At 37.4% G+C, this 288358-nt stretch overlaps 12 protein-coding genes and 1 long non-coding RNA gene across 18 annotated transcripts in view; 6 read left to right on the top strand and 7 right to left on the bottom strand.

Annotated features, from left to right (window-relative positions):
- Nucleotides 1-224: 224 nt before the first annotated feature.
- On the bottom strand, nt 225-3001 carry LOC140755335 (juvenile hormone esterase). Its single transcript, XM_073090530.1, has 3 exons — nt 2834-3001; nt 1048-2327; nt 225-396 (listed from the first exon to the last, which is right to left on the bottom strand). Exons 1-3 carry the CDS (start codon nt 2999-3001, stop codon nt 225-227), a joined length of 1620 nt encoding a protein of 539 aa, XP_072946631.1.
- Nucleotides 3002-5893: 2892 nt separating this feature from the next.
- LOC140755525 (uncharacterized) lies at nt 5894-7218 on the top strand. Its single transcript, XM_073090811.1, has one exon. The coding sequence runs from the start codon at nt 6166-6168 to the stop codon at nt 6700-6702; it is 537 nt and encodes a 178-aa protein (XP_072946912.1). The 5' UTR covers nt 5894-6165; the 3' UTR covers nt 6703-7218.
- Nucleotides 7219-31374: 24156 nt separating this feature from the next.
- On the bottom strand, nt 31375-105265 carry orb2 (cytoplasmic polyadenylation element-binding protein orb2). Of its 4 annotated transcripts, none has more exons than XM_073090981.1 (10): nt 105036-105265; nt 75024-75108; nt 43610-43732; nt 41982-42128; nt 39582-39694; nt 38486-38696; nt 37364-37449; nt 36671-36772; nt 35170-35274; nt 31375-31640 (listed from the first exon to the last, which is right to left on the bottom strand). In XM_073090981.1, the coding sequence occupies exons 1-10, from the start codon at nt 105246-105248 to the stop codon at nt 31524-31526; spliced, it is 1302 nt and encodes a 433-aa protein (XP_072947082.1). In that variant the 5' UTR covers nt 105249-105265; the 3' UTR covers nt 31375-31523. The 4 variants fall into 4 exon arrangements, with proteins under 4 accessions (XP_072947082.1, XP_072947083.1, XP_072947084.1 ...); XM_073090982.1 differs by having other exon boundaries at nt 41982-42110; XM_073090983.1 differs by lacking the exons at nt 75024-75108; nt 105036-105265 and adding an exon at nt 48489-48625.
- Nucleotides 105266-112655: 7390 nt separating this feature from the next.
- On the top strand, nt 112656-114792 carry LOC140755446 (uncharacterized). Its single transcript, XR_012103776.1, has 3 exons — nt 112656-112902; nt 113882-114183; nt 114622-114792. It is a non-coding gene; the product is annotated as an uncharacterized LOC140755446 (long non-coding RNA).
- A 3015-nt stretch (nt 114793-117807) lies between these two features.
- On the top strand, nt 117808-123099 carry LOC140755518 (probable galactose-1-phosphate uridylyltransferase). The gene is made up of 6 exons (XM_073090805.1): nt 117808-117932; nt 118727-118804; nt 119482-119634; nt 120879-120954; nt 122062-122281; nt 122747-123099. The coding sequence occupies exons 2-6, from the start codon at nt 118731-118733 to the stop codon at nt 122953-122955; spliced, it is 732 nt and encodes a 243-aa protein (XP_072946906.1). The 5' UTR covers nt 117808-117932; nt 118727-118730; the 3' UTR covers nt 122956-123099.
- A 534-nt stretch (nt 123100-123633) lies between these two features.
- On the top strand, nt 123634-127793 carry LOC140755369 (probable galactose-1-phosphate uridylyltransferase). The gene is made up of 4 exons (XM_073090564.1): nt 123634-123696; nt 125375-125491; nt 126599-126818; nt 127441-127793. The coding sequence occupies exons 1-4, from the start codon at nt 123634-123636 to the stop codon at nt 127647-127649; spliced, it is 609 nt and encodes a 202-aa protein (XP_072946665.1). The 3' UTR covers nt 127650-127793.
- An 821-nt stretch (nt 127794-128614) lies between these two features.
- Nucleotides 128615-143867, top strand: LOC140755469 (uncharacterized). The gene is made up of 14 exons (XM_073090740.1): nt 128615-128840; nt 129870-129989; nt 131244-131412; nt 131852-132099; nt 132939-133163; nt 134909-135006; nt 135337-135450; nt 136771-136881; nt 137508-137609; nt 139178-139390; nt 140648-140759; nt 141760-141873; nt 142908-143060; nt 143621-143867. The coding sequence occupies exons 1-14, from the start codon at nt 128709-128711 to the stop codon at nt 143765-143767; spliced, it is 2058 nt and encodes a 685-aa protein (XP_072946841.1). The 5' UTR covers nt 128615-128708; the 3' UTR covers nt 143768-143867.
- A 2753-nt stretch (nt 143868-146620) lies between these two features.
- LOC140755536 (EEF1A lysine methyltransferase 2) lies at nt 146621-150532 on the bottom strand. The gene is made up of 5 exons (XM_073090820.1): nt 150444-150532; nt 149662-149860; nt 149040-149176; nt 147517-147673; nt 146621-146822 (listed from the first exon to the last, which is right to left on the bottom strand). The coding sequence occupies exons 2-5, from the start codon at nt 149855-149857 to the stop codon at nt 146665-146667; spliced, it is 648 nt and encodes a 215-aa protein (XP_072946921.1). The 5' UTR covers nt 149858-149860; nt 150444-150532; the 3' UTR covers nt 146621-146664.
- Nucleotides 150533-151406: 874 nt separating this feature from the next.
- Mgat2 (alpha-1,6-mannosyl-glycoprotein 2-beta-N-acetylglucosaminyltransferase) lies at nt 151407-227899 on the top strand. Of its 3 annotated transcripts, none has more exons than XM_073090511.1 (12): nt 151407-151863; nt 179407-179694; nt 193517-193612; nt 194243-194382; nt 209343-209486; nt 210300-210397; nt 211243-211388; nt 212203-212363; nt 214432-214563; nt 223936-224153; nt 224820-224999; nt 226712-227899. In XM_073090511.1, the coding sequence occupies exons 2-12, from the start codon at nt 179580-179582 to the stop codon at nt 226779-226781; spliced, it is 1500 nt and encodes a 499-aa protein (XP_072946612.1). In that variant the 5' UTR covers nt 151407-151863; nt 179407-179579; the 3' UTR covers nt 226782-227899. The 3 variants fall into 3 exon arrangements, with proteins under 3 accessions (XP_072946612.1, XP_072946614.1, XP_072946611.1); XM_073090510.1 differs by having other exon boundaries at nt 151409-151863; nt 193514-193612; XM_073090513.1 differs by lacking the exon at nt 214432-214563 and having other exon boundaries at nt 193514-193612.
- LOC140755589 (uncharacterized) lies at nt 195362-206925 on the bottom strand. Its single transcript, XM_073090871.1, has 8 exons — nt 206845-206925; nt 205821-205996; nt 201818-201968; nt 201243-201344; nt 197444-197595; nt 197014-197085; nt 196378-196486; nt 195362-195972 (listed from the first exon to the last, which is right to left on the bottom strand). The coding sequence occupies exons 1-8, from the start codon at nt 206872-206874 to the stop codon at nt 195733-195735; spliced, it is 1032 nt and encodes a 343-aa protein (XP_072946972.1). The 5' UTR covers nt 206875-206925; the 3' UTR covers nt 195362-195732.
- Nucleotides 227900-237879: 9980 nt separating the features above from the next.
- LOC140755368 (uncharacterized) lies at nt 237880-245381 on the bottom strand (the record flags this gene model as incomplete). Its single annotated transcript, XM_073090563.1, has 6 exons — nt 237880-238287; nt 238623-238853; nt 238890-239031; nt 239086-239219; nt 239292-244742; nt 245330-245381. Coding segments are annotated over 6 exons (6168 nt in total), but the record flags the coding sequence as incomplete, so codon positions are not given.
- A 38-nt stretch (nt 245382-245419) lies between these two features.
- On the bottom strand, nt 245420-264838 carry LOC140755467 (uncharacterized). Its single transcript, XM_073090738.1, has 22 exons — nt 264758-264838; nt 263732-263762; nt 262663-262860; nt 257324-257374; nt 256978-257025; nt 255796-255843; nt 255611-255703; nt 255425-255472; nt 254392-254487; nt 254157-254204; nt 253386-253481; nt 252691-252738; nt 252172-252267; nt 252038-252085; nt 251385-251477; nt 250580-250723; nt 250058-250153; nt 249576-249623; nt 246980-247120; nt 246113-246157; nt 245959-246006; nt 245420-245529 (listed from the first exon to the last, which is right to left on the bottom strand). The coding sequence occupies exons 1-22, from the start codon at nt 264797-264799 to the stop codon at nt 245435-245437; spliced, it is 1701 nt and encodes a 566-aa protein (XP_072946839.1). The 5' UTR covers nt 264800-264838; the 3' UTR covers nt 245420-245434.
- Nucleotides 264839-283259: 18421 nt separating this feature from the next.
- Nucleotides 283260-288358, bottom strand: part of RSG7 (regulator of G-protein signaling 7) — a 22958-nt gene continuing 17859 nt past the window's right edge. Inside the window, exons 12-16 of the mRNA XM_073090870.1 lie at nt 287720-287848; nt 286678-286806; nt 286259-286322; nt 284146-284238; nt 283260-283517 (exon numbers count right to left, since the gene is read on the bottom strand). Of these exons, the coding sequence (XP_072946971.1) occupies nt 283452-283517; nt 284146-284238; nt 286259-286322; nt 286678-286806; nt 287720-287848 (481 nt within the window). The 3' untranslated portion in view covers nt 283260-283451. The remainder of the gene's footprint in view (nt 283518-284145; nt 284239-286258; nt 286323-286677; nt 286807-287719; nt 287849-288358) is intronic.

Below are 288358 nucleotides of genomic sequence, written 5' to 3'. Positions count from 1 at the left end.
TTATTACGATGATAAATTTGTAATATTTTAATAAATTGTAGTAGATTTTTAATAAACATTATTGAAACAAGTCTCGTTTTATTTCCTCAGTCAAATATCTAATAATAATCAGATATTACTTACAATTTAAAAAAACACACGAAATCGGAACGATATAAATATATTTAGTATTAAATAACAATAAATTACTAACACAATAATATTGGCTAAGTTTAAGTTTTTCGTTAATCATCTATTTTTGTTCTTGATATTTCAGCGCCATATTTGTAATAAAGTGCGCGCCAAAAGTATGCTCGGTCGAGTGTTAGAGGCGCGACGTACTGCGGTTCCATGCTCACTGCTAAGTGGTGTGGGTGTGGCAGCCACTCGCCGTTGCTAGGATCAGGTGTAGGGGAGCTGGGGGTGAAATAAATATATATTTTTTTCGCTAATGGGCATGTTTTTTCAATCAGTTAATAATAATTTCTTCTGTAATGTACAATGGATGTAGGTATAGTCCGTGCCAAACTGCTAGTCCGCTTTGAAGTTGTTGCGCGCAGGTTTAGTTAGCATATACTCCGTAACGTGCGGGCAAACTAACAGCGCTATGTACCCGCGGCGAGAACGGGCAGCGGACGGGTGCCGGGAGTGGTCCCGCGCTGTCTGCCTCTCGCCAATATTTATAATATGCTATTCGACGCGACTCGGTTCTATATTCAGAGCGGACTAGCGGGTTTGGCGCGGACTATACAAGTTTACTAATGGTGACGATACGCCTCGGCATTATATAGTTTCGTTTAGTATCGAAGTTTCAGTGATGCGAATGAGGCATGACGTCATTCGAACCTTAGTATTTCAGACTACTGCGTTTGAGTTTTAAGAGAGCCACCTACACGAGGCCCTCCATATTTCTAGGATTAAAGCTTTTTCTGATTGTGCTTGGTTTGGATTTTATTCCTTGCTTTATAGGGAGTTGATTACAGATGTCCACGAAAAGAAGCGACTACATACCATCATCTCACAAGTTTATTTTCTATTTCTATTTAATGTACTAAAAATGATACCCACCCGAAAGCAGCAAAGTTAGTCCACATCATCGTCATGAACGTCACAATTCTTGCATCGTCTTCATCCATTGGCAGCGGGAGTCTTTCCAGCTCAAATATATAAAACAGCTCGTCTCTATTAGCTGTCGCACCTAAAGTACTATTAGTTAACAGCCTACCCAAATTCCTATTACCTATATACGTGAAAATGTATTGATGCACTGCTTTTCCTGAATTATTCGCGTACAGTTCTGAGAAAAGTGACATTGGCCCTACGAAAGAAAAATCTGTGTTTAAATTTATGATCCCACCGACTAGAATTTCGTCTGATGTTGTATTTGTGAAGTAAGTGTCTTTTAGAAGCTGTCTGAATTCCTCTTTTTCCTCTGAAGGCACGATTAGACTCTTTTGATCCAAAACAGAATAGTCTTCGTTCTTTATTCTATCCATTTGACTACTTATCGTGTTATAGTCCAATGTACTTGTCAGACCTTCAACGGTATTCAGACCGAAGATAGCGGGAACAGGGTTAGGAATCTTCGAGCTTAATATCTCATATGGAGTTGCGGTGAGAAAAGGTTCTTCATCATCGAAAATCGTTTCGACTGTTGGCAGGAAAACTGATTTAGGATTCATTTGCTTCCCGATCGCCTCTTCCAAAACCGTTATCGGTGTTTCGGAGTAGACTTTCAGTAGCTTCTCAGGGTCTGTTGTCTTTACACCCAAAGACTTTGCTAACTGACTCGCAGTTTTCAATGGTTTCACATCAAATGACTGAGGCGTAAAGGGGCAACCACTCTCTGATATAATTCTGTGGAATAATCCCCGTGTAGAGTCTGATAAAGTGAGATATATAGCGGCTACACCACCACTGCCTTGTCCAAAAACAGTAATATTATCCGGATCTCCATTAAAACCAGCTATATTCTCCTGAATCCACCTCAAAGCCGCTCGGACATCCTTCAACCCAGCATTACCTGGTGCTTCAGGGATGTCCAGATTGAGAAACCCGTACACATTTAGTCTATGATTCAAGGTTATGAGTATGACTCCGTGACTAACAAGGTACTGGGGTCCGTAAAAGCTTGGAGATCCAGAGCCTACGCCAAAGTCGCCGCCGTGGAGGAAGACCATGACTGGGTAGGTGGTATTGGTGGCTGCTGGTGTAAAGATGTTTAAGACCAAACAATCCTCATTATCACTTGGGGCTGCCAAAGGGTCGTATGTGGGGAACTGAGGACAGAGCACAGCTCTGTTGTCAGCTATGTATACCCCTGCGAAAGAAGGTGGTGGTGCTGGTGCCTGTAATACGTGAAAAATTAGTTTTTGTGGGAACGAAGTTAAACAAACTATGATATTTTGATTTGTTTTAAATATGCTGGATTTATATTTGATGTAAAGTGGTTACTGTTGCCTATGGATATACCGATCTTAAACCTTTACTTAACTTAAGTTGAACTTAAACCGGTAAGTCTTATTCCTAATATTTTACAATGTTATTTCTTGTGAATTTAGAATGCCTAAAATTATTTTCTGTGCCTTACTACATTTTTAAAATTAAAAGTAGAATCTGTTGGTTGTTATCCGTCCATTTTTTTTATTTTATTTAGACCGGAAGTCAACAAGTCAAAAAGCATTTTATACTTACTTATTGTCTGTTTAATGCAAGCACATCTCAACAAAATGCATGAGAAGGAAAGATAGAAGCACTGTTTACTATTTAGGTCGGAAAAGTATCACTAATATAATATATGTAATATACAATTATAAAATAATATCATGCAGTCTTATAAAATAAAAGTACTCACCCGAAATTTAATTGGAACTCCATATCGAATACCAAGAAACTCATAATACAAATCATTAGACGCCAAACTCCCTTCAACTAACCCCTGTTTCGTTTTAACAATTAACGTTTTTTCCAAACTTAGCACCGTCGAGAAAAGCGCGGCAAAAATGACAGCTAGCATCGCCATCTTGTAAACTTAAAACTATACAGTCACTTTTTTACTCCTCTTTTTATAGCAAAGATTATTTCGTAAACATTGTGTAAGGAAAATAATACGTAATTTGATTTTAAACCTTATTTTTATCGGTTATAACGAAAACTGAGTGCATTGAAGTCAAAACGTCGTTTTTACACGTTTCAGTACGTGGTGTTTTGAATAAAAAGATGCGGACGTGATTTTATGAAAGATAAAAAAATAAACCGATTGTAAGGGAACGATTATGTCATCGATAAAGAGGATTATGTAACTGCTGACTTATGATATGTTCATTCACATTCAAGTTCTTTCTATGCAGGTTTTTATCGTGCTGACCATGCGCATTGGTAGACTTCCTACGAACATAATGTTGAAGGTGGTAAAACTCTTCGTAGTTAGACTACACCGCCACACATGAAGCTCTGCTGTGTTCTGGTTTGAAAGGTGTGGTAAAGGAGATAAAATTATAGATGAGTTATTCCAGAATAGGGCTACGGTATCCCCTGTCTGTCGTAAGAGGCGACTGAAAGGGGGCTTCCGGGGTTGCGGGCGGCAAGAGTGGGAGCTCGAACCGTCCAGTAAGCGACCCCGGGAAGGACGGCGGTATGTGTGGTCTCATGCCGTCGTGAACACCAGATGGTTTGGGAGGAGCGAAAACTGCTCTCCCAGGGCAGAGCCCGATCGGGGCATCGCGCTTGGAGGACTCCGGTTGTGTCGGAGATCCCGGAGTTCTCCAAGCGCTGAGGACGGCAACCGGGGGTTAGTGCGGTATAAATCCCACATAACTCGACGTCGCTCCCACGTCGTCGGGTACCTTTTGAAGGTCCCCCTCGTTAAAAAAAAGAAAGGAAAGATGAGTTATTCCAACTAGTCCTCAAGGGTGATACATTTGTGGCCGACCTAAGGTAGAACGATATATCCTATTTGGAGTTGGTTACAGATGTACATAGGCGGTAGTTATGCGTGTCAACTTCTGATCCTGAAAAGTAAAATAGTTGTTTCATATGTAAGTCAGCCCGCATATACACCTCTCCACCAAAACGCAGGATTGTGCATATTAAAGTCATAGATTAGATTAAAGTAGATATGGCAATGACGCCTCCTTGATTGGAATATTCTATGATTTATTAAGTACCCTTCCATGGATATTCAGGAGAGGATAGTAAATGCATTTCGCGTTACTTCTAATTTATATAAATGTCTTGTTCATAATAAAAGTCATAGGAATGCAGTTTGAAAAGATGTTGATCTGTTAAAACTACGAATCTACATCTACAATCTACAACTACATCTTCATTAAAGATGAATAATTCTCAGGTTAATCTAATAAATGCTTAAATAATTATGGTTTAATTATCTAAGAATAAATGCATGATATTGATAAGTTTTTATAATAGATATGATTTTCCGTTATAATTATTTTCAAATAGCGTAACGCTATTACTTTGCTATAACGTAAAGTGATTAATAAATTCATAGATTAGTAAAGATAACTCACTCCATACAAGTAAATGAAGCCAGTTTTGACAGTTGGAATTGTGTGCGTAATAATAAAGTGTTGCCACATCTCCGTTCTAGTCTCCCTAAAATGTTTAAAATACGTATTTATTTATTATGTAAATTACGTAGTATTCGTTATTTATACGTAAACTTTCTCTAAAAAGGTTCTATTTGTCAAGAATTCAAACAATAAAATGATCAATCCCGTCGTCTGTATCTACACCACATTACGAATTGTTTTCTTAGTAGTATAATTTAATAGGCGCTTAGAGTAGCAAGGGAAAAGGGATTAAATTAAATGTGTATTACGATAGTAATGTTTATTTATGAAATATACTCAACGCACACCATAACTAATAAGCAATAAAAAGTAAAATATATTAAAAATTAAAAAATATATACAGAAGAAAATATATGACAGTGCAACAACAAACATAAAATATACAATTGCTATAACAACGATTAACTAAATCCGTAAATGTACAAATTAAACAAAAAAAATAAAAAATAAACAAGCTTCATGGAATCACAAATCACAAGTAAATGAGGAGATATTACTGTTTCATTATTTTTCGTGTTTAGTCCGCCATGATTAAGTTACTGACAAGAAAGAGACAATGTATTCCTTCCAAAAGTAAAGTGACGCAAAAGTTACGTCGATATTTACGTATGAATATTTTGAAGGTGGTTATTATTATTATTTACCCCTTATGATTCGACTGAAAAAAATATTTCAAAAATTTAATTATAATTTAATAATATTATAATATTTCAATTTAATGTTACTCGTACGTAGCTATTATTTCTGTTAAATTTAAATAAAACATAATCAATATCTAATTTTACTTGCAAGTTATTTCCCACATGTAAAGTAATTCACAATGAGGTACTGGCAACACTTAGTACTGTCAATGTTATATATTTTCGTATTTTTGAAATATTAAAAATATGTAGTTTTTAGACCACTTACGAATGAAATGATACTTCTCCGCGCTTTTTCTTAGATTCCGTGCTGTGTTTGCACCATTTTACTGCACATGTCAGCATTTTTCCGCGTTAATTACACCACGACGGTAGGAAACGTTATGGGAAAAACCGTAAACTGTTTTACGTGAGTGTGTGCGTAATTTCGTGTACATGCATGAAACCCGTAAGCTGTTTGATTTTTTTTTGACTTCGTCAATTAGTAGGCGGTGAGATATCTTTACTTATCTATGAATAAATTTATAAAAAGTTAAATAATATAATTCAATATTAATCATAATTTTAAATTAATCACCTAAATTATATGAGGAACGTTACAAAAAATGCATATTTTGTAAGATTAAAGAACGGTTTATCTAATTTAAGTGAAAGTGCATTTCACGTTTTCGAACGCACGCTGCGAAAGCCAACTACAAAAACTTTTTGACGTTTACGACTTTGCTTTGGACTATCATTCGTCAATTTATTGAAGAAAGTGCATAAATCGTTAAATATACCAAAACCTAGAACTTACTACAGGTATTTAAAACATACTTCTAACTATCTTCATTAAGAAACAGAAGCAGTGAAAAAGTTATCCACAAAAGTGTCGACCAGTTGCTTACGTGTGTATTCCTGTGTTTAAATGATGCTGACTGAGTTCTAAATTCAAATTGGTAAAACCTAGCGCCATGAACAAGAAACCAGTTCGATCCGGTCCCAGGATAAGGGTCCGACCGATGCGTAGAAAAGACGAAACCGTAGAACTCGACGATCGAAAATACATCTACACCTGTCAGTATTGTAGAGTTAAATTTACTCAGAATAGCCATTTTTTCCGGCATATGTCCTCGAATCATCAGACACAACAGTTAGAAGCGACCTTCGAGTGTAATGAATGCCAACTAGTGTTTACTAAAAAGAGTAATTTGGATATACATTGTCAAACCCAGCACCAAGTGAAAAGTAAATCGAAATGCGATACTTGTTCCATTACTTTCAAGTCTCGTTATTGTTTACGGCGGCATTTGAAACTGAAGCAGTTATTAGCAGAGAATTCCTGTTTAAAATGCCAGAAGAAGTTTACAAGTAAAGATGGTTTGGTGAAGCATGTCAATAACAAACATACGTTTAAAAACATTACCTTCCAATGTGAGCATTGTTCGCTGAAGTTTAAGGCTAAACAATCCCTCCAGACTCATTTAAATCGGATCCATAAGAGATTATGATGCTTATGTTAAGAATATTTATGTAATATGTAATGTCGGCTTTAGGTTTACTTAAATTGTATTTATGTTCCGTTTGTTGCTATAATTATACTGTTATAGGTACCAAAAACGCTTTAATGTTAGAACCCATACTAGTTTCACTCTGAAGGTACCACCGTCATACCTATTTCTGTTATAACAGTAGTGTAGCGTTGCTGTGTTCTGGTTTGAAGTGGTTAGGGAGTCTTATACAAGGCGATCTAACTTGGTCCTTAGGTGAATGCTGTGGCCAACCTCAGGTAAGACTCCAATATTAGGGAACGTACCCATACTACGTGACTCATTTAGGGGGGAGGGAGGTTTTTAAAATATGACGCTAAATCACAGGAGCGGGGGGGGGCTTAGATTTTTGTCACATAGTCGAATTCATTGAGAGAAATCATGTTTATCATCAATCAAATATACAATAATGTTGTTGCATGATCGACTATAAAGCTTCACAAAAAATTCACATTTGCAATGCAAATAACAATTTGAGGAGGGGGGAGGGGTCTTAGCATATACTACGGGTGGTCACCGGAGGGGGGTAGGGGTCGAAAAATATTAAAAAATTGGTCACCTAGTATGGGTACGTTCCCTTATCTGGGGTTTAAAGATGTCTATATGGCAGTGACTTCTTACTGAAGTAGATTGCATTATTGTGTGTTAGTTGTTTTATAATTCTGCAGTAGTAAATGAGTATGCAACCTGATGCCAATGGGCTACGGACGTCCATGGACATCTGTCATCAACCCCAGATAAGATAAATGTTATCTGAAATCGGCCACAGATGCGCCACTAGCGCTGAGGCCAAATTGGATAGCCTCATAGTATATGTCCCTTACCACACTCTTCAAACCAGAACACAGCAGCGCTTAACACTGCTGTTATTAGGCAGAAAACTGCAGAACTTTCATGAGAAATAAGAAACATGTAAAGTAGCCACCACCTGGTATTATGGTCATTACCAATTCAAGTTATAATGTCTAAAGATGGGTTTTATACTTTTTTCTAAAGCCGACAATAAAAATGTAGTTGGTAAATTGTGTATAATTTGAAGGTTGTGTAAGAATAAGGTTACAGTTTGTATTATTGTATTACCACCATAATCAGGGTCGGATTTAGAGGTATAGAGGCCTTGGGGCAACAAAGGTGTGGTGTCGCCCCCTGGCCCCAATTTATTTTCTGAATAAAATGAACAATTTTTTTCATTTGATTTTTTCGATAAACATTTTATTGTGAAACGCAGGTAGATTCTTCTAGTATTCATGTAAAACAGCAAAAAAAAATATCAAACGAAAAGATTTTTTTTTACTAGTGTTTACTAGTCTGAATTAAAAAAAATATCCGACGTCTCTATTGTTGGGGCCCCTTTTTTGTGGAGGCCCCAGGGCTGCCGCCCCGGTTGCCCTCCCTTAAATCCGGCCCTGACATAAATCCCATAATCCATAATCTACCCACTGTTCCACTGCTGGGCAAAGGTAGTGGACTATGACCTAATTCCCTCTCAGATTGAGACTTCATAAAAGAAGTTTCAGGTTAGACAATTTTTTCAAATGGTGTCTAGACTGTGGAGTTGTATGAATAAGATCATATGTATATTTTTTATTTATTTATATAAATAACTACAGTAGCATTCTTCAAATTATACTCATTTTATCATATAATAGAATTAGTTTTTAAAAACATATCATATTTGTCTTAATAAGGTTGATTGGGTCACATAAAATAAAATCTAAATATTAGAATTTATAAGTCGTATAGCAGCTTAACAATGTCATACTAATAATGTTAGGAGGTCTATAAATTGTGGCAACGGACCATCATCAACCTATTACTGTCCCACTGCTGGGCACGGGTCTCCTCTCAGAGTGAGAAGGATTAGGCCATAGTCCACCGCGCTGGCCAAGTGCGTATTGGTAGACTTCACATACGTTTGAAAACATTTTTAAGGTTTCTCAGGTATGCAGGATTCATCACGATGTTTTCCTTTACCATTTAAGCAACTCTTAATTAATCTGTATTTATATAACTTTGAAAATCAAATGTGCGTGCCTGGGATTTGAACCTCGGACCTTTCGATCGAGGGGTCAGTGGGACAGTAATGGGTTGATGATGATGATGAATCTCTAATCAATTCAGTATTGATTGTCATCACTTACATATCCACTGTCACAAGATATCACATTTTGTGACCCATTTAAAAGTGTAACAATTTGTGAATGTAAAAATACCAGGAGTATTTTATAAGAATTCATTTAGTTTGTAAGAAATATTACCAATTAGTATAATGTCCACTTGAAGAATTTAATACTCAGTAATCCTCAGTGTAATAAAATTAGCATAGAGTGCATCTATATTGTAAATACCATCTTCAAAACCTACTTCTATATTATGAAACATTTATAGTCATATTGATGATATTTTCAATAATGCCTTTGTACAAATATTGTACTTCTTTGAAGGTGGTAGAACCCTTGGTGGTTCCACTCCGGCGGCACCACCGCCACTCTTATTTCTGCCTCATAACAGAGCAGTTAAGCGCTGCTGTGTTCTGGTTTGAAGGGTGTGGTAAGGGAGACATAGTTTTCCGAGGCGTTCCAGCTTAGTCCTCAGGGGTGGCGGCGCATCTGTGGCCGATCTCAGGCAGGAATATCTAATCCTATCTGGGGTTGATTACAGATGTCCATGGGCGGCAGTAACCACTTACCATCAGGTGGACTGCATGCTCGTCTGCTACTCCTGTATTATAAAAAAAGCATACCAGAATAAGCTCGCTCTATAATTTATAACTACCCTGAGGGATTATTTCATATAATCTTCATCATAGCAGTATTTTTGTAACATATTTAATTTTTTTTTCTTAATATAGTTATAAGGAGTTATGATTTAATTTATGCTTTAAAATATCTAATAATTAACTCGAATATAGTAGAAATGTTAGTAAGTATAACATTGTATACATAGATTAGTAAAGATACTTCGCCGCCTTGAAATTGAATGAAGCCACAAACGGCTTATTTTAGTAAGTTCTTTTTTTGAATCCTTGACAAATAAAAACATTTTTAGAGAAAATTTACGAATAGATAACTAATTTACGTAATTTACGTAATAAATAAATAATTATTTCAAATATTTTAGGGACATTTTAGCACGGAGACGTGGCAAAACTTTTTTACGCAACTATTTCAATTCTCAAAACTGGGTACATTTTCTTGTTAGGAGTGAGTAATCTTTACTTATCTATGATTGTATAGCTAATATAGTGAAAATAAATTAACAATTGCCTTATACTTATAACATAATGGATCAACAGTAGTAATAAACTTTATTTATTAAATATCTATATGCTTAGCTAGTTTTTTTCCATGAGGAGTGAGAAAATGTTTAAAATGCATGAAGTATATGTACTTAAATTAGCTATAGTCCTCGCCAAACTGCTAGTCCGCTCTGAAGTTGTTGCGAGCAAGTGTAGTCATACAATTTACTATGGCGACGCGATTCATTTCTATATTCAGAGCGGACTAGCAGTTTGACGCGGACTATAATACTACTAGCAATATTATTTGTGACTTAGACAGTTAAAAAAGAACTAACTAATATTTACGTATTTGTAAAAATATATTTCATTTTCAAGAAAATATAATATAATAGTCTTGGTAATATTTTTTTCTCAAGAGGATATTTTCTCTTCGATGTTGTACATTTGTGTAGAGGCAAATGTGACGTCACAATTTCAACATTTTTTATCGCGTATCTGAATAGATGTTTAAAAAGTTAATACAGATCATCGCAGACAAAATAATGTGTTTCTATAAGTAATTTTTTTGCAAGTAGATACACAACGTGTTAAATTCAAAATCATTTTCGTTTGCTTTCTATTTTCAAAATGATGTGCGAGAAATAACACGTTCTTTAATCGACATATTTTTAAGTGACGTCATTTATAGACTCCCCTTATTTCTTCTTAATTCTTATTAAAGCTGCATGTATTTATGTATTAGTATTAGTAATTTATTGATCTGTTCAATCAGTAAATTTTTGGAAATAGATAACTGTGTATTTTTCATAATGACCCATTTTTAAAATACATTCGATCTAACGTTTGACTACCAAAGGTAGATTGAAAATTTCTAGTCGGCAGGTATTGTCAATCTTTTGTAGGCAAAAAACATTGAATAGGAACAACATTATGTTTAGGAGTGGAGTGGAATGTTTAGGATTATGTTTATGGATGAGTAGATAAAACGATCAACTTTGCCTTCCAATACGATCCGACTCGAATCGTGTCAGGCACACGGCGCTGCCACAGGGCTCAAAGTAGGCACGGCCTGGTCTTCCAATAGTCTATGCACTTCATGAGGAACACGCGGTAGCACGGTTAGTCTACGTGGACAGAGCGTGAGGACATACATAACGTCTGTATTCGCCGAGCGCAAGACTACGATTGATCGCGCAGACTACGAAGTGACGTTAAAAACAACTTTGTTGGAACTTTTACATCTACCCACCTTTTTTAATATAGGAGTAGCAGACGAGGGCATCTCTATGGACATCTGTAATCAACCCCATATAGGATTAGATATTCGTCATTTTCTATTTCGATTAGATAGTGCCACCGGAGTCGAACCACATAAGATTCAACCACCTTCTTCATTACAAGTTCCGAGGGTTGAGCAGTGGTAAAAATAAAAAAAAATATGACAGTGTGCTAATAATATTTATTTCTTAACATATATTTTTACAGAGATCTTTACAAGTATAGTAATTACTTAAGTATAGTAATTTAAACAAATTTTAATAATATCAAAAGTGTATAATAAAATGACTAGTAATTTCAATAAATAATCGTATAAATTACCTATGAACGTAATAACCTGTCTATATAAAAAGTTTTATATAAAAAGGTAAAAAAAATCAAGTACTGTAGGCATATCAAGATACTTAAAGGATTTGGTTTTAAATCCCAAAATATTGGTGCCATAATTATAATTGATCTATTTAGAAAAACTCGTGCTTTGTGTATAGGAAATTGACATAATATTGTCATTTACTGACATTTACTGACTTTCCAACTTTGTCCAGATTATTATTTTAGAAAGCTAAAATAACAATCTTAGGAACATAGATTAGTAAAGATACTTCGCCGCCTTGAAATTGAATGAAGCCACAAACGGCTTATTGGTAAGTTCTTTTTTTGAATTCTTGACAAACAAAACCCCTTTTAGAGAAAATTTACGAATAAATAACATAATACTGCGTAATTTACACAACAAACAAATAATTCTTTCAAATATTTTAGGGACATCCTAGCACGGAGACGTGGCAAAACTCTTTTACGCAACTATTTCAATTCTCAAAACTGGGTACACTTTCTTGTTAGGAGTGAGTAATCTTTACTAATCCATGCTTAGGAATGGCACATAAAAAAATGCACTTTTTGCAATATGTATGAAAAGAAGTGATACTTCTATGACGTAAGAAATAATTTCTTATGAGTATATATATTTTTTTAATGAGCAAACAACATCATTAGATCAAAATGAATAGACCAAAAATTATGTGTCAAATGCGTCAAAAGAAGTCTAACTCCAATACCATATAGATGAGATCAAGTTTTATTTCCTATAAGTTACTTAGCCTATAATAAGTTATTAAATGAACTATTTTCTAAAAATCTTTGGCAAATCATTGTTTTTGTGTGACCTCTGACACTATTTTAAATGTACAAATATCTATTTTCAAACTAGAAAAATGCTGAGTTGGAACCAACCCATTTCAGGGAACTATTAAATATTTACAAGAACATTAATGAATCATTTAAAAACCTCCTACTTTATAAGTCAAAAGGGCTGATTAATCTTAAAAACGTTGAATAGGTTAGAAGGACAGTCGATTTAGTTACTTTTTTTGCAATATGGGAGTAGTAAATGACCATGCAGTGAGCTAAGTGGCTACTGCTGCCCATGGACATCTGTAATCAACCCCAGATAAGATTAGATTCCTATCTGAGGTTGGCCACAGATGCGCTGCTACCTCTGAGGACTCAGCTGGAAAGCCTCAGAAGTATGTCTCCCTTACCACACCCTTCAAACCAGAACACAGCAGCGCTTAACACTGCTGTTATTAGGCAGAAAGATGTGGTGGTGGTGCCACTGGAATCAATCCAGATGGTTCTATGCTATAACAGAAATAGATGTGGCAGTGTTGTTTTCATATTTGAACAACAATGGGTCCTACCTACAACTACAGACTAAAATTATGAATAAGTACTATCTGCCTTCATTGAACTATTTTTTGGCTTTCGCGAAGATTGCTGATTGCAGAATAAAGTTAATTAATTTCTTATTGATTACTATGACATGTGACTATTGTAAGTTTTTGAGAATAAGTTTTATTTATTTTAGATAATTGTATAGTCAGCGCCAAACTGCTTGTCTGAATCTAGATATGAGTGGCGTCGCAATAGCAAATTGTAGATATTAGCGGGACGAAGACAGCGTAGGACCCTCTGGCATGCGTCCACTGTACACTCTTGCCCCCTGGTACGTAGCTGTGTTAGTGTGTCCTTTTGTTCTATGTTTACGGAGTCTATCTTTGTAGTTTTGCGCGACAACTTCAGAGAGGACTAGCAGTTTGGCACGTACTCTATCAGGTGTTACTTTGCAGAAATCTATGCTATTAAGTTAGGATTAAAACTAAGTCACTTAATGACTTAACAATCAACCGTCGTAGAGTCATTTTACCCTGATGATGCTCACTTTTGGAGCGAAACACGTGTTGATGGTATGTATGGTGGTGTATATTTTTATTTCATGCATCTGCACGCATCTTTTGTAAGAGGGTGGTACATACTGCATGCTTTAATACATACCATTGTACATATTGGTAGCGAATTGTGAAGTAGTTTTAATTAACTAACTTAATTTTCTTTTTAAAATACAACTAATATCTCGGTTTGGGTCGCCGGCCATTTTTTTTATACTCAACCAGATTGCCGTCCTTATAAATCATGTTGTGTTTCTCCCGTATATGCCGTAGCATGTGATCTCGTCGCTTGAAGCTCTGTTTACACAACTCACAGTTAACTACCTCCATTAGGTGCCTAGACTTCACGTGCCGGACGAGATGGTCTCGACGTTTGAAGGTAGCGCTGCACTCCTCACACTCATGCTGCTTAGGAGACAAAACGTGGCATGACTCGTGTGTTTGTAGCAATTGTAGTGAGTCTGCGACATACTCACATTTCCTACAGTAATAGTTATCTGTATCTGTTGTTCGGCACTGAGCCATGTGTTTGTTCAACATATCCTTGTCTTTGCAGTCCTCCTGGCAGATCGGGCAAACGGACTCATCCGCGTGCACTGTGCGGACATGTCGACGCATATGATCCTGTCGTTGAAACGTCGTCTTGCAAATCGGACAAGGTATCTTATTCCGAGCGTGTAGCCGCACGTTGTGGTCGTCAAACTCGTCGGAGCTCGCGAAAGACAAGCCACACACACGGCAGTGTATTGTAGGCTCTTCTTGAACGTATGTTATCTCTATTTCAGGTTCGGTGGTGATCGGATTGACCGTTATACCGTCCGCTTCTTCGATTATAATGCTCACTGTCTCGACTTCGTTTGCCTCCATTTTGAGGTGTAATAGTCTAGTTTTAACACAGAACCATGACTGTGCGGTTCGTTATTCTAATTTCAGTCAGTAATCTAGTAAATAAATATAATTTTGGAATGAGAAATGACATTATTTTAATTCAACTTGATTCGGTATTCTAAGTTCTGACATTTGTTTGACAGTGTAAAAAGTTGGCAATACTAGGGTCTAGTTTTGTTGTTTTCTTTTAGCACAAACTTTTAGCTGTCAAACAAACTATAAAGCTTTATTGTTTGAAATATTTGTATTAGTTATGTAATTTATAGGTGTAGTAAATCATTTCATGAGGGAAAAGTTATATTTGATTAACATTATATCAAACTATATAATGCTGATCAAATATTATGTAACTATAACGCAGATAGAAAAAATATTTTTAGGTCTGCTTTGACTTTTGAAAATTGGTGCGAAGTTTTTCGAAATTAATAGTGTGGAAGGCACTAATACTGGTTATGGTTTATAGTCCATTGAAATGTTACATTTTTTAGGCCTTAGTGTGCATTTGTCAGAGGACGCAATTTTATTTTTTTAATGTGTAGGGGGGGTCAGTAGAAGCTTAAGTTCAAGTTTGTGGGGTCGGCACCCTTGTCCCCCGGCCGCCATCTTGGAAAAGGGGGTGCAAAGGGTTTTCGCGCTGTATCTCGTAAACTAGTTACCCTACAGAAAATTTAATCAAACATAAAATGTAGCAAATTAAATTTCCTACAATTTTATTTCTATTACTTTTTATCGTCAAGTGACCAACAAAAAAGTTATAAACAAAAATAAATGAAAATTTTGTAACAAATTTCCTTTTGGAGGTTATAACTTTTTTTCAGTTCATTTTACAATAAAATGACATCACAGCAATTTTGTAGAGGGTTTTTCAACGAACAATTTCCTCTATATAATTGTTTCATTTTATTTATTTATCTAGGTTTTACAGTGCTCCAAACTTGAACGGATTCTCGAATGCTCATAGGGATGCAATAAAAACTAAAACTTAGGCTTACTTTTCTATCTATATTTTTTTTATTCATACAATTTATTATGATCTTAACATTCCTATGCTATTATTAAACTATGTAAGAATAAATAGAGGGGAACCGACAGCTGTGCCACCTAGGATAAATTATAATAATAACAGTAATAGAAGGTAGAGGTTCATTTGTTCTCAAACAACTACTAAGGCCTTTTCTACCTGCTTAGGGTTCTAAGTTTTGTAGTGGGTAAAAGGGTCAAACATAGTTTAATAATAGCATAGGAATGTTAAGATCATAATAAATTGTATGAATAAAAATAATAATAATAATAATAATAATAATAAATTTTTATTCACGGAATACATAGCAGAACACACATGACTAAAAAAAAACAAGAATCAAAACAAAACATAAACATAAATAAAAACGAGAACTTACAATATTAAAAAATAAGGAGGGTACCGCGCTGCGACATAATAAACCGTAAAACGGACTACCCTCAGCCTATGCCATGGCAGTGTAACCAAGGCGCTGATTTTCAGGGTACACCGAAATAAAGGGACAAACATGGACGGCTGTCTTTGTAGCACAAAATAATTATTGTTAATATTTTTAATAACATTGATTAATGAAAAAATAGCAGAGAGATAATAATTATAATAAAAGGTAAGCATCGACTATAATAATATTTATAAAAAGTTTATAGTTTAATTGCACTAATTATTTATTAAATTAAGCTAAGCGAATTATTATTTTTCTTTAAAGGTACCGACATTTTAAGGAAGGAACTAATTCATAAGGAATATAAGTGAAAAAAATTCACAGCACAGGTCTGCACAGTGCAAAATAAGTACGTAACGAAGAGAAGGAAAGGCAGAGAGAAAACTTAACAATACATGAATAAAATTTTTGGAACAAATATACGTATAGTGTGGATAAAGCAGGTTACGCGTTTCCAAATACCGCAGGAAGTTTCCAAATACCGTAAGTACCATAAGTTTATATTTGACTGATGATCATAATTATATTTGGAAATTTAAATACATTGCAAGAGATAATAATAACATATAACGATTTCATATTGTAATTTGTACCTAATTATTGTTATTTATTTGTTCACTTATCAGTTGTAACTTATACTTAATTTTAAATAAACTTATTGTTTTTAGGGTACGCAGTGGAGGCGGGAGGTTGTTCCAGCACCTCGTGGCGCTGTACTTAAAACTTCCCCTAAAAGCAGCCGAGCAGTAAGAAGGAAATTCCAGCTTATATGACAACGACCTTGTGCGGTGCTTCTTATTGTCCTTAGCCCAAATCAGTTTATCGTACAGGTATATAGGTTCCTTATTTTTAATGATGCCAAATAAAAGTGTAGCAAAATGCAAACGCCTGCGCGCGTCCATCTTAAGTAATTTAGCATTGTTAAGGAAAGGTGTAACGTGGGCGCGAGGCGGCACATTAAAGCAAAAGCGCGCACAGGCATTTTGCACTCGTTGAATAAGGTTTTTTGTACGTTTTAAGAGACGGGGACCTATGACAGTATCAGCATAATTAAACTTGGAAAGGATTAAGGAGTCGCACAAGTTAACTCGCAGTGTTTCGGAGAGGCAATCGCGAATGCGGTACAAGACTTTAAGCCTGTAAAAACAATTCCGGGTGGTTTCAATAATATGTTTCTCAAACCGAAGATTTTGGTCCATCTCGACTCCAAGATTTCTTGCAATTGCTACTCTCTCAATCGGCTCGTTATTTACTATAATGGGCGGAATTCTAGCACAAATATTTCGAATCTGAGTAGGAGTTCCCAAGACCATGTACTTAGTTTTTTTCGGATTCAAAATTAACGTATTAAGTCCTGACCAGGATGATATACGATCTAAATCTGAATTTAATTTCGATGCGGCAATATGTACGTCACTTGGTTTACATGAGATGTATAATTGTAAGTCGTCCGCATAAATGTGGTACTTACAGTGTTTTATACTGGTGATGACGTCCGCACTATACAGTATAAAGAGTAAAGGGCCTAAAATAGACCCTTGCGGTACTCCCCGACTTACATTCCGAGCTTTAGAAGAGCTCTCCAATCCAGTTGCACTGTTTTGTATTACTACCTTTTGGGAACGGTACTTAAAGTAACTGTCAAACCACGTCACAGTATCAGCACTCAAACCATAAAATGATAGCTTTGACAACAACAATGATACGTTCAGTGTCTCAAAGGCGCGTGAAAAGTCTAGCAAGGTGAGAATAGTTCCCTCTCCATCAGCCTGAGACGTCAGTATATCATCCATAACTTGCATTAAGGAAGTTGTTGTACTTCGATGTTTCGTGAACCCCGACTTATAGGTAGGAAGTATATTATTTATTTTGAGATACTCGGTAATCTGGTAAATATAGATAGAAAAGTAAGCCTAATTTTTAGTTTTTATTGCATCCCTATGAGCATTCGAGAATCCGTTCAAGTTTGGAGCGCTGTAAAACCTAGATAAATAAATAAAATGAAACAATTATATAGAGGAAATTGTTCGTTGAAAAACCCTCTACAAAATTGCTGTGATGTCATTTTATTGTAAAATGAACTGAAAAAAAGTTATAACCTCCAAAAGGAAATTTGTTACAAAATTTTCATTTATTTTTGTTTATAACTTTTTTGTTGGTCACTTGACGATAAAAAGTAATAGAAATAAAATTGTAGGAAATTTAATTTGCTACATTTTATGTTTGATTAAATTTTCTGTAGGGTAACTAGTTTACGAGATACAGCGCGAAAACCCTTTGCACCCCCTTTTCCAAGATGGCGGCCGGGGGACAAGGGTGCCGACCCCACAAACTTGAACTTAAGCTTCTACTGACCCCCCCTACAGATTAAAAAAATAAAATTGCGTCCTCTGACAAATGCATACCCAAATGTAACTTTTCAATGGACTATTAGGAGTATCGACAATACTTGTAAACAACACCCGTTGTTTTCTTATCTAAATTCAAAATAATAATCTCGTTTGCAGTCCAGTGGTGCCATCTGCTCCAAGTATCCATTTAAATGCTAACAGCGCCATCTATTAGCGGGGCGCTGACATCGTGGAATAACAAGTTTTTGAAATTCATTTATGGTCTTAGCCAGGGTCGGATTTAAGGGAGGGAGGACATCCGGGGCGGCCGCCCCGGGGCCTCCACAAAAGAGGGGCCCCACAATAGAGACGTCGGATTTTTTTTAAATTCCGACTAGTAAACACTAGTAAAAAAATATATATTGCTTTTCCTCTGATTTTTTTTGCGCTGTTTTACCTATATCTACAGTACTTTGTACAAACATGATTACTAGAAGAATCTACCTGCGTTTGACGATAAAATATTTATGCAAAACTCAACTGAAAAAATTGTTCATTTTATTCGGAAAATAATTTGGGGCCAGGGGACCTCCACTCTTTTGTTACCCCAAGGCCTCTAGACCTCTAAATGCGGCCCTGGTCTTAGCACACTAGTATGTTTTTTTATTTTAGAGTAGCTGACGAGCATACAGTTGAACTGGATCAGGTGGACTGATGGTAAGTGGCTACTGCCGCCCATTGACATGTGTAATCAGTGTTTAGAAAAAATATTTAGAATCCTATCCGAGGTCAACCATAGATGCGTCGCTACCCTTGAGGACTAAGCTGAAATGCCTCGAAAAAGTATGTCTACCTCACCCCTTTCAAAGCAGAACACAGCAGTGTTTATACTCCTGTATTAGACAGAAATACCTAATTGTAGCATAGACAATATGCGTTATCAACTGCATTATACTGTACTAGTTAATGCCTGCGGCTTCGCCCGCGTTTAAAATAAGATAATATGACATACTAACATACATAAAACTGAAAAATCATACCTTCATTAGAATGACAGTGTCGCCCTTGGGCGTAAATTGGTCGTACGAACTCTGAAACCGCGGGCTCATGGATAATTACTTTGCTAAAGATCATTACTTGATCAAATGTATAGTTTACGATTAAATCCTTACTAATATCGATTAAAGTAATCGTTGTTTTTTGGTCCAAAAGATCGATTCCCCGATTAATCGATCTTAGATCGCCATCCCTAGTTCCCGTGGAATTTCCGGGATAAAAACTATCCTATGTCCTTTCTCGGGTCTCAGACTATCTTTGTACAAAATTTCATTAAAATTGGTTCAGCGGTTTAGGCGTGAAGAAGAGACAGACAGACAGACAGAGTTACTTTCGGATTTATAATATTAGTAAGGATTGTGATTCGACGCGTTCAGTGTGAGTGTATAAAGCGTTTATTTATTATTTATAATTATAAAAAATAAATAAAATAAACTTCGCTGCCGTAGAAATACTCGGTAGCTCCAACCGTAGTTCAAAGGTGTGTACTACAGCGTGTGATCATTTAGTTTGTATTTTCGTTTGTTTGTAGTTTCCGAAAAATTTGCCCGCGGCTTCGCTCGCTTTACGAAGTAATATTTTCATTCCCTATTTTATCCCCTTGGGGGTAGAATTGATCAAAATCATTTCGTAGCGGATGCCTACGTCATAACTCTACCTGCATGCCAAGTTTCAGTCCGATCCGTCCAGTGGTTTGGCTGTGCGTTGATAGATCACTATGTCAGTCAGTCACCTTTGAGATATATATATTTAGATTTTTAGTCTTTCTTAATAGTCACATAGTTTTTTGCAAATATATAATTATTCCTTATCGGAACTAATTCAAATATATTTCAAATATATAAGCAGAACTATTGATATCTACTATATTTTATATCACTATATTGTATTTTGTATATAATACTTATATAATAAATTATTTTTAAATGTTGATAGGGGTGAAAATAAAACAAACATATAAAGATTTAATATTGGACTAATATTTAGTAAAATACCATATTATAATAATAAAATTCATATAAAAATCCAAGTATTTCAGTTTAAATAATACCTACTACTTTAGAAGGGTAGCGTGGGGTGAAACGGTAGCACAATTTACGATTAATTATTAAATTAGCTTTAAATATTCAATTTTAAATCATCATTCAGGGATAATTAAAAAAAATATATAAAAATCTTAAATTTATTGTACTGCATGCTATTATATTAATTATGTTTGATGCCTTGAACTTTATAATTAATTTTGAATATTCTTTTAAAGTATGAGATAAAAAAGAAAATTTAATATTCCCTTGAATTTTGATCACCAACCCCTTTTTGAAACCACCCCCATAGCCACACCACCCCAATAAAGCATTAACTCTAAGATAATACTATCAAGTAACAAAAAAATAAACTTCACTCTTATAAATTATAATAATAGTAATTATTATTCAAATAAAACGAAAAAAACTCAAATCTACATAGTTTACGTCTACCAATCGTTTAGTTTTCAATAAATATAAATATATAAAATTTTTATCGTATAGAAAACAAACGAAAAACAGAAAATAATATACCAGTAAAGCTCTGATTTGAAATTTGAATCTACAATAATTTTACAACTATAGAAAAACTGTGATTTTTACAATTTCCCATCACTATTTATATTCAAACGTTAAATATTTATACGTACAAAAAAATACAGGCAATTTTTAATTATATTTGTGTATTTTAATTTATTCATTATTCATTTTATTCATTAATTTAAATTATTCAAGTGTAAAAATTGCATGAATTTTGACAAATATTTTAAGAGGAGATAAATAAAATAAAATATTATTAAAATTGCCTGTATTTTTAATTAATTATGTACTGCCAATGAGTGCTATATTTACGGTCGATAAGCTTATTTACTATACGCATGTGAATATCATTACCAAAATCGATAAATACTGAATAACATCTAAAATAACCGTAAAAACGCTAAACTATGGTGATAAATCGTAAACACTAGTTAAATAATCGATAAAATTAAAAAAAATGTTATACAAAAAACGGTAAAAAATAAATAAATAGGAATAACTTCAAAAATACATCAAAACAAGCAGGAATCGTATACTACGTCTAAAATAAAAAGGTTATACAAAAATCAATATACTTGAGATTTTCATTTGACGAACAATATATATTTCAAGATTAAAAAAATATTTTTGTGACAAAAATGAACAGACGAACAAACGAAACGAGAACTTCAAATATGTATTTGAAATTAATTCATTCCAAAAATAAATAATAATGTAGTTATGAATGATAAAAAAATTACACAATATTCGTATTTTTTATCGTTAACATCATGCTCAAATGTAAATAATACGTGGGAATAATACGTGTTCAAATTCTCTATCTCTTTTTCATAGCCAATTATGTTCGTCAAATAAAATCTCGTACGAGCCGTATTTTCTCCAAAAATAAAATAGGAATTACGGTTTCCCGCGCTGTCTTTTTTGGTACCGCCATCTTTGGGACGTTGTCTTTGGTCATCGGTCGACAGAGAAAACACGACTCAAAAAAAACTTACAAAAATAGGTACTGTGACAACACGATTACGAAAAAGTGTAATTATAGTAGCTTACGAAAATGTTTGAATTTAACTATCCAGCCCGAAAATTCGAAAAGTGGAATATAAAAAAAATATACAGTTTAAAAATGTCAGTGGAAAGGACGGCAGTGATAACATAAATGTCAATTTAGCAAACTGGCTGAATAGAAAAAAAAAGAACACGAAATGGCGCCAAATGATTATGACAGATAAAAAAGTTGACGTGATAAAAAAAGTAAATGTAAAAATAAAAAAATCAAACGAGCCCATTGCACTATCCCAGAAAGCCAAAACTACAGACAAAACGCACGAAAGTTTCAAATTCATTTTAATATCTTCACAATAGTCTAAATTAATTCATTGCACTTGAAAAAACAAGAGGGGGGCGTAAGGCTTGAAGACTGTATATACACGTAGACTGCGTATTTTATAAGTCTATACTCTAAACATGATATTAAATCTTGATAACAAGACAGCTTGGCTAAACTTGTATGTTATTATGATTGAGTTAAGTTGGAAAGCCTCATGCACAAAATAGTTAATGACAGAGAGAAGACCTTTTCAAATGCTGTAAGTTTTGAGGCCCGTTTCATTTACGCACTTTCCACGACTAGCCAAGAGATGGCGCTACAATAATTTATAAAGAAAATTTGACTAAAAGTACATAAACTTTATTGTTACGTCGTCTACATGCATATAAACGTCTTCCAGACAAAAGCATAGGTCCAGAAATGGCGATGAATTCGAAAACAGAACATCATTCACAAATCGCACAGGTAATCAAAGGGGGTACAGGTTAGAAACGGGGTGAAACCAACAAAACATTGGCAAAATCTTCGTTTGGCTTGAACAATTCAGAAAACAATTTGAAAATAGAACGTCCAATAAATCAATTGACAATTTCAAACCAAACAACGTTCCCGCCAAAATCGGTAGCAAATTATCAAAATTCAATACAATGTTTAACTTTAGCTACATTCGGGGCGTGACGTCATTGTAGTTTTATCAAATATCTATCAATGCAATTGTATTCGGCTGATTACACTCAATTGTAACTGTTATAATATTCATAAACAACGCGTCGGAAGTATTAATATTGCAAGTGTAAGCCGCCTTATCATCCGTCAAATCAAACCAGTTGCCATGCGAAAGAAAAACCTACCATTATGGTAGATTTCAAGCCGCCTTGATAAAACTACAAACGACATACACGCGCCAAACACGATAAATATAACCAACAAAATCGATTGTAGAACATTTCAACAGGTTACTGAAATAACACTATAAAAATATATAAATCTAATTTCAAATTATAGTCAAGGCCGACTCCTCTTTAAATATAACACTACCGATGTAGAGATTAGACTACGGCTGATCGATAACACAGAACATTTGTTGTACGCTTGTGATTGCTTTTAAATTTGTCTAAAAACGCTAAAATCAATTGGGGGCCAAGTATAAATTACGTCACAGGGATTTAATGATATTTTGTCTCGAAAGCCGTCCTTCACTCATTTGCGATTCTGTCTACTGCGACGTCACAGATTTTGCAAACCTTCGCCTAAAAATGATATTATTAAAACACCAGTATTTTTTTATATTTCCAAGTAAAACATTTATGCCTTTTACTACTGAACTATTTGACATGTGACGTCACAAAGCTCGACTTTCCCTCCCTCAACCAAATGCGACAGTTCACCGACCCCTTCCTCCCTCGTGACGTAATTTATCGACGGCCCCACACACCTATAACACAATCAAGCGAACAAGACGACCTACTAAAATTCCATACAACGTAAACATATTTACAATTATATTTAGCCGCTAAGCCCAAACGAAAGGCAAAATTTCAACTAGTTTATTTTTAAGTAAGTATGAATAATTTTTTTTACAAGAGAAAAATACACGGTGATATACAGTTTATTTTTAGCCAATAATAACAATATATAGAATATAATTTTCGATTAAAAGGAGTCGGTTTCCGTTGAAAAATTCATTAAAAAAATATTTTCTTATGCACCATCCGGTCTGTAAACGCAGTTCAGAGAGACCGCTCGAACAAGGTAACTGATGAATTAGTTTTATTAGATATACGGGGTGTGGATAGATCGCTTAACAAAGAAACCAACGTCAATCTACGGCCGTTATTAATAATCAATCCATCCAAAGATTTACCTAGCAAAGATTGTCATTTGATAATTTCTTCATAACAGACGATCAAGTTATGATCTTTGGTGGGTAATTAATGGATAGATAGGTTATCAAAAACGGGTGCTACACTGTTAGGATTAAAATGACAAATACATTTTAAATAGTTTAAATTCCTTTTTAATGCGCCCAAATTTATTTAAATAAAAACATTTGAATTGGAAATGGCAATTAAAAATATATAATTGTGAAACAGAACAATACTATTATAATAATATTTTTAACATCAAATTAGACGAAATTTTGAATTGGCTGCTAGCCTTCTGATATCCTATTACTATTCGTAAAATACAGCAATTTTGTCATTTTAATCCTCAAGGCATCACTTGATGACAGCAGAAGATGGAAAATAATTGCATTTTTACGACATTACGACTGCAAAAACTGATAAATTTTGCGAAGGTACTCAAGTTAAATTAGAAAGCGATCTATCCCCACCAATGTACACACTCGTATATATAATATAATAATATATATAATTATAGAAGAATACCCGATGCAAACAGTGCAAGAAGTACAAACACAACATATTGTCTAGCAACGTTACAAGGTAATGTAATGGCCCGTTCAATATCCAAAAGTGACGTCATCCAATCACGTGTATTTCAAAACAATTCTCTATCATACTCACTATTAATTCAAGTATTATGAGCCCATGTGAGGTTGCGTACTGTCCCTCTGCTTTAGAAGGTAATAGAAGTTCTTCAAGTCGTTGTTTCGAAGCAAGTGTACGCATCACCTTTGGATATTTCACAGTCCACCAAGTATTTAGGTACTATTCTCATTATATCATACTCAACTAGGTTAGGTATTGACGAATTGCGCTACATTTCGCTATCATTTATTTTATTAATATTAATAATAATGTAATAATTTCACTAAAAGTACCTAGGTACGAAGATTTCGAAGCCTGCCGCTCCAGGCGCGCGCTAAGATAAAAAAATTCACTATATCCGGTCCGCCGCCGACGTATCGATAAAAAACATTTTTTTTTTTTGCGGATTTTTTTTCATCAACTTTTTACTAAGAAACAACATACCGTTTCCACTATGTACATGCAAGTGAATAAAGTGCGAAAAAAACTCACTCAGGACGACACGAGGGGTCAAAACATCGACATTTCAACAACAACAATATATTTTATTATTATTCGTTTACATCATCAAAGTTTTAGCTACGATATTTATCATCAAAAAGTACAAATTTCACTTCAAAAAATGTATATATAAGAAAAGACACCGCGATGCCCCCCGTACTATGTGAATCTCACGTGATATGCCAAACGACAAAATTACTATCTAAAATGAAAATATACAAATCGAGCAGCGTCCAACGGCCACGATCGATATATAAAACAGACAACGTACGAACAACAAGAACAAGGTGCCGACAGCGCGGCCACTAAACAAGTCACCGGGCAAAAAACAACAACTACAAACTAAACTAAACTCAAACAACTTAACACGAAACTGAAACACGACCCGCGCACAACTAAAAGGCAATTCGAAAGAACTAAAAAAACGAAACCGTACCTACAAATCGAAAGGTCTAGTAGAAATTAAATGGTAATCGAAAATGGCGCGAGACAAAAACTGATACCATGGAAAGCATCCTCTAAAACTACCACGACACCTTACACTTCGCCTAAACAATTCGCGATAAAAACGCACTACGCCGTGCACCGTTCACCCGAACGTCCCGCAGAGCTAAAGTATCGCGGCAAAAGTCGCAAAAAATAAAGGAGAAATCGAAACAACCTCCCCACATACACACTCTCGTATCAGCATGAAATCGTCCAAACATTGTAACAACGCCGCACGATGATGCGTTTGCGCTGCACCATCCCTTCCAAACATTCAGCTTCAAGGTATAGTGCAAAAACTAACCACACGCAACAGACCACATATCCCAAACACCTCGGCATTTAATAATAAAATCTAACACCAATTTGTCAATTTTTAAAAAACGCTACGCGACGCGCAGTCTCCCGTCGGCGCGATGACCGCACCCACACGACGACGCTCAAAGCATCATCATCATCGATACAAATACTGCGCGCAAAGTAAAAAATCACTTCCGAATTCCACATTAATTTGATTTTTTATAAAAATACAAAAATACAAAATGGGACAGTGCGACCATACACACTCATATACGCGCAATGCCGTTCCTCTGCAACTAGGAGGGTAGGGGGCACTCACAAACAATTTTTCTCCAAAAACTTTTGAGCAATCTCATTCAAAAGAACCACCAAAAATGGACAATGCACAGAGCAAGTTACAAAACGAAATAAAATCGAGTAAAAACAAAAACAAATATTTTTTCACAAACTGAAGATCACGTCACATCTAAGATAAACGAGGATTTAAAGAGTGTTGCCACAAAACGCCACTAGAACGTATCGTATACGAGTGAAACGATAAAAATGCAGTCAAAATAACGGGAAAATATACGAATTATAACAACGGGAGTAATATAAGAGAATTGAGTGCCGTGAGAGGGTGAAAAATAGTGTTGGGGGCGCGTAATGTGATTGAAAAATATATTCTAACATCTAACTTTAAGAGGAAACCACGATTTCGCATTTTCATTAGCTATACTGAAACTATTTTTATAATTTTACTATCCACTAAGAGTTTTACGCGCACACGTGTGCATAAAACGCAATCGCATCCCCATACCTTCCTTACGACGCTTCAGAAGTAGATAAGTCATCTAAATACTAAGAAAATATATAATATATCATTCGAATAATTGTCTACATCAATCAATTGGTAATCGAAGTTTAAAACAATATGCGTCGAGAGCAAAGTATGAGCACGCGACCGTTATGGCAAATATTTTTTTTTTCACTAAAATGCACTACTAAATACGAATTGAATCTACTTAACGTTTATTTAAAAATCGAATCGATTATTCTCAACCCTACTGCATACTATTTTGACATTTTAATTGTGGTGTTGCCACTCTAATAACGAAATATAGTAGGAATTCGAAGTATTAGTAGGAATGAAAACGATCGTAGGGTGAACCCCTTATAGCAACTTTCCGAATGGAAAAGGTATATAATATAATTTTTTGGTAATCATCAGACCGAAACGCGTGTCAAATGCTAAGTGAAAACGTAATCAAAGATATTTAAACAACAATGTCTATTACAAATCTATTAACGAAATTATTTAACGGCCACATTGCCTACCAAAGATCGCAATTTGACAATCAAATGTCAATCCTTGGTGGGCCATTGCATAGATTGATTAATAGCGGGCATAAATCAGACGAGATATAAGCTGAAAATATTCTCAATTCAAAACCGCTTGCATTTTACAAATTTCGATTCGGAAAACCGATCTGAGAGCCACATAGAGCGCACTGCAAGAACGGTTTCATAACAGTTACGGTAATATTATACCGTACATGATCTAGGGAGTACGGTACGCACACTTCGACACTCAATAACACTCGCGACATTCGGCCGTCTGTCTCGACACTGCTTTACACAGACCTGTTATAACTCGTTTTCATAACCTAATCCACACTGACGGCATTTCTGTTTAGTTCACTCGATAAAAAAGCCGTTATTTTGGATTGTGTCTATTAAAACTAGTTATGAAGTCGATAAGGTAGGTACAGAGTGTATTGGAGACCAATCAGTCGTCGTCGTAGGTGTTAGAACGATGAGGTGATCTCTCCACCACGCTATTAGGTGTTTTTTATGAGCAGTTTATTACCGGTAAGTGGCCACAGCCATGTCCAAACGTAGAGTCTTATTTGATATCGACATCAACCGTTGCTACGTTATAACTGCTCATACAAGCCTCTCTTAATCCACGAACTGTTATCCATATTGAGTGTCAAGTGTACAGCACGGAGTTACATCCCGTCCAATATACAGCAGAGAACCCAAGTCACAGCGTCGTCCAACAAATCACAACGGGAGGGGGTAACACCGACACAGCGCGACTCGCAAACATGCCAAGGCACTACGCCCAACACACCGACAATTTAGTAATACATAATACGAATAAATCACACGACACAGAAAAATACATCGAAACATATCGAGTAAAATAACATCAAAAAATTCCCGCAAGTCTTTTTTACTACAGTCTATATATCCGTGGTCGGTCGGGGATACGACGTCTGTGTGTCCAATATTATCTTAAGTACATACCAACAAGCCAACTCGCCGATTGACGAAACATTCGTTAAATGTATACAACGAGTCAATTGATGAGGAATCGTTGAGCGTTTTACGTCAATCCTGTCTTTGGGGTAAGTTAGATTAGCTGTTCAATCATCCAAGTGAAGTGGGTACCGATATGTAATGCTATTTGAAGCGTAACATTACAACAGTGCGTGTAATATATTCGCACCTCGACCAAATTACACACGTTAATGCGTTATATTCGGTAGATGTTATGTTACAAGCGATGTAAGTTAGCTCACCAAAGCAATCACTGCTGTAACAATCGAGGTTAAAGTGTGCGAATTAAATGGGTCTTCATCAGGTTCAACATTGACTCTGTTACATTACGGGCTGCGCCCGAATGTTCATCAAAAACCTCTGCTGTAACTTCGAGGTAGTTACATTACAAGTTACACACCGATGTAATCTTCAAAGTTGTAATAATACAAGCGTGCGTAATGTAACGCATTATTTAACATCACTCCTTTACGCACTTGTATCCTTAAACGTATATGCTAACCGGTACCCACTTCCACATCAAAACCACCCCATATGATAGCATCAAGACCGGATCGACTCCGCCCAAAACCTCACTCAGCCAGCTCGCCCAAAAAATCCGCGTCCACAACGAAACAGCGTCCAAACGCGACGAAGGCATCGGACCCCTAATACGCTAGCTACAAACCAGTAAATATACTCCTATAGTCACTAAACTACCACTTATTGCACTACCCCGGCGTATCAGAAAAAATACTCTTTTAAAACAGGGTTTTTTAAACACTAAATTATACATACAAGATGTTATTTTTCATCTCAAATGAACTACAGCCCAATGGTAACGCTTCACTAAACCGCTTTGTACTAAACGTTCTCCATACCGCCTCCCGAAGGCGTCGCGGATCCTACGTTTTAGGAACAAACCACGATTGCTTTAGACTTCACATCGACAGATATGTACACTAGATGGCGTTGGTTACAATAAAAGAAAATTATGTGTTACATCTGTGCGCGTAATACCGTCAAAAAGTTTTTTTCCACGCGCAAAATAAATTGAAACAAATTATGTAGGTTAGCAGATAAAAAATTAAAGCCATAGTTATAGTAAAAAGAAATATTCAAAATTTAAAACTAAAATAAAAAACTAATTTATATCTGTCGATGCAAAGTCAATCAAAAACGACGCGAGACTAGTCGCACACGATTGCGATTTTGCGACCGATCGCAATAGAATCAATAATATTAAACGCAAAAAACATAACAAAACGAACCGACGTTAGACAATTCGCAACAATATCCAAATCAGTAGAAAGAGGGGGTTCAAGGGGGGGAAAACACTAGGAAATTCAATCTAGCTACGCAGGTACAATATCTTGAGAAATATTACATTCCACTTATGTCTTACAATAGTGCCGATGGAGAGTGGATTTGAAAATGGCAACCCAAAAAAAAATCAACACCAATATGTACTCACTGTTAAACAATTCAATACTGTATTACCTTCAAATATAATTGAGAGATGAAAATTAAGCTGTATTAAAAACAATATCAATTCCACTCCCCATTGGCGCGGCTTACACATTAATTATCTTACGTTAAACAGAGCGGACGCAATCACGACAAAACGTGTCGTGAAACGGCACGACTTGTCGGCACGCGACCGCCGCTACGTCAAAATAGCTTACTCAGAGAAACTGACAACTAGCTAAGGTATTTATTATTTTTTTTTTTCAATAAATTTATACACTCGGTCTACATACGTTTCGCTTATATAGAAATCAGCACGCCCGTACGCCGCGTCGAAAATCTACCATTTGGTAGAAAACCGCGCGAAGTGGCAACACCGAATGACAGATGTCAACGCGGCGGCCATATTGGACGTCAACGCATCACTCGAGTATAACACTATATACTTCGCTTAACATTAATAACTTTGGATAATGTTGCTGTTTATACGAAACGACAAGTAAAAACGAAAATTACACGCTGGCTATAGATTCGAAAACGACACCGTCATCGCCAAAGTGACGCGATAATGTTCTAGAAGGATTTCAAATTTAGAATTTCGCGTCACGTCGACGTTAAGGGTGTTCCGTGTAACACCCACACCCACACACAGGTACTAAGAAGCCGTGAGTTCACTACAAGTGGAGTTCGTCAAAGAATTGCAGAAGTCTGCCAAAGTGTATGTTACAGCTAAACCGGCCACTCATAGTCAAAAATGTGGTTTAGAATCCAGTAAAAACAATCTATAAACATTATGGTTTTAGAACCACACTAGTATTCTTGGAAACTTGAACTACGCGCGTTTTCTTCCTCCGTTTCCGGTTTCCGGTCGCGGTGTTGCCAGTGTAACGATTTTTATTCCAATGTTGCCATAGTGAAAAATGTTCGTAGTATGGCAAAATTGTAGGTACAATATTCATAGTGTTACTAAGCAATCGACAATCGAAAAATTTAATTAATTCGCTAATACCAATATTGTACCTACGTCAAACATTGTACCATTTAACTTAACTTTGCCATCCTGAAAATGTACCTGTTCTATACCTTACAATATTCGCAAAATGTCCCACATATGAGTAACTAATGTACCATTTCTAGTACAGAGGATGTTGGTACAAAATCATTAAATAATACAAAACATTTCCTATAAACAAAGTTAAATTGAAAACAATGCTATCTTATGTGTACATTACATTTTTACTACAGGATGAAGGTACAAAATCATCCTCAACGTTACTCATGATCTTAAATAAACGAAATCAACGGATTAAATTGTACTATTACTTCAGGATGTTATTGTACCACATAAAAATATATTAGACGCACTATATTTAAGTATAACACACTTAACAGGCAATATATTGTAGTTACTTTATTATTGCGTTTTGATCTATTGTACCGATATTAATCTTATTGTACCCATATTTTTTACTTCCAGGACACATCCCGACACACACAAAGCTGTCACATGTGTTAACAATCTATTGTACCGATATTAATTTTACTGTACCAAGATTAACTTAGGGGACAATACCGTACTAAAGGTACAAGTAATAGTACAAATTAACCCATCAATTGGTCGTCACATACAATGTATTTTACTAACAATTCCGTCCTAACGGTACAGGTTAGTTAACTTAGGGGACAATACCGTACTAAAGGTACAAGTAATAGTACAAATTAACCCATCATCTCGCCATCACGTACTACTTCACGGGGACAATTTTATCCTCTACGGTACACCACAACCTCACAGGTACATTTTCCCAACATTCGCATCGTCACACCGGCGGCCACCGTGGCGCACCGTGGCGCAGCTAGCACCAGCGGAAGGGCACCGCGCGCGGACGGTCTGCCCCCTCCTTCACCAGCGGCTTGTGGAACTCGCGACCCGGCCGCGAGTGGATAGTCGCCCAGCAGTGCTCGCAGTAGTACTGGGGATGGTGGAAACAATATTTTACAACAAATGTAGCAATACAAGTAGTACTGGGGATGGTCAAAACAAATACGTTTTATACAACAAATGTAGCAATACAAGTAGTACTGGGGATTGTCAAAACAGTTTTATACAACAAATGTAGCAATACAAGTAGTACTGGGGATTGTCAAAACAATAATTGTTTTATACAACAAATGTAGCAATACAAGTAGTACTGGGGATTGTCAAAACAGTTTTATACAACAAATGTAGCAATACAAGTAGTACTGGGGATTGTCAAAACAATAATTGTTTTATACAACAAATGTAGCAATACAAGTAGTACTGGGGATTGTCAAAACAGTTTTATACAACAAATGTAGCAATACAGTACCCTTACCAGGAGTTATTACGTTTCGACAAATATGACTGTTTTGGTATTTGTTTACGTATTGGCCCATACGATTTCCTATTTCTGACACAATCCGCTAGGGGCGCTGATTGGAATTTGTATGGGCAAATACGTAAACAAATACCAAAACAGTCATATTTGTCGAAACGTAAAAACTCCTGGTAAGGGTACAGTCTACATTATGGTAGAGTACGCGCCAAATTTCTAGTCCACTCTGAATATATATATTCTTTTCTTTATGCCGCCATCGTTGTCTTTCCTACGCCCGAAGGTTGACTGGCAGAGATTGCTATATAGCATTAAGTCCGTCCTTTGTGCCTTTACATTTTTGTAAGGTTCATAAAGAATAAATAAAATAAATAAATAAATAAATATAGAAGCAAGTCGCGTCGCAACAGCAATTTGTAGATATTAGCGGGACTACGACAGGGCGGCCCCCTGACACCCTCCACTGCCCGCTCTCTCTCACGAGTACATAGCCGTGTTAGTGTACCCTTACTGTTGCTACGGAGTATATGCTTGTAGTTGCGTTAAACAACTTCAGAGTGGACTAGAAGTTTGGCGCGGACTATAAATGACTACCGCATATTTATTTATTTATTTATTCTATCTTAAAAATAATACATAAATCAGTAAATTTCCACCAATCACTAATATATTGGTAAATGGCACAAAACAAGTAGAGAAAAGAAGCAGTATATATCCATGATTAAATATATATATCTGAAATCAACCCCAGATACAAGAATTCTCATTGAGGTGAGTCATAGATGCTACTACCCCTGAGGACTTACTTGGAACGCCCCGGATAAGTATGTCTGAACCACAAAGGATTCTACCACCTCTAATACATACAAAAATCCTCATACAATAAGACAAGTATGTATCTTCATTCACACCTACAGACATAGAGCGTTTCAGACGCGCGTCGTGACAGCAAAAAAAAATTGCATAGAGAAATATTGTATTGTAAACTAGCTAGTTTTATTACGATTTCATACCACTAAACCTTGCAACCAAATGTTAATATGCAAATATACTAAATACATAATGATTGTTGTTACAAAAGTTATTAGTACCTTTGCTAATAGGGTAGGTAACTCGTTAAAAGCCTCAATGAACACGTTATACTTAGACCAAAAAGTAAGACTTCACCTCACGAAATTTTTGCGAATGTGAAATTTTTGTGTATGTCTTATTTATTTTTAAAACAGGAGTAGCAAACGCGGATGCATTGCACCTGATGGTAAGTGGCTGCTGCCACTCATGAGCATCTGTCAACTCCAATCAATCAACCCCAGATAGAAATATAGGATTAGATTCCTACCTGAGGTCGGCCACAGATGCGCCGCTACCTCTGAGGACTAAGCTGAAACTCGGAAAGTAGTCTCCTTTACCACACTGTTCAAATCACAACACAGCATCGCTTAACACTGCTGTTATAACAGAAACAGGTGTGGGTGTGGTGCCGGAGTTGAACCACAGAGGGTTCTAGCACCTTCAATTTCCTTAAAACTTATGTGTATGAGTTTAATTTCAGGATTCTTATTTTTAACCGACTTCAAAAGGTTTCTCAATTCGACCGTATATATGCTTTTTATTTATTTCTTATTATTTAGACGTACATTATAAAACAGGCCCTTAGTCGGCTCAGTCTATCTTTTTTAGTCTGAGGCCATACCCAAATCAACGGATAAACCTACACATAAATTATTCGAGGCATGCAATGTCGCTGAACAATAAGACACGCTCCATTTACTACCAACGAATTTTGTAACCAAGTATTGTATAAAATGCCATTTGTATAACAAATAAACGAATAGCATATACATAATTTAATGAAACTGAGTTGCAAGGGGAAAAAATTATGAGTTACAATAAAATTTTGAAGGTGGTAGAACCCGTTGTGGTTCGACTCCGGCGGCACCACCGCCACAGCTATTTCTTCCTTATAACAGCAGCGTTAAGGGCTGCTGTGTTCTGGTTTGAAGGGTGTGGTAGAGGAGACATACTTTTACGAGGCATTCCAGCTTAGTCCTCAGGGGTAGCGGCGCATCTGTGGCCGACCTCAGGCAGGAATATCTAATCCTATCTGGGGTTGATTACAGATGTCCATGGGCGGCAGTAAACACTAACCATCAGGTGGACTGCATGCTCGTCTGCTACTCCTATATTATAAAAAAAAAGAAAAAAACAGTTTTATCGTGGAACGTTTTGACCCAATTATAATATACTCAGATCGTTCCCTCGGTTTCCCATAGCGCAGCTCTTATCCCCAGTGTCTCCCAGCGCAGCATCTACTCCCAACGTCCCTCAGCGCCCCATTTATCTATCCCAACTGTCCCCGCGGAGCGTCACTTATCCCTAGTATATGTGCCATTTATCCTCAATGTCCCAGTGCGCTACCCATCCCCAGTGCCCTCATAGTACGACGCTTATCCCCCACGTCCCAGTTCGTCACCCACCTATACCAGAGTAACACAGCGCACAACTATCCCCAATACGTCCCAGTCCACCTATCACCAGTGACCCTTAGCACGCAACTCATCCATATCTCCACAGTGCCATCTCAATGCGCCAACCTATACACATTATTGCTCACCGCGGCACCTATCCCCAGATTCCATTGCGCACGATCTATCCCAAGCGTCCATCAGCAATACCCATATCTTAGGGCTCGAACACAAAACTGCGATGCGACGCGATGCGAATTCGCAACGCAGAAAATTGCGATGCGAATTGCTGCGATGCGATATCGTGCGGCGTAGCGTCTCTCAGGGTGACCAACAACAACAACCACTGTGCGATGCGAATCAATTCGCAAGTTCTTGCGATGCGTCGAGGGAGCTCGCAGATTTTTGCGATGCGACGTCGCATCGCAGTTTTGTGTACGAACCCTTACACATCACTTCAGTGTATCATCAGTACCCAACGTCCCCCCCTTCCCGCCGCCTCTCCCCAGATTCCCCCTACAGCGGGCTAACCATCGCCGAAATTTCCCTTACATCCCCCTCTCCACCGCCTCCCCAGCAACCCTATATCCCCCTACACATTCCCAGTCTCCCCCCACTCTCTCCCAGTTCCCCCAGCATCCCCCACTTCCCCCCAGCATCCCCCAGTCCCCCGCACCCACCTGCAGACACGTGACGTTGGCGCAGAAGAAGGGCGCGAACTTGGAGCCGCAGCGCGCGCCGGCGCACTCGTCGCACATCTGGTCGTCCAGCACGTACGGCTTCACCTGCACGCAAACAAACAGACGTACATACATATATACATACATACATAGGTGCAAACATACATACATACATATGTACATACATGCTTACATACATACAAATATTTAAACCCGTATACATTGATATGTGCTAGTCCGCTCTGAAGTTGTTGCGAGCAGGTGTAGTCATACAATTTGCTATGGCGACGCGATTCATTTCTTTATTCAGGGCGGACTAGCAGTTTTACGCGGACTATACCAGGCGTGAATATGAGATCGCTACTAAAAAGACATTTTTTTTTTCAAAATCCGCAGTGAAATATCTTTAGTTGTGAAAAAGAAGCCTGTGAAAACGGAAGTTCTTAATATCAATGTTTAAAGGTCGTCTTAAAAATCAGAAGTGCGTGCCTGGGATTTGAAACTTAGAGCCCTCGATTAACAGGGCCTATTTTCTTGTTACCTTACTTTATTTATTTTATTTACATTTAATTCAGACATAGTCCTATTTTGTTAGTATTTACATTGCACTTAAAAACCTATGTTATTAAAAGGAGAATGCCCATTCTTGGTCCTGATTTTTCTCATGCGTCAAAATGAAAGTACTTAATATTTAAATTATTTTTTGATTTTTTTACATAATTTGTCGATCAGAATAGTTTCTTTGAACAGGGGATTCCATATAAGATAAAATAAGACGAAATGTTGATTGTTGTTCTTAAAAATTAAAATGGCGGAATTTTATACTCGGAATTCAATAAGATCTATTAGTGTTTTGATTAATGATTTTTCTCAGGCATCAAAATGAAAGTAATATTAAAATTATTTTTTGATTTTTTTACATAGTTTGTCGATCAGAATAGTTTCTTTGAACAAGGGGATTCCATTTAAGAAAAAATAAGATGAAATGTTGATTGTTGTTCTTAAAAATTAAAATGGCGGTATTTTATACTCGGAATTCATTATTTTAGGTTTTTAGGATTATTTTAGGTTTTTTTACCTACTACCTTTAAAAGTAAATGGAATATGTTAGTCGAACTACATTATAGATACCTACTATCAGTTAAAACCGACCATCAATCTATCGTCGGATAATTTCGATTTTGAGGTTATGTAACATTTCGGTAAATAACTTCAGAGCCCGGGTGCTGATCTAAAAAATAATTATTGGTGGTAGTATTTGGTTAATTATACATCGTCCACAACAACTTTCAATTTGATGCAACTCTGGACGGCGGTCCATACTTTCATGGGCATTGTCCTTTATCATAATTAAAAAAATAAATACTTAAATAAAAAAAGTGAACAATAAATCTAAAATCATCTTCTACGCGACGTCAAATGCACCATATTTCAGTGGCTCATTATTGGAGCTCAAGTTAAATTATAAACGATACTCGTAATATCAGTGTGAGATGCTCACCTCAACCCGCTTGTCGATGTCGCCGTGCTGCAACTGTACGAAGCGCGCGGATATCGCCGCGATGTACGACTGCTGGTTGGAGAACGCCACGCGACCGGCGCCCTGAAACATTACAACATTGAATTACATCGATTAATTACATAAAAAGTCTTATATATATAATATAGAAGTAGCAGCCGAGCATGCCGTAGGTGTAGCAGATGAGCATGCAGTCCACTTGATGTTATGTGGCTACTGCCTGCCCACAGATATCTGTAATCAACGCCAAATAAGATTAGATTCCCGCCTGAAGTTGGCCACAAATGCGCCGCTACCCCTGAGGACTAAGCTAGAATGCCTCGGATAAGTATGTATATCACAGTTACCAAACACTTGATACCAGAACACAACAGCGCTACACGACTGTCATAACAGAAATAGGTGTGACGGTGGTGCTGCCAGAGTCGAGCCACAGAGGGTTCTACCGACTTTAACATGGCTTTTTGAAATAACGTATATTCAAAGTGTCTACTCGTCCACACAGTAGACGAATAATGCAGTACTAGTTGACCTTTTGTGGTATTTATTTTGTGGCCAATTGAAATTCCCAATTATTTTAAATTATTCTCAGGTTACAATTAAATTTTACATACAACAAGATAAATATTATGTGTATACGTGGTCCAAGTTGTGAATAAACTGGTGAAACTATACCTTAGGGTACTTCAGCTCTGGGTCCGTGTCGATGCCCGCGTAACACACGCCGCCGTACAACCGATCCATAATCATCGCCAGCTCCACTGGAAACAAATTTACACTATCTTTAGTAATATTTAAACCAAAGAAACAAACGTACGAAGATATAATAATGTAAGGAAAATATTTATAATCACGTAAAAGTAATGATGATCTTTATTCGAAGCGTCCATATACCATTTTATACCATCATCCTCAGTTTGGGGCAAATCGAGGATGACGGTACAAATTAATGTCGCCTCATGTTTTACACATCCGCAGCATAGGATAAAGTTTGCAGTAATTAACCATCAGGTCATCGGTGTTTTCCTCCACACATGTACAGCGTAGTATCTTCAAGAAAGTTATGTAATAGTAGAAAGTCCCTTACTACCAGGTAAAATTGGTTGAGGTCAACCAATTTTCATGAAGCATCTTTAAGATTCTATCCCGTATGCGAAGAGACCTATTTTCAGCAATGTGTCAGTTATAGAGCTACAAATGGGTTCTTTCGTACCATACCATACCGTATCGTACCATCAGATGACGTCACGACCAGCTGGTTTATCAGTCGCAATTCAGCCAAAGGCCGCTTTAAACCTAGATTGCCCAAATATTGTTCAAGATATTTTTGTAGCACAAGTCTAAACCTATACTACTTTCTTCCCTATTTTCTTCCACTTTCACATCTCCTTCCACTTCCACTATTTTCTTCCCACCAATCTAGATGGTACACCTTTAAAACCAATACCAAACACAAACCTGTATCCAGCAATGTCCGTACAGCATAAATCATTTACCATCAGCTGGCCCCCAAGAGTTACCTAAAGTTACAAAGAGACTCATCATTGCAGCCAATTACCATCAGGTTATTCCACTGCTTTTCGTCACGGATCTGCAACTAAGCATCTCTAAACTTCGTTCGCCTGACGAAAAATACCTATGTAATAGGACGAAGTCTTGCAACTACGTCATATTTACCATCAGATGCTGAAAATAGGATGGGACAAACTCGGAACCAAAAATGCGAGTAATTGTTTTACCACTCCGTGACGTCACTGCCAGCTAGACAGTTACATTAAATCAACAAAAGACACTCACAGGCCTTCAGCGGACGGGGCACGCCGCCCACGAAGACGGTCTTGCGCGGGTCGAGCGGCATGCTCGCGTCCAGCACGAAGTCCGCGTCGGCGAGCCGCCACGGCCGGATCTGCACTGGCTTGTCGCGGATGGTCGGCGACGATACGCACAGATACAGTTTGTCGTCGTCCGTGATGCAAGCCTCCATCAGAGCGGCCACTGAGCTCTCGTCCTGGAATAGGTGACACTTGGATTGAGACAGTGAGAAAGAAGAGTTTGAACTCTTGGTGTCTATGCATTTTTCATTGCCGCCAACATAATAACCGCGACGAAGAGTGGGAGAAAACGACGCGTGGCCATCTTAGCGCCTAAAGCGGTTACTTTTTTCGAATGAATATCTACATCGTAATTTGTCTTATAAGAAATAAAAACTCATGTTAAATAGTTATAAAGTGTTAGAAAATTATTCAAAATCGGGCGAGAAAGGGTGCTTCGACGAAGTCTTCATAGAAACAAGTAATATCACAAACACTTGGTGTTATAGATTGGGAAGCATTATTTGGGTTGAGTACAAAAAGAAGAGATTAGAATACTTCAGAATGAGAACGAATGGCAGGTTGGAAGTATGGGATAAGATTTGCAAGATGGTAGAGCTGCTATGAATTGACCGGGGAGGTAACAGCGCCACAACTGTTGCTAAGGTGAATAAATCTTGCCTTTATGTGGAAGAATGCGGATAGTCCACTTCACTGACCAAATGTGGTTTGCCAGAGTTAATACATCTTTGAGAATTTTTTTTTACAGAATTCTCAGGCTGGTTTCTTCAAGATTTTTCTTGTTCATATCGTAGAAGTAGCAAGCGAGTATGCAATCCACGTGATGGGTCAATGGCAATTGCTGCACAAATAGGATTAGAATACTAAGTTTGACCACATATGCGTTGCAACTCTTGAGGAAGAAGGTGGAACATATCGTATAAGCGTCTCCACCAGATACTCTACACTTCAAATCAAAACACAGCAGCACTGTACAGCTGTTATAAAAGAAACAAGTGCGTCGATGGTGTTTCCAGAGTGGAAAAATAGGTTCTATCACCTTTAGCTGGATCTAGACTCACCTGAAACAGCAGGAAGGCGTAACCCTTGGGCGGAAAGTAACTCTTGCTCTCAGCCTTGTGCGGCCAGTCGACCACCAGGGGCCCGAACCGTCGAAACGATGATGTGATTTCATCTGAAAACATTTACCAATCACATTACTTTAAGGAATAAGGACAGCGCCATCAACCCGTTACTAAAATACTTGACGCTCGATTGAGATTATGAAGAAAACCCGTCATCAATCCATTACTTTTCTTTTGCTGGGCACGGGTCTCCTCTCACAGTGAGAGGGGTTTCATGTATATAGTCCATTACGCTCATTCAGATTAAGAAATTCGTCGTCAATCCATTAATCTTCAACTACTGAGTAAAGACCTCGTACAAGTTTTAGACCATAGTCCACTGCGCTGGTCGGATGGATTAGCGGACGGATTGGAAGATTTCACACAATTTTCTCATAGAACATTCAGTCGTCTACATTTTCTTCCGTAGTTTTCCCTCTCCGTTAAGGCATGTGGTAATTAATTTGTAATATGACGAAACTACGAAAATCAAAGGCGTCTGGGATTTGAAAATCGGACACACAGATTATGAGGCCGAATCTCAATCCACATCGCTATCCACTGCTTAAGAAGTTTTTCGTATTTGGCTTACTAAGTGCTCGCTTGATGCTTCCATCATTGCATACAAAAATTCAGTTCTCAGAGTGTTTTAATAATGCTTTTTATTCCTAAATTCTCACGGGAACTATTTCTAAGTGGGTATTAAATATAATGTGTTTTTAGGTTATATATTCACTGGAATACTTTTATTTACTTCTCTTATATTCTTTCTTGTCATTGGACGTTTCATTTTATATTTGTCGGATTTTCTCAGCTGTTCTCCTATCCGGTAGTAATATAAGAAAAATAAAGCTATAAGTAGCTAAGTATAGCTTATTTAAAGGGGTTCTAAGGCAGTAGCGCAAGTGTGGATTTATGCCGTCCAGCACAGAACTACAATTAGATTTGCCATTCCATAAACTAAATATTAGGCGAGAAAAAACAAGGTCCTCCAACTATTTGAACATTTTGGCAACCACTTAAAAATGCCTACAAATATTCTCTACGCTTATTCTAAAATGGGGGGAGGTGGGTGCAACACTAACCCTCTTTTTTGCCTTAAAAATAAATTTAATTTCAGTATCAATAAACCTTTTTATTAATTTTAAATATAATTTAAAATTTCTTTCTTACAGGGCTTTTGCGACAAATACTCTAATTTATCTATCTTAAATAATCTCAGCATATCAAGAGGACCAACGACAGTTTGAGGCCACGGATCAGTAGCAGAGATTACAGAGAACAATGACGCGACCTAGATGTCAAACCGACGGACTAATTAAATAGACTCCCAATTCCAACAAGGTTAGATGAGAAAATATTGGAGTTGGGATAAAATAGTATGATCGAACTAGTAAAATAAGTAGTAAAAATAGTATGATTGAAATCGAACGAAGAATTGGCGGTATAAAAAAAATGGCGGTATTACATTTAGGGTGTGGTGTTACGTATGATGTCACGAATGATATTACGTCAACCATTATTAAAATTATTGCCCAATTAGCCTTTAGTTTGTATTCGACTGCGGAGGTATGTATGTATGTATGTATGTATGTATGTATGTATGTATGTTGTATGTATGTATGTATGTATGTGTGTATGTGTGTGTGTATGTGTGTATGTATGTATGTATGTATGTATGTATGTTGTATGTATGTATGTATGTGTGTATGTGTGTATGTATGTATGTATGTATGTATGTATGTTGTATGTATGTATGTATGTATGTATGTATGAATGGATATACTTTGCACCTCAAACGGCTTGAATTTTAACATATGAGGTGTCGTTGAAATTCTGGGAGTGACATATTCTATATTTTAAACCAGTAGATTCTTTTGATATAAATAAAGTGTGTTTTATACTACAGTCAATCCAAAATTTAGAGGAATTGAACGATACCTCATAATATGTCAAAATTCGGCTCATTGCAACACAAGTATGAGACAAAAAACATACTACACGCACACACACATACACACACGCTCAAAAAGCATACCCTCGAAAAAAACATGGACGCTCGTTCAATCCAACGAAGAATGTATCTACACACCAAACATACATCCAAACAGATACAAACAAACAAACACACACACACACACGCACGCACGTACGCACACGCACACACACCAAACACACACGCGTAAAGACACACACACACACGCGCGTAATCACATACACACACACACACACACGCTATAAACCACTACCCTCTACACCCGACCCGACATAGCATGCTTTCAATCCTTCCTCCCAGGTCCCACTCACTTTCATCAATGTCCAGCGGCCCTCCACTCTCCTCTCGCCCCCCTCACTCACCTTCATCAATGTCCGGCGGCAGGCCACCCACAAACACCTTCCTGCTGTACCGCTCGCCGTGCTCCGAGCCCGCGGATATGGGCGACGAGCGCGCCGGCGAGCCCAGCGCGCTCACGCACATCGACAGCCCTGGGAAGTAACCACCCCCTATTTATTGTTAGGATCGAGAAGTGACAACTGGGTGGGTCGGGAAAAACGGGGTAATACAAATACGTAGAATCATCTGTAGTTCGACCAAAGAAGCAACACCGCCACACCTATGTCTGTTATAACAACAGTGTTAAACGCTGCTGTGTTCTTAGCAATGCTACACTGTTGTTATTAAGCAGAAATAGATATGGTGGGGGTGCCTCCGTCGTCGAACCACAGAGGGTTCTACCGCTTTACAAGTATTAGGGCGATCGTTGAAATGTGGTCGGACCGACAGTTTTGCCCTTCGCATACTGTTCGCTGTTTACATTATAATAAAAAATTTATCTATCACTTTGCTAATTGCTCTTGTCGCTTACCGCGAACGGAATGATTCTGTGGCCAATATAATGTGAACGGGCCTTAATATAAAAGGGGAGACAGGCTTTTGCAGAAAGCAAAGCCAGTTTTCTTGACACGCGGGTTTGTGTCTGCATGCGTGTCTTCCCCGCATGCGTGTAACTCGGTGCAATCTCTCCGCGTCCCGCGTCCGTGTGGCTGACACCATCGGAAAAGTGTCTATGAAACGATAGGATCCGAGTAGCACGCATGCGGACGCGGGCACAAACCCGCGTGATAAAAAAAAGACCCATAGTATTTTTTAAAACAAAGTATCTTAATAATAATATGTTTTATGCTATATTCTCAGTACACCAACCACCGGCACCGAGCCGATACCGATAATGAAGACGGCGCCGAAGTAGCGTACATACTCGTACATTTACTATAGCAGCTTGTCCACCGAACGTCCGTCACCCGAGCACCGTCATCCCATAGTAAATGTATGTGTACGCTACTTCGGCGCCGTGATTAATTATTGGTATCGGCTCGGTGACGGTGCAGTGGACAAACAGCGTAAGACTAAAGATTGTCCCGTGTGTAGAAACAAGTGTGGTGGTGGTACCTCCCGGATCGAACCACGTTAGTCCTAACCATCTTGGTAGTAAGTCCATAATTTTGGAGGTCTATCATTTTGAAGTAACCCTTTGCGTTTCAACTTCGGAGGCATCACCGCCACACCTATTTCTTCGAAGGGTAATAAGTATGAGACATTTATCTAAGATATTCTAATAGTCCTCATGGGCAGCAACACATCTGTGTCCGACCTCAGGTAAGAATCCAATCTTACCTGGGATTGCTTACAGATATCCATGGACTAGCATGCAGTCCGCCGTTGCTGTTTCTATATTATAAAACCAGGTATAGTCCGCCCCAAGCTGCTAGTCCGTTCTGAAGTTGTTGCGAGTTGGCATAGTCAAACAATTTGCTATGTCGACGCGATTCATTTCTATATTCAGAGCGGACTAGCAGTTTTACGCGGACTATACTAGATATACCGACCTCAGGTAGGAATCTAATCCTACCTGGGGTTGATTGCAGAAGTTTTTAAATATAAAAATAAGTACAATTATGTAGGTGTTAGATAGGTGGCAACTTACCAGCAGCGCTGAGTCTGGTGACCACATCCTGGGTCTGGTCGGCGGGTCCCGAGGGGGAGCCGGCGCCCGCCGCGCCCCCCGCCACCGCCGCCTCGTCCACGCTTGGGAAGAATGGAGACTTGCCTGTGGACAACATGGGTTCCAATCAAATATGTATAAATTTATGTATTAGAAGGTGGTAGGACCTGTGGCTGGACTCCAGCGGCACCCTCGCATACCTATTTCTGTTATAACAGCAGTTAAAGCGCTGCTGTGTTCTGGTTTGAAGTGTGGTAAGGGAGACATACTTTTCCGAGGCGTTCCAGCTTAGTCTTCAGAGGTAGCGATGGATCTTCGGGTCGAACCAAAGAGGACTTTACCACCTTTTTGCGAACTAAGTGAGTAAGCTTTGATAGTCTTATCTGAGGTCTGCCTCAGATACGAGTATGTTGCTGCCTCAATGTTAGAATGTCTCGGATAAGTATTTTCCTAACCACACCCTTCAAACCTGAATACAGCAGCGCAACACTGTTTTTATAACAGAAATAGTTGTCTGTGGAGCCTTACGCATATTGAGTGTACGTTATCCTAATATTATTAATGTCAATGTTTGTTTGTTTATTTGCTCGTTTGTTTGTTACCCTTTCACGCCTTAACTACATAACCGATTGTCATGAAATTTTGTACACACGTTGTCAGGGGTCCGGAAAAGGACATAGGGTAGCTTTTATCCCAAAAAAAGGTACTATTCGCAAGGGATACATAAAAATAACTAAGATCATCGACCTGTGACGGCGAGCGACGATACGGGTAAGAGCTAATTTTTAGTGTTCCGTATCAAAAGGGTAAAAACGGAACCCTATTACTAATCCTCCGCTGTCTGTCCGTCTGTCACAGGGCTCTATCTCCTGAACCATAAAAGATGGAAACTTGAAATTTTTATGAAATTTTTACAGAGTATGTATGAGGGTGGTCCCTATAACGACAATTACTAAAACTAGAAGTTGAAAATAAATGGAGTGTCGTCATACAAGAAACTGCTATTTTCGATGTTATTCGCTTTATCTATTGAACCGTAATACGTAGACAGTTCAAATGTTCACAATGGATATATTACATGCTAAAAAATAAAGAAAATATTAAAATTTTGGTAGCACGGAACCCTGTGTGCGAGTTCGTCTTGCACTTGACCAATTTATAAAATACTAGCTGACCCGGCATACTTTGTACCGTCTCAAAATCTATTTATCAAATATATTTCATATAAAAATATAGCCTATGTTACTCGTGGATAATGTAGCTTTCGAATGTTGAAAGACTTTTTAAAATCGGTCCATTAGTTTTTGTGCCTATTCATTACAATCAAACAAACAAAGTTTTCCTCTTTATAATATTAGTATAGATTAGTATAGACAAACAGACGCTCAAAATTATTTATTTGTATAGAACAGAGCTAACCTCGAAAACCACTGAACCAATTCAACTAACTTAAGATCAATGTCATATTTTTTCGTATCGAGATCATAATAGCGATTTGATCAACGATTATAAATTATAATCATTGGCGACGCAAATGACGCGGTGATAAGCAAAGGTTCCGGCTTCGATACCGGCCTAGCAAAATGTATAGTCCGCGTAAAACTGCTAGTCCGCTCTGAATATAGAAATGAATTGCGTCGCCATAGCGAATTGTATGGCTACACCTGCTCGCAACAACTTCAGAGCGGACTGGCAGTTTGGCGCGGACTATACTATGGTGATATGCAAAGGGTTCCGAGTTAGATTCCAGTAAAAATCAACAAGTAGTAGACCTAAATGATGTTCTACCACAAAACCTATACATTTCCTTCGGCGTAAAATTATATCAAAATTAATTACAAAAGAGCACGTATCTTCGGATAATCATAATGTAGATGGAACTACCCACCCTGTGTGAAGTTATAAACGCGGTAGAAATTCCTACCCCTAGACAATAAACTATCACTATTATACGTATATAAGTGTGCGTGGGGTTCAAACCCACCAACTCCCATCGAAATATCGAAACCACCAACAACTATCATTGCTATACAGCATACACGCACATGACTCCAACAAAATTACAATATGAACCCCAAGTTTTCACTTAAGTGGTAGACAGACACCACACCGCACACATCCACTTCCCCAAATAAAAAAATCCCCCTGGGATAGAACCTGGGACCCACCCACGCCACTACAAGACAATTTCGTAACGTACAGTCAGCTTGGCAGCGGGCAGTGGCCAGCGCTGGCCACTGCTGGCGTCCAGCCAAGTGTCGTTGACCCCGCGACGCATTGACAGCGTGACCCCTTTCTTATACAAAGTATTTGGGCTTTTTATACAATAATATAGGAGTAGCAGACGAGCATGCAGTCCACCTGATGGTAAGTGGGTACTACCGCCTGTGGATGTGGACATCTGTTTTCAACCAGATAAAATTAGAGTCCTATTTGAGGTGGGCCATAGAGGCGCCGCTACACCTGAGGACTAAGCTGGAATGCCTCGGAAATGTACTCGTGTGTCTACTACTCCTTTTAAGTTAGAACACAGCAACTACTAACACTGCTGTTATAACAGAAATAGGTGTGCCGGTGGTGCCGCCGGAGTCGAACCACAGAGAGTTTTACCACCTTGAAATATTTATATATTTGAATATGCTTGTCTTGTGAAAAAGGCCCACATAGAAAGGTGGTAGAGTACTTCGTGACTCCAGCGGCACCACCGCTACACCTATTTCTGTTATAACAGCAGTGTTAAGCGCTGCTGTGTTCCGGTTTGAAGGGTGTCGAAAGAAAGACATATTAACCCGAGTCGCAGACCTCAGGGGCAGTAACTAACCTGCGGCCAACTTCAGCTAGGATAATAATCTTATCTGGGGTTGATTACAGATGTCCATAGGCAGTAGGCTACTGCTGCTCGATGGTGTGGGGCTACCTTGTATATTGCAAAAAAATAATCATATCTAAACATAATATTTTAAAATGGATGGTTTGAGAGTAGAGTTACCACCGCCACACCTATGTCTATCGTGCAGCAATTCTGTATGTCGATGTGCGAGTGTGGTGACTGACTTACACATGAGGATACCATCTTAGTGCTTACGTGGCAACATGTCATCGGCTTCAGGTAGAACCTGCTCTATGTGGAGTTGTTTTGATGTTCATACGACAGTGATTTACCATCAGATAAGCTTCAAGCTTTTCTACTTTAATCTTTAAATAAACAAATTTTGATCAATCAAAAAAAAATTAATCGTAATTTTTCAAATCGACCACATTTTTACATTTCTACACAAATCACTCCCCTTTTCGAGATACCTTTACGAGGTCGGCGGTGAAATGATTACAACAATGCCTATACCGAGGGGTGGAATGGGCTAGGGGTTGGTTTTACAAAGGTCGAAAACTGGACCAGCGACCTTTGTAATCCCGCCAACGCAACTTTCTGGATTAGAATCTACTAGTCATCCATTATCCGGGTCTACATTGACTAATGTTAGTCTGAAAATAATTTGTAAAACGAAAATAGTTTTCATATATATTATATATAAAATTCTCGTGTCACAATGTTAGTTACCGTACTCCTCTGAAGCCGATTTTCACCAAATTTTATATGCATATTCAGTAGGTCTGTTAAACGGCTACTATGTATTTTTCATACCCCTAAGTGATAAGGGTTGTTCACCCCTAACATTTTTTTGTTTATATGGCAACAACGTTTGCCGGGTCAGCTAGTTTTTTTATACAATTTTGACTTCTCAAACAATACATTGACCCGCGAAGTTCAAAACAGTCAATGACCTACCAAAACGAGGTGGTCACGACGCAAACGCGTTTTAATATTGCGATTAACACGAAATCTATCAAAACAAGTACAAAATAGGGTTGTTATGGAAATCCGTAATCGTAACCGAAACAAAACAAAACGTAAAAAATATTTGTTGTTCACGAGGATACCTTCAAAAGGTACCAGAGGCCGCGGGAGCGACGCCGGGTTATGTGGGATTTTACGACACTTAGTCAGAGAAAAGATGAAAAAAACCCGTGGTGACCGTCCTCAGCGCTTGGTGGAGAACTCCGCGATCTCCGAAGGAACACAACCGCAATCCTCCAAACGCGATGTTTGGAGGACATCCTTATCAGACTCTGTGCTGCAGGAACAAAACAATTTACGCTTCTCCCACATCATCGGGTACTACGATTACAACGGTATGCGACCACACAAACCGCCGTCCTTCCCGGGGCCGCTTGCTGGACATTTTGAACCCACTCTTGCCGCCCGCAACCCCGAAAGCCCCCTTTAAGTCACCTCTTACGACAGGCAGGGGATACCGTAGCCCTATTCTGGTAGAAAATAAGAATAATGAAATAAAAATCTATCCGCAACCATATGGATCCGATAAAAGTCTCGAATAATTTCGGAAAGGAGCGGAGTCTGAGACACATACATACATTAGTCGCAAGCATTCCTTTGTGCTAATTCAAACCATGAATTATTTCTATTTTCTTTTCATTTACAATTCCATGAAACTTTAGGATAATCAGAAACAATTTTAACCGTAACCTTATCAGAAGCTTATATAATATTTTGCACATATTCGTATCCAGATCCGAAATATCGTAACTGTAACATCCCTATTACAAATAATCTATACGTAGTTCCGAACCTGACCCTGTCCGTGGATTAAGCCATAATTTTAACGCTATTTTGACACTGAAATTTTACGCTAAAATAAAGACATACAAAATGATATATTTAGACAATTTTCCATCTTAAAATATATAAGGATTTTGCTTTAAAAATTAAAATATAAATTTACTTAAAGAAAATTGTAAAATTACTGAAAAATATAGAGTACTAAAAAATGTGTTTACTCACTTTTTCTATACGGAAATCTCGGCCCTCGGATGAATGGGGTTATCAAAGGAATAGTATGAACCGACATATTATTGTAAATATCTTGGTAATGTCCACAAAAATTCACTTTATGACAATTTCACACGTGTGTAAACTTCACGGCTGTGTTGGCGAATGAAAATAATGAAAAAAGCTGACGATCGAGTTCGATTTTCAATTTGGGTTTTTGTTTTTTAATTTTTAACGGCCAGAGTACTGATATTAATTTATAAAAAAATACAAAAAATGGTGTGTTCAATTTACACTATTCATGAGTTATTACTATTTTTTTCTTAATTAACTTTTGAGCTTTTGTAAATAAATATGTTTAGTATTTTTGAATTATTATGCACATTGTTTTAATTATTGTTTTAATCTCTAAATATAATTGGAACATTGTATCGCCATTATCATTTTATTACCAATTTAAATTAATATAAATTTAATTCTTTCCTTCAACACTCCTACACTAACGAAATTTTAAATAACACTATATTTTTTAACAAAATGTTATGTTATTTTTTTCTATGGCACCGTGTAATTTGCACATTGATATTTAACAAAAAGTTTTTATGTCCACACAGAAACCTTAAAACACAGCACAGATAAAATATAATTAAATTTAACGTTTACAAATTCGTCACACTTGACACAACGCGTCTAACCAACTGAATGTAGATAGAATATGAATAGATATTTTAAAAATAAACTCTGTTTCGAGTTTTACAATATTTTTTCTTTTATTTGTCACTTCACGAATCTTTTTTCAACTACGCCGGGCTGAGATGTTGATGGATTATGTATTTTTAATCTACTGTTTTGGCGGGAACGCAAAGGAAGTGTCGTTATAGTATTTTGTAGTAATTATGGTAAATATTGTTGGATATCTGATAGATCGCTCATTGTTATGTTGTTCTAACTACCGAATTTTAAAGTTAACTTTAAATATTTTTTAAACATAAGTATAATTTGCTATAAATAAGGATTTAACTTTATACATTAGCTCGGCAGTGTCACCCAAAAATTATTAACAACTAGTGGTGCCCGCGGCTTCGCCCGCATTTTAAAGATATAATATGACATACATAAAACAGAAAATTCGTACCTTCATTGGAATGACAGTGGTGCCATCTGTCGGTCTTACCAACTCCCAAACCTTCGTGTGCTCTTGGACAACAACTTTGCAAAAGATCTTCACTTGATCAAATGCATAGTTTCCGATTTTATAAAATGTATATAGACAAATATTCATTTTTATATAAATAGATAGATGATCGACTAACATGGATAAGTAAAGTAACTGTAGGTAAATTATGAAAAAATCGAATTTTGATCTTCTGGGTTGAAAGATCGACTCACTGAATCGATCCATCACTGGAGATCGATTAAAATAATCGATTTTTTGGTTCAAAAGATCGATTCTCCGATTAATCGATCTCAGATCTGTAGTTCTCGTGGGATTTCTGGGATAAAAACTATCCTATGTCCTTTCTCGGGTCTCAGACTATCTTTGTACAAAATTCCATTCAAATCGGTTCAGTGGTTTAGCCGTGAAGAAGAGACAGACAGACAGAGTTACTTCCACATTTATAATATTAGTAAGGATTAGTAAGGAAGTAAGGATTTGCTGACAGATACATAATTTGTTTGATCCTGATATCCTTTTTTTTTCGCTATCCTCGAAAAAAGATCGAAGATAGAATCGATTCTTAGGGCCTCGATTTTTTTTGTGAATCGATTTATTGCACTTCGATTCGAATCGATTCAAAAAACGATCTTTTTCGGAAAGAATCGCCACCCCTAATATAATCCCAATAAATCTATATAAACAAATAAAGTTGCAACTGTCTCCGATTGCAAGAATTTATATTTTTAAACTCATGGTTATTTAGAGTATGCCAAAAGACCCACAAACGTAGGTAGGATCCATTACTGGAGACCGATTAAAAAAATAGACTTTTTTTCGTCAAAAAGATCGATTCTCTGATTAATAGATCTAAGATCGCTATCTGGGATAAAAACTATCCTATGTCCATTCTAGGGTCTCAGACTATCTTTGTACAGAATTTCATTAAAATCGATTCAGTGGTTTAGGCGTGAAGAAGAGACATACAGACAGACAGAGTTACTTTCGCATTTATAATATTAAGTAAGGATATCGATTAAAATAATCGACTTTTTGGTCCAAAAGATCGATTCTCCGATTAATCGATCTTAGATCGCCATCTCTAGTTCCCGTGGGATTTCCGGGATAAAAACTATCCTATGTCCGTTCTCGGGTCTCAGACTATCTTTGTACAAAATTTCATTAAAATCGGTTCAATGGTTTAGGCGTGAAGAAAAGACAACCAGACAGACAGACAGACAGACAGAGTTACTTTCGGATTTATAATATTAGTAAGGATTAGCATATTAGTAACAAGTTATGAAGTACGTATATGTCAAATGTCAATCAATTTGAGATGGTGTCAGTGTGAAGCGGACTAAAATATCTAAAATTTTAAACGCCTAGGAATAGGTTTTATAATGTTTTTATAACCTAGGAGCAGTGATAGCCTAGTGGTTAAGAAACTCGGCCTCTCGATCGAGGGGTCCGAGGTTCAAATTCCAGGCACACACCTCTGATTTATGTGCGTAGAAATTAATTATCACTTGCTAAACGGTGAAGGAAAACATCGTGAGGAAACTCGCATACCTGAGAAATTTATAAAAAAAAAACTCAAACATATGTGAAGTCTATCAATACGCACTTGTCCAGCGCGGTGGACTATGGCCTAATCCTTCTCATTATGAGAACACCTGTGCCCAGCAGTGGGACAGTAATGGGTTGATGATGATAATGAACCTAGGAGCAGCAGTCGAGCATACAGTCCACCATAGTCAGTGGATTCTGTCCATGGACATCTATAATCAACCCCAGATAAGATTAGAGTGTTAACAGAAGTCAGCAACCCTGACTAAATTGGAGCGCCCCGCATCTCCCTTACCACACTTCAAACCAGAACACAGCAGCGCTACACTGCTGTTATAACAGAAATAGGTGTGGCGGTGGTGCCGGAGTCGAACCACAAAGGGTTTTACTTTAAACCCCTTTCCACTACACAATTGATCGAAAACAATTAATTATTTACTGCAGTAACAATCAATAAGCATTAGTTATTTATCCGTCCTTGCTTTTAAATCGATTTAAATGCAATTATCATTATATATTCTGTTTTACAGCGTTCAAGGATATATGACATACGAGCTTTTGCCCGCGGCTCCCCTCGCGTTACGAAGTAATATTTTCATCCCCTATTTTATCCCCTTGGGGGTAGAATTGATCAAAATCCTTTCTTAGCGGAGGCCTACGTCATAACATGTACCTACATGCCAAATTTCAGCCCGATCCGTCCAGTGGTTCAGGCTATGCGTTGATAGATCACTATGTCAGTCACCTTTGAGTTTTATATATTTAGATTTTTTCTATCTTTTACACTTAAACTTTCTTTCTTTTTTACGATTGTAGCGGACGAGCATGCAGTCCATCTGATGGTAAGTCACTGCCGTATGGACATCTGTAATCAACCCCAGATAAGATTAGATTCCTACCTAAGGTCGGCCACAGATGCGCCGCTACCCCTGAGGACTAAGGAACGCCTCGGAAAAGTATGTCTCTCACCACACTTCAAACCAGAACACAGCAGCGCTACACTGCTGTTATAACAGAAATAGGTGCGGCGGTGACGGAGTCGAACCACAGAGGGTTCTTCAAAACATCTGATGTCTTTATATAGGTATATATGTTGTATGTCTGTTTAGAAAATCCATTTAACGAGAGTCGTATAGACGTCTGGAAGACAAGCTTAAGCAAATACGCAATAAAATGGAAAATGTCTGAAAATATACAGTGGGGTGTGATTTTTCGCGCGCAAAATTCGATGGATATTCTTTCAACCATTAACTAAACGTAAAGGACCTTGGCAGTACCACCGCCACACCTATTTCTGTTATAACAGCAGTGTAGCGCCGCTGTGTTCTGGTTTGAAGTGTGGTATGAGACATACTTATCCGAGGCGTTCCAGCTTAGTCCTCAGGGGTAGCGGCGCATCTGTGGCCGACCTTAGGTAGGAATTCTTATCAGGGGTTGATTACAGATGACCACCAGGTAGACTGCATGCTCGTCTGCTACAATCGTAAAAAAGAAAGAAAGTTTAAGTGTAAAAGATAGAAAAAATATGTCATATTTCCTTGAAAACAACATATAATATGAACAGAATATATAATGATAATAACATTTAAATCGATTTAAAATCAAGGACGGATAAATAATTAATACTTATTGATTGTTACTACAGTAAATAATTAATTGTTTTCGATCAATTGTGTAGTGAAAAGGGTTTTAAAGTAGAACCCTTTGTGGTTCGACGCTGGCACCACCGCCACACCTATTTCTGTTATAACAGCAGTGTAGCGCTGCTGTGTTCTGGTTTGAAGTGTGGTAAGGGAGATACGAGGCGCTCCTATTTAGTCTTTACGGTTGCTGACTTCTGTTAGGACTGTAGTCTAATCTGGGGTTGATTATAGACGCCCATGGACAGAAGCCACTGACTATGAATATTATAAAAACAAAAAGCAGACAGCTTAAACATAATTAATAAGGTAAATTTAAACTATATTGTCACTCCCACATTAGACGAATCCAACGACACCTCATATGTTAATCCGTCAAGCCGTTTGTGCTGCAGCGTGACAAAGAATGACACATACATATATACTTACTTACATACATACATACATACATACATACATACATACAAACGTTCGAAAAACATTCCGGAGGGCAACCGTGTTATAAAAAAATGATTGATAGGTTTATATTACGTGCCCCTGCCGGAAATAGATCCCGGAACCGTGCTATCAATGCCACTACACTTAACTCAATCAGTTACTGAATCTATTGGTAAATATATTTATAGTTATGAAACTAGCTAACATGCAACCTTGAAGGTGATAGAACCCTCTCTGGTTCGACTCCGACGGCACCACCGCCACACCTATTTCTGTTATAACAGCAGTGTAACGCTGCTGTGTTCTGGTTTGAAGTATAACAGCTTAGTACTCAGGGATAGCGGCGCATTTGTGGGCCACCTCAGGTAGGAATCTAATTTTCATCATCAACCCATTATTGTCCCACTGCTGGGCACGGGTTTCCTTTCAGAATGAGAAGGATTAGGCCATAGTCCGCCGTGCTAGCCAAGTGGCATATTGGTAGACTTCGCATACCTTTGAGATTTTTGTTTTATTAATCTCTCAGGTATGCAGGTTTCCTCACGACGTTTTCCTGCACCGTTTAAGCAAGTGATAATTTATTGCTAATACGCACATAATTTTGAAAAATCAGAGGTGCGTGCCTGGCATTTATATCTCGGAACCCTCGATCGAGAGGCCGAGTTTCTTAACCACTAGGCTATCACTGCCTACATGAAGCTAATCTAATCTGGGGTTGATTACAGATGTACATACAGCAGTAGCTTACCATCAGGTGGACTGCATGCTCGTCTGCTACTCTTATATTATAAAAGAAAATAATAAGAATGGTTCTGCTACCAATAACGCTTTATTATTCCATAATGTGATTAATTTCACAGCTATTTGGCTTCAAGATCAGAATAGTTTAGAAATCTAGACCATCCATTCAGATACGCCTCTTTAGGTCCAATTTAATCTAGGTGTTCTAGGTCATACCGATGGAATATAACGTTATATGTCTATCTATTTAGCACTCCCGTTAGATGTAACATAGGTTTTCAGTTTGTCCCTGTAGTTCCGGGACTAAAATAGGACTACGGTTTCCCCTGCCTGTCGTAAGAGGCGACTAAAGGGGGCTTCTGGGGTTGCGAGCAGCAAGAGTAGCTCGAACTGCCCGGCCAGCGACCCAGGGGAGAACGGCGGTATTTGTAGTCGCATGCCGTTGAGCACACCAGAGGGTGTGGCAAGCGGTATGCCTGGGCGGAGCCCGACGGGGCAACGCGCTGAGAGGACTCCGATTGCCTTTGGAGATCCCGGAGTCATCTTCACAGCTTACTGTTTTAGTGCGGTAAAATCCCACATGACCCCGTGTCGCTCCCTACTTTTTCAAAAATTTCGTCATCGTAAACGAAAAATGCTAAAAGGAGTTAGGAGATCGACTTGGATGAAAATTAAAATTGCATCATTAGTATTTGATAGCCGGGAATCGAACGAGTTCATTTTGAAAAAAAATAGACACCTGTTTTATCACAATCGGATAGTGTCAAGTGTAAGGATCAAATGTTAGGAAGTAATGATATATGACAAACTAAAGGAAAAGGCTCATTTTCAATTAAGTATGTCAATTTTTTCTTTTAGAAATGAAAAACCTATAAAATATGTGCCGTATATATATATATATATAGTATATATATATATATATATATATATATATATATATATATATATATATATATATATATATATATATATATATATATTATAATTTAGGAGTAGCAGACGAGCATGCAGTCCAAGTGACGGTAAGGGGCTACTGCCGTACGGATATTTGTAATCAACCTCAGATAGGATTAGATATTCCTACCTAAGGTCGGCCACAGATGCGCCGCTACAACTGAGGACTAAGCTGAAACGCCTCGGAAAAGTCTGTCTCCCTTACCACACCCTTCAAACCGGAACACAGCAGCACTACACTGCTGTTTAGGTAGAAATAGGTGTGGCGGTGGTGCCGCCGGTGAACCACAAAGGGTTCTACCACCTTCAAAACGTTATACGTTACGTACGGACGTACGTATACATTAGATATATATAATTTGGAACTGTATGTCAGTCTGTTGGTGTTACGTACGCCGGACGGCCCTGATTAGATAATTGGCGGGGGAAACGAGTGACGTAGGTACCATAGAGCATCATAGAGCTCAAATGTTTATGGGTTTAATGTTTTAACCAACTTTTTATAATATAGGAGTAGCAGACGAGCATGCAGTCCACCTGATGATAAATAACTGTCGTATGGACATCTATAATCAACCCCAGATAAGATAACATTCTTCATGAGGTCGGTCACAGATGCGTCGCTACCCCCTGAGGACTAAGTTGGAATGCCTCGTAAAAGTATGTCTCTTACCACACTTCAAGCCAGAACACAGCAGCGCTACACTGCTGTTATAACAGAAATAGGTGTGGTAGTGCTGCAGGAGTCGAACCACAAAGAGTTCTACCACCTTCAAACAATAATATTTCTATCTAAAGTGTCTATTTTATAAAATTAAGAGTAAATGTTTGCCCAAAGTTATATAGGTCGCCTTGTTGGCCTATATACCGGTTACCATGGCAACGGCGGCCATTTTGCGGTTGTCATGGCAATGGCGCATGCGTAAAAGCCTACAAATTTAGGTGTGGTTATGTCTTTTACATAAAATTCTCGTGTCACAATGTTAGTTACCGTACGGCTTTACCGATTTTCACCATATTTATATGCATATTCAGTAGGTCTGAGAATCGGCTACTATCTATTTTTCATACCCCTAAGTGATAAGGGTTGTTCACCCTTAACATTTTTTTATTTATATGGCATCACGTTTGCCGGGTCAGCTAGTTATACATAATCAGACATTTATGGGACAAATACGTAATAGTAATTGATTTTATTGAATAACTACCTTTTGAAGGTTATGACAGTAGTTTTTTTATTTATCCCTCGGGATCAGTTTTTGGGATGAAAGCTACCCTATGTCCTTTTCTGGACCCCTGACAACGTGTGTACAAAATTTCATGACAATCGGTTATGTAGTTAAGGCGTGAAGGTGCAATAAACAAAGAAACAAAGTTATTTTAGTATTTATAGCATTAATAAGGATATTTAAATACCATTTAATAAAATAAGTGTTAGATTTTTTATCAAAATCTAACTATAGGGATCCGCTTCCGTCATATATTTAATCTCTACCCCAAGTAAAATAGTAGTCTTACCTCAGGTAGTCCACAGACAGGTAGCAACCTTAAAGACTAACTTGGAACGCCTTGTGTTCCACAAAACTTACAAACTAAACTTACCGTAATAAGGTATACTGGTCACCATATGTTCATTGATCATTTTAACACTAATTTTTAACACAATCACAAAATTAGTTAAACTGACATCTCAAAACAGAATCACTGCAAACAATTTTGATTTTTGTAAGCGAAAATTTGGAAACGGTAATTTATTTTCTAACAATAAAAAACATGATTTTTTCTAGAATATCTACAGTATATAAATCCTAACAGATTTATAAAGTTAAGCATCGTTAGGAGGGAGATGGATGGGTTACCATTAGTGACTTGATTAGACACCCTTGACAGGATTTCTTGCTCCAGGGCCATTTTAGAGAAATCTAGAGCTCCAGGTTGAAATGGCCACCTAAAGTCAGACGGATGACCGTGCATCATTTTTGCCGCGTACTTGTAAAATGTGGAATGAACTTCCTCCTGAGATATTCTTTGAGCGCTATGACATGGGTTTCTTTAAGAGGAGTGCAAAAAGAGCTCTCCTTAAGTCGATGCATTGGCGACTCCTGTGGTGTTGCAAATGTAAATAGGCAAAGGTCCACTAAGGTAAAGGTAAAGCTAGCTTTCCACCAAGTAGCCCGTCTGCCTTATCGTTAGGTATAAATATATAGTCCCTGTAGTCCCGGGACTAGAATAGGGCTACGGTATCCCCTGCCTGTCGTAAGAGGCGACTAAAAGGGAGTTTCCGGGGTTGCGGGCGGCAAAATTGGGAGGTCGAGCCATCCAGCAAGCAACTCCGGCGATACCGTCGTAAACACTAGACGGTGTGGTGAGTCCTGAAGCTCACCTAGGAGGAGCCCGAAGGGACAACGCGTTCAGAGGACTCCGGTTGCGTTCCGTAGGAGATCCCGGAGTCCTCTTGGCAACGCTGAGGACGGCCACCGGGGGGGTTTTAGTGCGGTAAGAATCCCACATAACTCTGTTTTGCTCCCACAGCACCGTGTACCTTTTGAAGGTTTCCCCCTCGTAAACGAAAAAAAGGTATAAATATTTAAAAAAAACATAGAACAAAGAGAATCGTCACACGAAAACGAAAAATTTAAGTTAACCATTAAATGTGGAATTTTAATTTTAATGATTTGCCTACCAAAGATTTAGCAGAAGCTTATTACGAGTACTTCTATATTATAAAGTGTTTTATAATATAGAAGTAATAAACGAGAATACAGTCCACCTGATAGTAAGCGGCTACTGCCGTATGGACATCTGTAGTCAACCCCAGATAAGATTTGTCCTACCTGAGGTCGGCCACAGATGTTTAGACCCCTGAGGACTAAGCTGGAACGCCTCGGATAAGTATGCCTCCCTTACCTCAAAACCAAACAGCAGCGCTTAACACTGCTGTTATAACAGAAATAGGAAATTTGGTAGTAGAACCCTTTGTGGTTCGACTCCGGCGGCACCACCGCAACACCTATTTCTGCCTCATAATATTCTGGTTTGAGTGTGGTAAGGGAGACATACTTTTCCGAGGCGTTCCAGCGTAATCCTCAGGGGTAGCGGCGCATCTGTGACCGACCTCCGGTAGGAATATCTAATCCTATCTGGGGTTGACTACAGATGTGCATACGGCAGTAGCTTACCATCAGGTGGACTGCATGCTCGTCTGCTACTCCTATATTATAAACAAAAGTGTGACGGTGGTGCCGAAGTCGAACCATATCTTCTACCTTCAATCATAACCATTACATAAGTTGATGACATATTCCAATTACACTCACGTACGAGATTGCTAATTAACCTTAACCTAGATCAGTTATTAATCTTTATCTGTCGTGTACGTGGATGATGTAATCCGAAATGAAAACCTGGGTGCAGTGCAGGGTCCCGGGTTCGATCCCCGGTCAGACAAACGGTTAAATAATAAATTTATGAGGTATAACCTTAAAAAACCCGCACGCAGTTGTCTGGGTTTGATCCCCGTTCAGACAAATTTTATAAATAAATAGCTCGCGTCACAATGTTAGTTACCGTACTCCTCCGAAACGGCTTTACCGATTTTCACCAAATTTTATAAGCATATTCAGTAGGTCCGAGAATCGGCTACTATATATTTTTCATACCCCTAAGTGATAAGGCTTGTTCACCCCTAACATTTTTTTATTTATATGGCAACACAAGGTTTGCCGGGTCAGCTAGTATTATTATATATCGACCTGATGGTAATTGGCTACTGCCGCACGGACATCTGTAATCAACCCCAGATAGAATTAGATTCCCACCTGAGTTCGGCCACAGATGCGCCGGTACCCCTGAGGACTAAACTAAAACGCCTCGGATAAGTATGTCTCTTACCACACTGCAAACCAGAACACAGCAGCGCTACACTGCTGTTATAACAGAAATAGGTGTGACGGTGGTGCCAACGTCGAAACACAGAGTTCTATATAACGCTTAGTTTTGAAATTCGGTTACATTAGTTACCAACTTTGTATACTTACAAAATCTTTAATTAATATTCAAACCACGTTTAATCTGATATGCAGGTTGATTGGTTTAACCACAGAGAAAGAAACAAATAGATTGCTAATGTATAATGGGGGATTACACATATATTTCTAGATTTTACGTGCGCACTCATTTTAAGAATGATCATCTCTTAAGATGGTTGAACCCTCTGTGGTTCGACTCCGGCACCACCGCCACACCTATTTCTGTTATAACAGCAGTGTAGCGCTGCTGTGTTCTGGTTTGAAGTGGGGTAAGGGAGACATACTTTTCCGAGGCGTTCCAGCTTAGCCCTCAGGGATAACGGCGCATCTGTGACCGACCTCAGTTAGGAATCTAATTTTAGCTGGGATTGATTAGATGCCCATTTGCGGCAGTAGCCATTTAACTGTAACCGTTATGGACTGCATGCTCGTCTGCTACTCCTATATTATATATAAAACGTCTATTTATTTACATACTCAATGTTATGGCCTATGTAATAGATGTTATCTATACTGTTGATGTATCAGCTTCAAGAATCAGAAGGTTTACTTTCGTCAACGAAGTTTCAAGTCCGAAATTATTACCCAAATATGATGAAACTGTCAAAATAATTTCCCAAAAAAAATTAGATAGTATAGAAATATAAAACATTTTTAATTGAATATATAAATATATATATTCAATTAAAAATGTTTAATTTAAAATGTGGTAGAAAATGTGGTGAGACTTCGGAGGTCCAACTGCCATTATTCCTTGAGTACTTTTTTTACGAGGGGGAACCTTCAAAAGGTACCCGACATGGGAGTGACGCCGGGTAATACTTTTACCGCACTAAAACCCCCCCCCCCCCCCCCGGTGGCCGTCCTCGGCGCTGCGTAGAGGACTCCGGGATCTCCAAAGGAACGCAACCGGAGTCCTCTTAGCGCATTGCCCCGTCGGGCTCCGCCCAGGTGAGATTGTCGCTCGCCACACCGTCTGGTGTGTACAACGGTATGCGACACCACATACCGCCGTCCTTCCCGGGGTCGCTGACAGGCGGTTCGAGCTCCCACTCTTGCCGCCCGCAGCCCCGGAAGCCCCCTTTTAGTTGCCTATTACGACAGGCAGGTGATACCGTAGTCCTATTCTACTCCCGGAGCTACAGGGATTCCTTGAGTACCTACGCATGTATAGCCTCTGGTAATATTCTACTTTTATTTGTGGATGATAAGAAATGACTTTGAATGGCATGCTATAGTCCGCGTTAAACTGCTAGTCCGCTCTGAATATAGAAATAAATCGCGTCGCCATAGCAAATTGTATGACTACACCTGCTCACAACAACTTCAGAGCGGACTAGTAGTTTAACGATAACTATACATCACTATTACCGATAAACGAATCCCCCATCACTACCATTACGTAACACAAGGTCATGTTTTTGCGCGCAATTCTCATTGTTCTCTTATTCCCATTGTGGTACGTTTGCTACTCCGATCCACTATACGCTATTTTAACTATTTTTACACATTTAAACAATTATTTTATATTATAACGAGCTTTTGCCCGCGGCTTCGCTCGCGTTATGAAGTAATAATTTCATCCCCTATTTTATCCCCTTGGGGGTAGAATTGATCAAAATCCTTTCTTAGCGGATGCCTACGTCATAACATCTACCTGCATGCCAAATTTCAGCCCGATCCGTCCAGTGGTTTGGGCTGTGCGTTGATAGATCACTATGTCAGTCAGTCACCTTTGAGTTATATATATTTAGATTGTACGTAAGGGAAAACTTCTAGAACTAGAAATTATTATAAAATAAAAATAAGACTGTTTAATATATAGCCTATGTGACTCTTATAATTTAGACGAATCCAACGACACCTCATATGTTAATCCGTCAAGCCGTTTGTGCTGCAGCGTGACAAACAATGAGACATACATACATACGCTCGAATAACATTACCCTCCGCAATTAGGTAAAACTGCGAAAACTATGCAGTTACCAAATTAGTTATAAAGCATATTATAAAGCGTATTTTTATTTTTTCTATTTTATTTAAGCGTATTTTTAAAAGAGTAAATTTATCACCTAATAATGCGTAATTTCTATTAATATTTTTTTTAGGGTTCCGTATCCAAACATAGATTAGTAAAGATACTTCGCCGCCTTGAAATTGAATGAAGCCTTAAACGGCTTATTAGTAAGTTCTTTTTTTGAATTCTTGACAAATAAAAACATATTTAGGGAAAATTTACTAATAAATAACTAATACTGCGTAATTTACATACTAAATAAATAATTATTTCAAATATTTTAGGGACATTTTAGCACGGAGATTTGGCAAAACTTTTTTACGCAACTATTTCAATTCTCAAAACTGGGTACATTTTCTTGTTAGGAGTGAGTAATCTTTACTAATGTATGTATCCAAAGGATAAAAACGGAACCCTATAACTAAGCCTCCGCTGTCTGTCCGTCTGTCAGTAGGCTCTATCTTTTGAACCGGAGAATGATGATAGTTGAAACTTTCACTATAATTTACGTCTATTGTTACAATATTAATACAAATACAAATAGAAATATTAATACAAATAGCAGAAGTCGCAAATAGGCGTTTGTATTGACGTATATTATGTCTTGTTATTTGTAGCGACCAGCCCAAACGGCTAGACAGAATTTAACATATTTACCATGGCGTGTCGTTGAATTCGTCTAAATTATAGGAGTGATATAGGTTACATTAATTCCCGTTTTACTTAATTATTTGTCGGGTTTTTGTTTTTATATTATATGTTATTATTTTTGTTTTTATATTCTTGTTTTTCATTTTTGTATATATGTAAATTTTGTAAATAAGTTATTTTATATTTATAGTTTAATTTATTATTTTTTAATTTTCTGTAAATTTAATTATAATTGTAAATACTTTCTGTTATTATTAATTAAACCGAAAATGATAAACTTTTCTATGAATTATTTCTCGAACATATTATAATTAATAAAAAAAATTAAGCGGCTTTTTTATTATTTTAGCAAAAATACTTTAATAAGTTTCCTAACACCGTGCTGTCACACACAATCTTTGTTTAACCAATGGCCTTATTAAAGGTTTATTTTTTTGTCAACTATTTCATTCACCTTGCTTGCCGTGTCAAGGTCTGACGGACAATGGGTTGCACAACCAACTCAATTTGGTCGGTCTTTCATATGTATTGTCCGCGCCAAACCGCTAGTCCGCTCTGAAATTGTTGCGAGCAGGTGTAGGCATACAATTTGCTATGGCGACGCGATTCATTACTATATTCAGAGCGGACTAGCAGTTTTTCGCGGACTATATCTTCCCTGTTAAACCATTCTGACTCTGCCACCTTACAAAATATGATTATTATATTACTATTCAAATATAATCCTTACTAATATTATAAATCCGAAAGTAACTCTGTCTGTCTGTCTGGTTGTCTCTTCTTCACGCCTAAACCACTGAACCGATTTTAATGAAATTTTGTACAAAGGTAGTCTGACCCGAGAAAGGACATAGGATAGTTTTTATCCCAGAAATCCCACGGGAACTAGGGATGGCGATCTAAGATCGATTAATCGGAGAATCGATCTTTAAACCCAAAACATCGATTATTTTAATCGATATTAGTAAGGATTGAATCGTAAACTATGCATTTGATCAAGTGATGATCTTTAGCAAAGTTGAAGGTATTATATTCTATACCTATTTACAGTTTTATATATGTTAGTATGTTATATTATTTTCTTTTAAACGCGGGCGAAACCGCGGGCACTACTAGTTGATTATATTTCTTAATGTTGATAGTATACTATAAATAAGCATACCAAATACAAAGATTGTGTAAGCACAATTATTATTTAGGCAATAAAACAGCCATTCAAGAATTCGTAGAATTTCTTCAAAGTATAGAATACAAGTTAAGACTAATTGGACAATTAGCTAGCACTTAATAACTATAATTATTATAAATATAATAATTAATTAACATATTCGCAGTTTTAATTGAATATTTTATCAAATAATGTTCATTTTGTCTGATCAAGGTTATTTTGGTCGTACGACCGAATTATTTATGTTATTTTTTTTTATAATATAGTAGCAGGCGAGTATGAAGTGTACTTAATGGTAAGTGGCTACTGCCGCCCATGGACTGTAATCAACCCCTTAGGATTAGATATTCCTACCTGAGGTCGGCCATAGATGCGCTGCTACCCCTGAGGTCTTAGCTGTAAAGCCTGTTTTATATGCATATTCAGTAGGTCTGAGAATCGCCTACTATCTATTTTTCATACCCCTAAGTGATGAGAGTTGTTCACCCTTAACATTTTATATTTATATGATAAAAATGTTTGCCGGGTCAGCTAGTTATTATATATATATATGAGTCAAAGGACATAATGAAAGTTGTTAAAATTTCCCACTTATTAGGTAATTTTGACAACCTAGCAACATTATTATGGCCAATGGTGCCCCTGACACACACACATCAAAAATTGACGAACACTAACAAACTCATGAAGGTCAGTGAACATGACAGGCGCATCGCATGCATTTGCCCATTCTGCCATATTGCGCTGAAACGTCAATAAATGACGCAACACTTCGCAGTGTGGTGCTGCTCTGACATCTGTCCTAATCTTTATTATAACTAGTGTGGAATTTACAATTGATCACCATTTTAAGGGTCCCATAGGGTCCCAAAGGGTAAAAGCGGAACCCTATTACTAAGACTTCGCTGCCTATCCGTCTGTCACAGGGCTCTATCTCTGGAACCGCAATAGGTAGACACTTAAAATTTTGACAGAGGATGCATAATGGTTGAAAACAAATGGGGTTCGCCATACAAGAAACCGCTATTTCTCGACGTTTTTCGCTTTATCTTTTCGCTATATCTGATGGTAAGTGGTCAATGCCGTACGGACATCTGTGACCAGCTTTATAATTAGGAGTAGCAGACGAGCATGCAGTCCACCGCACACCGACACGCTGAACTGCTACACGATAGACCTAGGTATAGCAGTGGTTCCTCGGTCGATCCGGGGCGGAAAGTTGCATAGAGGCCCTCCGATTAATACACATAACACAGATTGTTTGGTTGTGGCGACATTTTTTTTGCAACTGTGTTTGGGGGCCCTCAGGATTGGGGGCCCGGGGCGCATCGTCCCTACCCAATTAAAGTTCGCTAGAGCTAACCTAATTATAAGTGATTTTATCACTTTATTGATAGTAAATTTAAAAATAAAATGTAAAAGTAAAAATCATTTTAATATGTATTTTTTCTTACTCCTAATACATATTTATAATATCTGCTGTTTCCATTATTGTTTGTCGTTTTTTTCTTTTGTTGCTTTGTGACACCTGCTCCAAATTCTCTACATCTACCCAGGGTTGACTGGTAGAGAATGCCATCAGGCATTATGTTTGCCCTTTTGTACATTTCTTTTTAGAGGTGATGCAATAAATTTTAAATAAATAAATAAATGTGTAATATTCGGTGTTCTTAAAGACTAACTAAGCATTTAAAAATCTGGTTAAATCTCATTACTTACAACTATAACTCTGGTTTTAATAATTACTTCTTCTTTATTTTTTTTATTTTTATTTTTTAATATTATTATTATTATTTTCCTTTGCTATTTTATTTTTCAATCATCTCTCCCATTCTATTTTAGTCTCCTTCTTTTACTGGTGCTAAGTGTATGCTATATTTTATTTATTCCAACATGTTTATGCTATCTTAGTCCTATAATTATATTTATTATTATTATTTGAACCCTACCTATTTTTCTATTCATCCCTACTATAACTCCTCACCTAAAGGTTGTCTGGAAGAGATCGCTGAATAGCGATAAGACCGCCTTTTGTATTGTCTTTTAAATTAGTTGTTTATTTTTATATGTATCTTCTTTTATTGGGTACAATAAGAGTATTGATTTGATTTGATAAGCATTCTAAGGTAGTGGAACCCCCTGTGGTTCGACTTCAGCGGCACCACCACCACACCTATTTCTTTTATAACATGTTTATAACATGTTCTGTGTGTTGTGTGTTCTGGTTTGAAGGATGTGGTGGAGACATACTTTTCCGAGGCATTTCAGCTTAATCCTACGGGTAGCGGCGCAAGTGGCCGACCTCGAGTAGGGAACTTATCTGGAGTTGATTACCGATGTCCATGGACGGTAGTAGCTTACTATCAGGTGGACTGGATGCTCGTTTGCTACTCCTTTATTATAAAAAGCAAATATTCAAATTCATAAATGGAATACTACCGGACCGATTAACATGATTCAGGACTCTGATACTGGACACTAACAAAATTTTAAATCAAATTACAAATTAAAACTTTCCAAATTAAATTAATTACCATTGCGTATTTAACTTTGAAAGACTATTGTTATATTTTATTTATTTTTATTTGCATATAAATTATAATAAAAGTACTTTATGACAATAAACAATAATTGCTGGTCATTAAACTGAATAATACGCAGTGTGTAATTGGTTTTATATTATAATTTAAAATGTATTTAATTGACATTAAAATGCATATTTTCTTGCAAATCATTATGAATTAAATGGAATATTTATTTAAATTTACGTCAATAAATGTAGATATTTAAATTTAAAGATATTCAGCATTTAAATCAGTTTTAAATTTTCAGTCAATTGAAAATTTAATTATATTATTATTGACTTATTTGTGCATGAAATTTGCAGTTATTAAAAATAAAAAACACATAAAAATAACGTTACAGATAAGTACGAGATATTTGTTTTTCATAAACAATCGGTACAGATAAAACAGAGTCTATATACATAGTTACGAAATAAGGATTCCTCACGTCGCCGCTAAAATATTGCACCTTGAGCATCATTTAAAACCCTGACTTTTTATATTATGTAACCAAGGCAAACTACTGCCCGTAATTGGGTCACAACTGAAATAGAATTTCAAACAATTATTTCTACACAGGTATCAACGACATTGAAACTTTGTATTGTCTATGCCTGTGACTTCAACTACATTGCAACATAGGTTATATTTCATGAAAAAAATTAACTTCAAATAAATGATCAACAAATTTCGTAATATCCTAATTAGTTTTTAATTTTACCGTTTCCAAATTTTCCACCGTTTCACAGATAAAAAAATAAACAAACAAGCACACTGAAAAGGTCACTGCACTGGCTGAAGTTTTTTTTATTAATAGAAGGAACGCGGCAGAGTGTTTCGAAAATAGTTGATTTTTAAAAAGATACGCGTGACACATGCGCTCCCTTCGCGCGCGTTTTGCTACTGACGGATACAAGCGTTTATAGCTAGCGTTGATCTAGCGGCTTACAAAATGCATCTAATTTGTTTGAAGGTTACAACCTCCTATTCTTTAGAACAGCGTCATAATCAAATTTATATTTCAATGCGTTTTACAAGTACAGTTCCAATACAGTCACAGTTAAAATTATAAAGAAATTCGTAAAGCTACAACAGAAATATTGGTATCATTGTCATATTCCACCGAAATAAGTACTCAAGAACCGAAATTTTAAATAATTAAGTATTACTGGCCTGAAATAAAAGCTTTTTGATAAAGTATTTAGGTAGGGAGATCACCATTGGTCGCAATTATCCTGAAAAAACTATATTAGAACCTAGTACAATAAATAAAAAAGTACTTTTATCAGAATTGACGCTATAGAAAACGATTAGGCACTACAAAAACTATTTAATGAAAATGACTAATTCCAAAATCTAGCACTTTAATCGCTTGATTATCCACTAACGATGCGCTTCGTGATTATATAGATTAACCGACCAATTTAGATACACATCTCCTCCACCCAAGGCGTTCGTAACTGGTGACCTACTTAAGTTAGCATCCCAACTTGTCTAGGATAACGCTGCCAAATTGAAAAGTAGGTCATTTTACAAGCATTACAAGTGGCTTGGGGTTATTTTAAATTGGTAATGTTGTTCGTAGGTAAGTCACGAGGTATGAAGGTATAGTTCAGTATTAAGTTATTTTTAACATTTTCACGAAGTAAGCCAAATTGAAAATGTCAGATGTGAAGCGTTTGTTTTGTGTTGTTTATAGTTCTTGCGTAATTAGGTACCTTTCGAACGAAGATGGAACGAAACCATGTTTAGATGAAAAAAGATCGAACATAATTATCAACCCATTACTGTCCCACAGTTGGGCACGGGTCTCCTTTCAGACCTAGATTAGTAAAGATTACTCACTCCTAACAAGAAAATGTACCCAGTTTTGAGAATTGAAATAGTTGCGTAAAAAAGTTTTGCCACGTCTCCGTGCTAAAACGTCCCTAAAATATTTGAAATAATTATTTATTTATTAAGTAAATTACGCAGTATTAGTTATTTATTCGTAAATAATCTCTAAAAATGTTTTTATTTGTCAAGAATTAAAAAAAAGAACTTACTAATAAGCCGTTTGTGGCTTCATTCAATTTCAAGGCGGCGAAGTATCTTTACTAATCTATGATTGGTAGAGTCACTATTGAAGGTACTCGTATTTTTTCATAAATAAGTATATAGTACTAATTTATATATTATTTAATAATCTTATGTAAGTAATAGAAGACAAGCAGTCCACCTGATGGTAAGTCACTGTATGTACATCTGTACAACTCCATATAGAGCAGGTTCTACCTGAAGCCGATCACATGTGCCACGTGTGCACTAAGCCGCTCCTCATATGTAAATCAGTCACACACACCGACACGCTGAACTGCTGCACGATAGACATACTTAGGTGTGGTGGTATAGTCAGTTATTTTTATAATACAGGAGTAGCAGACGAGCATGCAGTCCACCTGATGGTAAGTGGCTACTGCCGCCCAAGGACATCTATCATCAACCCCAGATAGGGTTAGATATTCCTACATGAGGTCGGCCACAGATGCGCCGCTACCCCTGAGGACTAAGCTGGAACGCCTCGGAAAAGTATGTGTCCCTTACCACACCCTTCAAACCGGAACACAGCAGCGCTTAACACTGCTGTTATTAGGCAGAAATAAGTGTGGTGGTGCCGCCGGAGTCGAACTACAAAGGGTTCTACCACCTTCAAACTACTAGTCCGCTCTGAATATAGAAATGAATCGCGTCGCCATAGAAAATTGTATGACTACACCTGCTCGCAACTTCAGAGCGGACTAGCAGTTTGGCGCGGACTATACCAAATAGAACCAATAGGTCCCCTCAGCGTTTACAGCGCTTTAAATATTCTAGCATTTATAATTCGTTTTCGAAATCTAACTACAAATGCAGTTGTCTGCACTGCAGGTAATTATAGGTTCTGCAATGCAGTCACTGCAGTTATCGAAAAGCTCACGAATAAGGCATCGTTTAGTGTCTATTACTGTCCCACTGCTGCGCACGGGTCTCCTCTCAGAATGAGAAGGATTAGGCCATAGTCCACCGCGCTGGCCAAGTGCGTATTGGTAGACTTCACATACCTTTGAGATTTTTTTTATTGATCTCTCAGGTATGTAGGTTTCCTCACGATGTTTTCCTCCACCGTTTAAGCATGTGATAATTAATTTCTAATACGCACATAACTTTGAAAAATCAGAGGTGCGTGCTTAGGATTTGAACCACCACCAATGCTTTGAAAAAGTGTAAACCTTAAATATATATAACGTTGCCGAAGATGGTAGAACCCTTTGTGGTTCGACTCCAGCGGCACCACCGTCACACCTATTTCTGTTATAACAGCAGTGTTAAGCGCTGCTGTGTTCTGGTTTGAAGGGTGTGGTAAGGGAGACACTTTTCCGAGGCGTTCCAGCTTAGTCTTCAAGGGTAGCGACGCATCTAAGCCAAACTTAGGTAGGAATCTATTCCTCTTATTGATTACAGATGTCCATACGGCAGTAGCTTACCATCAGGTGGACTGCATGCTCGTCTGCTACTCCTATATTATAAAAATCAAATTCACACTACCTTCAGTACTCTACACTAAGTTAGTCACACTGAACTAAACTAACTAAAACAGTAATATATGACTAATTTAACAATTCAGTTTACAAGGTGACTTTGTTGACTATAGCAAGTAGCTGTGTTGTAGATATACTACAAATACAGTCAATTTAGCATTTACCTAAAAGGTTTAAAAGTAAAACCCTCTGTGGTTCGACGGCACCACCGCCACACCTATTTCTGTTATAACAGCAGTGTAGCGCTGCTGTGTTCTGGTTTGAAGTTTGGTAAAATATACGAGGCGGTTCAAGTTAGTCCTCAGGTATAGCAACGCTGTGGCCGACCTCAGGTAGGAATCTAATCTTATCCAGGGTTGATGCAGATATCCTTGGGCGGCAGAAGCTACTTTGCTTCAGATGGACTGCATGCTCGTCTGCTACTCGTATATTATTAAAAAATGTTTTAAGGTGCTAGAACCTTCTGTGGTTCGACTCCGGGCACCACCGCTACACCTATTTCTGTTATAACAGCAGTGTTAAGCGCTGCTGTGTTTTGTTGCAGGGTATGGAAAGAGAGATTTATACGAAGCGTTTCAACTTAGTCCTCAGGGGTAACAACCTATGGTCAGATAGAGAGCATGAAAAATGGTAGAGCCAGTAGGAATATTTAAATTGAGGTGGTACCATCGCCACACCTATGTCTATCGCAAAGCAGTCCCACGTGTCGGTGTATGATGCGCTGCTACCCCTGAGGACTAAGCTGGAACGCCTCGGACAAGTATGTCTCTTACCACACTTCAAACCAGAACACAGCAGCGCTACACTGCTGTTGTAATAGAAATAGGTGTGGCGGTAGTCTCCGGAATCACAGAGGACTCCTTAAAAATAAGCTAGAGAAATAGTCCTATTTCTTCACAAGGCTACAACCATCATATATATATGTATGTATGTATGTATGTATGTACATGTGTGTAGAAGACACAATGCCATTACATAAGCGTGGTCGATTTATAAAGATACTGGATGTGGCTTGAGCGTAGTCACAAGTATTAAATCGCTAAGAGATTCCAAAAATAAAATATATTCTTCCACAATCCATCTTTAACCAAAAATTTATCACATTTTTTTATATATTTGAGTCTAACGATAAAGCTGAAGTGCTATATGATGGAAAGTAGTCAACGTCTAGGGACATTGCAACACCAGAGGAGTCGCTAATGCATCGCCGGCTTTGGAGAAGAGCTCTTTTTGCACCTTTTTTGAAGAGTCCCATGTTATAGCGCTCTCCCTTACCACACTCACTTCTATTACAAAAGATCACCAAGGGTTGACTGGTAGAGAATGCCATTAGGCATTAAGTCTGCCCTATAGTAATATAACTTTGTGTTACTTTTACAATAAATATATAAATAAATAAAACGATATTGCAAGAGCGGGCGTGCTTCAAAAAAGATGCAAAAGGAGAGCTCTTTTTGCACCTTTTTTTAATAGCCCCATGTCATAGCGCTCTGGGAATACCTCAGGAGGAAGTTTTCCACATTTTACGCGTTCGTGGCAAGAACGTCCGTGAAAACCGAATCGTGGAGGACCGCCACGTCCAGTTGGTGTGGATGAAACATCAATTCTTTGATTAAGATAATAATGATGGTGACTGACTTTGAAAGTACCACCGCCGCACCTAATTCTGTTATAACAGCTTTGATAAGCAGTGGTAATCTGGTTTGAAAGGTGTGGTAAGCGACATACTTACTTTAGGAGTTATAACTTAAATCTTGGGACAGTCATACTGTGGCCGACATGAGGTAGAAAAGAATTCTATCTGGATTAATTATAGATATCCATACGGCAGTAGTCACTTATCATCAGGTGGACTGCATGCTTGACTGCTACATCTATATTATAAAAAGATACGAGTTTCACGCCGTCGTCGTCGTCAACCCATTCTGTCCCACTGCTGGGCACGGGTCTCCTTTCAGAACGAGACAGATTAGGCCATTCACATACCTTTGAGAACTTTTTTTCGAAATACCGAATAAGAGATTTTATAGGTACTGATTTAAGAACTAAGCTATGTGAATCATTAGTACTTTCAAAATTAAACTATGCCGATACCGTGATAGGCCCGCGACTTCTAACGCGCTCTGAGAAGCTGATACAGCGCGTACAAAATGCTTGCATGAGGTATTGTTTTAATATACCACCGCGATCGCACGTCACACCCTATATAAACAATGCTAATATATTAAAAATGAAGAACAGGAGGCAGCTTCATTTTGCTTCCCTACTATTCGGCATAATAAAACATAAGTCGCCGCCATATCTATATAACAAATTACAATGGTCTAAATATATCAACACTACACACCAAACCCGCGCTGTTAGTTTTAGGTTATGCTATCCAACACACTGCACTGCTGCGTTCCGTGGTAGTTTTAATTACTGTGCAACGAAGTGTTGGAACAATCTTCCTCCACCAATTCGTAATACAAAATCGTTAAATAATTTTAAAATTACATACAAACTGCATCTTTTAAAGTTTCAAAAATGTCAGCAATAATGAATCTTTCACGTACACAGACATTCTCTCATACACATGCACTTACGCACTCACACATGAACATACACACGCAAATACACGCAACACACGCGCACACACACTACCCACTCATACTCACCCACGCCAATTTCATGTTTTACACTTATTTCTTGCACTGTTCACTCGCATCAAATATATATATATATACAGATACTACAGATTATTACCAGTATTATTAGTAGCTAAATCACAAATTTTATCTATATTCATATAAATATCTATGTCATTTAATTATTATAACCAGTACGTATAGCACACACCACTTGTCCGAGCTGCGCGAAAAATAATACGGGGTTTCACCGAAAACCAGCAGCCGCGGTTTCCCGCGACACAGGCTGAGTGTAACCCCTTTTCGGTATCCATCCTCATACTTAATGATTTGCTCACTTGTTATGTCATATATATTATGTTATATCTGTCTGTTTCTTTTATGTGTTATGTATTAAGTACTATGTAACCTTAATTGTAACAGGATGTTTACCGAAATAAATGTTTTCTTTCTTTCTTTCTTTCTTTCTAAATATTTCTCATGTATGCTGTTTCCTAACGATATTTTCCTTCACCGTTAAAACAAGTGATACTTGATATCTAATACGCACATAACTTTGATAAATCTGGCAATTCTGGCATTTTAACCTGGAACCCCTCGATCGAGAAGCCGAGTTACAACAAGGCTATCACTCAGTATTAGTCTCTACCTTATTGTAAAGTCATATCTAGTAACTTTAGATCTGTGTAAGTCTTTTGTCAATGCAATATGGTAGCGTCAGCAAGCAAAAGTATGTCACGTTTTACATACGAATCTGAATTTGTAGATAGTATGAACGATGTCCAGGGTTGGAATCCCGTGCTAACTTTTCGGAACTGTACCCTTACCATGAGTTTTTACGTTTTGACAAATATGACTGTTTTGGTATTTGTTTACGTATTTTCCCATACAATTCCAAACAGCTCCTAGCGGATTGTATCAGAACTATAATGTCAGTAACGTAACATTAAATGTCTAAATTGACAAATGGCGCTTTATGTTTTGTTTCTCTTTTTTGCGAACATGTGAGGTAGACAAAAAGACTTGAGCACTTACTTATTGTTACGTTTACTCAGTCTACTGAAGCAAACGGAACGGAATGGATTGAGTAAACGTAACGTAAAATTGTGGGATGTTTTGAAAACTCATGTAAGGGTACTGCATGCGTATTAGAAATTAATTATAACTTGCTTTAAAGGTGAAGTAAAAGTTTGAGGAAAGATACACGTCTGGGAAATTAAAAATGTTCTTAAAAGTGTATGAAGTTTAAAAAATCCACATTTGATCAACATGGTAGTCTCAATGGCCTTTTCTGAGAGGTAACTCATGCCCAGCAGTGGCAGACACTAATGGGTTGGTGATTTTGGAAATTTGGTTAGGAAAACTGAACAGTGTCATTAAACTATACCAGTGTTTTAAACTAACAATTTTTAAAAATATGAAAATGGCAAACGAGCGTGCTTGATGGTAAGTGGCTACTGCCGCCCATGGATAAATTCTTACTAGAAATCGGACACAAATGCGCCGCTACCTCTGAGGACAAAGCTGGACTGCCTCGGAAAAGTATATCTCCCTTACCACACTTCAAACCAGAACACAGCAGCGCCTAACACTGTTATAACAGAAATAAGTGTGGCGGTGGTGCCGGAGTCTGACAGAGGATTCTACCTTCAAAATTTTAAATACATACAAAATTGTTTTTCTGTCTGTACGTACTAATGTTCGGAACACGCCATATTAGCATTATTATCTTTCTGAAGGTTTGTACTCTCTGTGGAATGGATAAAAACAAAATGGTTGACGTAAATGGTTTATAGGTAAACTGTTTCACGTAAACAAGTAGAGACGGATCGGGAGGGTCGGGGTTTGAATCCCAGGCACGCAATCTGACTTTTTAATCACGTGTGTATTAGGTGCACATTTTTGAAATATCGATATGAATGTTGAAGGTTCGAAGATATTGATGATTGATAATATTGAAAATTTCATGGTTATTATAAATATATGGATAATACATAAAATATCCAAATGCGAGGACCTTTTTTCGCTTCAAATTTCAATTTTAATGTCTTTTTTTCATCAACCTAGTCCTGTTACTATATGAAATATGAATCGTAATAGCAAGTCGCTATATCGATTTCGATACTTTAGCATTTATACTATCGACATTTCGATATATAATAGCTACCCCATCAATATTAATTTTTTTCGATATGATAATATCCGCAATCTCTTAATAGGTATAAATATCGATAGTATCGAAATATCGATATCGTAGCTCATTTATGTGTGTCTCTTTTTGTCCATGTAGTCCCGGGACCACGGCTACGGTATCCTCTGCCTGTCGAAGGAGACGACTAAAAGGAGGCTTCCGGGGTTGAAGGTTGCGTTCCTTTGGAGATCACGGTGTTATTTACCAGTAGCGTAACTTTTACCATTTCATTGCATGGGGCCCTAAGTCCCTAATGCCCTAAGGCCGGGTTTCCCAACCTGTGGTCCGCGAACCCCTGGCGGTCCGCGAGTATATGTATGGGGGTCCGCGGTGTCATCTCCGGACCATACATAAATTGCTCATTAAATGCAAAAGGGCCGCAAAACGAAAAATCAGCAAACTAGTTTTATTAGAAAAACGTGATCTAAGCACACGGTATTTTAAAAAAATAAAAAAGATGCATCCAATGATGTTGAACACATTTCAAATTATGTTTTGGCTGGGATTGTTTTTTTTGCTCTTCATTTTATTAAGGGGGTCCGTGAAAAATTTGCTTGATTTTCTAAGGGTCCGTGGACTGAAAAAGATTGGGAAACGTTGCCCAGAGGCCTTATATTTTTATACGTTTCTTTCGTGACTGTTTAGTTCTGTCGACCATTTTTTTTGGCTACTTATACACATTTTTAGTCACTTTTGAGCTCTCTTCCTTTCAGATCGGGGGCCCCGTCAAGCCGGGGGCCCGTGGAATTTTCCCAGTTTTGCCCTACAGTTACGCCATTGTCCTTTACGCAGTGCAGAGGTAGGCCACCGCGGGGGTTTAGTGCGGTAAGAATCCCACATAAGTCTGTGTCGCTCCCACGGTCGTCATCAACCCATTACTGTTCCACTGCTGGGCACGGGTCTCCTCTCAGAATGAGAAGGATTAGGCCATAGTCCACCGCGCTGGACAAGTGCGTATTGATAGACTTCACATACCTTTGAGATTTTTTTTTAAATCTCTCCGGTATGCAGGTTTCCTCACGATGTTTTCCTTCAGTGTTTAGTAAGTGATAATTAATTTCTAATACGCACATAACTTTGAAAAATCAGACGTGCTTGCCTGGGATTTGAACCTCGGACCTCTCGTTCGAGAGGCCGAGTTTCTAAACCATTGGACTATCACTGCTTTTTTCTATCGCTTCCATGGTACGCGGTACATTTTGAAGGTTGTGTTAAGAAAAAAAGGTGTGTCCCTTATCAATAATCTTACCTTTCATGTGATCAGACACGTCTGCTCTCATCATATCTGTGAGGTAATGTTCCAGTGACCTCATATTGTCTAACCCGCTCCGTTCCTGAAACAAAATAAATTTCAGTTAATTGCCGGTTATTAATAATCAAACTATCCATTTTGTACCAAGTAACAAATACAGACTGCTTTTAAGAAGTAACAAATGAGCACGCACTTCACCTGTAAATAGCAATTACTGTATGGACATCCATAAACAACCTTAGATAGGATTAAAGATCGGTCACACGTATTTTGCTGACCTTTAGGACTAAGGAACGCCTCCTATATGTATCTCATTTACAAGCAGTTGAAGCTGAAGGTGGTAGAACCCTCTGTTGTTCGACTCCGGCACCACCGCCACGCCTATTTCTGTTATAACAGCAGTGTAGCGCTGCTGTGTTCTGGTTTGAAGTGTGGTAAGGGAGACATACTTCTCCTAGGCGTTCCAGCTTAGCCCTCAGGAGTAGCGGCCCATCTATGGCCGACCGCAGGAATCTAATCTTATCTAAGGTTGATCACAGATGTCCATACGGCAGTAGCTTACCATCAGGCGGACTGAATGCTCGTCTGCTACTCCTATATTATAAAAATATCGTTTAAAAAACTAAAAACTATAATTATTTTATACTATAGTTTTTTAAACTATATTTATTTTATTCATTTTTAGTATTTGTTATTATATTGACCACCATTATGCGTGTTTTATAAAAAAAATCAAGTGTATATCTATTACGGTTTAAGAGATAAAGCCCTGTGACACACGAACAGACAGTGGAGGGTTTCGTTTTACCCTGTGAGTACGGAATCCTAAAAATCAATCTAGTAACTTGCGATGAACTTTCTCTAAGGCGCTAGAACAATTTCGCGAAAATCGTGAATCCTGAGGATGTTGATAAGGACAATGGTACAAAATTATTAAAATCGTGTATTGTCATCGGTTTTTGATATTTTTTCAAAATTTTGAATTAAACTGAACGTTCAAAGTGGATAGAAATCGGGTTCAAAGATTCCGTTACTGTTACGTACATACATACATACATACAACCCAAGCTAATAAAAGCGTGTTAATAATAGTTATGGTGGTGATGTGAAGTCGAATCACGAGAAATTCTACCACCAATCATTACACGAAATAAATAAAAACGTATTCAAATATTAATTTTCTAATTACGAAGTAAAATTGCCTTCATAAGACCGTATAAATATTACAACAGCTATTTAAATTCTATGAATTTTAAATTATGCCTAGTAGCTGTCTCTTTCACTCTTATACGTATTTAGTTAATATCCTATTGCTGTCTCTTTCAAACCTAACTAATATTATAAATGTGAATGTGAGTTTGTTTGTCACACTTTCACGCCTTAACTATATAACCGATTGTCATTAAATTTTGTACATACGTTGTCAGGGGTCCAGAAAAGGACATATGGTACCTATTATCCTGATAAAAAGTACCGTTCCCGAGGGATAGATAAAAACTTCTAAACGCGAGCGAAGCCGTGGTTAAAAGCTAGGTACTATATACCTTTTTTTTATAATATAGAAGTAGCTGACGAGCATGCAGTCCACCTGATGGTAAGTGGCTACTGTCGCCCATGGACATCTGTAATCAACCCCAGATAGGATTAGATATTCCTACCTGAGGTCGGCCACAGATGCGCCGCCACCCCTGAGGACTAAGCTGGAACGCGTCGGAAAAGTATGTTTCCCTTACCACACCCTTCAAAACGGAACACAGCAGTGCCTAACACTGCTTTTATTAGGTAGAAATAGGTGTGGCGGTGGTGCCACCGGAGTCGAACCACAAAAGGTTCTACCACCTTCAAAATTATAAATATTAAATTAGTATTATTTTTATAATATAGGATATTAAAGGTGGTAGAACCCTTTGTGGTTCGACTCCGGCGGCACCACCGCCACACCTATTTCTACCTAACAACAGCAGTGTTAAGCGCTGCTGTGTTATAGTTTGAAGGGTGTGGTAAGAGAGACATAGTTTAATCAACTCCAGATAAGATTCCTACCTGAAGTTTGCCATAGATGCGCCGCTACCTTTAAGGGCTAAGCTAGAATGTCTCGGATAAGTATGTCTCCCTTACCACACCCTTCAAACCAGAACACAGCAGCACTTAACGCATATTATAATAAACTAGCTGACCCGGCAAACTTTGTACCACCTCAAAATCTATTTATCAAATATATTTCATATAAAATATAGCCTCGTTACTCGTGGATAATGTAGCTTTCGAATGGTGAAAGAATTTTCAAAATCGGTCCAGTAGTTTTTGAGCCTATTCATTACAATAAAACAAACAAAGTTTTCCTCTTTATAATATTAGTATAGAACTATAGAAGTATAGATAAAGCATACAATTTAAAGGCTTCTGTCGTTCCAAATCACATATTTTCCTAGCATACTAACAATTGTTTATTGCAAAAACTTTATTTTTATTTCATTCAACAATTCGTACCATCTAAAACAGAAAGATATTAAATTAACCATTACATCCCCTCACCCTGTTATCGACTTGTATCACGCTAAAACATCTTGACCCACGCCCCCATACATTTACCTCTACCCGGGAGCTCAACAAAACTGGTTCACCCCACTGACCTATATCGAGGTACGCAGCATGACGTCACAACGCCAATGCGCATGGCGTACCCGACCTCGCTCGCTAGTCTTAAGTCTTAACACCACAGAATAGAGTACAGAATTGATTGCGACTGGTTGCATACTGACTGGTGTTGCAAAATCAACGCTATTACAACGGAATAGAGTTGGAGTTTGTATAAGTTTGAAAGTAGAACACTAAATGAATAAAGATCTGTATGCAATTGTTTTTTTTAATTGAAAGGTCAGAGGGTAAAGTTTAGTCGCTGTGGTTTATTTAGAAGCATGCAGTCCACCTGATGGTAACTGAAATAAACTAATCTAGTATGAACTCATTAATGTCCCACTGCTGGGCACGGGTCGTCTCAGAATGAGAAGGCCATAGTCCACCGCGCTGACCAAGTGCGAATTAGACTTCACATACCTTTGAAAACTTTTTTGAACATTTTGTAAGTAAATATAACTCAAAATGGCGGATTTTGTAAGCTCGGTAACCAATTACAGATTTTGCAAAATAGGAATAGCTTTATAACCATATCTGTTAGACCGGATATAGTCCACGCCAAACTGCTAGTCCACTCTGAAGTTGTTGCGAGCAGGTGTAGTCATACAATTTGCTATGGCGACGCGATTCATTTCTATATTCAGAGCGGACTAGCAGCTTTACGCGGACTATACCACTGTCACCCCTATGTGTATCGTGAAGCAGTTCAGCGTGTCGGTGTGTGTGACTGACTTACATATGAGGAGCGGCTTAGTGCACACGTGGTGACGTGTGATCGGCTTCAGGTAGAACCTGCTCTATATGGGGTTGTACAGATATAGCAGTTACTTACAGTTGGACTGCATGTTAGCTACTTTTCCAAAATACTACAAAATCTTATGTAATATTTACGTAAAGGTATAATATCGGCTATTTCTATAATATTGGAGTAGCAGACTAGCATGCGGTCCACCTGATGGTAAGTGGTTACTGCCGCCCATGGACATCTGTAACCCTATATAGGATTAGATATTCCTACCTAAGGTCGGCAACAGATGCGCCGCTACCCCTGAGGATTACGCTGGAACGCCTCGCAAAATTATGTCTCCCTTTCCACACCTCAAACCAGAACACAGCAGCGGTTAACGCTGCTATTATGAGGCAGAAATAGGTGTGGCGATGCCGCCGGAGTCGAACCACAAAAGGTTCTACCTTCTTATGTAATATTTACTTAAAATAAAAACACGGTATGTCCGTATTTTCCGCATAGCAGCTAAGCTGCAGTTGGGTGATAGCCAATTATCGATTTTTGCAGTTAAACTTCTTTTAGCGCATTTCGGAAAAATGACACTGTTCAGGTTTGTCTATGGTTCTACGTATTAATTATCTGTCGTTGGTATTAATTTTAATCTGTAGGTTTAAAAGCATAGAGATTTATAGTTTGAAATAGTTCGTTGTAGATCGTCGTTGTCGTCGTGTCGTTCGCGGTGGTGTATGCCGCCACCGGGATAAACTTGTTGGAGAAGCTTCGGAGTCGTCGGTCGCGCTCGCGCATATTTGTCGTTTTAGTTATACTCCGAAGTAGAAGCCACTATTCGTATTCGTAGCGTTTCCTTTAAATTCGCGTTAACTTCATTGTTCGCGGTGCAACGTGCTGTAAGATCGACGCCACGTGAGAAGAGGAAGAAGGTAGAGGTAACCGGTAGACCATTCCGAGGTAAGACTAGCTAGCTCGAGCTTAGGGTGAGTTGAAGGTGCCTTATACCTAGTACAAGAGGCTGCGCCCATCAGCAGCAGGTGAGTGCGTGACCCTATAGCACTTTGCATCTTATTTTTCGTATATACAGTCCACTTAACCTTCTTCGGGACACGGTCATCCTGTCCATCGAAGAGAGGAACATTCGGTTCCTTATTTGTTCTAACGGCCGCGGAAATCTTAATATTTTCGGTCTCGGAGCCGAATGCATAACATTTTTGGTCTTCGAGACGTATTCACCACATTTTTGGCCATCGTGCCGGATGTATGCTTCACAGACACCATTAACTTGGTTAGTTCCTTTTTTTTTTAACGAGGGAAACCTTCAAAAGGTACCCACAGCCGTGGGAGCGATACAGGGTTATGTGGGATTGTTACCGCACTAAAACCCCCCTTGGCTGTCCTCGACGCTGCGTAGAGGACTCCGGGATCTCCAAAGGAACGCAACCGGAGTCCTTTTAGCGCGTTGCCCCGTCGGGCTCCACCCAAATGACGCTGGGTCTGTTGTGTATGACGGTATACGATCACACATACAGCCGTCCTTCAAGGGGTTGCTTGCCGAACGGTTCGAGCTGCCACTTTTGCCGCCCGCAACCCCGGAAGCCCCATTTTAGTCGCCTCTTACGACAGGCAGGAGATACCGTAGTCCTATTCTACTCCCGGAACTACAGGGATGAATTTGGTTAGTACCTAAATGTCGCAATCTTTGCAGAAAAGACTACTATGAAAGTAATATTAAATGTTTAATTTTTAGGGATCCGTACCCAAGGGGTAAAAACAGAACTCAGAGAGTCTGTCACAGGGCTCTATCTCTTGAACGATACAATTTTTGAAACATTACATGAAACCCGTATAATATCAACATATCAAATAACAATTTAGTTTGTAGCCTGTTTATTATTTTTATGGCCATCAACTCGAACCGCCCCCCGAAGAGAGACATATTGATAATTGACTTTTATGGCCGATACAGTTAGAACACTATTATCTACACTAATATTATAAAGAGGAAAACTTTGTTTGTTTGTAATGAATAGGCTCAAAAACTACTGGACCGATTTAAAAATTCTTTCACGATTCGAAGGTGGTAGAACCCTTTGTGGTTCGACTCTGGCGGCACCACCGCCACACTTATTTCTACCTAATAACAGCAGTGTTAGGCGCTGCTGTGTTCCGGTTTGAAGGGTGTGGTAAGGGAGATAGACTTTTCCGAGGCGTTCCAGCTTAGTCCTCAGGGGTAGCGGCGCATCTGTGGTTTGGTAGGAATATCTTATCCTATCTGGGGTTGATTACAGATGTCCATGGGCGGCAGTAGTCACTTACCATCAGGTGGACTGCATGCTCGTCTGCTACTCTCATATTATAAAATAAAAAAAAAATATAAATACGTTATCCACGAGCATAGGCCATATTTTATATGAAATATATTTGATAAATAGATTTTGAGGCGGTACAAAGTTTTCCGGGTCAGCTAGTTACCAATATTATTAAAAAAAAGACAAACCCACTAAGTTTCTTACCGGATCTTCGCAGTAGAGGTCGCGTTCCGATCCGGTAGTAGTTTAAAATATTGTAACTGACAATTTGTAAGTGTCGGCGTTGGCCTATACAAAATAAATATAGTTCATTTCATTTCATTATGTAAACAAGTGGTAGAACCTTCTGTGGTTCGACTCCGACACCACCGCCACACCTATTTCTGTTATAACAGCAGTGTAGCGCTGCTGTGTTCTGGTTTGAAGTGTGGTAAGAGACATATTTTTCCAAGGCATTCCAGCTTAGTCCTCAAGCAGCGGCGCATCTGTGGCCGACCTTAGGTAGGAATCTAATTTTATCTGGGGTTGATTACAAATGTACATGGGCGGCAGTACCTTACCATCAGGTGGACTGCATGCTCGTCTGCTACTCTTTTTTTTTTTAATAATATAAGAGTAGCAGACAAGCATGCAGTCCACCTGATTGTAAGTGGCTACTGCCGCACATGGACATCTGTAATCAACCCCAGATAGGATTAGATATTCCTACCTGAGGTCGGCCACAGATGCGCCGCTACCCCTGAGGACTAAGCTGGAACGCCTCGGAAAAGTCTGTCTCCCTTATCACACCCTTCATAATGGAACACAGCAGCGCCCAACACTGCTGTTATTAGGTAGAAATAGGTGTGGCGGTGGTGCCGCCGGAGTCGAACCACAAAGGGTTGTAGCACCTTCAGAACCTTCCTATATTATAAAAAAAGATTTATATTCTTATTACTTAATTAGTGATCGCTAATGTTTTGGTAAAATTAATCAAATGCTGTTATCAACATTGTTATCAATATAGGAAACTTGATACTATGACAGCATTTACAAATTAAATGGTTACAGATAAACATAGTTATCGTCAACCCATTACTGTCCCAGTGGGCACGAGTCTCTCAGAATGAGGATTAGGCCATAGTCCACCGCGATGGACAAGTGCCTATTGGTAGATTTCGCATACCTTTAAGAAAGTCTCTTAGAGATTTCTTAGGTTTTTTTTTATAATATAAGAGTAGCGAGTAGTCTATACTAACATTACAAAGAGGAAAACTTTGTTTGTTTGTTTGATTGTAATGAATAGGCTCAAAAACTACTGGACCGATTTTAAAAATTCTTTCACCATTCGAAAGCTACATTATCCACGAGTAACATAGGCTATATTTATATGAAATATATTTGATAAATAGATTTTGGGGCGATACAAAGTTTGCCGGGTTAGCTAGTATAATATAAGCTCATCAGCTTGCAGTCCACCTAATGGTAAGGCTACTGCCACCCATGGACATCTATAATCAACCCCCGATAGGAATAGATATTCCTACCTGAGGTCGGCCACAGATGCGCCGCTACCCTGAGGACTAAGCTGGAACGCCTCGGATAAGTATGTCTCTTACCACATTTCAAACTAGAACACAGCAGCGCTACACTGCTGTTATAACAGAAATATATGTGGCGATACTGTCACCAAAAAGGGTTCTACCACCTTAATTGATTATGGTTTTTCTATTTAGCTACGGATCCCTAATCAACACGATGAATCACATGTCATCTGCCACATGTGTCAAATCGATCAACAGATATGATATCTTTATCTTTTATCTGTTTATTTACCCTATTCCAAATATCACTGCCGTATTCTATTGCGATCTTTAGATCTACGGAAGGTAATGTTATTTAAGAATGTATGTATTCTGAAGGTGGTAGAACCCTTGTGGTTCGACTCCGGCGGCACCACCGCCACACCTATTTCTGTTATAACAGCAGTGTAGCGTTGCTGTGTTTTGGTTTGAAGTGTGATAAGAGACTTTTCCGAGGCGTTCCAGCTTAGTCCTCAGGGGTAACGGCGCATCTGTCGCCGACCTCAGGTAGGACAATCTAATCCTATCTGGGGTTGATTATAGTCCATGGACGGCAGTAGCTACTTACCATCAGATGGACTGCTTGCTCGTCTGCTATTCCTATATTATAAAAAATGTATGTCTCATCCTTTGTCACGCTGCAGCACAAACGGCTTGACGGATTAACATATGAGGTGTCGTTGGATTCGTCTAATGTGGGAGTGACATAGACTATATTACTTACTTTTACAATTAATTATTTTAGGCAGGCGGGCTTTTAGTTTTTATAATTAGCCAAGTGCGAGCCGAATTCGCCCACGGAGTGTTCTGTACCACCAAAATTTCTTTTTTAAAATTATTTATCGTTATTGCGGACAACGTTATACATGCTCTGTAACAGTTTCAAGTGTCTATTTATTACGGTTCACGAGATAGAGGCTTAGTTATAGGGTTCCGTTTTTACATTTTGGGTATAGAACCCTAAATATTACTACTTAATGAGTTTTATTTTTTTACGTTTTTAAATTATTTGAACGAGTTTCAACGTTTTATTTAATTTATTTAAAACTGTTTAAAGATTTTTTAATATTCTGAACTTGTTTTCAATGAGTACATATATTTTCGGTATCTATTTCTTCGTTCGTCGTTGTGTATCGATAACAGAGTTTGCTTGTTAGAACAGGTGGTAGATAACCTACTTAGGGATTAGTTTCTGAGCGTCACAAACATATGATCTAGATAGAAACCTAATTTTATTAATTGGTGGTCGCTCAAATCAAAATTTGGCCGTAACCATACCGGTCTGACGCGCAGAGGGTCCCGGGTTTGCTTCCCGGCCAGATCTAAATGATGCATGTAGGTTTCTGTTTCTGGGTGTTTGTGTATTTTTCTATGTGTGTGTCCATAGCACCCACGATACAGGGAATCCTAGTGTAGGGCTGTGAGTGTAGAAAGCGTACCTTTCAATCTTATTTTTTTGGTACGGAACCCAACGGGCTAAATCGGAACCCTATTACTAATCTTCCGCTGTCTGTCCGTCTGTCACAGGACTCACAGGGCTCTATCGTGAAACGTAATAGATAGACACTTGAAATTTTTACAGAGTATATATAATTTGCGTTTTTGTGTACTGGTTTGAAGGGTGTGGTAAGGGAGACAGACTTGTCCGAGGCGTTCCAGCTTAGTCCCCAGGGGTAGCGGCGCATCTGTGGCCGACCTCAGGTAGGGATATCTAATCCTATCTAGGGTTACAGATGTCCATTGGCGGCAGTAGCCACTGACCAGGTGTACATGCTCGTCTGCTGTTTCTATATCTTATATATAAAATTCTCGTGTCACAATGTTAGTTACCGCACTCCTCCGAAACAACTTTACCGATTTTCACCAAATTTTATATGCATATTTAGTAGGTCTGAGAATCGGCTACTATCTGTTTTTCATACCCCTAAGTGATAAGGGTTGTTCACTCTTAACATTTTTTTATTTATATGGCAACACAACGTTTGCTGGGTCAGCTAGTTATATATAAAATAATGTTACAAATAATCCAGTTCTCAGGTTCGAATCCCGGTGCCTTAATAAAGCAGACTGGTATCGCACCTGTGTTCATTTGTAAGTCTGATAACAGTTATCAGTCCATGGCATAGATCTCGCAGTATCTTAGTGGCAATCAATCATGATAAGGTATCTGAATTCGTGTTTCATTGCCTACTTGCGTGAAGATCAGAAAGTCTATAAAATTCAAAAAATAAAAAACTGTTTCAAATGTAGTAGGGCTATTGGTTGTGTCCCTGTAGTACCGGGACCAGAATAGGCCTACGGTATCCCCTGCCTGTCGTAAGAGGCGACTAAAAGGGGCTTTCAGGGTTGCGGGCGGCAAGAGTGGGAGCTCAAACCGTCCAGCAAGCGACCCCGGGAAGGACAGCGGTTTGTGTGGTCGCATATCGCTATAATCACCCGGGGATGTGAGAGGAGCGTAAAGTGCTCCCCCAGGGCAGAGCCCGATAGAAGGGCATCGCGTTAGGAGGACTCCGGTTGTGTTCCATTGGAGATCCCGGAGTTCTCCACCAAACGCTGAGGACGGCCAACGGTGGGGTTTTAGTGCGGTAAAAATCCCACATAACCCGGCGTCACTCCCATGGCGTCGGGTATCTGTTGAAGGTTTCCCCACTCGTCAACAAAAAAAAAAAAAAAAAGAAAAAAAAAGGGCTATTGGTTGAAGCCTAGCCTTGATCGAGGGGTCTGAGGTTCGAAGCTCAGACACGCACCTCTTTTTCAACGTTATGTGCGTATTAGAAATTAATTATCACTTGCTTAAACGGTGAAGGAAAACATCGTGAGGAAACCTGCATACCTGAGAGATAAAAAAAAATTAAAGGTATGTGAAGTCTACCAATTCGCACTTGGCCAGCGCGGTGGACTAATCCTTCTCATTCCGAGCAGACCCGTGCCCAGCAGTGGGTCAGTGGCTTTAGTCCACCGCGCTAGCCAAGTAAGAATTCATACACCTTTGAGAACTATTTTTGAATAAATTATTTTAGACTTTTTTAACATATTTTGGCAAGAAGTAGAGACCAACTTGAGAATGGCCATAAATGGGTTGAACTTGCTACCCTTGAGGACTAAGTTGGAACGCCATGAATATGGCTACCGCCACCCATGGACATGTGTAATCAACCCCTGATAGGAATAGACATTCCTACCTGAGGTCGGCCACAGATGCGCCGCTACCCCTTAGGACTTAGCTGGAACGCCTCGGATAAGTATGTCTCTTACCACACTTCAAACCAGAACACAGCAGCGCTACACTGCTGTTATAGAACATAGACCACACAGAAATAGGTGTGGGGGTGGCACCTCCGGAGTGGAAGCAAAAATAATTTTCCCTTTTGAACTATACGAGTTATTTTAAATTGTTAAATACTTTAATTCTTCCAATATAAATAATCATGTAAACGTAAGAAATAAACTATTATTGAATAAAAACAAAAAAGTTCCGTACAAAAAACATATTTGCAACCAAAATATGAAAATATAGCTGAAAGAAAACTACAACTTATCATGAAATTTACAGCGTGACACCCGTCTCTTTCGCACACAGTGTGTTAGAGGGGGATGGCATTGGAAATATGGCTAAGTGCCGGCAAAACCTTGAATTTAACTGCACGATAACGATGTATAATGTTTCTGTTGTTTCAAAGTTACCTATGAATATCGGTTCTATACATTCAACCTTTTTTTATATATTTATTTTTATAATATAAGAGTAGCAGACGAGCATGCAGTCCACCTGATGGTAAGCTACTGCCATACGGACATCTTTAATCAACCCCAGATAGGATTAGATTCCTACCTGAGGTCGGCCACAGTGTCGCTACCCCTGAGGATTAAGCTGGAAAGCCTCGGAAAAGTATGTCTCCCTTACTACACTTCAAACCAGAACACAGCAGCGACTAACACTGCTGTTATAACAGAAATAGGTGTGGCGGTGGTGCCATCGGTACGAACTATAAAGGGTTCTATAGGAGTGACAGAAGTACCTCCGAAGTCGTATCACTAAGTACAGCCGTACACTTTGTACAGTACGTATTTTACACCAAATGGATTGTAATTTAATTATATCTCCATCAAAATCTGAACTAATCGTCGTTCCATTACTGTCCCACTGCTGGACACGAGACTCCTTTCAGAATGAGAAGGATTAGGCCATAGTCCACCGCGCTGGCCAAGTGCGTATTGGTAGACTTCACATACCTTTGAGATTTTTTTATAAATCTCTCAGGTACGCAGGTTACCTCACGATGTTTTCCTTCACCGTTAAGCAAGTGATAATTAATTTCTAATACGCACTTTGGAAATGGGTGCCTGGTATTTGAACCACGAACCCGTCGATCGAGAGGCGTTACAACCACTAGGCTATCTGCTTTAGTGGATTAATCAATATAATTATAATTAAGTTTATAATCTATAAATTAATGGCTACTGTATTGCAAATTAGGGCTGTATAGATTATTGAGGTTATTTGCCCGATAAAGGAAAAACAACGTATCAGCTAACAACTGATTTCACGATAAAGTTTATTAGTTTGATAAATATTAACGAGTTTATTTTGATTTTGATACATATATGCTTGTTTTGACACATATATAAAGGTAGAACCCTTTGTGGTTCGACTCCGGCACCACCGCCACACCTATTTCTGTTATAACAGCAGTGTTAAGCGCTGCTGTGTTCTGGTTTGAAGGGAGACATACTTTTCCGAGGCGTTCCATCTTAGTCCTCAGGGGTAGCGGCGTGCCTGGGGCCGACCTTAGGTAGGAATGTAATCCTATCTGGAGTTGATTAGAGATGTCCATGAGCGGCAGTAGCCACTTACCATCAGATGGACTGCATGCTCGTTTGATATTTCAATCCAAAGCAAACAAAATATTTAACAGTTTTCATTTTTCCACCCGAAAATACGGTTTACTGTTCCTTTGAAATTAAATGAAATACAATTATTTTGATTAGGCCTGCGTAGGTACTTACAAATTGTAATTTATAATATTTTTACCACGCTTTAATAGCTTGACCTGTATGTATGTATGTAACGGAATCTTTGAACTCGATTTTTACCCACTTTGAACGGTCCGATTAATTTAAAATTTTGAACAATTATCAAGAACCGATGTCAATACACGATTTTAATAATTTTATCTCATTCTCCTCATCGGGGTCGTCAGGAATTAGGATTAACGATTTTCCTTGTGCGATTTTAGCGTGGTTTTTACTTTTTAAACTATAATAATTATTTCAAACCAGAACACAACAGTGGTTAGTTGTTAATAGGCTGAAATTATTGTAGCGGTGGTGACGAAGTTGAATCACAGAGGGTTCTACCACCTTCAGTCGTTAGTAGTATTATTACAACCTTTTTTCTTCGAGGAGGAAACCTTCAAAAGGTACCCGACGACGTGGGAGCGACGCCGGGTTATGTGGGATTTTTACCGCACTAAAACCCACCCGGTAGCCGTCCTCAACGCTTGTTGGAGAACTCCGGGATCTCCGACGGAACACAACCGGAGCCCTCCAAGCGCGATGCCCAATAGTATTACATATATATATATATATTAAATACACTAAGCTATTCTTCAGCCCGAAGATACGCGTGTACTCGTTTTTGTAATCACAACAGCTAACTATGATGTATACAAGAGATTTGTCCTGAAATCAAGTATATAGGTTAGTATATCGTTCCGCATGCGGCCTACTAGTGACGTGACCTATATCCAATGCGGTCCGCACTGCGCTACTCAATGCCGGCGCGAAGTGAGGTACTAACGTTAATTGATAGTACAATAGATAGATAGGTAGGTACAGAAATCCACATCTACAAATGTATTTTCTTCAAATCTAGATTTTTCATCATTTAGTTAGTCACTTATCATTACTTCTTCAAATTTGATCCTTATAAGAGATACTATCGAATGGTAGAATGATACAAAGTGTGTTTTTTTTTCAAACTAGACTCGTTCGATTCCCGGTTAGAGAAATAGATTTTTGAAAAAACTAATAATGCAGTTTTATTTTTTTATTAAAATCGACCTCTTAACTACTTTCAGTATTTTTCGTTAATTCGAATTAGTTTCGGATTTGGCCCTGAAGCTCCACTAGATAAATTCACCCTATATAGGTTAGTATTACGTCCCGCATGCGGTCCACTAGTGACGTGACCTATATGCAATGCGGTCCGCACTGCGCTACTCAATGCCGGCGTAGAGTGAGCTACTAACATTGTTATTGATAGATAAATGGATAGATAAATCGTTTTTTCACAATTAAACCCTCCACTACTACTACATTATTACTTACAGTGTATATATAATGCAAAAAAACGCCATTTTTTTGTTGACGTGGACCTTTAAAAGGCCGATGCCGTGGTAGCGAGACGGGGTTATGTGGAATTCTTACCGCACTAAAACCCCCCGATGACTATCCTCGACGCTGCGATGAGGACTCGGGGATTTCCAAAGGAACGGAGTCGGAGTCCTCTAAGCATGTTTTCCCGTTGGATTCCACCCTGGCGAGTATCTAGCTTACCACATCTAAGTGTATGTATGCGGTCACACATACCACCGATAAGTCTTACAAACTTTTAGCTTACTATGTTAGCAGTAACATTTAAACCTTGTAGAAAATATTAAAAATATAGACAATTTTTTCGCCCAAAAATACACGCGAGCTGCTTTTTAATATAACCAACACACCGTACACAGATTTATTCACGATAATAAAGGAATTGTAACGAACTGCATATAGTTTACTAATAACGTGACCTTTTTTTTTTTTTTTTTTTTCTCGAGTGGGAAACCTTCAAAAGGTATCCGACGACGTGGGAGCGACGCCGGGTTATGTGGGATTTTTACCGCACTAAAACCCCCCCGGTGGCCGTCCTCAACGCTTGTTGGAGAACTCCGGGATCTCCGACGGAACACAACCGGAGCCCTCCAAGCGCGATGCCCCGATCGGGCTCTACCCTGGAGGAGCAGCTTTCGCTCCTCCCACACCATGTAGTGTTTACGACGGTATGCGACCACACATACCGCCGTCCTTCCCGGGGTCGCTAGCTGGACGGTTCGAGCTCCCACTCTTGCCGCCCGCAACCCCGGAAGCCCCCTTTTAGTCGCCTCCTACGACAGGCAGGGGATACCGTAGCCCTATTCTAGTCCCGGAACTACAGGGACAACTAATAACGTGACCTAGAAGTCGATGCGGTCCGCACTGCGCTACTCAATGCCGGTGTGAGGTAACTACCGATTTTTGGCGTCAATTACTGCCCCACTCCTGGGCACAGAGTTAAGGCCAAAATCCACCACTCTAGCCAAGTGTGGAATGACTTACGCCCCTCCCGCACACCTGCTGCTCACGACGGTATGCGACCACACACGAAAATTCGAAATCCAGGTGTAATGTCATCCGGGTGTCAGTTTTTTTTATATTTTATTATTCAGGTTAGATTCGAAAGATTTCACTTCTGCCGACACTCCCGGAATGTAACCCGTTGATTTTTTAAAGATTTCTTAAGTAACTTTCCTTACGATTTCCGTCACCATTAATTTCTAATACACACATAACTTTAAAAAATCAATGCGTATCTCGGATTTGAACCTTAAACCTTTACATAACAGGCCGAAATTCAAGCCATTAGACACCCTTACAACATTAAGTACCTACCCCATATCCTTATAACAAAGCGTGACCTAGATCCTAAGGCGAGCCGCACTGCGTTACTCAGTGCGGTGTGATACTAAGGTACTAAGGTTAATTAACCCGCTGTACGAGAATATGCGGATTTTTGCCCGAATGCGGAGGGTAATGTTAATTAAGCATATTAATTGTAATATGTATGTATGTCATATTTTTTGAAACGCTCTGCGGTCTAACGGCTTGATTTTATAAGAGGTGACGAAAAAGTCCAGAAAGCCAAGAATATATAAGACTGGAGGAATATTCTGGACTAGACCAAAGGTATAGCGCCTTACATGATGATGATGATTATTTGCTTAAAATGGTGAAGGAAAACATCGCTAGGAAACCAACACGCCTGAGAGTTTAATAAAATAAGTTGTCAAAGTTATGTGAAGTCTACAAATACGCACTTGGCCAGCGCGGTGGACTATGGCCTAATCCTTCTCATTCTGAGAGACCCGTGCCCAGCAGTGAGACAGTGACGGGTTGATGACGTATATACCGCATGCAGTGGACCAAGGCGTGACCTACTTCCAATGCGGGCCACATTGCGATACTGAACCGCTTTCAGCGCTACTGAGTTACTTATCTATATATTATCTTTATCTTTACATTTATCCTAACTTTAACTTCCTTACCTTCTAATTAAAGTTACTCAAATAAATAATAAAGTATAAAGATATTAAAAATACTGTGTTTTAATTAATTTTATACTGTGTTTCTGGATTTCATATTTTATTTTTGCTTTTTTGGTAATTTTAGTCTTAATTTTTTTGTATATATTGAATGCGTATAGTTATAACTTTAATTATACTAATAGAAATAGTTTGTTTATAGTTTCAAATTATATTTTAATGTCTAAATTAGATTACAACAATTTACTATTACGAATTTAAAAATATCTACTTAAGTAATATTTTTTAACAACTGTCTAATAAAAATGTACTTTAACCGATTTCGAAGCATAAATTTGTACACAATATCTCCTTATACAACGTTACTAAAAAAGGATTTTCAAAACTTCATCCCTTAAGCTAAATAAGGGATGAAAGTGAATATGAACCCAGTGCGCAACGCGTGACCTACTTCCCAGCGGGCCGCACTGCGCTACTCAGCCTCAGATGAGTAAAATAGATAGATACGCCACTCCTAACAAGAAATTGTAACCAGTTTCGAGATTTTTTTAATAATACCTTACAAGGTATATATATATAACTACTAAAACACACTAAAATGTACCTTGAGATACAATTCAATAACTTAAAAACTTAACTAATGTATTTTTTTATATATATATTAAGTTGGCTTAAGACGTTGTAATGTTAACATATTTATTTATTCGTTATTAGTTATTTATACCATTATTAGTTATTTATACGTACATTTTTATTTGTCAACAATTCAAAAAATAAATGACAAATCAGCCTTTTGTGGGTTCATCCAAATTCAAAGTATATAAGTAAGTATCTTTCTATTTTACTTATCAAAGTACACAGCTTGAGGTTTGCGCTATTCACTAATCTATATATTATCTTTATCTTTACCTTTATCCTTAGATTCTTAATATTAATTTCTTGAATATAAGGACTAAGTAATAATAGTGAGAGGTGTATATTTTGATAAAATTTGTATTGTATAAAATGAAATGTATTTGTTTTTTAGGCTTACGGGGTCACTTCTATAAAGCCAGTTATAAAAAAAATGCAATTACCGCAATTTAATTTGATTTCAACTAAAATAGATAATTTGAACGACATCTTTGTGGTATTTTTATTTGCCTTAAAGCAGTGTACAGCTGAGTGATATGAGATGTGTGGTTAGACTTTTACTTGTGAAAAGCGGTTCTTATTTTTAACTAGCTTTCGCCCGCGTTTAAAAGAAAATAATATAACATACTAACATACATAAAACTAAAAATTCGTACCTCAACTTTGCTAAAGATCACTTGGTCAAATGCATAGTTTTACGAATCAATCCTTACTAATATCGATTAAAATAATCGATGTTTTGGGTCCAAAAGATCGATTCTCCGATTAATCGATCTTAGATCGCCATCCCTAGTTCCCGTAGGATTTCCGGGATAAAAACTATCCTATGTCCTTTCTCGAGCTTCAGACTATCTTTGTACAAAATTTCATTAAAAACGGTTCAGTGGTTTAGGCGTGACGAAGAGACAACCAGACAGACAGACAGACAGAGTTACTTTTGGATTTATAATATTAGTAAGGATTGTTCACATATTCTTAAGTTACGTGTAATTGTGGTGGAATAGCAGGCAACTAACGACTAATGAAGATTTTGTCATAAGTTGGTTTTAAGAAGTTGAGTAGAGGTTATCGTTTAAATTACTTTCTTTACATTCCGGAGGTCCCACTATGCGGTATGAGACAAAATATCTAAATATATATAACTCAAAGGTGACTGACTGACATAGTGATCTATCAACGCACAGCCCAAACCACTGGACGGATCGGGCTGAAATTTGGCATGCAGGTAGATGTTATGACGTAGGCATCCGCTAAGAAAGGATTTTGATCAATTCTACCCCCAAGGGGATAAAATAGGGGCTGAAAATATTACTTCGTAACGCGAGCGAAGCCGCGGGCAAAAGCTCGTTATTAATAATCCTAATAATGAACACATAATAATAATAAATCGTTATTGGAATGATAAAACACACACCTATCTGCGTAATAACAGCAGTGTTAAGTAAGCGCTGCTGTGTTCTGGATTGACGGGAGACATACTTTTCCGAGGCGTTCCAGCTTAGTCCTCAAGGCAGCAGTGCATCTGTGGCCGATCTTAGGTAGGATTATTATATCTGGGGTTGATTACAGATATCTAAGAACTTTATTGTTTTCTTTAAAAAAAACTATTATTATGATCTATTGAGATGTTTTAACAAAATTACAAATGAATGATGTAATAAACATAAAAATGTATTATTAACACGCCTGTAATGTATGTAGGACTCATAGTTATATAAAAGCTTAGTATTAGGCATAGATTAGTAAAGATTACTCACTCCTAACAAGAAAATGTACCCAGTTTTGAGAATTGAAATAATTGCGTAAAAAAGTTTTGCCACGTCTCCGTGCTAAAATGTCCCTAAAATATTTGAAATAATTATTTATTTATTACGTAAATTACGCAGTATTGGTTATTTATTCGTAAATTTTCTCTAAAAATGTTTTTATTTGTCAAGGATTCAAAAAAAGAACTTACTATAATAAGCCATTTGCGGCTTCATTCAATTTCAAGGCGGCGAAGTATCTTTACTAATCTATGGTATAAGGACTGTGACAATAAAAACACGCCTGTCAATATTACACGAGCCTGCTTACATCACTACACCATACCATAAACCATAGGGGCTATGGTTTTAAACCCACGATTCTTATTTACGTACATAGATTGGTAAAGATACTTCGCCGCCTTGAAATTGAATGAAGCCACAAACGGCCTATTTTAGTAAGTTCTTTTTTTGAATCCTTGACAAATAAAAACATTTTTAGAGAAAATTTACGTTTAAATTTACGAATAAATAACTAATTTACATAATAATTACGTAATAAATAAATAATTATTTCAAATATTTTAGGGACATTTTAGCACGGAGACGTGGCAAAACTTTTTTTCAATTCTCAAAACTGGGTACATTTTCTTGTTAGGAGTGAGTAATCTTTACTAATCTATGTTTACGTAATAACGGTTATAATACAGGTGGTTATAAACGGTTTATCAAATATGTATTATGAATGAAACCGTTATTGACAAATAGTTATTTAATAACGTTATAATATAATAGGTAAATATTATATATTATAACATAATACTCTCGTTATTTTATTTAACTGTTTAGAAACGTTTCAATTCACATAAATATATATACGAAAACAATTTTCTATGGGTACATAAATTCAATAAAATATAATATAATATACTTAAGTACTTTTACTTTATACTAAATTTTATTTTAAATTATGCTAATAATTCACATTTAACTAAAAAAAGACGATTTTATTTAAAACTATTTGAAAACAGATCGAAATATTTAATACAAAAAAAATAAGTTACTATATAATTTTATATTTTTATTATATTCAATACAAGAATAGCTAATTATTATCACTTTTATCATATTAGATCCAAACACACTACTGAAAATAAACGTAACTTTATCATTAGATGAGCATCGTTCGCCGCAGTGCGGGTGTGTACGAAAGTAGGGCACGTGGAGTGCCCTTATTTTGTATTTTTTTCGAAAAGAGGCCTCTATTGTTTTCACGCTAAACACGAAATAACTGTTTAATAATAGCGGTTTTTTAAACGTTAATCGTTGTAATGTACTTGTGTTACTATTATATATATCGTTATTGTGTTATATTTTATTTTATTGATTGCGTTTTTTCTATGCAGATTGATATCCTTATTATATTAGAAGCCTTCAAACTATGAAGGTGTTAAAATTGTATTTTGTGCTTTATTACGTCATCGTTTCAAAATTTGTTAAAACATTATCTCTCAATGGAAAATGGTTAATTAATTTTGAAGAGCCATGAAAAAAATTTTGGCGTTAAATTTTATTATGTGTAGACTTACATATGAGACTACCGTTTCAGGAGTGGAAGCCTATCTGTAATTGGCTTTAGGTAAAAGCCCAGTTCTATAAATTATAGAGTCGGTTTCAGATGACCATACGGCAGTGACCACATACCATTAGAGAGACATCTACCTCGTTTTCTTCTTCAACGTAATGTAAATCCTAGAACTACAACTAAAATGGTGAAATATAAGTGATGTCTTATAAAGTAAAACGTAAAATGCATAGATTAGTAAAGATACTTCGCCGCCTTGAAATTGAATGAAGCCCCAAACGGCTTATTAGTAAGTTCTTTTTTTGAATTCTTAACAAATAAAAACATTTTTAGAGAAAATTTACGAATAAATAACTAATACTGCGTAATTTACATAATAAATAAATAATTATTTCAAATATTTTAGGGACATTTTAGCACGGAGACGTGGCAAAACTTTTTTACGCAACTATTTCAATTCTCAAAACTGGGTACATTTTCTTGTTAGGAGTGAGTAATCTTTACTAATCTATGGTAAAATGTGAACGCAGGACGTGTAATACATATTACAGCACCTAGTCTATTTTTTTTGTAAAATTGAGCAAACGAGCATACAGTCCACAGGATAGTAAATGGTTACTGTCGTATGGACATCTTTAATCAACCCCAGATAGTATAGTACGACTTTATCGACTACAGATGCAATGCTATCCCTATAACTAAGTAAAAACACCTCAGATAATGTCTCCCTTACCACACCCTACAAACCAAACAGCATCGCTTAATACCGCTGTTATTAGACAAAAATAAGTGTGGTGATATATCTTAAAATGTTCTACTACTAGAAAAATATGGTTTGATTATACGAAGCGTCACAAACAAACATATTGATAACATTAGATGTCATGGCGGTCGTTCAAGCCGCACTGCGGGGGGAACTAGGTCACGTGACGCGCGCCATTTTCTTTTTTTTTTTGAGAACATATTTTCAGTATCATGTAAACAAAGTTGGAGGTTTGTTTTTTAACGCATTTTATTTTTTGTAAAGCAATAAGCAATTTGATATAAGGATTAAACTTATGTGCAAGTTAACTTAAAATGAATTATTTTCTTAAAAAACTATTTAAAAATAATCTTACATGATCTGTTATGTTTATGTACTTAAAATTTATTAATTATCATTTTCAAAACGTGCATTAAATTTTGAAAATTATGAAGGTTGTATAAGCAAGTTGCGATTTTTGAAGTAGTAACTGAATTTATTTTCAACTACCAAATAGAAAATAATTTTGTTTTCTTTTATTCCTTTGTATTAAAATCCTATCTTATTAATCTAATTAATCCTATCCTATCTAATTAGAACGCTATCCAAATTAATTGAACTCACCTATCTATTTAAATAATCTATTACAGACTGACTTTTATCCTTCAAATTATTTTAATACTTTTACAGCATAAATAAATACATATTCAACTGTTTTTAAACACAAGCTTTTTATATAAATACTTATTTATTTTCGCGAATGCATGAAAAATAATTGCCCGCCATCTTGAAGTGTCCGCCATATTAGATTTACTAACGTCACTAATATACATTATACATAGATTATCATCTACACGTGTATGCAAAATTTTAGCTCAAACGGTTGTAGTTAACTATTTCAAATCCAGTTGCGAAATTTGACCCTCACACGTTAAATAAAAGCTTAAAATCAGCTTAAAAACGAATGGAGTCAAATGAAAACGCTAGTCATAAAAGGCTGGCTCATGGGTCGTTTCTAAAAATAACAGCCTTTCTAGGCCACTGCGACAGTGCAGATTTTTAATCTATATCCGACGAACATGCGCAGTGAAATCATAGCCATTAAGAAAAAAGCGGAATTTTTCATTTTATCTGGATTTGATGTCAATGTCAAGTCGTTTTGGCGGGATTATCTATGTGCGTTATTTAACGGGATTGATATAACGTTATAACGTTATATAGCCGTTATAACTTATAACTATTTTTTAAATTACTGGGTGGTTAGTGGTTGAAAATTAGGTTGACACGTTTTTTTGTATAACAGAAAATCCACCAGTGACCCAATTTTATAACATATGAAAAACCATAGACAAACATTTAGGTACAGATAATCTAGCTAGAATCTAGCTTACGTCAATTTAAATGTCGGGAAAGATACACTTCCTACCATTTTCAGATTTTTTAAATTTCATACCTTCTTACCTTATACATTATTTTTTATGTTTATCTTTAAATGTAAATAAATCGTTTCCAAAAATAACAAATAGCTTATTATTTTGTCAAATATATTTCTATAATTATCTATGTAAATATAATTTTTATTTTTGACATTTACACACTTAAATGTTTTAACTAAAATAAATTAAAGTAATATATTTCTTAAACATGTTTTTTAGTGCGTAAAATCTTAAATTTTATTTGAATTATGCAACATTAGATAGTTGTAAAAGGCAGACGAATAGACACGAATATGAATAAGTATTCCCCACTGGGTGTGGGGATTCAGGATTATACTTCTACTCTGTTTTTGTCCGTGACTTTTATGTACTCGTCACATAGATTAGTAAAGATTACTCACTCCTAACAAGAAAACGTAATCAGTTTTGAGAATTGAAATAGTTGCGTAAAAAAGTTTTTCCACGTCTCCGTGCTAAAATGTCCCTAAATTTATTACGTAAATTAGTTATTTATTCGTAAATTTTCTCTAAAAATGTTTTTATTTGTCAAGAATTCACAAAAAGAAATTACTAAAATAAGCCGTTTGTGGCTTCATTCAATTTCAAGGCGGCGAAGTATCTTTACTTATCTATGACTCGTCATTGTACGGCGAATTATTCGACGGATTGCTTGCAGTTCCGTTTCTACCCCTAAGGAATGAGTTGAAACGCCTCGAATAAGTATGTCCCTTACCACACTCTTCAAACCGGGCCACAGCAGCGCTTTACACTGCTGTTATAACAGAAATAGGTGTGACGGCCGCCGAAGTCGAACCAAAGAGAATTCTATTAACTTCACTACTGTTATTAGGCAGAAATGAGTGGAACCACAAAGGGATCCACTATAATCCACTAGTGATCTCAGTTTTAATGTGGAAACGTTTGTGATCGGCTTCAGGTAAAACCTGTTCTATAAGTACATGGAGGTCACAGATGTGGTCGAACCCTTTGTGGTTCAACTCCGGCGGCACCACCGCCACACCTATTTTTGCCTATTAACAGTAGTGTCGAGCGCTGCTGTGTTCCGGTTTGAGGGGTGTGGTAAGGGAAACATACTTTTCCAAGGCGTTCCAGTTTAGTCTTCAAGGGTAGCGCATGTGACAGACCTCAGGTAGGAATATCTCTTCTTATCTGGGCTGGGATTGTATATCCATGGGCGTAATAACTTACCGTCAGGTGGACTGTTTGCTCGTCTGCTACTCCTATATTATAAAAAAAAATATGTCCTTGCAGTGTTATCAGGTGGACCGTATGCAGTTGTTCTACATAATATCTCACTACAAACAACTCTATTATACAATTATGACATTAAAGCCTTACAAATGCGTTGTACTGCGTACCTTGAAATGAAGTATAAGAATATTTTCCATATTTTATATGTTACAGATTGCTGATAGTTTGGTGCTTTTTTATAATATAGGAGTAGCAGACGAGCATGCAGTCAACCTGATGGTAAGCTACTGCCGCCCATGGACATCTGTAATCAATCCCAGATAGGATTAGACAGGATTGAATAGAATTAGACCTCGGATTGTTTCTTAACCACTACGCATAGATTAGTAAAGATTACTCACGCCTAACAAGAAAATGTACCCAGTTTTGAGAATTGAAATAGTTGCGTAAAAAAGTTTTGCCACGTCTCCGTGCTAAAATGTCCCTAAAATATTTGAAATAATTATTTATTTATTACGTAAATTACGTAATTATTACGTAAATTAGTTATTTATTCGTAAATTTTCTCTAAAAATGATTTTATTTGTCAAGGATTCAAAAAAAGAACTTACTAAAATAAGCCATTTGTGGCTTCATTGATTTTAAAGCCGGTGAAGTATCTTTACTAATCTATGACCACTAGGCTACCACTGCTTTTAGTTATTACATAATCCGAACCTTTCTCATGGAATCTGGAGTTTACAAACATTGTATTGTTACAAAGTTTACAGAGAGAACGGAGGTTCATGTTTAAAAATGTTACATTGTACATTGTTCGATATTTGTCGGCTGATTTTTCGATCTAACTTAACTCTGTTATAATCCGCGTAAAACTGCTAGTCCGCTCTGAATATAGAAATGAATCGCGTCGCCATAGCGTTGTATGACAACACCTGCTCGCAACTTGAGAGCGGACTAGCAGTTTGGCGCGGACAATACTTTTCTTTCCTATCTGGGGTTGATTACAGATGTCCATGGGCGGCAGTAGCCACTTACCATCAGGTGGACTGTATGCTCGTCTGCTACTCATATATTATAAGAAAAATCAAAAAATCAATCAATTATATACTTTTTACCCAACAAAGGGTAATGTTTTTCGATTAAGTATGTCTTATTCTTTGTCACGCTACAGCACAAACGGCTTGACGGATTAACATATGAGGTGTCGTTGGATTCGTCTAAATTGCAAGCCCGGATCTAGGAGGGCAAGCCGGGGCCTTTTTTTTATAATATAAGAGTAGCAGACGAGCATGCAGTCCACCTGATGGTAAGTGGCTACTGCCGCCCATAGACATCTGAAATCAACCCCAGATAGGATTAGATATTCCTACCTGAGGTCGGCCACAGATGCGCCGCTACCCCTGAGGACTAAGCTGGAACGCCTCGGAAAAGTCTGTCTCCTTTACCACACCCTTCAAACCGGAACACAGCAGCGCCTAACACTGCTATTATTAGGCAGAAATAAGTGTGGCGGTGGTGCCGCCGGAGTCGAACCACAAAGGGTTCTACCACCTTCAATACCTAGGCCTATACTCCGGGGGCAATTCAGAGGGCGGCAAACCCACACGTAACAGATGAATGTACAACTCATCATTTACGTAACTTTGACTTACACTACGCACGAACATTATTCACGAGGCGCGTAGGCATAGTTGGGTAAAAATAAATATAAGTGGTCGTGGGCGGCATTTTTCAGTTTTTGCCCCATCTAAAAAATATTGACGATCCGGGGCTGCTAAATCGTGGGAGTGACATAGGCTATAATTTTAGGCAACTAGGTGTTTGTTTTTATATTAATTTCTAATTATAAGATTGAGCAAACGAGCATGCAGTCCACCTGATGGTAAGTGGCTACTGCCGCCCATGTACATTGTAATCAACCAGATAGGATTAGATATTCCTACCTGAGGTCGGCCACAAATGCGCCGCTACCCTTGAGGACTAAGCTGGAACGCCTCGGAAAAGTATGTCTCCCTTACCACCCATCAAACCAGAACACAGCAGCGCTTAACACTGCTGTTAGTAAGTAGAAATAGGGTAGGTAAGATTAGATTCACAGGCCATCTACAGTGTCCAAAAACCTATCTTTCAAACTTGAACATACTTTCAAAACATTGAAATCAAGTAAGCAGTTTCCGAGACAATATCTATCGTAATTAACAACGAATCTATCTATTTTTTGCATAGATTAGTAAAGATTACTCACTCCTAACAAGAAAATGTAACCAGTTTTGACAATTGAAATTGTCACTGTCATCTATTTTCGTGTTTGAAGAATGTTTAAAAAATGTAGTTTTTAGATCATTTACGAATGAAACGATATTTCGCCGCATTTTTTCTTCGATTTCGTGTCTTAACTGCGCACAACAATGCCGACATTCTTCCACGTAAATTACACCATGACAGCCATTAAATGGCTGACAGAATTGTCAGCCGTTTAAGCCATTTAATGGCTTCCTTCAATTACAAGGCGGTTAGATATCTATAGTTTTCTATGCTCTGAATTGAATTATTATTTTACTAACTTAAATTTTATTATAATTTTATTTTGAGGCGATTCTTTATGATTGATTGATTTATTTTCTAGTATTTAGGTCGATTAATAATAAAAGCGTGTTTTTTTAAATTATTAATTAATACTCTGAAGGATGCCTATCGCTATCATAGCTTCTTGTCAAATCACTGACTGTTTTCGTGCAACGTTCCGTTTGACGCAAAATATGTTTTTAAAAATAAATAACCCTTATTTTCAAAAAATAACAGTGAAATGGATTATGATACAAGTACGCAAATAATTAAACACTTTCTCATTAACTGTCAAGCTTATTAAGTTAGTTACAATTAATATATATGCTAGCTGACCCGGCAAACGTTGTGTTGCCATATAAAAAAAATTAAAAATAGGGATTGGTGATAAAAGGGTAAAAATTGAGGGTTGTATGTATTTTAATGCAACATTATAGAAAAATAAAAACAAAAAAAAATATTCAAAATTTTAAATTTAATAAGGGTTATTCACTTATCACTTAGGGGTATGAAATATAGTAGCCGATTCTCAGACCTACTGAATATGCATATAAAATTTGGTGAAACTCGGTAAAGCTTCGGAGGAGTACGGTAACTAACATTGTGACACGAGAATTTTATATATAAGATTAGTATTAACACAACTATCATACAAGCCAACCTACTAACACGAAATATGTTAAATAGGTTAAAGAATGTTTATAAATCATTGTTTCTGCCGGCTGAATGGTGTGACCTACTTGTAGTATGGAAAAATCGATACGCCCTCGGCCCGTGCCTCAGAGCTACGCCGCCCTTCGACAGAGCCCTAAATAATACTTTTAACTTTAACCCATAGATTAGTAAAGATACTTCGCCGCCTTGAAATTGAATGAAACCGCAAATGGCTTATTATCATAAGTTCTTTTTTTGAATTCTTGACAAATAAAAATATTTTTAGAGAAAATTTACGAATAAATAACGAATATTGCGTAATTTACATAATAAATAAATAATTTATAATAATAATTTCAAATATTTTAGGGACATTTTAGCACGGCACGTGGCAAAGCTTTTTTACGCAACTATTTCAATTGTCAAAATTGGGTACATTTTCTTGTTAGGAGTGAGTAATCTTTACTTATCTATGCTTTAACCACAGATTTTATAAGTACACTTAGTATGAGTTTTTACATTTGCTCGACAACGTCCAGCGTTTACTTTTTTGGACATACAGCGCCCCAAAATATACTAAAATTTCGCATTATGAGTTTTAAAAAATGAATAGTCAATTGTAACATTAAATTTATAAATACAAAGCATTTATTTTTATATTTTTAATTTAAATTTCATAGCGTTATTGTTCCGTTTTTGAAACTTTACTGTATTATGTCCGGCCCACTAGAGTGCTGTGTGAGCAAAAACGTTAACGTTGAACGTTTTCGACCAAACGTAAAAACTCATACTAAGGATACAGGCGTGAATTTATAATCGTATACAATATGTTTATATTTATTTATATGATATAATTACAATACAGTTTTAAAAACAATATTTAACCTAACACTACTAAAATTTTATAAATAAAATAAATGAGCCAAATCCTTGCTCAAAGAATTGTACCCAAGATACTAGCATTACCTCGCTGAATTGACAAACTAATTTGTAGGCATTTATATATTTTAAATCGTAAACATTAGGATTGTTTAATTTAATGAATAAATGGCTTAGTTAATTAGTTTTTATTACAGCACACACGTAAGTTGTAATTTTTTAAAACTCTTACGAAGAGTATAAATAGCTGCAATGAAATGTGTGCATTTTCAACTTCTTAACTTAGGTTATTCACGCCTGGTATGGATTTCTTTGTCTAGTATTTGCCCAGTAGACAAAATACGACCATAATCATGATTTTTAACCGACTTTCCAAAGGAAGAGAGGTTATATTCGTCGCGTATTTTTTTATGTATGTCCAGCGATTTATTCGCGATGCTGTGACCGATCGACACGATTCAAACACCATTGTATGCGTCTAGTTTCACAGTTGGTCCCATTCGTCCCAGTGCGAGAAAATTTGAAAATGTTCGCCAGTTTTTCCGTAAAATTGGAAAAACCTGAATTCTTTTAAACTTAAATAACTAGAGTATTTCTTAACCAATTTCAATTTTCTTTTTTTCATATGAAAGGGTGTTTCAACGCGGTACTTTCCTATCTTGACATGGGTATGGTCTGATGAATAGATGTTTTGAGTTACGGGGTGGAACTCATCATCACTTTTTTACGTATGAATTAAGTACTTCCTTTTGTCTAAGTCTGTTAAATACATAAAATTGGTTGACAATGAAAACAGAGAAAAGTTTTTAACAATAAAATAGATATAAACGAAAAATCGGCTGTTTTAACTGGTGTCTTCGCCTATTTCGAAAGAGATTATAACGTTCAAATTACTCGTATATAAAAAATCTATCTACAATCTATCTTATCTATCTACAAGTCACGAATCGCAATTCAAAAAGGTTTTTTTTAATAATGTAAGAGAAGCAGACGAGCATGCAGTCCATCTGATGGTAAGTGACCACCGCCAATGGCCTACAGATGCGCCACTACTCCTAAGGACAAAGCTGGAATGCCTCAGATAAGTATGTCCCTTACCACACTTCAAACCAGAACACAGCAGCGCTACACTGCTGTTATAACGGAAATAGGTGTGGCGGTGCCGCCAGAGTCGAACCACAGAATTTTCTACCACCATCATAATAGAAATAGGAATAAATAGGGAAGGCATCATCACCACACTCATTTCTAGCTTCAAGGTTTGCATTTAGGTGGTTTATGGATATCCTGACTTACACATGAGGAGCGGCTTAGTGCACACGTGGCACATGTGATTGGCTTCAGGTAGAACCTGCTCTATGTGGAGTTGTACAGATGTCCATACAGTGACTTACCATCATAAGATTTTATGCTCATTTGATACTGCAAATGAGCAAAAATGACTACCACGAAGCTTTCGCTCTGTCCGTCTGTCACAGTGCTCTAGCTACCTCTATCGCTCTAGTGCTCTACCGTAATAGTAAGACATTTAATTTTTTTTGCAGAATGAGTATTGAGTATCAGTATTGTCGCGAAACAAATATTTACTAAAAATAAAAAAAAATACTCTAAAAGGAAGGCTTCATAAAAGAAGTGTGTTTTATATCTCGAATAAAATAAAAGGAGCGCGACAAGAAATGTGTTTATCTCTCGAATTTCTATCTCTTGAAATGTAATAGATAAATCATTGGATTTTTAAAAATATGTTACATTTACTTGAACATATATTTAGACATTTTTATGTTAATTTTATTTCTTGTGCCGATTTAGTTTTTAGCTGTAATTGGTTAATAATTAAAAATGATATCTTTTTTATTTATCTACTAAAAAGGGATAAAATAAATCGTTTTTGAAACGAAACTCAATTTTTTCCTTAAAATTATGTCTCAAAAGAGCATTTTAGGATAATAAACTACTTAATGAAAAATAATAATGAACACCATATTTATTAATCCGTTACTGTCCCACTGCTGGGCACGGGTCTCCTCTCAGAATGAGGATTAGGCCATAGTCCACCGCGCTGGACAAGTGCGTATTGGTAGACTTCACATACCTTTGAGAACTATTATTTCATGAAATTTATAACATCTAATAAATACTGAATCAAAATGGGCCAGCGTTCACCAGCATATTGTAAAACCTCTTTTTAATAAAAATACGATAATGAAGAGTTTTGTAAGAATTTGTCTTTTACGTTTTAACAAAACATATGGAATTTGTAAGAAAAGTATTGCGTAGGTGTAGGTCTCTTTTCACACAAAATAATCTAGATTTTCAGGCATTTTTATTTCATAAGCTTAGATTTTAGAAATAAATATAATCACTAATTCTAGCGTAGGAAAATGTAAAAGAAACTTCAATATTCTCAAATATATTCTAAGGTATATGAAGTCTAACCATTTTGGTCATCGTGATAAACAATTTTTTTTTATTTCAAAATTATATGTAAGCAATAATTCTTTGTAAAAATGTTTCTAAGGTGTATATTGTGTGTTTAAAATCACAAATAATTGAAATAACGACATGAATTTACGATAATTTATACCAAAATCATACGAATAAACGAATTTATACGTCTTTTTTTAACTTTGAAATCTTTAACATAGATTTTTACCCCGAAAAAGACGTAATAACCTAACAATTTAGCTATTTTTAAACACCGTAATTCATGTGTGAAATAGAGAATTTACGTCATAAAAGATTTGAAACTTGTAACATTTTATAGGTTTTTTCTTTTACAAACCGATTTTGTTTCTATAAACGGTATATAACCTTATTTGTATTACAGCAAATGTTACACTGGAACTTATTTACAAGGCAAACATACGTAACTTACCACGTAGTATTCAAATATGTTACAATACGCTACTTTGCGTATTTTATCACACTAAACCTGAAAATTTTGTGTAAATTGGGTTCAAACACACCTGGTAAGGTTCCTCTGGCTTCCCGGGGTACGAAGCACTCCGTCTGTAGTCCGGGGGTCGTGGGGGCGCGGGGGCCCGCCGCCAGGGGGCGAAGGCTGAGGGCTGCGGCGGCTGGGGGTTCGGCCACCTGTACTGCGGCGCTCGGCGGAAGGGCGCGCGGTATTGTCGCTCATCGTCGACGCTAGGCGCCCCGGGGTATTGCAGCTCCCCCATTTGACATACGTCCGATGTCCACGGAGGTTGGACTGGCACTGGCGATAGCTCTTATCGGCCGGTCGATGGTGCTGCGCGCGCATAACGCTCTGGCAACATTGTTCTAATCGAGCAGCGAAAAAATATACGCTTTTCGGTAATAATGTTAGAGTTGGAGTTACGTTAAAATCGAATGTATTTGTATTGTTAAATTTGACGTTTTTCGAAATTGGTGACGTCATACGTAGATGTAAATGTATGATGTTGCCAATTTTTTAAAAAGGCGATTTAGTATAGGTACAGTTTCTGTCGTAAGGGTTTACCCGTGTTGCACCAACTGAAGTTACTAAATCACAAATAAAATTGTATATGTAGCTATTTCATAGATTTTTAAACGATGTATCATAATAAATGACGTCAAAATTAACAGAAAAAAAAATTTTAGCTATTGTTGATAGATGATTTTAGGTTTACGTTTTTTTTTTTTTGCAAAATAAGTATCATTTACACATACATTAAGTTCCTTAGTAAAATCTATATCATGTATGTAGTCTTCATATGCATGTATGTTCATGTTTAATTGTACATTATATAATTACATTCTCGGTAATCCTGATTCCTGACGATCCTGATGAGGAGAATGGGATACAATTATTAAAATCGTGTATTGTCATCGGTTCTTGATAATTGTTCAAAATTTTAAATTAATCGGACAGTTCAAAGTGGGTAAAAATCGATTTCAAAGATTCCGTTACATACATACATACAGGTCAAGCTAATATAAAATATGTAAATACATATATCTTTGTATTTATTTATAACATTGAAGTGGAAAGCATGCAGTCCACCTGGTAGTCACTGTATGGACATCTGTACAACTCCATAGAGCAGGTTCTACCTGGGGGGGTTACTACCATCTCTTAAAACAATATTATTTTAATCATACATTGTAATTTCGTACCACGGCCTCGTCAAAGTAAGATTGTTTTATAACATTACAATAAGCAGTTTTGTATTATGTCGGTTGAAAATTCATTCTTTTTTGCAGGAAATTTAACTATTTAAGCAAAATATGAGAATTTCAGTTGGTTTTATACTAATAAGCGAAAAATGAAGGGTTTAAGTTTGTTCAACTGTGTATGACGGAATATTTTACTGTTTTCGAGGTCGTGACACGAAACAAAATAATGTTGATGCAATATTGAAATAAAAGTTTCCTGAACTATGATGGTTTTTAAAAGATGGTGGTAGACCCTGAAGCCGATCACAGATGCGGGAACAGTGCCATCTATTGTGTCCAAAAGGTACTAATTCAACCCCTCTCGGAGTAAGAGGGATGGGCTCTGAATTATTAAACTTCACACACCTTTGACAACTTAATTTTTCGCAGATTTCCACAATGTTTTCCTGCACCGTTAAAGCAAATGATAATTAATCTATACTAATATTATAAAGAGAAAAACTTTGTTTGTTTGTTTGATTGTAATGAATAGGCTCAAAAACTACTGGACCGATTTTAAAAATTCTTTCACCATTCGAAAGCTACATTATCGACGAATAACATAGGCTATATTTTATATGAAATATATTTGATAAATAGATTTTGAGGCTGTACAAAGTTTGCCGGGTCAGCTAATTTGTAATAAGTCCATAATTTCAAAAATCATGCGTCAATGAAATTTGAATCTTAGATACTCAGATTGAGAGGTCAATTTTGAAACCACTAGGCCACTAGTTCATATTTTATGACCTACTTCGTTATATAGGGCAGGGTGTGGACCTAATAAATCCTTGGAACACAGAAATATAATAATAGATCAGACATCTTACATATAAAATTCTCGTGTCACAATGTTAGTTACCGTACTCCTCCGAAACGGCTTTACCGATTTTCACCAAATTTTATATGCATATTCAGTATCTGTCTAACCCGGCAAACGTGTTGCCTTATAAATAAAAAAATGTTAAGGGTGAACAACCCTTATCACTTAGGGGTATGAAAAATAGATGGTAGCCTCTCAGACCTACTGAATATGCATATAAAATTTGGTGAAAATCGGTAAAGTCGTTTCGGAGGAGCACGGTAACTAACATTGTGACACGAGAATTTTATATATAAGATTATTTTGATTACTCCATAAATAAGCTGCAAAATAAATATTTTTTTGAAAATAATTAACAGAAGTATGTTGCTTTGCGCCACTAGATGTCGCTATCAATGTAGGTTAAACCTTGGCTGCAGTAACACTGCAGACTAAACACGGCAGCGCTACACTGCTGTTATAGTTATAACAGTGGTTCTGCAGTAAACCACAAAAATCTTAGTTAGATTTTTACTTAAAATTAACTTAGTTTTTACATAGATTGTTTTAAATTTTAAAACAAATGGACAAAGAAATAATTTGTAGTATTTATCAGTATGTATTGATTGAATTTTTTTTTTCTTACTTATTTTTTTTAAAGGTGGTAGTACCCTTTGTGGTTCGACGCTGGCACCGCCGCCACTCCTATTTCTGTTATAACAGCAGCGTAGCGCTGCTGTGTTCTGGTTTGAAGTGTGGTAAGGGAGAAAGACTTTTCCGAGGCGTTCCAGCTTAGTCCTCAGGGGTAGCGGCGCATCTGTGGCCGACCTCAGGTAGGAATATCTAATCCTATCTGGGGTTGATTACAGATGTCCATGGGCGACTTACCATCACGTGGACTGCATGCTCGTCTGTTACTCCTATATTATAAAAAAGATAGAACCTGTTCTATATGGAATTGATAACAGATGTCTATCCGTGGTGATCAGTTCTTCCGAAAGTACATGCTTGCTTCTGTTTAAATGCTTTGCTACTCCTGAAGACTAAGTTGGAATGCCTCGGATAAGTCTCTCTTACCACACTTCAAACCAGAACACAGCAGCGCTTAACACTGCTGTTATAACAAAAAAGGGTGTGACGGCGGTGCCAACAGAATTAAACCACTAAAGGTTCTACCTTCAAAACTTAATGGTATGAACCGCAAATTTTGTAATTTACGTAAAATCTGTAAAAAATCACGTTTACCTACATTTTGTGCTAGATTGCAGATATATTTTCGGACTGCAATGGCTCAAGGCCTTCAAATATACTTGCTACGACTCGCTACGTATTGCTACGAAAATGGTTCAAGAAAATGCCTGAAGATGGCGTTAGTATCAATTAATTTAGATTGGAAATAGCGCCATCTATTAGCAGTTTGTAATCATACTTACTACGACAATAGTTCAAGAAAACGCCTATAGATAACGTTAGTATCAATTAATTTACATAAGAAATAGCGCCATCTGCTGGCAGGATTTGTATCCATTTGGTTAGTTATGTGACATGTAATATTAAACATCGAAACTAGATGACGCTGCAACTTGATAAGTCATTTTTTAAATTAAAACAGAATGTTGAAATGTTATAATAGATAAACGAAAATAATAATGACTATATTATTACTAGATGACCCAGCAAACGTTGTGTTGCCATATAAATAAAAAAATGTTAAGGATGAACAACCCTTATCACTTAGGGGTATGAAAGATAGATAGTAGCCGATTCTCAGACCTACTGAATATGCATATAAAATTTGGTGCAAATCGATAAAGCAGTTTCGGAGGAGTACGGTAACTATAATAGATGCTAGATCTGGTCAGAGATTATGATAAATATAGTTTTCACCATTTGCCTGGCCGGGGATTGAACCCGGAACTCTTTGCAATGTGACATCTGTTTCATAATCATTAAACGCTTAACTTTATTACTATTCTTATCAAACACTATCACATGTGAGTACAGATATAGTGATGTGTTGTTATTTTTAAAATATATCGAGTGATATATCGATAAAGTAATTTATTTTTGATTGCAGTAAAGTATTATGTAGGTAACTTTAAATATTTTTCGAATTTATACTTCTTTAGCATTTAGAAAACATGATGAAAGTGATTTTTTACAACACCGACATATAAACACCATAAAGTTAGCCAGTTAATAACCCTATTTTTGCAGAAATCAACAATTTTTAAGATTTAATTACCCTTTTGCACTACTTCAATAGTATTTTAAAAATAAACACTACTTAGTTATTACGTACTGCTACATTTCCATTATTTTATGCTTATATAGTCCGTACCAAACTGCCAGTCCGCTCTAAAGTTGTTGCGAGCACAGGTGTAGTATACAATTTACTATAGCGAAGCGATTTATTCAGAGCGGACTAACAGTTAAAACTGTAAACTGTAAGTAAACTTTAAATTTTTTTTACTTGTTTGCTTGCTTTTTATAACCCTAAACATATTGAGGGTGCATGTGTGAAAAATATAAAAACACGAGCTTTTGCCCGCGGCTTCGCTCGCGTTACAAAGTAATATTTTCATCCCCTATTTTATCCCCTTGGGGGTAGAATTGATCAAAATCCTTTCTTAGCGGAGGCCTACGTCATAACATCTACCTGCATGCCAAATTTCAGCCCGATCCGTCCAGTGGTTTGGGCTGTGCGTTGATAGATCACTATGTCAGTCAGTCACCTTTGAGTTATATATTTAGATTTTATAATTTACGCACAATATAACCAAACTCAAATAAACAATAATAAAAATATCGATAAATGTCATTCAAACGTCCAACACTAGCATCTTACACGCTTAATCAAGCGCTTCATGACAACATAAGCCACAGATAAAACTGTATGAAACAGTATCGTGTGTTACAATAACTAGAGTGGTCGCATTTTGTTCATAAACACTTGTAATATGGCGCAATTTGAACCGACAGGTAAGAAAAGTACTTTAATAGTAATTATAGACTAAACCCCGTAATGAAAAACTATTTTTGCCCACGAAATTTGACAATTATTGCCTAGAAATCACGAATTCAGAACTCTTAGGCAAATCTTTTATTTGTTATTGATTTCACTTACGGACAATAAATGCATGATTCTTAAATAATTTATAGCAGAATTATCCAAAATTATGTCTCAATTAGATTATTTAATGCATTAAAAGATGATTAGTTATAAATACTTACTTTAATAGGTATGTTATATTTTAATATAGCATATAATAAAATTTGTTTTTATTTATAAAACAGTGAGGTATGTCTAATACTCAAATAAAATAACGTAACAAATAATTAATATTATTTAATTTATAATATAGGTTTTTTGTACCTACGACTAAAAATATAATAACGGGACATATTTTGAATAACACCTACTTTATTTTGATCAAATAGATATTATGATTACAAATAGTTCGATGAATTATTGCAATATATACGCTATAAATATTAGGTATGATATTTATAACATGATATAATAACGTAATAAATAACGTTATTTCCGTTATAAAAATATGGTTGATAATGTAATCTTTTAATAAACAACAAAATTTGGGTTATGTAATAAATATATTGACTAGCATTGCTTTTCAGTTTGCCGAATTTTGGGTTTTTATTATCTAAAATTTACAATAGATTTAACTTATATAGCTAGTATTTATACTTGCCTATTGTATAAATAATTCGCCAAGTACGAGTCGAACTCGCACATGGAGGCTTCCGTACTAGCAAATGGTCATTATATTTTACTTATTTTTATAAAATAATCATATTAGAACATGCTTTATTGTTCTTATTTGTATTTATTATAATAGCAGTTACAGTAATAAACGGAATGTAAAAAAATCAACTGTCTTTCTAGTACGGTTGAACAGTTAGATGGAAAAATGCCGAATTATAGCGGTTTGTTGTATGGAGACCCCCTTTTATATTCAACTTTATTTTAGGTTTAGTATTTGTTGTTATAGTGGCCACCCATGCGCCAAGTATCTATCTATTACGGTTCCAGAGATAGAGCCCTGTGACAGACGGACAGACAGCGAAGTCGTAATAATAGGGTTCTGTTTTTATTTTTTGGGTACGGAACCCTAAAAATAGATATAAGTACTTATAAATTGTCATTAGAAGCTTATTATATTTATTATTAGTTTATTAATTCCTCATCTAGGATAAGCACTGTTAAGATTACAAGTGTCAAAGGTAACATAAATATATTCATAAAATGTAAATTGTAATTATAATAACAACGAATTATTTCGCATCGTATTTAGCCTCAATAACATTATATAAGTCGCACAATTAAAAATACTAAGTGCGAATAAACATTAAAATGTATACAAAGAACTTTATAAACTGCTAATAAATTCATTACAAAATAGTGTTTGAAAAAAACTTTAAAGGTGGTAGAACTGGCTGTGGTTCGACTCCGGCGGCACTACCGCCACACCTATTTCTGCCTATTTCCGCCTAATAACAGCAGTGTTAGGCGCTGCTGTGTTCCGGTTTAAAGGGTGTGGTGAGGGAGATAGACTTTTCCGAGGCGTTTTAACTTAGTCCTCAGGAGTAGCGGCGCCTCTGTGGCCGACCTCACGTAGAAATATCTAATCCTATCTGGGGTTGATTACAGATGTCCATGGGCGGCAGTAGCCACTTATCATCAGGTGGACTGCATGATCGTCTGCTACTCCTATATTATAAAAAAAAGTGTATAGTCCGCGCCAAATTTCTAGGCGGCTCTGAAGTTGTTGCGAGCAGGTGTAGTCATACAATTTGCTATGGCGACGCGATTCATTTCTATATTCAGAGCGGACTAGCAGTTTTACGCGGACTATAACTACTGTATATTCCGTTAAATGGAAGTAATGTCGAATTCAATCTAGCGAAACTACGAATAAAAGAAAAATTCTAGGAAGTTTGCATAACAAATAATGGCAGATATATGTATCTCACTCGCACTGTACGATTTCTCTTTCGTACACATCGTCCGCCATGTAGGGATGGCGATTCTTTCCGAAAAAGAGCGATTATTGAATAGATGCGAATTGAAGTGCAATAAATCGATTCACATAAAAATCGAGGCTCAAAGAATCAATTCTCCAAAAATTGCTCTTCAGTCTTGTCAGCTGAAAAGGGAGCGAATATCGAAAAAAACCGGTCATCAGGACCAAACAAGCATTGAAATACGTATCTGTCAGCAAAAAATGTCTATATCACATTTGTGAACGTTCAATCAACTTAAAAAAATGGACTTTTGATTGTCTAGGATGAAACATCGATTAAAATATCGATGTTTTGTTCCGAAAAATCGATTCCTAGATTAAGCTCAATTCGCATCCCTACGTGACACTTGACAGCAGTGTTGCTAGATGCACTGTAATTACAGTAGACTTACTGTAATTTTACTTTATTCTATTGCATTTACTGTATTAAAATTTTACAGTGTATTTGACTGTATTTGCTCTAAAACACTGTATTTGACTTTTTGATTCACTATATTTTCTTGCTGATTTACTATATTTTTTTCATCAGTGCACAAACAAGTTAGTTATATTACAAATCTGACCTGGCAACACTGCTTGACAGCTGTTGTTTCGACTTTTGAGTTTATGAACAAGTGTCAAACTGTTTGAAAATAAAGATAAAGTTTTTAACGTTAATAGTTCATATTTATTCCTGCTTATTTAGCTAAACTCAGGACAAAACATTTATTGTTATATAATGCGACCGAAAAACCGGTTTATAACGTGTGAAATTTGTGGAGAGCGTGCGAAACGTGTTGATCGCGAAAAAAGAATGTTTATGGCAAAATTTCCATTAGATGAGTCCCGGTAAGCATTTATTTAAATAATATACATTTTAACCAATAATTTATAGGTAAACAAGCCTTGCAAAATTTTGCTATAATTCATTTTTATTCATATTGTGTATAGTTCTTCTATCTCACAAAGTCCATTCGGGTTCCATAGATGTCTTCGTAATTTTTTGTCTGTTTTTGTGTTTTTTTGTCTCTCTCTATTATAGTATCTCATTTGTGTTCAATTATCCGAATAAATGTTTCTTTCTTTCTTTCTTTCTAATTTAAACGCTAGCTAAGCTTCGTGATAATCGTTAGCTATCATACTTCAGCCCTGAAACAAAAACAAAATAAGTAATTTATTAGACAATATCCCTATAAACTAATATACGTTATTTATTATTATAATCCCGTCACGTGTGGGGCTCGGACTTCCTAAGATAGAAGAACTATAGTAGTGTTTTATAGTTAGCGCCAAACTGCTAGTCCACTCTGAAGTTATTGCGAGCAGGTGTAGTCATACAATTTACTATGGCGATGCAATTCATTGCTAAATTCAGAGTGGACTAGCAGTTTTACGTGGACTATGCTCTAACAATCTTGAAAACTTGGGGCAACAGCTTGCTTCTGTACAAAATTGGAGTAAATCCCTCTCTCACATGTGCGTAGAGGTTCATACATTTCACGAATGTATACATATTTTGAAGGTGGTAGAACTATTTGTGGTTCGACTCCGGCGGCACCACCGCCACACCTATTTCTGTTATAACAGCAGTGTAGTGCAGCTGTGTTCTAATTTGAAGTGTGGTAAGGGAGACAGACTTTTCCGAGGCGTTCCAGCTTAGTCCTCAGGGGTATCGGCGCATCTGGCTGACCTTAGTTAGGAATTACTATCTGGCGTTGATTACATATGTCCATGGGCAGCAGTAGCCACTTACGATCAGGTGGACTGCATGCTCGTCTTCAACTCCTATATTATAAAAAAAATTATAAATATTTTAATATATTTTCAGATGTCGCCAATGGGTTAAGATTGTGGGCAAAGAAGATTTAGCATATGTCCCCATAGAAAAACTCCATTCTTTGAAGTATGTTTGTGGGGCTCACTTTGAGAATAAGTTCTTTAATAAAAAAAGAAGTCGGCTTAAGAAGTCTGCAGTTCCATCAAGGAATCTAAGAGCAAATCCACTTCCAGATGAAATGTTGGTTGAATTTCCTTGTCATATCAGTTCATATACTGATATGATTGATGATGATAATGATAATTATGCTGACACATCCATGATTGTACCAACCACCGAATCTAGTCACATGGGTAATAATATTTCTTGAGTTTAGAACTACATCATTTTCTATTTTGAATTTGTTTTTTTATATGGGTGTAGCAGATGAGGGTGCAGTCCACCTGATGGTAAGCTACTGCCGTATGGACATCTGTAATCAACCCCAGATAGGATTAGATATTCTTATCTTACGTCGGCCACAGTTGCGCCGCTACCCCTGAGGACTAAGCTGGGACGCCTCGGAAAAGTCTGTCTCCCTTACCACACCCTTCAAACCAGAACACAGCAGCGCTACAGTGCTGTTATAACAGAAATAGGTGTGATGGTAACCTCAGAGTGTTCTACCACCTTCACAATTGCCTTCATACCGGAATATGAGAGTGAAAGTATAATTATTATTAATATATCATATTTAAAATTGATAATATTCTAGCCTTATCATTTAACAAAAAAATCTATCTTATTCACAGGTAAATCTACTTTAAATAACCCACTTTCACATGAACATAATTATTGCATGCAAAAGGAGAAAGTTCTTCGACAACGTCGACTATGTAAAAAAGAGAAGACATCGGACTTAGGTGAGTAATAAATAGAAGATTTCATTCTCATTTCAATTCTCTGCAATGTAATAGAAGGTGGTGGAATAACAGCAGTGTTAAGCGCTGCTGTGTTCTGGTTTGAAGGGTGTGGTAAGGGAGACAGACTTTTCCGAGGCGTTCCAGATTAGTCGCATCTGTGGCCGACCTCAGGTGGGAATATCTAATCCTATCTGGGGTTGATTACAGATGTCCATGGGCGGCAGTAGCCACTTACCATCAGGTGGACTGCATACAATTTTCCTATAGTATTGCAATCCTCAAAGTACGTTTAAGTTTTATGTATTTATTTCGATTTCAGATTTAGAAACTTCATCTCTGAAAAAAGAGCTGATTAAAAGAATAAATATGTTTATACAGAAAATCATATTGTTAACAGAAAATCATCTTATTAATTTGTTAAGGTTTATAATATTAACACGCTTTTATTAGCTTCAGACGTATGTATGTTGGTATGTTGGTATGTTAGTATGTAACGGAATCTTTGAACATGATTTTAACCCCCTTCAAAACGTCGGATTAACTCGAAATTTGGCATACTTATTAAGGACCGATGACAATTCAATATTTTAAACATTAATAGTTTTGTACCATTGTCCTTATCAACATCCTCAGGATTAACGATTTTCGAGGCGAGATTTTTCAAACACCTTCAGCAAAGTTCATCGCAACTTTAGATTGCAAATAATTATTGCTATTTAGTTTCAATAGGCGTAACTTTTATATCGTGATTTTTAGTTTAGAAAATAATAATGTTATTTCCCTATAACTCAAATGTTCTGAAACATATCTATAATGCGCTCTTGTAGAATGATTTTTAGGATTCCGTACTCAAAGGTTAAAACGAAACCCTCTGCGGTCTATTCGTCTGTCGTTGGGCTTTATCTCTTAAATCGTACTAGATAGACACTTGATTTTTTTACAAACGATGAATAATGGTGGTCGCTATAACGAGAAATACTAAAAATTAATAAATAATTATAGTTCAAAAAACTAAAAAACACGCTTTTATGATAAAATCGACTAAAAAGTACTAAGGTGCTCCATTTATCAGGTTCGAAAAGCACCCCACACTTTTTCCACAATTATACTATTTACTGTTCCTTAATTGATTCTTAGATTGAAAATTATTTTCTACTTTTTAGTTGATTTTATCATAAAAGCGTGTTTTTTAGTTTTTTGAACTATAATTATCTGTAATCGTGTTTTGATAATGACATTTCTTTGTTTACATTTTGGACACCTAATTATGAATCAGACAAAACACACACTGTGGGATATGTAAGACTTGCTATTTTGCCACCATTCGCTCAATTTTATTTAATTACTAGCTGACCCGGCAAATGTTATGTTGCCATATAAATAAAAAAATGTTAAGGGTGAACAACCCTTATCAGTTAGGGGTATGAAAAATAGATAGCCGATTCTCAGACCTACTGAATATGCATATAAGATTTGGTGAAAATCGGTAACGTCGTTTCGGAGGAGTACGGTAACTAACATTGTGACACGAGAATTTTATATGTAAGATACATTGGTGAGTTACAGATTTGGGTCCTCTGTTTTTAAACCAAGATTGCAGTGCTCAGATTGCCAACCGGTATTTTTAAGGATTGACGAGGACAAATATCCAGCGACATATACACGACAGTTGGTTTATTTTCTTATCTTCCTTTAGATAAAATGAAAAAATATTATTTGAAATAATTGTTTTATTTTGTGTTCACATTTTGTTCACCGTGTATTTTTAATATTAATTGATTTTGCACTTTAAACATAAACAACGTTGGACTTCAATGTGGAATGACTTAGGCAGTCATTCCACATTGAAGTCTATCACATCGGATCCTACTTTTGATAATTTTAAAAATTATCAAAAGTAGGATCCGCGCCAAACTTCTAGTCCGCTCCGAATATAGAAACTAGTCGCGTCGCAACAACAAATTGTAGATATCAGCGGCACTGCGACAGCACGTTACGGAGTATAGCATCGTATAGTTCGCGTCAAAAATCTAGTCCGCTCTGAAGTTGTTGCAGGTTTAGTTAGCGTATACTCCGTAACGTAAGGGCACACTGACGTAGCGATGTGGGCGAGAGCGGGCAGCGGAGTCTCGCTAATATCTACAATTTGCTATTCGACGCGACTCGTTTCTATATTCAGAGCGGACTAGTTTGGCGCGGACTATACTGTAGAATCTTACAAATACAAATACAAATATCTTTATTTGTAGAATAAGGTGCATACATTGGTGTTACAGTCAAGAATTTTCGCTCATTCTGCCATAAATGGCGTACAAATATAATTTTAAGTCGCATTTTATGAGTTCAAATTATTAAATTGTAGATATTAATTTCCAATATTATTAAAACGTTAATAAGATAAAATGTGAATAACAATAAAATGTCACATAAAGATAAAAATGAAAAATGTCAGTGGTATCACAATAGAAAATGTCAAAGGAGCATCAGTGGACCATAGTAGATTATTATTATTGTATTTATAATTTATTATATATTTCTTACCACAAAGGATTCAAACCTTTACGTTTAAAACCCTCATATTTCAGACCATCAGCACGTACGCTACAATCCTCTGAAGGATGAATGGATCCTGGTGTCGCCACATCGCTGCAAGAGACCTTGGAGTGGACAGACTGAACAGCCGCCAGAGGACCAGCCTCCAGATCCTAATAATCCCTTAAGACCTGGCACTGTTAGGTCTAATGGACAGGTATACCTACTCATAGTTTTTATAGTATTAGAGTAGCAGAGCATGCAGTCCAACTGATGGTAAGTGGCAACTGCCGTACGGACATCTGAAATCAACCTCAGATAGTCGACCACAAAAGCGCCGCTATCCTTGAGGACTAAGCTGGAACGCCTCGGAAAAGTATGACTCCCTTACCACACTTCAAACCAGAACACAGCAGCACTACACTGCTGTTATAACAGAAATAGGTGTGGCGGTGGTGCCGGAGACGAATCACAAAGGGTTCTACCACCTTCAAAATGTACCGGTACTATTGATTTAAAAAGAGTTTTAAACTTTTTCAGCGCAACCCTCCGTACACCTCAACGTATGTCTTCCCGAATGACTTCCCGGCTCTCCTGGAGAGGGTTCCAGAGCCGCCGCCACCTGAACATCCCTTGTTCCAGGCGTCCCAAGCTAAGGGTACTTGCAGGTATGTTGTTCTGAAGGATTATATGTGCATGCTTACTTGTTCAAATCCCAGGCACGCACCTCTGATTTTTCAAAGCTATGTGCGTATTAGAAATTAAATATCACTTGCTAAACGGTGAAGGAAAACATCGTGAGGAAACCTGCATACTTTGAGAGATTTATTTTAAAAAATCTCAAAGGTATATGAAGTCTACCAATACGCACTTGTCCAGCGCGGTGGACTATGGCCTAATCCTTCTCATTCTGAGAGGAGACCCGTGCACAGCAGTGGGCTGTGAACCAGTGGTGGGTTGATGATGATGCTTACTTATTATTTAGTCCAGGCTCGGCACGAACGACACAGTCACCTCTAAGTAAAAAAGAAAAGTCAGGAAAGCCCGCTAAAAATTAAACATTTTTTCGTTTTAAGATATTTTTAATAAATGAAGTTAAAACAATGAAAAATACAGCTATAAGTAGTTATTTATGTAACTGCTGTAATGTTATTTGGGAAAGGGAGATCTCCCTGTGAGCTAGGTGATCATACCCGGGGAGCAGCCGTGCTCCGACAGTCTCAGTTCCCAGCGTATATTACAAGAAGTTTAGAAAACTTCGATAGCGTGATTCAGAATACTCGTGGCGCCATCTGTTGACGAGTAACGGAAAGTCATCACAATTAGATACATTAAAATAGGAAATATTTGGTATAAAATTATACCTTTAACAGAAAAATTAATGCTGTGTTGTGCGGTTATTCTTGCAAAGCAGCGAAATTTGGGAACAGTCATATTTAACTTACTCAATTACTTTTTCCAGGGTGATGTGTTTCCATCCGGATTCTACAATGACAATTCCGTTGATGTCAATTGAAGAAATCCAAGCCGTGATCAAAGAGTAAGTTGTGTTTTTTTATAATATAGGAGTAGCAGACGAGCATGCAGTCCACCTGATGGTAAGCTACTGCCGCCCATGGACATCTGTGATCAACCCCGGATAGGATTAGATATTACTACCTGATGGATCCTGGTGTCGCCACACCGCTGTAAACGACCCTGGAGTGGTCAGACTGAGCAGCCGCCAGAGGACCAGCCTCCAGATACCAATAATCCTTTGAGACCTGGCACTGTTAGGTCTAATGGACAGGTATACCTGCTCATAATTTTTTTTAAAATATAGGAGTAGCAGAGCATGTAGTCCAACTGGTAAGTGGCTACTGCCGCCCATGGACATCTGTAATCAACCCCAGATAGGATTAGATATTTCTACCTGAGGCCACAGATGCGCCGCTACCCCCGAGGACCAAGCTGGAACGCCTCGGAAAAGTCTGTCTCCCTTACCACACCCTTCAAACCAGAACACAGCAGCGCTTAACACTGCTGTTATAACAGAAATAGATGTGGCGGTGGTGCCGCCGGAGTCAAAACACAAAGGGTTCCACTTTCAAATGCATTTCATACTATGTTTTGTCTTGATCTTACATACATAATCGAGCTATAATAGAAAGAGACAAATTATCATCAGTTTTAGGGCATACATTTATGAAATTTAAAGTTCAAGTGTTATTTTTTCAGATGGATAAACCAAACAAAGGAGCTAGGTCGCAAGTACACTTGGGTTCAGATCTTCGAGAATAAGGGTGCTATCATGGGGTGCTCTAACCCCCACCCCCATTGTCAGATCTGGGCTTCCAGCTTCCTTCCAAACGAGCCTAGGATTAAGGAGAGGTTAGTAGGTAGTAGAAATTGCAGTAATAACCTAGTGGTTACTAAGCTTGGTCTCTTGATAGAAGGGTCCGAGGTTCAAATCGGCACACACCGGTGATTTTTCAAAGTAATGTACGTATTAGAAGTTATCACTTGCTTAAACAGTGAAGGAAAATATCGTGAAGAAACCTGCATACCTGAGACAAAAAGTTTTCAAAGGTATGTGAAGTCTACCAATACGCACTTGTCCAGCGCGGTGGACTATGGCCTAATCCTTCTCATTCTGAGAGGAGACCCGTGCCCAGCAGTGGGACAGTAATGGGTTGATGATGATGAAGATGAAATAGTTATAGTAGAATTCTGTTACTGACTCTCAAGTGGGTATAACGATATTATTCTTCAGCTTTACAGTAAGTGGTAATAAAGTGAAACAAAGGATTAGGGTTTGTACACAAAGCTCGCAGATTTTTGCGATGCGACGTCGCATCGCAAAAATCTGCGAGCTCCCTCGACGCATCGCAAGAACTTGCGAATTGATTCGCATCGCACAGTGGTTGTTGTTGTTGGTCACCCTGAGAGACGCTACGCGGCACGATATCGCATCGCAGCAATTCGCATCGCAATTTTCTGCGTTGCGAATTCGCATCGCGTCGCATCGCAGTTTTGTGTTTGAGCCCTACAACCCAAAACCAGTAATGGTCGGTGAAAAAATATATCGTGGGGAAACCTAAATGCCTAAGAAGTAAAAATTGTTCTCAGAGGAGTGTCAGGTCTATCTGTACTCTGCCAGTATTGCCATATTAAGAATGGTAGAATATTGTAAAGCTCTCTAATTTTTGCCCAGCAGTGGGCAGAAAACTGTTGATCATGTACTGTCACAAACTACTCTTCAATTCTCTACCGTTCTTCTGTATAACAAATTTTCAACAAATATAAGTATTAATCATAGATAAGTAAAGATTACTCACTCCTAACAAGAAAATGTACCCAGTTTTGAGAACTGAAATAGTTGCGTAAAAAAGTTTTGCCACGTCTCCGTGCTAAAATGTCCCTAAAATATTTGAAATAATTATTTATTTATTAAGTAAATTGTACATTGTAATTGTAAATTACGCAGTATTAGTTATTTATTCGTAAATTTTCTCTAAAAATGTTTTTATTTGTCAAGAATTCAAAAAAAGAACTTACTATAATAAGCCGTTTGTGGCTTCATTCAATTTCAAGGCGGCGAAGTATCTTTACTATGGTATTAATATTGATTTCAGAACACAAAAAGAATATTTAACAAAATACGGGAAGCCTCTACTAGGAGATTATTTACAACAGGAATTGTCAAAGAAAGTAAGTAAAATAACATATTCTTAATAATATATCGTTATATAAGAGACCGCCTAAACGGTCAATTATACTGTGCAATATTACGAATTGTGCAATATTATTGACCTTTTAAGGTCAATATTGACAATTGCGCAATGATTGACCGAAAGTTTGAGCTAGATTAATTTTTATTGCACCATATTTTTTTATTTCGTGTAGGGTCAGTATTGTGCAATTTTTTCAAATATATCATCCGATATAATATTACATATTTTTTGTATAATATCGACTGAACACGAAAACATTGTGCATTTCTTATCATTGTGCAATATAATTGCTTTCAGTATTATTGTACAATAATGAGTATTGTACAATGTTATTGTAGGTCTAGAGGCTGCTTTACGTTATGTTGTTATAAGTAATATATTAACGAATAGATTAAGGAAAATTTAATATAAAAAGGGGTAGAGTCCGCGTAAAAATGCTAGTCCGCTCTGAATATAGAAATGAATCGCGTCGCCATTGCAAATTGTATGACTACACCTGCTCGCAACAACTTAAGAGCGAACTAGCAGTTTGGCGCGGACTATACTTATTTATATATAAAATGTGTATTTTTTAAAAGATAAACGTTACTCCACTGCGGAGGGTAATGTTATTCTATTGTATGTATGTATGTCTCATTCTTTGTCACGCTGCAGCACAAACGGCTTGACGGATTAACATATGAGGTGTCGTTGGATTCGTCTAATGTGGGAGTGACATAGACTATATTTATAGTAGTCGGGTTTTTACTTTCATATTCTTCAACTCTATTTCAATTCTTCAATTGTTCCTTACGTTGTTATATTTATATAATTATATTCTTTAGTTTAAAACTATAACCACGCTTTTATTAGCTTGACCTGTAGGTATGTATGTAACGGAATCTTTGAACTCAATTTTTACCCACTTTGAACGGTTCAATTAATCTAAAATTTTTACCAATTATCAAGAATCGATGACAATACACGATTTTAATAATTTTCTCCCATTCTCCTCATCAGGATCGTCAGGAATCAGGATTAACGATTTTCCTTGTGCGATTTTAGCGTGGTTTTTAGTTTTTAAACTATAATTATTTATTTTCAGGAACGCATAGTCCTCCAAAACTCGGAATGGGTGGCTCTAGTACCGTATTGGGCTGCGTGGCCCTACGAAACAATGTTATTACCGCTTAACAACAAACCACAGAGACTGACAGATCTCAATGACGCCCAGGTCACCAGCTTAGCGGAGATCATGAAGCAGTTGAACACAAAATATGATAACTTGTTCCAATGCAGTTTTCCGTATAGTATGGGATGGCATGGTAAGTTTTTTTTATATAATATAGGAGTAGCAGACGAGCCTACAGTCCACCTGATGGTAAGTGGCTACTGCCGTACGGACATCTGAAATCAACCTCAGATAGTCGACCACAAAAGCGCCGCTATCCTTGAGGACTATTTCTGTTATAACAGCAGTGTAGCGCTGCTGTGTTCCGGTTTGAAGGGTGTGGTAAGGGAGACAGACTTTTCCGAGGCGTTCCAGCTTAGTCCTCAGGGGTAGCGGCGCATCTGTGACCGACCTCAGGTAGGAATATCTTATCCTATCTGGGGTTGCTTACAGTCCATGGGCAGCAGAAGCCACTTACCATCAGGTGGACTGCATGCTCGTCTGCTACTACTATATTATAAAAAAAACACTTTTCCACCCCTGAAAACTAAACTGACATGCCTCGTATCTTAGTGCAAATATGAAGACAAGCTCAGTTTACTTATTTTAAACCTTCCAGGAGCACCAACAGGCCCTTCAAAGTCACCAGGCGACTCCCCCCACTGGTTACTCCACGCGGTCTACCTCCCCCCCTTACTCCGTTCAGCCACAGTGAAGAAATTCATGGTGGGGTACGAAATGTTGGCTCAACCACAGAGGGACTTAACTCCGGAACAAGCAGCTGAAAGATTAAGATCATGCGACCATCTTAAACATTATTCGAAATAAGAAGAAATGGTCGCACAACTAATGTCATCTTGGTTGGGAGTTGGTTGGAATGTCAGCGCAATGACAGATGTCAAATTGACGTTTTACGCTATTGTCTATTTGTATCTTTATTTGTTGTTGTATAAAATAAATGACGTTGTTTTATTTTTGTTTTTTTTTTTATTACCCGTATTGCAGTTATAGTCCGCGCCAAACTGCTAGTCCGCTCTGAATATGTTGCGAGCAGGTGTAGTCATACAATTTACTATGCCGATGCGATTCATTTCTATATTCGGGGCGGACTAGCAATTTTACATGGACTACAGCAGTAACTTCTTACCAGGCGGTGCATGCTCGTCTGCTACTCCTATAATAAATAAAAAACATCGTCTAAGACAAAACAGACCGGTCGACCTATTTATTTTTATTCGTTCTAATATGAACAGTGCTATTAAAATACATAAGTCTATATGAATTTGGAATATAACACATTTATTTTCCCTCTAAAACTGTCGATACACCCTAAATGTGAACTCGCTGTAATATAAAATAATTAAAATCTATGAACTACAATTACTTTTCTAATTTGGAACGTTTTACAGTTTATTTTCAAGACTTGTTACAATAATAATTACAACAAAAACATTATAGTAATTAAAATTAAATATAAAAAGCTACATCTGAATAGGTGTCCCTGGGATGAGTTTCCAGAATGATGGCAACGGTCTCTCGTTGGATAACGAGGCTAATTCGCTGTCCGAGGTATATGTATGTTTTTCTCTTAATAGGCATATTACCAACTTTATCTAATTTCCGTTTATTAGGGAATCTAGAAAATTAACAAAATACTAGATATTGGCTGAATCTTTAAAATTCATAGCAATTTATACAAACAATTAAAAAAACAGTTTTGATGTCAGAACTATCAATGTCAAAGAGATGTCAAAATTGTCAAACAAACTTTCAATATGGCCGTAGAAAAGGAATAAAGCCTCCTTAGTCCTAAATATTTTTAACACCGAAAACATTTAAAAAACCATTCAAAATGAAGGAAATGAACATTAATATCGAGGGATATAATGTAAACGGCATCTGTGTTGGTTGTTTGAACTATAATCGCAAAATGTTCTACAATAGGGCCGTCAAAGATTGTTTCCTTGTTTTGGCTAGTATCGACGTAAGTATCACTATTCTATGTATTTCTTACAACTTATGCGTAGGAAATAGCGTAAATTTGTGTTTAAAAGTGTCAAAATGGGGTCTTTAAGTCATATTTTGGATAAAATTCGTATTTGCGTCGGAACAAAAATCCTTGGATCCGCCATTGTTTCTTTTTTTTTTATTTCAACGCGTAATAAAATAATGATACGTGTAATAAATGTTAATTGAATTAAGTTAATTAATGTTTTCTATTCAGTTTTAACTTCTATAACATATATTTTAAAATATTATGTAATATGCTTAAACTTTTTGTTTTGTTTTGTTATAAATATGGTTGGATGAAGTTTCATTGGGTTAAAAAAATAATTATATCGTAGTTATTATATATATATCAATTATAAATTAGAACTTAATGATCACTTGCTTCACTTGGCCACAGTGGTGCACTGTGACCTCATCCTTCTCATTCTGAGAGGAGACCCGTGCCCAGCAATGGGACTGTAATGGGTTGAAGATGATGATGATGATGATGATGATGATGATGATGATGATGAAGAATATGGAAGTAGTAAAAGAGCATGTCCACCTGATGGTAAGTCAGTGGGACAGTAATGGGTTGATGATGATGATGATGAAATAGTTATAGTAGAATTTTGTTACTGACTCTCAAGTGGGTATAACGATATTATTCTTCAGCTTTACAGTAAATGGTAATAAAGTGAAACAAAGAATTAAACCCAAAACCAGTAATGGTCAGTGAAAAAATATATCGTGGGGAAACCTAAATGCCTAAGTCTGTAAAAATTGTTCTCAGAGGAGTGTCAGGTCTATCTGTACTCTGCCAGTATTGCCATATTAAGAATGGTAGAATATTGTAAAGCTCTCTAATTTTTGCCCAGCAGTGGGCAGAAAACTGTTGATCATGTACTGTCACAAACTACTCTTCAATTCTCTACCGTTCTTCTGTATAACAAATTTTCAACAAATATAAGTATTAATCATAGATAAGTAAAGATTACTCACTCCTAACAAGAAAATGTACCCAGTTTTGAGAACTGAAATAGTTGCGTAAAAAAGTTTTGCCACGTCTCCGTGCTAAAATGTCCCTAAAATATTTGAAATAATTATTTATTTATTAAGTAAATTGTACATTGTAATTGTAAATTACGCAGTATTAGTTATTTATTCGTAAATTTTCTCTAAAAATGTTTTTATTTGTCAAGAATTCAAAAAAAGAACTTACTATAATAAGCCGTTTGTGGCTTCATTCAATTTCAAGGCGGCGAAGTATCTTTACTATGGTATTAATATTGATTTCAGAACACAAAAAGAATATTTAACAAAATACGGGAAGCCTCTACTAGGAGATTATTTACAACAGGAATTGTCAAAGAAAGTAAGTAAAATAACATATTCTTAATAATATATCGTTATATAAGAGACCGCCTAAACGGTCAATTATACTGTGCAATATTACGAATTGTGCAATATTATTGACCTTTTAAGGTCAATATTGACAATTGCGCAATGATTGACCGAAAGTTTGAGCTAGATTAATTTTTATTGCACCATATTTTTTTATTTCGTGTAGGGTCAGTATTGTGCAATTTTTTCAAATATATCATCCGATATAATATTACATATTTTTTGTATAATATCGACTGAACACGAAAACATTGTGCATTTCTTATCATTGTGCAATATAATTGCTTTCAGTATTATTGTACAATAATGAGTATTGTACAATGTTATTGTAGGTCTAGAGGCTGCTTTACGTTATGTTGTTATAAGTAATATATTAACGAATAGATTAAGGAAAATTTAATATAAAAAGGGGTAGAGTCCGCGTAAAAATGCTAGTCCGCTCTGAATATAGAAATGAATCGCGTCGCCATTGCAAATTGTATGACTACACCTGCTCGCAACAACTTAAGAGCGAACTAGCAGTTTGGCGCGGACTATACTTATTTATATATAAAATGTGTATTTTTTAAAAGATAAACGTTACTCCACTGCGGAGGGTAATGTTATTCTATTGTATGTATGTATGTCTCATTCTTTGTCACGCTGCAGCACAAACGGCTTGACGGATTAACATATGAGGTGTCGTTGGATTCGTCTAATGTGGGAGTGACATAGACTATATTTATAGTAGTCGGGTTTTTACTTTCATATTCTTCAACTCTATTTCAATTCTTCAATTGTTCCTTACGTTGTTATATTTATATAATTATATTCTTTAGTTTAAAACTATAACCACGCTTTTATTAGCTTGACCTGTAGGTATGTATGTAACGGAATCTTTGAACTCAATTTTTACCCACTTTGAACGGTTCAATTAATCTAAAATTTTTACCAATTATCAAGAATCGATGACAATACACGATTTTAATAATTTTCTCCCATTCTCCTCATCAGGATCGTCAGGAATCAGGATTAACGATTTTCCTTGTGCGATTTTAGCGTGGTTTTTAGTTTTTAAACTATAATTATTTATTTTCAGGAACGCATAGTCCTCCAAAACTCGGAATGGGTGGCTCTAGTACCGTATTGGGCTGCGTGGCCCTACGAAACAATGTTATTACCGCTTAACAACAAACCACAGAGACTGACAGATCTCAATGACGCCCAGGTCACCAGCTTAGCGGAGATCATGAAGCAGTTGAACACAAAATATGATAACTTGTTCCAATGCAGTTTTCCGTATAGTATGGGATGGCATGGTAAGTTTTTTTTATATAATATAGGAGTAGCAGACGAGCAAACAGTCCACCTGATGGTTAGTGGCTACTGCCGTATGGACGTCTGTAATCAAACCCAGATAGGATTAGATATTCCTACCTGAGGTCGGCCACAGATGCGCTGCTCGAAAAATTCAACCTATATTTAATGCAAAATGTTTAGAAAACTCCGATAGCGCGCTTCAGACTTGTAACACCATCTATTGACAAGTTGAAAGTCACTTGAAGGTGGTAAAACCCTTTGTGGTTCGACTCCGGCGGCACCACCGCCGCACCTATTTCTGCCTAATAACAGCAGTGTTAGGCGCTGCTGTGTTCCGGTTTGAAGGGTGTAGTAAGGGAGACAAACTTCCGAGGCGTTCCAGCTTAGTCCTCAGGGGTAGCATCTGTGGCCTACCTCATGTAGGAATATCTAACCCTATCTGGGGTTGATTACCGTCCATGGGCAGCAGTAGCCACTTACCATCAGGTGGACTGCACGCTCGTCTGCTACTCCTATATTATAAAAAACAGTTTTCCACCCCTGAGAACTAAATTAACATGCCTCGTAACTGAGTGCAAAAATATGAAGACAAGCTTAGTTTACTTATTTTAAACCTTCCAGGAGCACCAACAGGCCCTTCAAAGTCACCAGGCGACTCCCCCCACTGGTTACTCCACGCGGTCTACCTCCCCCCCTTACTCCGTTCAGCCACAGTGAAGAAATTCATGGTGGGGTACGAAATGTTGGCTCAACCACAGAGGGACTTAACTCCGGAACAAGCAGCTGAAAAATTAAGATCATGCGACCATCTTAAACATTATTCGAAATAAGAAGAAATGGTCGCACAACTAATGTCATCTTGGTTGGGAGTTGGTTGGAATGTCATAACAATGACAGATGTCAAATTGACGTTTTACGCTATTGTCTATTTGTATCTTTATTTGTTGTTGTATAAAATAAATGAAGTTGTTTTATTTTTGTTTTTTTTTTATTACCCGTATTGCAGTTATAGTCCGCGCCAAACTGCTAGTCCGCTCTGAAGTTGTTGCGAGTCATATAGTCATACAATTTTCTATGCGGATGCGATTCATTTCTATATTCAGAGCGGACTAGCAGTTTTACGCGGATTACAGCAGTAATTTCTTACCAGGCGGTGCATGCTCGTCTGCTACTCCTGCTATAATAAATAAAAAACATCATCTAAGATAAGACAGACCGGTCGACCTATTTATTTTTATTCGTTCTAATGTGAACAGTGCTATTAAAATACATAAGTCAATATCTAAATCTCTTAAACTGTCGATACATCCTAAATGTGAACTCGCTGTAATATAAAATAATTAAAATCTATGAACTACAAATTACTATTGTACTTTTTCTCTTCTTTTTTTTAATTTGTAACGTTTTACAGTTTATTTTCAAGACTTGTTGCTATAATAATAACAATAAAAACATTATAATAATAAAAATTAAATATAAAAAGCTACATCTAAATTGCTGTCCCTGTGATGCGTTCCCAGAATGCTGGCAACGGTTCCTCGTAGGATAGCAAGGCTAATTCGCTGTCCGAGGTATATGTATGTTTTTCTCTTTATAGGCATATTACCAAATTTATATAATTTCCGTTGTTACAACTATAAGTTATTAGGGAATCTAGAAAATCAACAAAATCTAGCTAATATCTCGTTTATTTATTGGCTGAATCTTTAACATTGATAGCGATTTATACAAATAATTTTATTAAAAAAACAGTTTTGATGTCAAAACTGTCAATGTCAAAGAGATGTCAAAATTGTCAAACAAACTTTCAATATGGCCGTAGAAAAGGAATAAAGCCTCCTTAGTCCTAAATATTTTTAACACCGAAAACATTTAAAAAACCATTCAAAATGAAGGAAATGAACATAAATATCGAGGGATATAATGTAAACGGCATTTGCGTTGGTTGTTTGAACTATAACCGCAAAATGTTCTACAATAGGGCCGTCAAAGATTGTTTCCTTGTTTTGGCTAGTATCGACGTAAGTATTCATTTTTTATGGATTTCTTACGATATATGCGTAGGAAATAGCGTAAATTTGTGTTTAAAAGTGTCAAAATGGTATCTTTAAGTCATATTTTGGATAAAATTCGTATTTGCGTCGGAACAAAAATCCTTGGATCCGCCATTGTGTTTCTTTTTTTTTTATTTCAACGCGTAATAAAATAATGATACGTGGAATAAATGTTAATTGAATTAAGTTAATTAATGTTTTCTATTCAGTTTTAACTTCTATAACATATATTTTAAAATATTATGTAATATGCTTATACTTTTTGTTTTGTTTTGTTATAAATATGGTTGGATTAAGTTTCATTGGGTTAAAAAATAATTATATCGTTGTTATTATATATATTACTTAGAAATTAGCACTTAATGATCACTTGATTCACTTGGCCAGCGCGGTGGACTATGGCCTAATCCTTCTCATTCTGAGAGGAGACCCGTGCCCACTGGGACAGTAATGGGTTGATGATGCAGAATATTGTAGTAAAAAAACATGTCTACCTGATGGTAAGTCACTGTCGTAATGACATCTGTACAATGAGCCATATAGAGCAGGTTCTACCTGAAGCCAATCACATGTGCCACATAAGGAACATTGAAGGTGGTAGAAGAATAGTGCTTTATCTCCAGCACCACTACCGCCACACTTATTTCTGTTATAACAGCAGTGTAGCGCTGCTGTGTTCCGGTTTGAAGTGTGGTAAGGGAGACTTACTTTTCTGATTCGTTCCAGCTTAGTCCTCAGGGGTAGTGGTGCATCTGTGGTACCTCAAGTAGGAATCTAAGTATATGTAATGTTGATTACAATGTCAATGGGATGAGTAGCCACTTACAACCTCAGATAGGAATATCTTACCTTGGGTTGATAACAGATATCCTTACACAGTAGCTTACCATCAGGTGGACTGCATGCTCGTCTGCTACTCCTATATTATAAAAACAGAACTATAATGGTCACCTCTTTGTTAACCGCAAGTTAATTGTTCTTTTTTCAAATTTGCAGGTCCCAGATGGTCTAACTTTGCAGGTGTGCTGGGAATGTCTGGCTAGAATGAAGTCAGCGCTTGTGTTACGAACACAGCTGTTGAAGGCGTATGATCGCCTTATTGCATACTCTAGGCAGGTAATATGACTTTTATATTTATACTAGCTGACCCGGCAAACTTTGTACCGCCTCAAAATCTATTTATCAAATATATTTCATATAAAATATAGCCTATGTTACTCGTGGATAATGTAGCTTTCGAATGGTGAAAGAATTTTTAAAAAAGGTACATGAGTTTTTGAGCCTATTCATTACAATCAAACAAACAAACAAAGTTTTCCTCTTTATAATATTAGTATAGACTAGCTGACCCGGCAAACATTGTGTTGCCATATAATTAAATACATGTTAAGGGTGAACAACCCTTATCACTTAGGGGTATGAAAAATAGATAGTAGCCGATTCTCAGACCTACTGAATATGCATATAAAATTTGGTGAAAATCGGTAAAGTCGTTTCGGAGGAGTACGGTAACTAACATTGTGACACGAGAATTTTATATATAAGATTTTTATATTGAAGTAGGGATAGCAGTGATAGCCTAGAAGTTAAGAAACTAGAGGTCTCAATCGAGGGGTCTATGGTTCAAATCCCAGGCATGCATGTCTGATTTTTCAAAGTCATGTGCGTATTAGAAATTGATGATCATTTGCTCAAAATAGTGAAGGAAAACATCGCAAGGAAACCTGCATACCTGAGAGATGCATTTAACATAAGAAGTTCTCAAAGGTATGTGAAGTCTACCAATACGCACTCTTTCCAATACTTTCCTTCATTATTTTAAGCAAATGATAATTATTTCTAATATGCACATAACTTTGTAAAATCAGAGGACTAAGCTGGCAAGCCTCGGAAAAGTATGTCTTCCTTACCACACCCTTCAAACCAGAACACAGCAGCATTAACATTGCTGTTACAAGGCAGAAAAATGGGTGAGGTGGTGGTGCCGCCGGACTCTAACCACAAAGGTTTCTACCACCTTCATAGATAGATTGTATATTAATAACCGACATAAGTCTATTATCTATACTTCTATACTAATATTATAAAGAGGAAAACTTTGTTTGTTTGTTTGATTGTAATGAATAGGTTCAAAAACTACTGGACCGATTTTAAAAATTCTTTCACCATTCGAAAGCTACATTATCCACGAGTAACATAGGCTATATTTTATAATAATATGATATATATTAGATAAATAGATTTTGAGGCGGTACAAAGTTTGCCGGGGTCAGCTAGTACATAATATAGTGATCATCAAAGAAAATTATTCATAATATCGAAGTTAACATATACATCATATTTTTACCAAAAAATTTTTGTAAATTCCAGCATAGATTCCTGGATTCGCCGTTCGATCTGTCTAAACATGCGATGAATCGCCTGTACGTGTCAATCCTGGCTGGCGATAGCATCGGGGCCTCGGATTTGAAGGAGGAAGATGCTGTCGAAGACCCGGAGGTTAAAGAGGAACTCGATGAGAAACTGGAACTTGAGATTGGTGAGACATCACTTTTAGACTGCGGAGTCATTTTTAGTCTGCGGAGTCATTTTTAGCCTGCGGAGTCATTTTTAGACTGCGGAGTCATTTTTAGTCTGCGGAGTCATTTTTAGCCTGCGGAGTCATTTTTAGACTGCGGAGTCATTTTTAGACTGTGGAGTCATTTTTAGACTGCGGAGTCATTTTTAGACTGCGGAGTCATTTTTAGACTGCGGAGTCATTTTTAGACTGCGGAGTCATTTTTAGACTGTGGAGTCATTTTTAGACTGCGGAGTCATTTTTAGACTGCGGAGTCATTTTTAGACTGCGGAGTCATTTTTAGACTGCGGAGTCATTCTTAGACTGTGGAGTCATTTTTAGCCTTCCTCTATTTTTAGCCTTCCGCTATTCTAAAAATGACTCCGCTTCTTGAAAAAAATGAAATATTCGTACCTTTCAGATTTAAATGAAACAATAACAAAACAAGAGGATTTGTTACAAAATGACCATGTTATGGATGACCATGATATCGGTGACCACGATATGAGTGACCACAAAATGAGTGACCACGATGACTTACTGGTACCGATGAATGACATGAATGACAGAGTGTCATCGGACGATGACATCCAGCTGTCAAAACTGAAGGTACTTAAAAAGAAGGAGAAGAAGAGTAAGAGAGGGAGAAAGAAGAGAGATAGGGGAGAGGTGAGTAGAGATTTTACGTGACTGCGGAGGGTAATGTTTTTCGAGTGTTCTTTTTTTAAATATGGGAGTAGCAGATGAGCATGCTTTCCACCTGATGGTAAGTGGCTACTGCCGCCCATGGACATCTGTAATCAATGCCAGATAGGATTAGATATTCCTACCTGAGGTCGGTCACAGATGCGCCGCTACCCCTGAGGACTAAGCTGGAACGCCTCGGAAAAGTCTGTCTCCCTTACCACACTACAAACCAGAACACAGCAGCGCTACACTGCTGTTATAACAGACATAGGTGTGGCGGTGGTGCCGCCGGAGTCGAACCACAAAGGGTTCTACCACCTTGATATATATGTATGAAAGTGTTAAAGTGTTTTTATAAAAGTGGTAAAGAAGGAGAAGTAGAGTAAGAGAGGGAGAAAGAAGAGAGTTAAGAGTGAGGTGAGTAAAGATATTATGAGACTGAGGAGGGTAATGTATTTCGAGTGTTTGTATGAAAGTGTTAAAGAAGAAGAAGAGTAGGAGAGGGAGAAAGAAGAGAGTTAAGAGTGAGGTGAGTAAAGATATTATGAGACTGCGGAGGGTAATGTTATTCGAGTGTATGTATGTATCATTGGCAACCCATGTGGCGAAGTAGTCACCATATCGGGTTGTCAAGCATTGGGATTCTGGTTCGATGCCCCGCCAGCTAGACGTCTGAATTTGTAGCGGTGCATCTGTAGCCGACCTCAGGTAGGAATTGAGTCCTATCTGGGGTTGATTAAAGATGTCCTTGGGCGGCAGTAGCCACTTACCATCAGGTGAACTGCCCGTCTGCTACTCCTATACTATTATTTTTTTTCCAGGACATTTCAAATGAAAAACCAACCAAGCGCACAAAAAAACGTAGAAAGTTACCCCCCGATATGGTAGAAGTGTACAAGATGTCGGAGGAGGAGATGTGGAGGGTGAGGGAGGGGGATAAGGGGTGCGAGGAGTTCAAGGGGATGAAGCACACGTGCGCGGACTGTGTTATATCGTTCCAGACCGGGAAACAACGGGAGTATCATATGACGGGGAAACATGGGCAAGTGAGTGCATATACTGTATTATAGTAGAGGATCCCAGTATAGGACGAGCTTCACCGAGCTGGTTCATGGATAAAATGATGATGTTTTTATATCAAAACTAGCTGACCCGGCAAATGTTGTGTTGCCATATAAATAAAATAATGTTAAGGGTGAACAACCCTTATCACTAAGGAGTATGAAAAATAGATAGTAGCCGATTCTCAGACCTACTGAATATGCATATAAAATTTGGTGAAAATCGGTAAAGCCGTTTCGTAGGAGTACGGTAACTAACATTGTGTCACGAGAATTTTATATATAAGATATACAGGGTGGATTTTTCAAACGGGCCTTCAGGTTGGCCCTGAATCTATAAGGATTAGCGAAAAATGCTGAAAGGATTTACGAGGCCGATGTTGATAAAAACTAAAACTGCATCATTACTTTTTTTAAATATCTTTTTCCCTAGCCGGGAATCTCATATTTGAAAAGTTCACCCTGTATATGTCAAAAAATATATTGCAAATGTTGACTAAAAACATAACCAAGTCAAATACTAAGTTTTATGGTTTACTTATAAAGGTGGTAGACTTTGTGGTTCGACTCCGGCGGTACCACCGCCACACCTATTTCTACCTAATAACATCAGTGTTAGGCGCTGCTGTGTTCCGGTTTGAAAGGTGTGGTAAGGGAGACAGACTTTTCCGAGGCGTTCCAGCTTAGTCCTCAGGGGTAGCGGCGCATCTGTGGCCGACCTCAGGTAGGAATATCTAATCCTATCTGGGGTTGATTACAGATGTCCATGAGCCGCAGTAGCCACTTACCATCAGGTGGACTGCATGCTCGTCTGCTACTCTTATATTACAAAAAAAAAAAAAAAACTTCAAAATTGATGGATTCTCAAACAATTTTTCAATCCCTACACAACACCCTTCTTCTTAGTCGTTCCTTCATGACTGAAGTTCGTGCCTGCTTTGGAAGTCTTTTATGCAGGTGTGCTGCATATCCAGCCAGTGTGCTCGTTCGTCTGCTTTTCTAAAGCACTCCGTAACAGACATCTTGGTGAGGCCTTTGATCTGGTCAGACCACCTAGTTGGTGATCTTCCCCGAGGTCTTTTTCCCCTCCACTTTCCCAACTACCATGATTTTTTCTAAGCAGTCATCTCCCCGGCGTGCTATATGACCAAAATAGGACAGAATTCTTTGGAGGCAGGTGGTTGATAGCCTTGGTTTTACTTTCAGTTCTTTTAATACTAAGCACAACAACGCCCTTAAGGATATAAAATCAAGAAATCCTTCCTTAGTGTATCCCTATGTTAAAAAAATCGTAATGACAATAGTTTATAAGGTGGTAGAACCCTTTGTGGATCGACTCCGGCGGCACCACCGCCACACCTATTTCTACCTAATAACAGCAGTGTTAGGCGCTGCTGTGTTCCGGTTTGAAGGGTGTGGTAAGGGAGACAGACTTTTCCGAGGCGTTCCAGCTTAGTCCTCAGGGGTAGCGGCGCATCTGTGGCCGACCTCAGGTAGGAATATCTATTCCTATCTGGGGTTGATTACAGATGTCCATGGGCGGAAGTAGCCACTTACCATCAGGTGGACTGCATGCTCGTCTGCTACTCTTATATTATAAAAAAAAAAAATCCCTATGGTAAAAAAATCCTAATGACAATAGTTTAGGCTCTGCGGTGATGAATCAGTCAGTCAGTCAAGAATAGTCTTATAGAGTAAGATAACGAAGTTTTGAGCAATATTTGTTACAGAAAAGTGATACTGCGATGGCATGTGATGTGTGCAAAGGATACTATCTATCGAAGGAGAGTCTAACCGCACATAGAAATCTACATCTCTCTGCTTTAAGGTACGTACTAATATCTCATCATCATCAACCCATTACTGTCCCACTGCTGGGCACAGGTCTCTCAGAATGAGGATTAGGTCATAGTCCACCGCGCTGGACAAGTGCGTATTGGTAGACTTCACATACCTTTGAGATTTTTTATAAATCTCTCAGGTATGTAGGTTTCCTCACGATGTTACTTCACCGTTTGAGCAAGTAATAATTAATTTCTAATACGCACATAAATTTGAAAATCAGAGGTGCGTGCCTGGGATTTGAACCTCGGACCCCTCGATCGAGAGGCCGCGTCTCTTAACCACTAGGCTATCACTGTTATACATTTTTTTACAGATGCCTGAAATGTGAATTCATTACCACAATGAAACGAATAATGGAGATTCACTTGTGTGTCAAACATGAGTATGGGAAAATGCATTCGTGTAGCGATTGTAGGCAAGATTTTAGGTAAGTTTCTGTTATTTTTAACCGACTTCAAAAAGGAGGTGGTTATCAATTCGGCCGGTATCTTTTTTTTTTTATGTATGTACACGAATTACTCCGCCGTTAGTGGACCGATTTTAATCATTCTTTTTTTATTATGTAGAGACGAGCTGGAAGTTGGTCCCATTTAAATATGGTTAGGATCCATCGATGGGTTCTGGAGAAAATGAGGGGAACTCCTCCACCCATGTAAATATAACAGCCATAACTTCGCCGTTTATGAACCTATTTTAATGCCTTTAAGTCGGCGCTCATATTAGACACGCTATTTACATCGTTATCCAACGAAATATATTGAGCGCCGACTTCAGAAATATGTACTAAACCAACATTTATTTCAATTATTTTTTACTTTGTAGTGACATAGAAGTCGGTTGTATTTTTTTGTTAAAAATTTTATTTAGGGTTCCATACTCAAAGTGAAAAAACCCTATTACTAAGACTTCGCTGTCTGTCCGTCTGTCACAGGGCTATATCTCCGGAACCGTAATAGATAGACACATAACATTTTTACAGAGTATGTATAATCGTGGCTGATATAACAACAAATACTGAAAATAAAATAAAGTTGAATATTAGAGGGGGTCTCCATACAACAAATAGGATTTTTTCGGCATTTTTCGATCTAACTGTTAAACCGTACTAGGGAGACGGTTGAAATTTCTACAATCCGTTTACTGCTATAACTGGTATTATAATAAATACAAATAAGAACCATAAAACATATTTTAATATAGTTATTTTAATTTTATTATGCATTGTTTACGTATCATTCATCATCACCCCAGCGCCATCTATAGTTGTGTCATATAACGAAGTATTGTTGAAAATAATAAAATGAATAAAAATAAGTAAAATATAATGAATATTTGCTAGTACGGAAGCCTCCATGTGCGAGTTCGGCTCGTACTTGGCGAATTATTTTTTATTTATACATAGATTGTCCTGAAGAGATTGTTGCTTAGCGATAAAATCGCCTATTGCAGCGTTTCCCAACCTTTTTCAGTCCACGGACCCTTAGGAAATCAAGCACATTTTTCAAGGACCCTCAATAAAATGAAGAGCAAAAAACAAACTCCCCGCTAAAACATAATTTTAAAGACCGATTTTTTGTTTTTTTTTTTTAGATTATTAATAGTGTTATACATCATTGGATGCATCTTTTTTAAAATACCGTGTGCTTACATCAAGTTTTTCTAATAAAACTGGTTTCCTGATTTTTCGTTTTGCCTTATCGTTACGTTAAATATAATATATATATATATATTATTTTTATGTTTTCAGTACAAAATCGAAGCTGAACTACCACAAAGTGCAGTGCAGCCTAGAGAGACCGCAGTGTGACTGCTGTGGGAAGGTTTTTGCTAATAAAATGACGCTCAAGCACCATTTGAAGTAAGTTTTTTTTTTTAAATATATATAACTCAAAGGTGACTGACTGACATAGTAATCTATCAACGCACAGCCAAACCACTGGACGGATCGGGCTGAAATTTGGTATGCAGGTAGATGTTATGACGTAGGCATCCGCTAAGAAAGGATTTTGATCAATTCTACCCCCAAGGGGATAAAATAAGGGATGAAAATATTACTTCGTAACGCGAGCGAAGCCGCGGGCAAAAGCTCGTAATATTATATAGGAGTAGCAGACGAGTATGCAGACCACCTGATGGTAAGCTACTGCCGCCCATGGACATCTGTAACCAACCTCAGATAGGATTAGATATCTGCTGTTATAATAGAAATAGGTGTGACGGTGGTGCCGGAATCGAACCACAGAGGGTTCTACCTTCTAAATTTAAACAAAGAAGTATAACTTCTTACGCGTGTACATAAATATAGTCCGCGCCAAACTGCTAGTCCGCTCTGAAGTTGTTGCGAGCAGGTGTGGTCATACAATTTGCTATGGCGACGCGATTCATTTCTATATTCAGAGCGGACTAGCAGTTTTACGCGGACTATACACATACGCTTCTTTTAATTTTTAATATAAATATATTTATTTATACTTTCTTTCACAGACAGCTCTCAGCACAAACTGAAAAAACAAAACCGAAATTGTTTATCCCTTGCAAAGGGTGTGATAAGGTCTTCTTCTCGAGGAAGAGTTACAGGTCACATGTGTAAGTATATTTCATATTTTTTATATTTATAGCTTTTTTATAATATAGTTGTAGTTAATGAGCATGCAGTCCACCTGATGGTGGATACTACTGTCCATGGATATTTGTAATCAACCCCAGATAAGACTTGAGTCCTATCTGAGCTTGATCAACAACAGAACAGTGAGATAGGTCAGAGATAGGGTGAGGTAGGGTAAGAGGGGTTATTCTAGTATAACGTAAATAGAATTTCTGAAACTACCCACTATTTATCTATTTTATGTATCTAGGGTTAACTGGTAGATAATGCCATCAGACAATATGTTTGCTCTTATGTAACTTAACTTTCTGTTTGTGTTACAATAAATAAAATTATAAAAAAGTAACAAAAACCTGGCCGCCATAGCATCTAAAATATGTTAAGCATAGACAAAAGGTTAGGGTTTTTTTTTTCTTAAATTCGCTGAAAACTTGAAATAGGGAGCAAGACGGGACTCTGTACCCACCGGTCTCTCATATGCCGCGTCTGCGTTTGCAATATGGGGGGTGGGTAGGGATTATTCGGGTCTCGAGGGTACCCTCTTTGCCCGGGTAAATTCTCAAGGGAGTGAATACCCCCCGGAACTAATATAACTTTGAAATAGGGAGTGGCGCGATTAACTTTCTAAAAATATATCTTTCTGTATTAGTGGCTTTAATAGTGATAAATGTTTCGAGGGGAGGGATAAAAGGTGTTGTTTTCGAGCAGGGCCGGATTTAAGGGAAGACAATCGGAGCGGCAGCCCCGGGGCCTCTACAAAAGAGCAGCCCCCACGGTAGAAACGACGGATTTTTTTTTTAATTCCGACTAGTAAACACTAGTAATATATATACAGGGTGAATTTTTAAAACGGGCCTTCAGGGCCAAATCCGAAACTATAAGAATGAGCGAAAATTGCTGAAAGGAGTTACGAGACCGATTTTGATAAAAACTAAAACTGCATCATTAGTTTTTTAAAATATTTTTTTCCTTAGCTGGGAATCGAACGAGTTCATTTTGAAAAAAATTACACCTCTATATTATTCCACTATTTGATAGTGTCGCTTATAAGGATCAAATTCTGGGAAGTAATGTTATGTGACAAATTAAAGGAAAAGGAAAATTTTGAAGAAAATACGTATTTTTCCATACATTGGCATACTAATCCTTAAGGATTATACATAACAAATGATTTATGTATAATTCTTTAGAAACAGACATAAGTCATACCATTGAAGAATTTGTTGGTTAATCAACTAATTGCACGATGTTATGACTATGACATATATATATATATATATATCTTTTCCTTTGATATTTTTTTTCACTGTTATACCTTTATCAACAGTACTTTGTACAAACATGAATACTAGAAGAATCTACCAGCGTTTGACAATAAAATATTTATTGAGAAACTCAACTGAAAAAATTGTTCGTTTTATTCGCAAAATAATTTGGGGCCAGGGGGCCTCCACTCCTTTGTTGCCCCAAGGCCTCTAGACCTCTAAATCTGGCACTGCATTCGAGGACAGTTAAAGGTGTTTTTTAAGGCTGCGATGTCACTTTCCAGCGTGATCCACGACGGTCTAACCTACCCGTGTCCGGTCTGCGGCAAGCTGTTCCAGTGGAAGCGCAACCTGTCCCGGCACATCCGCAACCACCGGGAGCGGGAAGTGGGGGCGGCGCACCAGTGCCGGGAGTGCGGCAAGAGCTTCGCGAGCAGAGACTGCTACAACAACCACATGAGGCTCAGCAAGCGACACGCGCCCGAGGCTGGTTACGTGTGAGTGACTATCTATAATATAGGAGTAGCAGACGAGCATGCAGTCTACGTGATGGTAAGTGGCTCTCAGATAGGAATCAACCCCAGATAGGAGTGGATTCCTATCTGAGGTCAGGTGTGTGTCTGCGGGTGTGTGTTGTGTGTGTGTGTGTGTGTGTGTGTGTGTAGGTGAGTGAGTGTGCAGGTGTGTGTGTGTTTTGTGCGAGTGTGCGGGTGTGTGTTGTTTGTGTGTGTGTGTGTGTGTGTGTAGGTGTGCGAGTGTGCAGGTGTGTGTATGTGTGTGTGCGTGTGTGCGGGTGTGTGTGTGAGTGTGCGGATGTGTGTGTGTGTGTGTGTGTGTCCTGTCTGCGGCAAGCTGTTCCAGTGGAAGCGCAACCTGTCCCGGCACATCCGCAACCACCGGGAGCGGGAAGTGGGAGCGGCGCACCAGTGCCGGGAGTGCGGCAAGAGCTTCGCGAGCAGAGACTGTTACAACAACCACATGAGGCTCAGCAAGCGACACGCGCCCGAGGCTGGATACGTGTGAGTGGCTTTTATAATATAGGAGTAGCAGACGAGCATGCAGTCTACGTGATGGTAAGTGGCTCTCAGATAGGAATCAACCCCAGATAGGAGTAGATGCCGAGTCGAACCACAGAGGGTTCTACCACCTTCAAAACTTCTGGGGAGGGCACGCGGGTGTGTGTGTGTATATGTGTGTGCGTGTGACTGTGTGTGTGTGTGTGTGTGTGTGTGCGCGGATGTGTGTGTGTGTGTATGTGTGTGACTGTGTGTGTGTGTGTGTGCGGATGTGTGTGTGTGTGTATGTGTGTGTGTGTTGAGTGTGGGTGTATGTGTGTGTGTGTGTGTGTGTGTGTGTGTAGGGAGTGCGGGAAGAGCTTCGCGAGCCGATACTGTTATAGCAACCACATGCGGCGACCGCTTTCCTATTATACAGCACCCGTGCCCAGCAGTGGGACAGTAATGGGTTGATGATGATGAATAAGTTAGCTCAAGAAATAATTGGCCTACGACTGCGGAGGGTAATGAATTTTATACGTATTAGGAAAAGCCTTTTTTAGAAAATACATATTTTTTTCATACATTGTCATACAAATCCTTAACTAACAAACTAAGTAGCTTTGTATGAGAAAGTTATAGGTTGGCAACTAAGTTCCCGCCGTTCTTAAGATAATTTCTTTAATAAAAGTAGATAACCGATATAGATAACGTGTAGTGGAAAGTCGCCACACTTTTATTTTATTTGTATTTTTACAGGCATGCGTGCCACTACTGCGGTAAGAAGTTTGCGACGAAATGGTGTATGGTCGACCACATCGACTGGGATCACTTGAAGCTGATCAAGTACCAGTGCAGCGTATGTTTTAAGGTATAGCAATCTTATTGCTTATCTTTATATATATATTTCTTATGTGCGTGTGTATGTCACTGAACTCCGCCTAAACGACTGGACTGATTTTGATGAAATTTGTTGTGTGTGTTCAAGGGGACTTGAGAGTGGTTTAGATTCACAATTTAGTCCGTGGGAAAAGGTTTTATTTATTAATTTTTAAATCGTAAGTAGTTGTTGATTTTGGAATGTTTCACATTGGATTCTACCATCGCAGTTTCAAATATTCCATCTATTTTTCAAACCCGTAAGTGATAAGGGTTGTTCACCCTTACCATTTTTTTATTTATATGGCCAACACAACGTTTGCCGGGTCAGCTAGTCTTTATATATATATATATATTAAGAAAAATATATATACATATATATATATATATATATATATATATATATGTATAATTATATATATATATATATATTTTTTTTTTTTTTTTTAGATGGCTTATTTTATTTATAATTTTCTTGTATATATTTTGTAAATAAGTCCATTTTTAGTTTATATTTAACATTTAATGTATGTTAGTAATTAAAAATGTATCAGTTATATGAATAAAAAAAAAATTATTTTCGTTATATCAGAATTACTTGTATAGAAACTGAAGTTAAACATTTAATATATTTTCAAAATAAACTTTTATATATATATATATATATATATATATAATATATATATTTATATAAATATATATATTTATTATAGTAAAATATATATATATATATATATATATATATATATATGTACCCATTGATATAATAACTAATAATATTATTGTTATTAGCGGGCAAGAAATTCCTATAGTCCGCGTAAAACTGCTAGTCCGCTCTGAATATAAAAATGAATCGCGTCGCTATAGCAAATTGTATGACTACACCTGCTCGCAACTTGAGAGCGGACTAGCAGTTTGGCGCGGACTATACCATAAATTAGAACGCTCGTTCACTCTGTCTGTATTGTAATTTTTTTTTTAATTTATTGCAGGCCTTCAAAACGGCAAAGATAATGGTGGCGCACATGAACAATATCCACGAGGGTAAGAATAAGAAGGAACCGGACGGCGAGCACCTGTGCGATGTGTGTGGCCGCTCGTACAAGGTGGGTGGTGTGGGAATTTTTGGGAATTTCTGGGAATTTTCGGGATTTTTTGTGATTTTGCAGTACTTACGTATTTTGAGGTCTTTTAGGTATAACAATAGCGAAACTGAGGGTTTTTTCGGGAATTTTTGTGATCTTGCAATATTTACGTATTTTGAGGTCTTTTTAGGTGTAACTTAGCAAGTATTGAGGGTTTCTTTTTGGAAATTCGTGGGAATTTTCGGGACTTTGTGTATACGAGGGCAGGAACAAGGAGCCGGACGGCGAGCACCTGTGCGATGTGTGCGGCCGCTCGTACAAGGTGAGGGTGAAGCGGGAATTTTTGGGAAATTTTGGATTTTTTTGAAATTTTCGTGTTTTTGCAGTTATTACGAATTTCGGGGTGGTTTTATATGTTAGGTTACATAGATTGTGGTGTTTTTTTTTGGGAAGATGTGGGAATTTCCATGGTTTCGGAGTAATTAATAGTTGTACGGACTTTTAAGGCGGTGGCAATTTGGGGGAATTTATTAAGAAAACTAGGGAATTCCTAGGATTTTTACGGTTATTATGTCAGTGGGAATATTCGAGAATTTATTGGAATGGAAGGGATTTTTTGATTTGTGGGAATTTTTGTACACGAGGACAGAAGTACGTACAAGAAGACGTGTGCGGTCGCTCGTACAAGGTGAGGATAAAGCGGGAATTTTTCACGAATTTTTTTTTCTGGACTTTGTAATCATTGCAAGTTTCGGGATGTATTTTTAGATGTTAAGGTTAAGATTTTTTAGAATTCTCGTTTATTCCCAATAACTATCTAATAATTTCGTGATTTAGTTTAAATAATATCGTAGTATCTACCAATATTAATTTATGATTTTTTATTCCCAATAACTATCTAATAATTTCGTGATTTAGTTTAAATAATATCGTAGTATCTACCAATATTAATTTATGATTTTTTATTCCCAATAACTATCTAATAATATCGTGATTTAGTTTAAATAATATCGAAGTATCTACCAATATTTCTTAATGATTTTGTCATCTTCCAGACGGTGAAACGTTTGAAGGGGCACGTGTGGGCGATGCACACGAACAGGTCGCAGGCGAAGAGCTTCAAGTGCAGCCTCTGCCCGGCCACCTTCACCTGGCAGACCTCCATATACAAACACGTTAAGATGATGCACGACAACGCTAAGCGAAAGGTGAGGTTAGGGAAATGCAGGGACAATCTGAATTTTTGGACGAAATCCGTAGATTGGGACAGAGTTTCGGACAAAATCCGTAGTATCGGTCAAAGTTTCGGACAAAATCCGTTGTTTCGGACGAAGTTTCGGACAAAATCCGTAGTATCGGTCAAAGTTTCGGACAAAATCCGTAGTATCGGTCAAAGTTTCGGACAAAATCCGTAGTATCGGTCAAAGTTTCGGACAAAATCCGTAGTATCGATCAAAGTTTCGGACAAAATCCGTAGTTTCGGACGAAGTTACGGAAACAATCCGTAGTTTTGGACGAAATTTCGGATAAAGTTCTCGACGAATTCTGTACCTTCGGACGAAGTTACTGATGTCAATTTAGATGAATTTTGAAGCAATCTGCAGTACAAATGGAAAACTCTCACTAACACCATTCAAACCAGAACACAATTATTACTGTTATAACAGAAATAGATGTGACGGTGGTGCCTACAGAGTAGCACCACCAAGTCTTCGTACACTATATAATTATTATTATTTATTATCAAAGTGTATTATTTAATTTTCAGCAACCCAGAGCGCCACCCACAAAGAAACCAGAGCCCTACCCGGACATCGAACTGGCGAACCGTATGCAGTATTTCCAACAGAACATAGCGACTAATATAGTACAAAACATGGTGCCGCCCCCCTTGAATATAGTGCAAAATCTCTAATTTAAATATTTTATATGTTTATAAGTCATAGTCCGCGCCAAACTGCTAGTCCGCTCTGAAGTATTCTGATGTATTCCCTGCGCTATGACATGGAGCTCTTGCAAGGTGCAAAAGAACTCTCATACAAAGCCGGCGATGCATTGGCGACTCCTCTGGTGTTGCAAATGTCCATAGGCGGCGTTGACTACTTTCCACCAGGTAGCACGTCTGCTTTATCGTTAGGCTCAAATATATATAAAAAAAAGTTGTTGCGAGCGGGTGTAGTCATACAATTTGCTATGGCGACGCGATTCATTTCTATATTCAGAGCGGACTAGCAGTTTTACGCAGACTATATTATCTATTTACATTGCTGGGCATAGATATAACCTTTAATCAGAAAAAGAAAGTTTATTATTATTAAAAAACCCGACTTTAAAATATAGCCTATGTCACTCCCACATTAGACGAATCCAACGACACCTCATACGTTAATCCGTCAAGTTGTGCTGCAGCGTGACAAAGAATGAGACGTACATACATACGCTCGAACATTACCCTCCGCAGTCCGTTAAAGAAGATATTCTACCCTTAAGACAGTGATAGCATAGTGGTTGAAACTGCTTCAATCGGAGTGTCCGAAGTTCGAACGCAGACAATGATTTTTCAAAAATTTTGTGTATATTACAAAATTATTCTGCTTTACTCAAAGGTAGACTGATAGAGAATGCTTCTAGTATTAAATACGGCCTTTATACCATTTTTTATCGTATAATAAAGTTCTAAATAAATAAAAAAATGTGAGCCGTCACGGGACGCCTGGCAGATGTGAAACATCGACATTATTTTGTAAAAGTAATATGCAGAAAAGAACATATTGTGATAGGAACTAAATATGTCATAATGATAAAATAAAATATTACGATTTTTTTCCAGATAACGATGACTATTTATTGAATTCGATTGCGCATGGCGACGCGTCGCCACACCGTACACACTACTGCATATAGACTGTATATATATACCATCGTATAGCGTGGCGACGGTCGCCACACCGTACACACTACTGCATATAGACTGTATATATATACCATCGTATAGCGTGGCGACGGTCGCCACACCGTACACACTACTGCATATAGACTGTATATATATACCATCGTATAGCGTGGCGACGGTCGCCACACCGTACACACTACTGCATATAGACTGTATATATATACCATCGTATAGCGTGGCGACGGTCGCCACACCGTACACACTACTGCATATAGACTGTATATATATACCATCGTACGCCACGGCATGCGTCGCCACGCCAGAAATCGGTTTTACGTGCGGCTTTAGATGTTTCACATCAAAATTATTATCATTTTTTTGTATAACGGTGAACGTCGTAAGGAAATCTACAATCTGTGCCCAGCAATGGGATGATATACAGCATATTATAAATGGATTTTTCTCAGACTTATAATATAAATAGTAAATGTGTGATGCCATAATATATGTATTTAATAAGTACTTAATATGAATTTTGTACAACGAATAAAGTGACTTTTACAATATTTGTTTTATTATGTTTCATTTTTCGCCGTATGTAGTTTATTTGATGTTAAGTCACTGGCATAGATATATTATCCTACTTAGTATAATATATCTATGGTCACTGGCATTTTTGGACATCTATAACTAAACTTTAAAAGGCAATCCTTAGTTAGTTTTTTTCGCCGCTTCTTCTTCATAACGAAACACCTTGCGAAGTGGTGGTAGATACTCGTATATTGTCGTTCAAAAAGAGTTCTGTACAGAATGTAATTTGAATATTTTTGACTTTGACTTTTGAGTTGGTTGGTAAGAATTCACATCGTAGCGCAATGGTCATCATACTTCATTATATACATAGATGTATTACCTATAAATGTCATTGATTATATATATATAATACAGAAGTAACTGACGAGCATGAAATCCGACGAGCACGCAGTCCACCCGATACTTACCATCAGGCTACTACCGCATATGCACATCTGTAATCAACCCCAAATAAGATTAAATTCCTACCCGAGGTCGGCCACAGATGCGCCGCTACCCCGAGGACTAAGCGAAAACGCCTCGGATAAGTATTCGTCCCTTATCACACCCTTCAAACCAGAACACTTCAGCACTTGCCTACGTATTTCTCTGTAAGATGTCAATTTTGTTTCAAGTATATTGTTAATAGTAATATTGTTGTGTAAATAACCGAAATTTTATGAATGCGATCATAGATTAGTAAAGATTACTCACTCCTAACAAGAAAATGTGTAACCAGTTTTGACAATTGAAATAGTTGCGTAAAAAAGTTTTGCCACGTCTCGGTGCTAAAATGTCCCTAAAATATTTGAAATAATTATTTATTTATTACGATTATAGTTATTTATTCGTAAATTTTCTCTAAAAATGTTTTTATTTGTCAAGAATTCAAAAAAAGAACTTACTAAAATAAGCCGTTTGTGGCTTCATTAAATTTCAAGGCGGCGAAGTATCTTTACTAATCTATGAATGCGATAAATACCCGTTGCATTTTCAAGTTTCAAATTAAATTGTCACTTGTAATGAAAATTAAGAAATGTTGAAGAAGGTAACTGACTGCGATAAGATGTATTATGACTAAAATTATCGCGGAATCGAGAAATTTTAATATATAACGTGTACACACGATACGCGGTTTAAAATTCTTTATTGCATTATTTAGGTATAGTCCACGTAAAACTGATAGTCCGCTTTGAATATAGAAATGAATCGAGTCGCTATAGCAAATTGTATGACTACACCTGCTCGCAACAACTGCAGAGCTGCAATTATATATGTTAAAAAATAAGTAAACACAGATGATAAAACTATAAAAATTTTATTCAACATCAATTTTATATTCAACTTTATTTCTTACAAAACACAACAGATGACACAACACTGCCGACTTTCCCGCCAAATTTGAACTGTGGGGTTGGTATCACGCATTTTAGGCGCATTTTTTCAGAAAAATGCTTCACTAACTCCTCTTCGGTCCAATTGCAAGATGTTATTATGAATAATCCTGAAATTATATCAAAATCACTCAATATTTTTTGCTATAAGAAATAGTAAAAATATAAAAAAATTGGCCAAGGGAAAGTCGAAATCGCACATAGAGTTCCGTACTATAAATTTTGTTATTTTTTTATGCATTTCCTTTGTAAAAATTGGAATTGTCTACCTATTACGGTTCAATACGTAAAACAAAAAAGTCGAAAACTAGCGATTTCTTGTATGGCGATCCCCATTTTTTTTCATCTTTTTTTGCCAAATGTAAAAGTTATTTAGCCTATGTCCCTTCCACAAACCAAAGACACCTCATATGTTAATCTGTCAAGCCATTTGTGCTGCAGCGTGACAAAGAATGAGACACACATACGCTCGAATAACATTACCCTCCGCAATCAGGTTAGAAAGGCAAGATAGTGCTGTAAGAGATTCTAACACACCATTATATAAACACTAGCTGACCCGACAAACGTGTTGCCATATAAATAAAAAAATGTTAAGGGTGAACAACCCTTATCACTTAGGGGTATGAAAAATAGATAGTAGCCGATTCTCAGATCTACTGAATATGCATATAAAATTTTGTGAAAATCGGTAACGCCGTTTCGGAGGAGTACGGTAACTAACATTGTGACACGAGAATTTTATATATAAGAGATTAGACTTTGCAGTCTAGTAAAAGTTACTAAGTGTCATTTCCAACTCACCATTATCTAATAACATTTTCTCCATTTGATTTATATATTTCTCCCTATGTTCCTTTGGGTTATCTGGATTCAGGCTTATTGCATCATATGTACCCTTATCATGTATTAGTCCAAACTTGTCTAAGTCATTAACATTGTCTTTTGTTATATCGAAAACCTGAAACATGTGATTAATAATAATAATAACAGCCCTTTATTTCCGAATTTTACATTTTGATGTGAAACATCTATAGCCGCACGTAAAACCGATTTCTGGCGTGGCGACGCATGCAGTGGCGTACGATGGTATATATATACACAGTCTATATGCAGTAGTGTGTACGGTGTGGCGACGCCATGCGCAATCGATTCAATAAATAGTCATCGTTATCTGGAAAAAAATCGTAATATTTTATTTTATCATTATGACATATTTAGTTCCTATCACAATATGTTCTTTCCTGCATATTACTTTTACAAAATAATGTCGATGTTACACATCTGCCAGGCGTCCCGTGACGGCTCACATTTTTTTTCATAATACATTACTTATTATACTATTTTCACAAAATGTCTCTCAACTCGGTGTGCCTTTCGGCATAGGCCTCCTCCAACTCCTTCCATTGCTGTCTATCTTTAGCTACTCTTAGCCAGATTACAATAGATTACATGTGATTACAATATTCTTAATATAGTAATTCTTTTTGTAATTAAAGTATCAAACAAGCAGTCCATTTGATGGTAAGTGGCTCTCGCCCTTGGACATCTGTAATCAACCCCAGATGAGATTTGATTTCTACTGAGATTGGAGACGGATGTGTCGCTACCCTGAGGGCGATTGTAATGCCTCGGATAAGTATGTCTCTCTTACCACACCCTTCAAACCAGAACACAGCAGCGCTTAACACTAGCATTATTAGACAGAAATAGGTGTGTCGGTGATACTGCCGGAGTAGAACCAAAGGGCTCTACGTAAAGCCTCTATAAATGCTCTGCCACTCCTATAGTCCAAAATGGTCATCTCTTATGTAAGCAAAATTGTAACCTTACACTTTTCTACAATATACTTTTACTTTTAATCTCATGATCAATTTTATTAGAGCTTTGGTATAGTCCGCGCCTTCTGGATGAGAGTGGCAAGGGACAGGGTCTATTGGAAGGAATTGGAGGAGGCCTATGCCAAAAGGCACACCGAGCTTAGGGAATTAGGAGCTTAGGGAAATAAAAAGGCTATAATAATAATAATAATAATAATAGACCGCGCCAAACTTCTAGTCCGCTCTCGAATTGTTGCGCGCAGGTGTCAGTCAGACAGCCAATGCGGTGGAACACAACTACAAGCATATACTCCGTAGCAACGTAAGGGCACACTAACGCAGCTTTGTACCCGTGTGCGAGAGCGGGCAGCGGAGGGTACCGGGGGGTCCCGCGCTGTCTTCGTCCCGCTTATATCAACAATTTGCTGTTGCGACGCGACTCGTTTCTATGTCCAGAGCGGACTAGAAGTTTGGCGCGGACTCTACATAAAAATAGACATGTCCTACCTTGTATTTAATAATCGGAAAATCTTTCAACGATATCCTCTCAGCTAGTTCGATCGCTTCCTTACAATAGTCAATACCGAGTAGATTTGTGAATCCTTCCTTAGCTAACTCCATTAATGTGTATCCGTTGCCGCAACCTGAAAGAACAATTGGAAGACGGTCAGTTAAAATGGGATACATAAAACTTGAGAAATATTATAAAAGCAAAAACCTGATGGTTAAATAGCCTATGTCACTCCTACAATTAAGACGAATCCAACGACACCTCATATGTTAATCCGTCAAGCCGTTTGTGCTGCAGCGTGACAAAGAATGACACATATGTATTTGCTCAATATACATTTTCTTCACAGCCACATAAGAAAATATTTATTACATTCAAGAAGTGTAATTTCTTAAAAATAACAGCAATGTGAAGTGCTGTCGTGTGCTGGTTTGAAGGGTGTGGTAATAGAGATATGCTGTTCCGAGTCATTGTAGCTTAGTACTCAGGCGTAGCGTCGAAAAAAAAACCACATCCTGTATTGTTTCATCATGGGATAGTGTCTTTTATAAGGATCAAGTTTTGGGAAGTAATGATTTATGACAAACTTAAGGAAGAGGTTAATCACCCTGTATATACCTAAATCAACAATAGGGGTGTCTTTTTCCACCCCGCAGTTACAGATCCAATGTATAACCCTCATAGCGCTGTCTTCACCAAACCAAACATCCCCTGGGTCACCATGGTCCTCGTAGTTGTCAATCTCCTTCGTGTAGACCTCCTGCCAGTAGCCCTGGGTTCCGAGCTCAGAGGATTCCAGTTCTGTGATGTCCATGTCCTGAAAGTTGGATTTTTTTGGTTAACCACATGGCAAAATGGTTGTTATAATTTTGTTTTTATAATATAGGAGTTGCAGACGAGCATGCAGGACACCTGATAGTAAGTAGCTAATGCCGCCCATGGACATCTGTAATCAATCCCAGATAGGATAAAATATTGACCTGTGGTCGGCCACAGATGTGCCGCTTCCCCTGAGGACTAAAATGGAATGCCTCGGAAAAGTCTCCCTTACCAGTACCACACCCTTCAAACCTAACTGCTGTTATAACAGAAATCGATGTGACGGTGGTGCCGCCGGAGTCGAACTATGGAGAGTTTTACCACCTCCAAAATGTACTTTATTATAAAAATATTCAAATGCTCTAATATTTACAAACAATCCCTAACCGCTAAGAGTATAAATAACTTTATTATTACTATTTATTAGTCTTACTAGGCACGATAAAATAGAAATTTTATACAATTTGTGAGATCTGAAATTTCCCTTTTTAATTATAGTCTTAATTCAAATGATGTTATGTTGTAATATACAAACCCTATGTTATATACTCACGAAATAAGAAGTTATATTTCTCACTTACTCGCCAATCTTTGATCAAAATCACTATAAAATCATAAATGACAGCGTTTTGACAATTGATAGTAAACACTCATTTCTAACACAGACTATATAAAAGAGAATAATTAAATTAACCACAGATCGGTAATGTACTTCATAAATAATTCTAGAGTGAAATAAATAGTAGGGGTAGACATAATAATGAAATCATTTTATAAAGAATCAAGAGTGAAAACCTAAACTTATTACTAAGCCTGTGCTATTCAAATTCAAAGTCACAGGGCTCTATCATTTGAACTATAATTGATAGACACTTGAAATTACTACAGAGAATGAACAATGGTGGTCGCTATAACATAAATATTAAAAATAAAAAAGTTTTGAAAATAAATGGGGTTCGCCATACAAGAAACCGCTATTTTTGAGTGTTTTTCGCTTTATTTATTGAACCGTAATAGGTAGTCAGTTTTCAAACAATCTATTCGTGAGATTTAACTGTTAAAATACATATATGGTATAAATACAAACTTCTATTGTACAAATACTCAAGTGTTCAGTTCACTTGCAAAACAACTGTGCAAACTGAACTATGAAATACTGACACAAGTCTTGTTGATATGGATTCCTTGAGTGAAAGGAGCGGTGGTGAAAACGTGACGTAAATAGTTTATGGGCACATTGACTGAGAAAACTGGTATATTATTTGTTACAAAAATAACAAAACTTATGTGGATTATTGCAATAACATGGTCATGCATAAAGGATACAAGAAGGAGCAAAAAATTCAGTTTTAAAAGCACTTCATCTCGATTTAAACTTTCAGAATTAAAAACTGTGTGCAATGTGAAAATATGAAACATTTATTATTGAGTTACTATGATGATACAAATAATTTATTGCACATTTAACTAACTGTAATATATTACAAGAAATAATGTAGATAATTAATATAAAATAACAAGTTACCATTGTCTTGAGTGTAGCAACACTTTCCAAAATTGGTTCAGAATAATAAATTTCCATGATATGGCAATATTGCGCACAACGTCATTTTCCGGAATTTATGTCACGCAAAAATCATAATTTCGTTAAAGTTTTCGATAATAGCACTCGTTTGCGGTGCTGTAGTAGGTATATACATAAATGAGTTTTAATTGAAGACTATATTTTTACTTTACGAAAATTGTGACTGATTGCTTATTGTAAAAACGGTATTTTATAATAAATAGTAATTTACATATGAATGCGCATAATAAATAGGTGAATAAATTAAAATTTGCGAAGGACTTATAATCGATATTTGTGGCGTAAGGATTTACGAAATAAACGTGTTTAGGTGGTTTTGGTGCTCATCTCTGTGATAGTTTTCGTTTGGTTTGCATTTACGTAATAAACTTGTTTGTGTTTTGCAATAAGGTGCATCTTCGGAAGCAGCTTTTTTGGTGAGTACCGTGTTTGCGCTCGCGAGTCGTAACTGTAAATATTTTTTACATAACTTTTATATCTTTCTTTTTATCTTCTTTTACTTATTATCTACTCAAACAGAGTCTAAAACGATATACTATGTGTTATTTGAGATTATATTGCAATATAATTATTAAATAAAAATAAAATTACTCGTAATTATTTTTAAGTTTCACTTCGCAATAAAAAGTTCGAGTTAATACTCGATATAATTAAAAAATAATTAAGCAATCAATGATTTTATATTATATTGAATATTTATGTGAAGAATCTATTATTTTCAAATGGATTCCCACGCCAAAACTTGTATAATTTATTTTTAATTGCATATTATTACAACATAAAATAACTTAATGACTATTAAATATTCAATGTTGGTTATAAATAAATATTTATGTTAAAAGTAAATCAATTCGATTTTTTATTAAGTAGTAATCGCTGAGTGGTCGAAATTTAACGAAACGAAAACACGAATTTCAATATTTTCCAAAATTTTATATTGATAAGACTAAACTCGTCAATAAAAACAAAAATATCGGTTGACCAAAAATAAGAGAAAACCTAACTGGAATTTCGTCATGTCAATTTATTTATTAAATATTAATAATAAGCCTCCAAGTACAGTTTCGAACGTGTACACGCCGATGCGTGGTTTTTCCATTCTAACATGTGAACCCTAAGTAATTTCTAAGTCATACTTATCCTATTTTCATACCAAAAGTCACCAAAAACACATTGATTTCTTGCTGGCAATGTTTCATTCATTAAACCTATAGTTTTTATTCCGACAAATAATATTCTTATGTACTGATCATCATCAACCCATTACTGTCCCACTGCTGGGCATGGGTCTCCTCTCAGAGTGAGATATTTAGGCCATAGTCCACCGCGCTGGCCAAGTGTGTATTGGTAGACCTCACAGACCTTTGAGAATGTTTTAAAGAAATTATGTAGGTTCTCTTACAATGTTTTCTTGTATAATGGATCATCATCAACCCATTACTGTCCCACTGCTGGGCACGGGTCTCCTCTCATAATGAGAAGGATTAGGCCATAGTCCACCGCGCTGGCCAAGTGCGTATTAGTAGACTTCACATTTGAAATTTTCTTTATTAATCATTTTAATAATTTTCGTATAATGGATACATGATAGAGAAAACAAGTGATAATTATTTTTAAATGTGTAATGCTAAAATCTAAAGTGTATAATTGGCATTTCACTCCTGGACCTTTAGGGTGGGTGGTAGGTGTTTTCTAAATAGTTAGATAATTATTACAAACACGATTAAACTGCTGTAAAAATATTCCTTATGCCACTCCCATTACTTAGATGAATTTCAATAAATAAATAAGCCTCTTATCCTGAGCTGCTTTCTTCCTTCTTTTCTATTATGGTTGTCTCTTTAGTTATAAAATATCTCTGAGCTCAGTGTGCCTCTTGGCAAAGGCCTCCTCTAACAATTTCCATTGTAATCTGTCTCTAGCAACCCTTCTCCATTTTGGGCCTGCCGTCAGTTTCAGTTCATCCTCCCATCTCTTGCTTTGTCTTCCTCTGTTTCTTCTACCATTGATGAATTTCAATACTCTTTTTTTAATATAGGGGTAGCAAGGGAGCTTACAATTCCTTTGTTTTGTTTCCTGGAACCATCATCTCACCTATTTCTGTTAAAGGTGGTAGAACCCTCTGTGGTTCGACTCTGCCGGCACCGCTACACCTATTTCTGCCTCATAACAACAGTGTTAAGCACTACTGTGTTCTGGTTAAAAGGGTGCGTAAGACAGACTTCTAAGACATATTTCTGCCTAATAATAGCAGTGTTAGGCGGCTGTGAAAGGTGTGGTAAGGGAGACATACTTTTCCGAGGCATTCCAGCTTAGTCCTCAGGGGTAGCGGCACATCTGTGGCCGACCTCAGGTAGGAATATCTAATCCCATCTGGTGTTGATTACAGATGTCCATGGGCGGCAGTAGCCAATTACCATCAGGTGGACTGCATGCTCGTCTGCTACTCCTATATTATAAAAAAAAGCAATGCTGTGGTCAACTTCAGGTAGGACTATCTGGTGTTGATTACAGATGTCCATGGGCAGTAGTAGCCACTTACCATCAGGTGGACAGCATCGTTTGTAACTTCGTTATTATAATATATGTGGATTAAAATGAAACAAATGATTGCTAATTAGTTGGATGCACCTGTTTAGATAAAAAACAAGTTTTACCATAAACAGAACAAGTTTACAATGTTATTTATAATTATGTGTATTAGTAGAGGTACTGAGTGGTTAAATGTTGCGTGTAATCTTGTATTTTCTACTGCGGAGGGTAATGTTATTCGAGCGTATGTATGTATGTTTCATTCTTTGTCACGCTGCAGCACAAACGGCTTGACGGATTAACATATGAGGTGTCGTTGGATTCGTCTAAATTGTGGAGTGACATAGGTTTTATCGCCCCTAGTATGACTACCGCCCCTGAGAGATTTTCCCTATATCGCCACGACTGTCATGCTCCCTAGATTGCCCCTGTGGTTGTCCCTGTAGTTGGGGACCAGAAGACCAGAATAGGGCTACGCTATCCCCTGCCTGTCCGAAGAGGCGACTAAAGGGGGCTTCCGGGGTTGCGGGCGGCAAGAGTGGGAGCTCGAACCGCCCAGCCAGCGGCCCCGGGAAGGGCGGCGGTATGTGTGGTCGCATACCGTCGTACGCACCAGACGGTGTGGCGAGCGTCAAGTTCACCTGAGTGGAGCCCGACGGGGCACCGCGCTAAGAGGACTCCGGTTGCGTTCTTTTGAAGATCCCGGGGGGACGACCACCGGGGGGTTTTAGTGCGGTAAGAATCCCACATAACTCGGCGTCGCCCCCACGGCACCGGGTACCTTTTGAAGGTTTCTCCCTCGTAAACAAAAAAAAAGAAAATTGTCCCTGAGGTAGGTGTGTGAGTAAACCGTCTTATAAACAAGACATGAACCCTGACAACATTATTTACAAGTTCAATTGTTGCATTGTGTATACAATAATATACTAAATATAAACATAAACTTTAGTTTATTGGGAACTACATACTACAATATCACATCACATTACAATACCACATCACTACAATACCACATCACTACAATACAATATCACATTTTTTTTTAAATGTAAGAGTATCAGAAAAGTATGCAGTCCACCTGATGGTAAGGCTACTACCGCCCATGGACACCTGTAATCAACACCAGATAGATCCCTTCCTGAGGTCGATCACAAACGTGCCCCTACCCCTGTGGACTAAGCTGGAATGCCTCTGATAGTTTGTCTCCGTTACCACACCCTTTACACTAGAACACTGCTGTTATAATAGAAATAGGTGTGGCGGTGGTGCCGCCGGAGCCCAGCACAAAGGCACCACAAACGGTTCTTCCGTACAAAAATGTGTGGGATTCTTACCGAAATAAAAACCCCCCGGTGTCCATCCTCGATGCTGCGTTGAGGACTCCGGGATTGCCAAAGGAACGCAACTGGAGTCCTCTAAGTTTTTTGCCCGTCGGGCTCTACCCTGATGAGTATAAAACTAGCCAAATCATTAAGTGTGTACGACGGTATGCGGCTACACATACCGCCGTCCTTCCCGGGGCCGCTGGCCGGGCGGTTCGAGCTCCCACTCTTGCCGCCCGCAACCCCGGCAACCCCCTTTTAGTCGCCGTACGACAGGCAGGGGATACCGTAGCCCTATTCTGGTCACGGAACTACAGGGAGAAGAGGGTTCTATCTTACAAAAAAGTTAACCAAATTTCTTCTGTAGTTATAAGCATTAACATTACATTACTTAACTCACCATCAATAATATGAGTCGTGACTAAATAAGTTACCGCAAAATCATGACATATTACCATTTACCGTTAAACTATGAATGTGCAGTTATGTTATTAACAAACGAACAACAAAACAAACAAATGGGTTTTATTAATGGAAAATTTATGATATTTTGTGAAATTACCAGACTTTGGAGGATAATGCGTTTCAAGCGTATGTATGCATGTATGTATGTATGTATGTGTGTGTGTGTGTGTGTATGTATATATGTATGTATGTACGACGTACGTATGTTATTTTCGCCGATAAATACATATTTCCACGATTTATTGGTCCTGATGACTTTTCGGTGTCTATTTCTATCGATCTACTGCGCTGTAGTTCAAAACGTTTGGCAACTGTGTTTGAAGGGCCCTCAAGACCAGAGCCCACCGTGCCCGCCGTGCCCACCAGGGCCGGATTTAAGGGAGGCCAACCGGGGCGGTCGCCCCGAGGCCTCCACAAAAGAGGGGCCCCCACAATAGTAGAGGTGAGGCGTATATACTGGAACAGGTTCAGGGACTAGGTATTTTACCGGACTAGGTAGGACCTAGTCCAAGTTTTAATATGTACCTAGTCCAAGAATTATTTTATAGTACCTATTATTTTATGGGACTAGGTGTTTTTTTTTTGCTCGTCGCGCCGGCTCATGACACGGTTTCCGTTTTTTTTTTGGGTCAGGGGACCTTCACACGTTTGTTGCCCCAAGGCCTCTAGACCTCTAAATCCGGCCCTGGTGCCCACCCTTAGTCCGCCAGTAATACGGAACCCTCCGTGTCTTGGACTCGCACTTGGCCAATTATTACATAATAACTGACACTTTCATTCAACATTGATGTGTGTTTCGTAAGGAATTTAACACATTTGACACAATGTTGACGAATTGAATTATTATTGAATCTCTAATAGGAGATGTATCGATGTGTGATACTAGCTTTGTCACACAACTTCGTCTGTCTAGCATACCTTCGATTGTAATCGTCATCAATCCATTTCTGTCCCACTGCTGGGCACGGGTCTCCTCTCAGAATGAGAAGGATTAGGCCATAATCCACCGCGCTGGATAAGTGCGTATTGGTAGACTTCACATACCATTGAGATTTTATTAAATCTCACAGGTATGCAGGTTTCCTCATGATGTTTTCCTTCATCGTTAATTCAAGTGATATTTAATTTATAATACGCACATCTTTGAAATTCAGGGGCCTGGGATTCGAACCTCGGACCCCTAGGTCGAGAGGCCGAGTTTCTTAACCATTAGGCTATCACTGCTTATATCTATCGATTACTTAGATTGTAATTGGAAAAAGTAACCCTTACTAATATTATAAATCCGAAAGTAACTCTGTCTGTCTGTCTGTCTGGTTGTCTCTTCTTCACGCCTAAACCACTAAACCGATTTTAATGAAATTTTGTACAAAGATAGTCTGAGACCCGAGAAAGGACATAGGATAGTTTTTATCCCGGAAATCCCACGGGAACTAGGGATGGCGATCTGAGATCGATTAATCGGAGAATCGATCTTTTGGACCCAAAACATCGATTAGTAAGGATTGAATCGTAAACTATGCATTTGATCAAGTGATGATCTTTAGCAAAGTTGAAGGTACGAATTTACAGTTATATGTATGTTAGTATGTTATATTATTTTCTTTTAAACGCGGGCGAAACCGGCAAAACCAGTGCAAAAACTAGTTATTAATAAAACCGCACAACTATTTCTACCTAATAACAGCAGTGTAGCGCTGCTGTGTTCTGGTTTGAAGTGTGGTAAGAGACATACTTATCCGATACATTTCAACTTAGTACCTAATGGCGAGCAACGCATATGTGGTCGACGTCAGGTAGGAATCTAATTTTATATAACATTTGGTGAAAATTGGTAAAGACGTTTCGGAGGAGTACGGTACTTTTTTTTTTTTTTTTGTTGACGAGGGGAAAACCTTCAAAAGGTACCCGATGCCTTGGGAGCGACACAGGGTTATGTGGGACTCTTACCGCACTAAAACCCCCCCGGTGGCCGTCCTCAGCGCCGCGTAGAGGACTCCGGGATCTCCAAAGGAACGCAACCGGAGTCCTCTTAGCGCATTGCCCCGTCGGGCTCCGCCCAGGTGAGCTTATCGCTCACCGCCCCGTCTGGTGCGTACGACGGTATGCGAGCACACATACCGCCGTCCTTCCCGGGCCCGTTGGCTGGGCGGTTCGAGCTCCCACTCTTGCCACCCACGACCCCAGAAGCCCCCTTTTAGTCGCCTCTTACGACAGGCAGGGGATACCGTAGCCCTATTCTTGTCCCGGAACTACAGGGATAAGGAGTACGGTACCTAACTAACATTGTGACACGAGAATTTTATATATAACATATTCGAGTTTCAGTCCTCATGGGTACAATACAGTCTGATATGTATAGTCTGAAGTTCTATAAATAGTAAATTAATTAATCCTTCACATTAGTTTTTATGTGGCGTGCGATTAAACTAATCATGTTTCTAATTTGAACGAATAGTTTTAATTAAGTTTTCGATAGTGTTCATGAGTCGTTTAAAAATGTTATCAAATATGGCTGTTTATATTTCTCGTTTTATATACTCCATGTCAACTGTCCCACTGCTTGGCACGGGTCTCCTCAGAATGAGAAGGATTAGGCCATAGTCCACCGCGCTGGCCAGGTGCGGATTGGTAGATTTCATAAACCTTTGAGATTTTTTATTTTAAGATCTCAAGTATGGAGGTTTCTTCATGATGTTTTCCTTCGCTGTTACAGCAAGTGATAAATAATTCATAATACGCAAATAACTTGGAGAATCAGAGGCGCGTCACTGGGATTTGAACCTCGGACCACTCAATTGAGAGGCCGCGTTTCAACCACTCTGCTATTACTGACGTCCTCCGGGGTAGCAACGCTGTCTCCCTTACCACACTTCAAACCAGAACACAGCAGCGCTACACTGCTGTTATAACAGAAATAGGTGTGGCTGTGGTGCCGCTGGAGTCGAACCACAGAGGGTTCTACTTCTCTTTTTTTAACACGCTTTTATTAGCTTGGATCGTATCTTTGTATGTATGTATGTATGTATGTATGTATGTATGTATGTATGTATGCAATAATTTGATAACAGTTTCCCATTATCCTTATTAGATTAATTAATTCCCCAATTTATGCGTTTGTCACAGACTAAAATATAAAAAATAAATAATAGTTAAAGAAACTGAAAAAAACACGCTTTTATTGCTAATCGAACTAAAAACTAGGATATAATTTTTATGACAAAGAGTTTAAGAGTAAAGAGTTTTAATTCAGAATAAAAAGCATGGGGTGCGTTTTACTGCGGTTCATAACTATTCTCTCATAGATAATAATATAGGTAATATTTTTTTTTTTATAATATAAGAATAGCAGACGAGCATGCAGTCCACCTGATGGTAAGTGGCTACTGCCGCCCATGGACATCTGTAATAAACCCCAGATAGGATTAGATATTCCCACCTGAGGTCGGCCACAGATGCGCCGCTACCCCTGAAGACTAAGCTGGAATGCCTCGGAAAAGTCTTTCTCCCTAACCACACCCTTCAAACCGGAACACAGCAGCAGCTAACACTGCAGTTATTAGGTAGAAATAGATGTGGCGGTGGTGCCGCCGGAGTCGAACCACAAAGGGTTCTACCACCTTCAGTATTATAATAATAATTCATAGGTAATAGTTAAAATATCAAGCACCCCACGCTCTTTACTCTCTTTAATTCAGATACTGAAAACGAGAACTGAATAATTCGCAATACACGATGCAAGATTACCTTTAATAGCAGAGTTATGACCATAATTCTGATTATGTCCATAATTCTGCTAATTATGGCAATTGTCAGAATCCTAATAATACACTTCCTCTGGTATTCATTGTCGATTTTGGTTCTGCCTCAGATGGCACGCTAAGCGTTCCAGAGTAGTTTATACGATTAATCGAACTAGCGTCCTTACAAGTGTAAATGTGAAAATCTTGTATATAAAATTCTCGTGTATAATGTTAGTTACCGTACTCTTCCAAAACGGCTTTACCGATTTTCACCTAATTTTATATGCATATTCAGTAGGTCTGAGAATCGGCTACTATCTATTTTTCATTCCCTTAGTGATAAGGGTTGCTCACCCTCAAATTTCTTTTTTTATTTTTCATTTTTTTTTTGTTTTTATTTTTCTATAATGTGGCATTAAAATACATACAAACCTAAATTTTTACCATTTCATCACCACCTCACACCTATTTTTTAATAGCCATTTTATTAATTTTTCATACCGCTCGATGTTAGATTTTTAATTTTTTTTTTATATGGCATCACAACGTTTGCCGGTTCAGCTAGTAATAGTTAAAAATTTAGGAATTTTGTACGACTACGTAGTGTAATATTTTTTTTGGAATTTATGAGTATGAGTGATAAAAAGCAGTGATAGCTTAGTAGTTTACTACTCGGCCTCTCGATCGAGGGGTCCGAGGTTCGAATCCTCTGATATTTCAAAGTTATGTACGTATTAGAAATTAAATATCACTTGCTTAAACGGTGAAGGAAAACATCGTGAGGAAACCTGCATAGCTGTGAGATTTAAAAAAAATCTCAAAGGTATGTGAAGTCTACCCACCTACCAATACGCACTTGGCCAGCGCGGTGAACTATGGCCTAATCCTTCTCATTATGAGAGGAGACCCGTGCCCAGCAGTGGGACAGTAATGGTTTGACGACGATTTAAAAGTACTTCATAAAGTGAATAAGTTGTTTGTTTTGACAATTATATGTACTTATTATTAACAATTTATATGCATCAATGATCTTAGCCTTGATGTGAAATACAATGGTGTTAATGCTTCTTTGTCATCGTTTAGGGTTCAATACGCGATGGAAAGACCCTTAAGTTAAATTAATATTAATTATTAAAAGTGTTTTATTAGTGAACGATTGAAGTTAGGATAGGAGCACAAAACTTATGTATTTCACGTATGTATACCACCTTATCCTGCAATAAATGAATTGAATTTGAATTTGAAGTTTCGGCCCAAAAGGTTTCAGCCAGTTTCAGTTTCGGCCGTACATCAGCCGAACCGAACCGAAAGTTTGCTTAAATTAGACCACTTTTTTCTAACTTTCTAACTCTAGTATTAGTAAAGTCCGGTATATGCTCTTCGGTATCCCCGTTGCAGAGAGGAATACATGCAGGGTTTAAGTGCGAGTCGGCCTCGTGGGTTTGGGGGAGGTTTAAGACCCCTGTGACCTCCCCTGGGACTGCACCTGGCCAAAGACCGGGTCTGAAAAGTCAGATTTTATGTACTTTTATTGTATGAAAACATAAAATAGTAGAGGTAACGTTTCTCTGTAAACGTCTGAATCTCAGGGAATTGTGTATATCTTCAAAGTCTAAAAATGTTTATAAAAAATTTTAGGTTTCGGCCCAAACAAGAAACAGAAAGCAAACCTATGGTTTCAGATTGGGCTGGAAAACTAGTTCCGGTCAGACACTATTGGTAACAGTACCCTTAGGATGAGTTTTTACGTTTTTACAAAAATGACTGATTTTTGTTTTTGTTTACGTATTACCCATACTATTCTAATCAGTTCTGACACATTCCGCTAGGGGCGCTGATTAGAAAAGTACGGGCTAATACGTAACCAAATAAAAAAACAGTCGTCATCTTCAACCCATTACTGTCTCATTGCTGGGCACGGGTCTCCTCTCATAATGAGAAGGATTAGGCCATTTATTATTTAGGATTAATAGACGCGGGCCATAATGTGCCAAGTAACCATACGTATGAAATTTTACACACGGGTGACAAGGGCTGTAGACTTAATATATTAGAACAACGGGAGATTATTAAGCACAATAACAACAGTAGGATTACACTGCTGAATGAACAAATTAATGTGTCCAGCTCTCCTTTACTTCATATTTTTACCAACAATCAGTAAACAGATGATTATTCGCAGATTTAATGCGAATAATTAATCTATAACCTTATTATCACACAACTGTCATCAGTTGTTTACATTTCATTATGGAGGGGAGGGTTGGATACCATTATAAAAGACATGCATTAGGTTGACAGCGTCACTTAGCGATTAACCGTCGTAGAGTCAACTTACCCTGATGATGCTCCGTTTTGGAGCGAAACACGTGTTGGTGGTGGTATGTATGGTGGTGTATATTTTTAATTTTTGCATCTGCATGCATCCTTTGAGGGAGGGAGGGTGGTACATACTGCATGGTTTAAAATATATACCATCATACATATTTGTAGCGGATTGTTGCGAAGTAGTTTTAATCTTAACTTGATTAGGCCATCGTCCACCGCGCTGGCCGAGTGCGTATATTGGTAGACTTCACATACATTCGAGATTTATTTTTTATATAAATCTCTCATGCACGCAGGTTTCCTCACGATGTTTTCCTTCACCGCTTTAGCAAGTGATAATTAATTTCTAATACGCACATAACTTTGAAAAATCAGAGATGCGTGCCTGGTATTTGAACCTCGGACCCCTCGATCCAGAGGCCGCGTTTCTTAACCACTAGGCTATCACTGCATGAGTTTTTACGTTTTTACAAAAATGACAGTTTTTGTTTTTGTTTACGTATTACCCATACTATTCTAATCAGTTCTGATACAATCCGCTAGGGGCGCTGATTGGAAATATATGGGCAAATACGTAACCAAATAAAAAAACAGTCACTTCTGTAAAAACGTAACAACTCATACTAAACGTACAGATGTCACGGCAGTTACTTATATTACAGATGGACTGTATTCTCGTTAGCTTAAATTGCCTTACTACAATATTTTATTTACAAAATTCTCGTATCACAATGTTAGTTACCGTACTCCTCCGAAACGGCTTTACCGATTTTCACCAAATTTTATATGCATATTCAGTAGGTCTGAGAATCGGCTACTATCTATTTTTCATATCCCTAAGTGATAAGAGTTGTTCACCCTTAACATTTTTATTTATATATGGCAACACAACGTTTACCGGGTCAGCTAGTAATATTTAATTGTATTAAACAAGTCATACCCACTCGCCTTACCGAAGCATCATATTCTGTCAACCTTGATGCTAATTCAATGAAATATTTGCTATCGTCACACTTTTATGATACACTTAATGTGACGCGACTTCGCTTGCCTGTTTTATCCGACTGCGGAGGGTAATGTATTTCTGTATAATTTGACGGAATTAAATAATGATAATATTTAAATTTGCGTAGTTATTCTTGATTTTTGAAGTTATACTTCTTTTTTTTTTTTTATAATATAAGAGTAGCATACGAGCATGCAGTCCACCTGATGGTAAGTGGCTACTGCCGCCCATGGACATCTGTAATTAACCCCAGATAGGATTAGATATTCCTAATTTCCTACCTGAGGTCGGCCACAGATGCGCCGCTACCCCTGAGGACTAAGCTGGAACGCCTCGGAAAAGTCTGTCTCCCTTACCACACCCTTCAAACCGGAACACAGCAGCGCCTAACACTGCTGTTATTAGGTAGAAATAGGTGTGGCGGTGGTGCCGCCGGAGTCGAACCACAAAGGGTTCTACCACCTTCAAGCGCATAGGAATGATAAGAGTAAATGTTTACTTACGCGACAATAAAAATCGATACCATGAATATCGCTAGCAAATGTGGTATTGTAGAAAAGGCTATCAACAATTTAATCTATATTTATAAAAAAAATATAGTTTAAAAACTAAAAACCACGCTAAAATCTCACAAGGAAAATCGTTAATCCTGATTTCTGATGATCCTGATGAGGAGAATGGGAGAAAATTATTAAAATCGTGTATTGTCATCGGTTCTTGATAATTGTTCAAAATTTTAGATTAATCGGACCGTTCAAAGTGGGTAAAAATCGAGTTCAAAGATTCCGTTACATACATACATACATACAACCCAAGCTAATAAAAGCGTGGTAAAAATAAATGTTTGTCTGTATGCCCTTTATCGTATCATAGAATCGTAAACTATGCATTTGATCATGTGATGATCTTTAGCAAAGTTGTTGTACATGAGCCCACGAAGGTTTCTGAGTTGGTACGACCAACTTCGGCAGACGCCGCTACTGTTATTCCAATGAAGGTACACATTTTCAGTTATATGTATGTCATGTTTTTTTAATGCGGGCGAAGCCGCGAGCTCTTCTAGTTTTAAATATATTTTTAACAGACTTCAAAAAAGGAGGAGGTTTCTCAATTTGACCGTACATATGTTTATATCACGGCGTGCGTAAATTGAAGTTTTACGCACGCTTCGCGTGCGCAAAACCCCCATTTCCGACCCCGTAATATAAAATTTTATACAACACGCGGACGAAAAATGTTTTTCTGACTCGTGTGATTGCAGTCCTCGCCTGCGGCTCGGCCTGCAAACTCACACTTGTCAGAAAAAAATTTTTCGTCCTCGTATTGTAATGTACTATTTTTTAGGTATCATAAGATGTGACACGATAGGATTCGATACCGTGTCGTATCGTATTGTATCGAATCGTATCATTCACTTTACTATATGATATATATGGTATACCCATATGTGTACGTAATGTGAATGAGTATTTATTATGACCATAGAATATACCACCTTTTTTATAATATAGGAGTAGCAGACGAGCATGCAGTTCACCTGATCCTAAGTGGCTACTGCCGCCCATGGACATTTATATTCAACCCCAGATAGGATTATATATTCCTGAGGTCGGCCAAAGATGCGCTTCTACCCCAGAGGACTAAGCTGGCACGCCTCGGAAAAGTATGTCTCCCTTACCACACCCTTCAAACGGAACACAGCAGCGCCTAACACTCCTGTTATTAGGCAGAAATAGGCGTGGCGGTGGTGCCGCCGGAGTCGAACCACAAAAGGTTCTACCACCTTCAAATCTGTTTTGAAATAACAGACGAACAAGCAACTCAATTTGTTTATGTATAGATTTTCATGCCTGAAAACCGTAGCGGGTCGTAACCTAGTTTTCGTTTATGAAATAACTGTGTCAAGTGTGCTACGCAATGCTTAGTTTGCACGCAATGCCGCAACGCAGCGTTTCAGGTTCGAAGCCTGGATAGTAAACTTTGTGGTTCGACTCCGGCACCACCACACATACTTCTACCAAAGCAGTGTTAGGTAGTGATAGCCTAGTGGTTGATCTCGGACTCTCGATCGAGGGGTTCAAGGTTAATACCTGAGACGTCTGATCTAAAAGTTTAAAAATAATCATCACTTGCTTTAACGGTGAAGGAAGACATCGTGAGGAAACCTGCACTCCTAAGAGATTTTACCAAATATTCTCATATGTGAAGTCTACCAATACGCACTTGGCCAGCGCGGTGGACTATGGCCAAATCTTCCTCATTCTGAGAGACCCGTGCCCAGCAATGGGACAGTATTTATTTTTATAATATAGGAGTAGCAGACGAGCATTCAGTCCACCTGATCGTAAGTGGCTACTGCCGCCCATGGACATCTGTAATCAATCCCAGATAGGATTAGATTTCTTCCTTGACCTCGGCTACAGATGCGCCGCTACCCCTGAGGACTAAGCTGGAACGCCTCGGAAAAGTATGTCTCTTACCACACCCTTCAAACAAGAACACAGCAGCGCTACACTGCTGTTATAACATATATAGGTGTGGCGGTGGTGCCGCCGGAGTCGAACCACAAAGGGTTCAAATTTGATTGGGTTGATGGCGTGCGACACGGCATCATGTTGTTAAAGGATATTGACAAATATACAAGTATTGAAGTACACAAAGTAATATGAAGACACGTAAGTCATTTGAGGAATTGTCGATGTAACAGAATGTTAATTGAAAACATTATTGACGACACGTTTCGTAAATTGTTTGTTTTGCGCAATTGGATAGCGACCTATTTCTGTTTACACTGGTTTAATTCGATCTTTACATGTATGTATGTATGTATAAAGAAATGTATGTGTAAAATGTATATACAAAAATAAATAAAATTTGAGTTTGCAATGCCAGTATAAACATATTTATTATAGTAATTGAAGGTAGAAGCCTCTGTGGTTGACCCTATAGTTCCGGGACCAGAATAGGGCTACGGTATCCCCTGCCTGTCATAAGAGGCGACTAAAAGGGGGCTTCTGGGGTCGCGGGTGGCAAGTGTGGGAGCTCTAACCGCCAGCGACCCCGGGAAGGACGGCGGTATGTGTGGTGCATATCGTCGTACACACCAGACCGTGTGTAAGACGGTATGCTATATTCCTGTTTTAACAGCAGTGTTAAGCTGTGTGCTGTGTTATGGTTTGAAGGGTATGGTAAGGGAGACATACTTTTCCGAGGCGTTCCAGCTTTGAGCACAGGGGTAGCGGCGCATCTGTGGCCGACCTCAGGTAGGACTAATCTTATCAGGGGTTGATTACAGATATTCATATGCGGCAGTAGTTACAATCAGATGGACTGCTTGTTCGTCTGCTATTCCTATATTATAAAAAATAGTATATCTATTAAATAACTTAGTTATTATTACATTTTCGAGTAGGTATAGTGGTCGGTCGATTTATTTATTTCTATTTTTCTACTTGAAGGTTGTGGTTATGTATGTGTATTTCCTTACGTAATTATATTTAATATGATCGTTTTAAATGCAAAGTAATCTAAACTGCAATCAAATGCCAAGATATAGATAGAACCCTTTGTGGTTCGACTCCGGGGTATAGTCCGCGTAAAACTGCTAGTCCGCTCTGAATATAGAAATGAATCGCGTCGCCATAGCAAATTGTATGACTACACCTGCTCGCAACAACTTCAGAGCGGACTAGTAGTTTGGCGCAGACTATACCAGTGAAACATCTGTTAGATATAAGAGCAGTGTAGCGCTGCTCTATTCTGGTTTAACGTGTTGTAAGGGAGACACTTAGGGTGGGTTGCATCATTGTCCCTGTAGTCCCGGGACCAGAATAGGGCTATGGTAACCCCTGCTTGACGTAAGAGGAGACTAAAAGGGGATTCCGGGGTTGCGGGCGGCAAGAGTGGGAGCTGGAACAGTCCAGTAAGCGGCCCGGGGAAGGACGGCGGTTTGTGTGGGCGCATATCGCTGTAATCACCAGGAGATATGAGAAAAGCGTAAATTGTTCCCCTAGGACAGAGGCCGATTGAAGGATCGCATTGGGAGGATTCCGGTTGTGTTCCATTGGAGATCCCGGAGTCCTCTACGTAGCGCCGAGGATGGCCACCGGAGGGTTTTAGTGCGGTAAAAGTCACACATAACCCCGTGTCGCTCCCACGGCACCGGGTACCTTTTGAAGGTTTCCCCCTCGAAAGAAAAAGCTCTGGTTTAACCTGTGGTAAGGGAGACACTTAGGGTGGGTTGCATCATGTAACTTTAACGTTTACATAAGCCTAACTAACCGTCAAATCCATGGTAAAAAATTAATTAGTCGCGCCATTTTAGCTGAGGTTGTAATTACGTCATAACTAACACTTAACATTAACCGATTTGGATCGGTTAATAATATTGTATTTGTCAAGTTCCGTATGTGTCAACGTCGACAATAATGACAATAATGACAACTATGTTGAAGGTGGTAGAACCCTTTGTGGTTCGACTCCGGCACCACCGCCACACCTATTTTTGTTATAACAGCAGTGTTAAGCGCTGCTGTGTTCTGGTATGAAGGCCACACCCTTAAGGGAGACATACTTTTCCGAGGTGTTCCATCTTAGTCCTCTGGGGTAGCGACGCATCTGTGGCCAACCTCAGGTAGGAATACCTAATCCTATCTGGGGTTGATTACAGATGTCCATGGGCGGCAGAAGCCACTTACCATCAGATGGACTGCATGCACGTCTGGTACTCCCATATTATAAAGGAAACTAAATTGGTGCAACACAGAATGGTTACACTCCATCGCTACCGTCAAAGTTACTGTTATATTTAACTTTAACGGTAACTTTGAGTTCGAGTTGCACTTGGCCGATTATTTTTGTTTTTTTTTTTAATTACTAGGTATGTTGTTTGTTTCATAATTATTACGTATTTGCGTTAAACAAAGGGAAAAATATGTATTTGTCTCATATAATGAAACACTTGTATGATTCATTAGGTAACTATGTTTTGTTTTAAAAGTTCACCTTTAGTGCTCTTTAACATATAAAGTCGTGAAGAAACCTACACATCTAGGAGTTACATAATAAACATAATTACAATAATTCGTCAAGTACGAATCGAACTCGCACATTGAGGGTTCCGTACCAACCACATTTTTTTTTTTTACTTTTAGTTTTTGTTATTATAGAAGCTTCTGAAAGAAATACATTATGAATATTTGAACTGTGTACCTATTACTGTTCAATAGATAAAGCGAAATATGTCGAGAAATTAGCGGTTTCTTGTATGGCGACCATTTATTTTCAACTTTTTTATTTTTAGTATTTGTTGTTATAGCGGCCACCGCTATGCATCCTCTGTAAAAAATTCATGGTATGGTATTTCATGTAAAAATTAATAATGGTTCCGGAGATATAGCCCTGTGAAAGTTGTGAAACCTGTATGTTATTTACCCTTTAAAAGATGCAAATATGCACACGTATGGGGTTTCTTGCGCCGCTGCTTCTCCACAGCGAAATACCTTCCGAAGCGGTGGTAGTTTGTTGACTTTCAAAAAGTATTCTATATGAGTCAATTTTGAATAAATGAGATTTGAATTTGAATTTGAAAGATGTACAGACGGACATACAGCGAAGTCTTAGTAATAGGGTTCCGTTTTTACCCTTTGGGTACGGAACCCTAAAAAGTGTTAAGCGCTGCTGTGTTCTCATTTGAAGAATGTTGGTAAGGGAGAAACTATTCACGACATTCCAGCTTAGTCCTCAGGGTAACGGCGCATCTGTGGCCGACCTCAGGTGGGAATTAAAGCTTATCTTATCACAAAAGATGTTTGACCGTCAATTTAGTATTCTAGCTTAGCTAATGATAAATAGTATGAAATCATCTTTATCATTTCCTGTATAATACATGGATGTTTATGGTATACTTATCAATTCGTCGTCAACCCAAAACTATTCCATTGCATGTACGAGTCTCGTTCCAGAGTGATTCCCTGTGTCGTGGGTACCATGGACACACATACACAAATACACGAGCACCCAGACTCAGAAAAAGAAATCTAAATTCATCATTGAATATCTGTCTGGCCGGGGATGGAACCCGGGACCCTTTGCGCGTCAGACCGGTATGGTGACCGCTCCGCCACGAGGGTCGTGGAAAATTAGGATTTATTTACGACTAGTTTTTGCCCGCGGCGTCGCCCGCGTTTAAAAGAAAATAATATGACATACTAACATACATAAAACTGAAAATTCATACCTTCATTGGAATGACAGTGGCGCCATCAGGCGAAAATTGGTCGTACTCATATTAGACACGCTGTTTACATCGTTATCCAACGAAATATATTGAGCGCCGACTTCAGAAATATGTACTAAACCAACATTTATTTCAATTATTTTTTACTTTGTAGTGACATAGAAGTCGGTTGTATTTTTTTGTTAAAAATTTTATTTATTCCTATATGTTTATGCTATCTTAGTCCTAAAATTGTTATTTTGATTTTATTGACCCTACCTATTTTTCTATGCATCCCTACTATAACTCCTCACCTAAAGGATGTCTGGAAGAGATCGCTGGTCAGCGATAACACCGCCTTTTAAATTGTTTGTTAAATTAATTGTTTATTTATATGTATATTTTCTTTTATTGGGTACAATAAATAGTATTGATATGTTTAAGTATTTGTTCCGTTTTTCCCCATTGTGCGCGGGACCCTAAAAATGAATGTGTTATTAACGTTATCCGTTATTCTTTACGTAATTTCGTTACCATGCCTTATCACCAGTATATATGGTTACTGCATTCATATTTGCAAACAAGGTTTTATCTGTATATTGCGTATTCTTAAACCGTATAATCAGCTGATAAAGGTAATACGACCTACTTTGAAGTTAATTTGAAGAAATGTTATATGAAGTTTCAGTAACAAACGAGGATAAACATAATAAACGCTTTCTACACTCACAGCCCCACACTAGGATTCCCTGTGTCGCGGGTGACATGGACACACCCAGAGACAAATACACAAACACCCAGACCCAGAAACAGAAATCTAAATTCATCATTTAGACTGTTCATCATCTGTCTGGCCGGGGATCGAACCCGGGACCCTTTGCGCGTCAGACCGGTATGGTGGCCGCTCCGCCACGCGGGCCGGCGGGTCGCGGGCATGTTATCAACTTTTGTGGTAGCACCCTCTGTGGTTCGACTCCGGCGGCACCACCGCCACACCTATTTCTGTTATAACAGCAGTTTTAAGCGCTGCTATGCAACTTTGAAGGGTAAGGGAGACATACTTATCCGAGTTCCAACTTAGTCCTCAAGGTAGCAACGCGTAAGGTCGACCTCAGGTAGGATTATCTTATCTGGGGTTGATTACAGATGTCCATGGGCAGTAGGCACTTGCTTGCTTGTCTGCTACTTCTATATTATAAACAAACTCACGATGTTCTTCTTCGCCATTATAGCAAGTGACAATAAATTTTCTAATGTCCATAATTGAAAAATCAGAGCTACATTCATGGAGCTTGAACTTGGGCTTGAGCGAGACGCCGATATTCAACCACATGGCTAAAACTCCAATGCAATAATATTACTTATTCAGTTAAAACTTTCAATTTAAATGCCGCAAAATATGTGCAAACCAATTTTTAGGGTAACCAAAGGGTAAAAACTACTAAGACTTCGCTGTCTGTCCGTCTGTCACAGGGCTCTATCTCTGGAACCGTTATAGATATACACTTGAAATTTTTACAGAGGATTCATAACGGTGGCCGCTATAACAACAAATACTAAAAAATATAAAAATTGAATATAAAAAGGGGTCCCCATACAACAAACTGGTATTTTCGAACTTCGATTTTTTTCGAATTAACTGTTGAACCGTTATAGGTAGACAATTAAAGTTTTCACAATGTATGTACATCAGTGGCTGCTATAATAACAAATACTAGAAATTAAAAAAAAAATGAAAATTTTGGTGGTACGGAAAGTAGTAGGGATTCACCGGTTCTGGGGCACCGATTTTCCCCCTCCCCTCTCTATTCACCGGTTGTGGGGCACCGACTTTCCCCCCTCGCTTCCCCGTCCCCCCGCTGCCCTGTTTGCCACGATCGAGGGGCGAGCCCGGCTAAAAAAAAAAAAAAAAAAAAAAAAAAAAAAAGTTTGGTGTCAAAATGGGGGTTTCCGACCACGCCCGATCGATTGCACGCATTTATTTTACGCTATCTCCTTTGCTTACGAAGTTAGCTTTTATGAATAACGACCTCTAATTCATTATCTAATCACCTCCTTATCTCATTAAGCTCGCTATGTCCATATAACAATACGGACCTTACTTATCTAATCACCACTCGCTGTCCTCACAACATAATAGGGTCATTATCACTGTGTCGTTAATGATGGGGGTATGCGCATGGTAATGCAATAAAAAAACTTTGTATTGACATTGTTTATTATTTCCAAAACAACCTTTTGAACAATTGCGATACTACAATATCGTTTATCAATTTATCCTCACAAAACAGGCTTAAAAAATCTCTGAGTGTATTTCCATAATACATGTAATGCAAGTATGTAAGACTATATTCTCCACAAACTGAAGACCAATCAAGTTGTATTCTATATCTATTAAAATCCCAATGTTTTGCGTTCCTTCTGAAAAAGGCTTTGTGATGGCCTGTTGGTGGTCGACCGTATGAATCAAAATACCCACCGATGCCATTTCTGTCTATGTACATGCCTACCCAGTGAGAGCCTGGTTCACTGTCAGGGTCCAAATTACTTATCAAGTACATTGGAGTCTTAACGTATAGCGGTAATCGGTTTGCTGCATAGACATTGTTTTTCAAGCTACAATGAATTTTACTTAAATGCTTCTGAATCTCGATTGTATCCATTGTGCATGCCTACTTATCGATACCTCTGATAGGTACAATACACTATTTACAAATGCAGAGCAAAATTATCCAAACCTTATATTTAAAGGGACGCAATATGGTTTAACTCGAATGAAAGACTTCAAATAGGTATAATATATTACATTTATTAGGCTTTTACTTACATCTAAGTATATAAATTTATCTTAACTACTGTAGTCGACGGTTACATTTCGGTTCTTATCAATTTCAATAACGTTATCAAACTCTGCATACACTATACAATTAATAGTTTCGGTTAGAGTTGATTCAAACCGAACTTCTACCCTTACACTGCCATGCTTTATAAGATTCCAATGAGTCATGGAATTTGATGACAAATCAGGAGTTAGGTCAAACGCTAATAGGCAGTAACCTTTTGCATATTGCTCCCTAGATATTCCATTACCTTCATTTAGAAAATGTATACCAGTCCCCGAAAATAAAGTGTGATAGGCTGCAGTAAAAATATCATTCTCGAATGATGGTTGCAATGCTTTTGAAGGTATTTGTTGGCCATCAATATATAAACAAAATGTGTTCATAGCATAGTTTTCAAAATTGAATGGATTTTTAGTAAGACTTCCATTGAATGCTGTGTTGTTTACAAATCCAACTATACATCTTTTAGGTACTTGCCCCAGAAAAATGTTGTCAAGAGTCTTTCCCTGAACCCCTGATGGTATAGTTAAAACTTTGACTTCAGCTCGAGTAATAGGATATTTTGCTGTAGTAGAGGCTAAGACTTTTTGATGTGCGAGGAGTACAGTTGGATTTATTCGTGCTCTACGAACAATAAGAGTTGCATCCGTAATGCATACTTTACATTTTATATCAGTAGAAGAACCCATCAGATTAAACGATTCTCTTGAGCGAATTAATTTGACACTCATTTGAACCCCATTAATTAAAAACTTTTCTTGGTTAAATATATCACCATGTAGATGTCCAATCATTTCTATTTCTTTACTTTCAGATGCTAGTTTTTGTCGTTTCAGAAATCCAGGATTTGTGTTGTCTGTTGAGTTCATTTGACCAGCTGCATCTTCATACCAAAGAGCACAAGTCAAATGAGATTTCTTTGCGGCAGGAGAGTAGTTCAGCAGAGTTTCCAAATAAGCACGGTAAGCATATGTATTATTAGGTGGTGACACAAGTTTTTGATTTAAATATACATCTAACTGGCTGAATAGTGAGTGTAACCAGTTATTTATTGGTGCTATTACTGTGGGTGTGCTCACTTTTGATGAATCTAGGTTAACTATCTTTGCTTTAATATGTATTAACGTATGCGATAAATCTAGGTAATCGTCACCAGATCCTGGTACTTGAAATTCTATTGGTCCATCATCAGCAAGAGACGAAATTGGTTTGTAATGAATCCAAATACCATTTTCAATACTTGTTTGTGTTGATGGCAATGCAAATAAATCTAGTTCAGACTTTATACATTCACAAGAATGACTATGTAAGAAAGACATAATTCCTTAAATTTATTAGTTATGAAAAAATATCTTTTATGTTGGCACGAGAAACTGCCAATTTTTTAATGGCTTTCACTTTAGCAGCTGAGCGTGCACTGAGTGAGGAAAGACGCTTTCTCTTCGTTATATACCCCGATCCAGACATGTTTATTCTATCAATTTTTTCATCAACTTTTCGTTTTAAATTGGAACTAGCGTCCTTGAGACGAGATTTTATTGAATCCTCCATGGGTCGTGCATTCACTAAGTCCGACAAAATACCAACTCCAGCGCCTAGTGCTTCTTTTCCTATAACTCTAGCACCCCTTGAAAGCAAAGGTAAAACTGATCTAAACAAGCCTCCTAAAAAACTGCCAATGCCATGACCACGTTGAAACGCTGCTCCTTTATATATTACTCCAATACCAGAACCAGCTTGATGGGAATAATAATGTTCGTAGGGGCAAGTCATATTATTATTATTATTATTATGAGAAAACATTGTTGTGTTTTTTAAAGTGAAGTTTGATACACACAGTTCCAAATTGAAATGGTATCTTTTGACCAGTGGTTGACCTTATATCTATTTCAATAGTGTCAAATTCTCGTCGCATGATTGGTAAATAGTGAGGAGGTGAAAAAACATGCATTTTATTCGCCCCATAAATATATTTCATTGGATCTAATGGTATAATTCTTAGTAAAGGAGTCATGACGTCACCTACTATCTGTGGTTCAACTATATCGCAATATACAAATAATTGTGATGGTAGACCTAAATGTAAATTTGCAGGACACTTTCCTGTGTTTCTTTCAATGAGATTCCTGTCAGGTTCAAACCCAAGTTGAAACGACAGCTTAGGAGATAGCTTCACTGATCTTATTGATTTATCGGTAACAGAAACACAAACTAATTTTGATACTTCATCATAACGAAATTTTATATTTTCCTTTGTATTATTTAAAGCTACCAAAATATGATCTATGTTGTCATAATTCGTCGCTGGAATATGAGTCTTGTAATATACTAAGGATGGTATTTGATCGCCTGGCATGGTCATGGATTTTGTAATATATATAATATTTTCATGTTCTTGTACAGTAAACATGGTACATGGATATTGAAATTCGGCAACTCCAACTGACCATTCCCCATCTAGCGTTAAGGATTTTGGTAATTTTGTTGAAAACTTCGTTGTTTTGTTATCAGGAAAGTACTCCATAGAACTGTTACTTAGCAATGTTAAATAGAAACTTTCTTTCATCATATTTTTTCTAATTCAGAGGCCAACACCCAGCTATTAAATTTATCTGGATAACCTTTCCACTTCACCAACACTTGCTTTCTGACACCAGAATATCGCGTACTGATTATTTTATCTATTTTATAACTTGAGGTAGGATTATAAGATACCTTTTGTAACTCCTTTTCATAGAAAGTCCCACTTATTGTTTCATTTTGTAAGTCTTTCAAAGTGTATACAACCCATGGAGACCGATCTATAATTGAGGATATAATAAATATTTCATCACTCCAATTAGATTCATATCCTTTTTGAAATATATGCTTATACTTGGTTATTCTTACATAGTCACCGATGTGGAAGTTAGGTAATTGTGTTGTTGCTTCTGTTTGTTTCTTATCTCTATCATATAAATTATTCCATACAGTCATAATATTATGTGAGTTAACATCACAGGGGCACATTTTAATACTTGAATGATAACTATGATTATATGCATATACCAAGTCTTGTAAAACATCAATATATTTATAAGTATTATTGTGTGTAAAATAACGCCACATCTTCATTTTGAGGGTTCTTTGAAATCTTTCAACAATACTTGCTTTAATATCGGGATTATTAGTAGTATAGTAATTTATATTTTTACTTTTTAAATAACTTTGCACATCTTTGGAAATAAATTCTGTACCCTTATCAGACTGAATATGTATGGGTGTTGCATTAGCTTCAATGAAAATACTTTCAAAACATTCTTTAATATTAAATGAATTTTTATTTTTCATAGCTCTTACAAATGCATATTTGCTAAATACATCAATTACACAAAGAATAAAGTTAAATCCATCATTGTACTTAGAATATGTTCTCAAATCACTTAAATCCGCTTGCCAAAGAATATTGAAATTTGACAGTATGTATTTGTTACGGGAAAACCTTCTTGTTACAGGTTTATGTAATGTGTATGTTTCTTGTGAGCGTAGCCAATCTTTTACATCTTCTCTTTTCATTTTACCTTTCATAGCTTTGGCTAATTTATTAATACTACCGAATGCAGCAGGATGAGAAGGGTTATAATAAATACTATTTATTTCTAATAAGGGCTCCATTTCTCCCAGACTAATTTTTTCTTGGGTTTTACTTTTTCTCTTTCAGTACTAGTTGGTGTTGAATTCGGATCTTTTCGAGGTGTAAAGTTCTTATGCTCATCTAATATTAGCTGAGTTATAAAGCCAGTTCTTTTAGTATTACCAAGGTAGGTAACTGGTGTATTGATATCTTTCAATAAAGTTGCAAATTGTTGCCATCCTACTGGATCAATTTTTCTACTTGGTCTAATAAAATCACTCACCAAGTCTATGATGTTACTTCCAGGAATTTTAACTTTGTCTATGAATACAGTACCCTCGCCATCCCAATTAATTTTATCCTTGTGATCAGACAAGAGACCTAGCAACAGCTCACCTTTCTTTAAATATGTTTTAGGTATCACTCTCAATATTTGTTTCGGTGTATACGTTGGTGAGTTAACCTTTTCGTGTTCATTTATATCAACTGTTGTTCGCTTTGGAGTCTGTTCAGCAACTATATTAGTCTTAGCTTCTTCCTGTAGTTTTATATCACTAAAATCTTTCTTTAAATTAAATTTATTATTCGTATCTAATTCCAGTTTATTATTATCAATTTTCATTTTGATATTATCTGTATCACCAGTATTAACATCAGAAAAATAAGTAACAATAGGTAACTCATAAGGTTTTCGGTCTTCTTGAGTATGGTGTAGGTACCTTTGTAAAATTTGTAAATAGAGAATACACTTTTCTCTATCTTCAATATTACTTTTTAATATATTTTGCATTTCGGCATCCAGTCTAGACATGGGACTGTCTAACATTGTTTGTTGATTAATTTTTTCTATTATACCTGGATCTATAAGTAACATTTTCTTAGCGTGTTCCATGTTCATGTTAGGGTATTTACTAGTGCACTCAGAACTGAACCTAATATTATTGGTAAAAATGATCCTCCTTTTTGAATTATAATATTTTTACGGACTTTGTTTGTAGTTTTACGCACCAGTTGTCGAAGTAAGTGTTTGTATTTCTTTAATTTATTCTTCTCATTTTCTGGGAGTTGTACTTTACCTTGTAAAACGTTATAGATACATTCACAAATACAATTTATCTCTTGTTCGTTGCAGGATTTTAAGAGTGCTTTTTGGTATTTTGGTTTAAGAATATGAAGAGCTTCTAAAAACTTTTTATGTGTCTTCAAGGTTCGAGACATTATTAATAAATGACGGAAATTTCTTGTTGCTTTGCATATTTAAACCCCTTTGTAGGTAAGTATACAGTACAGTAACAGTCAGAAGGGAATATTTTTGTTTTTAATCTACATATATCACTAGTATTTTGTTTTAAATCTATCATTAAATATCCATGAGGTTCTTTCGTTGCATCTTTATAAGAATCTTCCATGAATTTAGTATTTTCAGGTGATACTTGTCTCGCTAAGTGTCGAATCTGTGTTTTATCACGTGGATTTTTAAAATATATTATATAACTCGAGTTTAAGGAAATGTCCCTCTGACCTCTACCTTGATGAAACAAATTTTGAGTTATATAAAACACACTCAAATTTCTATGATGACTTCCTTTTGTAAAAATGTCAACGATGCGGCCATCCGATTCTCTCATAAGATCATCGATGATAACAAGCTGGGGACCTTTCCCATCAAACATACTAAGATCTGGCATACCTTGATGGTAATTAACAAGTTTCAAGTTGTATAAAGGTTGCATTTCATCAAAACACCATGTAACTTGATCGAAACTTGTACTACAAATATCTTTTACATATTTCAAGAAGTTTGTAACGAATTGTGACTTTCCACATCCACTTGGACCAGCAACTATTGCAGTAAAGGGATGAATGAAATGAAACATTTTTAAAACAAGTTGACTGCACAACGTATTATTTAACAATGAACATAATTTAATGAACAATACACATTTATAATAATCAAGTATAATTTGTCTTAAAACTAGAACACATACATGAAATGGTTTACAGGAACAAACATTGAAATACATTACCAAACTAACAATTATAAACTAGACATACACATTTATAAACACAATTAAGATAATATATAGTTCAAAGAATTACATTAAACATATTTGCAAGTAAACCAATATTTCACCGTTGTTATCTAAGTTTGTAATGACCCCAAGCTAATGTGTCAATACCATTAGGCAAAATATGGCAAAATTTCTGGGGCAAGTACCTAAAAGATGTATAGTTGGATTTGTAAACAACACAGCATTCAATGGAAGTCTTACTAAAAATCCATTCAATTTTGAAAACTATGCTATGAACACATTTTGTTTATATATTGATGGCCAACAAATACCTTCAAAAGCATTGCAACCATCATTCGAGAATGATATTTTTACTGCAGCCTATCACACTTTATTTTCGGGGACTGGTATACATTTTCTAAATGAAGGTAATGGAATATCTAGGGAGCAATATGCAAAAGGTTACTGCCTATTAGCGTTTGACCTAACTCCTGATTTGTCATCAAATTCCATGACTCATTGGAATCTTATAAAGCATGGCAGTGTAAGGGTAGAAGTTCGGTTTGAATCAACTCTAACCGAAACTATTAATTGTATAGTGTATGCAGAGTTTGATAACGTTATTGAAATTGATAAGAACCGAAATGTAACCGTCGACTACAGTAGTTAAGATAAATTTATATACTTAGATGTAAGTAAAAGCCTAATAAATGTAATATATTATACCTATTTGAAGTCTTTCATTCGAGTTAAACCATATTGCGTCCCTTTAAATATAAGGTTTGGATAATTTTGCTCTGCATTTGTAAATAGTGTATTGTACCTATCAGAGGTATCGATAAGTAGGCATGCACAATGGATACAATCGAGATTCAGAAGCATTTAAGTAAAATTCATTGTAGCTTGAAAAACAATGTCTATGCAGCAAACCGATTACCGCTATACGTTAAGACTCCAATGTACTTGATAAGTAATTTGGACCCTGACAGTGAACCAGGCTCTCACTGGGTAGGCATGTACATAGACAGAAATGGCATCGGTGGGTATTTTGATTCATACGGTCGACCACCAACAGGCCATCACAAAGCCTTTTTCAGAAGGAACGCAAAACATTGGGATTTTAATAGATATAGAATACAACTTGATTGGTCTTCAGTTTGTGGAGAATATAGTCTTACATACTTGCATTACATGTATTATGGAAATACACTCAGAGATTTTTTAAGCCTGTTTTGTGAGGATAAATTGATAAACGATATTGTAGTATCGCAATTGTTCAAAAGGTTGTTTTGGAAATAATAAACAATGTCAATACAAAGTTTTTTTATTGCATTACCATGCGCATACCCCCATCATTAACGACACAGTGATAATGACCCTATTATGTTGTGAGGACAGCGAGTGGTGATTAGATAAGTAAGGTCCGTATTGTTATATGGACATAGCGAGCTTAATGAGATAAGGAGGTGATTAGATAATGAATTAGAGGTCGTTATTCATAAAAGCTAACTTCGTAAGCAAAGGAGATAGCGTAAAATAAATGCGTGCAATCGATCGGGCGTGGTCGGAAACCCCCATTTTGACACCAAACTTTTTTTTTTTTTTTTTTTTTTTTTTTTTTAGCCGGGCTCGCCCCTCGATCGTGGCAAACAGGGCAGCGGGGGGACGGGGAAGCGAGGGGGGAAAGTCGGTGCCCCACAACCGGTGAATAGAGAGGGGAGGGGGAAAATCGGTGCCCCAGAACCGGTGAATCCCTACTACTACGGAACCCTCCGGGTGTAGGTTCGACTTGCACTTGGCCAATTTATAAATATTTAAGGAATTGAATTGAATATTTAAGGAATTGAACTTTACATAATACAATTTTACTTGTTACAGATTTGTAAACAAAATTCAAGAGGAAAATCGAAATCTAAAAAAAAATCGAAAACACATTAACCTGTATATACAACTGGTGACAACGCCATCTGTCGACCAACAAAACGATGGCCAAGTTTAAATAGCAAGCGTCGGGTGCAGTGATTACGATGTTTTTGGCGCCAAATTAAAGGATGCCGCGACTAAAGTATGCGTCGGTGTTGCGAATACTGGTTATACTGGGGCTGTTCTGCCTGTGGGTGCAGATTATGCTGTCCGCTTCGAATGGGGGACTGGAGAGGGATAATGGTGAGTGACGCTGCATTTTTTATTTTTTTTCCATTTGGGAGCCATTCTTTACGGTTTGAAGGTGGTAGAACCCTTTGTGGTTCGACTCCGGCGGCACCACCGCCACACCTATTTCTGTTATAACAGCAGTGTTAAACGCTGCTGTGTTCCGGTTTGAAGGGTGTGGTAAGGGAGACAGACTTTTCCGAGGCGTTCCAGCTTAGTCCTCAGGGGTAGCGGCGCATCTGTGGCCGACCTCAGGTAGGAATATCTAATCCTATCTGGGGTTGATTACAGATGTCCATGGGCGGCAGTATCCACTTATCATCAGGTGGACTGCATCCTCGTCTGCTACTCTTATATTATATAAAAAAAAAACCGTAAGGGTCCTGGAGTTGGGTTAATCAATCTCCATTCTTACGTAATAATTTCTAAGTAGATATTTTAAAAATCGCGCAGTCAAAAAAATTTTAACGTAATTTTATTATTTTGAAAAACGAAATGGAATGCGACGTAAGAATAATTGTTACACCACGCTGGCCAAGTGTGTATGTAGAATTCACATACCTTTGCGAAGCTGTTTTAATGATCTCTCAAGTATGTAGATTTAGTTTTTCTTCACCTTTGAACCAATTAGTTTTAAATACGTAGATAATTTAAAAAAAAACAGAGGTTGAGAGAGGACAAATCTAGGGTTTAAACCTCGGACCTCTCCATTGAGGCAGCGTTTTAATCAGTAGGCTATCTTTGCCTTTTTCTTCTATTTTTTGTGTCGTGTCAGATAAAATCAACGTTAAGCGCTGCTGTGTTCTGGTTTGAAGGGTTTGGTAAGGGACATACTTTTTGAGGCGTTCCAGCTTAGTTCTCAGTAACGGCGCATCTGTAGCCGGCCTCAGGTAGGGATCTAATTCTATCTGGGGTTAAATATAGATGTCCATGGGCCTCAGTAGCCACTTACCATCAGGTGGACTGCATGCTCGTCTGCTACTCTTATATTATAAATAATAATCTGGGGCTGATTACCATACGGTAATCGGTGAGGTAGATGTCCATTCGGCACTGACTTGCCATCAGATGGACTGCATGCTCGTTTAGTATTTTAGGTACATGTAGGTATTATATAAATATTACTGAAACGTTGTATTATCAATCGTTAAAGGATATTCAGGATATTTTTAAACAAAATTATCTTATCGCGTTCCTGGCCTGAACGGGACTACTAGCCACCGTTGCATATGTATAATGCACATAATTATCGTAACGGGGCTACCGCCGTATCAGCCGTCAATGATACGGGGCCCCTGAGCTACAGAGGCCCCATGTGTAAGCAAACATTCCTAAAATGTTGTCACAAAATTTCACTTAAATAATTGTATCAGGCGTTATTATGCGGAAGTCCATGCTATTAAGTTAGCATTAAAACTACTTCACAACAATTCGACTCCGGCGGCACCACCGCCACACGTATTTCTGCCTCGTACCGGCAGTGTTAAACGCGGCTGTAGCAGTAATCCTATCTGGGGTTGTATACAGATGTCCATGTCACTTACTATCAGGTGGACTGCATTCTCGTCTGCTATTATATAAAAAAGAAAAAATCCGCTACCAATATGTATGATGGTATATACTTTAAACCTTGCAGTATGTACCACTCTCCCTCCCACAAAGGATGCATGCAGATGCAAAAAATAAAAATATTTTAAAGGTGGTAGAACCTTTTGTGGTTCGACTCCGGCGGCACCACCGCCAAACCTATTTCTGCCTCGTAACAGCAGTGTTAAGCGCTGCTGTGTCTGTGTTCTTTGAAGGGTAAGGGAGACATACTATTCCGAGGCGTTCCAGCTTAGTCCTCAGGGGTAGCGGCGCATCTGTGACCGACCTCAGGTAGGAATATCTAATCCTATCTGAGGTTGATTACAGATGTCCATGGGCGGCAGTAGCCTCATACCATCAGGTGGACTGCATGCTCGTCTGCTACTTCTATATTATAAAAAAAAAGTCCTGTAAAAAAATTAAATGTCTCCCTATTACGGTTCAAGATATAGAGCCCTGTGATAGAGCCCGCACCTTTATAAGAGAGTTTTGTAAATAATGTACAGGGGTTTTATGCACAAAACCCTAAAAAACGAATAATGCAAAAACTAAGAATGCTCTTGGTATTTTCCGTAAATATCAAACCTCTTTACACATTTGGCTTGATTTGGGGAATCAAAAGATGGTCTACAAACCATTGCGAACCAACACAAATCATTTCAAACACTTTATCCACACCTTTGGATTTTGATTTGTGGAATCAAAAGTTGGTCTACAAGAGCTTGCTATCCAACACAAACAAAGTCAAACATATCCACACATTTAAATTTGACCGTTTTTCGAAGTTTGGCAAGCATGTGAACGCGGTAATATTAGATATACAGGGTGTTTAAAAAAGTAAAAAAAAAATGGATTTTTATATTAAAACGCAGCATTTTTACAATTTTTCAGATACTAACCCTATACCAGTGGAACTCCAGTTAACTAAGATAAACTCCAATACTAACACACAGCCGGAAACAGGTTTCTTTTTTATTTTTTTTGTGTTGTCCGTTCGTGTTAACCCTTGTTTAAATTTTGTTTTTAATATTTGTTTATTTTTACACCCTGTATATTTTACGTCCTCTACTATAGGCTAGTTGATACATTTAAAAAATTATTCCTGTACTGCGTAGATCATTAAAAAATCCTATGGTAATTAAAAATAAATAATAAAATTTATGTTATTAAAATAATAATACAATTCAAAGTAAAAAGCGTGGGGTGCTTGATAGTTTAAATGTTACAATCATTCTATTGGCAATTATCTATGAGAGAATAGTTATGAACCGCAGTAAAATGCACATATGTTTGAACTTCATAAATTGTACAACATCCTGTATAATACTATATTTATGCAATAAAGAATTATGATTATGATTATAAGATGTGGAATGAACTTCCTTCTGAGGTATTGCCGGAGCTCTTAAAAAAAGCGGACATGGGGCTCTTCAAAAAAGGTGTAAAAAGAGCTCTCCTCCAAAGCCGACGATGCATTGGCGACTCCTCTGGCGCCCGTCCACCCGCGTGGCGGACCGATTACCATGCCGGTCTGACGCGCAAAGTCCCGGGTTCGATCCCCGGCCAGACAGATATCTAAATGATGAATTTAGATTTCTGCTTCTGTGTCTGGGTGTTTGTGCATTTGTCTCTGTGTGTGTCCATGGCACCGACGACACAGGGAATCCTAGTGTGGGGCTGTGAGTGTAGAAAGCGTTTATTTATTATTTATTTATCATAGGCGACGGTGACTGCTTTCCACCAGGTAGCCCGCCTGCCTCATCGTTTATAATTATAAAAAAGTGGTATAATTATAAAAAAAAGATTTTGGTTTTAAGTCTGGATGTTTGTGTATCCGTCTTTGTATGTGTCCATGGCACCCACGACACAGGGAATCCTAGTGTGGGTCTGAGTGTAGGAAGTGTTGTACGAATACTTTGATATGAGTCAACTAACCTATTATGAACATCCTGTATAATGTTTTTAATTTATAATAATATACACCTTTATAATTTTTACACCCTGTGTAACACATATTTTTAGTTTCCATATATTTTTTTACATTCTTAGCTACGATCTAGCTTATTATGAACGTCCTGTATAATGTTTTTAACTTATAACATCTTTATATTTTTTTACACCCTGTGTAACACATATTCTTATTACATACTATCTATATTAGTTCCCATATATTTGATTACATTACGTTCTTAGATACAGTCGTATAATTTTAAACAAACCGTAGTCAGGGCCGGATTTTAGGGGACTGCCCTGGGGCCTTCACAAGAGAGGGGCCTTCACAATAGAAAAAAAAAATCCAAAATTTCATTACAATCCGTTTGGTATGGGCGTGAAAGCGTAGCAAACAAAAAACAAACTTTCTTATGCATATACAGCATAGATTAGTAAAGATTACTTACTCCTAACAAGAAAATGTACCCAGTTTTGAGAAGTGAAATAGTTGCGTGAAAAAGTTTTGCCACGTCTCCGTGCTAATATGTCCCTAAAATATTTGAAATAATTATTTATTTATTATGTAAATTACGCAGTATTAGTTATTTATTTGTAATTTTTGTCTAAAAATGTTTTTATTTGTCAAGAATTCAAAAAAAGAACTTACTAATAAGCCGTTTGTGGCTTCATTTAATTTCCGCCGGTAATAAGATTTTCGCCGGTAACACTTCGTGTTCCAGTCGAATATTCTCCTTAAGATGATGAACAACTAGGATAGGAACTAAGACTAGCGGACTTTGGCGGAAACCCCTCTTTACTTATTCAAAAAATCGTCTTACATATTGGAGTTTTACTGACTCGTCCACTTCTCCTCCCCCTCGATGATTAGTCCCACGCCCAGCAGTGGGATTACGTGACCAAAGCCATGGTTAACGGATAGTGCGTAGGCATTAGAATAAAGTGGATTGAAACTAATCTCTCAACCTTGATGTAGGAATTGAATTAAAATAATTCGCCAAGTGCAAGTCGAACTCGCACACTGAGGGTTCCGTACGACATATTCATTTTATTTTTATTTTTAGTACTAGTTTTTGCCCGCGGCTTCGCCCGCGTTTAAAAGAAAATAATATAACATACTAACATACATAAAACTGTAAATTCGTACCTTCAACTTTGCTGAAGATCATCACTTCATTAAATGCATACTTTACAATTCAATCCTTACTAATATCGATTAAAATAATCGATGTTTTGGGTCCAAAAGATCGATTCTCCGATGAATCGATCTTAGATCGCCATCCCTAGTTCCCGTGGGATTTCCGGTATAAAAACTATCCTATGTCCTTTCTCGGGTCTCAGACTATCTTTGTACAAAATTTCATTAAAATCGGTTCAGTGGTTTAGGCGTGAAGAAGAGACAACCAGACAGACAGACAGAGTTACATTCGGATTTATAATATTAGTAAGGAATAAGGATTTGTCGTTATAGCGGCCACTTTTATATATACTCTGTTAAAATTTCAAGTGTCTATCTATTACGGTTCTAGAGATAGAGCCCTGTGACAGACGGACAGATAGCGGAGACTTAGTAATAGGATTCCGTTTTTACCCTTTGGGTACGGAACCCTATTACTTACATACGGAATCTTTGAACTCAATTTCTATACACTTTGAACGTTCAGTTTAATTCAAAATTTTGAAGAATTATCAAAAACCGATGACAATACACGATTTTAATCATTTTGTACCATTGTCCTTATCAACATCCTCAGGATTAACGATTTTCGAGGCGAGATTGTTCAAGCGCCTTAGAGAAAGTTCATCGCTAAGTTACTAGATTGCAACAATTATTGTTTTTTAGTTTTACTAACTGTTATAGCGTGATTTTTAGTTTTGCAAATAATAATGTTATTTCGCTATAACTCAAATGTTCCGAAACACATCTACTCGTATAATGCCCTCTTGTAGAATGATTTTTAGGATTCCATACTCAAAGGGTAAAACGAAATCCTCCGCTGTCTGTTCGTGTGTCACTGGGCTTTATCTCTTAAACCGTAATAGATAGACACTTGATTTTTACAGAGGATGCATGACGATGGTCTCTATAACAACAAATACTAAAAATTGATATAATTTAATTCGGTTTGTTTTTCGGCGTTTTTTATTGAAGCATAAAAGGTAGATAGTTTATATTTACTTCTATGGCTACTACTATGATAACGAATACTAAAAATAAATGAAAACTAAATAGTAGTTTTAACAGAAATATGTGTGGCGGTGGTGTCTCGGAAATATATTTTATTTATTTTAAGAGTAATTTCTTTCCACTGCAGAGGGAAATGTTATTCGAGCGTATGTATGTATGTATGTATGTATGTATGTATGTATGTATGTATGTATGTATGTATGTATGTATGTATGTATGTATGTATGTATGTATGAAAGTATGTATGTCTCATTCTTTGTCTGCGCTGCAGCACAAACGGCTTGACGGATTAACATATGAGGTGTCGTTGGATTCCTCTTATAGTGGGAGTGATAGACTATCTCTAAGCTTGGGTTTATGTTTTTATAACTATTCTGAGGTATTCCCGGAGCGCTGTGACATGGGGCTCTTCAAAAAAGGTGCAAAAAGAGCTCTCATACAAAGCCGGCTATGCATTGGCGACTACTCTGGTGTTGCAAATGTCCATAGGCGACGTTGACTTTTCATAAGCTAGCACGTCTGCGTAATCGTTTGGTTAAACAATAAAAATAAACGATTTACGAGTATAATTGTGTGCATCTCTTGGTCACGAAAACGGACGTGATAAGAAGATAAGCGGTGATAATCTACACGGCTCGCCTTATCTGTGACTGAATAGCTATTTGTTTATCGCAAGATGTAATTTTGTCACTCCCATATGGATACCTTTCTTTTTGTTGACGAGGGAAACCTTCAAAAGGTACCCGGTGCCGTGGGAGCGGCACAGGGTTATGTGGGATTCTTACCGCACTAAAACCCCTCCGGTGGCCGTCCTCAACGCTTGTTGGAGAACTCCGGGATCTCCAACGGAACACAACCGGAGCCCTCCAAGCGCGATGCCCAACGGGCTCTACCCTGGGGGAGCAGTTTTCGCTCCTCCCACACCATGTAGTGTTTACGACGGTATGCGACCACATATACCGCCGTCCTTCCCGGGCCCATATGGATACCTAGGGTTGCCCGTTATCCTCCGGTTGCGTTCCTTTGGAGATCCCGGAGTCTACGCAGCGCCGAGGACGGCCACCGGGGGGGGTTTTAGTGCGGTAAGAATCCCACATAACCCTGTGTCGCTCCCACGGTATCGGGTACCTTTAGACGGTTTCCTCCTCGTGAACAAAAAAAATATGTTGTCAGTCCCATATGGATAGGATTGCCAGTGTTGTCACCGCTTATGAGCAAAAAAACAGTAAAATGTCCTTGAAACAGTCGCTAAAAACAGTAAAATGTAAAAAAAACAGTGGAACAGTGAATTTAATGTGTTAATCTACACGGCTCGCCTTATCTGCGAGTCTGAATAGCTATTTGTTTATCGCTAGATGTATTTTGTCACTTCCATATGGATAGGGTTGCTAGTGTTGTCAGCGCATTTGAAAAAACATGAAACAGTAAAATGTTTAAAAAAACAGTAGAACAGTAAACTTAATAAAATGTGATCATATGTTTATATTGTTACTCTTTTTTTAATTAAATAGTAAATCGTGTTTAAAAACAATACAAAACAGTAATATTTATAAAATTTGGTCAAATGTTTATTTAGACGAAGTACTAGTCGACATAACTGGAAAATTATTATAAAAACAAAACACTAGATTGCTTAAGAATTTAGCCTATGTTCACACCCACAATTTAGACGAAGCCAACGACACCTCATATATTAAATCTGTCAAGCTATTTGGGCTGCAGCGTGACAAAGAATGAGACATTTTTTTTTTTTATAATATAGGAGTAGCAGACGAGCATGCAGTTCACCTGATGGTAAGTGGCTACTGCCGCCCATGGACATCTGTAATCAACCCAAGATAGGATTAGATATTCCTACTTGAGGTCGGCCACAGAAGAGCCGCTACCCCTGAATACTAAGCTGGAACGCCTCGGAAAAGTCAGTCTCCCTTACCACACCCTTCAAACCGGAACACAGCAGCGCCTAACACTGCTGTTATTAGGTAGAGATAGGTGTGGCGGTGGTGCCGACGGAGTCGAACCACAAAGGATTCTACCACCTTCAAACATTACCCTCCGCAGTCGGGTAAAAACAGTAAATTGTCTTCAAAAATAGTAGAAAACTTTATAAAACTTAATCTATTTTTTGTGTCAGTTGTCAATGAAAATCAAATAAGGGTCGTCCTAAACAGTAAACTTGACTAAAAACAGTAGAGAACAGTAAACCTTATAAAAAACATGACTATTCAATTAAGTACGGATTCATGAAAAGCATAAAATAAATAAATAATAAATTTCTAGGTACTATATTTTTGTAAGATTTTCCTATAATACTTTATTAGCTCTACATACTTATTAGCTCGCACCATATATTGTAGTTACGGCAAAGAATGTGTTCAGCCGAGTGGCTTAAGTAGCCGTTTAATAGCTTCTTTATTAAACAATGACGCTCGGGTGTTTTCGGCGCCCTTCTTATGATGGCGCTCGAGGCGGTCGCAACGCTCACATCGCCCTTTTTTATTTTGGTTACGAGGGGGAAACCTTCAAAAGGTACCCGACGACGTGGGAGCGACGCCGGGTTATGTGGGATTCTTACCGCACTAAAACCCCCCCGGTGGCCGTCCTCAACGCTTGTTGGAGAACTCCGGGATCTCCGACGGAACGCAACCGGAGTAACGCCCTAGGACCTACCCTGTTTGTCAACTACAAGTTATTAACTTGTACTATAATGTTTCCTAGATTTCCCCAAAAGTATCTTCTTAAAAATTTAAACAAAATTCTATTTGCTTTTAGAAAAGGTGGCAACCCTAAAATCTGTCAACCGTAAATAGAAATAGACATCTGTCAACCCTAAATAGAATTAGAGCTCTAACTGAGGACGACCACACGCGTCGACACTTTAACTTCGGATAATGGAACGAAATTTTAAAGGTGATAGAACCCTCTGTGGTTCGACTCCGGCACCACCGCCACACCTATTTCTGTTATAACAGCGGTATAGCGCTGCTGTGTTCTGGTTTGAAGTGTGGTAAGGGAGATACTTTTCCGAGGCGTTCCAGCTTAATCGTCAAGGGTAACGCATCTGTGGGCGACCTCAAGTAGGAATCGAATTCTATCTGGGGTTGACAACAGATGTCTATGGGCGGCAGGAGCGACTTACTATCAGGTGGACTGCATGCTCGTCTGCTATTCCTATATTATAAAAAATGATAGTTAAAAACGCTGGTATAGGTGGTAGGCGGTAAGGTAGTAAAACCAGTATGGTTCGACCGGGGTGGTACCACCGTCACAACTATCAATCGTGAGGTAGTCCAGTTTGTGGGTGTGGATGTACTGACTTACATATGAGGAGCGGCTTAGTGCGCACGTGGTGACATGTGATCGGCTTCAGGTAGAACCTGCTCTATATGCAGTTGCTTCCTTATGTGCAGATTTTGATTTTAAAAACTGAATTCAAAATTGGCCGACTAAAACAAGGCCGACAATGGAGTTGGCGAAAAAAATGGCAAAAAAAAAGAAAAGAAGAAAAGTCATCATGAAATTTACTTTCAAAATTGTAGGTAGTTAACATAGAATAATCGATGAAATAATCGATATCGATATGTATAATATATCGAATCAGGTCATAATATAGTTTACGTAAATATTCGAAAGATGTATAAGATTTATAACACCAGTGTTAGGCGCTGCTGTGTTCTGGTTTGAAGGGTGTGGTAAGGGAGACAGACTTTTTCGAGGCGTTCCAGCTTAGTCCTCAGGGGTAGCGGCGCATCTGTGGCCGACCTCAGGTAGGAATATCTAATCCTATCTGGTTGATTACAGATGTCCATGAGCCGCAGTAGCCACTTACCATCAGGTGGACTACATGCTCGTCTGCTACTCTTATATTATAAAAAAAGGTTTTGTAAGCAAGTAATTAAAAAAATCTATATTTAGTACCTAAAGTGACACAACAATGCATATTGGTTGAGTGCCAAATATCACTTTTTTAGAACACTGAAGTAGCAAACGAGCATGCAGTCCGCCTGATGGAGTGGCTACTGCCCATGGACATCTGTAATCAATCCCAGATATGATTTGAATTCTATCAGTCGGCCACAGCTTTGCTACCCCTGAGGACAAAGTTGAAACACCTCGGATAGGTCCCTTTTTTTTAACGAGGGGAAAGCCTTCGAAAAGTACCTGGTGCTGTGGGATCGATACAGGGTTATGTGGGATTCTTACCGCACTAAACACCGTCCTCTACATTTCGAAGAGGACTCCGAAATCTCCAACGGAACGCAACCGGAGTTCTCTGAACACGTAGTCCCGCATAGGTGAAATTCAGAGCTCGCCACATCCTCTGGTGTTTACGACGGTATGCGACCACACACACCGCTATGCGTCCCGGGTCGCTAGATGGTTCGATCTCAAACTCTTGCCGCCTGCATCCCCGGAGCCCCCTTTTACTCGCCTCTTACAGGCAGGGGATACCGTAGCCCTATTCTGGTCCCGGAACTACAGGTACGTCGGATAAGTCGCTACCCTTGAACAGCAGCGCTCAACACTGCTATAAGCTAGAAATAGTGCAAAATGTTAAAGAAATCATAATATTTGCACAAAACATGTCTTCGCATTAATTTGCAAGTAGGATATTTTTAGAATAACACTTCAGATGCTCTAAAAGAATTGTTCAGCTATTTATATGTAGATCACGTTGTGTCATGCAAGGCAATTGTTGTACTGACGACGACTTACTATATTTTTACTCGATGCGTATGTATGTATGTCTCATTCTTTGTCACGCTGCAGCACAAACGGCTTGACGGATTAACATATGAGGTATTATTATTTACTCTTTATTGACCACGTTAAAAACAATGTGGAGCAAAAGGCGGACTTAATACTAAATAGCATTTTCTCCCAGTCAACCTTAGGGATGTGCAGAAAATTAAAGGTACAACTATACTAATAGATATAGCGGTGCCAAATACAAATAACATACAAAGTACAATAGTTGAAAAGATTAGAAAGTATACTGAATTGCAAGAGGAAATTAAAAGAGTTTGGAAAATGAATACGGTAACAATAGTTCCCATAGTAATTTCATCGACAGGTGTAATACCAAAACAGCTCTCCCAAGCACTAAAAATATTAGATTTACCAAAGTTTACTTATATAACATTACAAAAAGCTGCAATCCTAAATACATGTCGGTTAGTTAGGAAATTTCTACAGTTAGATACAGATAATAAAGATAATAATTAAGTAGCATAATATAGTATATACAGTCATACACATATATATATATATATACACATACATACATATATATTACATAAAACAATAGATACTCGTATATAATATGACGTTCACTTGGTGTAAGCCCGTGACCGCCATTACTACCGATTCGCCTACATCTGAGTCGAGACTTTTAAAAAGTATACATACAAAAATAAATAGGAAATAAAATAAAATGATAAAAAAGGTATCGTTGGTATTTTTTTTTTATAATGGAGTAGCAGATTAGTATGCAGTCTACCTGATGGTAAGTGGCTACTGATGCCCATGGATATCTGTAATCAAACCCCGATAGGATTAGATATTCCTACCTGAGGTCCGCCACAGATGCGCCTCTACCCCTGCGGACTAAGCTGGAAAGCCTCGGGAATGTATGTCTCTCTTACCACACCCCAAACCAGAACACAGTAGCGCTTGACTCTGCTAGTATAGTATAAAAGAAATATGTGTAGCGGTGGTGCCGCCGGTCTTGACTGCTAAGGTTTCTACCCTTTGACCAGTGGTTTTGAACCTACCGATTTTTCGTAATTTCTACCGATATTGGCACTGTCCTTCCGAAATACCGAAATGCATTGATTTTTATATGAATTCAGAGAATGCAAATTATCCCGTTTTTTTAATCTAATTTTGATACAGAGTGGCGAATTTTAAGAATTGGTAAACAAATTAAAACTTTTCCTGATAATTTAGAACTATTTTGAGATGAAGTAGGTCACTAAATCGATAGTTAGTCAACTATCAGCTAAAAAAAAAGCTCGTCAGGACGAAATAATCTGTGAACTATAACTATGTCACGAAAAAAATATTCCCCAAAATTTAATATTATATTTTTTTAATATACCTATACATATTATTTGTACATATTATTTTGGGTATAGTCCGCGCCAAACTGCTAGTCCGCTCTGAAGTTGTTGCGAACAGGTGTAGTCATACAATTTGCTATGGCGACAGCAGTTTTACGCGGACAATCTGGAGGCACGGCAGTGCCTCTGCCAAGTCGAGCCGATTTTAGTGGGCAACTCTACCGATTTCGTATGCGTTTGAGACCACTGCCTTTGATTACATCGCCCATCGCTCAAAGCTCGCGATACGACAACGCACTCGCATGGTAATTTGTATTGTTAGAGAAAAGCCGACCTTGCGTTAAACAGTTAATGGAAACTAATGGAGCACATAATGTATGTGTGTAAACGTATTGTAGTGCTGTGAAAACTACACATGATATGTCATTTTTTTCACTTTTATGTATACAATAAATTACTCTTGAAATGAAGGTGGTAGAACCCTTTGTGGTTCGGCACCACCGCCACACCTATTTCTGTTATAACAGCAGTGTTAGGCGCTGCTGTGTTCCGGTTTGAAGGGTATGGGGGTATGGGGGTTGAACTATCTGGGGTTGATTACAGATGTCCATGGGCGGTAGTAGCCACTTACCATCAGGTGGACTACATGCTCGTCTGCTACTCTTATATTATAAAAAAAACTCTTATGTATACACTTTTATGTGTCTGTTCATGATGACAAAATAATAATTATAGTTTAAAAAGCTAAAGTCGCACAAGGAAAATCGTAAATCCTGATTCCTGACGATCCTGATGAGGAGAATGGGATAAAATTATTAAAATCAAAATTTTAAATTAAACGGACCGTTCAAAGTGGATAAAAATCGAGTTCAAAGATTCCGTTACATACATATACAGGGTGTACTGGTTCGGTTAGTACAAATATAATGCAAATCGATCCACTACCGTCCTACCCGCACGGCGTCCACACTAAGAGTGACGTACCAGACCAACTGACAGTTACTCGATGTCGCCAGATGCGTACCAATACCGCACGCCATACCAGTACTCGTATCTATGTTTAGTGTCTAATTATGAGCGTACTTACTAATACACTACACAGGGCAAGCTAATAAAAGCGAGGTACCTATATGTGTAAACGTATTGTATTGCTGTGAAAACCGTACTGTAATGTTTATTTGTATAAAAAATGAAGTGTCTGTTTTTATTAGGGTTACCTAAAGGGTGAAAATGGAACCCTATTACTGAGCTTCGCTGTCTGCCGTCTGTCACAAGGCTATATCTGCGGAACCGATAGACACGTGAAATTTTTAGCTGTCTGTCCGTCTGTCCGTCTGTCACAAGGCTATATCTCCGGACCGTAATAGATAGACACTTGAAATTTTTACAGAGGATGCATAACGGTGGCCGCTTTAACAAATACTAAAAATAAAATAAAGTTGAATATTAAATACATACTTATGAAAGATTATGAAGTAATGTTTCCCTTAAAATATATATTTTAGTATAAAGTATGTGTCTCCTTACCACACACTTCAAACCAGAACACAACAGCGCTTAACAGTACTGTTATAACAGAAATTAGCGCGGCGGTGCCGCCGGAGTCGATCCACATCATCATCAACCCATTACTGTCCCACTGCTGGACACGTGTTCTATCAGAATGAGATGACAAAGGATTCTACCACCTTCAAATTTGAAGACGGTAGAACACTTTGTGGTTCGACTCCGGCGGCACCACCACCACACCTATTTCTGCCTAATAACAGCAGTGTCAAGCGCTGCTGTGTTCCGCTTTGAAGGGTGTGGTAAGGGAGACATACTTTTCCGAGGCGTTCCAGCTTAGTCCTCAGGGGTAGCGGCGCATCTGTGGCCGACCTCAGGTAGGAATATCTAATCCTATCTGGGGTTGTTTACAGATGTCCATGGGCGGCAGTAGCCACTTACCATGAGGTGGACTGCATGCTCGTCTGTTACTCCTATATTATAATAAAAAAAAAATCATGTATTAAAGATTCAAGTGTATAACCATTCCACCTTGTTCCAGAAGAGCTGATGAACTCCAACGACACGTCGGAGCAGGTCCTCGCGCTGGTGCCGCCTGAGCTGCACAAGTACCTCACTGTCCACCCCAAGAATGCTAGTGGTAAGTAAAGGTTTTATATACAGGAGTAGCAGACGAGCATGCAGTCCACGTGATGGTAAAGCTACTGCCGTATAAACATCTGCTATCAACTCCAGATAAGATAATCCTATCTGAGATGGGCTGCTGATGCGACCTACCCCGAAGGACTAAGCTGGGACGTTTTGGAAAAGTCTGTTTGCTTTATCTCACCCTCCAATCCAGACCAGCGCTTAACACTGCTTTATAACAGAAATAGGTGTGACGGCGATTATTTTTTTTATAATATATAAGTAGCAGACGAGCATGCAGTCCACTTGATGGTAAGTGGCTACTGCCGCCCATGGACATATGTAATCAACCCCAGATAGGATTAACTATACCTACCTACCTGAGGTCGGCCACAGATGCGCCGCTACCCCTGAGGATTAAGCTGGATCGCCTCGGAAAAGTATATCTCCCTTACCACACCCTTCAAACCAGAATACAGCAGCGCTTAACACTGCTGTTACGAGTATAGTAGAAATAGGTGTGGCGGTGATGCCGCCGGAGTCGACACCACAAAGGGTTCTACCTCCTTCAAACTAAATTATAAAATGAAATATAAATGTTTATTCTTGGACGATTACCGATGTGCTACTCCAATGTTTCCAGGGAACGCGACAGAGCGAACTGGACCAAAGAACATCACGGACATCCGTAAGGCCATCGAGAAGTACAACTCGGCACAGATCATCCACAATGAGGATATATACGGCCCGGTGCAAAACGACACCATTATTATAGTGATACAGGTTAGTAATTATTTATTAGGCGAGGGTATTTCAAGAGTTTTCAGGGTTCCCTACTCCCAGAGTAAAAGGATATAAATAAATGAAAAATAAATTAAGATTTAGTGGTACGGAATGCTGCGCGTGTGAGTTCGGCTCGCACTTGGCCAATTAAATCCCTAGGAGACAAGCTTCATTTTAGGGTTCCGTGCTCAAAGGGTAAAAACCAGGACACAGCAGCTCTTAACGCCTACCTATATTTTTACCTACAGTCCAAACGGCTTGACGAATTTTAACATATGACGTGTCGTTGGACTCGTCTTAATTGTGGGAGTGACATAGGCTATATTTCTAGAGTCGGGTAATAATTCTCTAGTTATTTTATTACCAGTATATATTTCAAAATAAACAAACTACGCCAAAAATTTCGGTTTTGGCATCTTCCGTCTCGCCAGCACCAAATCTTTCCCGTTCAATCCTGTCAAGCTAATCTTCTTCGGGAACAACCTCGTCTCCTTCGGGACTATAATGACCACTTGCCCACCCGACTGGGGAGGGTAATGTTTTTTGAGTGTCTGTATGTTTGTAACTCTTATTAATTGTTACGCCTAGCCGTGTAAACGGCCTGATATATGACAAAGGCTATATTTTTCCCAACTGTGGAGGGTAATGTTTTTCGAGCATATCTATGTATGTCTCATTATTTGTTACGCCTGGCAGTCTAAACTGCTTGATATATGACATAGGCTATATTTTTCCCAACTGTGGAGGGTAATGTTTTATGAGTGTTTGTCTGTAACTCTTATTATCTGTTACGCTTGGCAGTGTAAACGGCTTGATATATGACATAGGCTATATTTTTTTTCCAACTGTGGAGGGTAATGTTTTATGAGTGTCTGTATGTTTGTCTGTAACTCTTATTATTTGTTACATCTGGCAATCTAAACAGCTTGATATATTACAAAGGCTATATTTTTCCCATCTGTGGAGGGTAATGTTTTGGAGCGTATGTATGTATATCTCATTATTTCGCACACCTGGCAGTCTAAACGGCTTGATATATAACGAGATATATTTATTCCAGACTGCGGAGGGTAATGTTTTTCGAGTGTCTGTTTGTATCTCTCCTTAGTTGGCAAGCGTAACAGTCCAAACTGCTTGACATATGACATAGGTTATTAATATCCAAACTGTGGAGGGTAAATTTTTGGAGCGTATGTCTCATTATTTCGCACACCTGGCAATCTAAACGGCTTGACATATGACATAGGCTATATTTTTTGCCAACTGTGGAGGGTAATGTTTTTTCCAGCGTAAGTATGTACATAGACTTACAAACATATGTAAATCTCATTTTATTTGGATACATGGATTTTAAGGCAAAAACTTTGGTTTTGGCATCTTCCGTCTCGCGAGCACCAAGTCCTTCCCATTCAATCCTGTCAAGCTTATCTTCTTCGGGAACAACCTCGTCTCCTTCGGCACCACAATCACCTTCTTCTTTACCTTCTTAACTTTCTTCTTTTCTTTTCTTTCTGGTACCCTTGGTCTCTCCATCCAGATTAGTTGTTGGGACTCCGATATGCCAGTTTGGAAACGGAATTTGCGTGGTACCTAGAAAAAGGGCTTTTTATAGTGAAGTAGAGCCAGTCCACTTGATGGTAAGCTACTGTCGCCCATGGACATCTGTGATCAACCCCGGATAAGATAAGATTCGATTGACCAAAGATGCATCGCTAGCCCTGAAGACTAAGTTGGATCGCTTCAGACCACTTGAGATATCTCGTCCACATGTGGGCCTGAGTCGGATGAGTATATCTTTCTTACCACACTTCAAACCAGAACACAGCGCTTAACACTGCTGTTATAACAGAAATAGGAGTGGGGGTAGTGCCTCCGGAGTGGAACCACAAAGGGTTCTACCACCTTCAAAAGCGGCGAGGCTCCTCACCGGTCGAATCATAATGGTTCTACCACTGGTCTTTAATAAAAGTCGTGTACTAGGAACTGGTCACTCACCAAATATTCTGTGCAAATTTCCTTTTGTGGCTTGTAGTGTGGTATTGGACCTGTTACAGCTTTGCCTATCCTCGCGAACTTGGTCGTGGGGAATTCTGGTCTCTGGTACCTTTAGACAATATATACTTTGATTAGCGAGTTAACGAGTTTGCTGTCCCAACTGATAATAATAATATTGAAGCAAACAAGCAGTCCACCTGGTATGTGGCTACTGCCGCCTATGGACATCTGTAGTCAACCCCAGATATGATAATAAGAAGGATGACCTGAGATTAGCCAGAGATGCGCCGCAACCCCTGAGGACTGAGCTGGAATGCCCTAACATCAGCGCTTAACACTGTTGTTATTAGGCGGAATAGGTGTGGGGGTGGTGCCGCTGAAGTCGAACCATAGAGGGTCTCAACTACAAATCTTTGTCATATTAAATCCTCTCTGTTCCACTACCACAGCGTCGTTGACCCCATTCCTCCGGAGATTTAAGAATCGTCTTCCATTTAGCGTCGCTAAGAGCAGTTGCCCTCATAACACAAAAATAACAGTTCTCTACACCACCTGCCCTCCCTGAACCGGCTTCGGCCCTTACATCACTTGGTGGTAGAGGCTTGGGACCAAAAAGAAGATAGCATAGGAAAATACCAGACTAAATCCCAATGATCCAAGTTCGGTGGTTCAGGGTTGATCATCTTCATCCAACGGAGGATATCGCATCTGGAAACGATGAAATGAATGATTGTTTTGTCCCTAAAAATATTTTTATGTTGCTGAAGTAGCTAATGTGCTTACTTTGAAGGTGGTAGGACCCTTAGTAGGCCCTGGAGGCACCACCGCCACATTTAATAACAGCAGTGCTGAGCGCTACTGTGTTCTGGATTGAAGGGTGTGGTTACGGAGACATACTTTTTCAAAGCGTTCCAGCTCAGTCTTGAGGGCCAGCGGCGCATCTGTGGCCGACTTCAGGTAGATATCTAATCTTATCAGGAGTCGATTACAGATTGCTCCACACGGCAGTGTATTACCATCAGGTGGACTGCACGCTCGTCTGCTACTCCTATATTAAAAAACTTACCTAGTCCAATTCTGCCGTATGCCCCAACTTGGTCCACTTCTGGACTTGAACCAAGTGCAATGGGTTAGTGGTTTCCGTGGAGGCAGTCCGACACTGCGAGCGAACCTCAGAAAGTCGGTACCGTACAGCGCTCTGACGCATGAGGTTATGAACTGGAACGTCAAAATAAAAAGAGCTACAAAATGAAATGTGCTACGATGACAAAATTTGAAGGTAGTAGAACCCTTTGTGGTTCGACTCTGGCGGTACCACCGCCACACCTTTTTCTGCCTCATAATAGCAGTGTTAAACCCTGCTGTGTTCCGGTTTGAAGGGTGTGGTAAGGGAGATATACTTTTCCGAGGCGTTCCAGCTTAGCCCTAGGGGTAGCGGCGCATCTGTGGTCGACCTCAGGTAGTATATGTAATCCTATCTGGGGTTGATTACAGATGTCCACTTGCCCCCAAATGGACTGCTCGCTCGTTTGCTATTTATCTATCTATATATATATAAGAGATTTCCACGTATATAGTCACTCATCACGATATCTCTGGAACCATTAGAGCTAAAGACTTGAAATTTGGTAGGAATATTCTTTTCACCGAGTAGAGGTCAGCTAAGAACGGATTTTTTGATATTCCACCGTTAAGGGGGTTAAATGGGGGTTGGAAGTTAATATGAAAGTCCGTCAGTTTTAAAGCAAACTAGATGAAAATTGGTATTTAGCTTTCTGATTTAAAGTAATAAAAATCTAATCTAAGGGTTTTTCCAAAATCAACCCTAAAGGTGGTTAAATAGGGGTTGACAGGTTATTTTAAATTTTGCCATTTTGGAAGCCAGCACTATGAAAGTTAGCCATTGCTTTGCTGGTTAGATATAAAATAACTTTAGTTCTACCGTTTATGGAAAATCAACCCCTATGTGGGTTAAATAAGGGTTGTAAGTTTGTGTAGAATTCCCCCAGTTTTGATGTAAACGCTATCAAAATCGGTATTTAGGTTTTCGATTAAAAATAATTAAATACCTATTTCACCATTTTTGGAAAATCAACCCTTAAGTTGGTAAAATAAGGGTTAACAGCTTATTTTAAAATTTGCCAATTTGAAAGCCAGCACTATGTAAGTTAGCCATTGGCTCACTGGTTAGATACAGTGGAACTATAATTCTACCGTTTAGAAAATGAACCCTTATTTGGGTTAAATAAGGGTTGTAAGTTTGTATGAGAGTCCCCCAGTTTTGATGTAAACTGTATAAAAATCGGTATCTGGGTTTCGATAGAAAATAATTAATCATCTATTTCATTGTTTTTGGAAAATCATCCCTTAAGTTCGTTAAATGGGGGTTGGAATTTTATTTCAAACTCCGTTAATTCGGAAGCAAGGACTATAAAAACTTGCATTTGGCTTTCCTGTTGGAAATAATAGAACTTTTTTAACACCATTTACGGAAAATCTATCCTCAAGAGGGTAAAATAGGGGTTGTAAGTTTGTATGAAAGTCCACCAGTTTTGAAGTAAACTGTATAAAAATCGGTATTTAGGTTTTCTATAGAAAATAATTAAACACTTATTTCATTTTTTTTTGGAAAATCATCCCTTAAGGTCGTTAATTGGGGGTTGGAATTTTATTCCAAACTCCGTTAATTCGGACGCAAGGACTATAAAAACTTGCATTTGGCTTTCCTTTTAGAAATAATAGAACTTTTTAACACCATTTATGGAAAATCTACCCTCAAGAGGGTAAAATAGGGGTTGTAAGTTTGTATGAAAGTCCTCCAGTTTTAATGTAAACTGTATAAAAATCGGTATTTGGGTTTTCGATAGAAAATAATTAAACACCTATACCATTATTTTTGGAAAATCATCCCTTAAGGTCGTTAAATGGGGGTTGGAATTTTATTTCAAACTCCGTTAATTCGGGAGCGACCACTATGAAAAATTATCAATTCAATCAATGAAGCATCTGAGACACGGTTTTTTTTAGATTTTTAGATCAACCCTTAAGACTGCTATAGAAGGGTGTATGCATTATGCCTTTCTGTTTACACATCTGTTTCAGCATTTTAGCAACTCAACAATCAACCACCATTAGGGTACTATTTTTTTTTTTATACTATAGAAGTAGAAGACGAGCATGCAGTCCACCTGATGGTAAGTGGCTACTGCCGCCCATGGACATCTGTAATCAACCCCAGATAGGATTAGATATTCCTACCTGAGGTCAGCCACAGATGCGCCGCTACCCCTGAGGACTAAGTTGGAACGCCTCGGAAAAGTCTGTCTCCCTTACCACACCCTTAAAAACGGAACACAGCAGCGCCTAACACTGCTGTTATTAGGTAGAAATAGGTGTGGCGGTGGTGCCGCCGGAGTCGAACCACAAAGGGTTCTACCACCTTTAGAAACCTATAAGTAAAGGAAGATTCTTTAAAAACCGTTGTTGAAGTTACTTCCTTTGGCGTGTCTGGAAAAAGAACAGAGTGCAGAGAGGTTTAGTGTAGGGTGAAATTCCACGGGCCATCGTAACATATATTTTTAACATGGGAATGTATTACGCGTGTTGAAGTGCACATCGACGGTTTTTTAGGGTTCCGTACATAAAGGATAAAAACGGAACTCTATTACTAAGACTTCACTGTCTGTCCGTCTGTCCGTGTGTCACAGGGCTCTATCTCTGGAACCGTAATAGATAGACATTTGAAATTCTTACAGAGGATGCATAACGGTGGCCGCTATAACAAGAAATACTAAAAATAAAAAAGTTGAAAACAAAAAGGGGTCCCCATACAACAAACTGCTATTCGATATTTTTCCAACTAACTTTTAAACCGTTAGAGGTAGACAGTTGAAATTTTCACAAAATGTGTAAATAAAAATTTTAGTTGTACGGAATGCTCAAGGTGCGGGTTGGACTTGCACTTGGTAAATTATTAGTAACGCGCAGACCCGCGGGCCACAAGGAAAAGTCGCGGGCCATACACCACCCGTGGGTGTCGGCTTGCCGACCGCAGGTGTTGAATTAGCTTTCAGAAATTTGATGATAAAGTATTTATTGATACATATGTACATAGGAATGTTTTTGAAATTCTACTAAGGAGGTAAAAGAAGTGTTATATGTATATATACGGGAATCTTTTAGGTTCGAAGTTAGAAACGTAAAATTTCAGATAACGTCTATTCAGACAAATACACGACAACGTGGACGGGTGCAAATTTCATATATGATAATGCGTAATTTTGGTATACTGATTAGGTACATCGCAACTACTTTGGACACACTGCGTGCCAACATTTTGTCCTGCCGTGGGGTATGGTTGTGGTTATGCGTGGATTAGTGATGGTTATGTGATAGACACATAGACCTTGGATTAAAATTTTTGGGCTAGAACAGGGCTACAGTATCCCCTGCCTGTCGTACGAGACTAAAGGGGGACTTCGGGAGTTGCGGGCAGCAAGAATGGGAGCTCTAACCGCCCAGCCAGCTACCCTGGAAAGAACCACTGTATGTAAGGCCGCATATAACATGGACGGTTCCTATGGAATAGAGTAAATAATAATTATTGTATCCTACATGAAACTTATATTTTAAAGAAAGTTTCATTACAGTCCACTAATTAGAATTTTAGCGTATGTTTCTGAAGAAAGCTTGACCAATTTAGTTACACAGTGAAGAAAAAAAGCTTTTATTAATTAAATATTATTGCTATTTTATCGTTAAAATTGTTAAAGGTACAAATTTACGATTACAGTTACGAGTATTTGTCTGTTATATCTTTTTTTTTACGCGGGCGAAGCCGCGGGTTCTGCTAGTTATTTATATACCTGTATATGATCGAAGTTCCTAATATTGATTTCCGCCAATTTCGATGGATCTTCAAGCATCAGAAGACGCATTCCGTTTATGTGGTTATCATTAATGCATTCCTGTAACAATTAGAGAACTATAAAAAAAACCTGCATAAAAATATAAGCTGTGTCGAGTGCCATAGTGGGAGCGGGCGCATGAGGGAGTCCACATTAGAGAGAAGAAAGAAAGAAACATGTATTCGGATAATTGCAACACAAATGAAATATTATAAATTATAACAGAAAAAGACTAATATGATAACAGAATTAGACGAATCCAATCTGCTATTCTGTTATAACAGCAATGTTAAGTGTTGCTGTGTTCTGGTTTGAAAGGTCAGGTAAGGACATACTTATGTCCTCAGGGGTAGCAGCGCATCTGTGGTCGATCTCATGTAAGAATCTAATCATATCTGGTGTTGATTAGAATCATCCATGTGCGGCAGTGGCCACTTACCATCAGGTGGACTGCATGTTCGTCTGCTACTCCTATATTATAACAAAGCATAGCTTAGTTAGGTGAAAGCCTCCCTAATCGCTTAAGACCTTACGGTATACTCCGGCAACCCAAGGAAGTCGGTGAACCACATGACAACGTCGTCTTCGGTCCAGGTGAACGCTGGAGGGAAGACCAGGCTATCCACAACAGCGGCGGCTAGATGATATAGGGTTTCTGGTGATTTCTGGCACGGATTTAGTTTTCTGAAAGAAGTAGAGATGACAATTTTGAGGCTCATTTGCCCACTTTTCTGCTGTGATTTAACGGTGAAGGAAAACATCGTGAGGAAACCTGCATACCTGAGATCTTAAAATAATATGTTTTTAAAGGTATGTGAGGTCTACCAATTTGCACTTGTCCAGCGCGGTGGACTATGGTCTAATCCTCATTCTGAGAGGAGACCCGTGCCCAGCAGTGGGACAGTAATGGGTTGACGATGAATATTAATAATAGGACTATTTGAGTGGTTTTCGGTAAGCGGTAAGCGACGATCCCATATTCCCCGAAACGCTCCTAACATCAGAAGGGCACGGCAGAGCATTTTTAATGTGAGACTACTATTAGTAAGACAATAAATTAACCAAGTGCGAAACGAACTTGCACACGTAGGGTTCCGTTCTACAAAAAATGATAATGTTTTATTTTTAGTAGATATTTTTGTTCTTATCTACACTAATATTATGAAGAGGAAAACTTTGTTTGTTTGTTTGGTTATAATGAATAGGCTCAAAAACTACTGGACCGATTTTAAAAATTATTTCACCATTCGAAAGCATACATTATCTACGAGTAACATAGGCTATATTTTATGAATATATTTGATAAATAGATTTTGAGGCAGTACAAAGCTTGCCGGGTCAGCTAGTAACATATATATACTCTGATTCATAATTAGGTGTCCAAAATGTAAACAAAGGTGTTGACCTATCAAGAAAATACGTTAGAAATGGTAGTTTTTATTTTTGTCGATATTAAAGTAATACAACAATAATAAAATAATAATCTAAATAAATTAAGATTAATTCACATTTTCTAATATTTATATCATCTCAATTTCGTTCCGTACAGTAATAATAATAAAAAACATAGTTTATGGTAGAAAATTAAAATGTTATAATGGTAACAACACAATAGGAATCCAAGACATTTCTTGTGCTGTCATTTTAAGTTTCGTAACTGATATTATTAATTTTCGTGATTGTGATCGAACTCTAATGTTTTCTCGTTTACATAACGCGTTTGTTAAATTGTGTATATTTGTTAAATTTGCGTTTTTTGTTGAGTTTGTTAAAGTTTTGTTTCTTGTTAATTTTGATAGTGACATTTCTTTGTTTACATTTTGGACACCTAATTATGAATCAGACTATAGAAGTATATGCATTCTGATAATTTGAACTCTACTTATTACGGTTCAACGCATAAACCGAAAACGTTGAAAAATAACGGTTTCTTGTATCGCCGAAAATGACAGTGGCGCCCCCCTGTTTATTTTTAAGTTTTATTTTTTATTTCTAGTAGGTATTTGTTGTTATAGCTGCTATCATTATACACATATACTCGAAAAATTTCAAGTATCAATCTATTAGAGATCAATAAATAGAGCTGCGCGTTTACCGCTAAAAAAACCCCATTCGTCATAGCGCCACGGTTCCAAGGTATTCCACTCACCATTGATAAAAGTGTGGGGATCCTGGGAGTTGACATATCGTGTGACGTGCAGTTCCGGGGTCATTTGGACGTTAAGACCAAGTTGGCATCAAGAAAGCTGAGCGTCCTGAACAGAGCGAAGCAGTACTTCACTGCGGGGCAACTCCTTCTGTTGTATAAGGCTCAAGTGAGACCTCACATGGAGTACTGCTCCCATCTCTGGGCAGGGGCGCCCCAATACCAACTTAACCCACTTGACTCCGTGCAAAAACGCGCGATCCGAATCGTCAACGACCCCAGGACCTCCGATCGGTTAGAACCTTTAAGCTTGCGGAGGGACATAGGTTCCCTCTGTGTGTTCTACCGGCTTTACAATGGTGAGTGCTCCGAGGAACTATTTGACCTGATGCCTACGTCACCATTCCTCCATCGCACCACTCGCCGAAGGATGAAGTTCCATCCACACCAACTGGACCCGTGGCGGTCCTCCACAGTTCGGTTTGCACGGACATTCTTGCCACGAACGTGCAAGATGTGGAATGAACTTCCTCCTGAGGTATTCCCAGAGCGCTATGACATGGGGCTCTTCAAAAAAGGTGCAAAAAGAGCTCTCCTTCAAAGCCGGCGATGCATTGGCGACTCCTCTGGTGTTGCAAATGTTCATAGGCGACGTTGACTACTTTCCATCAGGTAGCACGTCTGCTTTATCGTTAGGCTGAGCCCCGTGACAGACAGACAGACAGCCGAGTCTTAGTAATAGGGTTCCGTTTTTACCTTTTGGGTACGGAACCCTAAAAATTACATTTGCATGCATGACACGTCTAAGCACCACCTATTCGTTTTTGTAACAACGACGTTTGTCATTGAAATTTCAATTTTGATGTGAAACATCTATAGCCGCACGTAAAACCGATTTCTGGCGTGGCGACGCATGCCGTGGCGACACGTCGCCACGCTATACATTGTCACAGTAATACCGTCCTCAGAGGCAACATCGAATATAACTATTACCGAAGTCACTGATTAAACGAATTAAGTAGTCACGTCACGATTTGAAATAAATTCGTAAATTTTTGTATTTAATGAAAATAAATGTTTATTCAATAAATAGTCATCGTTATCTGGAAAAAAATCGTAATATTTTATTTTATCATTATGACATATTTAGTTCCTATCACAATATGTTCTTTTCTGCATATTACTTTTACAAAATAATGTCGATGTTTCACATCTGCCAGGCGTCCTGTGACGGCTCACATTTTTTATTTTATTACATACTTGTATAGCTATAACTATTCGTTAAAATGAATTTTGCGATTAATTTCGACGACTTTTTGAGTACAAGAATGGAGACTTTGTCAATTTAAATCTATAAGTACGGGATTTGAATCCATAATACAAGATTTGGGTGCTCATGGCTGCATTACCAATGATATTTCTTGTGTGCGTGACGTGTTTTTTCGCACTTAAATTACCAATAATACCTAACATCTCTAGTTTGGTCGCCATTTTGTTTTAGTCGTTTAATAGGAGATAAATTAGTAAGTTTAATTTAAAGCTGGTTAAACCCACTGTGGTTTGACTCCGGCGGCACCACCGCCACACCTATTTCAGTTATAACAGCAGTGTTAAGCGCTGCTGTGTTCTGGTTTGAAGGGTGTTGTAAGGGAGACATTTTCTGAGGCGTTCCACCTTAGTTCTCAAGCGCATATGTGGCCGATTCAGGTCGGAATCTAATCTAATCTGTGATGACAGATGTCCACACAGCAGTAGCTACTTACTATCAGGTCGACTGGCCTCGTTTGTTCCTTCTATAATATAAATTATAATAGTTTAAAAACTAAAAAAAATACGCTAAGAATTGCACGAGGAAAATCGTTGATCCCGATGATCCTGATGAGTAGAATGGGACTAAATTATTAAAATCGTGTATCTTCATCATTAATAGTGGTTTAAAATTTAAAATTATTGAACCGTTTAAAGGGGGTCAAAATCGAGTTCAAAGATTCCGTTACATACATACATACATACAGGTCAAACGAATAAAAACGTAATCATCATCATCATCATCAACCCATTACTGTCTCACTGCTGGGCACGGGTCTCCTCTCAGAATGAGGATTAGACCATAGTCCACCGCGCTGGACAAGTGCGTATTGGTAGACTTCACATGCCTGTGAGATTTTTTTTTCTTATAAGCCAGGTATACAGGTATCTTCACGATGTTTTCCTTCACCGTTTCAGCAAGTGATAATTAATTTCTATTACGCACATAACTTTGAAAAATCAGAGGTGCGTGCCTGGGATTTGAACTTCAGACCCCTCGATCGAGAGGCCGAGTTTCTTAGCCACTAGGCTATCTGCTTTTAGCGTAGCGCGTAGTGAAAAGTGCTTAATTTTTAACCTACTTTGGGTAGACATAGGGTTCGGTTTTCGGGAAGCAAGTACACTCCTCACAGACCGTCTTGTCTGCTGTGATGTAGACTGGTAGTTTGGGGGGTATAACGACGGATGGTTTCCGACGGGGTATCACCATTTTCTTTGGTTTTCGTCTCGGTGGTGGGGCTTCGGATTTCTTCTTTTTCTGGGGAAATTTGACAAGTATTATGTTAACTGTTTTTACCACGCTTTTATTAGCTTGGGTTGTATCTATGTATGTATGTATGTATGTAACGGAATCTTTGAATCCGATTTTTACCCACTTTGAACGGTCCGATTAATTTAAAATTTTGAACAATTATCAAGAACCGATGACAATACACGATTTAAATAATTTTATCCCATTTTCCTCATCAGGGTCGTCAGGAATCAGGATTAGCGATTTTCCTTGTGCTATTTTAGCGTGGTTTTTAGTTTTTAACTATAATAATTTCATATGGAAATAGTTATTGAGCATGCAGTGCACCTGATGGTAATACACTGTTGTATGGACATCGGTACTGAAATCAGATAGGATCGGAGTCCTATCTGAGGTTGACCACATGTCAGAACCACAACATAGCGCTTAACACTGCTGTTATAACAGAAATAGGTGTGGCGGTGGTGCCGGAGTCGAACCACAAAGGGTATTACCACCTTTTAAAGTTAGCCGACATTCACACCCTTCTATCAAAATTCTTTAAATGGTTGTGGCGGTGGTATAGCCCGGCCAAACTGCTAGTCCGCTCTGAAGTTGTTGCGAGCAGTGTAGTCATACAATTTGCTATGGCGACGCGATTCATTTCTATATTCAGAGCGGACTAGCAGTTTTACGCGGACTGTACCTCCGTCAAAGCATACTGGTTCTAACCATCTTATAGTAGACATGCCTAGTGTCTTATAATGGTCTACAAATACGCACTTGTCCAGCGCGGTGGACTATGACCTAATCCTTCTCATTCTGAGAGGACACCCGTGCCCAGCTGTGGGACAGTTATGTTGTTCGCTACTTACCATAACAAGTTCCTCCTCCTCTTCGTCCATGGTTTTGTAAAATTTTCAAAAAATACAATTTAAAAGCTTGAAAATTCAATATAGTCTTGTGGTTTGACAGTGACTTTAGGGGCAATTTATGTTGACATAATTATTTTTTATGGAAAATACTAAATTTGAGGTTGCAGTATATATTTTCAAAATCCGATGAAATAAAGATTCATTTAAATAATTAGAAAAAAATACGAAATTTCAGGTCCATACTAACATTCAACGCATATTATAAATACAGGTTTATAGAAACAGGTTCGAAATTACATTATTTTTATTGCTTCTTTGTTTTTTATAGGTCCATAATTAAATTTAAATCAAGATGATTTAAATTTAATCAAACATTATCGATTCTCAGTTTCACTAGTCTCAATACTACAGGTCCAAAATTATATCGAACTTATTTATGCAGGTCCAAACTTGAAATTAAATTATTTTTATTCACGCAACTCTACAATAACTTCTATTTGTGTTATTTTTTTAGGTCCACATTTATTTTGGACTTAACACTTTCATAACTCTCGCACTTAATTCCACCCGTTCTATATTTAAATTATTATTGCCCATTTATTTAGGTTTTAAGTTACAATTAACTCATTTCTAATTATAGGTCTTAAATTGAATTCACATTCTAAACTTACATTTCGAGATGTGAAAAAATAATCCACTCTTAAATTAGGAATACTTTATAATATTTTATTATTGTTAGAAATAAATTGATAATTCATACAAATCGATTTTAAATGAGCGGTCGCATGGCATACTGTCTAATATTTGCTTGCAAAATTTCGTAACGACTTTATTAGCCATCGAATTTCAGGGACTATTGACGGCCTTGAAATAAATAAATCGATTCATTATTAATCGATGTTTTTCACTCATTCTCACATCCCTAATATCTATACTAATATTATAAAGAGGAAAACTTTGTTTGTTTGTTTGATTGTAATGACCTATTCATTACAATCAAACAAACAAACAACTGGACCGAATTTAAAGATTCTTTCACCATTCGAAAGCTATATTATCCACGAGTAACATAGGCTATATTTTATATGAAACATATTTGATAAATAGATTTTGAGGCGGTGCTAAGTTTGCCTGGTATATACACTACTGGAAAAAATTAAGGGATCAAAAAAAAATTCCAAATTTTTCGGTAGTTTTCAACAGGCCGTAACTTTGAGAGAAATGATCGTACAGGAAATAAAAAAAGGAAATTGTAGCTACAAGTGTCTAGTTTTTGGATTAGAACTTCAAAATTTTGTAGCCTCCGCGGTTTCTGACTAATCGTAGAAAAACCAGCAAAAAAAAAATTTTCAATTTTTTTTAGTTTTTTTTTTTGGTCTACGGGCGTGGAAATTTTTTTTTAGCTTAACCACCATAAGGATCGGATACTTTGTTCATTTAGCTTTAATTTCTTTTTTTAAACACCCTGATACGTCCACTCCTCGCTGAGATATCGGTCTTCAAATGGAAAAGGATCTTTTTGTCTTTGATTATCGATATCTCAGCAACCAATGATCGTACAGAAAGTTAAAGATGGGTTTCAAGAACTTGATTAAATTCCCCTTAACGACTGTCCATTGTTTTTTCGGAGTTTTTTTTCTTTTCTTTTTGAAAATTTAAGCACTTTCTGGAACAAAAATGTGGAAAAAGCTCGGAAAAACAATTTTTTTTTCTCATTTTTAAAAATTATGAGCTTTTCAGAGCAAAAAACATGATCCTTTAATTTTTTCAAAAATTTGATCAAGTGAAACAAAAAAACGGCTGGCTGGATTAATTTGATTCTTTGTAGGGTTTTTGTGGACATATTGAACTGTAAAAGGCACACTTAACATTAGTGGTTTCCTCAATATTTACGATCCAGCGCTTGATTTTCCAAAAAACCACCAAAAGCCCTTTTTTTGTTGCATTTTCAAATTCATGTGACAAAAAGAAAAATTTTTTTTTTCGAAAAAACAATGGACAGTCGTTAAGGGGAATTTATTCAAGTTCTTGAAACCCATCTTTAACTTTCTGTACGATCATTGGTTGCTGAGATATCGATAAATCAAAGACAAAAAGATCCTTTTCCATTTGAAGACCGATATCTCAGCGAGGAGTGGACGTATCAGGGTATTTAAAAAAAGAAATTAAAGCTAAATGAACAAAGTATCCGATCCTTATGGTGGTTAAGCTAAAAAAATTTTTTCCACGCCCGTAGACCAAAAAAAAAAACTAAAAAAATTTTGAAAATTTTTTTGTTGCTGGTTTTTCTACGATTACTCAGAAAACCGCGGAGGCTACAAAATTTTGAAGTTCTAATCCAAAAACTAGACACTTGGAGCTACAATTTCCTTTTTTTTTATTTCCTGTACGACCATTTCTCTCAAAGTTACGGCCTGTTGAAAACTACCGAAAAATTTGGAATTTTTTTTTGATCCCTTAATTTTTTCCAGTACTATATAATATTTTCTTGTTCGCAGGTGCACACAAGGCTGACGTATCTGAGGCACCTTATAGTGTCCTTAGCGCAGGCGAAGGACATCGACAGGACCCTCTTGGTCTTCTCACATGATTACTACGACGAAGAGATTAATAGCTTAGTTAGGAGTATAGATTTTACTAAGGTGAGTCTACTTAGTCTGTTATCAATAATCGATCTATCCATTTTTGCTAACTAGAGATGGTTTAACAATTTCTTATATGCAAAGTCGGTCTTATGTCGAAAGTCTGTTTTTTTTTTATAATATACGAGCATGCATTCCACCTGATGGTAAGTGGCTATTGCCGCCCATGGACATCTGTAATCAGCCTTAGATTATAAGATTAGATAAAAGTACTTGTTGATGATGATCAACTTGTAGTCGGCCACAAATGCGCCCTACCCCTGATGACTGAGCTGGAATGTCTCCCTTACCACACCCGAACACAGCAGCGCTCAACACTGCTGTTATAACAGAAATAGGTGTGGCGTTTGTGCTTCCGGACTCGAACCACAAAGAGTTGTACCAACTGCACATCTTGCATATTATTTTTTATATTTGAGCCTAACGATAAAGCAGACGTGCTACCTGATGGAAAGTAGTCAACGTCGCCTATGGACATTTGCAACACCAGAGGAGTCGCCAATGCACCACTTTGTGGCATCGCCGGCTTTTAAAATGACATTTTAATAGAGATATGCCGTTGAGAAAATATTGAAGTAATCTCTTATATATACATATAAAATTCTCGTGTCACAATGTTAGTTCCCGTATTCCTCCGAAACAGCTTTACCGATTTTCACCTAATTTTATATGCATTTTCAGTCCTGAGAATCGGCTACTATCTATTTTTCATACTTCTAAGTGATAAGGGTTGCTCACGCTTAACATTTTTTTTATTTATATGGCAACACAACGTTTGCCGGGTCAGCTAGTAAACTATGTATTTCCTTACAGGTAATGCAGATATTCTACCCCTATTCGATACAGACCCACCCGAATGAATTCCCCGGTGTGGATCCCAATGATTGTCCACGGGACGCTAAATTGGAACAGTAAGCATTCTATTCTTTTTTTTTAATTTGAACTGTTCCTATTATGGTTTACAATATGAATCGAAAACGCCGAAAAGTAGCAGTTTTTAGCTTTTATTTTCAAGGATTTTTATGTTTTTTGTTAGTATAGCTATCTATTAAGTTTGTTTTATTTATTTATTATAAGAGTAGCAGACGAGCATGCAGTTCACCTCATGGTATGTGGCTACTCTCGCCCGTGGACATCTGTTATCAACCCCAGATACGATTAGATATTCCTACCTGAGGTCGGCCACGAAAACGCCGCTACCCCTGAGGACTAAGCTGGAATGCCTCCGATAAGTATGTCTCTCTTACCACACACTTCAAACCAGAACACAGCGCTTAACACTGCTGTTATAAAACAAATAGGTGGTGGTGCCGGAGTTGAACGACAGAGGGTTCAAGAACACCACCTTTAAATCTTCTTTGTTCTATTCTCTTATTTATTCAACAAAATCCACAGCTACTTAAATGATATATATAATACTTTCTATGTTTAAATAACATTCAATTGCACTGCAACACGCATAAGTATAATCTGACCTTTTGTGCGCATAAGTAAATATTATAAGGGTGTGTGTGTATGTGCGCGCGCGTGTCTGTACGTGTGTGTGTGTCCATTTGTGTGTGTGTGTGTGTGTGTGTGTTTGTGTGTGTGTTTGTGTGTGCGTGTGTGTTTGTGTGTGTGTGTGTGTGTGTGTGTGTGTGTGTTTGTGTGTGTGTGTGTGTGTGTGCGCGCGCGTGAGTGCGTGCGTGTGTGTGTGTGTGTGTGTGTGTGCGTGTGTGTGTGTGTGTTCTCTTGTTAACTCTAATCTTCTCCACAGAGCGATAAAGCTGAAATGCAACAACGCCTTGCACCCGGACCTGCACGGCCACTACCGGGAGGCGAAGTACACTCAGACCAAACACCATTGGTGGTGGAAGGCGAACCGCGTGTTCAACCAGCTGCACTGCACCGCCGCGCACACCGGTGAGCACACGGGGCGTTCCGGATTAGTTCTCGTTAGGGTCATGAGACGTTCCGGTTTTGTTAGTTAGTCTGTTACATAAGGCATTGCGGATTAGTTTTTGTAAGGGGCATAAGGCGTTCCGGTTCACGTTGTTGGTCTGGAACATAAGGCATTCCGGATTAGTTTTTAATTGGGACATAACGCTTTCCCGTTTAGGTAGTCCGCCTGAAATATGAGGCATTCCGGTCTAGTTTTTTATTTGGGGCAGGAGGTATTCCTGTTTTGTTTCGAATAGATAGGAGACATTCCGGCTTAGGTTTTTAGTCTGGGACATGGGACGTTTCGGTATAGATTGTGGTAGGATAGAATATGAAGCATTCCGGGTTAGTTCTATGCCTGGGGCGTTAGGTTTTCCGAATTAGTTTTTTTGTTTGGGACATGAGGCGTTCCGGTTTAGGTAGGTTAGCCTGTTTAATAAGGCATTCCTGTTTAGTTTTTGTTAGGGAAATGAGAGCGTTTCAGTTTAGAAAGTTCGCCTGGAAGCTAAGTCATTGCGGATTAGTTTTTCTTTAGGACATAGGCATTACGGTTTAGTTTTTCTCGATCTTAAGGTATTTTGGCTTACGAATTTCTATAAGAGACATGAAGCATTTTGATTTAGTTTTTCTTTTGTCTGCGTCAGATGAAATTCTATTAGAGTTTTAGTGATGATTGTTCAAACTTTATCTGGGGTTGATTACAGATATCCATACGGCAGTAGCTTACCATCAGGTGGACTGCACGCTCGTCTGCTACTCCTGTATCATACAAAACCATATCCTCCCTATCCCACAGGAATGGTGGTATTCCTCGAGGAGGACCACTACGTCGCCGAGGACTTTATCCACATGCTCCACCTCCTCCGTGCGACCGCAGACAAAAGTTGTCCGCACTGCGAGATCCTCTGTCTCGGGACGTATCTCAAGACATATCAGTACCACTTGACTGGTGATAAGGTATGGATGCTGTATTTTTTTACACAATTAATTTTGAATATTTTTTGTTCTAATTTTTTTTATAAAAAAAAAATTAAATAAGTTACGACTAATAAAATTGATTAAGTTACGACTTTATAATATGAAAGTTTATGACGGTTTTAAATTCTATTTTTTATATTTTTTTGAGTTATGTTAAATAATATATTAAATTCTAAATTTAAATTAAATAATTATTATACTTACTTAAAGTTAAATTCTATTTTTTTTTATAAATACAGTTAAGGTGAGATGACGCTAGTGATTGTTTAAAAAAAATTAAATCCTAATTTAATAGTCATTTATTTTTATGTCATTTATATTTTGAATATTTTTTATTTTAATAGTTTTTGTTAGATGACGTATTTTTAACACTAAATTAATTTTTACGTTTTTTTTTTACTCTGATTTAGTTACGATTTTATATTATGAAAGTTTATGAAGGTTGTAAATTCCAAATTTAAATTTATTTTTTCTTATTTTGAGTTGTTTTAAATAATTTATTAAATTCTAATTTTAAAGTTAATAATAATTACATTTTTAATTATTATTATTATTTTTTTATAAATTTAATTAAGGCTAGTGTTTGTTTTAAAAAAATACCGTTTTAAAAATTCAAGTTTTAAATTAATTGATTTAATTTTTCTCGATAATAATAAATGAAAATTTCATTGAATTAAGATTTGAAGATATTATATATATCAAAAGTTTTGTGAAGTCTACAATACCACGTGCGTTTTGATAGACTTCACGTATCTTTAAGGCTAAGCCAGCGCGGTGGACTATGGCCTAATCCTTCTCATTCTGAGAGGAGACCCGTGCCCAGCAGTAGGATACTAATGAGTCGTTGACGACGATAATTCTTTTATTTTATTTCTATACATGCAATGTTTTGTCATTTTTTTAAATAATATAGCTTACAGAATTTCGAAATAAATATTAGGTATATGTCACAAGTTCTGGATCAAACCGTAACCAAGTTGTCATTTATAAATTACGTAAAAATTTTCCTCACTTACTCCCCCTTTTTCCGTTCTTGTCATATTTGTTTATTAAGTATCAAATGAGCAAGCGTTACACCTGATGGTAAGTCACTGTATGGACATCTGTACAACTCCATATAGAGCAGGTTCTACCTGAAGCCGATCACATGTGCCACGTGCGCACTAAGCCGCTCCTCATATGTGATTCAGTACATCCATTTGTCATGACACTTCCTTTGTCATACTTAGTCACTCTCTCTCCTATACTTCATGTAATATTTAAATGACATCTCTAAATTCAACTCACAAACATAATATAATAATACATATAACACAGGATGTCATACCTAGTGGTCCTTTCTCCTAAACTTAACATGTAATATATAAATGACATCTTTATAATTAAATTAATTTAAACTCACAAAAATATAATATAATAATATAACACAGAACCGCCTAAATATATGTGCTTGAAGCTAATATCACGCATTTGTGTTAATTTGCGTCTTTTGTTTTAAATTCACAACAAAATCACATAACATATAACAGCACTCTTAGAAAAAAAGACAATATTCATTATTGAAACGCTCTGTATAGTCTAACTTGCAATATAAAAACCATCATGTTGTGTTGATGTTTGAATGAGATGACATGAAATGTTTGAACACTATATAACCAACGTATTCGTATTGCAATAAAAAAATGAATATTTGAATTATGTATAGTATCGTATCAATATCAATCGTATCTCATATATTTAAACACTGTTTTAATACCATGTGTTTAAATACATAGTGATAAAAATCAAATAGATTATTGACCATCCTGTATAGTAACGTATTAGAATCGAATCGATATTTCATTATCTGTATGATTGCAATAAAAAATATTTAGAAAATTCAAACACCCTGTGTAGTTTGAAATAGTTAATATTCTCAAACGTAACGCACGGCACAAAACGAAGCATACGTAAAACAGAATCGATATTTGATAAACAAATGAGTAAATGTAAACACCCTGTATAGTTTGAAATAGCCAGCGATTCTCAACCCTAACGCACGGCACAGAGAAAGAAGCAGCTCAACCTGAGCTACATACAGCAAGTGAGAGCCGCTAACGAGGAGAGACGACGCCGGCAGATGGAGACACAGGCGTGGAACTACCAGGTGTATCCGAATCTGTACTCGAACACGCAAAAGGTTCGGTTCGTATGTTGCTCTAGCTTGTGTACAGGGTGATGCTAACTTTGAAAAATATTTTTTTTGTTTTTTTTTTTTTTTTTAAGAATAGTGGAAAATTTTTTGGTGTAATAGAAATTAAATGATTATTGCTATTAATGTCGTGAGGTAACCTGCGCACACCTGAGAGATTTATAAAAAAAAATCTCAAAGGTATGTGAAGTCTACCAATACGTAATTGTCCAGCGGGGTGGACTATGGCCTAATCCTTCTCATTCTGAAAAGAGACCCGTATCTAACAGTGGGACAGTAATTTGTTGATGATGATTATTATTATTATTGCTATTAATAGAAGGGGTAGCTTAAGAAAGGATTTTGGGAGTATTTTCTCATTTACATACTGTTTTTAGTGTAATTAATTTGTCACATTCAGTGATTTCAAAAATAAAAATATAAGTTAGCTTAATCTTCCGAGAAAATCCCCTTCAATAAATAATAATGCATGGAATCCGACGCCATGAGTGTAAAATATGTAAATATTGAAAAAAAAAAAATGCAAAATTCAAAGATTCACAATTTGAAAATTATCGAAGATTCGATTAAAATATTAAACGGCCCCAGAATTCATTTCACTAATATTATTGGAACACCCTGTATATTGTACTATTTATACTAGTTTAGCATCACCCTGTATATAATGACGCGTCCATACGCTTGGCATTTATCACAAACCCTAAACCTCTACAAACGTCTTTATTTGTTTGGTAGACGAATAAACACAAACAGTCTATCCACACGTTTAAATTTGTGAAGGTTTGTTGATGTTTGGCAAGCGTGTAGATGTGGAATTAAAATTAGGATATTAGATATTGTAAGAACTGTAAATACTTTCTCCTTTCTGTACAAATGCATTTATATTCTATATTATTTTCTTCATAGATATAGTCCGATGCCGTAAATATAACATCGAGCTTTAGAAAGAGATGGTCGGCTTATTATGGATTTGTAGAGCGTTGTCTCTGTGACTTATAAGTGTGACAGATATTTTCAGTTATATTTGAATATAGAGTTGTTAATACCACTGTATTCTTCCAGCATATCATAGCGTTTAAAACCGTGTTGTAGCAACTCTTAATAGTGTTTCGTACGATGGAATCCGAAGGTAGCCGATAATAGCCGATCGTTTTTTTTCTAAAGTTTTATAATATTCTGGCATGGTACTGTTCTAAATATAGAAATTACATACAGACATTCCAACTTAATTATATTGATTGAATGGAATTATTCGTGTAAATAGTATTTGAAAAATAATTTATATTATATAACGTAGACCAAGTAAACAAATGGACTCCTATAAAAGGAAAAGAATCTCTGAACTAAGTATCGCAATCCCGTATTGTTTTTAATCCCGCGAATTTTTCCGGGATTTCTTTCAATGCCTTACGGATACCACATATAATTTTCATGATACTCATAAAGTAAAACCGGGTTAAAGTATTCCTTAAAAATAACAAAAATCAATACTTTTACATAATATTTAATTGATTAATTATTTATATTTTAGCTGCGCATTAACTAATGCTGGATTTTTAAGAGGAAATTTCCCAAATGACATATGTTTTTGTTACTATTGACTTTTTCTTTTTTGTTGTAATAAATTGAATGCATGATAAAAAATCTCAAATGTAGCGGTTGCGAGCCCGTTATCCCGCGAGCAATTAAACTCTAGAGGCAATAAATTACACTGGATCCCGTGGTACTGCGGGATCCAACTTTGCGGGATTGCAATACCTAGTCTTGACACTTATTTGTATAATATTTAATACTTAAGTCTGTTTGGTTGCTTCGTCGATATTCGTTATAAAAAGTCGCCAGAAATATTCTAGAGAATCTTTTTGGAAAGTATTTTCAATAGTTTAATCATAATTCTTTTGTAATATATTTCATTTGTAATAGATCATCCATTAGTTACGTCACATTCAAAACGTTAGGTTGAGTTAGGTTAGGTTAGGAAGTTACTTATAAGGAACATGTGATTAATAAAATTGATTAAAAACAAAAATAAACGTAAATCGAAAAGTGATAAAAAAGTGTTTACTGGCAAATGCTACTCAACAAGAACATTTTCTAACACTTTTTGCCACTATTAGAAAATGATGGGAACTATTTTGTTAATTCAGCATGATTTCTGTAATGAATAAATGTTTTTGTCGGAAAAAAAAATATAATATGTTTCGAAAAGAGAATGTATAATGGTGATGATATTATGTGGTTAAAAATCATTGGCCTACGCTCCTCTAATTCTGAGACCCGTGCCCAGCAGTAAGACAGTAATGAATGTATTTTTTTTCGTAACTCATGGATGGTCTATTTCAGGGCTGTCCTATTGGCCCTATGTATTTATATCTACAGACATTAAACGTATCAGGCACGGACCGTTGCAAAATAGAATCATAATAATATCGTTTTAAAGATGGTAGAACCCTTTGTTCGACTCCGGCACCACCGCCACACCTTGTTATAACAGCAGTGTTAAGCGCTGCTGTGTTCTGGTTTGTAGGGTGGTAAGGGACATACTTATCCGAGGCGTTCCAGCTTAGTCCTCAGGGGTAGCGGCGCACCTGTACCGACTACGGGTAGGAATCTAAAACCTATCGTGGGGTTGATTACAATAGCCATTTTCCATCAGGTGGACTGCAAGGCAAAATATGTTTTTGTCTGACACGTTCAGTGCCTGTAGGTATAAAGGGGCCCTTCGTACAGCCCTTTATATAAAAGGGCCCTTCGTACAGCCCTCTATTGCACGTGTTGCTACGAATGATGCATGTAAAAATAACTAGATTTTGTGAATGCGCTTCAAGGTAATGCTTATTTTAATATTATAGAAGTTTTGTATTTTGTATAGATTTACTAGAATGTTATGGCATGGAATGGAGTTGTACAGGGTCGGATTTGGGGTGAGCAGGCAGGGCTACTACCCCGGGCGGGGAATCCTCGTGTGAGGGGCCCCTACTGGGGCCCGACATACTTTTACAAGAGGGGCCCTCATATAAAACATAAAAAGTAGGGGTGTGCGAATATCGTTCGAATCGAATCGAATCGAATATCAATATTCGATTCGAAATTCGAATCGAATAATTCGAATTTTCGAATTATTCGAAATTCTTCGAATAATTCGAAAAATTTCGAATAATCCGAAAAATTTCGAATAATTCGAAAAATTTCGAATAATTCGTAAAAATTTCGAATAATTTGAAAGTTTTCGAATAATTCGCGGATTAAGGGGGTATTCTAGTCTAGAAGCATGAATTTCAGGTAATTTTTTGAAGTGCCGTAAAAAAAGTAGGGGTGTGCGAATAATTCAGTATCGTATTTACGAGTATTATTTTTGAACAAAAATTTGTAGCAGATTTTCAAATCTTGATTTTTCATAATACTTTATTTGCTATAATATAATTTTTATTATTTCATTATTTAAAAAAAAACTATATTAATTGTTCTATTTGTGTAACTATATGGTTTAAATAAAATGTATATTGATTATTGACTGTTAAATTTTTATTCGAAAATTGAAAGTAAGAAACCCTGAAAAAATTCGAATTATTCGAAATTTTTCGAATTATTCGGGAACTTTCGAATAATTCGAATTTTCGAATTATTCGATTCGAGTTTCGAATCGAATATTAATATTCGATTCGGAACGAATAATTCGTAAGTTCGAATTATTCGCACACCCCTAATAAAAAGTTTATCAAAATTTCGATGTGTGACTTTTAGGTTTTCTTTTGATGTGAAACATCTATAGCCGCACGTAAAACCGATTTCCGGCGTGGCGACGCATGCCGCTATACGATGGTATATATATACAGTCTATATGCAGTAGTGTGTACGGTGTGGCGACGCGTCGCCACGCTATACGATGGTATATATATACAGTCTATATGCAGTAGTGTGTACGGTGTGGCGACGCGTCGCCATGCGCAAAAATCGTAATATTTTATTTTATCATTATGACATATTTAGTTCCTATCACAATATGTTCTTTTCTGCATATTAATTTTACAAAATAATGTCGATGTTTCACATCTGCCAGGCGTCCCGTGACGGCTTACATTTTTTTTAAACAATATTTTTCACATTTTTACCGATTATAATGGCAGTTTACTAATTACTACTTTGTTAGAATGATTTAAATTATTGGCAGTAAAATTTGGAAAGATTTAATGGAAAAAATATTCGGTAAATAAAAAGGGGTTGTTTGATTGATGCCCCAGGACCTTCACACCTTCAAATCCGGCCCTGGAGTTATAGTTAAAATTTTAACGAAGTGATCATGTCTGGGGTGTTGGAAAACTTTGAAAGTGTGATTCAGGATATTAGTGGCGCCATCTATTATCTATTGATAAGTATTTATTAAAAGCAGTCGATTAAAATTAAGAAGTGTTCGTGTATCAATGTGTGCACGCGCGAAAAGTGAAAGAATTACAAAAAAAAAAAATACAAAATGATCGCATGTTATACTCAAAAATTTAAATTTCTAAAACTTGCAATATGTCTGCATTTCTTGATGTCAATTGATTGACATCAAAACTCGGCCTCTCGATCGAGGGGTCCGAGGTTCAAATCCCAGGCACGCACCTCTGATTTTTCGTTTCGAAGTTATGTGCGTATTAGAAATTAATTATCACTTGCTGAACGGTGAAGCAAAACATCGCGAGGAAACTTGCATACCTGAGAGATTTATAAAAAAAATCTCAAAGGTATGTGAAGTCTACCAATACGCACTTGTCTAGCGCAGTGGACTATAGCCTGATCCTTCTCATTATGAGAGGAGACCCGTGCCCAGCAGTGAGACAGTAATGGGTTGTTGATGATGATGATGATGAATTAGCATATTTCCAAAATTTTCTCAATCACGCTACCGAAGTTTTCTCAACATTTTGTACCTACATATACAAGTTCCGAGCTGAGACTGTCGGAGCACGGCCGCTGTCCGGACATGATCACCTAGCACACAGGGAGATCTCCCATAGCTCAAACTCTAAAGAAGTGTAACTTCTTACGTGTGTACATAAGTATAGTCCTCGTAAAACTGCTAGTCCGCTCTGAATATAGAAATGAATCGCGACGCCATAGCAAATTGTATGACTACACCTGTAGCATTACCATGAGTTGGCATAGAAACGCCACTATAGAAATGGTAAATAGAAAACTATTGTCATTTTGCTAGTGAATAACATAACTACTATCGTTACGGTATTTCTTGACAACGTCTGTCAAATTAATGACTCATGGGACCGAATTTGTATGGCAATAGATCATAATGACATTCGCTAGCGATTTGATTTCGATAGGTTTTTTACGTATCGAGGTACGTCACTACGGATTTTAGTTCTACGAGTAACCACCAGAGGCGCTGTACAATTTTTCATACATTTATTTTACGCAGTCGCTAGCGAGTAATACTTTTGTAAACTCATGGTAGTCCTACTGCTCGCAACTCACTATACTATACTGCTCAGAGCGGACTAGCAGTTCGGCGCGGACTATACACACATGCTTTTTGCAACTTGCCGTATGTGGCATGTTTGGCTTATTAATGCCTCATTTAGAATATGATATTGTATAAATAATATTAAAACTATTAACTTAACTATTTACGGTGTAAATTGACAGTCTAGTAAAATGATAATCTTTTGGCACCACCGTCACACCTATTTCTGTTATAACAGCAGTGTTAAGCGCTGCTGTGTTCGGGTTTGAAGTGTGTGGTAAGAGACATACTTATCCCAGACGTTTCAACTTAATAGTTAGAGGTAGTCTCCAGGTCTCCAGGATGCGCGGACGTTCTTGCCACGGACGTGCAAGATGTGGCACTTCCTTCTGAGGTATTCCCGGAGCGCTATGACATGGGGCTCTTCAAAAAAGGTGCAAAAAGAGCTCTCCTTCAAAGCCGGCGATGCATTGGCGACTCCTCTGGTGTTGCAAATGTCCATAGGCGACGTTGACTACTTTCCATCAGGTAGCACGTCTGCTTTATCGTCAGGTTCAAATATATAAAAATAAAAAAAAGGTGTCCTATCTAGAATTGATTACAGATGTCCATGGACGGCAGTAGCTACTCACCATCAGGTGGACTGCATACCCGTTTGCTACTTTTATATTGTAAAAATATAAAAATTGAGTTCAATGTGGTCTCAATCTTGATTTTTTAAGATTAATGTAGTCAACAGGTATGCTAATTGTTTATTGCCGTATGGACATCTGTACAACTCCATATAGAGCAGGTTCTTGGAAGGTGGTAGAACCCTTTGAGGTTCGACTCCGGCGGCACCACCGCCACACCTATTTCCACCTAATAACAGCAGTGTTATGCGCTGTTGTGTTCCAGTTTGAAGGGTGTGGTAAGGGAGACAGACATTTTCCGAGGCGTTTCAGCTTAGTCCTCAGGGGTAGCGGCGCATCTGTGGGCGACCTCAAGTAGGAACTTCTAATCCTATCTGGGGTTGATTACAGATGTCCATACGGCAGTAGCCACTTACCATCAGGTGGACTGCATGCTCGTCTGCTACTCTTATATTATAAAAAAAAAAAAAAGGTTCTACCTGAAGCCGATCACATGTGCCACGTGCGCACTAAGCCGCTTCTCATATGTAAGTACATCCACACCCACACACCGACACGCTGAACTGCTTCACGATAGATAGGTGTGGCGGTGGTAGCCCCGGTCCATAGATAAGTAAAGATTACTTACTCTTAACAAGAAAATGTACCCAGTTTTGAGAATTGAAATAGTTGCGTAAAGAAGTTTTGCCACGTCTCCGTGCTAAAATGTCCCTAAAATATTTGAAATTATTATTTATTTATTACGTAAATTACGTAATTATTACGTAAATTTGTTATTCATTTGTAAATTTTCTCTAAAAATGTTTTATCTGTCAAGGATTAAAAAAAAGAACTTACTAAAATAAGCCGTTTGTGGCTTCATTCAATTTCAAGGCGGCGAAGTATCTTTACTAATCTATGCCCCGGTCGTACTATATTTGATTTACAAGGTGAAGATTGTCAATTTGAATCGCAAATTGCTATTGGTTACGGATTTTGTACATAGCTTATGATTTTACAAAAGAAACGTTGATCTTGGGTTTATTTATTTATTTATTAAAGGTTCACCAACGTAGTATACACTTATATAAATTACATTGCAAAAGTTAGAAAAATAAGTCGTGTACCCACAATTATAGGTGAACACTGCATTTACAGAATAGACGCTCTAGTAGATTTAAATATAAAGATAATAAGACTACAATTTACATTAAATACAAGATAAGAATATGTATTACACAATTTTATACAATTAATAAGAACTTACAAAAATTAAATATATTGAAATTAAAATTAAATCTAAAATTAATACATTGAAATTAAAATAATGTCAGTAGTAAAAAATAGACTATGAATAGATTTTTCTAATACAATAATTTTACTTATAGACTATTGAATTAAAATGTGATAAATTATCTTTGGATTAATTTGTACATAAAATAAAAAAAAATATGTAATATGGCTATGACGAATGATCTCTGAAATGTTTTTTTTTATGCCGTTATAAAGCATTTTCCTGCTCTAAAGGGTAAGGTTAGACGAAGACGTACGATTAAATAGACTCCTTATATCTTAGGTTTAGCACTCGCAGAGCTCTTTTTTAGGCCTCTGCGCGCGGAATGGCCACGGCCAATATTTTTACTACGCTTTTATTAGCTTGACCTGAGACTTGACTTGACCAATCTTTGATCTCGATTTTTACCCACTTTAAACGGTCCGATTAATTATCAAGAACAGATGAATATGACAATCTAGGAAATAATTTAAAGTTTATAGTAGCACTACCATGAGTTTACAAAAGTATTTCTCGCTAGCGACTGCGTAAAATAAATGTATGAAAAATTGTACAGCGCCTCTGGTGGTTACTTGTAGAACTAAAATCCGTAGTGTGAGCCACTACATACGTAAAAAACCTATCGAAATCAAATCGCTAGCGAATGTCATTATGATCTATTGCCATACAAATTCGGTCCCATGAGTCATTAATTTGACAGACGTTGTCAAGAAATACCGTAACGATAGTAGTTATGTTATTCACTAGCAAAATGACAATAGTTTTCTATTTACTATTTCTATAGTGGCGTTTCTATGCCAACTCATGGTAGTGCTATAGAAATAGTGAAGTATAGTACGATCTAGTATACATATTGTAGATAAAAAGTAGGCGGATATTTGTCAATGAATTTAAATAAACATTAAGTTAGTTTTATTTACTTTAGTTTTTTTTTAGTTTTGATTTATTATAGTAAACATAATGTTTTTTAGACCACTTTCATTGTATAGACGTTACGGCTCCATAAATGTAACGAAGTGTAACTTCTAAAACTGTTGTCTATCGGAGTCTATTTTTCCTGCGTCAGTGGTTAGGCAATTGCATTGTTACTTGTTATAGTCCGCACCAAACTGCTAGTCCGCTCTGATGTTGTCGCGAGCTGATGCAGTCATACAATTTGCTACGGCGACGCGATTCATTTCTATATTCAGAGCGGACTAGCAGTTTTACGCGGACTTTACCTATTTTGAAGTTTTTTAGTTTTCTAAGGCAATGTCCGCGCGTTTGCCGTTCGCCTCAAACCACAAACCTCTACAAACGTTTGGCTTCATCAAATGCTCTGCTACAAGCGCTTGCAAATACACCAACCAAGGCAAACACTCCATCCACACGTTTGGATTTATGATGTCTTGGCAAGCGTGTGGACGCGGCATGACTATTCTGTTTCAACTTTTTTATGATTGAAAATATAATTTGTACTAATTTTATATTATATTGTGATTTGCTATTTGTAATATAGAAGCTGCACTGCTTGGCTTATTAAAAGCATGTTTTTTTTTAACCGAAGTGAAACTTCTTTTCGAGCCTAAATTCTATGATAATTAAATAAGTTTTTGTTTTTTTTTCGTAGTGATATTACTTGCATTTGATTATGTTTAAACAGATGACTTTTTTATCATACTATTTAATATCTTTTTTTATGAGAGGGTGGGGATTCTTTATATGATTATTTTTAATGATGGGGGGTCAGAGAGCATGTCTTCAATATCTATTTATTATTTTTGTTTCTTTTACAAAATTAGAGTAGGGAGGGGAGGGAAGGGTTAAATTACATAAACTATGCTGATAACATAGGGAGAAGTTAGCCGTCCCCCCAGTGAAGCTAATCACTGACACTGGGGATATTAAAATCCCCCCCCCCCCTAGCGGGGTATAATGCGCCGTAAAACACATATTGTTAATAGTAAAATTGTGCTTATAATATTAAAATGGGCAATCATAATCTCACATCCCAGGTTGAAATAACACCGTGGCACTCGAGCATGCACAACATGGGCATGGTGTTCAACCGGACCGTGTGGCGGGGCATCGCGGAGCTGCACGAGCAGTTCTGCGCGTACGACGACTACAACTGGGACTACTCGCTGCTGCACCTCTCGCAGAATAGGCCGCGCAGGGACAAGTTCAGGGTGATACTGTGCAAGGGGCCGCGCGTGTTCCACATCGGCGAGTGGTGAGCACACACACACACACACACACAAACACGCACACTCTTATAGACAGGCACACATGCACACACGCATACAGACACACGCACACAACCATACATGTACACAGACATACTCGCACTCACGAATACACACACATACAATTTATTGATCATTTTTCTGAAGTTAATTGCGTATTACACAAATGAACGAACAAAGAAAAATCGTAAGGAAACCCACACATATGAGAATTAAATCTCAACATCAACTATTTTAAACGATTAGGTACACCATATCTGTCCCTGTAGTTCCGGGACTAGAATAGGGCTACGGTATCCCCTGCCTGTCCTAAGAGGCGACTCAAAAGGGGCTACCGGGGTTGCGTCCAGTAAGCTACCCCGGGAAGGACGGCGGTATGTGTGGCCGCATACTGTCGTAATCACCAGATGTTGGAGGAGCGAAAGCTCCCCCAGGGTAGAGTCCGATCGGGGCATCACGCTTGGATGACTCCGCTTGTGTTCCGTCATAGATCCCGGAGTTCTCCAACAAGTACTGAGGACGACCACCGGCGGGGTTTTAGTGCGGTAAAAATCCCACATAACCCAGCGTCGCTCCCACGTTGTCGGGTACCTTTTGAAGGGAAACTTCGAAAAGAAAAAAAAAAAGGGTACACCAGGTCATTCTTCTTTCAGCGGCATCCACCACAAGAAGTCGAACTGCAACGCGTCGACAGTGATCAGCAAGGTGCAGAAGTTGCTGCAGAACGCCAAGCCGTACTTGTTCCCGTCGCGTGTCGCCGCGACCGTGTCCGCGGGCGGCGCGAAACACAACAAGCGGTTGACTAAGGGGAATGGGGGGTGGGGGGATGTTAGGTAAGTTCAGACGTTTACAAGGGTTATTAGGGCCCATTACGGGCCCAGGACGAAGGATAATGGGGGGTTGGGGGATGTTAGGTAAGTTTAGACCTTTGCAGGGGATATTAGGGCCCGAAACAAGCGGTTGACGAAGGGGAATGGGGGTGGGGGGATGTTAGGTAAGTTCAAACCTTTAAAAGGGATGTTAAGGCCCATTAGAAGCGGTTGACGAAGGGGAATGGGGGGTGGGGGGATGTTAGGTAAGATTACACCTGTACAGGAGATATTAGATGCCCCTAACAGTGATAGCCTGGTGGTTAAGAAACTCGGCCTCTTGATCGAGGGGTCCGAGGTTCAAATCCAAGTACGTTGACTAAGGGGAATGGGGGGTGGGGGGATGTTAGGTAAGATTACACCTTTACAGGAGATATTGGGTGCCCCTAGCAGTAATAGCCTGGTGGTTAAGAAACTCGGCCTCTTGATCGGGGGGTCCGAGGTTCAAATCCAAGTACGTTGACTAAGGGGAATGGGGGGTGGGGGGATATTAGGTAAGATCTACTTGTCCCTGTAGCTCCGGGACGAGAATAGGGCTACGGTATCCCCTGCCTGTCGTAAGAGGCGACTAAACAGGGGCTTTATGCACTATATGGTTTGACGAGTTTTATGCTCACCAGAGTAGAGCTCGACAAAAAAATGTAAGAACAAACCATTACAAGGGATATTGGGGGCCATAACAAGCGGTTGACGAAAGGGAATAGGGGGTGGGGGGATATTAGGTAAGATTTTGAACTTTAAAGGTTTTCCCTTACTAGGGATATTAGAGACCAAAACTAGCGGCTGACGAGGGAGAAGGGCGGGTGGGGGATAATAGGTAAGCTTAGACCCTTGCAAGGGATATTAGTCGCCCTTAACAAGGGGTTGAGGGAGGAGAATGGAGGGTAGGGGGATATTAGGTAAGGTCAAACCTTTATAAGGGATATTAGGACCAATAAGAAGTGGTTGACGAAGGGAATGGGAATGGGGGGTGGGGGGATGTTAGGTAAGCTTACTCCTTTACAGGAGATATAAGGGGCCCCTAACAGTGATAGCCTGGTGGTTAAGAACCTTGGCCTCTTGATCGAGGTGTCCGAGGTTCAAATCCCAGTAGGTTCACGAGGGACAATGGGGGGTGGGGGATGTTAGGTAAGTTTACACCTTTACAGGAGTGGTTAAAAAACTCGGCCGTTTGATCGAAGAGTCCGAGGTTCAACTCCCAGACACGCACATGAGTTTTGAAAATTATGTGCCTATTAGAAATTAATTATCACTGTATAATTAATTATCACAGAAACTGTACGCGAACATGTATTTCTAATGACAACTATATTTGAAAAGTAATTCTAATTTCTATTTCATAGATTAGAAATTGTACGCGAACATGTATTTCTAATGACAATTATAATTCTAATTTCTATTTCATGTACGCGAACATGTATTTCTAATGACAATTATTATTTTAATTGCTATTTCATGTGCGCGAACATGTATTTCTAATGACAATTATAATTCTAATTTCTGTTTCGTGTACGCGAACATGTATTTCTAATGACAATTATAATTCTAATTTCTATTTCATGTACGCGAACATGTATTTCTAATGACAATTATAATTCTAATTTCTATTTCATGTACGCGAACATGTATTTCTAATGACAATTATAATTCTAATGTAATTCTAATTTCTATTTCAGGGATCAGGAGTTATGCGCGAACATGACAAAGATTGGTCGTGAAGCTCGCAGCTACAGTTACTACACGTGATGCAGTTGCGCTGCATCGCCGACTGCATAGTCCGCGCCAAACTTCTAGTCCGCGCAGAAGTTATACGCAGGTTCAGTTAGCATATACTCCGTAACGTAAGGGCACACTAACGCAGCTATGTAGGTAGTTTGTCCGGCTAATAGCTACAATTTGCTATTGTGACGCGACTCGTTCCTATATTCGGAGGGGACTAGCAGTTTGGCGCGGACTGCACCACGGTGAATAGCCTTTTGTATATGAACAAATTAAATGTATATAGACTGCAAGTATGAAGTCAGTACCCTGAGTATGAGTTTTTACGTTTGTACAAAAATGACTGTTTTTGTATTTGTTTACGTATTTGCCCATACATTTTCAATCAGCGCCCCCAGCGGACTGTATCAGAACTGATCGGAAATGTATGGGTAATACGTATACAAATACAAACAGTCGTTTTTTGTAAAAACGTTAAAACTCATACTAAGGGTACAGCTACTTTATGAAGTTGTCTCGAAGTTTTGTATGGAATTACTGAATGAAGTTACTTGTCTTGGAATTTCAAAGTACTGAATGAAGTTGAGTTTCAAAATGGAAATTAGTCTTGAAGTATTGAAGTATTGAATATACTCAGTGATGTCTCGAAAAGTTGTGTGAAAATACTGAGTTTAGGATTTTGGAAACGGGTTACTAATTGAAGATGTCTCGAAATTTTTTAACAAATTACTATATCGATACCCTAATTCGCTAATCAGCCAACTCCACTTTTTGTCAAAATGTTTTTTTTTATTTATTTCGATCATAGATTAGTAAAGATTACTCACTCCTAACAAGAAAATGTACCCAGTTTTGAGAATTGAAATGGTTGCCTAAAAAAGTTTTGCCACGTCTCCGTGTTAAAATGTCCCTAAAATATTTGAAATAATTATTTATTTATTATGTAAATTACGCAGTATTAGTTATTTATTAGTAAATTTTCTCTAAAAATGTTTTTATTTGGCAAGAATTCAAAAAAAGAACTTACTAATAAGCCGTTTGTGGCTTCATTCAATTTCAAGGCGGCGAAGTATCTTTACTAATCTATGATTTTGATAGTAAATAGCGTTGAACGAAATCAAAATAAATAAAAAAAAAACATTTTGAAAAAAGTGGAGTTGGCTGATTTGCGAAGGTATCGATATGAAGTTTGTTTTATTGGACTATTTATTCCAAATACTGAATGAATTTTCGGTATTTCGAATTAAGTTACGGCCTGAAGTTTTGGAATTAGGAATAAGTTGCAATTGCAGTTGTCTTGTAATTTTATTCAAAATACTCAATGAAGTTGTCTCGAAAATTTGTATGTAAAATATTGAAGTTCTGAATTCTGAAACATGTTACTAATTGAAGTTGTCTCGATATTTTGAAACATACTGAATGAAGTTAGTTGTCTTGTAATTTTGTTTCAGAATTACTGAATGAAGTTTCTGAATTTTGGATTAAGTTACAAAATGAAGTTATGTCAACATTTTGAAACATTACTGAATGAAGTTGTTTCAGTATTTTGAATCAAGTTACTGAATAAAGGGGTCTCGAAATTTGTAAATTAGTTATTGTATATATTATATTTATAAGTTGTTTCAGTAGTTTTAACAAACTGAAGTTTCCAAATTTTGTATCGAGTTACTGAATTAAGTTGTCCCGAATTTTTTGGATTATATCGAAGTAGCAGACAAGCATGCAGTCCATGTGATGGTAAGTGGCTACTGCCGCCCATTCACATTTATATTTAATCTCAGATAGTATTAGATTATACCAGCTTAGTCTTCAAGGGTAGCCGCATCTGTGGCCGATCTCGCGTAGGAATCTAATCCTATCTGGGGTTGCTTACAGATGCAGTAGCCTTACCATCAGGTGGACTGCATGCTCGTCTGCTACTCCTATATTATAAAAAAAAATTGAGTTGTGCGATTAAGTATACAAAGCAGCTACATAACTTATATATTTGGCAGTATATAACTAAAAATAAAGGCATCTAAACCATATATAAATAAGATTTGCTTTCAAATTTGCATAATATTCTATATGGTAATGTGATTTAGCATAAATAATAGTTACTAAGACGTTTTTTTAGTTCTTTTTTTTTCAAGGTCTATGTAACTTTACGTGACTTTATGTATTTAGTTATTTTATACGAAAACCGATTTTAACTAACTAAAAAAGTAACTTTATGAAAGTCTCTTTGAATTACTGAATGAAGTTATATTGAAATATTGAACCGAATTACTAAATGAAGCTCTGGAATTTTGAAGTTACTGATTGAAGCTGTCTCGATATTTAGTGTTTAAACTATTAATAGTTATTATATATCGAAATTTGACAAGTTCTGACAAGAAATTGACAAATTCGACTCTTTGATAGGCAAATGACAGATTGATTATTAATAAGGACAGTAAAAATGTTTCTCTGTTTGATTAAGTTACGGAATGAAGTTGTTGTATACCAGCAGTGTTAAGCGCTGTTGTGTTCTGGTTTGAAGTGTGGTAAGGGAGACATACTTATTCGATGTGTTCCAGCTTAGTCCTCAGGGGTAGCGGCGCATCTGTGGCCGATCTCAGGTAGGAATGTAATCCTATCCTATCTATCTGTTGATTACAGATGTCCTTACAGCTACTTTACCATCAGGTGGATTGCATGCTCGTCTGCTACTCCTATATTATAAAAAAAAGTTGTCTCGAAAATTTGAATTAGGTTGTCTTGAATTTTTGTTTTTTATCAAAGTACTGAAAGGATTTGTCTCGAAATTTCGAATTAAATAACTAAATAATGTCTTAAAAAATTGGATAGTTACCGATTGAAGTTGTCTCGAAACTTTGAATTTAGTTACTATATGAAGTTGTCTCGAAAATTTGAATTCAGTTTTTGAATTTCCCCCTTTTAAATACATTATTTTGAATAAATTCACTGAATCAAGTTGTTTAATTCTTTTATTAGTTACTGAATGAAGTTGTCTCGAAAATTTGAATTCAGTTACTGAAGTTGTCCATTTTGAAATGAATAATTTTGAATGAATTCACTGAATGAAGTTGTCATAAAAAAAATATTAGTTACTAAGTTGTTTCGAAAATCTATCTTTGAATCGCAAATCTCGGAGTTTCTTTTCGTTTTATTTACAAATTATTTTTAATAAATATATTAATATGTATTATCAAAACCGGTTTTAAAAGCAGTAATAGCCTAGTGGTTTGAAACTCTGCCTCACGGGGTCCTAGGTTCGTATCCCAGGCGTATATATTTTTTTAATTTTTAAAACTCATAAGGAATTAATTATCATTCGCTTTAACGGTAAAGGAAAACATCGTAAAATACTACGAAATTTTGAAAAGAGTTACCTGGGATATGAACCCGGGTCTTGTGCGAAAAGAAGTCCATCTCAGTGTCACGTATTAATTATTTAATTATAAGCTTGATCTTCAATCCACTACTGTCCCACTGCTGGGCACGGGCCTCTTCAGAGTGAGAAGGATTAGGCCATAGTCCACCGCGCTGGCCAAGTGCGTATTGGTAGACTTCATACTTTTGAGATTTTTTTTTATAAATCTCTCAGGTATGCCGGTTTCCTCACGATGTTTTCCTTCACCGTTTAGCAAGTGATAATTAATTTATAATACGCACATTACTTAAAAATCAGAGGGGATGGGATTTGAACCTCGGACCCCTCGATCGAGGCCAAGTTTCTTAGCCACTAGGCTATCACTGCAATTATAAGCTTATACGAATAATAATAATGATTTCAATACTAACTATTATAAATGCGTATAACTTAGTTTGTTAGACTTTCACGCCTTAACTACATAACCGATTGTCATGGAATTTTGTACACACGTGGTCAGGGGTCCAGAAAAGGACATAGGGTAGCTTTTATCCCAAAAAAAGAATTACCGTTCCCGAGGGATAGATAAAACCTCTGGCCGCGAGCGAAGCCGTAGGTAATAGTTAGTTTGTAATAAATGTTATTTTATAATAAGTCGTTGTATTAGGTTGATTGCAAACGGAGCGTTTTTGGTGCGTTTTTAAAATTAATATTTTAAATTTCGCTATGAATATGCAAAAACTTTCGAAGAAAAAGTGCTACAATGGTGGAGGTTTTCTTTGGACATATTTGGTGATTTTAGTATTAGATTCACTTCGTTTGTTCTCGTTATTAAGATTGATATCAAAATAAAAATATTTTATTCAAAATCTTTACATAACTCTTTTTGAACGTCATTACATCTACCACCACTTCACAAGGTGTTTCGTTATGGAGAAGAAGCGGCGATAGAAACTCCCTATAGTTAGGCCATTACAAACGTGCGAACTGAGTCATAAAAGATGACGTCAAAGGATTGTGACAATGCCGCCAACTCGATATTGATAAAGGGAAGCCGCTCGGACGCAGGTAGCTAATGTTTGTAATGGCTCAACTATAATACACATTTTTCAATAAAATATATTTATTTATTGCAAGATTGTTATATACAGAAAAAAAGTAAAGAAAGAAGAATAAAATCATGTGTCAATCTATTACGGTTCCAGAGATATAGCCCTTTGACAGACGGACAGACAGCGAAGTCTTAGTAATAGGGTTCCGTTTTTACCCTTTGGGTACGGAACCCTAATAAAAACGCAGTTTGGATCGTATAAAAAAAAAGAATCTCGCGTATAAAACGCCCGATCGCATTTAAATAGTAATTATAGTTTAAAACCTAAAAACCATGCTAAAATCACACAAGGAAAATCGTTAATCCTGATTCCTGACGATCCTGATGAGGTGAATGGAATAATAGTACATTACAATACGAGGACGAAAAATTTTTTTCTGACAAGTGTGAGTTTGCAGGCCGAGCCGCAGGCGAGGACTGCAATCACACGAGTCAGAAAAACATTTTTCGTCCGCGTGTTGTATAAAATTTTATATTACGGGGTCGGAAATGGGGGTTTTGCGCACGCGAAGCGTGCGTAAAACGTCCATTTACGCACGCCGTGATATAAAATTATTTAAATCGTGTATTGTCATCAGTTCTTGATAATTGTTCAAAATTTAAAATTAATCGGACCGCTCAAAGTGGGTAAAAATCGAGTTCAAAGATTCCGTTACATACATACAGGTCAAGCTAATAAAAGCGTGGTAAAAACGCCGAAAAACGCTCAGTCTGCAATCGGCCTAGCTGATTTAATTTTCTAATAAAATTTTATGTTGTTGCAGTGCATAATAAAGTTTAACATAACTATTGATGTTTTAAGGGTGAACTTTATAAAAATAAATGTATTATTAATTTTAAAAATGTATGTAGTATCAATAATGCAGTTTATCTGATTTTAAATGGCACTTACTCCTAACGAAATCATTATTTTAAAGAAAAATCTGCTTAAAAATATAGTCTATGTCACTCCCACATTAGACGAATCCACCGACACCTCATATGTTAATCCGTCCAGCCGTTTGTGCTGCAGCGTGACAAAGAATGTGACATACATACATACGCTCGAATAACATTACCCTCTGCAGTTTGGGTGCAAATAGTGGTTAATAATTGTATATCAGATGGACTGCATTTGAGAATTTGTATGTTGTCCATTGAAATTTACAAATTTTTTGGAATATTTTGAGGATGCAATTTTATTTTTTTAAAAAGAGGTTAGTATAAAGTTAAATCCAAGTTTGTGGGGTCGCAACTCTTGTATGGTCCACGTAAAACTGCTAGTCCGCTCTGAATATAGAAATGAATCGCGTCGCCATAGCTAATTGTATGACTACACCCGCTCGCAACAACTTCAGAGCGGACTAGCAGCTTGACGTGGACTATACCTCGGCCGCCATCTTGTAAAAGGCTCGCAAGTCGTTTTCACGCTCTATCAGGCAAACTATTCGTGGCACGGAAAATTTGTTAGAACAATTATGGTTTTAAATTTAATTATCTACAACTTTGATTCTATAAGTTTTTGACGTAAAACCAAAAATATCATAATTAAGCCTCAAATTGAATTATGTATGTATGGTGACGGCGGCGGTGGACAACGCTCTAATTGAACATTAATATAAGTTAGAAGTCGTGATATTGTTTTAGTATACATTTTTGTATTTTCATTTGAAAGTTAAAATTGTATAGTGTATTATGAAGTATTGTGATATCGGTTTGTGTTTATTTGTGATTAAAAATAACGTTATAACGAATATATTTGAGTAAGATTAATAAATATCGTTATATTATGTTATACTAGCTGACCCGGCAATCGTTGTGTTGCCATGTAAATAAAAAAATGTTAATGGTGAACGACCGTTGTCACTTAGGGGTATGAAAAATATATAGTAGCCGATTCTCAGACCTACTGAATATGCATATAAAAATTGGCGAAAATCGGTAAAGACGTTTCGAAGGAGTACGGTAACTAACATTGTGACACGAGAATTTTATATATAGGATGAAACAAAAACGTTATTTATGACTCGATTCGTGTTGTCAATTTTCATTTAAATCTGTATTAAATACTCGTTATATTATATTAAGCTTATTGCAAATAACGTTATAACTATGGTGATAACGTTATATAATTATTCGGTTTGTATTTTCATTTATCATAAAAACGGATAACGTTATTATCAATATTTGGTATATTCTAATAAAAATTGAAATTATTAGCTTCCATGATATAATTGATAAGATACATATAAATAAATCTTTGCATGAATTTCAGTATAATATACAATTTTGAGACTGTATATAAATAAACAAGAATAATAATGTATTATTAAAAAATATTTCGTTGTGGCACTAACGCTATAACAGTTCTGGTAACGTTATAATGTTTAATAATATTTTCATTATATACTTATAACAATTATAACGGATTTGAAACGTTATAACGTTTTACTATAATTTCGTTATATAATTATAACATTATAACAATTGTAATGGTTTTACTAACGTTATAATGGTTAATAAAAAAAATATATATACTTACAAAATTATAACAATTGTAACGGTTTTGGTAAAGTTATAACGTTTTATTACCATTTAGTTATTTGATTATGACGTTATAACAATTATAACGGTTTTAGTAACGTTATAACGTATAGCGTTATAAAATTGTTACAGCTTTGCTAACTTTATAAGGTTTAATATGAAATTCGTTATATAATTATAACGAATTTCGTCGAATGCCGTTTGCACATATCAGTGAAGTGACACTTATTGCTCACATACATATAAAGTGTACAATGGATTTGTCAGTGAATACTTCGTTGGTGCAACTATTAATAAATAAATAAATAACGTTATAACAATATAACGGTTTTAGTAACGTTATAACGTTTAATGTAACCGTATTGCTGAAAACAGTATTAACGTTAACAAATGAAATGTTTTATATAATATATAATAATATAATGTATTCGTATAACAGTATAAAATGTAACATTTTTGTATTATTTAATCGGTATTAAGTTATAGACAGATTTAATATACTAGTGTGTTTGACAGAGGATTACGGGCTCGATCCCCGGCCAGACAGATCTAAGTGAATTTAGTTTGAACGGTCATTTTTGCCGCGTACGTGCAAAATGTGGAAGACAAAATGTCTAATACAAAGCCGGCGATGCATTGGCGACTCCTTTGGTGTTGCAAATGTCCATAGGCGACGGTGACTGCTTTCCACAAGGTAGCACGTCTGCCTTATCGTATAAATATAAAAAAGTTATCTTATCTGGGTCTGGTTGTTTGTGTATTCGTCTTTGTGTGTATCCATGGCACCCAGAGGGAATCCTATTGCGGGGGCTATAAGTGTAGAAAGCGTATTTTTTTAAGTTCACTCAAAAGTATTCAAAATACATTATTAACAATTAACAGTTATTCCTGAATATATAAAACTATGTCGAATAGGATAATACACAATATGTTTTTTTAAATTTAATTACGGTGTAGGAAAACATACTTATCCGAGGCATTCCGGCTTAGTCCTCAGGGGTAGCGACACATCTGTGGTCGACCTCAGGTAGGTATATCTAATCCTATCTGGGGTTGATTACAGATGTCCATGGGCGGCAGTAGCCACTTACCATCAGGTGGACTCCGCTCGTTTGCTTCTCTTATATTATAAAAAAATGTATCATGTTAGATAAATACGTGAGACAGAAAAATACAACGCCGTTATTAATAATCGGTCTATCCAATGTTTAGCCTACCTAAGATTGACATTTGACAATTTCCGAGACGTCAAATCTCGATCTTTGAAAATCAGAAATCTATAGATTGATTTTTAATAACGGAGTGACACACATGCAGGTATAATACGTGCGGATCACCCGTGACAAAAATAAGGCCCTTATTTTATTAACATTACATTGAAAAAAATGTTATAAATATAACATGTAAATGTTTGAATGAAAAAGACAATTGCATTTAAATTTTTGGAAAATAACACTGTTAACGCTATATAGCATGCTATAACGTTGTTAGTCGTTATCGTTATAAGCGTTGTAAATTAAAAATAACTTATACGGAAAAATATATTTTGGACAAACGAAAAAAATAATCTTTTAATCCTTGGCGTTTGCTGCAAACCTCTACAAACGTTTCATCATTATCATCATCATCATCATCATCAACCCATTACTGTTCCATTGCTAGGCACGGATCTCCTCTCAGAATGAGAAGGCCATAGTCCACCGCGCTGGACAAGTGCGTATTGGTAGACTTCACACCTTGGAAAACGTTTTTAGGTTTCTCGGGAATGAAGGCTTGATCAAAAGCTGTATACACACAAACCAAGTCAATCGCTCTATCCACACGTTTGAATTTGTAACAGTTTGCCGAGGTTCGGCGAGCGTGTGGATGGCATACGAAATATTCTCGTTGCATAGAGCGTATGACTTAGTTTGTGTTGCAAGCTCTTGCAGCTTATAAAATGGAGGGTCGGTTTTTTACCGAATCAAAGAGTAATTGCCGCAAGTTTGCGACGTGTCCACACGTTCATGTTTGTAGACGTTTGGAGTTTGCGGCAAATGTCAAGCGTGTAGGCAGCTTGCATCAGATGGGCAACTGATAAATGTCTAATTAATTAAAATTGCAATTCCAAAGTTATTATACATATTATAATAATTATATTTTTGTATTTTTTGTTTCTTTTTTTCTTTTTCGGTCTAAATGTCTGTTTAATTGTACTTAATGTTATGTGAATAATAAATAATAATAATAATAGATTATGTTGTAAATAATGTTGATTAAACATGTAATAAATATTTAATAATAGTATAATTAGATAGGTCTCTTTATATAAAATTGTATTACTACACGCAAGTAATATTCTTTGTTTCAAAATGTGTTTTTTTTTTCGAAATCATTTCTGTCCTATCCCCTCTACTCCTACATTCCATTGTCCTATCTATTTTTTTTAAATTAAAAACGTGGTAGAACCCTCTGTGGTTCGACTCCGGCGGCAACACCGCCACATTTCTGTTATAACAGCAGTGTTAAGCGCTGCTGTGTTCCGGTTTGAAGGGTGTGGTAAGGGAGACAGACTTTTCCGAGGCGTTCCAGCTTAGTCCTCAGGTGTAGCGGCGCATCTGTGACCGACCTTAGTTGGGAATATCTAATCCTATCTGGGGTTGATTACAGATGTCCATGGGCGGCAGTAGCCACTTACCATCAGGTGGACTGTACGCTCGTCTGCTACTCCCATATTATAAAAAAAGTGTGGTAAGAGACTACGGGCATACATTGAAGTCTCGTACCACGACCTTATTAAAGTAACATTATTTTTACAATATCACAATAAGCAGTTTTGTATGATGCCGGTCGAAATTATTATTTTTTTTGTAGGATTTTTTAATCAAGACCGTGGTGCGAGAGAGATGCAAAAATTTACTAAATAAAAAAGATTGTCATGATTTCCGAATTTAATAATTATTTTGTTCTCCGTCTTAATAGCAATGATTGAAAAAAATAATAATTAAAATAAACTTATATTGTGGGTAGTATGCACTTAACATCCCGATAAAAGTGTGATAACGTCGGCTCTGGTAGTCGGTTGGTGGTCGTACGTTAACCATCAAGGTGATAAGTTGTTTAGTGGAAACTATGCTAGTTGGCTGATAAAAGTGTTAAAAATGGAATAAAAGTATTTACTGTGCTGTGAATTGGAGTTTTTCTGATATGATTATGATGACACTAGTTACGATGACTCGTTTCCTCTTGGATAAGGAAAAGACAAATAACTCATTCTTTTAAATCAGTTGGCAGGAATAGAACAAAATTGTTTGCAGTCGCATGTCCCATACGCCCACTTACGTAACATCTTTTGCGTAAGACAAGATTTTATTTTTGTGTTTATAACCAAAATATCCCTGAGTCATCTGAGGGTGGCTATTTTTATGTAGATATGGCAATTATGATTCATGACAATCTGAAGAAATGGACGGGAAGTGTAATGGTTCAAAGTGCCGTCACCTAATGCAGTATCGGAGCACAAAATATTACTTTTATTTACCCGGAGCCATACGGGGTACTAGAAACGCTAAAGGTCGAGTGGAATATTCCCAATTGTTTTTTGCCAGATACGTTATTGAATAAACATTATGTAACTAAAATATTTTTGAAATAAAATATAAGTTCCACTGAGATCTGCAAGAGAAGAAGATCAATCAATAGCTAAGCATAGAACGACAAAAAATGCCAACCAAATGCTACAAGTGTTGTAAGTCAACAACACTTTGAGGTTTATTACAGTCGATGCAGAACAAAAGAATCTCCTGATGATACTGATTATTATTTTTTAATCTAAGTTTCAATCTAAAGTTATGTTTTGTTTCTTAAAGTTAACTTTAATAAGTAACTCTAATCTTTATAATACATACTATTTTTTATTTATTTGTTATGTTCTTCATTTTCTTTTTTGGGGTCATTCGGGACCCCATGTAACTAATTGGGCGATTTTCTTTATGCGCCTAATTAAGGGTTAAACACGAGCGTATTAAGTATAATAAGGAGTTAACTACTCGTATAATCGAGAAATAAAACAAATTATTGCATGATTATTAATATATTGAAAAAAAACAAACAGATAATACATTAAAACATATATATAGGAGACAAAAATTAAGTAGAACGTTTCGAAAATACGTTTATGTCTCAATAGATGGCGTTGATAAATGAAATGCAGAAAAAATAATGACAAATTAAGTATAGAACAATAATGGAGAAAACACAGATGATATTTCAAAAGTATACATACTGTTTATATTTATTTAATTTTCTTAAAGTTAATATAGCGTAGCAAACCTAGATTATAGGCAGCTATAATTCGGAAAACATTTTTATTCATAATCCTTTCTGAAGTCGGTAAAGACATTTGTTTTAATTTTGTTTAGTTTCAATTGGCAAGGACTTAATTGGAACTAATTTTGGTGTTGATTGGCTGTAGCAGCTGCAGTAGCAGTTCTTGGTGTTTCCGGGTCCATTTGGCAGAATGAGGAATTTGACAGTTACGTCAGTTTGCAGAGCTTTATTTTTGCCTGGAAGAAAAAAAACTGTTGAGCCTCTGAGCGCAAAATGGCGATTGGCGGGAATTACTGACACATGAAAATTATTCACCTTAACTTTGTATAAAGTGGCTAAATATAAAATAATAATAAATATAAAAATTAAAAACATAAGGTATAAATGTGCTTGTACAAGTTCGTCGTGTCGTTAATTAATATTATTTAAAAATTCCGCATCAGTAGGTATATATTATGACTAGAAGTTTGGCGCGTCTACTAGCAATTATGGTAGCGACGCCTCTGGTGTCGAACCACAAACCCACCAGAAATATTGGTACAATATTGTACAAAGTAAAGTCGACACTCACCAAGGTTGCATCCATTTTGTCCGGGAGGGTATGGCCGAGGTCCAGATCCGCTTCCTTGTGTGCCAGTGGTAGTCGATGTAGTCGTTGAAGAGCCAGATGAACTATCTGATGAGCTTTGAGATGAAGAATTTGATGAGGAAGAATTAGTGGATGTATTAGATGATGTGGAACCAGTTGTTGTGTCTTGTGTATTTCCCTGACCGTTGGTATTTCCTTGATTGTTGGTATTTCCTTGATTGTTGGTATTTCCTTGATTGTTGGTATTACCCTGACCGTTGGTATTACCCTGACCGTTGGTATTTCCCTGACCGTTGGTATTACCCTGACCGTTGGTATTACCCTGACCGTTGGTATTTCCCTGATTGTTGGTATTTCCTTGATTGTTGGTATTTCCTTGATTGTTGGTATTTCCCTGATTGTTGGTATTTCCTTGATTGTTGGTATTTCCTTGATTGTTGGTATTACCCTGATCGTTGGTATTACCCTGACCGTTGGTATTACCCTGACCGTTGGTATTACCCTGACCGTTGGTATTTCCCTGACCGTTGGTATTTCCCTGACCGTTGGTATTTCCTTGATTGTTGGTATTACCCTGACCTTTGGTGTTTCCTTGATCAGATGTATTTCCCTGGTTGTTGGTATTTCCTTGATTGTTGGTATTACCCTGACCGTTGGTATTACCCTGACCGTTGGTATTTCCCTGATTGTTGGTATTTCCTTGATTGTTGGTATTTCCTTGATTGTTGGTATTACCCTGATCGTTGGTATTACCCTGACCGTTGGTATTACCCTGACCGTTGGTATTTCCCTGACCGTTGGTATTTCCCTGACCGTTGGTATTTCCTTGATTGTTGGTATTACCCTGACCGTTGGTATTACCCTGACCGTTGGTGTTTCCATGATCAGTTGTATTTCCTTGGTTGTTGGTATTACCCTGACCGTTGGTATTACCCTGACCGTTGGTGTTTCCTTGACCAGTTGTATTTCCTTGATTGTTTGTATTGGAGGTGTTACCAGTTGTTGTTCCTTGTGTGCCAGTAGTGGTCGATGTACTTGTTGAAGAATCAGATGAACTAGTAGAGGCGTTTTGAGATGAACTATTTGATGAGGAAGAATTAGTGGATGTATTAGATGATGAGGAACCAGTTGTTGTTCCTTGTGTATTTCCTTGATTGTTGGTATTACCCTGACCGTTGGTATTACCCTGACCAGTGGTATTACCCTGACCGTTGGTATTACCCTGACCGTTGGTATTTCCCTGATTGTTGGTATTTCCTTGATTGTTGGTATTGCCCTGACCGGTGGTATTACCCTGACCGTTGGTATTACCCTGATTGTTGGTATTGCCCTGACCGTTGGTATTACCCTGACCGTTGGTATTTCCCTGATCATTGGTATTACCCTGACCGTTGGTATTACCCTGACCGTTGGTATTTCCCTGATTGTTGGTATTTCCTTGATTGTTGGTATTGCCCTGACCGTTGGTATTACCCTGACCGTTGGTATTTCCCTGACCATTGGTATTACCCTGACCGTTGGTATTACCCTGACCGTTGGTATTACCCTGACCGTTGGTATTTCCCTGACCATTGGTATTACCCTGACCGTTGGTGTTTCCCTGATTGTTGGTATTACCCTGACCGTTGGTATTTCCCTTATCATCGGTATTACTCTGACCGTTCGTATTACCCTGGTTGTTTGTATTGGAGGTCTCACCATTTGTTGTTGTTGATCCTGTGGACGACTGTGTAGTCGAATTGCTTGAAGACGTCGATGAGTTGGAAGATTGACTTGATGAAGAGCTGCTGGATGAGTTTGATGATGAGACTACACTTGTTGATCCTTGTGATTCACTGGTTTGGTCTTTAGTGGTACCATTGGCTGTGTTCTGTTCGTGAGTCGAATCTTTCTTTGTTGACGATGAATTCGAGTTATTTGTGGCATTTTCTGTTGAAGAATTGGTGGATTTGTTTGATGATGAGGCATTATTTTTCGATTCTTGTGATTCACTGGTTTGGTCTTTAGTGGTACCATTGGCTGTGTTCTGTTCGTGAGTCGAATCTTTCTTTGTTGACGATGAATTCGAGTTATTTGTGGCATTTTCTGTTGAAGAATTGGTGGATTTGTTTGATGATGAGGCATTATTTTTCGATTCTTGTGATTCACTGGTTTGGTCTTTAGTGGTACCATTGGCTGTGTTCTGTTCGTGAGTCGAATCTTTCTTTGTTGACGATGTATTCGAGTTATTTGTGGCATTTTCTGTTGAAGAATTGGTGGATTTGTTTGATGATGAGGCATTATTTTTCGATTCTTGTGATTCACTGGTTTGGTCTTTAGTGGTACCATTGGCTGTGTTCTGTTCGTGAGTCGAATCTTTCTTTGTTGACGATGAATTCGAGTTATTTGTGGCATTTTCTGTTGAAGAATTGGTGGATTTGTTTGATGATGAGGCATTATTTTTCGATTCTTGTGATTCACTGGTTTGGTCTTTAGTGGTACCATTGGCTGTGTTCTGTTCGTGAGTCGAATCTTTCTTTGTTGACGATGAATTCGAGTTATTTGTGGCATTTTCTGTTGAAGAATTGGTGGATTTGTTTGATGATGAGGCATTATTTTTCGATTCTTGTGATTCACTGGTTTGGTCTTTAGTGGTACCATTGGCTGTGTTCTGTTCGTGAGTCGAATCTTTCTTTGTTGACGATGAATTCGAGTTATTTGTGGCATTTTCTGTTGAAGAATTGGTGGATTTGTTTGATGATGAGGCATTATTTTTCGATTCTTGTGATTCACTGGTTTGGTCTTTAATGGTACCATTGGCTGTGTCCTGTTCGTGAGTCGAATCTTTCTTTGTTGACGATGAATTCGAGTTATTTGTGGCATTTTCTGTTGAAGAATTGGTGGATTTGTTTGATGATGAGGCATTATTTTTCGATTCTTGAGATTCACTGGTTTGGTCTTTAGTGGTACCATTGGCTGTGTTCTGTTCGTAAGTCGAATCTTTCTTTATTGACGCTGAAGCCGAGTTATTTGTGGTATTTTCTGTTGAAGAATTCGTAGATGAATTCGACGTAGATGTGTTACTAGTCGAAGAACCAGTTGATCCTTGTGATCCAGTGTTTTGGTTTGTATTGGAGGTGTTACCACTTGAGCCTCCATTTTGGTTGTTTGTATTTCCCTGACCGTTGGTATTACCCTGACCGTTGGTATTACCCTGACCGTTGGTATTACCCTGACCATTGGTGTTACCCTGACCGTTGGTATTTCCCTGACCGTTGGTATTACCCTGACCGTTGGTATTACCCTGACCGTTGGTATTACCCTGACCATTGGTGTTACCCTGACCGTTGGTATTTCCCTGACCGTTGGTATTTCCCTGACCGTTGGTATTACCCTGACCGTTGGTATTTCCCTGACCGTTCGTATTTCCCTGACCGTTGGTATTTCCCTGACCGTTGGTATTACCCTGACCGTTGGTATTACCCTGACCGTTGGTATTACCCTGACCGTTGGTATTTCCCTGATTGTTGGTATTTCCTTGATTGTTGGTATTACCCTGACCGTTGGTATTACCCTGACCGTTGGTATTTCCCTGACCGTTGGTATTTCCTTGTCCGTTGGTATTTCCCTGACCGTTGGTGTTTCCTTGATCAGTTGTATTTCCCTGGTTGTTGGTATTACCCTGACCGTTGGTATTACCCTGACCGTTGGTATTACCCTGACCGTTGGTATTACCCTGACCGTTGGTATTTCCCTGACCGTTGGTGTTTCCTTGATCAGTTGTATTTCCCTGGTTGTTGGTATTTCCTTGATTGTTTGTATTGGAGGTGTTACCAGTTGTTGTTCCTTGTGTGCCAGTAGTGGTCGATGTACTTGTTGAAGAATCAGATGAATTAGTAGAGGAGTTTTGAGATGAACTATTTGATGAGGAAGAATTAGTGGATGTATTAGATGATGAGGAACCAGTTGTTGTTCCTTGTGTATTTCCTTGATTGTTGGTATTACCCTGACCGTTGGTATTACCCTGACCGTTGGTATTTCCCTGGTTGTTGGTATTTCCTTGATTGTTGGTATTGCCCTGACCGTTGGTATTACCCTGACCATTGGTATTACTCTGACCGTTGGTATTTCCCTGATTGTTGGTATTTCCTTGAACGTTGGTATTGCCCTGACCGTTGGTATTTCCCTGATTGTTGGTATTTCCTTGATTGTTGGTATTGCCCTGACCGTTGGTATTACCCTGACCGTTGGTATTTCCCTGATCATTGGTATTACCCTGACCGTTGGTATTACCCTGACCGTTGGTATTTCCCTGATTGTTGGTATTTCCTTGATTGTTGGTATTACCCTGACCGTTGGTATTACCCTGACCGTTGGTATTTCCCTGACCGTTGGTATTTCCTTGTCCGTTGGTATTTCCCTGACCGTTGGTGTTTCCTTGATCAGTTGTATTTCCCTGGTTGTTGGTATTTCCTTGATTGTTGGTATTACCCTGACCTTTGGTGTTTCCTTGATCAGTTGTATTTCCCTGGTTGTTGGTATTTCCTTGATTGTTGGTATTACCCTGACCGTTGGTATTACCCTGACCGTTGGTATTACCCTGACCGTTGGTATTACCCTGACCGTTGGTATTACCCTGGTTGTTGGTATTACCCTGACCGTTGGTATTACCCTGACCGTTGGTGTTTCCTTGATCGTTGGTATTTCCCTGACCGTTGGTATTACCCTGACCGTTGGTGTTTCCTTGATCGTTGGTATTTCCCTGACCGTTGGTATTACCCTGACCGTTGGTATTACCCTGACTGTTGGTATTTCCCTGGTTGTTGGTATTTCCCTGATTGTTGGTATTACCCTGATCGTTGGTATTACCCTGACCGTTGGTATTACCCTGACCGTTGGTATTTCCCTGGTTGTTGGTATTTCCCTGATTGTTGGTATTACCCTGACCGTTGGTATTACCCTGACCGTTGGTATTACCCTGACCGTTGGTATTACCCTGACCGTTGGTATTTCCCTGGTTGTTGGTATTTCCCTGATTGTTGGTATTACCCTGACCGTTGGTATTACCCTGACCGTTGGTATTACCCTGACCGTTGGTATTACCCTGACCGTTGGTATTACCCTGGTTGTTGGTATTAGATGTATTATATTGATTAGACGATGATGATTGACTTGCACTGGATTTTTGTTCAGCGTACTCTGAGCTTGAGGACTGTTGGAAATTTGAGTTTTGTTGTGTAGAGCTAAAAGATGAATTGGACATATTCTCTGAGCTATTTGAGTTAGATGACGAGTTGCTTTGTGATTGTTGCATTGTACTGGAGTGTTGTTCTTGTGATTGTTGCGTTGTACTGGATTGTTGTACTTGTGATTGTTGCGTTGTACTGGATTGTTGTACTTGTGATTGTTGCATTGTACTGGATTGTTGTTCAGTGGATTCTGCGCTCGAGGACTGTTGGTAACTGTTTTGGTTCGAGAAGGAGCTTGATGAACTGGTTGCTGCGTTTTCAGATGAATTCGATGTGTTTGATACTGTTGTGGAGCTTCCATTTTGAGTGTTCGTATTTCCCTGGTTGCTTGTATTTCCCTGGTTATTGGTATTTCCTTGGTTGCTTGTATTTCCCTGGTTGTTTGTATTTCCCTGGTTGTTTTCATTTCCTTGATTGTTGGTATTTCCTTGGTTGCTTGTATTTCCCTGGTTATTTGTATTTCCCTGATTATTGATATTTCCTTGGTTGCTTGTATTTCCCTGGTTGTTTGTATTTCCCTGGTTGTTTACATTTCCTTGATTGTTGGTATTTCCTTGGTTGCTTGTATTTCCCTGGTTATTTGTATTTCCTTGATTATTGGTATTTCCTTGGTTGCTTGTATTTCCCTGGTTGTTTTCATTTCCTTGGTTGTTGGTATTTCCTTGGGTATTTGTATTTCCCTGGTTATTTGTATTTCCCTGGTTATTGTCATTTCCTTGATTGTTGGTATTTCCCTGATTGTTTGTATTTCCCTGGTTGTTTTCATTTCCCTGGTTATTTGTATTTCCTTGGTTATTTGTATTTTCCTGGTTGTGTGTTGTCTTTTTGTAGTAATATTTGTCCTGTTTTATATTCCTTATTCCCTGCGATATTCCTGGAACAAATAAAATATCAGTAACATAGTAAAGTAGAAAGTGGTACAGCCTAACGACTCAAGTGTAATATTATTATTTTTTTGTAGAGGATCAGACTCTAGTCGGACTAGGGGGTGGGGTGGTGGTAGCGGAAGGGGCGGTCCGACCCGGGCCTCGAGTTCTGGGGGCCTCCAAATTTAGTTGCTTTCGAACTAAAAAGCAGTAGTTGAAAATACGAACCAAGAACGAAAAAATAACCTAGCAATCTGTGAAATGTGCGAAATGTATGATCTGTGAAAAGAAAGGTCGCTGGAATCAAACCATCGTTGAAATACATATTTATTGGCGAATAAGATTTGTGAAATCAAATCTACGTTTTAGAAGACTGAGGCCTCCGGCGATTTTAGTCCGCCAATAAGTATTCGTAATAAGTAGACTATACTTGTGTATACTGTATGCTACAGTCGATGATAAGACTATTGCTGTCCAAGGACATCTGTTGTGCGGGTGTTTGTGTTGTCTTTGTGTGTTGTGAAAGGTACAAGTGTGGCTATATGTGTGTAAAGTGTTATTATTTTTCAAGATAATACGTTAATAATGTTCTTACCTCCAGATCTCCTTTGGATGAATCGCAAACTTGCAAGGAAGCCTGCGAAGAAAAACAGTCATTTAATTTTATTTATACGTAGTGCTTTGCAAAAAAAATGTTATTTTAAAAAGCAATGGTAAGTAGTAAAATTATTAAAATGAGTAACTTACTTGTAGTACTCGTGCTTGATTTCAGGTACGAAATGGCTTCAATCAATACTGTAATGAAAAAAACATTACAATACTCAGCTGTAGAAAGCGCGCATCTATAAACCTATCATTTATTTTCAGATTTTGAATTGGTTTTATAATATAGAAGAATAATAAATATAGAATAACCAACGAGCATGTAGTTCACCTGATGGTAAACGGCTACTACCATAAGGACATCTGTGATCAACTCCAGATAAGCCTATCTGTAGTCGACCTCAGATGCCGTACTAACCCTGACTACTAAGTCATAAAATTTAATTAAAGAAAAAGTTTGTAAAAATCGTGGGTAGTTCTATACGATGGTTGCATCGAGCCCATTTGTCATCAACCATTCGAACAGAGCGGACGTGTTAATTGTGTACTGTGTATTACGAAATGAGCATTAAAACTGTAAAATCGTTTAAAATATATTTTAAATTTATCCCAAATACTTACGTGAGCGCGAGCTGAGAGAGCATATCAGCTCCAATGTCCTAACAAAGTCTGTAAAATAAAGAAATTTAATAAAAAAAAAGGAAGCAACATTTCAAAATTCAGGCAACATCGAATTACTTAAGTATTTCAATAATATCTATAAAATATCACTTACCGAATGAAAAGATCACGTATATGCTCTTAACCGCTTCGAATAAGGCTGAAAAAGAAATTTTCATAAATACAATTTTGAGTTGAGAATATGTTTTTCGAAAGTTCACTGAATTTGAAGACTAAATTTTGTTATCCCATAAGGTCAGTAAAAATCTAATGGTATGATTTTGCGACTTGCTAGAGTATTTTTAAACTAAAAGTCCATCTGATGGTAAATGGTCAGTGTCGTTCCATCAACCCATGGTAACCAACTTCACAAAGAGCAGGTTCTACCTGAAGCCGATCACATGTTTGCACGCACTAAACCGGTCTTCATATGTAAGTCGGTATAGTCTGCGCCAAACTTCTAGTCCGCTCTGAATATAGAAAATCTCGTCGAATAGCAAATTGTAGATATTAGCGGGACGAAGACAGCGCGGGACTCTCGTCCGCGGGTACATAGCTGCGTTAGTATGCCCTTACGTTGCTACAGAATATATTCTTGTAGTTGTGTGCAACAACTTCAGAGCGGACTAGCAGTTTGGCGCGGATCGCACACCGACACGCAGAACAGATTTACACTAAAACAGCGGTAATACCTCCCCGTGGAACCAAACTACGACCTTTTAATTTTTTTTTTATAAAAGTGCAAGAGTAGCAGGCGAGCATGCAGTCCACCTGATGGTAAGTGGCTACTGCCGCTTTCCCCGAGGGTTAAGTAATGCCTTGGAAATGTCTCCCTTATCAGACCCTTCAACTACACAGCAGCGCTTAACACTGCTGTTATAACAGAAATAGGTGTGGCGGTGGTGCCAGAGTTTAACTAAGGTATAAATAAAATATATCCGGTAAAGACCTTCGCAGATGGTAAGTAATCAAATAAACTTACTATCGGTTCCAGTAACGCTGCATAATTGGTGAGAGGCCTCTTGGATGGTAAGTTTGTTGGTCACTTTCAGCATGATGTTGAAGAAGGTGATAATGGTCACCTTTGTGTAGCTACTGACAGTGCGGATGAGGATGTAGATATCTGAAAAATATTAAAAACGTTTAATTACTTATTTTTATAATATAGGAGTAGCAGACGAGCATGCAATCCACCTGATGGTAAGTGGCTACTGCCGCCCATGGACATCTGTAATTAGCCCCAGATAGGATTAGATGTTCCTACCTGAGGTCGGCCACAGATGTCCCGCTACCCCTGAGGACTTAGAGTATTTTTGCTGTGATTATTATTAGAAATAAAAAAATAGATAATTAATTAATGACAACTTTTTAAATCTTCCCTCCTGTGATCAAAATGAAAGCAAAATCAACACAACAAGCTCATGTAAGATTTTACAAAATTGCTGCCTTGAACTTAAACCGACCACAGACATAGAAATAAGGAAAATCTTAAACAATATAAAGACCAAGGCAGCTGGATATGATAACCTAAACATTGACATGATTAAACTTACATTAGACGTGACTCTGCCTGTTATTACATGGATAGTAAATAATTGTATCGTGAAAAGTATTTTCCCGTCGTGCTGGAAAAGAGCACTGGTTAGACCTATTCCCAAAAATCCCCTATCAATGACTTGAAAGATTTGCGGCCCATCTCTATTCTACCAATATTATCAAAAGTCGTAGAAAAAGTGGTGTTAGATCAAGTATTGCAGTATGTAGAGAGTACAAATATAATACCAAAATCTCAATCAGGGTTCAGAAGAGGTCACGGCACTGAATCTGCTCTACTTCATGTCACTGATGATATTACCGAGGCCTCTGATATGGGAATGACTACGATCATGGTATTGCTTGATTACTCTCGGGCATTTGACTGTCTACATCCAGATTTACTCTTGAAAAAACTAGAACAATACGGATTCTCCAAAAATGCATGCACCTGGTTTAAATCATTTCTAACTGGTAGACAACAAATGGTAGTGACTGATGATTTGGACGGCAATAAAAAACTCTCGTCGCTCAGAGCGGTGGAAAGAGGCTGTCCTCAAGGATCGTTGCTTAGTCCTATTTTGTTCTCGCTATTTACAGCAGATCTACCAACCCAAATAAAATATTGCAAATACCATCTATACGCAGACGACACGCAATTATACTACTCGTTTGAAAATCAAAATTCGCGCGAAGCAATTAAAAAGATCAATGACGACCTTAACGCCATCTACAATTGGTCGAAAAATAACCAACTGGTTCTTAATCCAGAAAAATCCCAGGTCCTAATTTTGGGGACTAAAAACCAGATCAAAAAAACCTTGGATTGTAAAGAAGAGTTATCCATCAATGAGGTCACGCTAAAACGGGTAAGCTCGGCGCGCAATTTAGGCCTAATACTGGACGGTGAACAAAAATTTCACGAACATATAAATAATAAGATAAGAAACGCGTACCTAAAGTTAAAGACCTTATACAAAATCAGATCCTATTTGAGCGAAGAACTGCGCCTGCTTTTGTGTGATTCCCTAGTTCTCTCACAATTTAATTACTGTAGTTCCATCTATGGCCCAAAAATAAATGTGAGCAAATACAAAGCAATACAAAGGGTACAAAATGCATGTATTCGCTTTTGTTACAATGTACCTAGGGGAGAACATATAACCCCATATCTAAATAGAAAGGGCATCCTCAATATGAGCGCTAGAAGAGATCTCCACCTTGCCACTACAATCCATAGGGTAATTTGGAACAAACGACCTGAGTATCTCTTTGAAAAGCTCACTTGGTTCGAGGACTTTAGTAATCGAAGCCAAAGATCTAGAACACAGACCCTCCTTAAAATGCCTGCTCATAAAACATCTAGATTTAGAACTTGCTTCAAGTTTTCAGCGGCAAGTATTTGGAACGACTTACCCCCTCCCCTAAGAAATAAAATGACTACAGATAGGTTTAAAGTAAAATACAAAACAGCATTACTAAAGAAACAACTTGCAACTGAAAACTTGAAGCCTGCCTACAATAAATTTTTAAATTTAAAGTCATATTTTAGTAAGTATTGATAACACACACACACACACACACGCACACGTACACATACACTGACATACACACTCACACATCTACATTCTAACACACACAAACGCAATCACGCAAGGGTTATTATTGTTTTTTTTTTATTGTGTTCATAGTTTAAAATTTTTTTGTTACTTTATCACGTTTGTATATTTCTCTGCATATAACATGTTTCTGTAATTTTAAGTTTCGATCTAGAGATAAAAGTAGTAAATGGTTGGGAACCCAGGACCTTTCTCCCGCATAACACCATAGGGAGAAGGGGGTGACTGAAAATCAGCGCTGAACAGGATTACAATCCTTGTCAGCAAAAGCTGAGTCACTTCCTTTTGCCCAGTATTAATTTTAAGTTACTTGTAATGTGTATTTTTTCTGTATTTCAAAGGCAATAAATGTTTATTATTATTATTAATTAGTGTTCAACACGCACCAGGCCAAATATTTTTATTTAATTCAAATTAATAACTTACCAGTTATATTCGTGACGCGAATAATTTGACGCCACGCAAGGCGGAGAGCTGAAAACAAAAAAGAAACATACATTATATTTTGAATGCCAAATTAATTATCGTTTTGACCAGTGTAATAGTATTTCTTGAAATCAAACCCCTTACAGAGGTAAACTATATCTTTTTTAAATGTTAATTTTGACTAGCCCCTCAGGGGATAAATTCACAAAAATCTCAGGGATCATCTAAGTTATAAAAGATTTATTCATGCATTTACTTAGTATATTTTCATATCGATTAAAACATACGAAAAACAATTTTCGTAGATTTTTATTAGAATTTTTTTGAAAATAGTTTATAATAACATTTATTTGAACACAGCGTGAAAATTCTGTTTAAGAGGTTTTTTATTACTTTTTATCCCAAACTTCCCACAATTCAGAACTGAACTTTTATTAACATCACCAATATTAAACTAAGTCATTGTTTTGCAAAATACTTACATTTAGTTCCCGTGAAGGTCAAAAAGCTTCTGAAAAGCTCAATAACGTTGCAGTTGGATCTAATTTGGATTTGTTCAATGAAGTCCAATGCTTCGACTGAAATTTAAAAAAAAAGAAGTTATTTATTTTAATAAAAATGTAATTTTATTTCATGGAGACATTCTTTTTTTATAATATTAATAGTAGCAGACGAACATGCAATTATGTACATGGTAGGTGATTACTGCTGCCCATGGACATCTTTAATCAATCCCAGATAGGATGTTCCTATCTGAGGTCGGTCACAGATATTATGAGAGCTCTTTTTGCATCTTTTTTTAAGAGCCCCATGTCATAGCGCTCCGGGAATACCTCAGGAGGAAGCTAATTCCAGATCTTACACGTACGCGGCAAGAACATCCGTACAAACCGAACCGTGGAGGACCGCCACGAGGCCTGTTGGTGTGGATGGAACTTCATCCTTCGGCGAGTGGTGCGATGGAGGAATGGTGACGTAACCAGGTCAAATAATTCCTAACTTACCCTTATTTGAAGTGAGGGCTTTGATATCTTGGCATGCGTCGACAATGTTCTTCCTTTGCGTGATCTCGAGGATAGCGGAGAAGAATATGAAAGGCTGCTTGTTCTTCGTTATTTTATTCACGCGTTGGAATACAGTGATGACGCCTGAAAATTGTAGATCAAAATAAATTATCGTTAAAAAAAAAACTAAAAACCACGTTTTTATAGTTAGTCAAAAATGTAATAATTCTGAATAAGAATAAAATTATTAGCGATAAGTAATGTTACTTTCTGTTCGAAAAGCATGGGGTGCAAAGTTTTTAAACTGATCCTGCAATTCGGAAAAAATATATAAATTAATATTAAATGATTAATAATTGCATTGAATTTAACTGTCCATTCAAAGTGGGTAAAGTAGATTTGCAAAGTCGAAGCTAATAAAGCGAAGTAATTATGATTATGTTTACGTACATAAAAATCTGTGATAGCCTCCGCGACCTCAATCGAGGTATCCGAGGTTCAAATACCTTTACCTAATAATACCTAATAATTTAATACATTTTGAGGTTCAATACCTTTGATTACTGATATAAAAGTCGTTAGTGCTTAGGCCGTGCTCTGACAATTTCAGTTCGAAGTTTAAAAATGTTTCAGATATTGAGAAAAATTCAATAGCGTGATTCAGATACAAGTGGCGCCATCTCGTTGCGTACAGTTCCGGAGGAGTACGGTAACTAACATTGTGACACGAGAATTTTATATATAAGATAGTCGAATTTCGACCCTCGGGCGACCACTAGTACCAATAAATGTGTAAATTACTCACCAACGTTGAAGCAAGTGTAGAACCTTGTTCGGACAGTCACCAGATCCCTGGAGCCAGTTATTCTGTACAGGTTTTCTATAACCACGATGAGAGCTGTAAATAATAATATAAATTAGCTATGTGAAACATTTTTTAGTAAGTACCCCTAAGGGGTTCAAAGTCCCATGATATCATTCAAGACTACGACAGAAATCAATTGTTCTAACCATTGATATTTACAAGGCAATTGAATTTCATTTTAATGAAACACTATGTATATTTATAATATAGGAGTAGCAGACGAGCATACAGTCCACGTAATTGTAAGTGGCTACTGCCACCCATGGACATCTGTAATCAGCCCCAGACAGTATTAGCACAGTAGTGGTATTAGATATTCCTGCCTGAGGTCGGACACAAATGCCTCGCTACCCCTGAGGACTAAGCTGGAACGCCTTGGAAAAGTATGTCCCCCTAAAGACACCGATGTAACTATTGTATATACACTAAACGGAGGATTTAAAATTTTTAATAGTGATTCCACCATTCACCAAATCCAGCCCTTAGGAGGGGCCCTACATTATATTTAATGCAAAAACTCCCCGTATTATCTACCTCTTAAAGGGTAGATAAATATGTTGTTTTTATATGTAAACTTAAAAATATATACTTACAAGTACTTCCAGTCTCGCTTAACAATTCTTCTATCGCGTATCTGAAATCTAAAATAAGATAATTATTAATTTTCTATGTAATGATGGAGAAAAAATAGTAATTCCACAACAAGTTACATCAGTGTTTAACTTACGAGTCAATTCGGTGAAGCTTTTGATTAATATAACACACTCGGAGAATGTAGAACGGTTCAGAAGTTTCATGAGAGCAGAGGTTGCTTCAGCGGAACCTGAAAAATTTAAAGAAATATAATTTATTTAGTTGTTAAAATCATCTATATCTTTCCTTTATCTTTGGTTTTGCGGAAAAGTATGTATATTATGCGCACAACTGCACATATATATACAATATTAGAAATTAGTTAACTTTAATCATTTTATAGCATAGATTGGTAAAGATACTTCGCCGTCTTGAAATTGAATGAAGCCACAAACGGCTTATTAGTAAGTTCTTTTTTTGAATTCTTGACAAAAAAAAACATTTTTAGAGAAAATTTATGAATAAAACCTAATACTGCGTTATTTATATAATAAATAAATAATTATTTCAAATATTTTAGGGACATTTTAGCACGGAGACATGGCTCTACCACCTTCGAATAGATGGAATTGTATGACGAGTAATAATATGGAATAACTAAACAAACTCTTACTATCAACTCTCATGGCGGAAGTGAGCACGCTGAACGTCATGTTCCAGTCTGAAATAAAGGAAACATTTATAAAAATAATATAAATTTGTTACATAGTTTTTACTATAACAGTGAACGAGTATATCTTGAAATCTATACACTTGAAAGTTCTTAAAAACTGAAGTTATAGTCCGCGCCAAACTGCTAGTCCGCTATGAAGTTGTTGCGAGCAGGTGTAGTCATACAATCTGCTATGGCACGCGATTCATTTCCATATTCAGAGCGGACTAGCAGTTTTACGCGGACTATATCAATTTTCACTTCTGAAGCGCGGTGGCCTGAACCACTGAGACACTAATAGGTTGATATTTTTTTATAATATATTAGTAGCAGACGAGCATGCAGTTCATTATGCAATGATAATTGGCTATTGCTGCCCATGGACATCTGTAATCAACCCCAGATAGGATTACACATTCCTGCCTGAAGTCAGCCACAGATGCGCCGCTACCCCTGAGGACTAAGCTGGAACGCCTCGGAAAAGTCTTTCTCCCTTACCACACCCTTCAAAACGGAACACAGCAGCGCCTAACACTGCTGTTATTAGGTAGAAATAGGTGTGGTAGTGGTAGTTTTTGTGGTTGTATCTATTTTGCATAACAACGTCCAAATAACAATGATAATCTATGGTAAATTTAGAAATTCGTTACACTTACCAACTTCTGTCTTCAATTGAATGTAAACACTTGAGAAGTCTGAAGATCCAACACCACCGGTCAAGTTGAGAACTACCCTGTTTACTCCTTCTACACCTGTGAATGAAAGAAAACATCAGAAAATACATCTTTCTAGGGCTCCGTACTCAAAGGGAAACCTATTACTTAGCATCCGCTATCTGTCCGTCTGTCACTTGCACCGTAAAAGATAGACACTTGGTTTTTTGTATAATATAGGAATAGTCCATCTGATGGTAAGTTGCTACTGTCGCCCATGGACAATCAATCCCGGATAAGATTAGATTCCTACCTCATATTGGGCACAAAAGCCATGCTCCGCTCGAGGACTAAGCTAGAATGCCTCGGAAAAGCATGTCGCCCTTAACATACCCTTCAAGTAAGAACAAAGCAGCGTTTAACCCTGCTAATATTTGGCAGAAATATGTTTTTTTTTCATAATATAGAAATAGCAGACTACCATGCAGTCCATCTGATGGTAAGTGGCTGCTGCTACCCATGGATATCTGTAATCAACCCCAAGTAGGATTAAATATTCCTACCTGAGGTCGGCCACAGATGCGCCGCTACCCCTGAGGACTAAGCTGATCGCCTCGGATAAGTATGCCTCCCTTACCACTTCAAACCAGAACACAGCAGCAACTGCTAAAATTTTGCAGAAATATGGCGATGGTGACTCCCGAGTCGAACCATAACGGGTTCTATCACCTTCAAACTACATGTCATTGTTTGCCGTTTCCAAAATCTACCTACCTTTGCCGTTTCCAAAATCTTGATAATAGTGAGGCAAGTCTTTTCCATCTGAAAAATAGTTAAGTAAGTATAATAAGTTCATATTTTTAAATTTATTGATAAAATTAAAGAAAGTGTCACTCAAATTGTGTTATATTTCAAATTAAAAATGAAATGAAATAAAATGTAAAAACGTTAGGTAATAAATATTCGAATTTATTTACAAATGTTCAAAGTATTTAGCATTGGTACTTACTGTTTTTACCGGAGATCCTTAACAATATTTCTACCAACCCAACTATATTTCCGTGGCCGGACATCAGTCGTATTACTGTGAATCCTTCCAGGGTATCTGTGGATAAGAGTAATTAATTACACTATCCTTTTTATATCACAAACAATTTTGTTAATAAGAGCAGCAGCAGAGCAGACCAGCATTCAGTCCACCTGACGGTAAGTGGCTACTGCAGCCCATGGACATCTGTTATCGACCCCAGATAAGATGAGATTCCCGCCTGAGGTCGTCCACAAATGCTACCTCTGGGGGGGCTACTACCATCTCTTAAAACAAAATTATTTTATCATACGTTTACTTTTTTTGCAGGAAATTTTCCTTTTTAAGCAAAATTGAGTTGGTTTTATACAATGGATAAGCGAAAAACTAATAAGGGTCTAAGTTTGTTCAACTGTGTATGACGGACTATTTTACTGTTTTAAGGAGGAAATAAAACTTTCCTGAACTATGATGGTTTTTAAAAGATGGTGGTAGGCCCCCAGAGGACTATGCTGAAAAGCCTCGGATAAGTATATCTCCCCTATCACCAAGTATATATGGTACATGGTAAAATAGCTATTACTGTTGACATCCGTAATCCAAGCTAGATAAGATTAAACTCCTTCCTTAGTGTTGCCCAGTATCCCCTTACCAGACCCATCAAACCAGAACACAGCAGCACTTAACACTGCTGTTATTAGTGCCTTCAGAGAGGAACCATAGAGGTTTCTACCACCATCATCATCATCCTGATTTCCATTGTTTTAAGTACTTAACTCGTTTAAAGACTTTAGTTAAATTGGTACAACAGTTCGTGTAAAACACCGTCGAATAAGTAATAATTAATAATAAAAAACAACTACTTATTATTATTATTATTTAGTTTCTATTTTAAAATTGTAGATTATGTTTAAGTACTTTAATTATTTATCTTTTCTATTGTAAATACATTTTCTTATACTTACATAAATTAAAATTCAATCTAACTACTTAGATTACATTATTATTTACTTACTGGTTTTGTTTGTCAGTATAGTGACGAGACGTGCCACGACAGATATATCTGTAAATAGAAAAGTAAATGTAACTCAAACCGGCCACAAATGGAATGGAATGAATGGAAATGGAACCACGGAGGGTTCTAACAAAGGTAATGAAAATTATTAAAAATAAAAAATGGTAAAGTTCCTTCAAAACTTACTAGTAGTTCCTTCAAAATCTAAGAAGAAGTTGAAGAAGTAATCCCAGGACTTTTCACGGAAACATCTGAAGAGGGCGTTAATTTCTTTGCGGGCTAAAATAGAGAATAGAAAAAAGATTAGAAATTATATTTTTTTATTTATGACTTTTTGGTTTATGATCATATACAAGGTATAGTTTACTTACTGGTAATGCCAGTCACCTTCTTGATGTAAGCCAAAGCTTCATGGACATCTGTAAAAATAAAAAAAATGTAACATAAATATTTTATTAAAATAGATAGAAATCTCCCTAATGTCAAATGATTTAAAGTAAACAAATTAATCTATACAATGTCTTACCCCCCAAAGATTGTAATTTGACAATTTCTTCCCATTACAAATTGTTATATCTTAATCGTATTGGCAAAAAAGGGATAGATTGATTATAAATAACAACCGTTGGAATGTCTTAAAGTAGAATAAATACCCTTCAAACCAAAATACTCCACTCAGCATTAATTTAATTCCGTTTTTATATGCTTCATTTAATTTAATTTCTTTTCATTTAACTGCATTTCTTGTATACAACAGTATCCATTTTTTTTATTACTGTTTTATTTTTAATATAATTTCATTTAAAATGTTGTAGTTGTACCTACTTACAATTAAACTACGAAAAATTCTTTCAACAAACTAAATAAACACTAATATAATAACAAAGGAATAAAATTACTTACGCAAGATTTCAATACGTGAATTGTAATAAAGTTACAATGATAATATTCAATGTTTGAACAATAAATAAGTAAATTGACTTCATTTTCCAATGTCTTATTTAATCAGGTGGATTACTTCGTCCAAAATATATTTTAACGGCGACACTTGTAAAAACATTGTTAATTATGCATTAATTATTTAACAATTTCGAGGAAAAATATTATTTTCTCTGAATAACATTATTGTTAAGTAGAAAACACGTATAAGCAGTGGTAGCCTAGTGGTTTAGCCGTAGTTGATTCTGGGGGCCGAGGTTCAAATCCCTGGCAAGTACTATGATTTTTAAAATTGTTATTAACCAAATAACTTATCACTTGCGTAAACGGTGATGGAAACATTGTGAAATACCCCCAAGTTAGATGAGAGGTCAAAAATTCTCAAGGGTGTGTTAAGTTTATTAATTTGTAGTTACTTGGCCAACGCGATGGATTATGGTCCCCTTACTCTAAGAGGACCATAATCCATCGCGAAGTGATACAAGAAAAGTTAATAAATAATGTTTAAAAAGATTTATTTGCGAGATTTTTGCCGCCCCTCGCTTTTGCCGCTCCAAACAATTGCCCAGCTGGAAATATCGATCTCTCGTTAGTAGATTACATTAATAACTTACCCTTTAATCCGGTCAGCTTGAAGAGGATTTCTCGGCTTTCATCGTGGTCTGCAAAAAAAAGAATTTTATAGGCGACGCTATCCGATGGTAGAATAATATAGGGTGTGTATCTTTCTAATGAATTTGTTCGATTCCTGGCTATGGAAATATTTTTTTTATAATATAGGACTAGCAGACAAGCATGAAGTCCACCTGATAGTAAGTGGCTACTACCGCCCATTGTTTTTAACTTTTAAAGTGGTGTTGTTATCAATATACTTTGTATAAGGAAAGGAAGGATTCCCGGGTTAACATACAAATAATGTACATACATACATAACTTTATATAGAAATTAGGAACACTTACGTTTGAATCCACAGAAATTTACAAAATCGTCGAATGACCACTCGCCGTCAGCTGTAAAAAATAATTTTATTTTAAAATTATGTTTCTTATCGAACCACATTAAGATTCCTGTTATGGGTTCTGTTGGAATATAGCAAAAACTCAAGCCTCTTATAATGTATAATATTCAAGTAGGTTATATATGATAAAGCTGGCAGCTGAAAAACATATATTTTTACTTCTTCTAATTTGTCATTCTGTCAATGATTCGATATAAATAAAAAGTATCTTTTTGGAGTGAATTTTATTTTATTATATTTCATAGTTTATTTTCTCGTTCTCCTGTGGCCTATTCCCAACAGGTTATGGGCCCAGGCTACGCTATCGTAAAATATTGAAAAATATAGTCATCTACTAAGTATAAAATTTATGTAATATTTCAAACATGGAGTCGCGGAAGAAAAAGACACATGAAAAATGTTTGATGGCGAACGGCGATGGCAAACAATAATATATAAGTGTCTAAACCAAAACCGTCTACGGCGAAAACAATAATGGGTGACTTAAATAAAATTACGAATGGAGAATTTTTTGGCTACACAATTATTTTGACTGCGTAAGAAACAACTTAATTTGGAATTGCGACCAGATATCAAACGCTGATACAACTTATTTTAATGATTGAGTAATATGATCACTAACTTGGTGCTAAACTTGATTAAATGGATCAATGGATGAAATGGATCGACGGATTATGGATCAAACGATGAAACGAATCGACGGAATGCATATAATTCAATGTCTCATCTTTTAGATTCGAATGAATACATAGTACATACGAAATGTTCAAAGTAAAATTGAGACCTGAAACAACTGAACTTCAAATATTACACGCTTGTAAAAATATAAAATTTAAAATGGAAAAATGTGTAAACTACTACTAGAGTATTACATCATGCAGATACACAAGCTAATATGAATTTTTATCCTGGAAACAGTTGCTGTAAAAATTATAATTTTTGCGATCTGAACCCGTCGCTATTACTGATGTTAACTGTCATTATATCAAGTACCTAATTGCAACAAAATGGAGACAGTAGTAGCTATATAACAGGAAATACATTGGACACTGAAAATAAAAATAAGGACAGTTTCGCTTTTATGTCTTAAAAATGAAATTTGTTTGATTTTTGTTCCAATTCTAACCCTGACACTTGTTTTTTCTTTTAGATTTGAAAACTCTGATCACTTTGAAAATACAAAGGATTAATATGTATTAAATGACAGACTACGTTTAAAATTGGAGGAGCTAAAGATTTGGTAAAGGTAAAAAAAAAACAAAGAATTTAAAATTCTATACTGTTCACCAAAAGTTCTGTGGAACTTTAGTTCTATGGAACTTAAGCTGTACCTATGCAGCTTCTTAGTAAATCGAATTGAATAATAAAAGGTATGTCGGTTATTAAAAAATGAAGGGCATTTTTATAAAAATAGTAAATGTCTAATATGTAGTATAAAGGATGATAGTATCATTATTTTTCATAAAATGATAGATCACAGTATAAAATAAACTTAATTCAAAGTTAGAAATCGTATTAGTTATGGCACAAACGGTCATTTGAATAAACAGAAATTAAATTTGAATAGCAGTGATAGCCTAATGGTTAAGAAACTCGACCTGTCTAACGAAGGGTCCGAGGTTCAAATCCCAGGCAATCACCTCTGAATTTTTTCAAAGTTATGTGTGTATTAGAAATTAATTATTACTTGCTTAAAAGGTAAAGGAAAACATCGTGAAGAAATCTTCTACACCTGAAAGATTTATATAATAAAAAATCTGAAAGGTATGTGAGTCTACCAATACTCACTTGGCTAACGCGATGGATTATGACCTAAACCTTCTCATTCTGATAGGAGACTCATGCCCAGCAGTGGGACAATAAATGGGTTGATGAAATTTGAATATTTTTAAAGATTTTATTATTGACCGTCATATGACAATCTTGAATACTTATATGTAATCTGTGATCTTGAATTTCTAAAAGTCAAGACTGACCAGCTAATGGTAAAAAAAAAACATTTTTTTTTTATTATTCACTGTGATGTTTGCGATTCGATAACGTCGACTTCCTTTGATGACAAAAATTGTCTTTATGTTACATGTATTTTAAATGGGAAATAAGTATCATTTTAAAAGTCTAAAAGTGAAAATGTATCCTATAGTAACATTATTCATTTACATTATGATAATGATCGAGAATATATTTCTGAAATAATGAACTTAAGGAATTTTTTGTTGGCAAGATAATTATGTATCATTAAAATTTACCTTATAAAACACAATAAAATGGTGAAACAGAGCAAATGAATCGTATATTAACCGAAATGGTTGTAAATGCGAAATTAAATAAAGCTTTTGGGGTGAAGCTGTTACAACAGTCATATACCTACTTATATTTATAAAAATATACATATTCCCCACTAAAGCTCTGATAATAAATAAATAAAACACCATGTAAATTGTGGCAAGGTAAAAACAAAATCGATCATATGAAAATGTTTTGGTGCTACTGCTACGTTCGTAACACAGTGAGCAAGATTAAAGATAAAAATATTTTAGATCCAGCCTAGTTGGTAAAGATTTTAATGGATATAAGTACATTATTAAATATTAAAAGTAATGAAATGTCCATAGCTGCGAAGCAGATCATGTAGTTGATGAATTAAATATTGAAAATAATGACAACAAACATTGAGCATTACATATCAATATAAAATTTAGAAAGCCTGACTCTGATTCGGCGAAACTAATTGAAAGCTAACAACAACATTCCTTAAATGATAATGCGTCAACAATAACTATTAAATACTTGATCAATCCCTGAATTATTATATACGGATGCACAATCCTGATAGCTGATTTTTATTAAGTACTTTGCAATAATTACCTAAATAATTTAAAGGTATTTTAAGGTGCCTATTAAATGGTGAAAAGCAGTACAAAGTGAAATTAAGCCACAAAGGAGCAATCAAATCTGATATTTTGTTTACAGACCTAAATATGTTAACATTATTAGTTGCAAGTGGGTATTTACCACAAATAATAATGAACTAAGTAGGTAAATCAGAAAAAAATAACAAAGCTCGTTTAGTTGCTCGAAGTTTCACTAAGAAATTCAGTTTCAGTAAGAAATTTTACAGGATTAAGATGTAACGTTCGCACCAATAGCCAGATTTACTACATTTATATAGATTTAAATGTACAGCATATGGACGAAAATACTACCTTTGTAAATTTCATTTGATATAATTAGAAAAATATATTATAATGGTTTTCATACAGAGAATATTTATATGGTAGTACCAGAAGGTAAAGGTTGCTAAAGATAAAGAAGGTTGCCTAAAGATAATAAAGTAAGTAAATTAAATAAAAGCTTTAACGGCTTAAAGCAGACTTCTCGGCTTTGGTTTGAACGTCTTCATGTTATACTTAAATATAGGGTTTAAAAACTCTTAAAGGTACATTCTCATGCAGATGCATGTAGATAAATGTTTAAATATACCTATATAAGATAAATTAATACGGATAAGAATATATATATGTATAGAATAAGATATATGTATAGTCCCACACGTATGTATATGGTTTAATAATTTCAACAAAATAAGCATTATAAATTTGCAAAAACATTTTAATGCAAATAATTTATATTACAAATACAAAATAAATAACATAATTTCTTGATATAGATGTTGAAAGAATAGCAAATACAATATCACTTAATCAGTCTACTAATGTGCAAAATGTGTTAAAAATATTCTATAAGTGTAATTTATCCTAATCACTTTCCTTATAAATTATTCAGTATTAAATACTAACTTATGTCATGGTGCACATTGTAGAGTTAAATTAAAGTAGTATTGTATAGAAATGTAAAAGTAAATGTACTTACGCATCCAGATTTTTTGTCTTAAATGTGTAAATATTTAATACATCTTTTAATGTTATATAAAAGATATAAATAGTTAAACCTAATCAATGAAAGCTGTAATTATAAGTAGTTAATTATTGCTTATGTGGACTCTGACTGAGAAACTGAGAACGCGACGAGACGCACAAACATAGTATTAGAAACTATTTGTTCAAAGTAATTAAAACTGCATAATTTCGTGAAACACACGAAAACAATGTAGACACAGTCGCAGTCTCATCAGCTAAAGCAGAGTACGAGTATAAGGTTTTTGTTTGAAGTTTTCTTTGTATATTTGACTGATAAATCGATGTGGTCTGAAGTATCTTCAGCTCCACATGTGCCATGGTTAAGTTTGCCATTGTAAAAACATTTATATTTATTGTAAAAAGATGTGTGTTATGGAGTTTCTTTCGCCGCTTCTTCTCCATAACGAAACACCTAGTGAAGTGGTGGTAGATGTAATGACATTCAAGAAGTGTTCTGCAAAGAACGTATTTATAAATTGTTTTATACTTGAATTTTTGAGGGAGGCTGTTGGAATATAGCAAAAACTCAAGCCTCTTATAATGTATAATATTCAAGTAGGTTATATATGATAAAGCTGGCAGCTGAAAAACATATATTTTTACTTCTTCTAATTTGTCATTCTGTCAATGATTCGATATAAATAAAAAGTATCTTTTTGGAGTGAATTTTATTTTATTATATTTCATAGTTTATTTTCTCGTTCTCCTGTGGCCTATTCCCAACAGGTTCTTTATACATACATAGACGATACAAACACATAAAATACTAATTTAATAATCATTTCTCATATTAAAACGAATTGATTTAAAAGTTTGTTTTTATTTTCACCTTGTTTCTTGTTTCTCTGTCGGTTTTTGCTGCTAAACAGCAGCGTAGGCGCTGTTTTAGAAAACTTTGGTGCGGCGATACCTCCAGAGTCCAACCACAGAGTGGTTATCCAAGTTTAAAACTTTATTTTATTACTCTCATTAAGTTTAACATTAGTTACGCTGGCTACTTCAAGTTTTTTATAATAGGAGTAGCAGACGAGCGTGCAGTCCACCTGATGGTAAGTGGCTACGGCCGCCCATGGGCATGTAATCAACCCCAGATAGGATAAGATTCTTACCTAAGGTCGACCACAAATGCACCGCTACCTCTGAAGATTAATCTGGAACGCCCCGGAAAAGTATGTCTCACATTACCACACCCTTCAAACCAGGACACAGCAGCGCTTAACACTGCTGTTATTAGATAGAAATACGTGTGGTGGTAGTGCCGCCGGACTCGAACCATAAAGGGTTCTACCAACTTCAAAAGCTACTTCTACATATGATCTAAAAGAGTATTAACAGGATTCAATAAAGTAACGATACGTACAGAACTTCACGACAAATTTCTTGCCTCCATTCTGTGCAGCGTTTGCTATGTTCCAGGATTTAGACCAGCTAGATCCTCTTCCACCGTTGCGATGAGACTCGTGATGCTCAGAATGACTCCTTTTACCATAGTTATCGTGATGTTCTGTATGGTATTCGCGATGGTTGCCATGTGGCGGTCCGTTCCCATGGTGGTGATCTGGGGAGAGTTATAAAATTTATATCCTATTTAACCCCTCAGGGGATTGTTTTTTAATATCCTATACAACCCCTCAGGGGATGTTTTTTCCAACGGGGTTTTAAAGTTTTTTTTTCCTTATTGCTAATTATATGTCTATGTTTTACCTACTATTATTTTATTAAGATCTAATTATTTATTATATTTGTCGTTAAATGTACAAACCTGGCCCATTTCGGTTTTCTTGAACAACTCTAACTCTATGCGGAGTTCCTAAAACATTAAAATCGATAATTTCTAGATTTCCACTTTATTTTTTGGTTAGTTATTTTATTCTTTGATCTTACCGGAAACTATGTATTACCGTAGTTTAAGAGAAATTATATTGTACGTGCCATTTCGTGTCACTGAGTACTAATTTTACAAAAAAATCTTTCATATATTTCTAAGTAATTTCCAAAACAATTTTTGTTTTTAATATATTTAAGTATGTTTAGTAATTTCTTACAGCTGTTTTGGTGTCTAATAAATAATTTAAGCATTTGTAATGCTTTATAAAGTTATGTTTAGAGATGAAAATTGTGTCTTATTTTTTAGAATCTCCTATTTTTTGAAAAATGCCGTAAAACAAAAGGTAACACACCTGCAGAAATCGTTCCGTTTCTAACTTAAATTGAACTGAACCCAGGAAAGGATTTGCCTTAGTAGAATAAATATATTTTGTTTTAATTACCATTTTTTTAATTGTATAATGTTAATTAATAGTTAAACTATACTTTAATAGAATAATAACAAGATAAATATCTAATAGCACTAATAAAATTATTGTTAACCGACTTCCCGAAGAACATAATTTATTTATTCAACGAATTAATTTAAAGAATATACTTACTTGGTTCGGGTTCTGCTGCCGCCAAATAAACCTTAAAGCAAAAAGAAAAATAGATTAAGAAAAATGTATACAATATTATGTTTTGGCCTCCATCCCCATTTATCACCTTAGGGGATGAATTTTCAAAAATAGTGCTCATTTACGATATACTTACAAGGAATTATTTCACAAAATTTTCTGCTTCTAGATTTAGATTTTAATATATTGTTTTACCTTCGAAGTATGTTTTAATCTTTTATGTAAATGTAAGTAAATATAATATAAAATGAATTGACAAGCAGAAGGGGACAAACAGCTTTTTTTGGTACTATAGATGTGACAGTCCAGTCCGGATGATAAGTGACCACATCCATCCATGGACCTCTATAATCTAAATATAAATAACTCAAAGGTGACTGACTGAAATAGTGATCTATCAACGCACAGCCCAAACCATTGGATGGATCAGGCTGAAATTTGGCATGCAGGTAGATGTTATGGTGTAGGCATCCGCTAAGAAAGGATTTTGAACAATTCTACCCCCAAGGGGATAAAATAGGGGATGAAAATATTACTTCGTAATGCAAGTGAAGCCGCGGGCAAAAGCTCGTCCGTCTGTTACAGATACTGCTACCCGGTAAGACTAACACCCGTTATTATTAATCAATCTATTTTTTATTTAATAACTTTTTGTACACAAATAAAAAGATAACAATACAGAAGAGATAGAAATGAAGTACAAAGGATTGCTTATTCCAAAATGGACTTCCAGCAACCCTGAGACAGGAATGTGCATGCGAAAGGCAAAATTTGTGTGCAAAACAAAAAAAAATGTTATAATAAAAATAATATATATATGTAAATAGATATATACCATACATATAAATAGATATATTCTAACTGCGTTTCGTCTATAAATGATCGATATTGACAATTTGCAGATGGCAGAAATAGTCAATATATATAAGTGGCTCCATTAATAACACTTAAAATGAAAACATGATAGACAAATAAAAAATAGGCGTAATAAAATAAAATGTTACTTACGGCACAGAGTCCCAGAAACACAAAAATGCGTGTATTCATCATTTCTTCGTGGTCAGTGACTCACCACTGTTCGTATCCACTAAGGAATAACTCGAGATACATCTACTTTTATATCATTTTCAACAAAACGACACTTGTATCAATATTAATTGTGAAAATAAAGTAATACGCACTAGATTGGCTGAAGGTTTTCGGAAAACTCATTATTATGATAAAATTGATTACATACTTAAAATATTAAGTTTTACTTAATAGATTTACAAAATTTTATAATTTGTAAGCGTTAACATAACATCGAAGGTTTTTTGTGGTTCGACTAAAGGCACGGAAAAGTATGTCTCCCTTACCATACTATTTTTTTTATAATACAGGAGTAGCAGACGAGCATGCAATCCACCTGACGGTAAGTGGCTACTGCCGCCCATGGACATCTGTAATCAACCCCGAATAGGATTAGATATTCCTACCTGAGGTCGACCACAGATGCGTCGGTACCTCTGAGGACTAAGCTGGAACGCCTCGGAAAAGTATGTCTCCCTTATCACACCCTTCAAACCGGAACACAGCAGCGCCTAACACTGCTGTTATTTGGTAGAAAAGGTGTGGCGGTGGTGCCTCAGGAGTCGAACCACAAGGGGTTCTACCATCTTGTCTAGTAATCTTGAGTTTGCAATCAATCACGACCAGTGGCAGATTTAAAAAAAATTAAGGTCTAGGCTGCACAGTTTTTGCCGCCCCTGCTTTTTTAATCCAAAAATTTTGTTGAAATTCCAAATAAAATATTTTTAGGTATATTTTTCATCTAATCAAAACTCAATCATGTATGAGCAGGATAATGTGTGCTACTTACTTAATAATGTACATTTGGAAAACATAAATAAATAATCTTTATTGCACTGACAAACAGTTTAACAGTTAAAATCAATCAACTCAGTCAAGTTATAAAAGTTTGTTACTTCGTTACAATACCTTTTTGCGCGATTTTTTGTTGGCAAAATCATCGATTATGTCGTCGTATGTAATTTTGTTCATTAATTTCGACTCTATGCACAAAAGAGCTAAAGCATTAATTTTTTTAAAGTTAGTGCATGTTCAACACATAATACGTGTATGTCTCACGGCTCCACTACAGCACGAAGCCGTCTGACATAGTGGAGTATTTGGCGGTAAAAACCAAGTTCCGATTGGTGGTCGAAAAATTGGAGGCGCGTAACGCGGTGAACTTTAGTTCATTTGTTGTACGCGTCCCAACTGAGCAATTGTCGACCTTCCTGAAGGAGGAGCTGTGGCCGAAGGGAGTTGTGTTCCGGAAGTTCCGTGGACGGAGAGGACCCCCGGAAGTCACCAGACTCGCGTCTCACGTCGCCGCAAATACGTGATTTAGTTATAAGTATATATTAGTATGTATGTTAGTCTGTACCTTGTTGTCTGAAATAAATGAATAAATAAAATAAATAAATAAATAGTTTATACATAAGATTGAAATCGTTCAAATTTTTCGCTATATTATTTACTAAGCATATTCGAATTTATGTCACAAAATTATATACAAACCATTTATTTCGCATGCTCCAACCAGTAGTAGGACAAGCATGTATGGGTTGATAGTAAGAAGAGGAAAATACATAAAATACATTTTCTGCAATTTCGCTCTTTTCACTCATAAAAAATGTGGGTAGAGGGTACAGAGGCCGATTACTGGTTGGGGCGGCGAACTAGCTGTTTTACAGAATATGGAAGTCTGCTACTCTCGGAATATGCAATGACAAGTGACAAAACAAAGTAATCGGCAACATTTATTGCAGACTTCTATCTGTAAGGCATCAAAAGAGCAGAAAACCGTCATGCAAAAATCTTTTTGATTTCTATGAGGTAGCAAAAAAAAAATCGGTCCCCAAATTTTCCGCCCCAAAAATCTGCCACCCTAGGCTGAAGCCTACTCAGCCTGCTGGTAAATCCGCCACTGATCGCGACGCGATTGTGATTACATCTTTGCAAACTTTGCGTAAGTTTCACAAGTGATTTGTGTCTTCATTATTATTAATATTATTGTCAAAATCTGTGCCCAATCATATAGCAGTGATAGTGGTAAGAAACTTTCAATCCGTGGTCCGAGGTTTAACCCTAGGCATGCCCCTCTGGTTTTTAAGTATATGGTATTAGAGATTTTTTTTTAATTGTTTAAACTAATGATTAAGCAGACATGCTACCTGATGGAAAGTGGTAAACGCCGCCTATGGACATTTGCAACACCAGAGGAGTTGCCAATGCATCGCCGTCTTTGAAGGAGAGCTCTTTTTGCCCCTTATTTGAAAAGCCCCACGTCATAGCGCTCCGGGAATACATCAGGAAAAAGCTCATTTCACATTTTACACATTCGTGGCAAGAACGTCCATGCAAACCGAACCGTGGAGGACCGCCACGAGTCCAGTTGATGAGGATTCGGCGATTGGTGCGATGGAGGAATGGTGACGTAGGCACCAGGTCAAACAGTTCCTCTGAACACACAACATTGTAAAGCCGGTAGAACACACAGAGAGAACTTATGTCCCTCCGCAGACTCAAAGGTTCAAAGAGAACTCATACGTAATTCTTCTAACAAAGTCAGTTCGGAAGCACAGCCACTCAATGTGGTGGGCATTAAAGTTATCCAGAATCACCAACTCCGCCGAAGGATACTGCTGCAGCTTTCTTTCAGTCGCCCACTGCGTACTCGAATAAACGAGTTGTCTCAACATCTCCACTATAGGACCTATATAGGGACCTATATACGACTAGACGTGGGTCTGCCCCCCAATATCTATGCGCACGCACAACAAAGATAGATATCCTTGTTTTTAAGGCAGCTGAGACGGCGGCAGCAGATATCACCCCGAACACACACACATACCCCGGCTCGACGCCTAAACCATGTTGTAAACTGTAGCCGGGGTAATCTAAATACGATGTATCGTCCGAGGGTGATATCTGCGTCTCCGTCAAAAAGGGGAAAGCCGACTTTGCCGTCTCAAGATAGTGATGGACAGCATCCAGATTGGAATGGAGCCCCCTAATGCTGCAAATATGCATAGTAAGAGTGGAGGAGGACGCCGCTGTGTATAACTTTTTCCTTTTTAGCTGCCGTTTCATGGTGGTTTTTTAAAGAGCGTAGGAATTAGAATGGATTTGCGGTGCTCCGTCGCCACCTCACGGGACAAAGTGCGGGTCTCGTAGTGCCGTGTTCACAGAGGTAATGTGGGATGCTGGCGCGGGGGACGGAAGGGCCCCGCTCCCCGTGAAGGACTACCCGGCTCCACTCCGGTCTCTTACTCCGGCAGGGTAATCGTGCAACGGGATTTTTCGCCCGTTGGCGGGACAGCCTCCCGGGCCAGAGGTTGACGGTGTTATCCGGGTTCAGGTCCCCAACTAACCGGCGGGAGGCCAGCGGACAACTGTTTCACCGGGTCTCCCTGGCCCCCGCGCCAACACACCACGCCCCCGGGAACAACGACGCTTAAAGAGACCTACTGGACCTGAGAGGTACGCCGTCGAAAGCACCACAAGAGGATGTGAAGGGGGGGATAAGGGGATGAACTGGCTCCCAGGCGCACTACCGAAACACGACGAGTCGTTATTAGCGGTAGGCTCCGGCCTGAGGGTGGTAGCTAGCCAGGCAGATCCCACGAATAGACCTTACCACCAAGCGGGACACCTTTGGGAATTACGCCAGTCAGACCCAGCAACCAGTGGGACCGTCGCAGTAGAATGTTAAATGCCCGAGTAGACGCTGCTGCCCATCTACCCGGTAGATGCTCTTAGTCGGCTTCTACGACACCCACGGGCATGCATGGGGTGGTCTATTCGCCGCCGGAACCACAAGGCAAAAATTAGATGTTTAAACTGTTAATATAAATAATTAATTAAATTTTAAATTCGTGATATTAAATTTTTAATACACTGTAATTATGATAATACTACTCCTACAGCTATGTTACTCGCTTTCTGTATTAGCATACTGTCTTCACCTATAATTGTAATGACACTTACCTTTTTGCTCTGTATTTATGATTGTTAGAGGTAAGGCGTATATACTGGAACAGGTTTAGGGACTAGGTATTTTAGCGGACTAGGACGGACCTCGTCCAAGTTTAAATATGTACCTAGTCCAAGAATAAGTACCTAGTCCAAGTAGTAGTAATTGTACTAACTAATGAGACTTTATGGGTCTAGGTGGAACAGGTTTCTGGATCACGTATTTTTAAATACTAGGAACAGGCATACCTAGTCCCAAATTTACCTAGTACAACCCATCTCTCATGATTGTTGCTTTTATTTAGTGTACAACGGCTTAGGAAAACATCGTGAGGAATTAGCCAGTGTACGGGAGTGGCCCTAGCGCGGCACGAGCGGTGCGACCGCACCGGACGCTGTCATATGAAGGGCGCCGAAAAAACATACATGGGGCGAAAACTTAAGCTATTCGTCTATAACAGAAGTACATATTATATGCCGTAACTATAAAGTAAAAAAATGGCGCACCACCTAAATTTTTGCTCAGATCGCCACTGCCAGTGTATAGTTTTATGTGTATGCAAAGATTAGTAAAGATTACTCACTCCTAACAAGAAAATGTACCCAGTTTTGAGAATTGAAATAGTTGCGTAAAAAAGTTTTGCCACGTCTCCGTGCTAAAATGTCCCTAAAATATTTGAAATAATTATTTATTTATTACGTTAATTACGCAGTATTAGTTATTTATTCGTAAAATTTCTCTAAAAATGTTTTTATTTGTCAAGAATTCAAAAAAAGAACTTACTAAAATAAGCCGTTTGTGGCTTCATTCAATTTCAAGGCGGCGAAGTATCTTTACTAATCTATGTGTGTATGCTACACCTGATGGTAAGAGGCCACTGTCGCCCATTAACATCTGTAATCAATCCCAGATAAAATGAGATTCCTACCTGAGGTCAATCACAGATGTATTACTGTTATTACATAGAAATAATTGTGGCGGTGGTGCCACTAGAGTTGAACCATTGAATTTATATAGTCATTAGTTAATTCTCACAAATTAACATATACGGCCGTGCCGCTTCTTTTGGCTCGACTTGGCGGAGGCACTGCCGTGCCTCCAGATTTATAAAAAAATTAAGCTTCTTCTCCATAACGAAACACCTTGTGAAGTGGTAGTTGTATTGACGTTCAAAAGTGCTCTATAAAAACCTATTATTAATTTAAAAAAAGATTTGATTTGATTTCATATATGTTACGTAATGTGACCGCGCAGACACGGGGGCTGTGCCTGGCAAAATATTGAATAGAATAATATGATTTTATCGTTACGTTTAATATCTTTTTTTTTAATAATATAGGAGTGGCAGACGAGCATACAGTCCACCTGATGGTAAGTGGCTACTGCCGTATGGACATCTGTAATGAACCCCAGATAGGTTCACTGACCCCAGATAGGTCCCCACCTAAGGTCGGCCACAGATGCGCCGCTACCTCTGAGGACTAAGCTGAAACGCCTCGGAAAAGTCTGTCTCCCTTACCACACCCTTCAAACCGGAACACAGCATCGCCTAACACTGCTGTTATTAGGTAGAAAGATCTAAAGATATAAATAGGGGTCTTAACGTTTAAATTAATGTAATTCTACGAAAAATATTGTAATGTACATCAGCCGTGTCTACATTCGGTACCATAAATTTAAAATATAATATAATAATTACTTGAAGATATTTAATTTATAGCTGCATGCTATTTGTTATCTCTGGTAGGTATTTCTTAAATTATTTTTTTATAATTATACTCAGTTACTTAAAAGGCCAATTTTGTCTTCCAAAGATTTTTTTCTTACCTTTATAAATAAGAGTAGCAGACGAGCATGCAGTCCACCTGATGGTAAGACGCTACTATACCCCATAGTCATCTGTAATCAACCCTAGATAGGATTAGATTCCTACGTGAAAAATTCAAACAATGTGCCGCTACCCCTGAGTACATACTAAGCTGGAGTACCTCGTATGTCTCCCTTACCACACCCTTCAAACCAGAACACAGCAGCGCTACACTGCTGTTATAACAGAAATAGGTGTGACGGTGGTGCCGCCAGAGTCGAACTACAGAGGGTTCTACCATCTTCACATCGAAGTTTGACAATTCCTGCGTACCAACTTTTTTATATTATAGGAGTAGCAGACGAGCATGCATCCACCTGATGGTAAGTGGCTACTGCCGCCAATGGACATCTGTAAGCAGCACAAATAATCATCATCAACCCATTACTGTCCCACTGCTGGGCACGGGTCTCCTCTCAGAATGAGAAGGATTAGGCCATAGTCCACCGCGCTGGACAAGTGCGTATTGGTAGACTTCACATACCTTTGAATTTCTCAGGTATGCAGGTTTCCTCATGATGTTTTCCTTCACCGTTAAAACAAGTGATAATTAATTTCTAAATCCAGCTTAAAGAATATTTTCCTAATCCTAAGATTATTCATACAATCTGCTTCACTTCAATGTCTCCTAAGTACGGGTGTAACACAGCACGTAGGTATAGTGCAAATGATAATGAGGGTGGATGGATAACGAGGATGTTGATTTTTGCTGTTTTTTAGACAAAGTATTTTTATATACCTACTATTGAAGTAGCAGACGAGCATGCAGTCCACCTGATGGTAAGTAGCTACTGCCGCCCATGGACTGCGTAATCAACCCCAAATGAGATTAGATTCCTACCTGGGGTTGGCCATGTGTTGCCCCCTGAACCCCTTTTTTAAATTTTTTTGCCAACTATATGAGGGATAGACAACAATATGTTGATGTTAATGGTTTCCTATCTGAGCCATAATACACCAGGTCAGGGGTGAGCCAGGGCAGCAATTTGGGGCCTCTCGAGTTTATAATAATGATTAACGATTTGCCAGAAGTCGTTCAACATGGCACATGTTTGTTATTTGCGGACGACCTTAAATTGCTGCTCGAGGTTAAAGAAAGAAGGGACTGTGAACGACTACAAGACGACATAAATCGGATAACAGAGTGGAGCCGTGAAAACAAGCTCTATTTTAATATCTCCAAATGCTCGGTGATATCCTTTACTCGCGCACGCGCCGGCCTGCCTTACGAGTATCGTATGGGCTCCGAGCCGCTACAGAGAGTAACACAGGTACGTGATCTTGGCGTTACCATTACCCGTGAAGTTAGGTTTCGCGAACACATTATTAATGTTTGTAAGAAGGCGTACCGAAACCTAGGATTTGTTTTGAGGCAGTCGCGAGGCATGACTAACGTTACCGCAATCAAGGTGTTATATGATTCACTGATCAGGAGTCATCTGGAACACAGTGCAGTCATATGGGCCCCTTATGAAGCAAAATATGTAACAATGTTGGAGCGAGTTCAAAATAAATTTGCGAGGCATCTGTACAATAAATTATACGGTGTATATCCATACTACCCGTTAATGTACCCCACATTGTTCGTGTTAGGAATGGTGGGTTACAATCAACTCAGAGTACGCCGAGAGTTCGCACTAATCGCGTATTTAGTCAAATTGTTGCGCGGTGTAGCTCATAATCCGGAGGTACTGTGTCGCCTGGAGCTCTGTGCTCCAGAGGACTATGTGTGTAGACGCCGGCGCCCGCCCCTGCTGGCCGTGCCGACAGCCAGGACCGAGCTATTGGCTAAGTCACCTCTTACTCGAGCACTCTGTACACTCAACCAGGCGCATGAACAACTTGACGTATTTTCATGCAACTTGAGTGAATTCGCAATAGTTGTGCTTCATATAATATGTTTAATGAAGTAGGAATGTAGGTAAGAATTTAGTTAAGTACTAGTTCTTGCCCGCGGCTTCGCCTGCGTTTAAAAGAAAATAATATGACATACAAACATACATAAAACTGAAATGATATTCATTGGAATGACAGTGGCACCATCTGGCGAAAATTGGTCGTACCAATTCTGACACCTTCGTGGGCTCATGGACAATAACTTTGCTAAAGATCATCACTTGATCAAATGCATAGTTTACGATTCAATCTTTACTAATATCGATTAAAATAATCGATTTTTTTGGTCCAAAAGATCGATTCTCCGATTAATCGATCTTAGATCGCCATCCCTAGTTCCCGTGGGATTTCCGGGATAAAAACTATCCTATGTCCTTTCTCGGGTCTCAGACTATCTTAGTACAAAATTTCATTAAAATCGGTTCAGTGGTTTAGGCGTGAAGGAGAGACAACCAGACAGACAGACAGACAGAGTTACTTTTGGATTTATAATATTAGTAAGGATTTAAAATAAGGCCTCTCTATCGTATTGGGTGTTTAGCCTGTAAGGATAGATGTAATGGTGTTTAAGAATAAATAAATAAATAAAAGAATAGGTAGGGTGCAAATAAATAATAGTTAAAAGACTACCTACGTAATACATAAAACACAAGTGTAAATTTAAAATATAATTATAACTAAATAAATAATTCACATACTTGATATAAATACTTATAATTATACAGTAACTAATGTAAATTAAAAATTAAAAACAAAGTTAATACTAAATAGGTGTTGAGAAAACTTAAAAACACGCTTTTTCGAGCTGTGAATTTTTGGGTTAGCAATAAGTTTAAGACCTTGAAATAACCTACGTAAAATACAGGCAAATGTTTTCAAAATTGAGAAACAAAGAATTGACGTCACGAAAAGTAAAATCAATAAATGGGTTGTTTATTTTAAATTTACGCTACTTGTATGAAAATTTAATTAACTAATATTTAACTTATACAAGCCACTTAATATATTTCGAACAGCTATTCAAATAAGTCTGTTTTTCATAATTAAGAAGGGGAATAGGATAATTGCCTACCTGATAATTATAGGTAATTGATTTTAAATTCCTCTATTATTGTTCGAATTAATTTATCTAAATACATATATATAACTCAAAGGTGACTGACTGACATAGTGATCTATCAACGCACAGCCCAAACCACTGGACGGATCGGGCTGAAATTTGGCATGCAGGTAGATGTTATGACGTAGGCATCCGCTAAGAAAGGATTTTGATCAATTCTACCCGCAAGGGGATAAAATAGGGGATGAAAATATTACTTCGTAACGCGAGCGGAGCCGCGGACAAAAGCTCGTACTTTATATAACAGAAATAGATAACAGAAAACTTTAGATAATAATGCTGTCTTGTGATATCTGGGGGTTACTACCATCTCTTAAAACAATATTATTTTAATCATACTTTGATAAGAAAGTTTATTTAAAGTAGTATAAGGTTAACAACAGATACTTTTACTTTTTTGCAGGAAATTTAACTTTTTAAGCAAAATATGACAATTTCAGTTGGTCTTATACAATGGATACGCGAAAAATTAATAAGGGTTTAAGTTTGTTCAAATTTGTATGACGGAATATTATACTGTTTTAAGGAGGAAATAAAACTTTCCTGAACTATGATGGTTTTTAAAAGATGGTGGTAGGCTGAGCAGAATTAAGACCTACTGCTTGTTGTAACATGTTTTAAACGAATTCCCAAAGGAAAGACGTGATCTATTCTTCGCATATATTATTTTATGTATGTCCAGAGATTATGTAACGACGCTACCGATTGGTATGATTTAAAGATAATAAATGCGGCTCATATTTTAGTATTTCATATCATAGCAGCCATAGAAGTATATGCATTGTGAAAATTTAATCTACCGTTTTCAATTTAATAAGAAAAAAAGTGGCGAAAAACGCCGACAAATAGCAGTTTCTTGAATGGCAACTCAAATTTATTTTCAACTTTTCATTCTAGTGTTCATTGTTATAGCGACCACTAATAAATCCATACTGTCTATTACACTTCAAGAGATAAGAGTCTTGTGACGGACGGACAGCGGAAGCTTAGTTATTAGGTACTAATTGCACGGACGCAGATTTCATTAAATCGCAGTAAATGCATCCCTATTGGGATGTATTTACTTTTTGGGTAGGGAACAAAAGAAAAAGACGTTTCGTTTTTAAATATCTTTAATATTTGTTCACATTCATTAAATGAAACAGGGTACATATATCTAAAGATCAAATACACATCAAATTATTTATTTACATAGTTTTCATTATAATACTTCCGACAAACTTTTCTGTGTGTGTCTGTTAGCTATTATTGTTATTGTGTTGTTTTAATAAGGTAACTTTTGACAAGCTAGCAATGTTTCTAATTTGTCAAAAGTTACCTTGTCAAACTAGCAACATTGCTAGCTTGTCAAAACTTACCTAAAAAGTGGAAAATTTTAACAATCATAATTGTAGTTTAAAAACCAAAAAACCACGCTAAAATCGCACAAGGAAAATCGTTAATCCTGATTCCTGACGATCCTGATGAGGTCAATGGGATAAAATTATTTAAATTGTGTATTGTCATCGGTTCTTGATAATTGTGCAAAATTTTAAATTAATCGGACCGTTCAAAGTGGGTAAAAAACGAGTTCAAGATTCCGTTACATACATACAGGTCAAGCAAATAAAAGCGTGGTAAAAATATTTGACATTTTATTGACATATACCATAAATTCTGATTTTTTAAGTTTGTAATTTTATTAATTAACGTAAAAAAATCATTAATGAAGTTGACAGCAGACCATAGACAAAGTTATTTCTGAAAACCGCAACAGCACAGAAAAGTTTGTCAATTTATATTTTATGGTATAGTATTTTATCTTAAATTACAAAAATGCATGCCATAAATCAAATGTCCGTGTTCTTATCCAAAATATTCGAAACCAAGTGGTATTTTAAGATTTTTTGTGAGTGGTTGCTTCCTGGAGTTTTAGAGAGTAATTTTTTAAATTTAACAGTTTTTTATTATTATATAGGAGTGGCAGACGAGCATGCAGTCCACCTGATAATAAGTGGCTACTGCCGCCCATGGACATTTATAATCTACCCCAGGTAGGATTACATTCCTACCTGAGATCGGCCACAGACGCGCCGCTACCCCTGAGGACTAAGGAACGCCTCGGATAAGTATAACTCCCTTACCACACTTCAAACCAGAACACAGCAGCGCTTAACACTTCTGTTATAACAGAAATAAAATATAAAAACCTAAATCGGTAAATTTAATTAACGTTTTTGTCTAAATAAGTATAGAAGTTGATATTTTGAGTATTAACTCTTATTTTTTTCATTTTATTCTAATAGATCTTATGCAAAATAACCTTATATAAGAATACATAGTTCATCATTTAATAGGATTTTTATGTCTTCAGGGAGGTCGACAATTTTCTATTTCCATGAAAATATAGAAAATAAAAAAATTAAAGCTTAAACAGTGAATAAAACCTTAAAATCTACGAAATCATAAAACAGTCTCAAATTATTTTTTGGCGATCGGTTAAATACAATGACCAGATTAACTTTGGAACGAAAAAATAGTTAAAAAGGTAGTCCGCGACAAACTGCTAGTCCGCTCTGAAGTTGTTGAAGGTTTAGTTAGCATTAATTTAATTTAATGGCATTTAAAAAAAAATGAAAATGAGAATAATTATTTTTAAAATTAAAAGAGACAAACCCACTGTGTTTCTTACCGGATCTTCTCAGTAGAGGTCGCGTTCCGATCCGGTAGTAGTTTAAGAAAATATTGTAACTGACAATTTGTAAGTGCCGCCGTTGGCCTATACAAAATAAATATATTTCATTTCATTTCATTTCAGCATATACTCCGTAACGTAAGGCACACTAACGCAGCTATGTACCCGTGGGCGAGAGCCGGCAGCGGAGAGTGCCGGGGAGACCCACACTGTCTTCATTCCGCTAATATCTGCAATTTGCTATTGCGACGCGACTCATTTCTATATTCGGAGCGGACTAGCAGTTTGGCGCGCACTATAATATAAAGCAGTGATAGCCTAGAGGTTGAAACACAGCGTCACGATCGAGGGGTCCGAGGTTCAAGTTAGGGATGGCGATTCTTTCCGAAAAAGATCGATCGATTTTCTCGGATGAAAATTCGATTCACTGAATCGATTCATTACTAGAGATCGATTACAATGATCGTTCTCAGATCGCCATCCCTAGTTCAAATTCCAAAAACCTCTAATTTTTCAAAGTTATGTATTAAAAATTAACTATGACTTCTTTTAACGGTGTAGGAAAACATCGTGAGGAAACCTGCATACATGAGCGATCTTAAAAAAAACATCTCAAAAGTATGTGAAGTCTACCAATACGCACTTGTCCAGCGCGGTGGACTATGGCCTAATCCTTCTCATTCTAAGAGACCCAGCAGTGGAACAGTGATGGGTTGATGATGATGTTACAGAAACTATTATGTGTGTTACGGAAACGGTTACCTTGAAATATTAATATTTACTTTATTTATTTATTTACCGACACATTTAATTTATTCCAATATACCTTCCCTATCCATGTCACTATATTGTAACTTGTGACGTCACTTAAGAAAATCATAGTTACAACATTATTCTATTAAATCAGATTTGGCTCGACTTGGCGGAGGCACTACCGTGCCTCCAGATTTTATTTCAACCCCTCTCCACCCTACACATAACCCAGTAACACCCATATTTTATTACGGCTTTAAATTTAATATAACTTCACAAAACTACCCTAATTATCCATATCTTTTAAAAAAAAATAACATTCTTATGTCATTAAAGATATTATTGGTGACGTCATTCATCCCCTCCACTTGTCACAACATGTCACACTGTACACCCCCTCCATTAAACCTGCGACGATTAATAATCCCTACCCTTAAATCCATTATTGATATTCAATCTATCTAGTGTTTGCGTAACAAAGATCCATTTTATATTTCCTTAATACGAGACATTGTCTTACGATCTTTGATAAGTAAATCGATAGATTGATTATCGATAATGTGTTATAGCTCCAATCTACTAGTCCGCTCCGAAGTTGTTGCGAGCAGGTGTAGTCATACAATTTGATATGGCGACGCGATTCATTTCTATATTCAGAGCGGACTAGCAGTTTTACTCGGACTGTAATATATTGCTAAATGTAACGATATTATTATCATAATAATTAATTTAAATAAATGCTTCCTTATTACAATAATAGAGAGAAAAATATTTATTATTATACAATAATATATGTAGTTTCATTTTTGTAACTTTACCTAAAATATATACGTGTATTTTTCTTAAGAAAATACATACATTTGAAAGTTGAACCCTCTGTGATTCGACTCCGGCGGCACCACCGCCACACCTATTTCTGTTATAACAGCAGTGTAGCGCTGCTGTGTTCTGGTTTGAAGTGTGGTAAAAGACAAACTAATCCGAGACGTTCCAGTTTAGTCCTCAGTAGCGGCATATCTGTGGCCGAACTCAGGTAGAAGTCTAATCATATCTGGGGTTGATTACAGATGCCCATAGGGCAGTAGTTTACAATCAGGTGGACTGCATGCTCGTCCGCTACTCCTATATTACCAAAAAACCTAAACCTTAATATTACCGTGAGAATTTCGAAATAAATAGTATATAAAATACTCCTTTATAAAAAAAATAATGTTTTGTAAAAAAAATCAAAACAATCAAAGATATGGAAACTACTTTCACGCAATCCACCTGATGGTAAGCTACTGCTGTATGGACATCTGTAATAAACCCCAGATAGGATTAGATTACAACCTGAGATCGGCTACAGATGCGCTACGCCTGAGGTCTAAGCTGGAACGCCTCGGATAAGTATGTCTCCCTTACCACACCCTTCAAACCAGAACACAGCAGCGCTACACTGCTGTTATAACAGAAATAGGTGTGACGGTGGTACCGGAATCAATCCACAAAGTTCGACCACAAGTTTCGACTATACTGGAACGCCTAACGTTCCAAATAAATGCTGTTTACAGATCACGCTGATATTTTAAGTAGAGTTACAAAATATATTTTTTATTTTACCCCAATTTTTTTTATATCTACCCCACATAACATATTGTTCATGTTCTTAAACTACCCACATCGAAGTCATACTACTTCATAGAAGTCATTTGTTGAATACATCATACATTTACACACATATAGTCCGCGCCAAACAACTAGTCCGCTCTGAAGTTGCGAGCAGGTGTAGTCATACAATTTGCTATGGCGACGCGATTCATTTTTTATATTCAGAGCGGACTAGCAGTTTTACGCGGACTTTACTTTTTATATACAGGTTGAATTTCTCAAGTGGACATTCAGGGCCGAAACTATGAGGATTAGCGAAAAATGCTGAAAGGAGTTACGAGAGCGAATTAGATAAAAACGAGAACTGAATCATTAATTTTTCCTAAACAATTTTCCTACAGAATCGAACGAGTTCATTTCGAAAAATAACACACTCTATATTCGCGCAAATGGCGTGAACTTAGCTGCCAATGTAACAAGAAAAATGTGTATATTCTTCAAAATGAGCCTTTTCCTTTAGTTTATCACTTATCATTACTTCCCAGAATTTTTTCCTTATAAGCGACACTACCCGATGATGGAATAATACAGGGTGTATTTTTTTTTTCAAAATTAACTCGTTCGATTACCGCCTATGGAAATCGATTTTCAAAAATCGAATGATACAGTTTTAGTTTCTATCAAAATCGGCCTCGTAACTCCTATCAGCATTATTCGACAATCTTTTCACCATGTATATCACCTACCCCCATACACTTTCTACCCTACCATAATGCATTTAACACCCAATCTATTAAATTCTACCCCTTCTGATTTAAGACTAACATTATAGCCCCCCCTATTATTACCCCCCCCCCCCCCTTAAATGTATGACATAATCAACATATGACTGTAAGATTCACAATGGCTTTACAACTAACGTATGTTTTATGTATCTTATATCTCTTACATCAACACCGAATGATAAGTACTATTAAAGGAACCCCGTGGTTCTACGAGGGCACCGCTGTCACACTATTTTCTTTAATAAGAGCCAATCCACCTGATGGTTGCAATTGTCGTAAGTAGTAAGTACATCTGTAATCAATCTCAGATAGGATTGCAGTCCTACCTGACGTCGGCCACAGCGTTGTTACCCCAGATGACTGAAGTTAGTTATTAATATCCGATCTATCCATTGATCAATGATCGAAATTTGATAATGTCTGGTACTATCCGTTATTAATAGGTATTATTATAGGTAAATCTATCCAAGATTAATTATTAATAACGCCTCGTATAAGTCTCCCTAACGACACCCTTCAAACCAGACTGCTTTCTATCCCCCCCCCCTCCCCCCACTTCCCCTTCAGACCAGATACATGTCGGCTACATAAATTATTACTGAGGACTAAGCTGGAATGCCTTTGTCCCCCTCGACCCCCATCAGACCTGAGACCCCCTTGTCCCCCTCCCCCCCTTCAAACAAGACCTTTACACTTTAGCAGATAAGTGGCGGTAGTGTCGCAAAACCACGAAGGGATCCTCACAAGTTTTTGAACCCTAATCACTCACACAACATCAATATCTCACGAGTACCGCTGACTACCGATTGAGTATTGCTTGCCTATATAATATAGGAGTAGCAGGCGAGCATGCAGTCCACCTGATAAGCTACTGCCCTACCATCAGGATACCCAGATAGGATTAGATTGCTGAGGTCGGCTACAGATACGCCGCTACCCCTGAGGACTAAGGAACGCCTCGGATAAGTATGTCTCCCTTACCACACCCTTCAAACCAGAACACATCCATTTTTCAAAGGTTATTCGACTCCGGAGACACCATTGTCACACCTGTCTAATAACAGCAGTGTGGCGCTGCTCCGGCACCACCATCACACCTATTTCTGTTATAACAGCAGTGTAGCGCTGCTGTGTTGTGGTTTGAAGTGTGATAAGAGAGATACATATCCGAGGCGTTCCTTAGTCCTCAGGGGTAGCGACACTGTGATCAATCTCAGCTAGAATTATCCTATCTGAGGTTGATACAGTTGTCCATGGGCAGTAGCCACTTATAATCCACGCCAAACTGCAGTTGCGAGCAGGTGCAGTCATACAATTTGCTATGGCGACGCGATTCAATTCTATATTCAGAGCGGACTAGCAGTTTGGCGCGGACTACCATCGGGTGGACTGCATGCAACTTCACTATAAAAGGAAGTCAGCTATACTATTACTCTGAGACCATTCTACAAACAATATTACTTAAAGAGTATTATTTACACATTATTATTATTATTATTTTCAAAAAATAAAATTCTTATGGGCAGGTTTTAGTCTTATTTCGAAAAAACTTTGGTGCGTATTAAAGCGAAAAATAATTACTCTCTTAATTAAAACTACTAATTAAAAATGTCAGACCTAAAAATAATTCAAAGTGTAAGAAGTTACACTTCTTTGGTGTAAAGAAAGAAAGAAAGAAAGAAAGAAAATATATACAGGGTGAATTTTTCAAATGCGCCTTCAGGGCCAAATCCGAAACTATAAGGATTAGCGAAAAATGCTGAAAGGAGTTACGAGGCCGATTTTGATAAAAACTAAAACTGCATCATTAGTTTTTTTTTTTAATCCGTCCCTAGACCGGAATCGAACGAGTTCATAAAATTTTTTTTTGATCAAAATTGACAAAACTTTATTTTCTTAAAAATGAGCGTTTTCTTTAATCCTTAATCCTTATAAGCGACACTTTCAGATGGTATAATACAAAGGGTGTATTTTTTTTTCAAAATGAACTCGTTCGATTCCCGGCTAAAGAAGATATTGTAAAAAACTAATGACGCATTTTTAATTTCTATTAAAATCGGCCTCGTAATTCCTTTCATCATTTTTCGCTAATCCTTATAGTTCGGATATATCTTAGTTTCGGATTTGGCGCACTTGAAAAATTCACCCTATATATTATACTTATAAACATTTTTTTATTTATGAATTCAATTTTTAACTGAACAAACGATCGAAAAAATATAAAGTAATTATGTGTTACATCGGCGCACAACTCCGACCCACACCAATCTGTTTTTACAGACACGCCCAAAGGAGTATAACTTCAAAAAGGCGTCTCATGGTATACTTTACACAGAAACAGTCCAAGAAAAAAGTACTACAAACACAAAAGTACTACAAAATGTAAAGTAATCTTCAGCTGTGCTTGACACAACAAACCGTCCAAGACAAAAGTACTACACTTAAGACGATATAAGAACTACAATAACGCACCAGCCTGTTTAATATTGTTGTATAGTCCGCGCCAAACTACTAGTCCGCTCTGAAGTTGCGAGCAGGTGTAGTCTAACAATTTGCTATGGCGACGCGATTCATTTCTATATTCGGAGCGGACTAGCAGTTTGGAGCGGACTAGCAGTTAGGAGCGGACTAGAAGTTTGGCGCGGACTATACTTTTCACATTTGTAGCACATTTTTTAGATACACTTTCCACCCTTTGTAGGTGGATTTACACACAAACATAAATCTCATCTCATTATCTTATTGCATTGCCTCCCCGGGCATCAAACCCGGAACCGTTTACAAATTATTAAATATTAATAATTATACATATATTTATATAAACATATAGATTTTTCAAAATTTACAATTCAATCTGACTTTGGTTTTTGACTTTGACTGAGATCTCGTACAAATAATATTGGGCATTCTCCCACGCGTGGGCAAAATGCCCCCCTTTAATATTCAACTTTATTTTATTTTTAGTATTTGTTGTTATAGCTGCCACCGTTATGCATCCTCTGTAACAATTTCAAATGTCTATCTATTTCGGTTCCAGAGATAGAGCCCTGTGACAGACGGACAGACAGCGAAGTCTTAGTAATAGGGTTCCGTTTTTACCCTTTGGGTATGGAACCCTAAAAAGTTGCCTTTAACAACCCCAGTAATGGGCAAAATTTGCCCAAAACTGAGACAAAAATTTTAATTAGCCATGTAAGATTTTTACATCGTGGGAAAAATTTGCCTAACAGTGGGGAGATTAGATATACGTATAACTCATATGTGACTTTTCTTTAAAACATTTCAAAAACTGAACTTAATCTTTATCTTTTCTTATCTTATCTTGTGGCCACAAAATTCGCAAAAAAATAACATTTACTTGTGCGATTTATCTTGCAAAGCAGTATGTTATAAAATATTATTATTAAATTATATTTAATTATAATTAATAAAAAAGAAACGTATCTTTTTTATCTTTACATTGTTCTTTTATCTTTTGTGACCACAAAAACGCAAGAACACAAAAAAAAAACAAAGTACTTATATTTTCTCATGTCATTTTAAAATTTTCTTCATATTTAACCATCTTCCCAAAAAAGAGAGTTTATTTATTCGACGCATAGATTAGTACAGATTACTCACTCCTAACAAGAAAATGTAACCAGTTTTGACAATTGAAATTGTCACTGTCATCTATTTTCGTGTTTGAAAAATATTAAAAAGACATGTAGTTTTTAGATCATTTACGAACGAAACAATATTTCTCCACACTTGTTCTTCGATTTCCTGTTTTCGCACCACTTAACTGCGCATCTCGGCATTGTTCCGCGTAAATTACACAACGACAGCCATTAAATGGCTGACAGAATTGTCAGCCGTTTAAGTCATTTAATGGCTTCCTTCAATTACAAGGCAGTGAGATATCTATACTTATCTATGATTCGATCGATATATTTTTGAATAACTTTACCGCACCTATATATTTATATATAGGTTTTTAAACATTGTATGTCTGTGCTTAGTTCGTAGATGTCTCCTTTCGGCCAGTGAAGGATACTATGGAGCGAATACCTTTGACTGAAGTCTGAAAGAAAAATTAAACACATATAAATCAATAATATATAATAATTATTTAATGTGTAAAAATATTTTTTATAATATAGGAGTAGCAGACGAGCATGCAGTCCACCTGATGGTAAGCTACTGCCGTATGGACATCTGTAATCAATCCCAGATAGGATAATCCTACCTGAGGTAGGTCACAGCTTGCTACCCCTGAGGACTAAGGAACACTTTGGATATGTATGTCTCTCTTACCACACTTCAAACCAGAACACAGCAGCGCTACACTGCTGTTATAACAGACATAGGTGTGACTGCAACTTTGTGGCCGATCTCAGGTAGAAATGTAATCCTATCTGGGGTTCATTACAGATGTCCATACGGCAGTAGCCACTTACCATCAGGTGGACTGCATGCTCGTCTGTTACTCCTTTATCATAAAAAAGAGGGCTGTGGGGGTTTGTCTACGCATAGTCCTCACCAAACTACTAGTCCGCTCTGAAGTTGCGAACAGGTAGTCATACAATTTGCTATGGCGGCGCGATTCATTTCTGTATTCAGAGCGGACTAGCAGTTTTACGCGGACTATATCTCACGTTATTAGACTCCCTCTTACTACTTATAATATTACTGTAATAATAAAACATTACCTTTTTCTTAGATCCGTTGAGTATTTCCTTATACATCTCAGAGCGGAGGTATCTTGAGTAGCTGTCAGATTTCATCAGATGGTAGACGTGAGCCTGAAATATATACATAAATAATATATAAAATAATAAAAATACTAAGTAACATTATAAATAAGAGTGAGTTATGGGAGCTGGGCGTCGAGGAAATAATTGCAGTCTATTTCGCGAACAAATTAAATTTTTATTTAAATTTAACACAAATTTTACACAAGTTTTAACAAAAATGAAATTAAAAAAATAAATTGATGGGATAGGTCGAGTCACTTTCCGCGATGGAGGTGAACTGATTCCATGGTGGACGGCCACCTGTACGTGGGACGGCCACCCGCGCGTGGGACGGCCACCTGCGCGCCTCGTCAGCGTTGGCCGTTCCGCGAAGGCCCGATGCAGCGCAAGCACGATGCAGCGTGAGAACGGTGTAGGGCTGGCGCGATGCAGCCTTAACGTGTAGGGCTGTCGCTTACACGTAACTTGTTCCTTTGACTGTTTGTTTGTTTGTGTATTTGTATGTTTTTGTATTTATTTCTCTATGTTTGTTCGTTTTTGCATGAAATTTTGCACGCACGTTGTTAGAGGTCCAGAAAAGGACATACCATTTGTTTCGAAAAAATCTAAAAATAGTTTTGAGGATGAAATAAATTCGTTAAAAGTAACATTGGCAATTGGACATTCTCAATTCAGAACTTGTATATGTACAAGATTTTGAGAAAACTATAAAAAAACAGTGATAGCTTATTGGTTTAATAACTCAGTCTCGAACGAGGGCTCCGAGGTTCAAATCCCAGGCACGCACCTCTGATTTTTCAAAGTTATGTGCGTATTAGAAATTAATTATCACTTGCTAAACGGCGAAGGAAACATCGTGGGGAAACCTGCACACCTGAGAGATTTATAAATTATTATTAGTTGTTACCCAAAATATGTTATTTAGTATTTATTTTCATTTTTGTTTGAAAAAGAACGAATTGACCGAGGTAGGGGAGCCAAGTCCTGAATTCCCGCATAACAACTCAGGGAGGAGGGAGTGGCTGAAAAACAGCGCTCCATGGGATCGTAATCCTGTGGTAGCAATAGCTGAGGCACTTCCTTTTGCCTAGATTATAACCACAAGTAGTAAGCAATTGTACGACTCATGATGCGAAGCATCAGAGAGTGCTTTACGATCGAAAAATTTTTTTCGCTTCATTTTATTGTTATTTCTTTGTTTTTATCTCTTTTGTGTATTTTTATTATGTTATATTTAAAGAAAAAAACATGTTTAATTTTAAGTTTCGATTATGTTGTTGTAATTTTTAAGACAATATTTATTATTATTATTATTATAAAAAAAAATCTCAAAGGTATGTGAAGTCTACCAATACGCACTTGTCCAGCGCGGTGGACTCTATAGTCCACCGCGCAGCCTATGCTCGTACACAAAACTGCGATGCGACGTCGCATCGTAAAAATCTGCGAACTCCCTCGACGCATCACAAGGACTTGCGAATTAATTCGCATCGCGCATTCTTGCGATGTTTCGTCACACTTGTTGACGCCATTTTTAGTTCGTTCAGAGACAGAGTATTTTTTGGCAGAGTCCGACGTTGATTTTTTTATATTACTAATTGAGGAGCGCCCTATTGTTTGGAACATATATGAAATAAATGATATATGATAAATGGATGAACCCAAAATCTTCTTAATGTTAATAACAAAAGTGCACACTTCTTTTTACGATCCATGTTACGACCTAGTTCTCAAAATATTTATTTATTTATTTATTTATTCATTCATTGCATCAAATATGGTACATTGGATGGTATATTTTGACAAAGTTCTGCACATTTGGCCAATATCGGCATGCAACAATACGTTCCGTACGGTTGACGGTCATCGAAAGAATGGTCACCCTGGGAGACGCCTTGCCGCACTAAATCGCATCGCAGCAATTCGTGTCGCGTTGCGAATTCGCATCGCATCGCGTCGCAGTTTTGTGTACGAGCCCTATGTCCTAATCCTTCTCATTCTGAGAGGAGACCCGTGCCCAGCAGTGGGACAGTAATGGGTTGATGATGATGAGTATATTTATAATCACCTGCGCTTGGTCGAAGCAGTATCTATCGGCGATCCCGGACTCTACCTTTATACGTGTTTGCTCTCTGTAAACAAAAAAAAAATCTCAGTTTAGATTTTGCATATTAATAAAAAAAATGTCAAATTAAATTTATATATTAGAAAAATCGAAAATTAACCAATATTATGTTTGCTTAGTATGAGTTTTTACGTTTTTTCAAAAATGACTGACCCCCCTTACCCCAGTTATCCCATCCTCAATTCACCTAATTCCCCCAAGTTCCCAATCCTCACCAGTAGTTCCCCGCTCTCCCCCTCACCCACACTTCCCCCACATCCCCCTCTCCTTTTCCCCCTAATAACTCTCCTGCCCCAATGTCTCAATTTTCCCCACCAAATCCCAGTCCACCCCAGTAGTCCCCGCTCTCCCCAACCCCTCACCTGCTAGCAGCGTCAATATTCACAGGAGAGGGAGCATCAGCGGCGAGGAACTCCTTCCATATGTCTCTAGCGCGGCTCGACACCCGCCTGATGGGCAACGCCTTCAACTCTTGTACGGCTAACCAGAATCTGTAAGAAATAACGTGTACAAAATGTAATATAAGAGTATTGGAAAAGGAAACATACATAGAAAAACGTTACCGTGTGGTCAGGTTAAAATAAAAATAAAAAAACACCTTTTACACTAATCTCCTCCCCAGAGTCGAAGTTGACTGTTCCCTCCTCTCCCTTCCCCACTTACTTAACTTCTCCTTCACCAATCTCAACTGATGCTCTTTTGACATTAAAAAAAATACAATACACACGTACATACACGCTCGAAAAAATCCCTCCTATAAAATAATTAATAATTTTCATAATCTCCCTCCTCTCTTTTGTTTCTCTTTGGAGAGAAACCCCCCCCCCCTCTACCCCCCACCCCCGGCACTCACTTGAGGTTCTCCCCGCTGAACTCCTTGCCGAGGAAGCGCGCGAAGTGCTCCCTGCCCGGGGGGTCTCGGAGCAACTCTCGCAATGGGAACACACACAACCCCCCCTCTCCCCCTACACCCCCCACCCCCGGCACTCACTTGAGGTTCTCCCCGCTGAACTCCTTGCCGAGGAAGCGCGCGAAGTGCTCCCTGCCCGGGGGGTCTCGGAGCAACTCTCGCAATGGGAACACACACAACCCCCCCTCTCCCCCTACACCCCCCACCCCCGGCACTCACTTGAGGTTCTCCCCGCTGAACTCCTTGCCGAGGAAGCGCGCGAAGTGCTCCCTGCCCGGGGGGTCTCGGAGCAACTCTCGCAATGGGAACACACACAACCCCCCCTCTCCCCCTACACCCCCCACCCCCGGCACTCACTTGAGGTTCTCCCCGCTGAACTCCTTGCCGAGGAAGCGCGCGAAGTGCTCCCTGCCCGGGGGGTCTCGGAGCAACTCTCGCAATGGGAACACACACAACCCCCCCTCTCCCCCTACACCCCCCACCCCGGCACTCACTTGAGGTTCTCCCCGCTGAACTCCTTGCCGAGGAAGCGCGCGAAGTGCTCCCTGCCCGGGGGGTCTCGGAGCAACTCTCGTAAGGAGAACGCCCAACGACGAACACGACGCAGGGGCAATGGCTCCTTACTGCAACCATATCACATAGACATTAAAACTTAAAACAATACCAAATTGAGAAGACAAATTGCCTTTTTGTCAATACAGATTAAAAGACTTGATTCATCAACCCATTACTGGGCTACCACTGGGCTCGGCAATCGTTGTGTTGCCATATAAATAAAAAAATGTTAAGGGTGAACAACCCTTATCACTTACGGGTACGAAAATTAGATAGAAAAAAAGATAATAGTAGCCGCTTCTCAGACCTACTGAATATGCATATAAAATTTGGTGAAAATCGGTAAAGCCGTTTCGGTGGAGTACGGTAACTAACATTGTGACACGAGAATTTTATATATAAGATTTATTCATTACAATAAATGAATAATAAATAAATAATCATAGTCCCACACTAGGCTCCCCTGTGTCGTGGGTGCCATGGACACACACATAGACACAAACACCCAGTCCAACGCGGTATACTATGGCCATAGATAAGTATAGATATCTCAGCGCCTTGTAATTGAAGGAAGCCAT

This window comes from Epargyreus clarus, unplaced genomic scaffold (assembly GCF_041222505.1).
Source record: "Epargyreus clarus isolate Ecla_fem2 unplaced genomic scaffold, WU_Ecla_fem_2.2 ptg000033l, whole genome shotgun sequence".
NCBI classification, from domain to species: domain Eukaryota; kingdom Metazoa; phylum Arthropoda; class Insecta; order Lepidoptera; family Hesperiidae; genus Epargyreus; species Epargyreus clarus.
Note: the sequence above shows the minus strand (reverse complement) of the source record. Positions and strands in the feature narration are given on the sequence as shown.

Coding starts and splice junctions, on each gene's coding strand:
- LOC140755335 (XM_073090530.1), bottom strand. CDS start 3,001: ATGGCGATGCTAGCTGTCATTTTTGCCGCGCTTTTCTCGACGGTGCTA. Junction 2,328..2,833: donor GAGTTCCAATTAAATTTCGG/GTGAGTACTTTT, acceptor CACGTATTACAG/GCACCAGCACCACCACCTTC. Junction 397..1,047: donor ACTAACTTTGCTGCTTTCGG/GTGGGTATCATT, acceptor TTTCACCCCCAG/CTCCCCTACACCTGATCCTA.
- LOC140755525 (XM_073090811.1), top strand. CDS start 6,166: ATGAACAAGAAACCAGTTCGATCCGGTCCCAGGATAAGGGTCCGACCG.
- orb2 (XM_073090981.1), bottom strand. CDS start 105,248: ATGGGGGAGCTGCAATACCCCGGGGCGCCTAGCGTCGACGATGAGCGA. Junction 39,695..41,981: donor GCCGCCGGACATTGATGAAG/GTGAGTGAGGGG, acceptor AAATGTTTTCAG/ATGAAATCACATCATCGTTT. Junction 38,697..39,581: donor ACGCCTTCCTGCTGTTTCAG/GTGAGTCTAGAT, acceptor CACCTATTCCAG/GACGAGAGCTCAGTGGCCGC.
- LOC140755518 (XM_073090805.1), top strand. CDS start 118,731: ATGTGTTTCCATCCGGATTCTACAATGACAATTCCGTTGATGTCAATT. Junction 118,805..119,481: donor ATCCAAGCCGTGATCAAAGA/GTAAGTTGTGTT, acceptor TTATTTTTTCAG/ATGGATAAACCAAACAAAGG. Junction 119,635..120,878: donor GAGCCTAGGATTAAGGAGAG/GTTAGTAGGTAG, acceptor TATTGATTTCAG/AACACAAAAAGAATATTTAA.
- LOC140755369 (XM_073090564.1), top strand. CDS start 123,634: ATGAGTTTCCAGAATGATGGCAACGGTCTCTCGTTGGATAACGAGGCT. Junction 125,492..126,598: donor AACAGGAATTGTCAAAGAAA/GTAAGTAAAATA, acceptor ATTTATTTTCAG/GAACGCATAGTCCTCCAAAA. Junction 126,819..127,440: donor GTATAGTATGGGATGGCATG/GTAAGTTTTTTT, acceptor TAAACCTTCCAG/GAGCACCAACAGGCCCTTCA.
- LOC140755469 (XM_073090740.1), top strand. CDS start 128,709: ATGAAGGAAATGAACATAAATATCGAGGGATATAATGTAAACGGCATT. Junction 131,413..131,851: donor GAAACTGGAACTTGAGATTG/GTGAGACATCAC, acceptor CGTACCTTTCAG/ATTTAAATGAAACAATAACA. Junction 141,874..142,907: donor TGTGTGGCCGCTCGTACAAG/GTGGGTGGTGTG, acceptor GTCATCTTCCAG/ACGGTGAAACGTTTGAAGGG.
- LOC140755536 (XM_073090820.1), bottom strand. CDS start 149,857: ATGGACATCACAGAACTGGAATCCTCTGAGCTCGGAACCCAGGGCTAC. Junction 149,177..149,661: donor CACCCCTATTGTTGATTTAG/GTATATACAGGG, acceptor TTGTTCTTTCAG/GTTGCGGCAACGGATACACA. Junction 147,674..149,039: donor TTCCGATTATTAAATACAAG/GTAGGACATGTC, acceptor CACATGTTTCAG/GTTTTCGATATAACAAAAGA.
- Mgat2 (XM_073090510.1), top strand. CDS start 179,580: ATGCCGCGACTAAAGTATGCGTCGGTGTTGCGAATACTGGTTATACTG. Junction 209,487..210,299: donor GGAGTATAGATTTTACTAAG/GTGAGTCTACTT, acceptor ATTTCCTTACAG/GTAATGCAGATATTCTACCC. Junction 214,564..223,935: donor TGTACTCGAACACGCAAAAG/GTTCGGTTCGTA, acceptor CTCACATCCCAG/GTTGAAATAACACCGTGGCA.
- LOC140755589 (XM_073090871.1), bottom strand. CDS start 206,874: ATGGACGAAGAGGAGGAGGAACTTGTTATG. Junction 197,086..197,443: donor ATACGGCAGAATTGGACTAG/GTAAGTTTTTTA, acceptor CATCGTTTCCAG/ATGCGATATCCTCCGTTGGA. Junction 196,487..197,013: donor GATCATTGGGATTTAGTCTG/GTATTTTCCTAT, acceptor TATTGTCTAAAG/GTACCAGAGACCAGAATTCC.
- LOC140755467 (XM_073090738.1), bottom strand. CDS start 264,799: ATGATGAATACACGCATTTTTGTGTTTCTGGGACTCTGTGCC. Junction 254,488..255,424: donor TATACTGACAAACAAAACCA/GTAAGTAAATAA, acceptor TCTTATCCACAG/ATACCCTGGAAGGATTCACA. Junction 253,482..254,156: donor AGATTTTGGAAACGGCAAAG/GTAGGTAGATTT, acceptor TTTCATTCACAG/GTGTAGAAGGAGTAAACAGG.